The sequence below is a fragment of the Excalfactoria chinensis genome, chromosome 1 (genome assembly GCF_039878825.1).
Source record: "Excalfactoria chinensis isolate bCotChi1 chromosome 1, bCotChi1.hap2, whole genome shotgun sequence".
NCBI classification, from domain to species: Eukaryota; Metazoa; Chordata; class Aves; order Galliformes; family Phasianidae; genus Excalfactoria; species Excalfactoria chinensis.
Genome location: NC_092825.1, coordinates 123,345,947 through 123,634,304, shown reverse-complemented (window position 1 = coordinate 123,634,304; position 288,358 = coordinate 123,345,947). Strand labels below are relative to the sequence as shown.

General features: G+C 38.7%; 3 protein-coding genes across 9 annotated transcripts in view; 1 reads left to right on the top strand and 2 right to left on the bottom strand.

Annotated features, from left to right (window-relative positions):
• Positions 1-105,035, bottom strand: part of OCA2 (OCA2 melanosomal transmembrane protein) — a 149,422-nt gene extending 44,387 nt beyond the window's left edge. Inside the window, exons 1-20 of the mRNA XM_072352357.1 lie at positions 104,770-105,035; positions 83,593-83,691; positions 82,800-82,988; positions 79,280-79,337; positions 78,559-78,631; positions 70,961-71,118; positions 69,168-69,250; positions 68,673-68,826; positions 53,084-53,155; positions 52,319-52,384; positions 51,221-51,277; positions 50,110-50,234; positions 46,121-46,259; positions 38,110-38,242; positions 26,218-26,365; positions 24,707-24,764; positions 23,325-23,433; positions 11,561-11,688; positions 6,774-6,833; positions 6,151-6,255 (exon numbers count right to left, since the gene is read on the bottom strand). Coding sequence (XP_072208458.1) covers positions 6,151-6,255; positions 6,774-6,833; positions 11,561-11,688; positions 23,325-23,433; positions 24,707-24,764; positions 26,218-26,365; positions 38,110-38,242; positions 46,121-46,259; positions 50,110-50,234; positions 51,221-51,277; positions 52,319-52,384; positions 53,084-53,155; positions 68,673-68,826; positions 69,168-69,250; positions 70,961-71,118; positions 78,559-78,631; positions 79,280-79,337; positions 82,800-82,988; positions 83,593-83,691; positions 104,770-105,035 — 2,280 coding nt within the window. The remainder of the gene's footprint in view (positions 1-6,150; positions 6,256-6,773; positions 6,834-11,560; positions 11,689-23,324; positions 23,434-24,706; positions 24,765-26,217; positions 26,366-38,109; positions 38,243-46,120; positions 46,260-50,109; positions 50,235-51,220; positions 51,278-52,318; positions 52,385-53,083; positions 53,156-68,672; positions 68,827-69,167; positions 69,251-70,960; positions 71,119-78,558; positions 78,632-79,279; positions 79,338-82,799; positions 82,989-83,592; positions 83,692-104,769) is intronic.
• A 40,427-nt stretch (positions 105,036-145,462) lies between these two features.
• HERC2 (HECT and RLD domain containing E3 ubiquitin protein ligase 2) lies at positions 145,463-246,812 on the bottom strand. Of its 7 annotated transcripts, none has more exons than XM_072334393.1 (93): positions 246,692-246,812; positions 246,075-246,191; positions 237,825-237,939; positions 232,177-232,314; positions 222,908-223,127; positions 218,930-219,030; positions 217,973-218,129; positions 217,042-217,152; positions 216,566-216,737; positions 215,773-215,946; positions 214,990-215,178; positions 214,242-214,393; positions 212,806-212,963; positions 212,280-212,393; positions 210,717-210,968; positions 209,733-209,926; positions 209,014-209,214; positions 208,086-208,314; positions 207,889-208,013; positions 206,403-206,581; positions 205,613-205,797; positions 205,347-205,502; positions 204,872-205,057; positions 203,819-203,989; positions 203,609-203,712; positions 203,349-203,499; positions 202,524-202,738; positions 201,497-201,629; positions 201,257-201,384; positions 200,934-201,129; positions 200,263-200,399; positions 199,437-199,610; positions 199,223-199,359; positions 198,980-199,131; positions 198,403-198,594; positions 197,811-197,998; positions 197,146-197,338; positions 196,255-196,437; positions 194,966-195,150; positions 194,456-194,603; positions 194,167-194,363; positions 193,702-193,932; positions 192,981-193,116; positions 192,278-192,421; positions 190,311-190,453; positions 189,849-190,116; positions 189,560-189,702; positions 188,503-188,601; positions 188,244-188,412; positions 188,004-188,129; positions 187,164-187,272; positions 186,889-187,028; positions 185,231-185,421; positions 184,300-184,405; positions 184,024-184,115; positions 183,358-183,533; positions 182,758-182,869; positions 181,262-181,343; positions 181,004-181,147; positions 180,383-180,473; positions 179,202-179,379; positions 178,717-178,798; positions 178,463-178,634; positions 177,300-177,444; positions 176,593-176,818; positions 175,397-175,568; positions 174,672-174,858; positions 173,735-173,875; positions 173,178-173,369; positions 171,611-171,764; positions 170,756-170,863; positions 169,461-169,592; positions 168,549-168,707; positions 168,339-168,457; positions 167,831-167,956; positions 166,684-166,839; positions 166,425-166,540; positions 166,109-166,307; positions 165,622-165,836; positions 164,738-164,915; positions 163,464-163,625; positions 162,504-162,595; positions 161,478-161,617; positions 160,316-160,503; positions 159,705-159,902; positions 158,149-158,232; positions 152,310-152,451; positions 151,303-151,497; positions 151,081-151,193; positions 150,067-150,257; positions 148,366-148,471; positions 147,534-147,746; positions 145,463-146,449 (listed from the first exon to the last, which is right to left on the bottom strand). In XM_072334393.1, exons 2-93 carry the CDS (start codon positions 246,144-246,146, stop codon positions 146,177-146,179), a joined length of 14,520 nt encoding a protein of 4,839 aa, XP_072190494.1. In that variant the 5' UTR covers positions 246,147-246,191; positions 246,692-246,812; the 3' UTR covers positions 145,463-146,176. The 7 variants fall into 7 exon arrangements, with proteins under 7 accessions (XP_072190494.1, XP_072190522.1, XP_072190541.1 ...); XM_072334421.1 differs by having other exon boundaries at positions 217,988-218,129; XM_072334440.1 differs by lacking the exon at positions 246,692-246,812 and adding an exon at positions 246,458-246,526 and having other exon boundaries at positions 217,988-218,129.
• Positions 246,813-272,678: 25,866 nt separating this feature from the next.
• Positions 272,679-284,270, top strand: NIPA1 (NIPA magnesium transporter 1). The gene is made up of 5 exons (XM_072361538.1): positions 272,679-272,921; positions 275,839-275,886; positions 279,593-279,683; positions 280,434-280,594; positions 281,590-284,270. Exons 1-5 carry the CDS (start codon positions 272,762-272,764, stop codon positions 282,099-282,101), a joined length of 972 nt encoding a protein of 323 aa, XP_072217639.1. The 5' UTR covers positions 272,679-272,761; the 3' UTR covers positions 282,102-284,270.
• Positions 284,271-288,358: the final 4,088 nt, after the last annotated feature.

Here is a 288,358-nt window from a genome sequence, read left to right as displayed (position 1 = left end):
GCATAATCAGTGCTATAGAAAGAGGGTCATTAGCAAACAGAGAAGTGAGAATATTATTGACCTGTTTTTAAGATGTGCAGAAATCTACTGGACCAAAGGAGAGACTAAGGATAAAGAACAATGAAACAGCAAGAAACCAAGCAGGAAGTCATATATGGAAATAACTGATTTGTCTTAAAATTAATGCTTTCTCTGATCCAGAATTTACACTAGTGGTTACATTCATTACTTTTAATCCTCTAGTTTGTCCTTTGGATACATTATGCAGGTCTGATCTCAGACCTGGAATCCTGAAAAATGTTCTCTGTTTTAATGACTGAATGAAATTCACCTTTTACTGAACGCACATATTCTTTTGGTGTGGAACAATATACAGGTTTTATGAAGAATTGCAAACCCTCCCCTCCCCCTCCCTAATGTCATTGGTGCTAATCATCCCTCAAATCCTTTTATTGGTTAACCTAGAAAAAGTAATTTTTTAACAGTTATTCCTGAATTGTACATTGCCTGAAGATAGGTATTTCTATTTAAGGCCTGAAGAAAAGAGCATGCCAGATATCTTGCCTGTTTGGGCTTGTGTTTTTTTTCCATGATAAAGTCATTAAAGATTTCAAACTTTGTTTCTCTCAAACCACCCCTTCCAGAACACAATATGCAGTTCTGATTGTTGTTGCATTTATTTCAGTATGGTGTTTTGTTTCAACATGAAATGAAATAACTTCAAACAAACACAAATAACAAATCCCAGAATTAAAACATCTAGCTCAATTCAAATACAGCATTTCTTCCTGCAATGCAATTTTGACCCAAGAACCAGAGACAATTATTTACTGCCTTGGAATTATTTGCAAGTATCTCAGTGTAATACAGTTGTGTGACACAATCCTGAACTATTCAGGCTAGAAACTCTTTTTAAATTATGTGACTCTTCCTGTCATGCTCTGCCCCGCAGACATGGAGAAGCCTCCCACCTTGTGGGTAGAAAACATTAAAATGATAATCCTGTTTTCTTGCTTTTGAGTTCAATCCTAAACAACAAAGTATTTTGCCAGCGAGATCTCAAGTGCAGAGCAGTAATGTCATTTTCACACCCCATTGGTGAGATCTGTGTGACGAGCAGAGCCCTACAGTCCTCTGGGGGTCCCTCCCTAATTACAACACTATGAAGAACATGAGAAGAAGCAGTGCAGAGATTCTTGGCAGAGAGTCAATTGGGTGATTCTCTGCTAGGTACTTGCACGAGATATTCACAGTGCTCCCATCAGAAAGTTTGGTTTTCTGTTTACTGAAGAAGCTCAGCTTCATAAGTTCTCATTGACCAATAAACTCCTACTGTCTGAAGACACAGAAATGACGTAGAAGAAAGTCTGTGATCAAAAGTTTTAAACTTTATCATCTTTTAAGCATAAAGATGCAGTGAAACATAACAAGAGAAAGTGCAGCTTTGTAACGCACTTGCTTCTGAACTTAACTTTTAAGCCCAACAAAGTATTTTGCAAATATACACTTGACTTCACTCATTTTATTGTTATCTCCTTGACATAAAATTGCTTCTCTTCCACTTAGGAGTATTGTGCATTATTTTTAAAAGCTTTCATAGTAATTAATCGTGAATGTTAAAATTATCATTACTGATATAATGCTCCTAAGTACATTATTAGACAGTGGGCTAGATCAGCAATCCCAGGTCCCACAAATGTCTGGTTTTGCAGCAAGAAATAAACATAAATTATGCCTTAGCAATATTACATACTCACATAAAGTGAAATTTGGGTGTTTTCCCTATTGAAAGAAGTTAATCTCTACCAAAGAATAACATTTAAGGAAATAGAAGTAACAGCAGTAGTATAGATCTTCACTATGTGCCTTAAGTAAGATTTAGCATGTATGTAACTTTTGTGAAGAGATCTTCTAAAATGTTTCAATTTTGAATTATCAGATGAAAGATGAATGCAAAACCTTTGGTTAAATTTCTAGTGTTTCAGACAGAAATATATAGCTGATCCATAGAACACAACAAACCTTTCACAAACAATATTGAATACTCCATGTTTCAAATATATACCACAAAATTTCAAAAAGTCAATAGCGTCTTATTAAATCTAAAATTAAGTGTAATACCAACATTGTTCTAATTTATGTCCAAAGAATTTTAATGATACAAAATTATAGAATCAAAGAATTACCCAGGTTGGAAAAGACCTTGAAGATCATCAAGTCCAACCGCAGCCTAACCAGTACCCTATCTCTAAAAACCCTCTGCTAAATCATATCCCTGAGTACCACATCCAAACGGCTCTTAAACACATCCAGGGATGGCAATTCAACCACCTCCCTGGGGAGCCTATTCTAGTACCTAATTACCCTTTCTGTAAAGAAGTTCTTCCTAATATCCAACCTGAACTTGCCCTGGTGCAACTTGAGGCCATTATATAAAACTATATTTTCAGTGTATTACTTATTGATTCATTTTAGCTCTTTAGCATCCTTAAAATTAAACCAAGATGAAACAAATGAAAAGAAAGGAAGGTAAATTTTTACTTTAAATTAAGGCTTTGGAAAATATAAAACTGGAAGATTTTAGAGTAGGATTACATATGATGCCAATAACTACTAAACTAAATTTTACAAAACATTGTCAATTTTCTCATAACAGACCTTAGATTTATGTTGTGATATGCATTTGCTTTTTGTTTAAAGAGAATGTTGGGATATATCTCTATTCATTTTTTTTCAGAGGGAGTCTACTCAACTCTTTTCAGTTCCTTCCAGGTCCTTCCAGTCCTGATTGGATGAAAGTGAAATGGAGAGCCCTGAGCATTTTGCTTTAACATTTATTTTGATACTAAACCGCATTTCTCGTAAGCAAAAATGTGATCAAAATGTTAACATTTTCACACCTTACTGCCATAGCCTCTTCTCTTAATTACCAAAGAACAAACTGAATTAAGGGCTTCATCCTATTCAACTGTTTTTTATTGAAGAGCTTGGTCACAAGCATGACATCTCCCAAATCAAGGAGACAGAAAGAAAAAACTCTTTTGAAACTGAGAAGACCCTTCTCTGAAATACAAGCAGAAATGATGGTTTAGCTTAGCTTACTGAACCTCAGATATGAAAGAAGACCAAAGAGGAAAGGCACTGCTACTCTACAAGTGCTCCTCTCCTTCAGGGGGGTCATAAGCTGCTTCTGAGAGGGTTTAATTTCAGCCTTCTCAAATTTAATCTTTGTACAAGTGATCTCAGACTACCATCATGCAAAATGGCAACTTAACCATTCATTCATATTTATGACATATATGTGCAGCACAGTACAAGACAATGTTATATTGCCCATCTTGTCTACTTATGCATCATGATGGTGAAACAGCAATATACATCTTTATTTTAAGGATTCACTGCTGCTCTACAACTTGAAGTTTCACAGCACACATTTTGCTAAGAACTAAATGTGTTAGAGATGACTTCTGTTGAAACTGCAGGGAATGTGCATTAATAGAAAAGAAAAAGCTATTTCTGGTTTCTAAAGTTGGTGATCAGTCTGTCTACAGTCTAATAGCATTCAGTCTTACACATTTATTGAGCACTGAAATGCAGAAAATAAATAGAAATATTCAGCAGTATGGAAGGAAAGAAGATCCAAAAATAAAGGGCACTAAGAATATGAGATAATGATGAAAATTTAAGTAGTGCAAATGAAATGATTCTGATAGTTTTAGAGATAATAAATAGTTGTCCAAAAATTATCTAGTTTCCAATAAAGACCTGTCAGTGACCAAGTCACCTTGCAGTCAGGTGGTTAATTGAAATTGCTCGTTACGCTGTATTGAGGAAATAGTATTTAAGCTCAGCTAAGAGAAGGATTTACTATGGCTATATTTTTAGTTCTGGTAATAAAATAAAAATATAAACAGATGGCTCCAGCATATGCAGCTGATAAAACACGTCAATTAAATTTAAAAGCGTGCTGGTAATAAAATCACATCACCTAACATTCTAAGGGCAGAAATCTGTGGCTATTTAAATGACAATACTAGGAAAATACAGACTTCAAAAATGAATGAATCTTCCCATTACAGAATGTCACAGTGAGTTTAGCCTTTTCCAAATGGAAGAAAAAAATCAGAGGGTTAAGAGAATGACACATAGAGTATCAGTACATGATTCACCATATTTGTTATTCAGACAAGGGATAGACATACAACATGGAAAAAAACCACCGAACTTGCCATTCTAGAATTAAAATGCTGCAGATTTTGCAGCTAAGGTTTTGGTTTATTAATTCTGCATGCACAGAACACGTTGTGGGTTGCTTAATGCAGCTCCCAGATACATTTATATATATTAAATTTGTCATTGCCAACACAGTCCTTTGCATACAGAATTCATACAGTTTCCCACAAGGACTGTGACTAAGTCAGAATTTGCTACAGTAGAATTTATTCATATTAAAAAAAAAAAAAAAAAAAAAAAAGAAGATTGATTTTCCTATAATGTGTGGACAGCTATCACAATTGCTAGGCATGTTTATGCAATTAAGTATAATAAACAGTCATTCAAATATGCTTAATTAGAAAGTTGAACCTCCACTTCCCAGTGCTTAAAAAGAATGTAAAAATCTTGGGATTACAGTACAGCAACTAAATTTCAATCTCTTCATCTTTTTGGAGGGCAATTTGTGACCTTTGCATTCATGATAAATTATGTGAAACAAAGGGTGATATGCTCTGAAAACAGTTTTGTCATGGTGTAGGTTTGATGTTATATTTTAGTTTAATACAAAGTTCTGCCAAGACAGGAACATTGAGAGAAAACAACTTATAACAACCTAATTCACTTCAGCAACTCAGTGCACTGTTTCAAGTAAGCAAGTAACTTTCTAAAGCATTTTCTATAGCTGTTCTGAGATCTTTCCAGAGAATCCAGTTCAACTGCCTCTATACACAAATTCCATACTGTACTGACATTTTTGATAATGATTTTGTGCCATGTTTACTATTGTCTAGAGCAAAGAATAATACACCAATTTTGCACTGTTGCACTGAAAAGGTGAGGTAGGATGTAAAAAGGATAAGATGCCTCAAATAAACTGATCTGGTTTCTACCATTTAGGAATTTTTAGTATACTCATGCTCTCTTTAAAATAAGTTTCCTTTCTTTCCTTTCAAAACACATAGAAGACTTGTTGGTCTACGTGCATGCAGCTGTTTGGTCCTTTTTATTACTCCAAACCAACTTTCACAAATTAGCTGGATATAGGGTAAAACATTTTAAGCCAAGATTTCTGCATTATTGCTTAATCCTAAAGTGTTTACTTGGAAGTGACTCATCCCGAACCAGTGCTCCTCTTCATGCCTATTGTTTGCAGTATGTTGTTTTTAAATCAATATAGTTTAACAGGAAACACCACAGTAATAAAACCAAAATCTCATTGTAGCAAATCATCACAGAGCAGTTGCAAATCTATTCAAACCGTTCTATGCTCTGCATGAAGTGTCTTAAACCTTAACTCAAAGCATGTATATGGACTCACAATGACAGTAGATGAAAACAGGCGCATAATACTTCTAGTTAACTGAGAACATGGTGTACAATTAATAATTCCTATGGCATAATGAAGGAATTACTGGACTTTAAACAGAGATCATGATTGAATAATCACGTCCTAATTTGTTATAATACTGACTTGCTACTTTTCTGATATTAAGACTCAGCTGCTGAAAAACATTTTTTATGTTTAATATGATTTGCTGTTTTATGAACTAATTACATAAGTTAGTAGCAGAAAGTTCAAGTATTAGAAAACAGTGTAACTGCATAGCAGTTAGAGGGAAAACATTGACAGAAGCAGATGGATACTGAAAGTGTCCATCAAAAATACAATTTTACTTTTCAGCTATGCATGTTGACATAGCAGAGTAGGAACGAAAGTGCAGAAATACAACTCAAATAGTGAACCTAGTTCCACAGCCAACTACAACTGCTAGCAGCAGTGGTGAAGAAGATGCCTAAACTGGCATGAATGAGCTTGTAATAATGATGAAATCAAAGAGAATAAAGAAAATTGCAACATAGCACATCATAACCAGCAAACTTAGCTTCCTTCTCAGCACCAGGAGGAGGAAACATCAAACATGCAAAGACTCCTACCATTGTAGCTGTAAATGGGATATTGTCAATCACAGACGAAGCCAAAGCAGATACCCAGAGCACTAAGATGATGGCCACTACCAAGCGCTGGTCCTCAGGAACCACCTGGATTTAAAATAGGTTAATTTACAACTTTGTGAGATCCGTATTGCTACATCTCCCTAATGGCAGGTGTTTACAGTTTTAATTTACCAACAGCTTTTATTCCTTCAGGCTCTGAGATAGGTTAAGTAACACAATTACTAAGCTTTTTCCAAGGAAATTAAGACAAATAGAAATAAAAATGCTGATATTTCTGATACTCATGTTTCAGGCAAGAAACAAAACAAAACAAAACTGCACAACTGTGAATTTTCCCTTTTCACTGTTTATATTAGTTTGCATCTTAGCATGTTTTTTGTTCACTAATCTACAGAAAAGGTTTTTCTTTTTCATTTATAGTGACATTTCTTCTAGCTGTGCGTAGACATGCACGCCCCAAGGTATAGCATGCCTTCTAGATACTGCTGATGCAGGAGTATAATCATTAACACAAAATTCAAAATGAAAGTATTTTTCAGTATTATTCTATTGGAGTAAAGCTATTTTTCTATATTTTACTATTGTAAACATTTTAAACATACCTTTATTAGCAAAGCTGTCTGTTCTCCTATGTAGTCTATTAAATGCAGATGAGCCAAAGCCTAAAAAAAGACAATGATACCAACTGGTGAGGCATCTGATGCAGATACATTTCTCAAATGGACATAAGCAAACACAAGTAATTTTCATCCACAGGATGTTGGTATTCATCTCATGTAGCTTTTACAGCAACTTTGCAGTTTGTGGAAGGGACGCGACAGAAATTGTAGCTCTATATGTAGAAGTGGGTTGCACCAGAAAGAGCAGAGAGATTGCTTAAAGAGCGTGGGGCACAGGCATTAGAGAACAGCTGAAACATGAAGATTACATTCTTCAGTGAACACGTTTTCTGAGGATAACTGATTTTTTATCCAACAGCCCCAAAACCTTGGACATAATTGTAAGCATAATATAGACAGCAGTGTATTGTGTTTAAAAGGTCAGATGGAATCAGGCATCTTGTGTTAAGACTCAGGTGAAAAGAGAAAGCAAAATATATTTTTCCATTAAACAGCTGCATCAGACCAGTAAAAAAACAAAAACAAAAACAAAAACAAAAACAAAAAAACAGTGTTACTCATCTGCTGAAACTGAGCAAGAGACCTTGGATGGATGGAAATTGGCAGAGAGACAGCAGCACTTAGGAGACAGAAAAAAACAGCTCTGTGATAGCACCCAACCTGAGGAGGCTGTCCCTATAAACACTGGAATGTAGGGCAGCCAGGTCCAGCATGGGGAGCAATTCCCATTTACACAGAATATCTGTACAGTATCTCATGCAGCCCTGGTTACTATCATGCATAAAGATACTCCAGTTCAATAGCTATGGCTTTGGTTTCTCATTGGCCAAATAGGAGAATGCAAACTGAGTCCTTACACCCCAGGAGAATCATCTACTCCTTCAAAAAACAAAGTGAAAGGGAAAATTTAACTCATGAGAGAGAGCCCTTAATTCACTTTGGTCATATTTTTCTTACAAGGGTGCAGAGTGAAGCGCAATTTTCAGGTTGAATGGGATACATCTATCTTTTGACTTTTCTGTTTTTCAAGAAAGAAAATCACATTATTTTTTATTCAGACTGGGCCAAGGTGCTTTCCATTTCCCTGCCACGACAGAAAATCAGTTAGCTGAGACATTCTGCTGACTGAGAGCACTGCCACACAGGGCTGCAGAGGTCAGCATTCACATGACATGATGCCACACACAACAGGCAGTCAGGCAGAGCCCTTCGGAAGCATCACTGGGAAAAATGAATAAATAAATAACAACCATTGAACTTGCATGCTGTCAAATCTCATGACAGAGATGGATCAAGGTCCTAACTAATACCGAGTGGTGCAGTGTAAGACACAGTAAAGCCAGAATGACAGCAGAGCTGTCAACCAGACCAGCAATTCCTGTATCTGCATCTCAGCTGGGCAGCAGTGTGCATCTGGGTACCACCAGTAGCACAGGGCACCAGCACCCACCTGCTGCAGGAGCAGTGTGGGCAGGCTGGTAGTTTCCAGCTTGCCAAGAGAGTAGGAGATGTAGAAGTAAAGGCAAGGAAGTTCTGTTGCATACAGTCCTGGACAACTCACTGAGGAGATCCAAGGGAACACTCTCCCACTGAAAAACATAGGCTAGAGTACAGCCAATAATGCTGGCACAGAGACTGCATTAATTTTTAACAATGCACTGCACAGGAAAAGGTATATCTACGTTTAAACATGCAGCATAGAGAAAATAAGTGATAAGACTTTTAATAACATATGCATTCACCTTACATTAAAAATAACGACTTTTTAAATTGCTTTAACTTTTCAGGATAAAATTTTTTAACAAACACTTCGTTATAATTTTAAGTTACTGCATTGATTTGATGCTATTGGGGTTGCTATCTGAGCTCATTAACTCAATGTTTCTCAAAGTCATTTTTAAAACGTATGCAAAAGAAAGAACAAGAATGAGCTGTCAGATTTTTCTGTGAGTGCTTTGTGTTCAGACTTAAACTTCTTAACACATAGTTGTCAGCAAGCGGAGCTCGGAGTTACATCTGGTTAACACTGCTGCCTTATTATTTAACTAACTATCAACACAACATATTTCTTTTCAGTAACACTCAACATTTCTTTTGGAATCCAGACGTGGCATTACAAAAGAGATATTCGGGAAAGATGGAAGCAAGGAAAGGACGTGCACATGCCTCCTGCAAGAGTCCGTATGCAGGTAGCCCATCTCATTAGAGATGTGACAGTACTAATCACACAACCAACTTTAAGATGTCCACAATTTCCAGGCTAATTGCCTGCAAGCACCTAGCTGAAAGGCAGCAATTAGCACCTGCCACCGGATTCCCGAGAATGTAAACTGCACACGGGGTCTCCACGATCTTCCTGTGCACTCTGAGAGGAAGAGATATTACTGCACTAATTGGTGCCTTCCAGCATACGAGTTCCCGAGTGACAGCTCAAAATTAGAGCCTTACTGCAGAAAACATCAGGTAACATTTTAGATCAAAGTTTATACAGAAAAATTTGCATGAATCACTCTTCTGGGGAGGATGTCATGATGACTGATGTAAATAAACTCTGCCTGAAGGGAATGTGACCATTTTTGACTGAACAAAACAATGTACCAACAAAACAATGAGAGGCATGGGAACGTATGTCACAGAAAGAAGCAGAAAGAAGAAGAAAGATGTTACAGTCTGCAACAGACAATTGAGAACAAGTACGAAAAAGACAGTTGTAAAGACAAATTACCTGAGGACACAACTGAAAACAGAAGAGATTCAAAGAATATACATCATTTCATTGCAAAAACATCTACCAGACTGGACTGACAAGCACCCAAAGGCAGAGCCTCCAAGAGCTCCCATGTCTAAGAAACTTAAGTTACATTTTCCAAAGTGTCTTGTAGCCTAGGTCCCACACAGGTTTTAAGTGTACTTTCTAATAGTGAAGGGAACATTTCTAGAAGTAAGAAATAGTTTGAGAGAGGCAACCGTCTGTGGTGAAGGATCACCAGGAATATGAGCTGACAATGGCAGAGAGCCTGATCCACGGAATGATTCCCTATACTTCAGCGCAGATATTTCCTTGGACTTCTTTTCCTGACATTGTCCACCTTAAGAAAAGAAAAATGCCTTGACAAAGAGTGTCAGCTCCTGCTAATCTGAAGCATAAGGGATAATACTTATCCATTTTTCTTATTTTGTCTGAGTATTTTTCTTTTTCATTCATGGGATATAAATGAATATCTCCCACTGTAAGAGTTTCTTTCATGACCTTAAATTGCTGTTACTCTAAAGAGCCAGGAAAAAAAAAAAATCTTTCATTAGCAAACTATTCACTGGTGATCTGAGAAACCATAAAAGTGAAGCTCAGTGAATTATAACAGTCATATCTGAAGCCTAGCAGCAAATGGCAAGTAAGTTCCTGTGTGCTTTACTATGTTATTGTGCAGTCACACAGCGCTCAAAACAAAACTGTTCAATTCAAGCTAAAACAATAAATACATCAGGGAATATAACTAATACACTGTTACAGAAGCAGTAAAACAAAGTAAAAATGGCTTCAAAATGGATCCCCTATGAGAGCCAGAAAACAGAAGGACTTATAGAAGCTGATAACATAAAGAACTGAATTGCCTGTCCTAATGAATGTGTTTTAAATCAACATTTCTTGATGAGTTTTAGACCATCTAGTTCTCAAACGGGCTTCTTAATGGTAATCAGAGTTTCTTTTCATCTTCTCAGAGGTTACCAGATTTTGACTTCCAGTTTGGAATTAATTAAGAGTTAGCTGAATTATTCACTGTTTGTATTTAATTCAAATTTAGTTTATTGCTTTTTTTTTTTCCTCCTGTTTTTATAGATCCCAATTTACAAATTCTTGGGTTCTCTGCAATTACTGAGGAACACAGTGGGGGTGTTGTATGTTATATTCCAGGCTTTCCCCAGACTACTTATACAGACATTTCATTACCTATGGCAGTGCCAGCAGTCAAGGAAGTTTTACCAGCTATCTCTGCAAAACCTGACAACATCACTAAATGACTGACAAATCACTAAATAACTGACAAATCCAAAGCATTCTAGGGAATGCACAGAAACCTTACTGACATGTAAATGTGAGTTTTCATACACAGATTTCTCCAAGTATTTGAAGCAAAAACAAATCCAGTCAAACTTTACAAAAGCATCAAATATTAAACAGGATAAAACGTGCCTGGTAAAGCAGACCGTCAGGAACAGACAGACACAGAGAAACTACGCAGTAGGATATCCGCGCATCTTGAGTACTGAACATCTTCTTAAATTACAATTGCAAACTGAAGTTCAGTGATATTACCCTTTCAAACCATTCTCCTACATCTGACAAGCCCATTGATGGCCTGCATGTAGCAGAAAGTATTAGAAGCAGTTTTCAACAATGGTTTATATTCTTTCATTTTTCCTGTTGCTTGTCTAAATAATTTCAGAGTAAACACATAGATACAAATAAACTGTCTGTACACAGGGACCACAGACACACCAGAAACAAAAAATTCAAGTTATTGGAAATGACTGTATTGAACGGATACAGCAAATGCAGCAGAATGAAAGTGGGAACAGACACACAGTGAAAAATTACTCAGAACCAGCTTCCACCACTCCACCATTTTACTCTATACAACTCTGGCTGCATTCAATCTTCACTGTGCCTACGGGACTGAATCTGCAGGATGCTTATGCCCTGTAGCATATATAACTCATAACTCACATTTTAAGTCAGTTCTCAGGCTTTAGAACTCACAAAATCTTACCTCCATGAGAACAAATAATGCTGCAAAGAAAAGAAGGGTCGCCCATTCCACTCTGCTTAATATCATCTCAAAGTCATGGATGTCTGCTAGCACTAGTAGCCAAATGGCTCCCAAAATGGCAATCCAGCCTGCATTAGCAAAAAGAAAACATCAGGAAAAGAAAGAATAATGCTTCACAATTCATTTTCTATTTACTAGCCATGTAAAAGTTATAGTATTGTGTTTGTCAGTTAAAGGATTTTTGTCTCTAGTTCTGTAACAGGTGAAGTTCAAACATAATCATAGAATCATAGAATTGAGTTTGTAGGGACTATTTAAGGTCACCTGGATCAACTTGCCTACAGTGAACAGGAACACCTACAGCTCAGTCAGGATGCTTAGAGTCCCATCCAGCCTGACCTTGAATGCCTCCAGAAATGTATCCACCAAATACCTGGGCAACCTGTTTCAGTGTTTCACTAATTTTAGTGTAAAAAACTTCTTCCTTAAATGCAAAACAAGTCTCCCCAATTTTATTTTGAAATCATTTCCCTTTGTCTTGTCAAAGCAGACTCTACGAGACAGTCTGTCCCCTCTCTTCTTATAGCTCGCCTTTTCATCCTAACAGTCCTCTCTCAGATCTCTTGGAGCCTTTTCTTCTTCAGGCTGAACAGCCCCAGCTCTCTGAGCCTGCCATCTCAGGAGGGGCATTCCACTCCTCGGACCATTTTTGTGGCCCTCCTCTGGACTTGCTCTATCAGGTCCATGTCTTTCCTGTACTGAGGACTCCACATCTAGATGTGGAGAACTCACTCCAGGTGAGTTCTCATCAGCACAGAGTAGAGGGGCAAGATCACCTCCCTTGACCTGCTGACCACACTTCTTTTGATGCAGCCCAGGATACAGTTGTTAGAAGATAGATGGAAGGGCTCTGCAGCCCCATGAAAAGCTCACTGCAGCACCAGGACATTGAAGAATCAAAGGCTACATGCTGTAGAAGGGAATCTCAGGAAAACAATCTTTGAAGCAGCAGAGAGAGATCAGCTTTAAACAGCACAGGAGACTCTTTCCAGAAAGGATTTCTATATACATCCTCACATGTTAAGACGCATTTTGGTAACAGAGAAAATGCAGAAGAAATGTGCAAGCAGATAAAGAACCTAGTTCGTGAATCTCCTGTCCTAGCAATACTCACTCTCTCTCTGCACAGCTAAAATTCTTTCCAGAGATGTTTGATTTCTCCTGAACATTTATCTTGAACAGTAGAATGAGACTTCAAACAAAAAATAGGTAAGTTCTTCCCTTATTATTTTTTTTTTCTTCCTTGGGATGATGAACTTTTCTTCCACCTTTCTTTTGCTCTTCTTTAACTTAAATAGTAGATTATTTTTTTTCTTTAATGAGTAAAACCAAGATACATAATTTGAGGGTTTTTTTAATAGCATGGAAATAAAGCATCCCACCTCTTCAAGTCATTTCTCTCTTTGTTGTGACTCTTTCAGACACCTGGTGCTATTTCATATAGTCACTGTTGAAAAGTGATGAATTCAAAAAACTGTGGAACATGTAAGAAGGAAAGAATAACAATCTCTGCTGTCAAGAATCTTTAGATCTCAAACTTAAAATCAAATTTCAAGTGTAACTTAGGGAGAATCGATCTCTGCTACATAACACAGATGAATAAAGGTGAGCTGTCTGCAGCTGTCCTCAAGAACAATGGGATTGTTCTTCTTTTAGGTTAAAAAAATAGAGATCCAAAACCATCCAAGAGCTTAAAATCAATATCAAGCTCTCTTCCATTTTAACCTCATGTAAATTTCAAAAGAAATAAATAAACCAAAGTTTCTGCTTGTTCATGATGTTAATTTTAATTTAATTTTATTTTTTTCCCCAGTGCCAAGGGAATAAAGTCTAATCCTGGTGCTTGATTGATCCAAAACCGAAGTCTCATAGCCAGCTTTGCTCACCACCACAGACTGAAACATCACCACACACCAAGCTGAGCAAGTTTGGTCCCTGCTTTCACACAGTGATATAATTAATGCTTGGTCAAAAGTACTTTGTGAATGAACATTACACTGTAAGAGAGGAGGTGAGCTAAAGCCACCACAAAAGAGAGAAAAAGGGTGGGAAAACCCATCTGGTCCCTCTCACAAGTGCCATAAGAAGATGTGAAGTCAACTTGCCCTTCCTTCATTCAAGGCAGGCAGTCTCCAAAACCAAACCTTTGCTCTGTTGGTTATGAAATTTGGCATAGACAGGGTCAGTACACCCTATATTACTTGCAGGTAGAGGGATGTCAAGTAGTAGAAAAGGTCTGGTTCAGCTGTATCAAGGGGAAAGCTGGATGTTTGCACTGTAAAAAGATGTATAGATTTATCTATTTATAGATAAATAGACTTTATTGAGTCTTTCTCTTAACAAAAGCTGGTGAGTTGCATTGTCCTTTTTCTTTTAGGAAATGAGAGGAGAGCTGGGTCATAACTGTCTCAGCCTTCCAAATTTTGCAAGGATCTGGAGCAGTTGCCTGTCTCTATTTAAGGCCATTTTTCTCAGCAGTCATTTGTGCAGATGACTCCCTTTTGTAGCTTCGGGTACCCACAATCTTGCTTTTTTTTTTCCCCTCTGTACTTGTGCTGTGCTCTGTTAAGCAGATGCCAGATATTCCTGTGAAGAATAGGTATTTCTGCCACCCATTGAGAAGAGACTCCAGAGCTGACCTCAGAGTGGCAATACCCTGCACTCCTTGGGTCGAATGCTGGATCATGGCATAAAGTGATAGTGGGTGCAGATTTTTTGTGCACCTGCTCCTGGGTATGCATCTAGCTTGAATGTAGCAAAGGCAAAGCTCATACAGAATTTCTTCCAGGAAGCTTTTAAAAATACTCGATAGTCTCTTTCATATCAAAGGCACTCGCAGACTGCATGAACAGTTACAAATCACATGAACAGGAGTACAATAGACATCTCCATAACAGCAAAAAAGAGGGGAAAACTGTCAATTCATAAATCCACGAAGGCTGGAAAAGACTTCTAAGATCATCTGGTCCAATCATCCACCTACCACCAATCACACCCACTAAACCATGTCCACCTGTGCCACATCTACACAGTTCTTGAACACCTCCAGGAATGGTGATTCCCTGGGAAAAACCACTGGAGACCAGTTGCCAGCTGTATTTAAGTCCATTCACCACCACTCCTTATGCCCAGCCCTCCAGCTAGTTCTTTACCCAGCAAAGAATGTACCTATCTAAGACATGGGCTGCCTGCTTCCTCAGAAGAATACTGTGGGAGGCAGAGTTGAAGGCTTCACTAAAGTCCAGATTGACAAAATCCACAGCCTTTCCCTCATCCATCAAAATTCCTGACATCTCCCACATTTTTTGCAATTATCACTAATATTTTCTACCTCTCCCCTGTCATAGGTTACCATGACACCCCCAAAGTAAAGTGAATCAGTCCATTCAAGTTAATTAGCTATTTTCACTAAACACTAAGAAAGCAGCATGGATGTGCACTGGCTAATTTCAACTCCTAGGTGTTCTCCAAATTCCAGTAGAATACAGTGGGCCCAACTCTTCTTTAAATACAGATGGTGACAATTCCTGTTAGAGGGAAACTACAAGAGAAAGTAGACAGGTCCAGATCAGGAGCTCAGCGGCAGAATTTTACTGCTGTTTTGTACAGATGCAAGTGACAGCATTAGGTAAATGGGTGTGAAGGATTAAAGAACAGGAATTGCTCAGTAGTTCTGGAACAATTGAGATAATTCTAATGAAATACAAATGAAGCTAATGAAATACAAATGAATTGCACTAGAAGTGGATAGAGTTAGCATTTTCTTGCACCATGGGCTTTAGCAGTATGTAGTGATTCCATGCACACAGCTTAGAGAGAGAGAACAGTGGCCTGTTCCTGAGGAATACAGATGGGTAAGGAACGTGTCTTTTCCTGAAGCACTCCTGCAAGCAGAGATCTCTGGAGAATTGAAGATGTCAGCTGCCAGTTTGAGCTGTACACAGCTTATCGCAGTCTACATGCACAGGCTTTTCTGAATTTACTATCTTTGTAGTAACTGCAAAGAGGAGATATATGTAGCCACCTCCCAGAGGATGGGTACAGTACAAAAACAAAAGGAAGAGACACAAAGAAGGAGAGAAAAAAGATGGAGTCTCTCAAGGAGTTTTGGAGGAGTTCCTGTAAGATGTCCATTTATGACATGGTTTGATTTCAGGCATCCTGCACCTGGACAAGAATAACATCTTCCAATACCTGAAGGCCACAGTAGTCAGTGCAGGCTGTAACTACTCAATTGACTGCTCTCCGTCAAACTGTTTGTCAAAGTGAAAAATGGAGTCTGTACAGACATTATGCGGCAACCTGACCTCTTTAAGTGGGCTGGTGTCCAAAGGCTTTTTTAGATAGTGCTCCTTTAAAGTATGTTCAAGATAGTAAATGATATTGTTTCATATATTTGAGTGTGTTTGCATTTGCTTTGGATTCAATTTGAAAGATTCCTCCATTTTCAAAGACCTGAAAATACCAGTATGCATTACAGACTGGCATGACTATTCCTTTATTTTGTAGCTTACTGGGCCACAAGAGACAACCAGAAAGAAGAGAAGGAAATAATTTTTAAAAGAATAACTTCTCATTACTACAATGAAAGCAAAGCCCGTTTATAGTTCCACAAACTACTTCTTTTACTGCCTTTCAGTGCCTCTGTTTCACAACAATTGGTGTTCTGGAAATATAATGCAGAGAGAAACTGAATCTAAATTCCATTCTTGCACTGACGCAGTACCTGTTAAAGACAGTGACAGTTTGTTTATTTTAGGAAAAATAAGATGATATTTTATCATAAAAAGCACCTTGAAAAATTATAATGCATTCTTCATAGAAAAGACTCTTGTGTCTTCTGCCAGAAAGCAGGAAAATGGTACAGCAGAAATAGCTTGAGTGCTTTTCTTTTCTTATTCACTTTACCCAGTAGGGAAAATCACATTCGGAACGGTAAATAACTCATGATGAGCAGAACACAATTGCAATCTTGATAAATAAAAATAAAAATCCTATTTTGAAATAATCAAGCAGAAGAACTAGAAAATATAAAACAATCTAATATCAAATAGAAGTACAGAATATGCGGGAGAAAGCTAGGTGAAAGGGAAATAAAGGAAAGGAAGAAAATACTGTGTAATCTGCAGGTCTTTCAAATGCTCATTAAGAAAAATCTGTATTCCTTAGTAAAAGTAATTCTGTCTGACCTAGTAGCAGCTGAAATGCATAATAAGCTTCCTCTTAACAATATGAACATGTCTTTCGATATGAATACTGAGAATGCATTTAGAATTTACACTTCTGGAAACTCAAATGATGGTTCAGACATTTGCACTGAAAACTAAAGCCAGGATAACACCTCTGTACTGGCCTGGGCAAAAGAAAGTGCTGCTCAGGATAGAAATGTTGGATTCTACATTTAGGCAGGAGTAGTTAAAACTGCACAGCTCCAGGATGTTAAGCACCTGGATACCTAAGAGTCCTGCAGGGAAGACGAATAACACAGAAAGTCACAACTGAGCGTGATGGTCTCCTTAAATACAGAATCAGGTTTGCAAATAGCAAATCCTGTGAAGCAGCCTCTGCGTTCTCCATCCCCAGTAAACCCAGGGAAGTTTACTATGGTGTACTATGCTTAAGCATTAGAAAATCCAGGGATAAGAAATATGATCAGTCTGGAAACTTGTTTTTTGAGAGGAAAATAATAATAATAATTATTATTATTATTAAAGACTCTGGGATATTTAGCTGAAAGACAAGGGTAAATTGCAAGTCTTCAGGTAAGCACCAGCCTGCTACAGGCGGCAGAAAGCAATCACTGCAGTGGCAGTAAAGGATAAAAAGAGTTAGGAAATGTAATAGCAGCTAGGAAGAATCAAGCTACACAGTGTTCAAAATCGCACATAGAACAGGTGAGAAATGAGCAGAGAGATTTAAAAATCAGCTTCTGACAGATCAAAATGTAATACACCTACCTGGAAACAAAATGATGGAAACAGACTTTTTTAGACATTTGTAATTGAGCAAAACAGGATGTCCTTTTTCAGAGACACCCTCATGCCCACAGTATCCACAACAAGCTATATCTTTTGGTGCTAACCTTTGAATTGTGGCTTACATGGCACACTGTTGAATATAAGAGGAATTAAATCCAACACAGTGTCCCAACAACTTAATCAGAAATACAGTTACTCCATAAACCCTCACAAATTAACCTAAGGATACATGTCAGTCCTTCATACACTGAAGTGCAGATGTGATGTTATGTATAAGGACACATTTGATTATACTACTGTGCATAGATACAGAAATATTTGCTTTAAACAACAAAATCAAAGACATATTTCCAGTACTGCTCACTCTACTAATTGAATATCAGTAGTCCTGAATATGAATTAAAATCACAGAATCACAGAATGGTTTGTGTTGGAAAGGAGCTTAAGAATCATCAAGTTCCTACCCACCTGCCACAGGCAGGGTTGCCAACCACTAGATCAAATGCTAGATCAGATTGTCCAGGGCCCCATCCTACATGGCCCTGAACACCTCCAGGGATGGGATATCAATAACCTCTCTGGGCAGCCTTTTTTAAATTTTATCAGGTATCCCCAAAAATGTCAATTCTGAAATCATACGGAGTGCTTATAAACAGTATTTGTTGTCAGCTGTTAAGCACTGTTTGATCTTTAATTTTTTTTTTTATTATTATTATTATTTTTTAACAGAATTACTCTCTGACAAAGCAACTTGCTGATCTTTTGAGCAATATCTTTCTATAAGCTCAGCTTCATATAAATCATTTCTAGTTGTTCTGTGCTATTTGAAGCACCACAGTTTAAGGCTGTTCCTTGGGGATAGAATCATGATAATGACAGTCCAGGACTGCTTGCACTGCATCAGAAAATGCTTGGTAGAATATAAGATTGAAGAATGAGAAAGAAGTTGATGGAAACTATAGCCTTATGCAAGCCAACTAAACAGGAACCTGTACAAATATAAAGAAATTTCAAAGTTAAGAACAAGAGCATAGCATAAAACTGGGAGGCAGAGAAATAGCTGCTCTGTAATCACTGATGAGCCTCTGTGAATTGGGAAGGGATGGAATGGATTTTGTTAATTCTCACGATGAACTGAAGTACAATACCATAAATGAGATAGGATGGCACCCAAGATAGAATCCTGGAAGTAAGAAACCATTACTAGCTTCCTCAGTAGCTACAGCTAGGTGCTACATCAACAGAGATGTGTTGACAGATATAGCTGTGTATATTGCACCCGTCCAAAAGTCTTTAAAAGAATTGCAGTGTTATCCCAGTAAAGGTCATTGAAAACAAATACACTGTATTGCCAGAGCCTCACTGACTCTTAGGAGACAAAAAAAAAGTTATGAATATCAAGATAAAATGAAAGTCGACCTTTCTGGAAGAAAGAAATAAAGCACAAAAAGTGTATTAGCAGATATAACTGTTACTCTTTCCCGGCTTTGGCGGTAGTGGTTTTTTTCCCACACCAGGTGTTCGGACAACCACACAGACTATTTTCCATGGTTAATTACATGTTCATAAAAATGACTCTGCATTTTAAAGAGTGTAATTAAAAAAATAAAAATAAAAATAAAAAAAAAAAACTTCAGGGACTGCAGAAAGATTTCTCCTATTTTCAGAAAGAGAGTGAGAAGGAGTAACAACTCTGATCTGTACCACACTGAGTTATACTCAATGCTGACTGCATCAGTTTAGTTCTACTCCAACATTTTTATTTCTACAAAATAACTGCCTCATTTATTTTTAACTCATGTTCATATGCACTTTACAAGGATTTTCTTTAGCACCACTGTGAATCAAAGATGTGTTAGGTCTTCTATGTGCAATTATGCCTACTCACATTTTAAAACAATATGTATCTTCATGGCCCAACCAAATCTCTGTGCTAAAGATTCAGAGACGAGCAGGTCTCTTGATCTCAATGTTAAAGTACTAGACAACTTAAATCAACACTACGGCATGTCAAAACAGGTAAATAATATAGGAATGAAGCAAGAGCACAGAGAAAAAGAGCACAAAATGAGGTCAAATACACCAGATCCCACTCATGGCTGTAGTTGGTGCCACATCATCAGACAAGATAACAGTTGTTTATAAATACTGAAGGGTTTGAAAGATTTTAGCTTTAGAGAAAGGATGACAGGGAAAATTTAGACCTAGGATGAAAATTTAGACCTAAAATGGCTTAGAAGTGATATAAAGTGATGATTTTTAGAGCTTGACCAAATATCAAGAAAGGTCACATTGATTCTGTTGGTTAGTAAGGGAGGAAAAAAATCACAGTGTTTTTAGAACTTCATATATTTGGGAACTTCCTAGCACTGCTTTGTTTAGTAACAACACAGCTGATTCTAATTGGTACTGAAACACCAAAAATAACGGAAGAACCATGGAAGAATTCATTGAGTCCCTGTACCCTTCCATAAATAAGTAATTCATTATTACTTATAATTACTCTAGATGTTAATTTCAAAAACTCACATAAACAAATTTCTACAGCGAGTATTGGTAACAATGCAGCAACAAATGTACAAATTAGGCAAACATACAGTTATATTTCTCCTGGTATGACTTCCCATTTTCCAGCAATCTGCAGCTGAGTCAGTAACATTATCTCTATTCTGAAACCTTCAATATCTGATTTGTTTGCTATCGAGTTTACACCTTGTTTCTTGAAGAAGAGAGCAAAATCTTCTGTTGCAGCTCTCTAAAAGCAGGAGAGGACTTCTCCCTGACTCAGAAATCACTGACTTGATCCTGAGAGGAGAGGATCCAGAGGCAGAAGGAAGCAAGATTCCTCAGATACTTCATCAGTGCTTTATCAATAAAGTAATATACTATAGTTGCTGATTGAAAGCACTCTAGAAGTCTGAAGTTTGCCATATCTGTTTGTTTAAAGTCTCATTATTAACCTTTCATTAACATAGATATTTCATAGAATTAGCCTACAGATGAACAGGTATGGAAGAACTGAATAGGAAAGTGTTCTGCATTTTAAGACAGTTAAGTATGCAAATTTATTACTTAAATTAAAATGTCAGTTCCCTCAAATTATATCAATGATTCCAAGTTCATAATGGAAAAATTGTATCAAGGCTGGGGACTGATAAAGAATTCTATAATCTTTCTAATTCACTCTACCAAATGCAATTAAAAGTTATTAGATTTCTAACACTTAAGCCTCTGTATAAAACATTATTCTAGTAGGAAATTAAACACTGAATTACAATCTACTTTCAGTTTCATGCAAAAAAAAAAAAGTTACTGAACAAATAAAACCAAACCACCAGAGTACAAGATGTGCTGTATTTTAGGAAATTTATTTCTATCCACTGGAGGACTAAAATCCATAGCAACTCACAGCAGTACGACTTCAGTAACGATAAGTAAGTGACAGCAAGCATCAAGACCATGGAATGCAGGAGTCATCAGTGAGATCTCAGAATAAGTCTGCAGGCTCCATTAAGTGTTAATAGAATTATGTATATGATTTAATAACATTTATTTAGTAATCTGATGGAATTACTATGAATACAGAACAGGGAGAAACTATATAACATGTACAGACCATGTTTACTTTCAAGACTAGAGCAGAAGATTGGCTAGCAAATAAAATAAAATAAAATAAAATAAAATAAAATAAAATAAAATAAAATAAAATAAAATAAAATAAAATAAAATAAAATAAAAAAATCCTGCACTGCCAACCATGCCACTTTCTTTCATTTATTTTACTGACATGAAGTAGGCCAAAAAAACACTCGCTAGCTAATAGATTTCTTCTAGTACTCCATTTACTTTGCAATCTTGAAAGAATATCTTACTAGAAACACATGCAATCAATGCTATGGGCTCTTTAATGACTACATGTGGGTTTTCAGAAACACTTATATTTTGGGTTTATTCACTAAGTCTTCTATGGTTCAGTGCTCACTTATCTGAGGCAGAAAAGAAAGGGTGAAAATTGATTTCTTAAATTGCTGGTAGAAACTCTTCAGTTACACTCTTAGCCACAGTGACTTCCTGGGCTTATACTGCTCCACAGCACCAAGACTTCTGTGGCATGCCAGCATATTCCTGCTGGATGTATCTACACTGTCAGGAAACCTCACAGACCAAATCCACAGCGAGGTCCCAGTGTCCCAGAATGCCCCTTTTCATAAGTATTGCTTCAAACTCAGACCGCTGTCTTGGACTGACCCAGCTTGTTTCATCTCAGACAAAAATAAGTACTTCTGAAGACAATTTGTTTCAGGAATCACACTCAAACAGAAACAAGGGTGAGTCAGGTTTAGGTTCCTGCCCCATGCAGTTACTGCAACATTAACTCAGACAAGTTTATGCACTGAAACCACATAACAAATACAGGGTAGTAAGCAATATGCCCTCAGTATTATGAATTTAGAACAATTTTATTGGGCTACAAAACTGCTCTCAGAGTGAACCGACAACTTAATAATCCCATGCACACAAAACTATTTACAGTGTCACATGGAAGCACAGGGCTAGTTGCTGTGCCATACTGCTCTTCAGAGATGAGGTCCGAGCAGCATGGACACAGCCATCTGCAGCATAGGTCCAAGGGCAGTAGCTCAGTCCTTGGAACAAATGTGTTTAGCAGCATAGTGCTTATTTAAAAACACATTGCTCCAGACATAGTAGCTCACATCCCCCCACTGGTACCACTAACACCAAAACACATCTTTCTAGGTCCAAGCAGATAGAAGAGCCACCTTTGGCTACTGGTAGCTTACTAAGCCAGTTAATATAGCTAAAGTGGTCTTGACTCCATCCTGATCACCACTGTACAGTTAGAACTAGCTCTGTATGGTGAATAACCAAAATGTATAGTATAACTTAGTCAATGACTTATTCCTTATGAGTTATTCATCCTTAAGTCTGTTGTATCTTTTAGTTACTGGACATACACAGTGAAGAGATTCAGATGACAAGAGAAAACATACATTTGAAATTCCATAACTTCCAAACACTCTGTAGCCAAAGATAATATGTATCATTAACTTTTCATAGGCCAATGTACAGGCAGGTTTTACAATTGCCCTTCAGTTAAATGTGAGTTAATTTTGTTCTATTTTGGGGAAATTTCAAGAATGTCCTTATAGGGATATAGACACATAACTGTATAAAAACCTGCACAGATAGGCCTAGGCACAGGATGTAGTTATTTTTATTTCAACCATATGCAGAGTCTTCTTGGTTTTATTTTGGGAAATGATATATTTTGATGGTAATATAATGGTAACTTGAAGTTATATGAAGAGCTATCTGTACTTATAAAATTATGCCAGACTACATAAATGTTCTTACACAGAGTAATTACTTTCTGATCTTCATAATGAAGATCATCTATTCAAGCCTACAGTGAAATCACGGTATGGTCAAATTTGCTCATTCTGTAATATTTATCCACCTTACTAATATTGGGAATTCAAAAAAAAAAAGTGAAGTTAAGAGCTCTACCTGCTATTCCTCCTGGGGTAACTGAGACATGACTGCATTTCAAAAATTTGCTCTGAGAATCTGGTTCTCTGATTAACCTGGTGAAATGGTGAGGCCAGGGACTTACGAAAACATGAGTCTTCTGAATAGACTCAAAAATGTTACAGTTTAGTTAGCTGGGGTTTGTTTGTTAAATAGAATAAAACTGTGAAACTTACCAAGATCTAAGTAGACACCTGGAACAAACGAGTTGAGAAAAAACATGAGAATAACACATCCCAGCACAGTCAGGCATTTGATGAGAAGGATTTTGTCTGTTATTCTGTGCTGCAGAGGAAAATAATTGAGTAACTGTGTTATAGAAGGAGCTATTTATTGTGCACAGAGTTTAAGAAAAAAAAAAAAAAAAAAAAGTGTTAAGTACAAAAAACTGATCCTGTATTGTATCTTCTTCTTCAGCATAAAATACATAAACATTTCAATTTAAATATTTCATGTTTGCCTATAAGAAACATGATCGTGCATTAAGAGAGACCCAATGTGAAGATAGGAGAAAAAACACAGTTGTGCAAGTATAGCTGAAAGGCAATTCCTACTATAGAGGGAACTTCAGGTGTTCTGTGTTTTTACAGACTTGGACAAAATCACCCTTTATTGCAATTATACCCTGAAAACCTATCACCTAACCTACAGGGCAGATTCTTCATACATCATGTACAGTTTTCAAGGACTTTACAGAGCTCCTGTACCACAGATTAGATCCTCATGCTCTCATTCTCATACCTAAATTCTTTCCAATGTGCTGTTGTTTCTCTGCTCTGAAGTTATCTTCACCAACAACCCAGGGAATCCCTCTATCTCAGCCTGAGTACCTCTCTCATTTCCAGTCTCTTCCACACAGTTTAGAGCTCTACTAAAGTATAATCAAATCTCACTTTTTTTAAAAGGTCATCATTTATGCAATGCTTTGGAAAAGGTCGAAAAACAAACAGAAAATCCAGTTGGCTTTGTTCTGTTTTGGTATGACAGCGAGGTCCCAGCCAAGGATTTGAGCTCCCAATTACAGGCCTGTACTCATCAGTGCCAACGATGTGGAAAGGAGATGATGATTAGACAAATGACGATGAAATTAATCCTACTATAGAGTGTATGTCCTATCAGGTTCAGCTTCAGCATAAAGACTTAGGCAGAGTTAATGTGTACACAGCAAAGAAAACAGGATTTATACAAGTGATTTATCCCTACTTAAAAAACATAGCAGATGTGTTAGAGATAGTGTAGTAAATTAGAGTTGGTATTACTCTATCATCATGTATTGTGGTTGTAAACTACCTATTGACACCTTCTGAGATTTTCTGGCCATGAAGGATTAAAATTTTATGAAAACACTGCTGAATCATTTATTGATCCTTTAAACAACTCTTTTCTAAAGAACACATAAAATCTAATTCATACAGTGTAGTTCAGTATACCCATCGTGCCTGCCAGCTTTTCTGCTATCATGAGACTTATTAAATTTTCATTGGATTCAAAGGATTCTCCTCATAAAAAGGCATAGGTCTACTTACACTGGTACTGAGAAGAACTGCCATCTACTTACTTTTTTCTGGAGTTCCTGAATATTTGTTTCCCAGTTTTTATCTTCTTGTGAAATTTGCCTGAAAGAAAATGACACCTGCTTTTTTCCAGAGTGAAATGAGAGCTCTGCCAAGAAGTATTGGAATAAATCCCTCTCATCAAAACTGGATCACTTTTTCCCTTTAAGAAGTAACTTGTATCACAAAGGAACCATGGTTGCCTTATGGTCAGTAGCAAAATTCCCATGACAATTCACTTAAAACCCCACTTTCCTAATACACACCACCAGTACACAGTTTGGTTTATGAAGAGTACCACAGGCTTGGAGTGAGCAAGCATACAGAGTATGAACCTGTGTATAGGAGTTGGCTATATGTTCCATTCATAGATTCAGGAGGTAATGTGTGCCATTCTGTGATAAAGCAAGGGTCATGTGCTAACACCAACAAGTCAGAACACGTGTTACATTTGCATATTGTAATTAAGTTTTAAGATACGAATAACTTACTTCTTTCTGTTATCAGCATAGTCAGCCCTACAGCAAAAGAAGCCTTGGGGTTAGCAGTTCAGGAGCTCTGTTGTTAATGTTAATGAATTTCTACATCCCTGTCAGTGTACTTGTGCTGAATGAATCCTCATTTTCAACACTGAACATACAATTTTTGTATATACTTCAGAATACTTTTCTTTAAAGTGTTGTGAACACTAATAATGTCATAGTCTTTTAAAAAGACCTTTTTGTCACTCCATTTAAAGTGCACAATATCAGGGAAAAAAATATAAGGAAAAATTATCTTATTACCGGAACAGTTTATGCTTGTATTATTTATTAAGATTTTTATTGGTGAAAATAAGACATTAGACTAGACTCAATTCACTGTCAGAGTACTTTTCACTGATATTCTCAGACATTAAACATTAACAGGTTTTGCTGGAACCTAAACAAAATAAAGTTAATATTTTGTTAGTCTTACTTTATAAAAACTTCTTCTTTTCTATACATACCTGGTTAATTATGAATATGCTCACATCACCACTGAAGATTTGATTACTTTAAAAAGTAGTAAATTGCTGTCTTGCAAATTCAATAGTTCACTGAAGAACATTTGAATTTTTCATCAGATAAAAATTTCCAGCATTTTACTACACTGAAGCTACTTCTGCAGGGAAGAGTTTAACTATGTATTTGTGATCTTTTAAAACAAAAGCTATCTGTAATTTCTGGGCCACTAAATTTTCGTTTGTTCACATATATTTTCCAGACCTTACACATTAGTTTTGTCATAAAGTACTTTGTGTTTCACTGAAGCTGAGACTGGCTCTTCATATCTTCCATAACACCCAATCTGATCAAGAAATAGCTGAGAATGTAGGTCTCCTGTCAGCAAAGACAGTAGCAAAACTAGAATATTGTTCCAGCTGTAGACTGGGATGAGCAGGAGCACCATGTCAGTCCAACAAACTGCCTGTGCCTGCAGCTCATCCTGCAAAGTGTGACAGGAAGGGAGGTGGCACACACCAGCACCCACTCACTTGTGGAATGTCCTGAGCTTCTTCCTTAGGAGCATCTCCAGAGTCAGCACCTTCTGCATCAATAGGTATTTCACGGCAGTTTCTTCCCTGCTGGCGGGGTTGATGCGCTGAGCAGTCAACCTCCAAACATAGATCTCGTGTTTCAGCTCTAAAAGGAAGCAAGATAGCTTATCTTATAGCAGGTGTAGTAGGTATGAAACCAGAGACCCACAAAGTATGTGTAATGTGTCCTGGACTGAAAGCTGTCAAAATGATCAGAATGGTCTCCAAAGAGTTTGCCAGCTTCAAAGTTCTTTTTACCACCTATTCTTCAGAGCTGAAGGGAATGGAAAATTAATAGAAACATTTCCAATTTTTAAATAAATTGATCTCAAATTCATTTCCCAGAGAATAAACAGTACTGTCCTCAAATATTTGCTTAAAACCACCACAATCTGTACTGCTAAAATCGTAGCATATTTGCTTTTCATCAGAACATAACCTGCCAACACACATTAATATACTGCTAAAATGCAGACCTGAGTGATATCTGATCCCACGTAAGTTTAAACAGTCTGATTAATACTCCAAATCAGTCTCCAGAGTGTTATAATTTTGAGCATGTTTTGATTTTTTTTTTTTTTTTTTTTTTTTTTTTTTTTTTGAGTAAAATCAAAGTCTTGAAGACTGAATGAAAAGTGCTCACTCCTGTTAACAACAGGCATTAGAATGGTCATGCTAAAAAATATCCTTTGGATTTTACAGGAGATTCCTAAGGATATGAAAGCTGAATATTAATTCAGAAACTGTCTAAATATATACATCCAAACTGACAAATAGGACACTTCCTCAACCTTTTATTTCGTTCCCCTCAAATTTCATGTCATTGAAGAAAAAAAGTCAAGAATTCATGGTTTTATATCTTAAGATCCATATTTAGTGTGCAAATTACACTTATCTCAAGAAATCGATGTGGAAGTATTTGTCCTGCATATACAATCTATAAGCATTATTTATAAAAAATAGAGTAAATAATGAGAAATATTTAAGCACATTTTGATGTAAGCAGTGACAATAATATTTACTACTGCAAATCCCTAGTTGTTCATGGTATTTTGTAACACAATGAGTACTAAATGCATTTAGTATACTCTCTACCTTTGTGACCAAGTATTTATAGTGATAATACAGAGCATATCATGTAATAATTAACCATAAGAGGAAAGCAGACATGACAGAACTCAGACACGTGAAGGGAAAAATGTAAGAATGTTCATTGCCATCATAATCTTCCCGAGCAGCTGATGAACAGCAGTTGACTAAGATTTTGTACAATTCACACCCACAGATGAGCACACAGCTTGCAAGCCAATAAAATGGTATTCTTTGCCTCGGCTGGAAATGTAAACTCATTATGTAAAGCTAAATGACTGTGCCAGGTTATTAAACAACCTGTGCTCATCTAAAGCATTTCTTACAAAAAAAAGGATTTGTACCTGAACCATAGGAATCAGAGATACAAGATCTACCATTTTCCTTTGTAATATATTTGGTGATTCTTTCCAGGAGCGTAATCTGATGCTACTTCACATTAAAACATGGATGGGTTCTGCTTATCCACATGAAATTGTGCAGACACCCGGTCCTGGACATCATTTACTTTTTCAGCAACAGCTTGTGACATCCACAAATAAATCAGCAGTGATTTTCTATTCCCTTCCAGGACATAAGCAAGAAATTGACAGAGCTATAAGCCACAACCTATCTGCTCCAGGAAACAAAGAAAAAATAAATAAATAAATCTTTTTTGAGAATTAAGTTGGATGTGAAATCTGCATAAAAATATTTGAAACATCAGAAATGGTAGAAATTATTCTATAATAAAATGTCAACAGTAAATCAGTAAATTTTAAGTCTCTGAATTTGTAAGCACTCTAAGTAGCAGTTTATGACAGAAGCAAGTGGCAAAATATCAGCCACTCTTTCCTACAGACAGGCAAGTCTAAATGGAGAAATGCTGGAACATGGCTTTCTTGCATAATCTCCTGTGCAACTCCACTAGAAAAAAAAACTTTTTTAACTTGAAAAGAATTCCTGGACAATTCATGGTGAAAGAAATGCTCTACTACCTCACATGCTACCCTGGACTGGATAAGATAGAATCCTCTGTATGTAATTCAGTAGATAAAAGGGGGAAATTACTCTCAACATCTGAATGGTCCTTCTCATTCTGCTCTCATGCACAATTTTCAAGTCAAATGGACTGTGGCTTTGAACCTGTTTCTCATCATCAGTTCATGAGAGTGTGGTTTTATCTTTTTCTCTGGCAAATGTACACAAAAAATTGTTACCCAGTTTGTCATTTTGCAACACCTTTTCTGGTTATGGAGTCACAGTATGGTTTGGGTTGGAAGTGACCTTAAAGACCTTTGAGTTCTGACCCCTTGCCTTCCTGCCCCCTGCCATAGGCGTGGCTGCCCAGGTCCCCATCTAACCTGGCTGCGAGTGGCTCCAGGGATTGGGCACCACAGCTTCTCTGAGCACCTGTGCTATCACCTCACTGCCCTCTGAGTAAAGAATTTCTTCCTAACATCTAACCTAAATCTCCTCTCTCCCAGTTTAAAACCATTATCACTCATCCTAGTACTCTTTTTAAAAGTCTCTCTCTGTTTCTGTTCATGATGACATATGTTCACCCTGCCGTAACATTTCCTTCATCCTTTTCAAGTGAAACACAACCAAGGATTTTGCTAATGGAAGAAAGCTGAAGTTTTCATTCTCTAACCAAGAAGCAGAACCCTACTGGGTATTTTCACGCAGAGAATTTTTATTTTAACTCATTTGAAAAGGGATGCCTAACATCACATGTATCTGTGCCACAAACAAAAACAGCAGAATGCAGCTTTACTGGGGTTTCACACTCCTGCTCCATGTCTGAAGTGTTGTGGGGTTAATCTCCAGTTGCAGCAAGGTCGAGCTAATACTTTGTCATCTGTGTTAAAAAATGTGTGTATTTTCATGTGGCTTTGATCTTGCCTTTATGTGCTGCAAATGCATGCTTGCTTGCTCAGACATTAGTTTTCTAAACATCCCAAGGATGTGAACATCTGACCTACTGTGAAATTTACTTCAGAGCAACATGACCTTCGAAAATCAGAACAGTCAATACATTTTTTCACAGTGCTGACCCTGTAGCAGTAATAATTTCTAAAGAGGTTTTCTAGGTCATCCCACAGAAAGTTTCTCCTATTTCAGTTTCAGGAGCACTTTCATTGTAATAGCCTTCTATGACACTAGGTGATACATATGTGTTAGCAGTAGTTTTTGTTTCAAAGGAAATACAATGTAAAATCCTTGAGGTCACTGAGAGCAATGAACCTTTTCAGAAAAACTTGCGCTTTTATCTAGCCCTCCATCTTGGATTAGGTAGCAACTCGTATAGTTTGGGAGCTTCCGATCTTTTACAACAAATTGTGTTAGACATGATGGACAAAGGTGTAATACAACTGCAGGGTCTTATCAACCACTTTTAAACTATGGCTAAGGCAGTACAAGGGCAGCATTTGGCTGGTACTGAGTGAGAAAGCCTTGCATCTCATTTCCATATCTCTATAAGTCCCATCCCCTCCGTAGATGGGATACAACGGTTATGCTATGCCAGGGCACACTTATTTGGCTCTGTACTGAACTCTTTTACTAAAGGGTAAAGGGTAAAACTCTTCTACTAAAGGGCATTTGGCTCTTTTACTAAAGGGTTATCTTCACTGGCAATCAGTCAACTAACCAACGTATTACTCCATTATAATACCAAAATCTCCATGTGGTACATTCATAAAGCCCGTAAGATGCTATATATTTAGAATCAGTATATTTCACAGACTTGCACTCTTTTCTTTTTCTTTTCTTTTTTTTTTTTTTTTTTTTTTTTTTTTTTTTTTTTTTAGAAAGTACATTTCAAAAAATATATATATATTTTGAGGGATTTTATTCAAAAGGATAAGCAAGATTGCAATCCCTATGCTGCCAATCTATTTTGGTTTTGTCATTTAGCATATTTCACCATGGAAAGCACAGACCTGAACCCCCAGACTGGTTAATTTAATGAAATATCTGCTACAGACCAGAGCTGTGACATTTTAGGTAGTGTTTTCTGCATATTAGAAAACACTGTTTCATCAAAATGCATATTCTTTCTGCACTGCACCGACTAATAGTCAGACTGATTTTCACTTAATCACACATTCCCTCCCACCTGACTGCCAATAACAGAGAAGACATCCTCCAAACTGAGTGTAATTAATTCCCAGTCTCAGAATCTGCAGAGGACAGTGTTATTAATTGAAGATACTCAGAAGAGCATGACCAAACTTGTTGAGGTGATAAGAATTATCATAAAATTGCAATTTTTAACTGGCAAGTGCCCTAAATATATTATCTGTCTTTTTGAAAGCAAGACAAGTTTGGGCTGTGACTAACAAAATGCAAAGCGTGCTCCTCTGAACATGGATTTTTTTTCTCCAGATGCTCTTCTCACTTAACTTTTTTTCAGCAAAGCAATTATTTTTTTTTTAGCTAAATTCTTAGAACAGGAATACATTAATTGAAAAGGAAATTAAGTACCAGGAATTATAGTTTAATCTAGTAATAGTAATATCTATAACTTAAGGTAAAATTTTTAAATCCCTGATTTAGTGTAATTAATCCTTCTAGCAATATTAGAAAGTAAGCAACCATTAATTCCATTTTAAAAGCACAGGAACTAAGTTAGATAGGTGAAGCCTGCATATAAAGAATTTACCTCAAGAGACATTCCAGCTCAACAATTGATTCCTCTTTCCTAGAGGCAGTGTCCTTTTATGGGAGACAAGAACAAGCTCTAATTCTGAAAAATAAGAAGTCCAAACTGTCCTTGTCTTTATTTCTTTGAGTTGGCCAGTTTACTGGTCACGTGGATATAGGTAAGCAGAGCCACAAATGTTGTAGGGTCTTCAAAACTGCAACAAAATACATTTTGTCTGATTCAGCTAAATAATTGCAAAGGAATGCAAGAAATCTGTACAGTGCTGCATAAAGCAATACAGAGCATTTATATCCATCAGCTGTTAGATTGCTGGAGCCCCATTTGCTCACCGAGACACATAGGGCATTTTCAGATGCTCAGCACAGCATCGCAGATGTGGCAAAGGATATACAGACTAAGCCCAGGCAGAAAACTGCAGGGCATCTCAGATAGTACCACACACAGAAGTCACCTCTCAGGGGTTTTTTTCTGGGCAAGCTGGGGCAGACAGAATCAGCCATGGGATTTAGACTGCTTGGAAAGCTGAAAAAACAGGAAGTATCCTTCTCATTAAAAATTTAACCAGAAACTTTTCTCATTGCTCTTTGGGCTGCATCAAAAGAGGGCTGGCCACTGAGGGAAAGGAAGCAACTGCTCCCCTCTGCTCTGCCCTCATGAGGTCCCATCTGCAGTACTGTGTCCAGGCCTGGGACCCCCAGCACAAGGACATGGAGCTGTTGGAGCAGGTCTACAGGAGAGCCACTAAGATGATCAGAGGGCTGGAGCACCTCTCCTATGAAGAAAGGATGAGGGAGTTGGGCATGTTCAGCTTGGAGAAGAGAAAGCTCAGGGAAGACCTCATTGACACCTTCCAGTAGTTCAGGAGAAACAAAAGGGAAATGATTTTTTTACACAGTCTGCTCATGGTAGGATAAGGAGGAATTACTTGAAACTAAAAGAGGGAAGATTTAGATTAGATGTTAGGAAGAAATTATTTGCATTTCCAACCTAATCCATTCTATGGTTCTCTGATTAGGCAGTGTTTTCCGTTAATGTGCACACACAGAAAAAGTCTCTAGTTAACTAACTCCTCTGCTTGGAAGTGGATAGATGCAGATACCCACCAATCACAAAATGTATTGCAGCCAGCTACTGAGATTATTTCAATAGCAGGGGTGGTGAAAAAAAGGTGTAAAAAAGGAAAAAAGGGGGGGGGGGTTGTGAAAAAACAGTTCTACAAGCTCATCTGAAAGATGAGTTTCCCACCATTCTGAAAAGAGAAAGCTTCAAGAGGATACCTCTTAAAACCCAAAAGTTAGAGAAAACAGTGCTCACCTCAAGGCAAAATGAAGCTCACTTCAGGTTTTCCATACCCTTTAGCAACTGGTTGAATGTTTTTTTATGAAAAAATCATGAGTGAAAGCTCTTTGCAGCAAACAGGTATGGAGCATGTGTGAAATTAACTTAAATTGGTCCCTTAATATGTGTGCTCCAGGAAGATCTGAGGATCTAAGTGAAAACTGACATTGCTCCACTAAAGCACTGCTAAAGATTACCCAGGTTTTCCTGACAAGTGTGTACCTCTTCAGTTGTGCCACAGTTACTGTATTAGCACACAAAGACCCAAGGAAAGAAGTGCTACAAAAGAAACTGAAGGTTCCTTAGATTTTACCTCCTTTTATAACTTGACCTTACTGACTCCATCTATGAAGAATGTATGAAATAAAAATGTAAAGTTCTTCTCTATTGTTTTCAAATATCACTGTACTGTACTATACTTTCTTCCTGAATAAGGCAGGTATAGTCATATTACAGCAGCCTTCTTGTGCTGGTGGCATTATCAACGCAATTGGAAAACAATATGTATTTGTCATATTTCCCTTACTCTGCAATGTCAGAATATTTGACTTATCACTTGAAAACAAGAAAAGACAAACCATCATTTTTCTCTTTCCAAGAGGGATAATCCATCAATTCTAAAGCAGCAGAAAGGACACTTATGAAGATTTTAAACACGTTTAAAAAATTGGGATCCATGTAAAGTAAATAACTACAATTATTTTTATTCCTGATTATTAGAAGACGTATTGAAAGTGACAATAATAAAAGACCAAAATTTTTTCAGTTTTTCAGCATTTTCAAACATAAAGACACAACTCTCAAGGATGCAGCTACATGAACAAAAAAGGAACATGCAGGTCCACAAGGAGCATAAGACTATCTATTCCCGTCAAAGCTGAAAGTCCTACTTTAGTTTAAAGTGAAAGTATAAGGAAGTTATGATTTTAGATTCCAAGACGATATCTAAGAAAGCAATATTTTTTACTTATGCCATACACTATTAGCTATTCATTTTTAATATACAAACTGGAATGTGGAGAATAAATTAAAATATATACCCAAAGGTATATATCGATTTGCACACAAACATGCTGATCTCTCTCTTCTGTGATGTGTTGTGGTGTGTTTTTTTTTAAGCAGAAAACTCAATTCTAGGCATGAGAAACATTTCCCAATATGAGTTCAATCATAACTGATTGTAAAAGAAGTCTACAAGAAGTTGTGATGAGTTTAGCATTTTGTGTGAGGACAGCTAATTGCAGTGTGTACTGCTCAACTGCCAACTAGATTTAGCTTGGAGCAAAATGCTTGAAAACATCTTGAAGTGTTCCTTTCATTGGTCATTATTCTCTGCATAATTTGCCTGTTGGATCTGTCACCTGAACCTCCATAACCTGTATTTATTTACTTTTGATTCCAAGTCAGGCAAGCCCACTGCTTTCAATAGCTCTGTTAAACACCAGAAATACTTTACTGGCAGTTAGTAAAACACCTGCATTACACAGGAAAGAGATGTACTGATGTATTTCATCCAGCTATGTACGTGACCTACCTCTCGCTGATTCCAGCATGAAACGGTTCCTACTGTTACCAAATAAATTAGTAACATTATTAACTAAAATAGGACTAAATGCTGAAGCAAATTAGCACACAAAGCTGTACTGATGCTCCATGACACCTTACACCCTGTGTCACTGCTCTACTCTTGCCTTGTCCTTGAGACCCTAGACATAGTATTCTATGCAGGCTTTTTTTTTTTTTTCCAACTGAAAATGTCTGAAATAGTAGTGGATTTGTCCTACAGATTATCATCACAGTAGTTTTCCACCACTGTTAATCCCACAGGTTGAACAGCATGCTGTAGGCCCCAGCATGAACGCATGCAACAGTGCTGGATGATGCACTGCTAGCCAAGGTAGTATTGGAGGGACAATGCATCATTCAGGACTCCAAACCTTTGGTAATTTTCTAACAGTTGTCTTTGGGAGTGGCCCCTCGAGTAAACTAGAGCCTTGTCTGAGAGAGAGTACATACGAACACTCCAAGACCAAGCAAAATACAAAACTTTAACCCACATCAATTTGATGCAATTGATGCAACTAAATAATTTTTAAATTTCTTTTTTTTTTTTTTACAGCACTTTTAGGTGCCCACTGACAAACTATGATTGACAAACTATGCCTCCAACCAGAAATAATCTATGAATCTATTTGAAAGATCATCTCAAAGGTATTCTAGCTTGAGGGTGCTTAGCTGGCCTAGGACCAACCTATATCCAGATTGAAACCCTGGCAAGCCTCATAGCTCAGAGAGGAAGGGAAACTTCTTCCTCCAGCAGCAGGAAAGACAGTTTATGACACAAAAATGTAACAAAGCTTCTAACCTTTAACCCACACCACTTGTCCCACACCACTTGTCCTGGGGTTCATTCCCCAAGGCATCTCAGAACTCCAAAAGGCAGGGGCATTCACATCAGCAGAATAATAATGACAGTTTTATACCTGTTTTTCTTTCCCCCTCTTACTTTCCCCTTTTTTCCCCTTAGAGAAGCAGCTGCAAAGTTCCAAATAGAAAAAGAAACATATTTGCTCACTCACCTAGTTAGCAAATTTCATGTAGAGGATAACAGTATCATTTTTGGTTTTTTCCCCGCATATGAAGTACTTTATACGACAGTGATTAATTAGAAAATTTCTTCTGTTGTAGGCGTTACATACAATCCTACTATCATAACAGTGTTTTCCCAGCTGCTGCAAACAGATGTAGCTGATGCTACATTTGAAGGATAATGTGCTCCCTGCTCTGTCATCGTCCCTCCTGCTTCAACAAGCATGTCTCTCTTTCAGCTAGCAAAATGATCAGGAACATGAGCAAGCAACACAGTAGACTGTGGTGCCAAATCAGTCATTGCACTAAGAGAAAACTTAAATTCTCTGGCAAATATTATTATTATAATACTGTCACCAGATTACATGTCACCCAGTGCTCTGGGGAAAAGAATCTTCCTAGGCACTGTAGTCCACAGCTCCACATCATGATAGCTGAAACAGAACAGTGTATTGTCATGCTTCCAAGGGACTAAGTAGTGCATGGTTAACCTGTAAGGAACGTAATAACTTTGACTAAAAGTAAGAAAATGTTTGGGGGGCCAGAACAGCAACATTACTTCCTCTGTCACTCATATATTTTTATTTTGTCTCACATATTCTACTGGGAAACAGGATACATGCTCCTTTCAAGCCTGAGCTTCCTACCCTAATTCTAGCATCTTCTCCAACTTCATAGAACAAGATGCAGTTCTGTGAACTGAAAGTCACACTCGAAAAAGTCCTCACAATAGCTCAGAATTTGCTTTCATAGCTGAGTTCATGTCTTTCATGGCTGAGTTCCTCAGACCCTTTTTTTCTTTCGCAATATGCTATGCTTCAAGCCACGGCAGGTAAGTGGTACTGCTGGGGAAGGAATGTATCCTTTTTCTTCTGTACAAGTGCTAAAGCTCAGTTCAAAAGCCACTAATTTAAAAATACTGGTAGCCTACAGCATTGAAATCAATATATCACTTCATCATCAGCATAACAGCATTATTTGTTCTTAAAATTAGTGCTTATCTGACCTCAATTGGCTACATAGCCCAAAAATATCAGAAAAAGCATAAGGAACATAGCAGACTGAAACAATCTTGGGACAATAATATGCCAGGTAAGTCTCACATATCTTGCTTAATTGCTAATCAGGGACAGAATGAGGAAAGGCAGATACTTAGCTGATTAGAACAGCTGTTTCAAACAAGCCATTTTGAGTTATCACAGAATCGTTACCATCTGAGATGGAAGAACCCCTTAAAGCACCTTGGAACACATTATGCTCCTTCTGGAAATCCAAATTGCTCCAGCTACCTCCTAATGAAGTCTGGGTTTGTTGCTTTCTCTTTCACATAAAATTTCAACAGAAAGAGTACTGCTTTAGCATTTACTCTAATTGAACAGCTACTGATTAGCTTTGCAGCAAGAACGGAGTTGCTGATTATGAGAAAGGACACATGGTATACCAATTATAAGGCAGCTACATCTGAACGTACTAAGATGCAAGTAACAGTGATTAACAGAAGATTAATTGAGGGAAATATACTAGCCTCTAAAAAGTATGCAATGTTGCTCTGGCAAAAATAAGTCAGTGAAAAAATTGTACAGCCCAAGGTAATCTAACAGTAATTTTGTGTATTTGACTAATAAAATAAAATAAAAAAGGCTTAAAATTTTATAGATTGGATTTTATAGAAAGAAAATATGCATCTATTTTCTAAAATGTATGTCCAGCAAATAATGCTGCTATGCCCAAAGAAAATATAAACTATTTGATAAAATGAATTTTCTGTCTGCATAGAAAATGCTTATTTCAGGACACCTTGCAAGCTCATATGTTTAAAGATAACCTAGATATATAACAACTCCAGTTATTCAAGGAAATGTCCATGAAGCTATCACTTTTATCAGCAAATGAGAAATGAATAAAAGCTCTCTGCTCTTGTGAGATCACACCTGGAGTACTGCATCCAGTTTGGGGGACCCCAACACAAGAAGGACATGGAGTGGTTAGAGCAGACTGTCACTTTTATCTTTTTTTAATAAAATCTTACTCCTAAAGCTAGTTTACTCTGAGATGAAGCAACTCAACTTAAGTGGTACTCATCTTGCCTAAATTAGGTACCTATCATGAAGCTCTATACCACTCAATCACCTTAGACTCCCTTTGTGCTCAAAAGAGAGAAATAAAGTTTCAGGGGATGTAATATATTCATTCTATTTCAGACAGCTACTTTATGCTTTAGAAAGGCTTGTCTTCCTCCATGGGTTACAAATGGAGCCAAGGTATAACTTGGCTTGGTATAACTATACCAATGAAAAACCAACAATCCTGTAAAAGAAGCAGCTATATTCAGCTACCTTTGTACAGACCTACTAAGAAATCATACTTCCTGAGATATCTTTCACCACATAAAGAAACTGAACATTTGGCAATTATTATTGAGTTTCACTTTTCAAACACAAGCCTGAAATTAATGGCAAAAAAAAAAAAAAAAAAAAAAAAAAAAAAAAAAAAATTAAAAATCACCAAATAGAAAAGCATGAAAGCACAGACAAAAGGGGACTGACATACACAACAACTATTGAAAATGTCAGTGAAATCAGCTTTATCAAGACTTCTGGAAACTACTTAAGGGAACAATATACAGAAGAGACACATTTAATTTTTCTATAGAAATGATAGGGCAGATAAAGTTACAGTTGGGAAAAGTTGAAAAATTACCCTACTCTTTAAGAAACAACCTTCACTGACCACAAACCAGGAATAGATTGATGAAAAAATCCATTGGGAGAAAACCAGTAGCGAGGGAATGGCATCAGTGCTCTGTGCCTGTCATTTGGGAAACAGGGCATGTTTCTGAAGTTAAGCTGTTAACTTAGCACCTTAAGCATATGGTACTTGTGATATAGAACACCCCAGTGTTCAAGCTTTTGGTTATAAATGATGAAAGATATTTTGAAAGATATTTAATAAGTTGTATGAACACCTCAAGTTTAGCACATGAAAAAGAAATCAATTTCTAGAAGTCAGAAAATGTCATGATTAAAAAACAAATTACAATTATGACTAAAATTAGATATTGAGAGTCTGAAGGAAAATGGGCACTTCCCTCTGAGGACACCATAGAAAACAGTGTCAAGTTCCTGTTTGAGACATATTCTTATTCAAAGTAATGCTTATAAATGCATTTTAATGCTCACACTTACCAACAATTTCACTTGGCTCCTTATTATACAGTTTTTTGTTCCAGTAAAGAAGTCCAAGAAAAGGAAAGGAGACCAGAACAACAAGGCAGATTCCAACAAACATATGTCCTGTGAAGGCTGCAAAATCCAATCCCTGGAAATAAAATTGAAACCACAAATTAAAAATCAGTTACTTTCCTGTAATGTATACAGGGAAAAGTATTCAACTGTATGCACTTTAGAAATCAATAATAATAGAAAGCAATAAAGTTCCCTAGTACAATACGCGCTGCTTTTCATCTGCTTCAAGGAAACTAGCTACATCACAATTTAATTCAGAGAGCTCAAAAATAACATTACAAGTTATTCTGAAGTATATTTTTGTTTCCTAAAACAGACCAAAAAAAAAAAAAATCATCACTTAAATCATTCTAAATTCATTTTAAATTATATCAAATCATAGAAATAGTTAAATTTTAATGACCAACTTCTTGTCCCAAACAGATAACAATATGGATTTTACAATAATCCTATCAGAAACAAAGTCCCTAATATTTTTCACAGTAAAAATAGTGTATCTCAACAGCATTTCTTCAAGTATAATAAATATATTTATTTAAATTTACCAGAATAAATCCCTTTAATTATGAGTTTCTCAAAAAAAAGTAAACACGTTACATTGAAAAGCTTCAGTTTTAAACTAGAAAAATCAGTATTAACCACTCTCCTTAATATTTTGAAGTTAGCCACACTTTGAGTAGGACACTGGGCTAGATGACTTCCTGGCCCTTTCAACTGAGATATTCCACAGTTTTGCAATACACCCACTGTAGCATAGTACCAAGGTTAGCTTTTGGGATGGAATTTTTTTAGCTAGTCAGGCCTGGCCTCCCAAAAACAAGTTAGTCATGATACTTGAAGAGGGATCACGTCCAAGTACAGATAGCAAGGGACTGTCTTATTTTCACAGAACATTTGTCTGAAATGAAGACCCTGGCAGAGCATTGACACCTGGAAGAAAGCATGACCAAAGCACTGAATAACTCAGATTGTCCAAACTGAATTTTCAGAATGTTCACTGATTTCCTAAGGCCTCTAGAAAGTAATGGGATCTACCTGTGCCATATCCCTATGTTTATACAAGAGTGGCTTGCACTGCACCAAATACTTGTGTACCCCCTAAAGACCCTTCTGTAATGCCAGTACAAAACAAAAACAGCTTCCCATGCAGCACAAGTTGATATTACCTCCTGTGTGTTAAGACAACTAGGGACTAGGGAAATCTGGGTTCTGTATTGCCTCCTAGTAAAATAATGTACGGAAATATTTCCAGTTTAAAAATTGAAAAAGTCATTGTTTCCCCATCCCACCTCAGTGGAGTCATACAGAATTTTCATAGGCAGATAGCAGTTTTTTGTTTAAGAAAAAAAAATAAAATCCTTAGTTTGCAGGCAAGCACAATTAAATAAATTTAATGCGTCAATATGTACACCTGAGCCACATGATTCAAAAAAACCAAAAGTATGAAACTGTTATGTCTAAAGCTGACTGGAAAAAAATATGTTATCTTCTGAATAACAAAATGACCAGGAAATAGCTGGTTGAGGAGCAATACAGTAAGATGAGATGGTCGGAATGTTCCCAACCTACAGTTACCAAAGCCTGGAAAATTACATTTGCGCCTGACCTACTGCCGATAACCAGTCACAAATCTTCCTTAGACTGGCAGCAATGTGTTCATGTTGCAAAAGAGAACATCTATTTCCAGGAAGAGTATTCTCTTCAGAGATACTCAGGCATGAATCTAATTGCTCCTATTGGAAAGAAAGAAAAGAAATAGGAACCTGAAGAATCCTTGGAAAATCTGGAGTTCAAGCTGGTGATATTCCCATGAGATGGTAACGGAATGTAAGTTTCATGTCAGTTCTATTAACACAGTCGCTAAGATTTACACAGTCATTTGCCTGGAAGTTCTGAATATCAAAAAGAAATTTTAACGCAAAATAATTGTACTTTGCTATTAAAGTGCTGCAATGCAGAAGCCTCTCAAACAAAAGATACAGCACAAGAAACGTGCTGCTTAAAACCCACAAAACAAATTTCTCTGTGGAAAGGAGAATCACATCAATCTCAAAAACAGAAACAATGAGGTTAATAAGAATGTTTGACTGATAGTTGAAAGGAATTGAAATGAGATAGAGGTCACAAACTCTTAAAAATTAGAATTAACACAGTTCATGACATAAAAGCTGACACAAATGAGACTTTAAGAGTGATTTGCAGACACCATCACAAAAGAAAAAAAAAAAAAAAAAAAAAAAAGCCTACTTAATTTTTGACATCAAGAGCTTTTATTTTATTTGGGAGCTTCCTCAGACTTAAGCTGCACTGCTTTGACTGCAAAACAGCTTTCCAATTCAGCTGAAACAAATCATTTTGTGACATAGAAAACATTTATTTCAGTAAAGAGTTTACACAGAGATATTGCTCATGATAGCACAAGTTCTTTACTAGGAGAGTGGTGAGGTCCTGGAACAGGCTGCCCAGGGAGGTTGTGGATGCCCCGTCCTTGGAGGTGTTCAAGGCCAGGCTGGATGGGGCCCTGGGAAACCTGATCTAGTAAATGTGAAAGTTTGTTGGCCCTGCCAGGCAGGGGGATTGGAACTTCATGATCCTTGAAGTCCCTTCCAACCCAGGTTATTCTGTGATTCTGTGGACTGGATCCAATTCTCTTCCTGTACCTCATTCTCAGCTTTCCTCCTCGCTTCCTACTTCCAATGATACTGAAGAGTCAGTGTATATAAATGAAACCTGATGGTCACTTGCACCTTGTAAAACTTGTACCCTGTACATGAGAAGGAGTGCCACCAAGTAGAATCCTTTTTGCTCCTCATGTCAAAAGGTCTCATGGTGGAAATCAGTTTTCTGCACATTCTGATACTTGGGGCTGGGTGTTTAGCACAGCTACACAGAATATGTTTCCAGTACACAGAATATGTTTTCATGACCAGTACAGGTAGATTTCACACCAGACATTGCCAGATAATTAGCAGTCAACTGGCAAGTTCTTAGAGAACTTTCAGCTATCTTCTGAAAAGGAAAATAGAAAAGAGGAAAGGGAATGGGAAGAAGAGGAAGGAGAATGTCAAAACCACATTGAGTGGTCCATGGGGGCACATGGGGTGATGCATTGCTGTGTTATTCTGACAGATAAACTATCACAACAGAGATCCCTGGTCTTCCTGCTGCCCTGTAACAAGGGATTTATGTTGTACTACAGATAGAAAGGACATAGAAGAGGATCCCAAGATTGTGGCACACTTAGTCAGTTGCTCTTGTTCCCTTGCCCACTCTCTAGTAAGGGCATGCAACATCTATTCGGAGCAAATATTCATGCTCCATGTGTTTTTTGTACCTCCTGAGTTCTCTGCACTGCTGGGGCCAGGGTTCAGCATTTATAAAAAGCACTTCTAAGTGCTCCACATGTTTGCTGCATACAACAAAATATGATTTTCATAAAGATTTTCTGCACAATAGATAAGAAATACTTTCTTCCAGTGGATTTCAATCCATCAGATAAATACAGTGCACGCTTCAGATGTCCCTTACTTGAGGCTATGCTGATTGTGTTAAATTTCTCCTGTTTCCCGGACAACAATGAAAATCTAAAGATTTCATTTTAGCAAAACAACAGCCTAAAGGTTCTAATGCCTACAGACTCGAAGCTGAAACACTGGGCATCTTTGTATGCTTTATTTTAAATACAAAGTCAAATATTTCAATTCCACTCTAGGAGGAAGCATTATTCTGTTTTCCGTAAACATCGGCTTTCTTTCATCCTGGTCTATTGTGGTTGTTTGTCCGAGGGTGTGTGGGAGGCTGGGGGTTGACTGTTTTTGGACGTGTGAAATCACTTTCTAGTAATTCAGACTCTGCCAGAACAATGCAACCACTTTAGAGCAAAGATAAATATATATATATATATGTAGCTAGGTGCAGTAATTCAGAGGTCAGTAAATGCTGTACTTCTACTCAGAATGCCATTCATTACATTTTTTTAAAGCCAATAACATGAGGAAGAGTGAGAGTAATTTATTATTTCAACACTGGCTTAAGCATTCCTTCCAGTCAAGTGACTGAGATTTATGTTGTCTCAGAAGGACACATTCATGATGTTGCTGAGAAAGAAATCACTGATGGTCTAACACAGTTACATAAAGGTAATGTTTATCTCAGATACAGATGAGCACCCTTTTTTTGTCTTGCACTGTACTCTTTCATAATTACTACATGCAGAGATGAGAAGAAAATCTGAAATCTGCCATAAGGCCACACTTTTTTCTTCATGTACCTTACCTAGGGCTTCATCTTTCTTGAGAAAAGGAATCAATGAAACACTGACAAAAAGAACAGGCAATTTACAAATTGATTAAATGTTTTACCAAGTTTGTATCCAGCAAACTCAACAAGAATAGCCTAATAAGCTATAGGAATCCATTTCACAATCTGCCAGTGCCTGAAATACGTTCACAGATTCATATATAGGACTTTCTCTCTTCTACTGGTCAGAATTATCTACTTCTGTTCATAAATATTTGGCACCACAATTTGTCTTGAAATATAACCAACTAACACTGAAGCATGATAAATTTCATCCCAAAGACTGAAAGTTTCTTTAATGCAGGACAGGAGATCCTGATGGCTGTTCATTTTCTGGGGAATTCATGTCAAATAGTAATAATAACTTTGAGTAGAATTCTGAATGTCCAAAATATTTTTAAAACATCTTATAAAAAGCAGAAGCTTTATCGTGCTTCATACCAACACTATAAATAGCCAGTCCTGTAAGAGAATATAATTCAGTTGCTAGCATAAGCTAAAATAGTCTTTGCTCTTATCATTATCACTTTTAAATATATTAAAGCTCAAAACACTAGTAAACACCATTTTCCTCTGGAAACCTCTTTACTATTCATTTTCTTAAGATTTTGTAATCATATCCTAAGCTTAGAGCCCAAGTAATTTCTGACCTCAAAGGTATGATTGCAGATACTCAGGAAATTCCCAAAGACAGAGGACTTTTCTGAAAGCAATGAATGGTTCGAACCAGTTTTTGCCATGCTGTGTGCTTAAAATAAAGTTCCCAAAGTTTGAAGCATGTATCACTTCAAGATAAAAATACAATTTTGCTAATAATGGCCACTGAATAATATTCTGAAAGGAATAAGCACTTGAAAATTTTTGAATTCACTGAGTTTTCCACTTGCTAGTAATGAAAGCTCTTTATTTTCATAATTTTTCCTTGCCTAATACCACAACATAAATGGTATCCTTAAGACTTCTTCCAATTCCAAAGTAAGAAGAACTTCCTCTCCTATTATGCAAATGCTCCACTGATTCCGGGAATGATGGTAGGGGAAATGCCAGCATTATAAATGAACCACTACTACAAAATAAATAAATAAATGAATAAATATCCTTTAGGCATCTATTTTTGTCTGAAGAAAAATAAGCACACTTATTCTTATATTTTAATGAGTAACTTGTAATACAAATCTTACACAAATAATCTCTCAAAATATTTTTTTGAAATGACATGAACCTAGGGGAAAAAAAAAAAACTCTCTCCAGCACTACAGGAAACAAAGAGCAAAGCATTTCTAACATTAAGACACAGTAATAGGACTCAAAGTAGCAAGACTGTATTTCATTGTGTTTATTTAACAAACAAAGGTTTACTAAGAAAGTAAACTTAAATGATGCCTCACCAGTCTGCTTTTAGATGTCAAGATACAAAAGCAAAACCCACGTCTAGAAAGCCCAAAAGAAAAAAAAAAAAAAAAAAAAAAAAAAAAAAAAAAAAAAAAGGAATTTTCTGAAGGAAACACAGGAATAGACACTTCAAAAAAGTAGTGTTTCCAAATTGTCACTAAAATAAGCAATTGAATTCAAGAATTTTTACCCCTGAAACACTCCAAAAAAAGAAAAGAAAAAAAAAATCGTGAAATTATACTTGATACAACTGTAGCAGGCATTCCATACATTTTAAATCCAGGCTTGGGTTTGATCCTATATCTCATCCCCACAGCACCTGTTACTATAACTAGTTTCCTTAACAAGACAACATCTACATTTCATCTACTGAATAAAAGGATGCTTGCTAATGAGGATGGACAAAATCAGGATCTGAGAAATCAGTCCAATAGCAAAGACTGAAGGAATCCAGATGGTCCTGCCCTGACCTCACTCTTGCTTTAGCACACTCCCAGGCAGATCTCATCTAGACAACCTGAGCTATAAGCAATGGGGACAAAAACAGTGAAGACAGAAGAGATGCCTCCTCAGAGTCAAGGATATGTCTTTGACCTTCTCTCATTTACTTATGGAGATGTAACATGTAAGAACATAGAAAAGAAGGATAAGTCTCATGGTCTTGTCTATTTTCTGATGTGCTTTTTTCTGCAAACTAACACAGATCTAACAATAATCCAGAGATGAAATGTTTGCAAAGTTTTTCTGATTGCTTCAAATACAGACTTTGGAACTCTGCATTTGTCACATTTGCTATAGTATTTAGACATCTGAGTCCTCCTAAAATTATCAGCACCATGTTCAAGTAAAATAACAATTTGTTTCCTTTCAATGTGATGGCTTAATTGCTTCCTGTGCTTATGGCCCCAGCTAAAGTTTCTATGGAAATTATGAGTTCCTGACTATTTTGGAAAATGACCTCTGTGGCAGGTACTAATTACTTTCTTTTAGAAAAGAAAGTTGAAATAATTGGACTGATTTTAAATTTAAAAATGTAAAAATTAGCTATCAGATCTTTAGTGAGGAATATTACAGTCTCCAAAGTCACAGTTCAACAAAGCTAATTGCAGTACCTTTCAAATATTTTGAGAGTAAACAATTAATTCAACACTATCAACTCTCAAAGACATTTTCCAACCTGGATAGTACTTAAATAATTTGAATGTATGCAGTTAATTAGAAAATACATATTTTTTGACACAACAGAAACACAACTGACTCAAAAAAAAAAAAAATATATATATATATATATATAATAGTAAAAATCCCTCATTCCCTCAATCCTCTTGCATGGAAATCTTCATACTAGCCCATATGCTACTATCAAATTCCTTTGAATTTATGTGTGGCATTTATGACAAAGTTATTTGGTGTTTTTGACACCTGTATAAAATAAAAGACACATGCTTGGTGTTCCTACAGGGTGGAGACGGCCATATAGGTGGGAGAAAGTACTGGGATCAGCACATTTCTATTGGCATGTGTCAGGAGTGCTTCTGTCGCACCCAGCACCTGGCACTGTAACCTTTCCTTTGGCATAAGTCACCCAGTATAATGAAGAAACAATTTTATCTACAAACAGAAGAGGCAAGAGAAGTTAGAATCCCCCAGTGTAGCCTGGCGATACCACTGGGTGGAAGAAGGTGGGAAACAGCTGTGCCCATGCTGGATGGCAGAAGCCCCACTCAGCTCTCCATACCCCAAAGGGCCGTAGCTGGAGGATAAAGACACCACATGCAGCTGGGCTGCATGTGATATGCCTACAGGAGTAATGTCACCTATCACGGTGTGAGGGTGGTATGTGTGGATAGTTATGTCTGCTTTTAAAGTCCTAAGAAGGAACTGAGTGATCTCAATATATTTCAATTTGAGAGAAGACTCGTTATGTGCAAAAGGTTTAGATTTTCATCTTCCTTCTCACATCCATTTCTTATTTTTGAAACTTTCTGCATTTGTTTCGGTCACTGACAAGGAAAATCCCCCAAAATAAAGAAAGGAAACCAGTATTCTCAACCCTCATCAAGAAGTCTATTCTTCATCACAGTTTTGCCCCCAGAAGATTGCTCTGCTCTGTCTGATCGTCCTAGTAAGAAAGAAATAGTGTGGCAGAACAAATGATTTGTGTTCTGTTCATATGGCCGTCTGGGGAATAAAAGGTTCATCACAGCATAAATCAGTATCAGAACTTAATTTTAGCAGAAAAGCAGCTTGCAGTACCTACCTGCCTCCTCAGCTCCTGCTTGGAAACAATAATCACATTTGGAGGATCCCCAACAGCTGTGGCAGCCCCCCCAATATTTGTGAAGATTACTTCTGCAATCAGGACGTGCCTCGGATCAAGATTTAGTACTTCACAAAGCCTGCAGTGTAAAGAAAATGAAATAAACATCTTACCCAATGATCAAATTCCCTTAAATCTTAAAACCTATACAATTTACAAAACAAAGTTCTTCCAATGGAAAAATGGGAAGATGTTAAAATTAATATGTGTATGTGTTTATGTGTGTGTGCATGACTGAACTTTTAGTTATATAAGTATTGCAGTAATTATAGAACTATCAATGTAAAATATGCATATATTTTACATTTATAATGCAATAGTCAATGGCAATGAAATTGATGTGCTTTAAAAAGCATTTGATTAGAAGCATTTAATTATTCCAAGAATTGGACTCTACAGAAAGTTGCATTTCAAATTTAAAACAACATCCTCATTATATCCTTCCTAAGCAACGGTGCCCAGGTGACACCAACATACGGGCAACCACAAGCTCTGCGCTCATCCTCAGTTGTTGATTGTCATGTGGGGAGCAGAAGCAGAGGACAGGATAGCTATCAGCCATGATTCATATATCAGAGACCTGTTTTCAGCCTAGGTTTACCTAGTTCATTCTTCTCTCATTTTTCCCCCTTCCCTAAAGACTGAAGTTAAGGTGCAAGGCCAGGGTGATTTGGGAACACATGAACTGAATACCCACTTCTGACCACAGTGCACCAGTTGAAGTAAAACCCTGAAAATAAAAGAGAAAATCCACTCTGTTTTTCAAGGGGCTATGCTTATATTATTGCCCCTTCCAACTTAATATGGGGTATGGAAAAGCCTGGGCAGTGAGCTCTCATCTTCAGAATCTCATTCCTTGCAGCACTGCCAGTCATTTCCCTGAAGGAAGAGTTGAGCTTTATGGCTCTAAGTCTATATTATTAAAACCTATATTTCAAAAAGAAAAGTGTAGCACAAAAGCTTAACTTAACACACTTACTCTGTCACCAGGAGTATCAATTTCAAAACTGGAAAAAGCACTGTCAGCCGATACAAATGTCAGTAGATAAAAAGTCCAGAATGAAATAACTGTATGAAAACATATTTATTTCCCCTAACAGTGTAAAATTATGCAGTTGAAATGTGCTATACAGTAGAGCTAGCCCATTTGTACCAGTTGACACAATACCATGACCATAACTTGTATGCTGAATTTCCTCGCACATTCCAGTGTTTCTAAAGTTAACTTTCTTTTAGTGTTTAGTCTGTGTTTGTTTTTCTGTTGTTAGTGAGGGTTTTCTTTAACAAGCTCAGTGGTAACTTGAAGAACTAATCTCAGACAGACTCTAAGAAAGGCCAGTCCTGAAGTACAGCAGAATCTCAATATGTTAGCTGTACCAGTGGACTGAACTTTCTCAGTAAACTTACCCCAGTTATATAGCTTCACATGTAAATAACTATAGCCTTTCTCAGTTCCCAGCAGCAAAGGATTTTGAAAATAAAAAATAGCTGGTAATGTTAACTATTATTTTTTTGTCAGTTTACTGCAAAATGAAGAGAGAAACTAGTGGCATGTTTTACATCTTATTAATGACAGTCCAAATCCTCATATGCACAGAATGAGTAGCATTTTCTGCAGGCTTTATTTCCATGGCAATGGCAGCACAGCGTGATGGATCAAAGCTTTAGACAATGGCAGTGAGATAAGAACAAAAATAAACGACCCCTATCATGAAGTTTCAGAAATAGGCAATTGTTGGCCTAGAAGAGAGAAAAAATTATTTTTGCTGTGATAATTATTTGCAACCTCTTTGCTGTTGCAAATGCATTTGGCATAAAATAGAATAAACGCTAGAAGTAGCTTTGCATGTGAAAAGTAGCTCATGATGCACTGACATCTGGCTTTCAATTCATTCCCAATTGCATTTAATACAAAAATATCCTGCAACAGAGATAAATAAAACTTAGTGTTTAATATTTTCTCACTGTTAGAGGTGAAATCATTAATTGGAGTAAGGCAAAGTGATTTCTTCAAAATATAACCAGACAGAAAACAAATGGAGCTTCCATTTACCAACTGTTTCCCAATCCAGAATAAATTGTACTTGCAATTTTATGTTGTTGTGTTTTTTATTGGTTGATGGATTTTTTTACTGTTTTATACTACCTCATAACACAGGATGAAACAGGGCTTACAAGATATGAGCCTAGGGGAACAGTGCTTGAGCTTGGGTTGAGGCAGATTACTCGGCTGAAATGCATGTACACCAATGCATGCAGCATGGGCAACAAGCAAGAGGAGCTGGAAGCAACTGTGCATCAGGCAAAATATGATCTAGTTGCTATTACCGAAACATGGTGGAATCGCTCCCATGACTAGAGTGCTGTGATGGATGGTTACAAGCTCTTCAGAAGGGATAGATGAGGAAGAAAGGGTGGTGGTGTAGCCCTTTATATTAAAGACTGTTTTGATGTTGAAGAGCTTGGGGATGGGAATAGTAAAGTTCAGTGTCTGTGGGTAAGGGTCAGGAGGAAGGCCTGCAGGGGTGACATCTTGGGGGGGGGGTCTGTTATAGACTGCCTAATCAGGATGAAGAGATGGATGAGGCATCCCCCTGTACTCAGCACTGGTGAGGCCACATCTCAAGTATTGTGTTCAGTTTTGAGCCCCTCACCACAAGAAAGACATTGAAGCTCTGGAATGTGTCCAGAGGAGGGCAATGAAACTGGTGAGGTGTCTGGAGCACAAGTCTTATGAGGAGCAGTTCAGGGAGCTGGGATTGTTTAGCCTGGAGAAGAGAAGGCTCAGGGGAGACCACATTGCACTCCACAGCTTCCTGAAGGGAGGTTGTGATGAGGAGGGGCTTGGCCTCTTCCAGGCAACAAACAGGGCCCAAGGAAATGGCCACAAGTTGTACCAGAGGTTTTGATTAGACTTAAGAAGGAACTTTTTCTCTCAGAGAGTGGCCAGGCACTGGAATGGCTGCCCAGGGAGGTGGTGGAGTCACTGTCCCTGGCAGTGTTCAAGAGGCATCTGGATGAGGAGCTACAAGATATGGTTTAGTAGCTTGTGGGAGTAATGGTAATGGGAGGACGGTTGGACTGGATGATCTTGTAGGTCCTTCCCAACCTTGTGATTCTGTCATTCTATGATTCTAAAAAATGGGAGCATATCCTAATAGAATTCTGTGTACTTTAATGTGATAATAACTGCAAGTATTACATCACTTGGGATTATCTCAAAAAGACCTAAATCTTTCAGAAACTAAACTGGGTTAACTGGACACAGGTTAAATTCATGTTCAGCAGTGCCTATAATTACACACTCATAAAATGTACTTTCAATTCTTGTGCTACTAATTTACATAATTCTGAAGTAATTAAGTTACTGTTCCAAATATCTAATCTTAAATCATGAAATTGGTCTGCAACTGTACCAATGTCATAATCACCAGTAGGGAGAAAATTCAGCTTCATATTCAGAAGAATATGAAGAAGACTTTTACTTGAAATCTGGAAGTATTTCAACCAGTACTAGAAGGATTAAAGCATCAGTAAAACATAAATTACTAGACAACTGTATATAACCAGTAAAGAACAAGGCAGCTCCAATTAAAAATATTCTCACAAGATAAAAATATATCATCTGCAAGGGAGTAGTAGTACAATATGTTATTGCATTTCAGATACAGAGATAAACCAGTGATTATCTGCCAAGGCATCCACCAACAAAACAGGCTTCAGATATATACTCACCACCAGCACTAAAGGAAAATGGCAGTTCATCACTTTGAAAACATCATCTCTTTACACTACTGAAGTAGGCATATTAGAAGTTCTGATTTCCATTTAAATCACCAAGAAAAGTCCAAACAAGCGTGTCTGCACATACATTTCCTACTGATTGCTGGCTGTAAAACACTATGTCCAAAACCATAACAATAAAGTACCTTATGGTTACTGGAGTAAAGAGCAGCATTGTGGTAACGTTGTCCAAAAATGCAGAAAGAATTGCAGCAATAAGGCACAGAAGTGTAATCATGGCCCACACCTTGCCTCTAGAGAATCGATAAGCCTAATAAAAACGAAGAGCAACATAATTAAAGGACTGGAATGTTCCATCTGACTTCAGAAAAAATGACAAATAAACAACCTCACCAAAGATGAAACAACAGTGAGCTCAGAGAAGTTCATGCACCTCCGGCAGTGACCTCTTCATTATTAATTAATTTAGCAGTAAAACAATTCTTGGAAGTGTGCAAATATGTCCAACATGTGGAGGAATAAACAAATATGAAGAGACCCCATGCTCCACTGCCAGGCACAGAGGGGGTTTGTGGTAGGAGTAAGGCTGAGTTCCCACTTTCTGCCTTTTGGGATGAGGGGATTAGTACAAATCAGCCCTCCCATCATCTCCACACACTGGGAAACCCTACCTGTCCTCAGAGCAGCACTGCCAGGGCTATAAAGCTTGGGCACCTATCTTCCCAAATTCTCTTTAGGTGTTCTTTGCTCAAAGCAGTCTTCTTTATTGCTTTTGTTTTATTTCTTTCCACAGTTCTCAAGAAAATTAAGTTTTGCAGCAGGTGAAGGAGTTCCTCAATATAGGTAATACTTGCTTTACAGCCAATCCATCAGAATTACCCTTTTCATGTAATCTTTGGTTCTACTGCTGTGCAAAGGTCTGTGATCATTTATCATCTGTGATTGTAAAACTAATGATTGTTCCCATATTTCCTCTCTCCTACTGCCAGGGATAAATAAAGATTTCAGCTACAGTCTTGGGGAAGTTAGTGGGATAATTCAGCTCTATATTGTTTACATATCTGTGTACCCTACTGGGGGCCTTTGTCTTTCTCCAGTAAAAACTGATTTGCCTTAAAGGCTTTCTTTCATTCCTGAGTGATTTTTTTAAAATTAGAAGATGAACACTGTCATTTGTAGTGTGATAGATATAAACTGCCCAAAGAAAGTTCCTATTACACCAAACCCTATCACAGAAGATCTTACTAAATAGTAACTTGATTAATCTAATAATTAAGAGTACCAAAACAAACATACCTTTACTGCACAGTAATCAAAGAATCCAGTCTCCGAAAATATGGCCACCAAAACCATCTACCAAAAAAAAAATGAAGAGAAAAAATAATAATAGCTTGCAAATGATTATTACACAAAAACAATGTGATGTACTTTGTGTCCCTAAAAAATGTCTATCGTATTTGACAAAGTTTTGAGAATCTACCCACCATCATATCAGGATATCCAGTACAGCTGTCAGATACCTCAGATGTCATCACACGGTGGAATTTTGTTCACAATATAAAACCTCTCTAAATTTGTCTGGTTTAATTTTATTTGTTATGATTAAATAGGCATCATGCATGAAAGACTCAAAGTATCTCCTCTATGGCATTAACCAAGATAAGCCCATAACTGTGGGTTTTCAGCAGTAATGCACTACAGAATACAGAAGATACTTCTGCACTTTCCCATATTTCTGGGAGTTTGCCAGTCCATCCAACTTTACTCCCAGCAGATTTTATGGGTTTTTTTGGCTTTCTTTTTCTGTGGGCAGGACAGGAGGGTGTGGAGCATTGTCAGTAAATTAAAAAAAGCTCAGATAGTAGCAATTTTGACTGCATACACCGTATATTTCATGTTAGAGTTAAATCACACTTCTGACCATAAATAGCTCTGGACAAAAGTGATTTAAATAATGTATTATTATAATCTGATCAAATATGCATCCTCCATTTCAGGTTTTCTCGTTTTGGTTCCAAACACAGCACTGGAGCATCAAAAGATAAATGATAATATTTGGCACTTATAGAGGTCTTTCCTATTGTAAACCTCAATGATATTTTTATTGTGTTATCATGATTTTACAGATGATTAAAAGAAGAAAAAGAAGAAAAACAGAAAAGAATCAAAATTCTCAAAGATTCTTTCAGAGGTCTGCTCATAATCCTTTTAGTAAACACCTTAAAGGACAAATTTTCATCAGAACATGGCTTAGTAGAAAAAATATTTTAAAAAACAAAAACAAAACAAACAAACAAAAAAGTAACCATCTAGATATTGAATGTGAGAATTTCTACACATTTAGAGCAAGAGCATAATTTTACACATTTAGAGCAAGAGCATAATTTTAATTACCATTCCAAACAGTAGTGCCAGCGTTTCATAGTCAATCCACTCTACCACTTTGACCATACTTGGCCTCTGCAATCAAAAAACATTATTACCAGTGAATACCATGGAGCAGCTAACTTGTGACTAGCTATAAAACATAAACTCTATTTAATTAATGAGTCATTTAAATAAGTCATGAGTGAAATTAACAAGCATTCCTTAAAGACACACCGAAAGACTCTTCTATTATTTTATTACTACTTTTACTTCTACTACTACTAATACATAGTACATCCTAAGTGAGTCATTATCAAAAGTCTACATAAAGCGCATGGTTTATTTATCCATTTGCTCTTTATATACCATTACAGAAATAAATGATAACAGAATTATATGGTATAACCTGTGTTTGTTGTTTTTTTTTTTCCTGAGAGAACAAAAGCATATAGCTTTACATGCAAACAAGTTGGGGGCAGTTTAGGAAAACACAACTTGATTGGTATATTAATACTACTGAAAATAACAGTGCTAAAGTCTGAATTAAACTGAAAATATCTGTACTCAGCTCCCTACAAGTAGGAACAAAATGCATCAACTGAGTTTTTTCTCCTCTCCCTGTCCATACCCTGAGCTCTTCTGTTTCCCCATGATGTTTTCTCAACCTAATATCTTCCCCACCATCTCACTCTCTTTAAAAAGACTACTGTGTCCATTCCCAGCATAACACTGTCTGCAGTTTTTTATATCACAGACAGAAACAACACGAGCACTTACAGTTCAATAACTTACCTCCCCAATAGCTGCTAATGCAGCTAAAGCTGCCAAAGAGCCCAGCATCGCTGCAAGAGTCCTGTGAACAATCTGCAAGAAAGGGTAAGAAGCAATCAGAGAATATTTTTAACATCTCCCTGTTACTGAAAGAATAAAATTTCCTATAGTTGATTCTTTTTATTCTTATTTCTTCCCTCCTTTCTTTTTTCCTTTTGTTTTTGTTTTTGTTTTTCCTTATTTTACCCTACTCCCCCCTCAGAAGAAAAAAAAAAAGAAAAACACCTGAGGAGGGAGTGGCTGATTACTTTCTCACTGTGGCATAAAGAAAAGAGGTTTGAGCATGAGTTTCTTTTATTTTCCATCCAGTCACCTGAGAAGGAAAGGAATTCATCATCCCAGCTTAAGGATAAAAATACCAGGTAACCCAGACTGAGCTAGTCTTCCTGCTTTCCCTTCACAGCCCTTAGCAAGAAGATATGCCCAGGTCCGCTTTGTAATCTGGGGCACAGACATCTTACAAGCTTGTGCACTTGCTTTTTCACTCTTACATGAAGAGTAGCCTTCCTTCATACAGTGGCTTTCTACATCAGCATTTTCTCTACAAAAATCTTTCACTTCAAGAAAGACACTCATACACTTTGTACTTCATACTTATCCCCTTTTAACGCTTCAACAGTTCATAGAAACTTTTGTCCATGGCTATATATTCAATAAATAAATTGCACTTAAAATTTTCAAGGAGAAAGTATGAAAGAAGACATGCCCTGAAAAAAATTGCTTTTTCTCCAAGTGCTCATTTGTAATTATTTAATCCACCATGTCTGGAAGATCACAGATTATGTAAAATCAGTCAATTAAAGTTAGAATGTAATTAATAAAATTTGCACTACAAAAGACCAAATCTAATCAACAGCATTTACTATTAATGTGTTTAAATTTTCAGACATAAGTCAGAATTATATCTGAGACAGAAATAAGACAGTCCAGAAATACTTCTTTGCTGTTAATTTCATGAGAAACATTTTGCTGATAAGAAACAATACAGTGAGGACATCTCAAGGCTCTCCCTCCTACTTGTAAAAAAGGAAAAAGAAGACATTTGGCTTTGATTTTTTTCCTTGAATTTAATTTTTTTACAGTAATGATAAACAACAAAGCAACTTGGCAAACAGCTAGAAAAATAAACAATTTAATTGGTTAATTTTAGGATTCAGTTGAAAAACCTGTCAAATCTTCAAAATGCATGGAAGAAAAATTTGGTCATAGTAGCGAAGAAAGGTTTCTATGTCCTAGTGGTATAAAAGTACATAGCACAGATTATATCTCCAACAAGCTTCCTCAGAAGTGTGTGGTAACTCATGATATCATGATTTCTAGGTTCATAGTCTTGATATGAATGCACTTCTGTGCCCTTTATGAGACTGCAATATTGAGGGACATTCAATACATTCAGTGTTTTATGTGTCTGGCAATGACATATTGCAATTATGTCATACAGTTGTCTCCAACAAAGGATGTGAAATGGAGGTGTTAACCAGGGAAGATCAGCTCCTTACCAGGACAAAGTAAACAGTGAGATATTGGGCAATCCTCTGTATTCCTCAGACTGGAGGCTTTCTCTTCATCTAATCATCACTCACCAATTATCTCTTTTACATTTCTCAGAAAAAGTGTCATGGATCTTCCAAGATTTGATTGGTCTTAGATATTTTATATTGTTACTTTTGATATTTTCACGTAAGATCTTTGTACTCTTAATTGACTATACTGGGTTGACTACATTTTCAGTTTCCACAAGTTTGCTGTCATCTACGTGTAAAATGTGCTTTAATTTCTGTAGAAAAATGAGGGGAAGTGTATAAATGGAGTAATCCATCAGTTCTGTTATCCTAGCAAGTTTTCAAGAGGCCCACACAAAATATATTCTGCAGAATAAATCAAGACTATTCAGATACGGAATTGTACAGCGAAAAAATCTTGTCAAGCATGCAACTCCTCATTTCAGCAAACTATCAAGTGGAAGTTTTGTAGGAATATGGCAATAAAAACTGGAAAGCACCAAGACAGATAATTATTCAAAAAATATTCTTTGGAGGAGGCTTCGGGAAAAGTGGATGACAATTTGATTTTCTTTTCACATAAAGCAAACTGCAAACAAATCATTTATTTTTATGTGCATTTTAAAAGCTTACAAAAGAAGAAAATAAGATATGCCATTTATAAGGTATACTACTCTGAACCACAGTTCCATCTAATACCTATGCTTTGTGTATCTCTGGAAAATCTCACATTCAGAGGGCATCATGTTAGGCAAAAAATCATTATTATTCTTTTGGAAAATAGCATGGACCCAATCCAAACCTTTGGGAAGTCTGAAAAGAAGATAAACATCGTTTCAGACTGAATCTCAGAGGGAATCCATAAGCAAAGGTTCAGGTACAGAATTGAAAGAGCTCAAAAATTAATCGACACAGACAATTAGCCTAAGAAAGCTGAGAGATTCAATAGACATTTGAATGTAAAGAAATTCTGAAAGTTAAAGTGTGAGATCATCCATATCCATTTGATCCTTCTCATCCTTGAGAAAACATAATCTTTACACTATTTCATAAGCAAAGACAATTAAGCTGAAAGAACTGTGATTCATACTGATTTTCAATATTGCCTATAAGGTCACAGATATTGGCTGGCTCAAGCATGATTATTTTGAATCCTAGTTAGTGCCAGTGACACACAGATTCTGGGTAACCAAGAGGCATAGTTTTGGATGGTTAGGCTGTAATACATTTAAGCACAAGATTCTGTTCAATGTATTCTCATCAAATACATTGATATCATCAATAATTCTTATGGATCTTTCTTTGATACCTAAACCTTCCTCTCTATTTCATCTCTCCTTTCCAAAAACCATCTCCTGCACTGATAACTTCTTACCTGGACTACTTGTTCAGTTACACCTCATTCCTTTGACAGAGAGAAACACCACCAAAATTCTTTCCATCCTGCGTACTTCATATCAGTACCTCTTTTTCATTCTCTCTCCAAAGTACCTCTTATCCAAGCATCCTTTTCTGTTTCTCCTCATTCTGTCAAAGCCAAATGCTAAAGGAATACCTTATTTTCATCTCACTCATTTCTTCCAACCTGCAAATGTATCCCTACATTGTGATGATTTTAGGCCACTCTATAAAATGCATTTGCTATAAAAGCTAATTTCCTGAAAAGATTTCTTTAAAAAATCAAGTAACAGCCATTGAGAAGAAAAATCAGAATGGACAAGGAGGATGAAAGTTTTCATGCTAGAGCCCCCCACCTCCCAGCCTGACTACCAGCTTTACAATCTCTTCACAGAAGGGAAATGTTCACTGTCATCCCTGTTTTTGTCTACCCAACAGAACACCTAGCATCCGTCACCTGGTGAAACAGCAAAGGATAGCATTTGTCTTTTACAAAGAGATAATTAACCCAATGCAAGCTGCTGCTGAAAACAAGGCAGCACAGATCTTAATCTTTCCAGTGCAAAATCAGGCCTGGAGCTCACTGATACAGGATATCGTTTGTGTTGAGAGCTGAGAAACAGAATGACAATTTACACAATTGTATATAAGCAATTAAAACACCCAAAGATGCAAAAATGGAGGCTGTTAAAAGTAGTATCAGCAATGTAGGCGTCATGAGAGCAACACTTCGTAGTCATGCGATAATGTGAAATCATAATAAGGAGAGATCAGAGATACTTTAATAAGAATTTTTTTCTTAATTATCTATAGAAAGCTTGTCTCATGATTGCCTGCTGTGTGACAGTGTGCTAAGTGCTGATTTTGTATGATAGTTTCCATACTCTAAATTCAGAATTTAAGTCAAACATAAGAAATCAAAACAATCCAAATCAATTATACAACAAGTATGCTGTGCTTGAAGTTATTTAAAAATATACATTTCCATAGCTTTAATGCAAACCAGACTTACACAATTTAGAGCTTTGTTGTGTTTAAATTTCTTAATCAACTTGAAAGTGCTTTAAAAGATTTGCACAAATTTCATCAGATTTTTCAGCAGACTACAGTAACATCAATATAAAAATGATCCAAAATTCTACCACTTTATCTTGTGAAATGCTGCAGGAGGCAAACAGAAATTATTTAGGAGCCAAGGAAATGGTGACCTGTATGCTATTTCAGAGCATACATTTCCCAGATGAAATCTAGGGATGCATATTTCTCAAATGTGCTGCTGAAGATATTTGATAAATCATACATCACACCAAACATTTTATTTCCACAAGTCTTTCTTTGTAAGTCATAAACGGCAGTTGAAAGATGACTGTCAGTGACTTTAATGTAAAGCCTCAAATGCAGCCTCAGTTCATTTCTTATCCTTCTATTTTTTTCTCCACTGAAGCCTGTTGCATTAAAATACTTTTTTTCCTGGAAAATTCATTTTCTTATGATAGACTGACAGCACTGCTTCATTTCAACAGGAGGTGGTTATTCACAAGCCTTTATTTACATATGAGCTTTATACATTTTCCACCCACCTCCAGAGCAGCTGAGACCTTTGCTATAAAATCCACAGCCAAATCCCTCTGAGACTTCACAAAGTCTATAGTTCAACTGTTTATTCTCAGGGGATAGAGACAAAGAGAAGGGAAATAAAATTTGCTGTAGGAAAGCTTTTTGTCTTACTTAATGTTTTATACCATTTCCTTTTTCTGTTTTAGTAAGGGTTTATTGTGTTAAAAATATTCTCAGCAGAGGAAGGTTTTTTTTCAAAGAGGAAGAGTTTGTTTTCCTACATACAATCAAGACAGTATTTACTAGTAAATAAACCCTTCAGTGGACATCATTTTACCACTTGCTAACATATACTTCATTAATCTTGGTACTCTGCATTACCTTGGACTAATCCAACAGTTTTAGTTAGATACGGACAAAACTTCAGTCTTTCATGTCATGTGGATTTGGTCCCCTTATGATTTGGACAATGAACAAATGCCATCAAAAACTGAAATTCAGACCGACATTTGCAAAAAACAAAAAACAAAACAAAACAAAAAATTTTGCAGACTAACATATTTTTTCCTTACTCTATCATATAACATCACTGAAAATCTGGGCTTATGTTAGAGAAAAAGCAAAGGTCAAAAAAGCTTTATAATACTTTGAACTCTGCCTCGCAGCAGATCCATTTCAAAGCTGTATGGCATCAAATGCTCAGTTCATGGAATGTGCTTCACTTCTGACAAAGTACAGTCTGGGGTGAATATAAGCTGGTAGACTACAAATGCAGGATGGGAGCCAGTCATATTTGATTTCCTTCATGCTCACGTATATTAATGAGTCCATATAACCATATACCAGTGATGAAGGCTCAGCTGGTAATGGAAGCTAATGTTTTACGTCCTTACCCTCACCATACATGAGGTCTGCAGAAGCAGATCTGCTACTCCTTCAGCCACAGAGCATTCCTCCTTGTGCCTGGGAACCCCTTAAAGGGAGCCTGTCTCAAGAGCTAGTGCAAAATGAACAACTACAGAAAATTAACTGCCTTAGAATTACTCAGGTAAGCAGAAGCAAGTAAATTCTGCAGGGATTTAATAAACCAGAAGAGGGTTACTCAACTCAGTTTAGAAAGTATATCTTAGTTTTGATATGAAAGGGATAGTTCTTGGGGCAAGAACATGGGGTACAGATGTTGAAAGACTGTGTACCTCAAAGATTTCAAAGGGACTAAAAGTATTGCAAAAGTCACTGAGAGCAAGGACAGCTATTTACATCTTTGTCTTCAAATCTGGAAATTATCTATACGTAGTACTTCCACATTGCCAAGCAAAATGTAAAACTAGACTTAACACTAGAATTAATTTTTAGGAAATATTAGTACTAGGCTCATTTTTGTAAGTCAAAGATATATCAAAACTACGGCACTGTACCTAGATATGCCTTACTTGGAAAAAGAAAAATGGTTTATTCATTTTTAAAATAATTGAGTGGTGATTCAATAGGATAGTACTACCCTATGCATGAAATGTGGGCTTGGGACCACCACGTACCATCACACCTATTTCTAAAAGATTCATACTTAATTAATTAATTAATTAAACAGGAGTCTGTCATATCTTGTAGTTATTTCATTAGAGTCATTAGTGGGTGTTTTCCAGCCTTTATCTTATGGGATGGCTCTGATATAAGAAAACGATACCCCTTCAGGAAATACTGGATAGGGAAATCCAGTAATATCTGATAGTCTGAGAGTCTCACAGACTCAAATGTTAAAAGTGTGTATTTTTATTTGCTCTGTATTTGGGGATTTCATCTTAATGTAAAAATGGACAGAGATACACAGAATCACAGAATTATATTGTTTGGATGGGACCTCTGGAGATGTGTGAATCAGGTCAGATGAATAAAAAGTAGAATCCTGTGGAGAGAAAGGATGGTGATCATTTTTATATTTCAAAGCATGTTAATCCTGTAATATTTTATCTACAAAAAATGTTTGTTATATAGCCAAAGTAGAGATATCAGGTCCTGGGACAGTAAAGAACGGGATGCTAGAAGATAATAAACTAGACTGCTACTGCAGGAAGACATGACCAAAGCCATTGTATATTGACAGTTTGGCCCAGCAACAAGTTTTCAGTCTTACAAAATCTTTGCTGTTATGAAATGTTTTCTTGAAGCCAAAGAAGACGAAATCATCTGTATTCCCCCAGTTATCACAGCATCCTAGAGTCTAGCTACATTAGAATTTCTAATGTAAAGAAATTAACTTAAAGTCACAGAACTTCAAGTCTGCTGCCTACATTCTCCCATGTTCATTTATTTCTTTCTTTGCTGAAGGACATGATCTGCAATCCCAGAGCAGTCTCATCCAGGATTGTGTGCATTAGAAGCGTATGTGAGTTTTAATACATTGTTAAAATTTTATAACTTCATGGCCCTCTAAAACTCCGATTGCTGTAGGCGGGGTAGAAGCTGTACAGCAACATTCAATTAAGCTAATTTAATGTTCTATTGCCTGTCTCAAACAGAAAACAAAACAAAAAGAAAAAATCAACATATATAGTTAGTGAAGAAAGGCAAGACATTTGTGCTTGATAGTCTTTCAAAAATTGAACACTGACCAATTGAACGTAGTTTTAAAAGGTGATGGGCAATAGAAAATGGACATTTAGAAGTTAGTTTTTATACTTAGCACTGGAAATGAGATTCCTATTATTACAGAAAAGCATAACATTCTGTGGAAAGTGGAACCTGGTGCTAGCAACTTTTAAAGCTAGCAATGCCATCTAGCTCCCAGAATAGCTAGCAGCACCATCCAGTTGTAATTTTTTTATATGAAGTTCTTAATTAAGGTCAATTTACACACTACAAAAGTACTGACTAAGAAGCATCACATCTAACACATTTTTCCTTAAAGTGCACACTTGTATGTACACAATAATAATAATACAAAATTGTTCATAGAGCAAACTGGGATCAAACTGATGATTTTGTGTGCTAATACAGTATTTTTATTTTAATTTAACTTTTCCATCCTTGCCCTAAAGCACTCCATGCTTCCTTTACACATTCTTTTTTGCAGTTCTGACCATTACAGTACTAACTGTAGTTTATCACACTGGCACTAGCTCTATCCTATTGGAGTCTCTTTGTTGGTGGCAGTGTCTCTACTCCACCTAAGTGGTAAAAATCCTGGCACATCAGCAGTACTAATCCATTGCTGCTTGTAAGGAACAACCTGTAATATGCCTGCACAGCTGCTCCGAAGTCATTGGCCTCTCCAAATGGACTTAATGATTCTTGTGGATCCCTTTTAACTTACTTAGGATATTCCATGATTCTGTGATCCTCCTACATCAGAGGAAGGAAAGAAATGACTATAAGGTTTCACAGTCCACTCTCCTTAATTGCTAACTCAGTCACAAGCTTCTGTTTGGGTCTCACCAACACTGAGACAATATCCAGAGTAAAGTCTGTAGAAAAATTCCATCCAGGAAACAGGAGAGATGCATCTGTCCTACATATGGATCTACATGTTCAGCCCAGTCCTCTAGCAACTATCTCAGCAGGCTTTGCCTCCTCCCACAACTGCATAGGTTTCAATGCCATGCCAAGAGCATGCCATCCATTCTATTTCATGAAAGTATTACTTTCTTGAAAAACGGCTGGCAAGACAGACATTGTTATCTTGAAGAAAAGAAAGAAAAAAGAGAAAAAAAAAAAAAAAGAAAAAAAAAAAGCAATAGGAGATATTTGATTAGAAATGTTCTCTATCTACTACTAGGGTCTCCAAATTATCATTATCATGGAATCATAGAACCATAGAATGGCTTGGGTTGGAAGGGCCTCAAAGATCATCAAGATCCAACCCCCATGCCACAGGCAGAGCTGCCAGCCTCCACATTTAATACTAGACCAGGCTGCTCAGAGCCCCATCCAACCTGGCCTTGAACACCTCCATGGACAGGATATCCACAATCCCTCTGGGCAGCCTATTCCAGCTCCTCATCGCTCTTGTTGTAAAGAAGGTAAACCTACAATTACCTGCTGCCCAGGAAAGATGCAGCCAGCATGCTCCAGAGGGATCTAAATCTTTCTTGAAGCTAGATTACTCTACTGGATTTTATATTTTAGGTGTAACCACACTGTATTCAGATTTCATGGAACAAACAGCATTAATGCTCTCTGCCTCCATCTAGCAAGTTTGCTCTCTGGGTCCTAGCTCTTGGCTCCATTTCTATCTCATTGTAAAATGGCACAGATCACCACAATAATCAAGAAATCTTTCCTCTCTGTCATGTTTGAACAGATGGAGGCTGGCTGGCAAACACTAGGACATTGCTTTTTCAACTCTGCCTCCACCTTGTGCTCTTTTTCTTCCTGGCCAGACCCAGTCATAATGGTAGATGAGGACAAATTTTGTCTTGTCCTATGAGGTACAGCTTGGACTCTTCACTAAAAAAATATATATGGTTTCTTCTGATAATCTGTCCTATTTTTCTGCCAACACCTACAGCATTTTAATACTTCACAAATTTTACAAACTAGCATGACTGGAAATAATAGCTGTAGGAATGTATTAAATCACATAAGGGACCAGGAGAGCAGTTGTTCTGATTTTCTTTTTTTACCGTGTCTTTTCCAGTAAAGGCAATGGATTTTCTTCTGTCTCTTTACTAACAATCTTTTGTAGGTTACATGTGGAGGTAGGAAGACTAATCCACACTCTTCTGTCTATATTTAAACACCAATCAATACAAGAATGGATGGGAAGTGAGAAACCATGCTGAGTAAGCTCATCTGGAGTTTCTATGAATCTCCTCATCTGGAAAAAAAAAAATCTCCCTTAAGATTAGCCTTTCACAGTCTCTTCATATTACGTTTCATATGCCAGAGAATATTTCTTCAGTTTTCTTATTCCCTCTCTAAAGTATGATCTCCTATGTCCAAATAGCCACCCTATTGGAAATAAGTATCTATTTATTATTATTGTTATTATTATTATTATTATTATTATTATTATTATTATTATTATTATTTTAAAAGCAAAGGACTCTTTGAGCATGGACAGTAGTATTTAAAAAAACACCCTTATTTCATTTGTAAATGTGATTTTTGACATTGGTTCAGCCAGCCCACCATGCTAGAAAAATGGTTATACTAAACCGCATACTAAATTGTGTAGTAATTTTGATGTCTGAAGCTAATATTTTGGTGGTTAGATGCTATTAAAAATCACTCTATTTTGTACTAAAGTAATTGAGCTTAAGGGATGTTTATTCATAATTTAAATCAGTTAGTAATAGAAAAGTAATATGGAAAGAAACTGATATTCTCCATTTCCATAAATTAATAAAATTATGATTATAAGTCCATGCTTCAAAAAATTAGAAGCTAGACCTTTTACGGCCAGATTTTGCACTTTCACATATTTGCATTTTAAAAGGTAATACAGACCTGTAAACGTTATTCAAGATGTCAGGTCAATAAATGCTGTTGGAAGATCCCAGCAAGATCTTCCTTGGGGTTAGCTATATAAGGGAATATGAATGATAGTTCTTGTGATAAAATAATGTCAGTGGAGGCTCTCACAGAATTTCAAATACCTGAAAGTATCACTTTTATTCCATATACCACGCTAATGGTAATTTTTCATTATTTAAACAATGTCACTAAAATATCTTATTCCTTCACACAATATCTCATTTCCTTCACACTTTCTGGTTTATTTAAGTATCATAAACAGCTAACACTCCATTTTGACTCACAACACGAACTACACTATTAATGGAAAATATTGAACAAGAATACACAATAATTTATTCAAATTAGTGATCTCTATGCTGTAATAATAAATGTATTCCTCCTTACATATTCCTAATTAATGCAGTTCCAACATAACTACAAATATGCAATTACTAATAACAAACAAGTGCTTTATCAGCTCAAAATTTTTTGTCTAAACACTAATATAACTTTCTAACATTAACAAATATTTTAAGATAAGAATAGGCAGATAGATTTCTTTAAAAGGTAACCAGTATATGGACGGTACACTCTGCTGGGTGAAGCACTGGCTGGATGGCCAGGCCCAAAGAGTTGTGGTCAATGGAGTTGAATCCAGTATACAGTTGGCAGCCGGTCACGAGCAGAATCCCCAGGACTCAGTGCTGGGACGGCTTCTGTTTAACAGCTTCATTGATGATCTTGATGAGGGGAATGAGTGCACCCTCAGTAAGTTTGCAGATGACACCAAGTTGGGAGGGAGTGTTGATCTGCCTGAGGGGAGAAGGGCACTACAGAGGGACCTGGATAGACTGGATCCAAGATGGGCCAAGGCTAACGGCATGAGTTTCAACAGGTGGCCAAGAGTCCAGTGTCATCCTGGCTTGTATCAAGAATGGTGTGGTGAGCAGGACTAGGGAAGTCATCCTGCCCCTGGACTCAGCACTGGTGAGGCCTCACCTGGAGTAGGGTGTTCAGTTTTGGGGACCTCAGTGCAAAATGGACATGGAGGTACTGGAGCAGGTCCAGAGAAGGGCAACAAGGATTGTGAAGGGCTTAGAGAATCAACCCTATGAGGAGATGCTGAGGGAGCTGAGGCTGTTGAGTCTGGGGAAAAGGAGGCTGAGGGGAGACCTTATCGCCCTCTTCCAGTACCTGAAAGGTGCTTTCAGCGAGAGCGGGACAGGTTTCTTCTCACTGCTGACAGGACGAGGGGAAATGGCCTCAAGTTGCACCAAGGTAAGTTTAGGTTGGACATTAGGAAACACTTCTTTACAGAAGGGGTAGTTAAGCATTGGAATAGGCTCCCCAGGGAGGTGGTTGAGTCACCATCCCTGGATGTGTTTAAAACTCTTTGGATGTGGTGCTTGGGGACATGATTTAGCAGAGGGTTGTTAGAGTTAGGGTACTATGATTAGGCTGCGGTTGGACTTGATGATCTTTTAGGTCTTTTCCAACCTGAGTAATTCTATGATTCTATGATATTATCCCAATACCTGTACACACTAATACACACAAAAAGGGGGAAGTCAAAGGTATCTCACTATATTGCAGAGGAAAAATTGAGATTTTTAACCATCTCACTTTTCCTTGGTTACGCTGTACCACTACAAAAAAAAAAAAAAAAAAAAAAAAAATTCTACATCACTGCTTATCAAATCTGAGCAAATAGGGTGTAAGAAAAAATTTATACAAGTATAAAAGGGCTGTGGAGGAAAATTAATTTTAATCAAAGAATGCAGTAGAGAACATACGTTTTTCTGCTTCAAACACTTTTTTCAGATAAGAAAGCAAAAAGTAAATTTTCTAAGATTTTTGCTGAGAAATTTTTTTCTGAAAAAATTCTCAGTCAAAGAGAGCTACATGTTTTGAGGAACAAAACCAGGAAGAGTCTTTCTTGAAATACATTGTGAACTAATTTAGTACAGCAACATCAACAAAAAACTCTGGACATCTGCACTTTGTACCAGCTCTCCCCATAGACCTATGTGAAAGCATATGTACAATCCATTTCTTCCTCAGGAACCCTGAAGGATCAGAGCTGAGATCAAAGCAGGTAAACATGAACCACCTTTTTATTTTTGGATTGTTTTGTTTGTTTGTTTGTTTTAATTTAATGTGCCCTTGCTTTAATTTCCTGTGCAGCATAGGCTTCCAAGAGCAAAATGAAATACTGTATTGTTTTCCACAAGTCTATAAAATGGTATGGATTAGATTATTTCAGAAATACCATGATAAATATATATTTTTTTTCTTTCTCTTCTGGGAGAAGGAGAGGGCAATGAAGACTGAAATGCAATGATGTGACTGTTCAGTATTTGAAGAAAAATCAATTTCAAGAGGATGAATGTCCAGTTTCTGAAGTGAAGGATGATTATGTGGAAAATAAAGGAAAAAGAAAGAAAAGAAGGAAACACACATGTCTTACTAAGAAAGTGTAACTAAAAGACATCCAGAGTTAAAGGCAATCTTCCCAAACATCAAAGAGTAGAGCAAGATGGAGTACAAAAAATATCCATATTTCTGGTAAGCGTAGAAAAGAAATCTTACAAAACCAGATTGGAAATTCTAATCTTCATAATCAGAAACGTGTTTCAATTTTTTATGATTAAATAACATGTAAACAGTTTTAAAAGAAGCAATGCTGAAAATAAATGCATGAAAAAAACAGGTTCCACAGCTTAACATGTCTCAGTAGTGAAAGGATGCACTGCTGTTGGAGTGGGTCCACAGGAGGGCCCCACATAATCACAGGCCTGGAGCACCTATGAAGAAAGGTTGAGGGAGCTGGGCATGTTCAGACTGGAGAAGGCTCTGGGGAGACCTCATTGTGGCCGTCCAGTACTTCAAGGAAGCTTACAACAGTAAGAGGACTGACTTTTAACACAGTCTTATTGTGATCGTACAAGGGGGAAATTAATGCCTTTTAACTAAAAGAGAGGAGATCTAGATTAGATATTAGGAAGAAAAATTTCACACAGTGAGGCGCTGGCACAGCTGCCCAGAGAAGCTGTGGTGCCCCATCCCTGGAAGTGCTCAAGGCCAGGTTGGATGGGACCCTGGGCAGCCTGAGCTGGTGGGGGGCAGCCCTGCCCACAGCAGGGGTTGGAACTGGATGGTCTTTAAGATCCCTTCCAACCTAAGCCATTTTATGATTCTATGAGCTGTTCTTCAGAAGACACCGAGAACTCTCTACTTAACAAGGACTGTTACTTGACATATGTAAGGGCTCCTACAGATCTGGTGCCAATAAAGGTGAAAACAACTGCTTCAGAGCAGAATTTTCCTGTGTCTTTGAACTGATGTAAGATTGGAGAAAGCGACAGTTTGCAGTAAATGAAGTTCATCTTTCAATCATAACATGTTCCTTCATCAGAGTTTTTCCCATCATCTGTATGTGTGGGAGGCAAAAGCTCTTGCAGACTGTTCTGCTGTAGATTCCCTGGTGACTAACAGAAAGATGTGGACTGTGGAGTTCAGGAATGTGGAGGCACAAGATGTGATCTGCTGTACTGGGAAAAGCACTGTGCAAGAGAAGCAAGAGGCACACCTTCAGATAACTCTTGTGCGTTGTAACAGATACAGTGCCAACTATTTTGTCACTGATATAAAAGAGCATGTGAAAATATGCTTCTAAAATGCACTTGGGTGTAAGTTGAACTTATGTTGGCAATGATAATGAATAAAACACTGGAAACTGAAATAAAGTCAGATAAAAGAAGGGGAGCAACAACACAGAAAATGAAAATCCATGAGAGATCACTCCTGCAGCAACATTAATTGATTTCTCTAACAGTGATAACAGCTAATGGAATAGAGTGCAATGTGTTGAGAAAGCACAACTTCAAGCACTAAAGTTATAAATAGCGAATATGAGGTAATCCACTGTTATATATACTAAAAATATTAACATCCATCTCTTGGAAGAGATCCATGGGGGAAATGAAAAATAGTCGAGTTCTATTTCTATCTCAGTTATTGCTAGCGTATATATTTATAGCTTGAAATTTACTCTAGTTGTAGTATTTGTCATTTCTACATCTACGCCGGAGAAAGATAAAACCATGATGCAGTAGGTGAATTCCCACAACTTAAGTTGGAAATTTACGGGTAAGGAAAGATCTATTTCTGTCTTTGAATGTGCTGAAATAATATTTCTTGAAACAATGGAAATGTTTCCTTGATCATTTCACAGAAACAATAAACAAATCAGTGGTTTTAGAGCTTTTTCTTATAATCAACAAGAAAATTAATGCTTTCCTTGATTTTGTTCTCCAGTTTCAAACCTTCATTTTCTTGACCTATGAATTGTTCCAAAGTGTTTCTCTAGAATGATAACATATAACCCCAGATACTACATTTATTTAAAAAATAATATTTTGCAATTGTTAAAGGATTACATCGCTGTTTTTTTCAAAAGTAAGAGCTGCATTAAAAAGCATTAAGAATGTTCTGATGTTACATGCTTTCACATACTTATATCACTATCTAGCCCCTCTCCATACTTAATATTAAATCTATTTCTTCATGTATAAAATACATAGAAATTAATTACTATTCCTGAATGACCAAATCTCAGTGTCTAAAGCACCTGTTACATTACATGCACCATTAATATTTGATAAGAAGCTGTCCACCTATCTTACCATTCCAGAGGGAACTGGGATGAAAATTTTAAGGTACAGAAGAGTTATGGTAAGCATGCCAGATATTACTAAATGCCTTATAGATGTGATTCATTTCTCTTTCATACTTTCTGGTGTGATTCAACTTGAGAATTCATGGAGAGTGTCAACACTCACATGAATTAATAAAAGAGCAAAAAAAGAAAAGGAGAAAAAGGGGAAAAAAAAAAAAAAAAAAAAAGGCAAGCTCCTGTATGTGTACTTTATTACAAGATAATCAGAAAGTAGGTGTTTTCAGATTCAAGATATCTGTCAGAGCCTGAGCTATTTCTGACACATTTTTTTATCCTTGGTGCTGATTTAAGGCATTTTTTTTTTGAGTTCGGTTGCTCAAGATTTTGGAATGAAGTTGCAGTAAATGTTTAAAGTTCCTACATCCTTTGACTTCTGCACGTTAATTCAGATTCCAGTTCCTCTTTAAGTGATACAGTAAAAGCATTTCTAAATGCCACTCCTACTAAAAAGTGTGTTCAGCTGAACCTTTTAAAAGCACATCAAATTATAGTTTGAGGTTCTGTAAAAAAAAAAAAGAAATAACCAAAGCTTTTTTCTTTACCTGTTTTTAAGTTAATTGGTTTTTAACCAAGGATTTTCCACACTTTTTACAACCCAGACTCATTTTTATTCTCACAGACGAATTATAATCCTGTAAAAAGTACTAAAACATTAAGAGACACTAACAGAAGAATACACAAGAACCACTGCATTGTTTGAATAACTTGTCAAAATTGGTTATAATTCAGAACAATTTTCTCACACGTTTCATATTTATTTCATTACCAGCAATAAAGATACAGCACGGATTCAGATACAGATTTTAGAAGTATGTCAATTGCCAAGACCAAAACTCTTCCTCATGTTCCATTTGCAGTGTAGGGCAAAAATAAAATTAAAACAGAAAACATGACTTACTTCTAGTATGATCAGCACATAGACGCCTACTAAGATGATGGATGCAATTGTTACTTGTGCCTCTATATTTGCATGCAGGTATTGATGTTTCATGGAGAGAGGAACACTTCCAGGTTCCTGCAGGAAAGCTTGAATGTTTAAGAAAATGGTGCCCCTGGGGAAAAGAAGAGAAGCTTTGTTTTCTTCTTGAGTGAAAATGCACTAGTTTTACAATGTGTATCTATAAATAAATCTATGTATGTGCTGTTTTTTCATTTATTTTTTTACAAATATGAGGGACTTTTCAAATATTTTCACTCCAGCCCTTTAGATATCTTTGTTTGGAAAACAACCCAACTTTGGAAATGCATTTAAAAAGTAAAGGAGGGGTCGCACTTTCCCACCCCTTTGAAACAGAGAGCAATAGATTATTTCTAAAATGCTATCTTATTATTTTACCATCAAGTCTGTGTAAACTACTACTTCAATGGCTCATATCCCAGTCTCTTAGCCAACCTGTTTGGTATCTGAAAGGTTCTAGTTGTGATGATTTGCTGATTTCTTCTTGAACTTAAGGGTAGAGACCAGTTGTATACCACCTGCAAAAGAGTCAGATATGATAATATTATTAATGTCAGTTAAAGTGGTAAGTCTCTATTCTGGGGTTTTATATCTCTTCATTCTACGTACTTTACAGTTTAGAGGACTTATTATGGAGAACACATGCACCAGCCTATATTCATAACACTTCATCAGAGTCACTGGCAGCCCTCAGTTTGGGGCAAACTCATCCTCTCATTCAATTAAGCCTGAGACACTCCAGGAAGTTCTCCAGATATAGAAAGCATCTGGGGCAGCTAAGCTCCTCACCTAATTATCTCAGCTAGAAGACACAACACCTGGCTATGGTGGGTATTTCTACACTGCAAAAGGCATGAATTTCAGGAAACAATCCGAAACCTCCAGAGAGATATGTACAGAGTCTCTGCTGTTTGCATAGCTCTCTGGTCTGTCACACAAACTGCATAGCACTCAGTCTCAGAGTCCTCCAGGTTCTGTGTGGTGTCCCTGTATTGTGCCCAGGTTATTTTTTCTTAAATGCAAATATATTGGGGAACAGGGGAAGGATTTAAAGACTACCACAGTAGTGCTTTTACTGCATGATGTTGTTATGCTCTTTCTTGCCTCGATATGTTTAAGAAAGACCTGCTAAGAGAGCATTACAGTACTACATAAGAGAAAGCAGCCAGAGCTGGTGAATTGTCCAGTGTCCTCCCACAGGCAGCAGTCCCTGGAGTGACCCATCGTCTACACCACAGGGAGTCTGACTCCCAGAGGTGACAATGTGGTTCACTTCCAAAGTCTTCCTGGGAATAAAACTAACAGGCATGAGATACAGGTGATGAGAGGCTCATTAGCATGATCCTTCCCCAAGACATCATGAAGAGCACATGTTCAGCAAACAGAATTCCCCTCTATTTCTGATCCTCTAGGAATAAATAGATAAATAAAATTAAATAATCACTTTTCTGAAACCTTACCCAATCAAATAATTGCCTGATACGTAGCAACTTTACTCAAATATGGTCCTTAAGTGTAGATACATAGATCATCTCATTAAAAAAAAAAAAAAAAAAAAAAAAAAAAAAAAAAAAAAAAAGAAAAAGAAAAAGAAATGTAAAGAAACTTAAGTTCAGTTAATTAAAGCCAAAACTCTGGGTCTGTCCAGACCCTATGTGCTAAAAATTGGAGAGAAAAAAAAAAACAACATAGCCAACTTGGATCATCTGACACAGATAAATGCCTAAGAAGTGTACAAGTAGAGGAGGTTATTCTGATTAGCTTAATCTCATCATGCCAGGACCATCACTGGAGTGCCAGATGGAGGTGGTATTCTGCAGCAATGTGAAGGATCCTTGGGGATCATAGCCAGCAGCATAGGTTAAAGTAGCCTCCACATCACAGGCCTGGGACATTAAAGAGAGTAACGGCCATTATAGTTTTGTACAGCACACTGAAGTAGTGGGTAGTGGGTGATGTAGACTGTGAGATTGGCTATAAGTGGAAATACTGTTGACATTGAAGGCTAAGTTGTCACTGCTAGAGACAGGATATCCACCTCACACAGACTGAGAGGCAGCTGTTTATATACCAGTGCTATTTATTAAATGATGAAGCTGTGCTCCATTGTTCAGTGATAAACAATGACACATCATAAAAGATCCTCCTTCACTGAGTTCTCAAGAAGGGAGCAAGAAGGTGATGAAACACAACTCAGGAAAAGTGAAATCAAATACAAAGACCACCACCTGCTGTTGGCGTCTCCTCCTTGATCCAGTTTCTTCAGTCTGGCTGACTTGTACTAAAATGTATTCTTGTGTTTGCCCATCAGCTACATCTGCTGCAAATGGGCCTCCCATGTCTAACTTCAACAGAGCTGAGTCATGAAAATCTGTCAAATTCATAGCTGTCAATAAACTTGTTAAGGTGTAAAGTTCCAGTAAAAGTGAGTCGAAGATATCCCAATTAAAAATAAAATCAAGCCAAAGATGAATCCATTTATATCAGGAAAAAAAAAAAATAAATAAATAAATAAATAAATAAATAAATAAATAAATAAAGTGGTTCATCTAAAATCCTAAAATACTTAAGGAACTATGAAAGGAAGAAAACAGATGTTTACCTCTTCATCAAGTAGCATAGTTTTAGCCTGGTTTCCTAAGGAAAAAGAACTTAAAGGTATCACAACAAATCCTCTGTCCTTTCCTTGCCAATCTTGAGATCAGAGAGCCTGAGAAGCTCTTTAAGTGCTTGTATAGAAGAAAATCTGCATCATTAACTGGGCCATTTAAACATACATGAAATTGTACTGGGGGAAACACTGTGCAAGCTGTAACCATGTGGAAAATTAAATCAGAATCAATTCCCCATTTGTGATGTAGAATTTGGGTCTCTCGTCAAAATTTAAATCATAAGTTTTCTAACATGAAGAAATACATAATCAAGCTCCTCTGAGAATTCTAATTGTCTCTTTCTCCTTCAGCTCCTTTTTCATCTTTTCTTTTTCTCTTGAGCACCCAGCATGAGATGTGGTCAAACTACTTTCCTAGACTAATATAGCTAGGAAATCAGCCAACCATGAGAGACAAACATATTGGAAGCTTGGCTCAACTAGTCTCAGAACATCAAGGGCTGTTTAAACTCAGTATTGCTAGGAGTCCACTTTTGGCATGGTTGAGAAAGAAGCATCCCTGCGGGCTTGCGGAAAAAGGAAAACTTAGTGAAAGGACAAGGGGGAATGCCTTTAAACTGAAAAGGGGGAGATTTAGATTAGATGTTAGGAGGACATTCTTTACTCAGAGGGCAGTGAGGTGCTGGCATAGCTGCCCAGAGAAGCTGTAGGTGTGCATCCCTGGAGGCACTCAAGGCCAGGTCTGATGGAACCCTGGGCAGCCTGAGCAGGTGGGGGGCAGGCAGCCCTGCCCATGGAAGGGGTTGGGGCTGGGTGGGCTTTAATTTCTGTTCCAAGCCAAACTATTCTCTGATTCTATCATCTAGTGGCAGGTGGAGAGACAGTACTTTGCAAAGTAATATAAATATCTCCCTGTTTATCTTGGCAAGCCATCACCATCATCATTTGCACATTTTTTCATTAAGAATGAACATACACAAACAAACACAAGCATCTATTTGCTTAAAGAAATTTCACAGGAAATCATACAAAAAATTAACTCCAGAAGTAACAAATCAGGAGACCTACTCTAGTTGTGACATGGCATCATAGGTTTTTTTTGTGTCCTAACACATAATATTACTCTCCACTGTAACTATATGCATATCTCTAACTTGAGATATTAATTACACCTTCAATAAGGCCTGCTGACCTAAAGTTTTTAACCCAATGATTTGGGACACTTTTTGACAGTCTGCATTTTATCAGAAATGTAGACAGTAATTTATGTCTCAAAGAGCTTCACGTGAATATATTTATGGAGGCTCCCTTTCAAAAAATGCTTTTAAAATAAATCTTATAACTACTCAGATGTCACATTCAGAAGCTAGCGTAAATGGCATATAAAATTAAATGGGGAAAAAAATGAAACCTTATTTTCAAGAAGAGTGGTTCTTACCTTATTTTTCTCTAAATAGTGGCATACCTAAGAATCTTTTTCCATTCCCATTAGAACATTTATAAAACCACCAGAAAGATTCCTATCATAAAAAGATTCTCCTTTGATTTCAGGTGGAACTGAACATCATTCTCTGGTCTGCTGAAGTTCCAACAGTTCTCCATCTTTCTACAAACTCTATTTAGCAACTGTCGTAATTCCACTGCTAAACAGCTGCAGATAACAGACTTTATGAAAGATCGACTCAGGCTAAATTAGGAGAAAATTTCACCTACACCTAGATTAACTAAAACATGTTTTTCTTACTAGCCTGTTTTCCCAGCCTGCTGCTCAGCATACTTCTGTTCTTTCTTACCTTGGCTTTATATTTCCCTTAAATTACCAGAATGTGGTCTCTTTTTCCATTTTGACCATTCAGGTATCACTTCAACTTTTAGAAACTATCTTTTTATTTCTAATATTCTCTTTAACTCTGCAATTTAGCCATGATACATGTTTTCTTTTTTCCAAACATTTGTGAAACATAGACTTCAGCATGTGCCTTTACAGGAAGAAATCTCCATGACAAGATTTAAAGCTGGAGCTATTATTTTTATTTTACTTTGACTAAGCTGCCTCATTTTTATGTAGTTCCATTCTTGAAGTTATATTACTGTTGTGAATTATCCTGTCAAGGGATTTGGGGTTGCATACACTTTGTGCACCACTACACAGTGGCTCTCTGTAGTTACATCTGGCACCAGACTAGGCCCATCACTCAGCACTAAACCTTGACCTGTATTTTCTGCTCCTAGAAGGTATTTCAGAGGACAAGAGAGTGACCTCATATCATTTTACTTTTTTGTAGCTTACATAAACAGCAAGATGGAATGGGATACAGCGGCTAAACATTTATATTGTTATTCGTCCACCAGCTTCTGTTTCTGTGCCACAAACATCTGTTTCTGAGTTGTTTGCTTTAATTTGTTTTAAATTGATGAAATAGGGGAGATGGAATGCATTGTCTCATTTTACACCATCATTTTAGAAGCACCAACTCTCTATGAACTATATAGAGAGAGACCAGAATGACTAACTCAGGTAGCTGGGATGAGTCACACCCTAAGTACTGCATCTATGCTTCCATGTTCCAGCAGTTTATGCATTGTGTACAGAACCACCTGAAAAACCATGATTGACAGAGACTATTTGTATGCTGACTTTATGCTTTCTTTAACATCTGCCTACTGTAAAATGTACCTTGAGATTATTACATGCAAAGATTTTCTTTCACTGAGCTTCCATTGTGCGTATATACTAATGATCCTGATTTATGACCAGGCTGCTCCTTCTGGTTTCTTAGTTTTTTCTTATTTTTAAAAGACTTCTTTTTTTTCTTCCCCCCTGGGCTTTAGAATCTATTTTTACATGTTGTTCTTAACTTGGGTTAATTATACATCTCTCTTCAATTTTGTCTTTTGATCATCTTTTCAAATTACACAAAGTAGAAATTCATGCTCTTCTATAACTCTTGGTTTCCCCATTTGAAGAATTCACTGTAATTCTTCCTCCCCTTTTCCCTTTTTGGAGAGATTGGCTCCATTTTCCTCTACTTTAGATCCACCCTTTCTCTTCATGCTCCATTAGTTTGAGAAGTTTCAGTAGTTTTCTCAACCACGCCTTGATATTCTGCTTCTTTGTCTACCAATGAACATGGTCTGGTCTTCATCTGTCTTCTTTGAAGATTGAACACTGCCTGCAGACCAAAATGCTTAGTTCATTTCCAGCAACACACAAGTTCTAAGTGTTTTCTTCAAACAAAAAATGGCTGAAGGTTGTCTGACAGTAGAGGGCTCAAGCAACAACAACAGTATAAATTCGAAGAGGAAAAATAACCAAAGTTTATTGGTTGAGAAGTTTGTTTGGTTTTCTTGTTTTTTGTTGGTGGTGGTGTTTTGTTTTGGTTGTGGGGCTTTTTTGTTTGTTTTAGTTTACATTCAATTAGTTATTTTATATTGCCTGAGAGAAGAACCCATTTTTTAAGTTCTCCATGGAAGCTGAAGAGCTTTCAATACCACAAGTGTACTCTTTTCCTAGTAGTATTTCTTTCTACACATACCTCTGTCTCATGGAGCAGAAAAGGTGATTTTCAGTGTCACTAATGGTCACGGTATGATTGCAAGTTTTTCTAGTGACCTCTTCTTGCTCTATGATTAACACATTTGCATCCATCATTCAAACTTATTCTACCTCAGCAAGGAATTTGATAATAAGGTCAGTATATTTTGTCTTCTCTGTCTAATGTCTCTCCTATCATCTTCCATACGTGGTTGTTTTGTTTTTTTCCACTGAATCCAACTAAAACAAAAAATCTAGCCTATTATGTAAATTTCAATATTTTATTACTAGTAAGATAAATTTTCTGCTTTCTGATTCTGATATTTCAAGTTTGGCTAGGGCATGACTAGATCTCTCAGAGCTACCAAGGAGAGAGGTAAGCCAGGGAAAATGACTACTACCTAGTCAATTTGACTCTGGCTTTTTAGGATGACCAAAGACTTGTTCAGTCATGACATTAGATGATGTATTTTCCCTAAGTTCTGTTTTGTGGTGATAGTACTCAGAGAGCAGGTGAGTAAGGAGCTCTACAGCAGGTGCTATACAAATATAAATAACTTGCAAAATGTCGAGCCTCACTCCAAAGAATTAAAATGAGGAGGTATCAAACATATAAAGGAAGCAATCAGATCAGGACTGAGAGGATTTAAAATATATTTATTAAAAAATTGTAGAATTCTTGACCAAACACAGAGAGAAAAAAAAAAAAAAAAAAAAAAAAAAAAAAAAAAAAAAAACACTCCCTATTTATTATTAGGTTTCAGGTCCGCAAGAAGTACATTCTGACAAACAATCTGAAAAACCAAAACAAACTTGCTGCATCTAGGCTGCCCTAACTTTCCATCATGTATGGCACTAACTGGCATAAGTACCAAGGTTCTTGAGAGGGAAGAAAACAAGACTCAGTGAAACACCTGTCAGGGACAGATGATGTGAGAACCATTTACCCAGAACTGCACTAGAAAAAGACTTAGCTTTTCTTTTAAGCCCATATTTCTGCCATTGAAATGTAGAAATAGCAAAAAATGTATGTGGCAGGGAAAGAAAAGAAGGTACTCTACTGGGGAGACAAACACTTCTTTAAATTATAGTGAGTGAATGTACAATTTGCTTATGTAATTCCTCAATAGTGTCCACAAATCCCCATTATTTCTGAATTTCATAAAGCCTTGTTCAATTCTAAAAGTTACTGCACATTTCTGTTCCAGATGTCTGTTCCCTGTAGCTTAAGAAATAATTAAAATTTTGCTTAGGTCAGGGCAGAAATCTCTAGAAATGGAGCAAACAGGATCCATCAAGTATTTCAGAACATTCTTCAAGACTGAAAACTTCTGTGGTTAATGAATAAGTGCAATGAATAATTATTATTCTTTCTGTGATTAACCGGCTAATGGACTGTGGTTACTTGAAAGTTTGAATGGTTAAGGACTTACAGAAAATAAATATGTTCATGTGTTAGAATAGGTACCTGACACAACCTAAGAAATGCTGCACAAATTCTGATTCCATATCTCTTCTATTTTTATAACCCACTTTCCAGAAGCATATCACCCTATTAACTATTGATGCTTCCCATTTAACATAAGGCCTTTCAGTGAAAGGTCTGAAAATGCTACACAAATTTACACTAACAAGGGCACTGAATCTTGCTTCCTACAGAAAATCCTCCTTCAGGTTCACCTTACTATAAACTTATTTCTGTCAGGTACTAAAGAGTTGATTGTTCAAATTTAAAAGCAAATAAATCCTATGTCTTGCCAAAAAGGAACATTACCACTACTTTGAAAAAATCATACTAAATCCACTTAATTTAGGTTGTGTGCCAATAGGGAAATTAGTGTTAAAAAACATCTTACGTTTTTAGAAAGCTTCTACTAATCACAGGAGGAAAGCTTCATTTTTCAGAAACTACAGCCAGCACAGTTCAGTGCTATGTGTCTACCTTGAATCCATGGGGATAGATAAAGCAAAGGGAGATGCACATGAGATACTAGAAAGTACACAGAAGTTAGTGGGGAAAAATCAACTAGAGTAAATTCAAGCAGTAAACAAAGGTATGGAAACATCAAACAGGAGCTAGAGAAAATGGAAAAGTTCTAAAGAGACACAGTATTAGAAGTGGCGGCCAGAGACAGAAAGTCACAGCTCCAAGCAAGTCTGATATCTCATGCGCATAACAGGAAAAAAAAAACAAACATAAATATCCAAGTGACACCAGAATGATGAAGTCCAGTGGGAATGACTCCATCTGGTTTAAAAAATATATTTCCACCTTTGGTTTATTATTTTTCAGATTTTTGTAGTGTATGCAGATATATTCATAAGTGTATATACTCAATACACAATTCAATGTACACAAGCTTTTCTGGAAAAGCACAGAAATGAGATAAATGAAGTATTTTTTAAAAAACATAAATAAAACAAGTCAATGATACTCAGTACCTATTCAACACGTTTCAACTGCTCTTGAGACATGAGCAAGAAGGAAAGAGCATTCATTAGCATAATTTACTATCACATGAGGTAAGACACTTCTTTTCCACCCAAAGCAGTCTAATGCACAACCTCTACAGGCTTGGTGACAAGGACTATCACAACACACCTGTCTGCCTACCATGAAATTCTCATAGACGTTCAGAGTATCTCTTAATGTCCACTGAGAATACTGCCATCTGTCAGCCAGCATAAATCACATCTTCGACATCACTGAGTGGTTAATATTATCCAAGCCAAGTTTTTCACTGTGTAAGGAAGCAACCCAAACATGTGAGCTTATGTCTGCATAAGCAAAGACCAGTAGCAATGGTGAGATGACATTCAGAATTGTTTACACCTTTTCCAAATCTCATTTAGAGACAAATTTCTCTCCTTGACTCTTCTGCCTGAATTATCCTGTCACCCTGAAAATGAAGCAGGACTTTTCTGGATTGCTTACTTTTTATTTATTTTTTCCCAGCTCAGTGATTAGAAAGGCAAGGACAGAACATCTAGCTTTCAACACGCATGACACAAAGAAGCTTCAGCTCCAGGTTTGTCAGACAAAGAAAGAGAATGCTATATTCTGTCTGACAGCTATTTGGCTAAAGCGTCTTGATATTACATGTAAAACATGAAATAAAGAAATACGTGATTATACTCATATCCCAGTCCCAACAGCACTCCTTGAAACAAGAAAAAAAAAGAATAATCAGTTGCAGAATCAATGGTCACAGTGCACTAGCTGTGGTTCCAATGCAAAATCTGTGTAAGGAGATACAGTCCTCAAGTTATGCTATGATAGTTGACTAAAACTCAAAGATTTGATGCCGATACACCCTGATTCAGAAGACTGAGCTGAATTACAGTCTCGGTGCTGTTCTAAACCACACATACATGTAAACTGGGCATTTCAACAACAGCTCCAAAGAGAAAAAAAGTACCAACATGAACAAAATGTTGATGGGAGCTAACTGTTGAGGTTTCATTCATCCTACTCAATGTTTACTTGCTGTCTTCCAAAAAAGCAATCTCTGCTTCTCGCTATAAATTGCCCCCAAGCACTAACCTTTTCTTCCTCATCTACCTACTAATAGCTGTGTGATATTGTGCTATTATTTGCAACAGTGAGAATGCTAACAAATCTGTTTAAAATGGACTCTCCCTACTTAAAGCTTAAGTTTTCTTCAGTGAAGAAAGGATACAGAAGCTTTCCAGGGGCGAGACAGCCAACATCTGCCAGGATGCACGTTGATCTGGATAAATGCCAAACAAAATCTAGGGGAAAAAAAAATCTTAAGCTTATCTCAGAAACTTAAAGACTTTCAAATAATACATTAAATCTTAAGATTGCTTTCAGTATTTTCAGGCAAGTCTCCCCCAGAGCTGAAAAGCAGCCCCGGTACACATGACAAGGACAAGTAATTTTCCTCTCAGTGAACTTACTACCAAAGTCACATTTTCAATATATTTTATCCCAGTGTTTCTTCAGACACTGTGAATGGGTGAATTTAAGAGACAAAAATGATAATGAACTTATATGGTTAGAGAGATATGATGAAGAGCAAGAGCAGCCCTAGTGGGAAGGGCAGAAGGAAAAGTGCACTGTGAAAGACAGGACAGGAAAACAAAAAGCTTGCCTGCAGACTTCAGCAAGAGAAGCCAAGGACAGAATAATTCTCAGAGAAAGACAAAGTCAACAAAGGAAGAAAAAGGATCATAGCATGGTGAAAGAGAATGAAGAATGCAGCATTGTACTGAGCAGCTGTGTGATTAGCTGTGTGACCAGAACAGTATTTCTAGTTTTTACCATCTTGTTCCCACCCATGAAACATTATTTTATCACCTAAAAGCAAATATCATTTTCAAATAATTGTAAGAATTGTAATAGAAGAAGGAGGAAAAGGTAGCAAATTTGATACTTACAGAGCAGACAACTACAAAGATAAAAAGGACTGAAATTTTCAGGAATTTTAGACAGCATCTGAAATGTAAGAAACATGTATTTACTACACAGTCATTTTAAAACAAATCTTTTCTATATTTTTGATAGTTCTGCCACTTCAGATGTTGAGAACTTACGAATGATAACATACCATGTCAGAGCACAGACATCACAATACACCAGGGCATGGGAAGCCTTGGTGATTAGAAGGGTCCTCACTTTGCTGCTGGCCTTCTCTCATTGAATGAAAAGGAGGTTATACCCCTCAGGAAAGTTGAACGAAGACTGCAGAATGAGCTAGTGTTAAAACTTGGAGCCACCTCCCTGCTGGTTACTCCCAACAGACCCTTCCACTCTGACCTCCCCTTGGAATTTAAAGGAGCATAGCCCTTTGTAGGAAGGTAGAGCACAGGAAGATGGTACAGCTGAGTGGAGAGGACAAACTGCAGCATAGGGGGGTACTTTCATGAATGAATTTCTTAGTCAGCATTCTAATAGGCATCCAAAAGTTCATTTTGAAGACAAGAACAATCTTTAAGGATCTCCTGTCCTTGATATATCTTGAATCAAGCACACTTTGTGAGCAACTCTAGATGAATTTTCTAGCAAATCTAGATTCTTTTTCCATAGCACATCTGTGCCAAGAAATGGCCAGTTCTGGAAATAAAATGCCATCAAATATTCCAAAATGTCAGAGATTACTGTTGAGTGGCGTAAGCAAAAACAATTCTAAATTCAAACATTGAAACCTTATGTTTTCAAGTAAGAAATCTTAAGATTAATTATTTTTAATCACTGTATTGGGGTTTGGTTGTTGTTTTTTTTTAATATTACCATAAAAGGCAATTATTTGATTATTTTCTTGTTGCCCACCAAAATGTTGCAAAGATGTCTTCATTTACAGAACTCTTTTTGCTTATATACCTTTATCACACCTATTCACTAATTGAAGACATTGATGTTTTCACCCCATTTTTTTCTAAATGTAAACATTCAAACATTGCTTTTCTGAGAGAATGACAAACGCAAAGTTTGATTTAAGCCTGATGACAAGCAAGAAGAAAAATATTTCATGTTACTGGGATAATTAGTTGAAAGAAAAAAAAAAAAAAAGAAAAAAAAAAAGAAATGCAATAAATAACTCAATTGACAGATGCTTTAGAACAAAATATTAAAGTGAAGTAATCTGAAGACAGTCAGAAATAACTTTTAATCACAGTGGAAGTAAGTCCCTAAATCAAGTTCACTGTCAAAAAACAACATCCCTTCCTCGCTAGACTTCTCCAAAAAAAGGCAGGAAAAAAAAAAATACAGGAGCTGATAAAAATATGATGCCACAGTCAAACTGCTATGAAGGGGCTACAACACTCTAGGAGATGCAAGTGGTAGCAATTATCTGCAAACTTTGCACTGAGTTAAACATCTAGAGAGGGTGGAGGAAGAAAAACAGTCAGTGAGGTAGCTTCCAGAAGCACCAGATATCATTCTTTACTAGAAAACAAGTGGGAGAGAGGATAATAAAGTTTTGAAAAGAGAGGAATGACAACAAAAGCCATTATCAGCAACCCACAGTTGATAACTTCTTTCATTATTGTATGATTTATGGAAAACAGTGTCATCTTAGTCATGCATCATCTATCTTACCTGTCTACTCTCCCAATCTTCACATCACAGTTGTTTCAGTATTTTTGAGAGCTTGTTATGTTATGAATTACTAAAGCCCAGTCCACACTGGTTTAGTTTTAATATGTTTGATATTTCCTGTTTGCAATTCCAAATTATCATTTCAAATAATAATAATTCAAATTACTATTGAAAAAAAAGAAACAGCAATAACTCATTTTTAACACAAAGGAGAAAACAAGAAGCATTAATTAAGACTTTATAAATTCATAACCACTTGTCTGCAAATAACAGAAACTCATCTCAAGGAGTTGACAAGATGTGATAAAAAAAGCTTTTGGAAGTAGTTATTTTATTAAACATAGATTTTAGAAGCCTCTTTTCCTCCCTTCTGTTTGTTTTCATGGCATTTGTATTAAGGAAGCAGCACTTTTAACATCTTACATTTTAGAACTGATGAGTCTTTGACTCGTCTGTGTTTTGCAATCTGTCTTTTTCTGCTGTGCTAATGTGGCACAGTGATGCAAGTACTAACTGTGTGCCAGACTCTCTACTGATATATGCCTCCAGCACAATCCTACTTGACTTCAGTTGAAAATGCATGAAATATAAATCTGTGAAGGATTTCACTCCCTGTTCTAATCCGAATGAATTTTAGTCTGACCTGCATGTCAGGCAGTTTAGCTCCATTTATTATCTCTGTGGAGTTATGCTGATTTACATCATCTAAGGAGCTGGCCCCAGATGTACAACCAGCACTACAGCAATGAAAACATTTCACAGGAAGTTCTGCCAGAGAAATGCACTACCCCCATAAACGTATGCTATACTGAAAACAATTGATTTTACTCTCCTGCTCAATGCTTTTGTTCCATCAAATACCAGGAAAAGCTACAGAGAGCGTGAAGAAAGACATCTGCCAAACTTCTTCACATCTGCTCATATTGCACTAATTGCAGCCATTGAAATTCTCCTGCTCCATTTGTTCAGTAGCGTAAAGGAGCATAGCACTCCACACAATACCATATGCACAATGAAAGAAGGAAAACAATTGTGAAATGATGAGCTAAGACAACATACAGATTGGGAAAAGAGTCATAGATTTCTTGTCAGAAAAGGCTCCATGGATCAACATGTAGATAGAGGTATGAAGTGCTTGGGCTCCGTGCAAACTGCAGAGTTATTAGCAATCCAAACCAGAACAGGAAGAAATGTTAAAAATCTAGAAGTGGCAGAGAGAGTTTGTACCTGAGACTAAAGGCTTTGCTAGCTATAATTCAGGTGAAAATATCCTGAGAACATTTGAATGTAAGCTCTTATTATATTTATATTTTTCAATACATTAAAAGACTTCAACTTCATCCCTGTATAAATGAGGTAAAAGACTACTTGGAGATAAAGAGTGAAATATGCTAACATACTTAAAGACAGAAAAGTTCTTGGTTTTATTTTACATTGCGTATTCATGAAAAGCTACTATGATGACTCCAGAAACACTGTTAGGTAAGTAGAAGACTGTGTATCTATCTATCTATAGAAAGATAAACATTTCAATTAAACATTTCTTCAAAGAAACTGAAAAACAAAACTGTGGAAAAGCCTCTTGGCTTTTAAAATATTGAAAGCAATAGAAATATTATTTAAATTCAGATTTAAAGTACGTGTCTTGATTAATGCTTCTAAGAGCAAAGCGCTATTGATCATTGGGTAGAGACTGTAATCACTTCCATCAAGGTTTATTTATAAGCTATCAATGGTATACCCTAAATATGGAGCATTACATTATTCATTTGTGAAAAGTATATCATTTTTTAGCCATCTATACTTTAAAACTGCTGAAACTTGAAAAAGTAAATAAAATAATGTTTGAATTCAGACCTCATCTTTGATAAATTGAACTTGACGTGAAGGTTGTCCAAGATTTCATATTTCTCAGAAGAAGCAGACCTAGACAAACTGGTCATTTCACTTCCCAGATGAAATCTCTGTTCAAATTCTGCAGAGCTGTTGTCCCATGAATCATCATCTGTGGTAAAATCTGGATTATGAAGAGCCATGCATGGCAACCTGTCACATATTTTCAGTAAAGAGAAAACAAAACATGAGTTTATTTCAACAGATATGAGATGCAACTGACCTTACATATGCTTAGCTTCTCTGTAATAGATTGTAATGGAAAAAAACATACAAATATAAACATATAAATTCATATAACATATAAATTCAGTACAGACTGATCTCCCCTTGATGACACAGCTGGGTAGAAAGAGAAGCGAAAGTCTTGTGACATTTCTCCTGGAAAAACAGCATTTCAAAGCACCAGACATGCCTCTGAATTTGATGTGTAATCCACAAGAATCCCTGTTATAGAAATACTGTGTCTTGCAGAGCACCTAATGCAACACAATATGAAGAAAATGAGAGCAACCTGCAGTTGCTTATCCCAAGGTCTCTCTAATCAACCTGACCTGCGACCTTACATCATTCCCCAACTCATTTATAGCCCCTGCTTTCCTCTCAAACTACTTCAGAGTAATTCTCTGCTCACAACTGCTGACATCCACTTTATTTCCCATTAGGTCTGGTGTCAGGATGTAAGAAAGAACCATGTACAATTAAATAGAAGAGAGCTTAGGAAAAAAGTATTTTGAGTAAAATGAAAGTAACTCACCCATTTTCTTCAGAGGAAACCTTCAGCAGTGGTGTCTTCTCTGTAAAGCAAGTGGTTCTTGACCTTGAGCTGAATAATTTGGAAAAATTGAAGTGGTATCTTTGGAGAGAAGAAAAAAAGAAATGTAAGTCTGTAATACAATGATTCGCTATGGTTCTATAGAATAATTTCCTACAAACACATCTAGCAAGTTAAATGTTATTTAGGAATGGTGCTCTCTTAGCTTGAGGTTTTCACAAAGTTTGAACTAGTCGTGGTAGTTACTCCCTTGTTTGACTGCATGAGTGAAATGTACCTCATTCGAAAAGTGATGTCAAAAATAGTCATTAAAGTTCTCTCCAAATACCAGATGAACAATAGACAAATAATTCACATTTAGATATGCACATTTTCCAAACCTAACTTCACAGTGGAACATTAAAATTAAAATATATTCCAATCCAAACTATGATTCTGTATAACTTTGTGTATACATACTACATAAAAACGTAAAATAAATGTTAATTTCTGCCATTTGGAACATGGACCAGAGAAACATACAATTTCTCCATCAACCATGTCACACCCTGCACTAGGGAAGAAGGCTTTATCTGTCAAGTCTTTGTCTCAGGCCCTCACCAGCAGAAAGTCCCAAAGAAATTTTCTAGACATACAGTGAATATACAGATCTCATTACTCCTAGAGAGGCCTAGATGCAATGGTCACAAGAGCTGCAAGGAAACATAAAATGTGTTTTGCTATTGCTGGACTGTGACCAGTCCAGAATAGGGCTACAGAAATTATCAGGGGACTGAAGCATCTCTCCTATGACAGAAGGCTAAGAGAGCTGGGACTGTTTAGCCTGGAGGAGAGGAAGCTCAGCAAAGATCTCATCAGTGTCTATAAATACATGACAGGAAGGTGCAAAGGGGATGGAGCCAAGCACTTCTATGTGGTGACCAGAGACAGGACAAGAGGCACTGGGCATGTACTGGGACACAGGAGGATCCCTCTGAACACCAGAATAACTTCTGTGCAGTGCAAGTGGCGGAGCAGCAGCACAGGCTGCCCGGAGGCTGTGGGGTCTCCTCCTCAGGGATCTCCAGCAGCTGCCTGGATGTGGCTCTGGGCACCCTACTCTGGGTGGCCCTGCTGGAGCAGAGGCTGGGCAAAACAGACGCAGAGGGCCCTGCCGGGCTCAGCCATTCTGTGATCCCATTAATAAAGCAGTTTGCTTGTTTTAACTGTGTTACCAGTTCAGAAGTCATGCTAGGTGTGGAGAAGATCACTGTGGTTATTTTAGCCAGCAGTGGCCACAGCCCTCATTCAAACTCCTCTTTAGGTACTATATTTGCGGTCTCAATGAAAGAGAACAGAGTGTTAGAGAGAGTGAATTATCCAGTACTTCAGGTGAAATGCAAAACAGATTAGAATTCAGGTGCTACATTGCACTGACACTTCATCTGTGAAGAGATGATTACATATGCCGAAGTTGTTGAAGTGCTTCCTTTTTTAAGTAGGAGAGCATCATTCACACAAAACATCTAAGTGGACAAACTCTGATATTTTAAAGCAAGTGCTATTCTAGTCTTATCATAGCCTTAGATGTGAAAGATTACCTAGAGCTTTCACAGAATAAAGTCCATAAAGATAGTAAAAACACTATCAGGACTTCAAGCATGTGTTCACTGAGTATTGCCTAAATGTTTCTGGCTCATCCTGGCAATCCGCTTCATTTGAAATCTGCATCCAAAGGTGGTACATTTAATAAAAATTCTGATGATGGGCCTTGAACTTGCACATTCAGAAATTTAACTGATGCAAAGACTGATTAACTGATTCTGCTGCTAACACCCACACAAAATAATAATAATAATAATAATGGTTCCTAAAAGTATAAATTATATACTGTTCTGATCTATCCTTGCATTATTCATATCAATAAACATTCCAAGCTTATTTTAATTCCTTTCCTCCTAGAATCTGTGCAAAATCTAGGAGCTGTAACCTGAAAACTTTCCATAAGCGTTTCTATCACCTGCTTCATTGTTGGAGGGTGATACCAACACCACCTTGTGTTATCTGTGTATATGTGTATAAACATACACATTTGCGTACATAAGACAGTACTTATCCTCAAGAAACAGTAAGGGCCAAGGACGGTGTTCTACCACTACAAACCCACTGTATCCACTGCAGTGTTGAGGTATGTTAGGGGTGCAAGGCAGAGACTTCTCACACACAGATTCCCACATAGGTGAAAAGGAAAGCAGAAGGTAAAAGAGCAGATTGTGCTGTCCGTTTGTACACAGTTGCTCGGTAGTCACATATGAGTTTGGAAAAAATAGTTCTGAAACTGCTTTTAACCCAGTAGATTCCCACTGCTGGGACGAAGTGCTGATAGCAGAATGACTGGAGTTACACTGAGACTGGCAATTTCAGAATTGGCAGGTTGTTTAGACAAACTTGAGTGAACATACTTTCAGTTTCAAAAGAGACATGAGAGCTGATATATTCTGCTCCTTACCTGAGAGTGCATGGAAAGTATTCATTGCTACCATGAATGAGCAACCACCGGGCAAACAGTGCTGAAGGGCAAAACAATTACAACAGTGGCAACCAGGAGACAACCAAGATGGAAGATAGTTTAAACAATCTGAAGTGAATCTTAGAATTGGAAAAGACCTCCAAGATCACCTAGTCCAACTGTCCACCCACCATCAATATTGCCCACTAAACCATATCCTTAAGTACTACATCTACCCTTTCCTTAAGCACCTCCAGGGTCAGTGATGCTAGCTACCTGGACAGCTTGTTCCCTCATTGCTCTTTCTGAGAATAGATTCTTCCTAATACACAATCTGAAGAATTCATAAATCTAACATCTGTTTTTCCCACTGACTAGTGTATCCCTTGCAATTAATTCTCAAATGGGACTATAGATCTTCACAGGCTGACAAGAACGGCCAGAACAGTAAAACTTGGACAGGACAACATCAATTTGCAGAAAGTAAAAATGCATGGACAAGAACAAGCAGCAGGAAACAGCCAGGCTTGACAAAACAAAAATAATTAGAGGGAAAGGAGGAGAGCTTCAAGACCTCCATGATTTGATCACTCTAATTACAGTATGAAAGTAATATAAACAATAAAGGTAATTAGTTATAAAAGTTGAAAAAAACATCAGGAAAGAGTAGTACAGAGTACAACAGAGAGAGTCATCCCCGAGTGGAAAGCCTAATTTGAGCCCCCCTGTGTATCTCCCACACTTCCATGAAGACAGTGGGGCAAGATTTGGTCATCAGCTTCAGATCTTTTTGCAAACAAAACCTGGGAATTCCCAAAGACCCTTTACTATTACAGAAACAAGTCTGCAGAGCATAAAAAACCATCAGCATCATTCTCAGGGCTTCTCAGTCCTGCAAGCAGCTTTCAATAATGACTTCTGAATTTATAATACATGCAAGTGAGGAGATGGTAAGCAGGATACTAATTTTTATTTCATGATTCAGGGTCAGCAGTCATTAGTATTTTAAACATTGCATGAAAAGGCATGAAATAATTGAATTTTTCATGTGTTTTTTATATGCACATACAGATAGACCTTCACAGAAAAAATAAACATTTACACCTCTATTTCCTTCCAATGGGACGGGAGAAAACTGAAAAAAAAAAATAATTCTACAGAAACACTTTCATTCTTCCAAGTCACCATTCCATAAAATTGGAAAGCATTCAACCAACCAAAGTCTTGGAAAATTTATTTGATAAGGATTCTTTCAAGACTCATAAAGCACCACTCATACAGAAAGATACAGGTATAACTGATAGAAAAACAAGTCCTGTTCCCTCCCCCCAATCCCCAGTCACAGGTGTGGTCACATTCCTTCTCACATTTTTTCAGCTTGGCTTTCTTTTTTTTAATTAAATGGTTTTTCTTTTTTTAATTAAATCTTTCAAACAGAATTGTGTTCTTAACCACTTAGGTACTGCTGTATACAGATTTTGGCTCTATACACAGGAGCACGGGTTTGTTCTGCATTTTCTGAACTCGTTACTTGCAGTGAAAGTCATACCACTGCTAATCTTTCAAGCAATTACATTTTTTTCTGTCTCCATAGTAACCCAGAAGAGAAATTAGCATCACAGGAGGGCTGTCCATAATACAGAAGATAGAGCAGGTTCCACCAAGTCATGAAAATGTCTGCAGATGAAGCTACAGCTGTCAGACAGCAGCTGAAAAAGGATCCCATTTACACATTACAAAACATATGGGTCTAAATACAAACCAAGTGCATTGCAGAAGCCCCCACAAACTGAGGATATGCCACTGCTCCCAGGAGTGAGCAAAGCTCACAGTTTTTGGTGGTAATTTGTACTTCATTACAGTTTTTCACCAGAAATGTGACCAATCTCCTACACTCATTTGGGAAGTTTAAGTTGAAGCAGGTTCCCCCAACCTCCTGGGCATGCAGAAAGACACAAGGGGAGCAGAAGAGGAAAGGAAGGGAAGTGGGAGTCTTCAGCTGTTCCTACTGATGGGATGACAACTCTTCAGACATTATTCACAATCAGCAGCATATAAGTGCTACAAGCTCCACCAGCAACCCACTACCATGTTTCATTAACTGCAGATTATTGCTTCCGGTGTCTGCAGTGGACTTTGGATGAAGTCCACACAGAGAATTCCATTCCTACCCTTGAGCACCAAACCTGATCCTTGACTGTATGGACACCAACTTTTCAGTTTTTTGCTAACGTGATTATGCATGCCATTCTGAATGAAAGAAAAGGGAAGTTTGTATTAGGAACTATTGTTTAGCAATAAGCAACCTTTTATTCCCAAGTACACCACAAAAAGCAAGCATCCTACAGGAGTCTTAGGAAGAAAAAGATCACATTCATCCTGGTTAGCTAGAAAAGACTTAAGATAATCACTAGGCTTTGCTGGAGCCTATTATTTAGCCTCATATTGAAAAGAATAATCATGCCAACACAATGCATTAAGTTTTCACACTCTATAATAAAAAGCATACTTTTTAAACACGGGAAAATATGATGCCTCATCTGCCATATGTTAAGTTGTGCGTGCAAGAGTCTGTAAAGGAGTTATTTCTGTGACAACAGAAAGCAAAAATTCTCACTTAATAATTCTGCAGAAAGGATTGGGTCAGAACTGAAGAAGTGCGTATGGAAGCCTAAGTATTATCCAAGGACGTTAAGAGTTTGGAATGTAAGTTATTGAAATATTAACTATATAAAACATTAAAGAAGATCTACATCAGGAAAAAAAGAAGTGTTAGCATACTTCCCTGAGTTAGCAGTCACTAAAAGCTTTATAGGTGTGAAATTCCCTGTTAGACAAAAGTTCAGGAGTACTATAAAGCCAAGGATTATTACAAAGTTAAGCCAAGTTTCCTACAGCAGGAGGCCTGAATAAGAATATGAGAGACAATTAATCATGTAGGAGGCTGGTAGCAACTGCAAGGCATTAATTTATCATTTCTGCATTGTTATAGGCTAAAGACTAATTTGAGAAGCACTGTCTTCTCTGATTAGAGAACATTTATCCTCACACCAAGTCATATGTACTGAACTAATTACTTTTATTATAACTGTAAACAAGCACATCCTAGAAATAAATAGATTTTTTTTATTAATGAAAAACAAAACAACACGAAAGAAAGAAAGAAAGAAAGAAAGAAAGAAAGAAAGAAAGAAGAAGGAAGGAAGGAAGGAAGGAAGGAAGGAAGGAAGGAAGGAAGGAAGGAAGGAAGGAAGGAAGGAAGGAAGGAAGGAAGGAAGGAAGGAAGGAAGGAAGGAAGGAAGGAAGGAAGGAAGGAAGGAAGGAAGGAAGGAAGGAAGGAAGGAAGGAAGGAAGGAAGGAAGGAAGGAAGGAAGGAAGGAAGGAAGGAAGGAAGGAAGGAAGGAAGGAAGGAAGGAAGGAAGGAAGGAAGGAAGGAAGGAAGGAAGGAAGGAAGGAAGGAAGGAAGGAAGGAAGGAAGGAAGGAAGAAGGAAGGAAGAAGAAGGAAGGAAGGAAGGAAGGAAGGAAGAGAAGAAAGAAAGAAAGAAAGAAAGAAAGAAAGAAAGAAAGAAAGAAAGAAAGAAAGAAAGAAAGAAAGAAAGAAAGAAAGAAAGAGAGAAAGAAAGAAAGAGAGAAAGAGAGAAAGAGAGAAAGAGAGAAAGAGAAGAAAGAAAGAAAGAGAGAAGAGAAAGAAAGAAAGAAAGAGAAAGAAAGAAAGAAAAAGAAAGAAAGAAAGAAAGAAAGAAAGAAAGAAAGAAAGAAAGAAAGAAAGAAAGAAAGAAAGAAAGAAAGAAAGAAAGAAAGAAAGAAAGAAAGAAAGATACACAAAAGCAACCTCATACCAGCATTTGACCACATTTGAAACACATTCTGCTGAAAGATTTGGTAGTTGTTAATACCAAATGAAATCCACTTTTAGACAGTATTTATGTGGTACAAACTGTGCTGACCAAACCCATAGCAGTCAGCATCTGAACACTGACTGTAAACTAAACAGCTGTACACAAACATCCATCAACATCATTAGATACATATATATGTATATCTGCACATGGATGCAGCCCTCCATTGTGATTTGTCCTCAGTGGCAGTACATCATGGGAGAACTGAGTACCCATCACAAATGAGCTATGGTCAACTGAGACTCTAATTGTCAAGGGAAGGATCAAAGACTCCACAGCTCGCTTCTCTAAACAGGCTCCAGACATCTTCTGATGACTGTTTTATGTAGCTTCAACTAAATCAACAAATAACCTCTCAACCCCTTAAAAGCATGCACCATTAAGATGTCATAGAAATTTAGCAGTGAAAGCATTACTTAATGCAGACTCGTTTTCTCTTTGAATTTCCTAAATTTCTATAAAACAGGACTGTACAGGTTTCCCCAGGAGACTGTGGCAGTGGCATTACCTGACAGAACATCAGTGCAAGGGGCACAGCCAGCGGACAGGTTGCACACTGAGAAGACACTGCTGTGCCAAGTCCCCAGGCATATAAACAACACGCTTACGAAACGTGGTGAAATGTATGCTGAGCTAGACCCAGATAAGTGGTTCCCCTGTAGAGGACACAAGCAATGCACTGACTTCATACCCTTCTGCTGGATCTTGGGAGATGGACATGTCCCACAAGAGGATGTGACTGAGATTTCTTCTCCTCTATTTGTTCAATATTTAGCTATTAGAAGAATTAAGTCTATTTTAGTTCAGAAATAGCTTGGAAAACAGAATGTTTTAAATCAAATCAGGCCTTTTAGGGTGATTGTACTTCCCTGTAAAATGAAATTTTCAGATACCTCTAGGACATGATAATACCTTTTCCTCAAGAATCTTTGCTGCCTCTGCAAAGGGAAATCTCCTTCAAGACTTCAGGATAGACTGACCAAGACCCCATTGCACTGAATAAAACTGAAAGAAAACACTTAATCCTTAAGCAGCTCTGAAGCTCCTTTGACTCTACCTAAGAATAGGACTAAGTTCTTACATTTTTTGCTCCAGTGTCATGATGCCACAATGACTGCCTTACCAGAGGGTAGCGGTGGAGCCAGCAAGGCTGTGAGCTCCCTAACCAAGTCCCATCCCACAGCAACAGGTCAGGGAGCAGGAGTGAATCTGGGACAGTGAGCAGGGCCTGCCCAGAGCTTCATGACCACCCAGCAGGGACACGGTGATGGGACGGATTCAAAAAGGCCACCCTGTAAAGGACTGAGGGGGTGTACTTCTCTACATTCTGCTTCAGCAAAGAAAAATGGAAAGAGGCAGCATGCAAAAACTGTGGATAGTCTGAAGAAAATACATTGCAGGAGCAGGTGCTGCCAAAATAGTTTAACTGTTAGCAACTGCCAGCAAGCTGCAAATTTGAAACAGGCAGCAGTAGCCAGGATTGGTAATGGTCCAAATTCCAAAAACCCAGTTCCTTTGCAGATTAAACAGATAACCTGTTAAGGGGTATTATTCTCAAGTATTGTGGGACATGCTGAAAAATGAATCCATTACAAGGTGGCAATTTATCAGCATCTCTTTAAGCATGGCTGCGCTTGTAATACTTCAGCATATTCTTTAAGACTGGCTTTTAAATGCCAGCTTTTCTCTTTGGCAGTCACCACAGGATTTTAGCTTCACCAACCCTGATGTTAACAGAATTTATGGCAAATAAAGCACGGGGGTGGAAGGGCATTGTTTTTCATAGTCCATGAGGCAATTCCAAGACTCTAGCAAGTTAAGGAACTGGTCCTAACTTTATGTTTTAACTTTCTATCTGACCAGAGACTCTTAAAGATGCCAATCTGGGGAAGTGGGATGACAGAAACCTGAGCAGAAAGATGGACTAGAGAAGAACCTGGATGATGTGATCACCTCTAAAGAAGGTTATTCTTTAAGCACAGCAACAATATGATGTTGTACACTCAGAGGTCTAGAGAAAAGTATATTCAAGAATGAAGATTCTCTGCAAGATTGGATTAATTTAAGGACGATACAAGAAAAGGATATGAGAGGAAGACCACTGAGTACTCAAATTGAGGGACCACTTTCCTACAGAATGATGAAACAAAATTATTTCAATATAGTTTTAATTAATCCAAGCAATACATTGACAAACTGTCACATGTAATTATAATTTTATCTTGCATACTTTAAATTTTGATTAATAAGTTTTTCACCCCAGATTTGGAGGCTGAAAAAATTAATTACTAAGTTATATTTAAAGATGAAATAAAAAAGAGGCTATTGTTCTTCCTTTATAAAACTTTTCTTTACAAATTACTGCTCCACATGTTTTATTTCAGGAATTTGGAGTAACATTATTCATACCTGCAACCTTTAAAGAAAAAAAAAAAGTAATTTGTCATGAAAAACAAAGTACTTTCATTGTTTAGAGTGGAGAAGAAAAAAAAAAAAAAAAAAGCAAAGAAAAAAAGGAAAATAAATTACAGATGTAGGAAAAAAAAACCTCATTAACAACATGAAAGAAAGTGTGTTTCGCTTCTTTTCCTGGAGAGTGCTAGAGAGAGGAAGCAAATGCAAGCAGCACAACACCCTATAACTTGAAAAAATTCAAGCTCTCCTCAAATTATGCTTTGTTTTTCATGCTGGATCTCAGCTATTGTAAGCTTGCTGGGGACTTTATTTTGTCCTTTGGCAAATATACAAGGGCAGCTATGAAAGTAACACCTCTGGGTTTTATGATGTTGGCCCACAACATCAGAGGTGGATGTAGGTGGTCTGGGAGTAGAGGTTGAACCTTCCCACCAATATTCCATTTGTTGTCATGCGACAGATGGCAGAAGAAGGGCAGTCTGTTGCAATGGCATCTGATAAGAAAGAAAGGTGTGTCTCTGTATTTCTTCATGATGAAAAAAATGGCACCTGTTGACATCTGTTGATGCTTGCTGAAAATTAATGGAGACCAAACAGTGGATATGAGCACGGTGAGACGGAAGGTGGTGAAACTCTAAAACAGTGGGTCACCCCCACTTGTGCAGATTTTTTTACAAGCATGGCATGCAGGCTCTTGTTCATTAATGGCAAAAATGAGTAGCTATCAGTGTTATTGCGCTCTTTGTATCTATTGCAGTTTTCATGGAAATCAATAGGATATGCTACTAACAGAGAGACATACATAAAATGAAACAAAGCAATTGCAAGAGCTTAGCTTCACATCTGGTAAATAATCATGTTCTCATAATGCCTTCCACCATAACTAGGACACTAGTTTGGACTTTACCTAGATTCTGATCTCTGATTCTGGATCCACAAAAAAATGCTGACATTCTCTCCACAGCAAGGACATGAGAGACAATATTCAGAGAAGGCAGAGAAAAAAAAACAGCAGGAAAATTTGAAGATTAAAAACTAATTTGTAGGAGTGATATAATTATTATCTATCAAAAAAACACTATTGAGATGATTAGATAACATGATTATTTTTTTTCAGTGTAATTTAAGTCCTTCAATTATATTTCATTTTTTTATTATTTTGGTTACAGTGAAATTATTAAAATTCCCTTTTTAGACTGTGGCTAAGTGTAGAACAGCGAAGGTATTCACATAACTTTTGCCATCTAAAAGTCTTCTCTACAACAGCTACAGTCACTGTCAGGAGATAGATCTCTTCAAACCATTTTCCTCTCATCTCTCATGTTGTTTACACAAAGAACCTGTAGAAGTAACACTGAGTCTACTTACCAAACAGTGCATAAGCCTCACACAAACAACAGATATATGATAGTGTCCTGATTTTCATGCTTCTTTTTAATGTACTTTTAATTTGCTCTCAGATTACAACTCTTTTTGGTACTTAAGATTTTTCACCAGAAAAGTTACTCTGTATTTATTAGGAACTTAAAGACCTATGAACAAGTCCTACCAAACATGATTTCCTCCTTCCTAACAAGTAATTTCTAAACAAGAGTAAATCAATATCACTAGTCATTGTATTCATCTTCAAGTTGTAGCAGAGATGAATTTTATTTAGGAACTGGAAATCCTCAAGGAATAAATTAAAGAAGCCAGGCAGAAGAAAAAGGCTGCTGACAACAATATATCATTTGCTGGAGAATATTTTTTATTTTTATTCTTATATCCAGTTTTTTCACAAAGACGATGCTTTTCCCTGTAAGAGTCCTTCGCTAAAAGCACCGTGACATGTTAACACACATGGTTTCCACGCTTCATGAAGTTTATTCTGCAGTGCTGTGCCCTGTTTTGCCACCATCCTTCTTTCTTCTGCCTTTAAAGGCTTAGTAGGAAACTTGGCCTCCAGTGTCATAAAGGAGCTATCTGACTGATGTGAACAAGGAACTTTAAAACATGGATTTTTGATCTAGTACCAATGGAAGACAACTTTGATACACAAGATTCAACAGACACATTCAACCAGTTTGAATTATAAATGATGAATTCTAAAGAAATTCTGAGAATGTCCTTGTCTCACCTAAATTCCTTGAATTCCTTGAATCACCTGATTCATCGTTCTCCACATAAGAACATACTACTGTGCAATGAAAAAGTCAACAACTACAAAAAAAGTAGCCTTTCAGAGTTCAGAAGGAAGATCATTTTCTCCTTGTCAGACATGTTTGTTCCAGCAACATGGTTTAACTGTATATCACATTTATAGACAGAAATGTGGTTCTTACCATCACATAAATGCCAGATTTGCTCCTCTCAGATGCTTCATTCCTTTTGGACCTATATATAGAGACACTTCCCTTACTTTGTAATTTCACAGAGGCAATTTCTTTCCATCTTCCTCCTGACCTTACATATTCTTACATAACATTTCCTATGCATATTTGAGAAATCTTCATCCTCTCAAAGGTCAGTAAGACCTGAACATGAGCCACCGTAAAAAAAGACAGAATTCTATTCTGTAGACAGACTTTGCATCCACAGGGAAATTTTTGGATATCCAGGAATGAGGTTGTATAAATAAAACCTCATTCTGTGCTCTCAAAGAAGAATAAAGAGAGAGCAAGTCCATTTGGCTGGATCCAGAAATATAATTCTCCAGGAAGATAGAATCTGCAGAAAATGGGAAACCACATGCTGACACAGCTGCCCGTTGCTATCAGCTTCTTTCTATCCTTTCCCTCTCATTAAGGTAGAAGGCTCCAAGCTGCTACACAGAGAGGTGAAAAAACAGCAGATAGTTACAAACGAATTGCGCTAAAGAAGAAAGACCACTGTGACCAAGAGCAGAATAACTGACACAAAGAATGTCTGTAACTGGTCCCATCCTCATAGAGATGTCATGGAACACAGCAAATTTAAACTGTTAAAGATAGAACAAAGATTATTGCGTTTCGTTTCTTCAAGAATGTATTCTGCCTGAATAATTTTCGATCAAAAATGCCTCTTAGCACTTGGAAAATCACATAAATGACAGGCTTTTCAACAGGAAAAAAGCAAAGCCTGTCCTTTGCTATGTGTTGGACCAGTTACACAGCAGTTCGATTGTAAGTATTAAAAAGGGTTAGTGCTGCTAAAGTAAAGACATCTCCAAATAATAGAAGACTGAAACATACATCACATGAATGAAAGCTGGACATAGTGTTAACAAAACACTGCTTCTCACATATATTTACTTAATAAAACAGCAACGGACTGTTGCTAAGATAAACAGCCACTGAACTAACAAAAATCTCTTTAATAAGGTCCGCACAAGTAGTTTGCTGAAAGAAATTATCATTACAGTATGACATAGCAGGAAAGGTCAAGGGTACTTCAATAATATGAAAACACAAAGAAAAAGAAGGGTAAGTATGTGCTCTAGGCAGAGGAATAATGAAGTGTTGTGTTTGTTGTTTTGTTGGTACTTTTGAATAGAGAGAGAGAACAGGAAAGGCACAATAAAATGATCAGCAACAGTCATTCTTTAAAGTTATAACATGTAGTGGTAGCACTTCTGCACCTCAAGAACCAACATGGAATGATGCTTGTTTCTCTACACAAATAACAACCTTAAAGCCCAAATAATGGCATTACATTACTCATGGCACTTAAACATGGTTACAAATGGTAAAAAGTTTTGGTTTTTTTTGAAGTCTATGAGAAGTAATAGTATATTTTATGTTAAGGTCATGCAATGTGAAAGTTAATCAGAACTAAAGCTACAGGAATTAACTCATCTAGAAGCTTTATTTAGAAGTATAAGCTGGAGAAGGAAAATATTGTGATGCATGATGGAGGTAAAAGACCAACCTGAACTTAAGACAAAAATGTATAGACTTTTTTTCTGTTTTTAAAGGCTACTGATTTAAAAAGGAAGGATAGACACCATCAACATTTCTTCTTCATTGCAACAGATGTGGTCAGACTCTCAGCCCTGTGGTGTTATTGCAATTTATATATTAATTTAACTTTGGTCAATAACCAAACACTGTAACCTCAACAGGGCAAGATAAGTTAAGTTACAAAGAGCATCCTTCTTGTTAACGAAGAACAAATGTGATGTAGGCAATGACACCAAGACCTAGTTCCCAAATAAATATGCAGTCTGAGTAGACACATGGTGCCTGATTCTATATACAAGTGAACGGATACTGTTAAATATAAGGAACCTGGTGTTAATACTTTCTGATATCAAGGCATTTGTATGACCTAAATCTCCCTAGATTCATACAGTTCTTGACAAGTATGAAGAGCCAAAATTGACTTTTTCTATCCTACCTAAAACATTTGTTGGATTGACACAAGAAAAATTAAATGATCAGTCCTCCTCTAAATTGTACATATATTAGTACATTCGTTAATTGCCTGTGATGTGGAGCTCTTGTGCGTTCTGCCTCAAAAATTTCACACTTCCAGCAGAAGATGACAGGTTCAGAGACATTAATGGAGTTCTTTCAACTTCAGTTATCACAGCAATAGGTTCAAAATTGTGAGTGGCATCCTACCCATACACACAAATATTTCTGACAACCTATCATTCTTTTCTGCTAAGGATAGTCTGTCTTCTGGAAAAAAAAAAATAGTCTAGTTGGAATATTTCTAGCCCTATAATCCTCTTCAATACTGTTATACAACTATGAACAGATTTGTAATGAGTGTATGTTGTTGTTTAATTTGTGGTTAGAATCAATAGTTTTCCACAAGCTGATGATCAAAATTTTTACTCTCTATTCTTTACAGTTTCTGGCTTAGCTCATTTTGGGGGACAATTCATTGCACCACTTCTGCACTGAGAATTTGGTTGTATTGACCTGGTCTAAAAAGCAGTGGGAGCCACCCCATAGAGTACACAGAGCAACGTGTCAAAGAAGCCACATGCTGCTAGATGTTACAAATTGCTTATTTAATTAATACTATGGCATAGCCCTGCTGTTTAGATTACAGAATTAAAGACACATCAGACAAAACAGAACTGGGTTCTTTGTTACACTCCTTTCTGGGTTTACCATTCCTTTTATCAGACAGATCCACTAAATTCAGGTTCTTGCTTTTCACTCTAAGAGGGTTACATGATGTACCAGCTGTCAATAAACTCCTAAAGAGGATTGCAGCTCACATGTCATTGACATGGCTGAGGAGGCAGAGTTGCTTCTATCACTCCTGGAATGATTAGAGACAAAAGAATATTTCAATCCGCTTTTACTTCTTTATTTTATAAGCAGAAGAAAAAATTAATTGCATAAGCCCACAGTAATGGTTAGAAAAGTCACTAAAAATATTTACCTACTCCACTCAAAATTCTGTATTTTTTAAAGATTAGACCTCTTACAATAAGTTCATCAATAACTTGGCACTTCCTTCTCAAAGAGCAAAGGCAGTTTCCTGCCACACACAGCAGTTCAATGTGACTGTCAGCATGGCTGCCTGAGTCAAAAGCTTTTGTATTCTGTCATTGCCAAAGCTTCACTTCAGGCAAAAGAGCTCTTACAAAAACCCTCCTGGATCACTGGCAGATGGACTGTGTTTACTGTCCCAACTGACTCGCATAGAAAAGAGAACAGTTCAGAAGGTGTGAGCAAAACCTACAGCCTTTCACAGCTGCTTCTGAATGATGCTAAATCACAGGCTGTACTGAGTCAGAATCCTCTGCTGCTGCATTTCTGAAAACTGTGAGTTTCTCTAACTGCCGATCTGTTTTCTAGTTCACCCTGGATGAAAAAAATCATAAAATTTGCAGAGCAATAAATAAATAAATAAATAATAAAAAAACAAGTGCATTACTTCTTTTTGATAGGACCTGGCTCCAGCTCAGTGTGCTGTCCTTGACTTAGCTCTGACCTGCTGTGGACAGAGCTCTGTGTGGTCTGACTTCTGCTGGTCCATTAGCACAATTATTCTAGTTTGCCCCTGAAGTCCCATTAGTACTTATCAAGCAGAGAATTGCTTGCTTGGTCACTGTCAGTAAGCATTTTGGTGACTCATATATCAGCTTTTGCTGTATTTCAGAGAGTAAATCACTTGAGCTCCTTATGAATAGCAGTTTTTGAAAAAAACATTTGATTTGCCAGTCTACAGATTGTGACCCTATTTTTTTCTTAAACTCACTGGCTAATTTTTTCCATTTACACTTATCTATTTTGCCATCAGCTACATTCAATTTAGCATGAACTTGAGTTTTTAAATGTATGACCACTGCTACCCTGGAAATTTTTGCTGTGGCTGAGGAATGACTTCCAGTGCTTCTAATGAAAGAGGACAAACCACTCTGATGCTAATTAATTCTAGCAGGAGAGACTTTTAAAGTGTTGGGCGTATAGAAGCACATCTCTATTAACAAGCAGAACTGTGAACTAAAACAGTAAGATAGGAAAGGGAAGGGAAGGGAAGGGAAGGGAAGGGAAGGGAAGGGAAGGGAAGGGAAGGGAAGGGAAGGGAAGGGAAGGGAAGGGAAGGGAAGGGAAGGGAAGGGAAGGGAAGGGAAGGGAAGGGAAGGGAAGGGAAGGGAAGGGAAGGGAAGGGAAGGGAAGGGAAACTGTCTGAGACCAAACTGCCCCAATCCTGGGTTCTTCCCTCTTCTTATCCTCTTCTAAGCTTTTGGGTTCTGCCTACCTCAGACTAACTGATGTTCAAGATCTGCAAGGAGTCTTAGAGCAAGCAGTCCCAAATTACTGCTTAGCATCAGTCTTCATGACATCCTTTCATAACTATTTTGTTTTCACTCTCAGCTTTTTCTAGCTCAGTTTTCCTACTACAGTGTTTGGGCCAATGGAAAAGTTGCCATGTTTTCATGCATACCATTTACTGAGCAACAGCAGCAACACAGCCTCTACCTACTCACATGTCCACACAATGCAGCCACACAGGTGCTGGCTGTAGATTTAAAGTGTTTAGTTTTCCTTTCCCCCTCACTACTGAAAGATGCTCATCAGTAAATTTTTTTGCTCCTCCACATGGCAGAAAATTGAGGACAAAACTGAATTCTTAGTAATTAATATCATTTGACCACCTGCTATTGCAAAGTACTCTTTTCCTCAAATTGCTTAGCATGTTAGAGCTACCCCTCTCACACAAGAACACTGGCCAGGAACAAAGCATACAGAAGAGTTTTTCAAAGAAAGGCTCAAGTGAATGAGTTATTTGTTTCATCTTACATTGACAGCTCCTCACATTGCCTTTTTAAGCCCTATGCATGCCCTCCTGCTCAGCTGTGATTGCCTCTGTGCAACACATTTCTTTTCAAAGTCTGGCTCTCCAGTTGGCTTCATACTTGAACAGGGGGGAAAAAAAAATAATCATTGCTGACAAAACCTTCCACCATTTAAAAAGAGCTTTACATGAGGAATCAATCAAGCCCTAAAGAGGACTGAGGCTTGTAGGCTACTGGCATTTTCCCCCAACTGGCATAAGAGAAAGGTCTAACTAAGAAGAACCCAAAACAACCATGTTATAAACTATTAGAAAGAGAGCAGATGCTTGCAAAATTCAATAGTGTTTTTTGTTTGTTTGTCTTGTTTGTTTTTTACAGTGTCACAGGAATTCAAATGTAATATTTGTGTATTGATACACTGCAAATTTTTCACTTAGTGCTGAGTTTAGTTTTCCGCTTGATAGTGGAAATAGTCAGTTAGTGTGCCCTAATTCTTTCAACTGAGCACTTCAAAACAAAAATTGATCTTGGTGTAGTTTTGTTTAAGAAAGCATCCTGTCAGAATCAAAAAACAACTGAGCAGCTGGGGTTCTAGTCTGCTAATGATAGAACAGAAATGGTAATATATTATCAATTTGAGACACTGTAACTCATAACAATAACTAAGCACTGAGATGTTCAACAGTACATGGCAATAGAAAAGTTAAATAACTTGGAACACATGTATTTATCACGAGTGAGGTCTCAGTATGTTTCATTAGTAGAGAAAACTAAATGAAAACCTTCCTCAACCAGTCATCCTTTGATGAAGTGAAGCCCAATAGCTCTCTTATGCTATACAACCACATTTCTCCTTTCCTTCCACTATCACTCAAGGAGCAGACACACTGTTCTTCTCACTGCTAACCAGTCAGTCATCTCCCTACTGATCCTGTGGACACAGATCTGGGGTAAAGGAAGAATTTGATTTGGTTGATTGTTTTTACTTTTTTCCCACAGAAGTGAGCACTATGTAAATGAAACTGAGAGACAGGAGAAATGCTGAAATAAATGGGTTTACCTGATAAAACACAAATTCAAGCAGATTTTATAAAAAGAGGGGGGAGGGTGGGAGCTATTTTTTGTTTCCCTAGAGATTAATCTTTTTAATGAGACATAAAAGTTAAAGAAAAAAAACTTCCAAGGACTATAACATTAAATGAACAACAAATTCCAGCACCAAATTCATCTAAACATAACCTCAGAGGAGTAATTCTGTGCCTTGGTTTCATCACTTTTTTTTTTCCCCCACTGTTTAATTTCTCATTAAAAGTTCACAACAAAATCAATGAAGAACTGCCAAGTTTTCTGTTTTGGCTTGATTTTTTACTCCCTACTTTTAAGGTAGTGTTATTACCTGACTACCTAAAAGAGCTACAGCCAGAAATTACATCAAAGAGAGAAAGGAACCAGAAGGGCAACGTGAAATGAATGCCACAGGGTATAGTTACTCAATTATCCACTCCTCCATCACTTTTATATTCCAAAGAATGCCTTTCATTTCTCATTAATATAGTTTTAAATAGCAACATAAAGTAACTGGCTACATGGGATTACTATACATCTTATCTCTTTAGAAATATATTTTTCTATAGTGGCCTTTGAGGCTCACTAACTCGTAAGTTGAAAGCAGCTGATATCACTCCTTTACTGTGGATCATAAAGAAGAATTTCAGATTTGGTTGACACAAAGCCATGTCATTTGGTTTCTCCCATGGAATCAGCACTAATGATGATAAGATCAAGGTGACCAAGGAACCTTCCTTTGTGGCCACAACTTGAACATGCAGAGACAAGATGGAAGGAAGTAAGCCATGCATTTGAATATGTCTGGGCTGACATAAAAAAAACATTGTCCATGCTGTCACAGAGCAATGTGAAATCTTCCTGCAGGGAAAGGGACTTAAGAAGGTCCTGGATCAATGTCTATAGACTGCAAAAGCAACTTTCCTTAATAAGATGTTAAAAATAGCCAGATTGATACGTTTCATAAAGGCTAAGGAGAATGAACAAAGTTCAAAATCAAAAATAAGTCTGCACTGGTGTTTTGTACTACGTTTAAGCCTGCATTTCCAGTAGAGCACACTATGGCACATAGTTCACCATAAACATACACCTCAGCCAGCTGCATTCCCACTGGGATGGAATGCATTTGAATTCCAGTTCAGAAGAAAATGCCTGTGTTTCCTACAGTAAGCAGTACTGGAAGAAGTATGTTCTTAACAAGAAGGCTGGCTTCTTTCAGCTTGAAGGATACTCCAGGACCAAAATGGATGGTCTAAACTTTTTCGCACAGGGCCTGGGGAGCCTAACACAATGCAGTGAAACCTGAAGGGAACCGTTCTTCAATACATGATGGAAATGAGAAGGCATTTTGATAGTCAGGCAGCTCATGACCATATGCAAACTAACGACAAAATACCTACAAGATTATGCTGCAGACAAATGGAAATGTTCAGACCAGAACAGAGTGGCAATCTACCTACTCAGAAAGAAGAAGGACCCCAAATAACTCAAGAACATTTTCTTAAAGGTAATATTAGTGACTGAGATAAATCCTGTGTTTTCTGAGATAGATTTTGCAGACAGTCTTGTCTCAGCGTACATTTGAACAATTTAGAGAGCCTGGCAATCTTATCCTTGAAAGATAATTCAGCAATTTAAGTGAAGTAGATGCGTTAAAACAAACCATAGAGGCATGCCAATTTAGTCAACCCTTTTAAAGAAAAAAGGATTTGCTCTTCTCTTTTTTTTAATAATAGTATTCCAAGTCTAAGAACAATTTACATTAAAAGATAATTATTATTCTGCTGAATTATTAATTATTATTCTGCTGAAACTAATCAAACAACTTGGGAACGTGCAAAGGTTTATCCATGTTTTTATCTGAATTCTGTTGAGTAGTCCCAATGATTTAAGGGTAATTACTCATATTAGAGGAGTCATAGAGATCACATTGGTATTTTAATTGCACCTAGCATACATTTGCTAAAATACACACTAAAAGACAGAAAAGATTCATCTCTACATATTAAAAGAAAAAAAAAATCAATTATGTTGCAGAAGCAAGAGAGGTAAAAATCGAACAAGACGAAACTTTAGGAGATCCTTTCCCAGACCCTAATTTATTACTATAAGAATAGAGATACGTATTTGCTCATAAGACAGCATGGAAAAGGCTCTTTAATTTTGTATCTATCCCTAAATCACACAATGACTACATTTTACTCAATATTTACTATTTACTCAATGTTATTAAAAGACCGGGAGCTACTGCCTGCCCTTGCAAGAAGAAGGGCTCTCCCATGGTTCAGAAAGCATTTTTCATCTCTAGCACCTGTGATCATGATTTCCAAACATGGTTCATAGTAAGTTTCATGCAGCCAGTACAAAAATTTCTGTTACCCACAGATAAACAACAGGAAGAAATACAGCCAGCAGGCTGACAGCTAGTCTGGAAGAATATGACAGTATTTACAACTCCTGTATCAGGATAGTTAACAGGACAATACACAGAACTTGTAAACACATCAATAATTAGACATATACGAGAATCCACAAATGAAAATCCTTGTCTCCAGATGCATTTTTCCTGCCTTCCTCCAGACACTGCATACAGCTTGTACTTACTATACTCTTTTAAAACTAGATGACATTAGCTCAAAGCTACCACATGACAAAGGAACTAAGGAACTTTTACAAGATTTTATTTTGTCCATAAAATTCTTGTTCAGCACAACAAATCCTCAAATACCTCAAAAATCATTTCCAAAGGATTTATAGGGCTTTTGTGGTCAAGCTGTCTATTTGATTATTTTTTAATATTTCAAAAGCACAGCCATAACGATTTCCAATTCTCATTCTGAAGTAAATACCTTCACATGCTCATAAAACCTTGACTTTGTTTGATGTAGATTTACAGAGTACATGTATACTTTAGGTAAGCAATGTGAGCAGCAAAGATCATCTAGCTAACCTGATTCTGCTTTGTCCAAATCAAAGAACTTACTAAATGCCCCAAACCTCCAGTTCTCCCAGTACAAGTAGATTTCCTCCTAAATTACATGTAGTGGTACAGGACGCACCTTGTCCTTTTCCAGCAGTGCAAGGATGTGACCAGCATGCCCTGAATGTGAAAAGCCCCTGAAACTGCAACTCCTGACCAACACAAAAGCAGCAGAGAACCATGCAAAAAGGAATGAAATGCTACATTTTGGTTGAAAAGCCTATTTAACTAACAATGAAACTTCACCAGGATTCTGGTTACTCTCCTGCTCTGCAATATGTTTCAGTATATTTAATTTTACTTAATTGATTTTTTTTAAATCTTATTTGAACATTAGCCTCCTTTGAAATCTACTGTTTTTTCCTGACCTATGACAGGAGTCTCCAGCATCAGGATCTGGAAATTGTGCTGATATTCCACTTAACCACTGCAGTTTAAGCCATCTTGCTCAAAATGTAAGCCCCAGGCAGCCTGTATTCTCCAGGAGCTCAGATAGATACAACATCTGCCTCACTTTATATATTATATTTCTGAATACCTATAAGTAGAACTGTTAATCTTTTTCACCAGGAAAGACTGGACAACCACTCCCTATGCCTACACTCTTTCTGATTCATGAAAGGAAACACAAGGAGTGTATTCCTTGCACACTCAATATGTGATGTGGCAACATCACGTCTATTATTAGTTATCAGTGCCATTTTTACATTTTCAGCCTTAGCCATAGTGATTCAGTTTATGGTCTTAAGATGCAGTTTGGAAGTTTACATGCAGCTTCCCTAAAGATACAGGGGCTGGGGCCTGAAAACTTCCTTAATTCTGTGTAGTTTGTGACACCAATTAGAGAAGAAAAGGGATCTTGAAAAAACAAAATTGGCCCATGGCTGCTATTAAAACTGAGATTAGTTTGGAAATCCAGTGATCTACCACTGTCCTTAGGCAATTAAAATTGCTTTGATGTCCCCATTAAGCTTCCTGTTCTCTTTAGGGGAGAAACAACAATTGCTTATTGAAAATACATATCTTCTCCACAAGAAAGTAAAAATAAATCCAAACAGGGAGAAAAACTGTGTTTGTCCTTATTCTTACCTTCCCTGCATGGGGACGTGAGTGAAATCTTTCCCCAGAGCAATGCAGCCATCCTCTTCTATTGCTGCTTTTTCACAGGGGGTATGTGGCTCCCCAAGACTCGTTACCATGCCATGATACTCTTTTAAGAGCCACAGCTCACTGCAACTTCTGTTCCCCGGTTTGGCTGCCACTGCTGCAGATAAACTGGTTTGATGTGAAGGGGTCTGATTCAGCTCCATTTCTTGTCTAGAAACCATACTGACATCCTTGTCATCCAAGTACATCTGTTCCTGGGGGCAGTTCTCCTAAAGAAAGCAAAAACAAATATATTAGGAATAAATTGAATTGACTTAATATTTACTCCAATATAAGCATGTTAAAAATGCCAAGCAGTAGATTTTTTATTTTTATTTTTTAATTATTTTTTTTCACCTTTGGCCATTTCCCTTGTAGATTTATTTCAATCAGTAATATTTCCAGAGTTTTGAACCTCTTTGCAACTTCAAAGTTATCCATTATAAAGAGCATAGAAATATGTAAAGAGATCTTTTCCATATCTGCCATAATTTTCTCCCACAAATTCAGCCAGAACTTGCACTCTCCTGTCCCACACAATGAACCATAATCACCTCTGGATCAATGAAGACAGGCACTGAGTCTATACTTAACAAGAAACAAACAGCCATAGCACTATCAGTGAGCTTTGTACGTATGAAGTAAAAACAAAAAACACCAATCCTTTTACATCTGTGTAAATGGAAATCCAGCTAGTGCCAGGAAGAATTAACTCTGATTTACAGAGCACTTGGAAAGTGGGGCTGGGAACCAAATTTTGGCCAATTTGAAGAGATGTATGTGCTGATAACATCAGATGTGAAGATGAGAAGACCCAAGCTCCTGCTGGATGCAACCGAGTTACTTGCCTGCTGTCTGCCACCTGGCACCCAGAAGCAGGCCTGGGACCAACAGAAACCTATTCAGAGGCCCCAGGCTCAGAAAATCTCCTATTGCGTAACAGATTCTGGGGTTTTCACAACAGCATTTCACCCATTCACCCAGCTCCTCCCCTGCCCACAGCAATGATCCTGCACTGTCTTCCCAGCCCACAGAAAGCCACTGCTGCTCTGAAGTGGTATCACAGCCAGCAGCCCCTTGTTAAGCAGATGGGAAACTTGAGGTTTATGGAGACAGCGTTCCATTTTACCAGCTGCCAATGGCACTTATAAAATGTGAATACAACCTTGATGAAAATTAGGTTCTATTATATGATTATTAACAATGATTATAATAAAACTTTGTGCATAACAGTCGAAAAGCTTTTATTCTCTAATCATTACAATTCAGTGTGAAAAGTTACAAAAAAAGCACTTCAGAATATCACAAAGTGCCCAAATCAGACACAGAGACTGCATGAGAGAGCAGCCCTTCTTGAATGCACACTGAGGGATGTAATTATGGGCCTGTTTGACTGTGAAGAGACAAATCCACCACTGAGGACAGCAACAGCCTGGGACACAGGTCTGTCAGTTTCATGCATCCCCGCAGCAAGGGAGGACAGCCATTTTGGAGCATGTCCCTGCTTGGAGGCTTGGAGAACTGTACTTTTTTGCATTGGACCTTGAGACCAATAGCTGGCAGTGTCAGGAGAGCCAACTCACAGCTTGTAGAAGCCAACACCAGCCCCCAACACCCTCATGCCACCTCTAGTAGCCTGCTGCCCTACCAGTTGCAGCCCATGCTAAAATCTCAACCTGCCTTTCACTATAACAGATAACTTTTAGGTGACTTTGGAATGCAAGTACTTCCAACTGCGAATGGAAAAAACTACTTCTCATCTTCAGTCTCACTTAATGGATTTGCATACTGGTTTTATCAAGACATTCCATAAGTTGAAACTAAGATATCTGCCCACTCATTACATTTTTTCACAACATTTGGTTTGTCTGAACACCTGCTGTGGAAGTACACAGGATTTAAAGTGATGTCAGGCTGTGGAAACATGAGCTCCACCTGTAGTAGCATTTTTGAGATGAGAAAATTAACGCAAGCTCTAAAATTGATCCTGTCTCACCCTAAAAGTGTGAGATAGATATATCCTGAGATGAGTAAGGGCTAAATTAGTTAGGCTCTTATAAATACAGAGCCTTAGCATGAAAGACATTTATTTTAAGAATTAACATCAGTGAAAAATAAAACAGTGCCAAGGACGATGGCTCCCATGACTGGGAGGAGTAGTCCTTGAGAGCAGCTTGGCAGAGAAGGACCTGGGGGTCCTGATGGATGAGAAACTTAACATGAGCCAGCAGTGCAGTGCGCTCTTGCAGCTCGGAAAGCAAATGGGATCCTGGGCTCCATCAGGAATGGGGTGGCCAGCAGGGATAGGGAGGTGATTGTCCCTTTCTGCTCTGCTCTTGTGAGGCGCCATCTGGAGTACTGTGTCCAGGTACGGAGCCCTCAGTACAAGAAAGACATGGAGCTGTTGGAGAAGATCCAGAGGGGGGCCATGAAGATGATCAAGGGCTGGAGCACATCTCCTATGAAGACAGGTTGAGGGAGCCAGGCTTGTTCAGCCTGGAGAAAAGAAGGCTGCGGGGTGACTTCTTTGCAGTACCTGAAGGGAACCTATAACCAGGAGGGGAGTAAACTCTTTGAAAGGGCCAATAATACCAGGACATGGGGAAATGGTTTTAAGTTGAAAGAGGGAAGATTTAGGTTGGATGTTAGGGGGAAGTTCTTTACTAGCAGAGAGGTGAGGTCCTGGAACAGGCTGCCCAGGGACGTTGTGGATGCGCCGTTCTTAGAGGTGTTCGAGGTCAGGTTGGATGGGGCCCTGGGCAACCTGATCTAGTAAACATAGAAGTTTGGTGGCCCTGCCAGGCAGGGGGGCTGGAGCTTCATGATCCTTGAAGTCCCTTCCAACCCAGGTCATTCTGTGATTCTGTGATGTGTGACAAGAAGCTTGAAAGAAAATCTGATGCCTGAATACAAAATCATAAACCACATCACTGCATATTCAAAAAAGGATTGAAAAAAAAAAAATAGTAATAATACAGCATCATTTTGCCACTAGAGACAGGTTTGATTGTGATTACCTACGTAGCTAAAATATTGCTAAGGCAACTATCACCATGGTATCTAAGCTTCTGAGACTTCAGTGCATTTACCATTCAAGAAATTCTCAAATGACTGCATTTCTCTGTAGTTACAGAACTTTTCTTCACTTTTACTTTTTCCTCAGTTTTCTTATCGCTGTTGACACCATCAGCAAGGAGACGTAGGTGAGGTGTTACCATGAGAAGGTGAGGAGATATTTTGACCAAGGAAAGTTCATTTAATGCTCATCTGTCTGGAACCATGCATTACCAAAGGTTTTATAGACACAGCTAGAAATTGATTCAGCAACCATCCAGCTGGAGTTTGACTGTGAAAGAACTAGTACAATATTTAAGCGATATTCGTTATCCCTTTTCATCCCTTTCATCCCAACCCAAGCAGTTGAAAACCCGTTTTTAGAATACTTGCAAATAATTTGTTTTTTCTTTAAGTTTTCAGTTGCTAATAAGATGAACAGGTTATCTAAAATGTTTTATAGAGGAGATTTTGCATAACCTGTTTTTAGTTGCAAAACAAAATGCTAGTGGCAAATGATCTAGCTAGTAATATATCATCATTTAAACCATTATATTCCCGAGAATCAATAATCACAACATAGCATCTCTGAAAACAAAAATGAGGTAGAGTTTAATCTTACAGCCTATGAGGCTACAAAATATGACATCTTGAGATAATATCCATAAGCAGTATGTTTTCTGTCTTGCATATTTCACAATGCATCAAGGCCTTTCTCCCACCAAGACGTTAAAAAATATTACTTATACACTTAGTCACCTCTGCATTACCAGGCAAAAACCCAACCGTAAAAAACATAACTACTGTGAGAACTGTGTGATGCTGCTAACTTGGCATACCGCTATACCTCCCTTGCTTTTATTTTTTCAACAGCATTCACATTTATCCCCCACTGTTCATGTCTGCAGGGAAGCATCTCACCCAAGGCTAATTAAAGCCAAATCTTGTCCACCTGAGGAAGGGCTTCTGGGTCATCTCAGCCTAAATAAACTTCTATCCCACTGACTCCTCTTTCAGCCTGCCCCTGTACAAGGAGCACTACGGAGGTACTGCTGGGAGGAAGCTCATGCAGTGCTCACACTGAGAGTACACAAAGGCAGATGAACCACCAAGGCACACTTCTGTATACACATCTCCCTCCAGGTATACATCTCATGACAGCTTCCCCATGAGTGAGACAGGTGATACTGTATTGGCTGCCTGTGGTAAACACACCTTGTCTCAGCAGCAGAGAGGAGAGGAGCAGCTCCTAGCTGGTGGCCCACACAAGAAAACAGAACAGAGCTTCAGCACTAAACCTCAGAAATCCTCCCATAGGAGACTGATCCCTGCAGAGCTATTGCCATGCATACCCCTGGCCAAGAACTGGGGAAAACACATCCCTAGAGCTGCAGCCTATAAAACAGACACCACACACGCATGCACTCCCACATAATGACTGCCAAAACATGTTTATTTATATTTATTTAAATTGAGGAAAGGTGTCTAACACTGTGATTTGCAAGCAAGAATTCTCAGTGTTTCTTAACTGGGAGGTTTTCTCTTATAAATAGAAAGTACTTCTGACTGTAGAAAGCACACAAGACTGGTTTGGGCATACAGGGTGTTATGGCTTACTTTGACATCCATTATTTGACAATAGATTCCAGTGATGCTTTCTCTAAATACCCCACCTCTCCTACATATAGGATCCCTGTTATCCCATAAAACGGTGTTAGGGGCGGCACAGAATAATACAGCATGGAGCAGCCCTCATTTGCATGACCAAGTGGGAAGACTTCAGGGCAGGCCACAACAGATTATGGTTTCTTTACCTTCCATGTTTTCGAGCTCTTCTTTTCTTTCTGCCCATCAGTAACATGAGGGGAAATATGTGGTTAAACTATTATCAGCATGACCTCTTAGCACCAGCATTACACCCCAGCTGCAAAAACAAGACTGCCTGAGAGTCACATATAAGGCAAATAAACTTCACTACTTGCATTCACCATGAATTTTAGCCCAAGGTATTGATTTGGGCTATTTTGGCAAGTGGAAGTGGGATGATGTGCTATAAGAAGCTCTCTCTCCAATAGGGCCTGCCCAAGAAGAAATTGCTTCAAATTATTTTCAGGTGAGCTCTTCCAGGTGGTTGCTCCCAGGCAGGACAAATCACAACAGCCCAGCTACCTTATACTCTCTCCCATCAGCTTGTGAAATGTTTAAAATATCACTGTCACAAACTAGCAGAACTTCACAGCTTACAGTAAGTTGCTGCATTATCCTTAGTCAGGAGGAGCGTGTCTGCCTGAGAGTGATGTGCTTTCCTGACCCAAGCACTGAACAAACAAATCTGCTGGAGCTGAGGCAGCACAGAGCCATTTGCTGTGGCCTTGCATTTTATGTTGCCAATCAGGAATGGACACACAGGTTTCCAAGAAGGGAGGAAGGGCTCCAGCCACAGTACCTCACAGGGATTCATCAGAAACCCTTCCAATTTCACTGCTGCAATACAGAGGGGCTGCTACAAGATGGTGACTGCCCCCCTGGTGGCTTCCTGCTGGTGGGAAGCAGCCCTTGGTAGATTATAGCTCTTAGTGAATTCCCAGCTCAGCAAGAGCTCTGTGAACTTGCTACTCATACCTCACACAATGAGGGGAGCAGTGAAGGAAGCTATGCGGGGTCTGGGCATGACTGCTGACAGAGTTTGATGCTGACCACAGCTGGTCATGATGATGGTCATGGTGAGGAGGGCTGGCCACTGGGAAAGCTTACTGTACAGGCCCGATTCAAGTAGTTCAATGGGAAGCCACCTGCAAGCAGCAAGACAAAAACTGCAGAGAAACCACTTGCAGGCTACCGGGCAAAAGGAAAAAAGAGATTTGTTGTAGTCTCCTTTTTAAAGTAAGTCCCACAGGCAGTGCAACTCCGGGCAGCAAAAGCAAGCAGCCCAGGTGGGAGCAACTTTGAGGAAGGTAAATGTCTAATTGCATCTCGAGAAAGCACAGAACTGACCGGCTGGCGAAGAAAAAGAGCTGAGAAGCGGAGAGGAAAAGCAGGGCACGTACACGGGCAGAGGCTGACCCCTGCTGGCAGCCTCGCTGCCTGCCAGAAGTGGGATTTCCTCTGAAAGAAAAAAGAGCAGACGTTTGAAAATCCCTAACCACGCGAGGGTAGTTCTTGCTGTAGGATTCATCTGGATGAAAAACGTCTATAAATAGCTAGGAGGCAGAGTTTCTGCATAGGCAGGAATGGATGGTCTCACGGGGCTTCTGTGCACAGATGGGGAAGGAAATGCTTTGTATCTATCTTTTGTATCAACAGCAGTGGGCAGTTGGATTTTAAGAATTGGGGAGCGGGGGGGAGGAAGGAGGGAATACACAGTTTATGGCTTCTCATTCCATCACTCTGATGAAGCAGCTGGCACAGAGATTCCCATCACAGCCCAGACAGCAACTGAGCACCATGTTTGGGAGTTTCAGTTCCCTGTGCATGTACTGCTCTATGAAAAAAGATTCCACCACCTCCCTGGGCAGCCTGTGCCACTACCTCATTGCTCCTTCTGAGAAGAGCTGAAGAGAACCAGGATACAGTACTCTGTAAGGTTAAGTCCCCTGTTTATGCCCTAGATCCTCACACAGCCCATGGTGTGAGAGAGGAACAAACCACTGGCTCACTTGAGATTGAGCACTTGAGGCAGGGTAAGTAAGTGCATTGTGCTGGAGAAATGTCTGCACCTCCTGCTGACTGCCAAGGGATGTGGGAGTAAAGGAGTTGTGTACTAGATCGATGTCTCAGTTTAAATGAGATGATTCTCATCAAGTATCATAAGATTTGCATCGTGGAGTGGAGTCACTGGAAACAAGAAGCCACGAAGTAACGTTATACAGTAACTGGGACCAATATGGAGTCTCAGCCATTTGAAGATATAACGCTGTCACATCTCTGAAACAGCACAGTTATTAAAGCAGATTTCTTGATGTTTAACTGAGCAAGGAAAAGGAAAAGAAAAATGAATGTTAATATTAATACAAGCCACTGGACAACTTGATCAGGCTTGTTCAAGAACAGTGGTTGTGTTGTCAGTACATAGGGCCTGTAGAGCCAAAATGACAGCCATATTTGAGAGGAATGGGAGAGAGAAGCAACATCCCTGCCATGTAAGCTTATGTGTCTGAAAATTCAAAGTACTGTGTTAAAAGGAGGCTGTATCAGAAGGAAAATTATATAATATTCAGATTCTTTTTTTTATTTAGGGCTTCATCTTCTGGGGAGGAGAAGAGATTCTAGAAGAGTCTTGCAAAATGTAATTGAAAATCATTCAGCATATGCTTTGATTAAGAGATGCTGAGAAACCAAGCAGGTTTGAAAGGAAAAGCAGGATCTTTTCTATCATGATCCAAATGCAAACCCAGAGAGGGTTTTCTTCCCTCCTTGAGCTCTGCAGGATTTTTTTATGCCATCAAGGTAGTGTTTCTGTGTTCTCTTAAAAATGACATCAGTAGCAAATACTGTGTCTCAAGAAAGCTAAATAACCTGCTGGGATGCCGAAGGCCTTTCATGGCATCTCTGTGTAAGAAGATGAAATGATTGACACTGATGAGGAAAACTCCAGCACTATAGCCTTGCTAGAGAGTTTTTGAGAGTGCAGTACTTCTCTTTGGCACTTTCATAACTGATTGTTATATGTTCATGGGAAAGCAATGGAGTCTCATGTTCTCAGATCACCCTGAAGAGCAGCTGTGGACAACTACTGAGGTTGAGGCTAATAACATCTGGCTCCACAGCCCTGCCAGGGTTTGGGCCTCCCCAGCTGCTGGAAGGAAAAGCAGCACAGGGAGATGACAGGAGAGGCAGAAAGGCAGCTGGAGAACAGTATTCTGAAATCTGAAATTACTTTTAACTGGTCTTTATGAAAGATTGCTGGATCTGCTATTTTTACTTCAGGTTTCTAACCCAAAGACGCGTCTTCAGACATGTCAAACTAAGCATATAGCAGTGTTCTGTTCTCCTATTGTGTATCAAGGTCTTTAAATCCTTATTAATGACTTGTACACCTTTCTTAGTAGCAAGCAATCAGTAGGAAGAGGTTGATTATTTGACACTGTATTTTGAACACATTCAAACAAGCCTGATTTATTAGTTTCACGCCCATATTCTGCTAATAAATGTTAGAAGTTCTTAACAAATGATTTTCAAGCTGAAGACCAGGCTCCCTAAAATGAAGTGCAGAAAAATGCGTTACTGCACCCAGAATGACATGTCTAGATGATTGTTATTCCCACAGTGTCAATCTTTCTTGTGTCTTAACTTGATAAACTGCAAGTGCTTGGAATTGCTGCAGCAGTCAGAATACTGATAGGAAATAAGCGTTCATGTCACATTTCTCATGTCCGCTGTTAGCCTAAATTTACTTCATAGAAAAGATGATGATAAGGAGTCCCTTTGAACAAAGGAATTAGAGCATCCATACGCCTTGGCAGCTGTGCCATGGAAAAAGATAATACCAACAGGTGCAGAAGAGCAGAGTTCATGGTACTGGTGGTTTCTATTTTATTCCGAATATGCAGCAAAGCTGAATAAAATACAACTTTCTCCTACAGAACTGAAGTTTAAATGGAGGTATCAGTAACAAAGACACAGCTCTAACTTCTCTTTTCATCCTAGCATCTATCAGTGTGGAGTTTGTTTGTTTATGCAGTGTTCTTTAGCACAGCAACTATTTCAACTACCAACAAAGCAGCATGCTGGGTATGATTATATTTTTCAAAATGAATGTAAATATTTATACACAGTTAATTTTTACTTCTCTGCAGGTGAAAATAACCAACCCATCATTTGTTGACACTGGCCGTAATAAATCCGAGATAATTAAACCAAGAGGGGACATCAAGGGAGCTTGTTAAGTGTTTTGTGTGTATTCATTTCCATGTTCATTGGTCAAAAATTGGAGGTTTTGTTGATTTTGTACACAGAATGTGCTGGGAGAGGGGTATTTAAGTATTTTTCCTTCATGTGCTAACTGGCTTCATGGCTCTATTCAGAACAATCACAGCGCCTCACTCTGAAACAGGCACAGCGAACAGCAGTGCATTCTAGGAGCCAGACTGACTGTTGTAAATGGGCATAGACGTTCTGATTTCATCACCATTAAGTATCATTAGTACTTATTTTTCTTTCCAGGTAGCCAAAGGGATTTGATTCAGTTTTTCTTTGATTTCAGCAGAGTAGGGCCAGACTTGACTCCATAAGTAGCCTACTGCCATACACTTCTTTTTAATTGCCTTGTGTTGCAAATGAGCCTGCTTTTATATACATTTCTGCTTCTTAGATTCAAAGGGAGTATGACATCATCAATGAAAACTAGTGTGTCCGTGCTGTTGATGGCACTGGTTCATGTTACAGCCCAGACAAATTCATTAACTTCTCTCTGAGCTTAAAACGCTCTTACAAAACCAAGAGGCTGAAAGCACACACAGTGAGAGGTAGATTTGTGAAGCTGGCAGCTTTCTAGAGTGCAAAAGCTTATGAAAATCCAAATCCAAGCTAAAATGTATGGAATGTGAGCCTCGGGACTTTAACGAAAACACATGGAGGCTAGTGAGAGTCCTTCCACTGTCTTCACTTGACTTCACATCGAGCCCTTCTAAGATGTAAGACAGGCTGAAAATGCTGAGCTTGCAAGATATAATTGGTTACAGATAGAAGGCGTCTGGCTCCATGACTCTGAAAGACTGCACAGTGCACCCCAGGGCCACAAGATTAAAATCACACAGAGAAACTGCACGTATCATGCTGGTAAGATGTTCACAGAGGCACATGGAGGGGAAATGCAGGAAGGGAGGGATGGCAGATCAGCCCCTCAGGCCCACAGCACAAGGGAAGGCCTAGCAACAGGAATGCTGTTTCATTTCTGTTCTCTGGAACTGCTCTACAGACAGCACAGTGCTTAATCCTCCTTCACCCATGGCAGACACTCTTTTCATGTTGGTGGAAATTTCATTTATGTATCCCTAGGAAGAAGATAATTTGAATACAGCACAGAAACAGAGCTTTCCTACCACATTAAAAAGAAAAAGCAAGAGAATCTCCAAAGTAATAAAGCAACTTCACTGTTCCAGCAAATAAGGATCACTTTAAGCATTTGGGAGTGAAGCCAAAGCCTGGGAGTGAAGCCAAAGCCTAAGAGCCACCACCAAAGTGGAGATGAGAATCAAGATTATTGTTCCCCGCTTCACTTTCTGTTTGTCTCATGGCAAAGGTGGGCCCTGCCTTCTAAATAACACTTATCGAGTAGCGTTCCCTCAGCAAAGCTCCAAATTATTTTGAGATTCTGAGGCAGACAGCACTGGAAAATGCATTACAGTAGCAGTACTTACTGCATTTTCTCAGCAAAATATTTGCACTGTACATGAGAGTACACCAAGCTATGTTTTACCAAAACAGGCATTGAAAGTGGGCTCTGCATGCTGATTATATTAACCAAACCTCCTCTGATGAGTGCTTATGTTCCTAGGCATTCACATAAGACTGTTATGTTTCTCTGCAGAAAGCTCGTTGCACCAAAGATTCATTAGCGAGTCATTCTGTGAATCCCAATAAACACTGTGCCCTCCCAGTCTCCAGAAGGTCTGAAGCAAGCATGCATTTCTGAAACAGCTGCTTAAAGATCTGAGGGAAACTTGGCTGGAGGAATAGCCACATGATCCTCCAGCTCCTTTAGAATTTTTGGCTTTCAAACACTAAGTCCAATGTGACTTGACAGCCTTATACAATTGAAAACTCAAAATTGACCAAGCAGGCAATGCAACACTGGGAAGATTAAGCATAAGAGAGAGGCAGATGTGTATCTACCTTTTGCATTCTTTCTTTCTCACAATTCCTTTCGCCTTCTTTCTTTCTCTACTTCTTTCTTTCTTTCTCTCTCTCCTTTGTTCTTTCTTTCCTACTCCTCATTAGAGGTTTTCAGGCTCTACCTACTGAAACTGAAGTGAAACTTCCCCTGCGGAATCTGGCTGTTGTGCATTGCAGTAAGGTGGCTGGGGACAAGCAGGCTCCCTTTTCTGATTATGGGCAACACGGGGCTTGTGGTAGCACAGCACTGACATGTATCAAGGCAGATCCTACAGAGCTCTAAGCTTTTGAGTTCAGATGAGCAGGTGTACTTTGAGTCCCAGAAGGAGGAGATCGGGAATCTAGAAGCACAGCCATTAGTGCTTTGTTTTTTCTCTTGCCCTTCATCATGATACTTTCCCTTCAAGCATCCATACTGAAAACTAACTCTTGGAAAATATCATTTGCTATTCATAGAGAAAAAACAGGGAGTTAATAACTTGTAGCATGGCAACTGTGCACTTAGTCCCTGACCTTATATTCAGAAGGGGATGACTTATTCCTACTGTGGGGCACTGGTATAAATACAAAAGGCAAAAGAGAAATAACCACTAGGTCTGACATTCAAACTAATTACTCTTCTCCCTACCATAAAAGCAGTGCAAGATGTGTTTGTACCTACTCCAGATCCTCTTTTCACAGTCAAAGCAGTGTAAATGAATGCTTGGGTTGCTGGAAATAAAGACTGTTATCTTCAAAGATATTATTTGACCTACATAAACTCTGCAGCAATTCCAATGTAATATAGGGTGTGTTTTTTACCCTAAAACAACGTTGAAATCTCACCCTAGCAGTAAGAAGAAAGACAATGGTTAGAGAAATTGGCGCATCCCAAAGTCTTTAATAACATCATGGATCTCATTTTGGGAAGCATATTATTTGAAGATGTGTATGAATTTCATATCAGACTGGAGACGTACATTTCTTCATGCAAGATAACAATCATGGATAATTGTTAGATTAAATCTTCTTTTGATAAGCAGAGTTCACAAAAGTTATCTCATAGCAGAAACTGTTCTGAGTTAACACAGTCATCAACAATTCTAAATTACTAACTCCCTCTGACATCCACATAGTTTGTATTTTAAAGCTAAATATCAGTTATTTGAAAGTATATCAAGTGTCTCTGGTTTGTTTGGATTGATAGCTAACTTATTCCTTAGTAAAATCAAAGATAGCTGTGCTTACTACATTCAACTTTTTTGAAAGTGTTCCAGAAGTGTTGGATTCAATATGTGAAGCATTTTTTTTCTGATTTCTGAGGCTTTATAGCAGTGAGTGAGTAGATGCAGAACAATCTTTTTGCCAAAAGGAGTGGTTTCTCCTGTGGCATTAAAGCCGGAAACCTCAAGGCTGATTCCAAGGTTGAGCAGAGAGCGAGGTAGTAAAGAAAACCAATTCATATGAAGTGGGGGAAAGCTGTCCATAGTCTAGGAATGAGTGATAAACATATTTAAAGCATTTTAAAAGGAATGCAGAAGTTTGTTCCTGACAGAATGTAAGGAGAAACAGTAACCTCTGTTTAACTGAATGTATTGCATTAGCCACAACAGTGGTGAGAGTTTTCCCTTTGAAAATAGAGGTACATTTAAATTAAGATTACATGCCACAGAATTAATGAGTCGCACTTTGGATAGCGTTGCCATTTGATTTTTTTATGATTAGAAACTGTTTTAACAGAGCTGTCTAAACCTGGTCAGACCAAGAATCTGTGAATACAGAGCTACACAAATAACAGGACAAGGGACAAAGACTGCAGACTGCATACAGATGGTGAAGCAGTACATTGAGGAGCAGTGGCCCTGCAAGGTGCTCCAGCAATTAAGGAAGAACTCAGCCTGTATTCTCCTGCACCGTGGAGCAAGAATGACAAATGTAGTCCCCAAAGGTGGAAGGACAAATAGTGCACAGATACTGAGTTTGCTGTTTTTTTTCTCCATTAGAATTTTTTTTTCCCACAAAGCGCTGTGTACAGTGCTAGATCCCCCTTAGGGAAAGGAATTTGAGAGAAGGGAAATAGGGCAGAAAATGTACAATGCAAATAATCTGAGGACCTTACTGTGAGAAAGACCAAAGGCTTTTGAGCTGTCCCATTTTTCAAAAATAGATGGACTCACTTACTAGGCCACCTCCACAGAGAGGAAATCTCTGGTATTAAAACACCCTCTAATTTAATGAAAAAGGCAAGACGAGAACTGAATTTATTTGGCTTCGGCTTCCAGCCATCAGACAGGAAACATGGCACATATTTCACGACTTATTTTTAGCAGTCACATTGATTAACTGCTGAAACAAACTACCGAGGATGGCTGCCTGGCAGTGCCTTCCCTACTAGAGTTATCACTGCGGCTTCTGCTTAGCCAAAACACGCTGCTCTGTCCAACATTTGGGAAAGCTGGCTGACATGTGGGAATGTGTAATGCATGTGTAATACAAGTGTACAAGTCAGAGTCAGCAGTTCCCTTTAGCTCCAAATTCTGCGCAAATACAGCTGTACAATTCTCCCCTCAGTCTGTGGTCTCAAAATCACTTGTGGTTAATTTGTCCGGCTCAGAAAATAAATCAGCATAAATGTCAACTGAAATTCAGTTTTCAGATCTTGGCTTTGCAGGTCTTTGGTTTATAAATAAGAAATAAACAAAAGGTGATGGGGGGGGGGGGAGGGGGAATATTAATGGTTATCACAGTAGAAAAGGGGGGGGGGGAGGGGGAATATTAATGGTTATCACAGTAGAAAAGTTGTCTAACAAATCCTTACAGTAACCTGTTCCTTTTGGATCTAAAAATGTTAGGTTTAAAAAATAAATAAATCTTCTTGGGATTTTATATATATATACACATATATATATATATACACATACACATATACATATACATACACATATATATACATACGCATATATATACATATATATATATATACACACACACATATATATACACATTTCCATGCTTAATAAGCAATTCTTCTGCTGGCAATTTTTGTTGAACGCTGTTATTATTAGAGCCACTTACTTCAGCAATGAAGTAGGAAGCTGTAATCTCACTCTGCGTGCTTTGGCAGCCCTTGGCATGGGCAGGATGTCTGAGAGGTACTGTATTCAGACTCTTCCTTTCTTAATAATAATGACAAGGATAATAAAAATCTGTCTTCAGAGCTTCTGTATAAAAGGGGAGAACTCATTAAATTAGATGCGCACAAAATGCAAAGAGCTCATTATGCTTTTGGGATGAAGATAGCAAGTTCGACCAGACATTGTATTTTAATTGGATTCCCCAGCAACAAGAGCAAAAGACTCAAATTGAACCCTCCAAGGAAGGAGAAGAATTGACTCTGCTCTCTCCCTGTGAGCCCCTGCACCAACGGTGACACTAGCAGATCTTTCTTTCTTCCTCATGACTGCACCCACTCTGCAGAGGAAGAAGCTGCATTGATGAGTGCTGGCAAATGCAACTTCCCTTCCCTGTCCTGAGGCACTGAACCTGCATAAAATGCCTTGCAACACACCTTGAAGGGGCTTGGTTACGTGTTTCTCACATCAACCCAACCCTTGTGCCAGACCTGAAATTTCATGACCCTGCTTCTCCTTGGGAAGCTGATAATATGGACCTTTGTGGCCAAGGGGACCCCATGGGCTTACAGGTAATTTGTGCTTAGGCAGCTATACTGGCAGGAAGGCAGAACTGCTTGCCCAGGCACTCACTACAGCATAGGCAAAGCCCTACAGTGAATGTCACTGAGTCACTGACTCATACTGTGGTTTTAATACACTGCATGGCAAAATAGGGGATTCTTGCTCAGTTTTAATAGGTAGAAAGCCCAGAGCAGGGCTGCTTTCACACATAAACACCACAGAATAATTCAGATTGAAAGTTAGCCTGAAAAAGGCAGGGCTAATACCAAACTGACAGCAGATCGCCAAGGGTTTTGTCCAGCTAATTTTTGAATACTACTCAGTATGGATATCCCTCAGCCTCTCTCTGCCTGTTCTGTACTTCAGCATACAAATTCCTTACATTCAAGCAGAGTTTTTCAGTACTGCAACTTGTGCCTTCTGCCTCTCACTTTTCACTGTGCACATCTGAGAGGAGTCTGCTTCCCTCTCTTCTACAAGCCCATTTGATTGCTAAAGGCAGCGATGCAATCCTCTCAAAGCCCTCTCTTTTTCAGGCTCTCTCTGAAGATAGACCACAAACTCAAAAGCCTGCATGCCACATATTTCATATCCCTGATACTGATGAGAGAAGTGAGTCTACTGGTACATGCAGCCTGAAGGAAGCGAGGGCAGGAGGTCAAAATGATGCCTTACCAGCCAAAATTGTGAGCTCTGGTAGCTCCAAGAAAACCTTTTAAAACCTTTGTCTCAGGTGTCCTATGACTGATGAACATTATATCAGTAAACTTTATCTAATCATACATTTGAAATCTGTAAAGATTTGATATTAAAATGGCCTTAAACTGCAGCGCTATTATAAATCCATCAGCAGCCACATTGTCAGCAGTTAGCCAGACAAGGAATAAAACATGCTGTTCTGAATCAAGAATGCCTCCCAAATACGCTGTCTAATATTTGCACCAAGCATTTAAGGCTGCGTGTTAAACAATAGCCCGGTTCATGCCTCTTGGTTTGCAGGTTCTGTAGGATTCAGATGTACCTTTGTAGAAACCTCCAGGAAAAAGGTTTTCTGATGGCAATAAGAGACTCCATGTGTTGTTTTCTATGAGAAACGAAGCATCTCCAGAAATTTTTGCATAAGGCAAGAATTTTGCACAAAAACCACAGCTGTCACAACAACTACTAGTTAAGGTCTGCCTCCTGACCTGCTGGTGCCTGGAGCTAGCAAAGGAGAATTTGCAAGGTGTGTGTCAATGATCCTTGGATGTGAAAACTCAAGCAAGTTGTCTCTGCAAACCTGGGATCAAGGTCAGGGTGTGCAGGCGCTCTCCTCAGAGCCTTCCTTCTGACCAAGGCCTCCTTGCCAGTCCTGGAGATGAACATCCACAGTCGCCATCCACAAAACACCAGATATGTTCAGTGTCACACATCAGTGCTTCCTCTGATAACTCTTAGGGTATTCATATCCTAAAGCTGCTTTAGAAAAATGCTTTGATCAAAAGCTCAGTGCTGAAATGATAAGAAATTAATTCTTATTGAAGCCAATGGCAAATACTTCCTCCTTTGCACATCTGGCAAAAAAGAAACATAGGCACACTTGAAATCAAAATGAAGCTCATAGATTTAGCAAAGCTGGAGTGACTTTACTCCTCTGCTGTTCTTATGTGTACACAAATGAACACATGTACTACTATTTAATTTAGCGCAGCTGAGATACTAAAGCTGAAGCGTGTATGTTGTGACAGTTTAGAGACCATTTAAGCCCACTGCCGAAACTTGACAGAGCCATTCCATAAGCAATCATCTAAGAAAGATGCAAAAAATGGTATCAGGAACAATAAGAGGAAAGGTACAAAACAGTCACCGACGACATTCTCAGTCTACATCTAGAATTCATGCTGAGAGCTGGAGTTTCATCAGGCTGTGGGACGTGTAATCTAGGATCATTCTCTTACAGAGATGTGCTCAAAAGTACAGCATCATAGTATTCAAACAGCCTATATGTCCTTTTAATGAAAATCCGATGCAGATTGCGGCATTGTAGCAGAATGTGGCATTCCTGAGAAACTGTGACTGTGCAGCCTTTTTAAAGATCAGAGAATCATAGAATCATTATGGTTAGATAGGATCACTAAAATCATCTAGCCCAACTCCAATTCACCCCCACCATGCCCATTGACCACATCCCTCAGTGCCACATCCACACGGTTCTTGAACACCTCCAGGGATGGTGACTGCACCACCTCTCTGGGCAGCCTGTGCCACTGCAGCACCGCTCTTTTGGAGAAGTTACTCCTAACATCCAACCTGAACCTCCCATGGTACAGCTTGAGGCCATTCCCTCTCATCCTATCACTGTTACCTGGGAGAAGAGGCCAACTCCCCACCTCACTACAACCTCCTTTCAAGTTATTGTAGAGAGTGATGAGGTCTCCCGTGAGCCTCCTCTTCTCCAGACTGAACAATCCCAGTTCCCTCAGCTGCTCTCCTTAAGACTTGTGCTCCAGACCCTTCACCAGCTTTGTTGTCCTTCTCTGGACACACTGCAGGGTCTCCATGACTTTCTTACAGTGAGGAGCCCAAACATATCAAAGTTTTCCCTTGCTGCCCAAAGACAAGTGATCGTGTATCACACTGCATAAATTAGTTCATACCTTCTGAGAAAGAAATTCCCTGGAAAAAGAAGCATATAAAAGTCTCTTCTCATGCACCAGGTCCCTGCTCAACCCCACACCAAGTTAGGTGAGATTTTAGGAGAAGTTCCTCTAGATTTGTTACGGCCAGTTAGTATTATGTCATTGAGAAAGAGATTTCCTGGGCTCAAGCTAAAGTATTCAATGCTGCTGCAAAGCAGTTTGCCTAGCAAGGAGGTTCAGAGGCTTTTTACTTTCCTATTAGAAGTTGCATCAACTGCACTTGAGTATATCACATACAACCAGCCTAAAAGGAAAGCAAAAAGGAGCTCTCAACATGGCTGAGAGGTACTGAAAGAACTGACCTAATAAGGAGAGAAGCATGTTGTCAAGAAAAATTTCAGATACAGCTCTGTGAATTTGTTTGTATACATCTCAGGGCAGCTCAGAACTGCCCTCCCTCATCCCAAATCCCATGTCCTGCCTTCAAGTCCAATTCCCAGGACTTTTCAGCTCCAGAAATGCTAAGGTAGCTTTGTTCTTCATGGCACTTGTCGGACTTCTGCAGCATGAATTTCCTCAGCCGCCTACTGAACCCAGGAAAAGATCAAATATTCACAATTTACTGTTGCAAAATGCCCTTGGAAGAAAAAAGTTCATTGAAAATGATACTTTAAAGGTCTTTGCTGGACAACTGCAGACATTCTGGTTACAAGCAGGCTTGAAAGATAGACTTTAAAGCATCAAAAGTCCAGAGGCTCATAGGAAATACAACAGAGCTCTCTGTTCAGTCTAAAGCTAAATTGTTATCTGAATGTTCATCCACCCCATCGTGTGATCTGACTTTGTGAATTCAGCTGCTGGTATCTACCAGTACAAGCTGTTGGAACTGTACCAGTTTCTGCAGACAGATTGACCCGATCTCTTGTTGCATACCCCTTGGGTCAGCACAAAGAAGATTGGCAGCTGGTTGTCGAAGCATTCATTTCCTGTGTGGAAGATACAGCTTGGGATTTCTTACTCTTCTGAAAGGCTTATAGTCCACACAGAATTAAAACAGTTCCAGCTGGGAGGGATCTCTGGAACTCACACAATGCAACCCTTGCTCAAAGGAGTTCTGGCTTTAAAACTAGGCATGGCAGATAATAGACAATTCATGAAGGATCAGATGGGTTACTCAAAGCAGCTCAGCTTTTGTCCAGGAACCCCCTGAGTTTGTAAAACCGGTGTAAGAAAGGTGTGGTGGGCGATAGAGATATGAGTACATAGTTTGTACCTCCCACAACAAGCCCATCAACTCAACCACCAGGCTGCCCCTATTACCAAATTATCTATTTATTTTTCTCAAAACCAGTGGGTTACAGTATTACAGTGTCTGAGGACCAGAAGCCTAATTCCAATAGCGGAAGGGATCATGCAGAGATGTGTATCTCCCTAATCATAGAACCGTTTGAGTTGGAAGAGACCTTTAAAGGTCATCTGGTTCAACTCGTCTACAACAAACAGGGACATTAATCAGCTCATGAGATCGGTTTTCAAAACCAACATAAGTCCTTGTTTTATCAAGGCACTTCTGAAAAGTTTATCCTCCACCTCATCTCTACGAGGCACCACCAGGAATTAAACCACACACCAGGCCCCAGGAACCCAGGCAGGACATTTGCTGAAGCCAAGATCATGATTTTTACAGCAAAGCATACCAGGCTAGAGCCAGGCCCTGGCACACATGACAGCAGCGAGTGCACTTGGCTGACACTCATTCCTCAGCTGACTGTCCTGATCATTATGTAAAATTCCTCGGCTGGCAGAGCAATGCTTCTGGTGAGACTCAGCCAGCCGGAGGAGCAGCCGGATACAAATTCACAGCAAGAGGAGGCCGCATTCCCAGCACACTGACAGCAGGCCCTCAGTTCCTGCTCTTCCAGGGGCCTGGGCTGTCACACAGACAGCAGCAGCTCAGGTGATGGATAATTGTCCACTACTGGATACAGAAAAGCATTTTTTTTCTCCTGGGTTTCTTAGTAAAACATGCCAGGAAAAATGATTTCAGCACGAAATTGTATCTGCAGGGTGAAGTATCAGCTTATAAATTAAAGTAGCCCCATCCAGTGCACTATGCAATTTTAAAGTAAATCAAGCAAGCGCGTGCAAGAACAAGACTGTGGGTTTGGGAGGGAAAAAAGTAATATACATTCAAATATGAAACACTAGCACAAAAATTAAGGGAGTCTTGCTTTCACTGGATTATTACAGGTCGATTATCGCTGGAAAGATCAGGTCCTTGACTGAATTGTGATACATATTTGGGGGTATTTAAGGGTCTTCCAATAAGTTTTCTTGTGCCTACTAAGCGTGTTCTGCTGCCTTCTATGCAGAAGTGCTGCCAAAGTGTCTCTTCCTCTCTCCCCTAAACCAATATCCAGGAACTTTATCTCTGAGGTGCAAAGATATCCCCATATACAACCCCCAGTCTTCCTTTGTGTTGGGTTGGGTTTTCATTCTTCATCTTCTGGCAATATTTTTAATCAAGGCTCTGTAGTTTGCCCACCATCCTTCACTACAGCCAGGTGAAAATTTACCTGCTGTTGATGAGAGAGGGCAAAAAAAAAAGCTAATTACCTAATCAGGAAATGAGGAAATTATTAAGAGTGGTTTATGAAGGTGTATTTTGTCTACAAAAGATAAATAAAGAAATAAAATTGTTGCCAGAGCTACAAAACAGGTAGAAACTTTATTAAACACAGTCCTTTACAACAGAAATGTTGCTGCATATGTTTCTAAATAGAAATGGCAGGTATTCAAAAGTGCTGTGTGATAGGAATGGTACTGATGATAAATATATACCACTTTGGCAAATATTTCTGCCTACACTATTCTAGTTATGTTGATCAATACAAATCTCTAAAGTAGCCACTGTGTTATGACTTAAGTGTAGGGTCAGAGAATCATTCTCAACAATTAAGCTGTTTTGCTCAGATCCTCCATAACACTCTTTGAGTGCGTTCAGAGACTGATGCTAAATGTCACACATGAATTTCTGCTTTGCTTTCCAATCCCCTTCCAATTAGCTTCTCAGCATTGCTACTGCCTTGCTGTGTTCACCTCACTGCTCCTGACAAAGCACACAGCACAGCAAAGGTGTGCAGCTGTCTTGAGGGATGGTCACTTCACTGTGCCATGTTTAGTGGATCCACACTAATCTATCAGAATGAATCCAAAACAAATCATGTAACTGCACTGGCTTTCTGACTGGGAGGAAAATGTATGCTCTGAGCCCTCCTGGTCTGATGACAGAAGAAAATGAGATTTTAACAAATCAGCCCATGAATAATGGAAAAGAAAATACCACACACGCCAATAAAATGTTGTATTTGATTTAACATGCCTCAGGGTGACAATGTTTCAGCCAATGAAAAGGGCCTTCTATAATGAAGTGTCAGCTTCAGTGGACAAAGGAAGGGCAACTGATGTCACCTATCCAGAATTCTGCAAGACCTTCGATATGGTCCCACTCCACATTCTTATCTGTAAATTAGAAAAATACAAATTCTAAGGATAGACTATTCGGTAGATAGGAAATAGACTGTGTGGTTGCAGTCAGAAGGTCGTCAATGGCTCTGTGTCCAAGTGGAGGCCAGCAATGAGTGGCATCCCCCAGGGTTCTGTCTTGGCCCCAGTGCTCTTTAACATCTTTATCAATAACACAGACAGGTACTGAGTCAGCAAGTTTGCTGATGACATCAAGCTGAGTGCTACAGTTAGAACCATGGAGTCGCTAAGGTTGGAAATGACCTCTAAGATCACCTAGTCCAACTATTGACCTATCACCATCATGCCCACTAACCATGTCCCCAGGTGCCACGCTTACCCTTCTCTCAAAACCCCCATGGATGGTGACTCTACCACCTTCCTGATCTACCTGTTCCAACATCTGAGTACTCTTTCTGAGAAGAACTTTTCTTAATATCCAACCTAAACCTCCTCTGACTCAACCTGAGTCTATTAGCTCTCATCCTATCGCTAGTTACATGGGAGAAGAGACCAGTAACCCCTCACTACAACAGTACAGTCAGGTTCCTCTTTATTACTTCATAATAATATAAAAGCAGCTATACTGTAATATGAAAGTTTCACATGCAAACCCTCTCTCCTGCCTTACATTTAGCAGCAAGAACTTAGAAGGCAAAGAGAGTCTCAGTACTTTCTCCCACATCTGGGAGAACTAAGCATCAGGCAACCTGGGGGCAAAGGTGTCACTAGGTCATGGTAATTTCTCGTACCTGTAGTCTGCCCCAACCTGAAGTTACATACGGATCCAGAACATAAAAGCAAATGTGAGAACAAAATGGGATTCCAGTAAGGACTTGGAATTCCACATCTCCTGCAAGGACAGAACTGCCAAACCTGATAACTTTCAATATCCAAGCCTGTCAGCATTTCCTCATATATATAAACTGTGCACAGATCACTTGTTAAGTATTACTTAACGTATCTTGTGTATTAACAGAAGGCTGGGCCTGAGCAGAATTCAACAGCTGAGAACTAGTGCAAAAAACAACTACTACAACAGCAACAAGGAAACTGCTGTTTCTTTGTGTGAGACAATAGAGATTGCAGCCCTGTCAACCAAAAAGAAATAATCAAAGCTGTTGTCAATTTTGAAATCACTAGATTATAAGGCTTATCATGCCAAGAATCTTTATTTGATTAAAATAGTAATGTAGCAGCTGGGCTTGCTGTGTTAAATTAAACTAGTAGCTGTAAGGATATGTGGAAAAGGAGGTGAAGTTCTCTGCTAGCAACAGATTGCATCAGTGAAGGGAAATGATCACAAGAGACCTCAAATGCAGCACCCATAGGGTGTGCTGGTTTTCTCGTAGATCAAGCAAACACAACAGTAATTAGCCCTCCCAAGAGATCATGTGTTTATTCAAGCTAATAAAAGGAACTAAGCATCAAATGTCTATTGTGTTGAGCCAGGCAACACTGAAAACCTTTGACTTGTGACATATGACCATGGAAGATAGGGGGAATTGCTATTAATGGGAAAGGAGGTTGGAAATGCAGAGTAAAAAATCTGCACATGACAGATGCTTCCATTCCATGACACAGTCACATGCCACGTAGCTAAAGAGTGTTTTATGACATTTCAGTAGTCCCTGGACCAGGTACTTCTTGCTCCATTTTAAAAGACAGCTTCTCTGAGAGATACATTCAGGGCTCCAATACTCAAAGAATCGTTAAGGTTGGAAAATGCCATCTTGTCCAACCAACTCACCCCCATACCTACTAAACATGTCCCTCCAAACCACATCCACATGCTTCTTAGAAACCTCCAGGGACGATGACTCCACTGTCTCCCTGGGCAGCCTATGCCAGTGCCTCACCGCTTTTTCTGAGAAGCCAGTTCTTTACCCAAGACAAAGTGTACCTGTCCAAGCCATGGGCTGCAAGCTTCCCAAGGAGAATTTTCCTGCTGTGCCCAGTGCTGTCTACTATCTCTTGGCAGTACCTTTTCTATTCTTTCTCATAGGTTCCTGAAATATCAAAGATATGGGACCGAACCCATCAAAAACTGCAGGATTTCTGCTGGCATAGGTGTTTTCTCAATAGGTGCCAGGAAGATGGTTTCCAAAGGTAATGCAGGCCAAAAATTCATTAAACAAGACAATGCTGCATCCTGCGTAGAAGCAGGTTCATTCATTTGTTTATTTAATTATTACTTCTTATTATATTATTCATTTGCTTCATTTATTTAATTCTAGGCTATCAGTTTTTCCTCTAAGAAGACATCCCTTTTTCTGCCTTTTTTTGATAAGAACATGCTGGGTGCAGTTATATTCCTGCAGAGATCAAGAATTTCAATGTTTTCAATGAGATCACAGATCTGAAGCGTGGAAATGAGAGGAACATGAAAGCCCAAATGTTGATTTATGAGTGAATAAGTTTATGTTCCACACATCTTTGAGAAAATGAATGGTCTTGGCAGCACTGTACAGCTCTTCTGGTGTACACAGAATGTTTTCTTTCTTCTCCCAGGCAAATTAAAATATCAGTGGGTTCATTTCTCTTTCTCGTTTGATCCGTGCCTAGATGGACAGAGAGATTTTAAAGCGTGTGATGGTCCTGCAGTGACCACATTAAAAATGCAAACATCTGCCAACCGTTACCACAGAGTGGTTTCTGAAATAATGCTCCATTTGTCCCCACTCAGAGTAGAGACACACACAGTGTGCGATCCTTAACCATAACAGCTGGTGCCTGTCAGAAAACAGTAGGGTTTTTGCAGTGTTTTACCCTGTTTGCCCCAAAATCATAGCAAAGGTCATCCGACCTTTGGCACGCAGACTTCAGTAGTTTGGTAAGTATGGCAGGCTGATGTGGTTTTGTAAAGCTCTTGAAAAAGAACCTGAGTCATCACTGTTTCAATAAGCAAACTTCATGGCACTATTAAAGATATTCTGCAAATGTAATTTGCCAAAGTCCCAGCAGCTTAATCTACTCTGTGAGAGAAACAATGGCCAAGTCTCAACAGTGAGAACCTAAAGGCTTTCTGCTGTAACAGGATTTAGCAATAACTTTTAATTGGCAGTTCAAAGTTAATCCTCAGGGGAAAATGTGGTCTGGCGAATGCACCCAGTCACAAAGAAAAGGAAAAATCATTAAACTGCGGAGTCTTTTCTCAGTATTTCTTCAGCTATTGTCATTGGGAAAATTTATAGGTATAATTGTTGCATTGTCTGAGACTAACAAGGCTCTTCTTAGCTAATACATTTTATCCCTTCTGTATTATATTTCTCTAGCAATGAAAAAGACGGCAGTAAGTTCAAATGTTTTAGTGCTGCTAGTAGGATTTAGCCTTGTTTAATGCACTTTCTGAAGGGAAAATCAAAGGCAAATCCCCTCAAGTAATGCTCTGTTCTTTCTTTTTTGTCCCCCTGCATCAGTTTTAGATGTCCACACTCTCATATTTTCCTTCCATCTCCACTCAAATAGCATCCTCAAAGGCTTGCAGTGAGGAACCATTGCTTCTCCTAGATTAAGTTGAAGGAAAAGCCCATCACCCAGGCAAAACATATTAACTCACTGGGATCTGTTCGACTCTAAACTTCAGCAGCTCTGTCATCCACGATTTCCCTTCTTTGTTCCAGCAGTATTTAAGATTAACTTATTGTGAGTTGCTTAACTCAGAATAAAGCACACGGATGCCTCAACAGAGAACTGATGAGGTCCAAATCAGCCTCCTACCAGCAGATCAAAGCCTGCAGGGAAAGCTGAGTTGTCGATAAAAGCTCTGGAGCTGCCCTCAAAAAAACACCAGAAACTCTGATGACAGGATATGCTTTGGCAGGAGCTCAGGTTGCAGATGGGTGTGTTTTCCATGAGTGTTACTGAGAAATATGAAGAAATTCCAACACATCAGCTGATCCACCCCTCTTGAAAGGTGCAGCTCTTCAGTGCCTGTTTTACACGAGTACTAGATTTTATTCTCGCAAAAATACATTACACAAATATTTGCCGTAACAGTTGTGTAGCCAATTTTAAGTGACTGATCCCCTGACCTCTTGCCTTAACCTTCATTGAAACCCAAATGCTCACATCTAGTTCATAAAATCTCAGACCCTGAGGAAGGCAGGCAGATTTACCCTCATCCTCCCTCACCAAATGCCACACTGAACAGAACAGAACAGCCCATTGTTGGCCATACAGACTGCTCTTTCCGGCAGACTGCTCAAGCAAGACGATGAGAAAATCACAACAGCTTGTTAGAAGTACAGCCAACATGAGTAAAATCCATGAAAACAAATGCTTTGGAGAAGTAATGGGAGTACGTACATACTTTGTTCATTTCTTATTAAATCTTTTCATGTAAGAGACGCGTTCAGTCTACAACATCTATGCGTTGACTAACTATGTAGAACTAAGCACATTTTTTAAGCATAAGTATTCGTATCTTATAGCATTCCCAGCCCAAACTGTAAGCTCAAAGTAATTCTTTTATGTATACATGGAATAGGAAGGGCACAATGCATACATCAAAAAAACACAAGTCTGATCCTCCAAAGAATCTACAAGTAAGTTAGAAAAGGCTGATGTTTGAGACAACACAAAGCTAAAATAAAACGTAAATGAAAATAAGAATAATAATACGAACTTTATAATATATACTTGATGTGTCTCACTAGTGTTTGAAAATGCTGCATGCTCAGGTACAAACATTAACCAGAGACACTGTGCTATTTGCAAAGTTCAAGTAACTTTTAACATGTATTATTTGAATGCCCGGATCAAAACAACAGAACTAAACCATTCTAGAAACAAAGGTATTAAAGAAAGATCGCATTTTACCTGCTTTTTAGGAGAATTCTTGAAGCTTGAAAATTCTTTTACTTGAAAATGGAAATTCCAAGATGGAAAGAAAAAAGAAAAAGAAAAAAGAAAAAGAAAAAAGAAAAAAAAGAAAAATAGAAAAAGTGTGCAGGTGCTAAAAATAAAAGATCTGCTGAGGGTGTTGCAAGATGCCTGTTGTTTGCTGACTATAACATTTATTTGGGTGGATGGCTTTGTTGATGTGGAATCCAGCTCAGCTGTTTGTAGTAAGCATCTGTGGATAAGGAGAGAGTGACATTACGTCCTGTGCACTCTCATAAATGAAGCAGGAATTCCCAGATTTGCTGTCACGTGCTTTCAGTGAAGAACTAGCACTCGGTTTACTCCCAGCCCCATTACTCCCTGCCCAAACAGCACTCGTCTGAAGCCTGAGATAACTGGAACAAGTGGCAAAGACTGAAAGGAACAACAGATTGGCGTGAGCTTCAGTGCGTGAGCACTTATCATAGTGCCCTGAATTCAGGCAAGAAGAAGGAATAAGTGTTCTGGGGAGAACAGAGCAGACATAACCTTTTTAAACTGCCACAGGAGTTATAAAGGAGCAGATTTAACAGTGCTCACTAAGAAAAAATCAAAGGGAAAAAAAAAAAATCAAATTCTGTTTTTCCGCCATAAGAAAGTACTAAAGAGATTATCTTGACAAATACTTGTTCTCATTCTTTATACTGGAATTTCAAAGATTCCACACAAGAACTCAGTGCAAGGTTAGTTAAGCACCATACCAGCCAAGCTCTTTTTGCCCTGTCAGAAATAAACTGGTTTTCTACAGACCCTACAAAGTATATGCCAACTGAAAGAATGGATGCTGCGCTAATGATTGCGATGAGCAGAACAGAGAAAAGGACGATAACATAAAATCCATTCTTCACAAAGAGAATGACACTATTGACATCTTGCCATACAGAATTGCACATTATTAAGTATTAACGATGATTTCTGTTGGCTGAGCCTTCTGAAAGAAGCAATTGTTCTCCAAAGATGAGCAACAATTTTTGACCTTCCGTGACTCAAATCAGAGATGAACACTTCCAACTCCACTCATGATTATCCATAAGGTCATCGATAGTTACATTCAACGTACTCTTTTGATGTAAATCCAAAGCCTATTCCTTCTCTCTTGTTGCTGTGGAGGTGCTTCTTACATGAGTCTAGTGAGGAAATGCGGTAAGGTGGAGCATCGCACAATTTCTGTTACACTGTTCCATTTGTGCTGTTGTTGGAGCTCCTTATTCAAAAGTACACTTTTTAGTGATTAGGTTTTTTTGGTTGGTTGGTTGGTTGGTTGGTTGGTTGGGCATTCTAGGTTGTAGAGCACATGTAGCAGCTGCTCTTTTAGGTTCCAGTTAAAAGCAACAACATGACAGTTATTCACAGCTCTAGAAAGTTACTGACAGCTCCTTAACTCAAGTGTCCAATCATGTTTTGTGAATATAAATCTAGTTAAATCTTTTATGTAAAGGCATTTTGCATAAATGTCAACATCAAAGCCATGAAAATAGCCATTTGTAGATATCTCATAAGCACAGGTGATATTCCATCCAGTTTCAAGGAGAAGAGTTATACTGGCTCGGAGTAGGGACAATATTTTTTTGTAGTAGTTTGTATGGTGCTGTTTGAGATTTGCGACAAAACAGTGTTGACAATGTGCTGATGTTTTCACTGCTGTTGAAAGCAGCCTCAAGATTTTCTTCATTTTTCACACCAGCAAAGAGACTTGGAATGCACAAGAAACTGGGAGGGGGCCCAGCCAGGACCACTGACACCACCTGACAAAACAGATATCCCATACCATAGCACATCAAACTGAACAGTAACACTAGTGAGAAGGAAGAGGAAGGGAAATCCAGTTCAGAGATGCACTGTTTGGCTTCAGTTACATATGCTGGAGCCCTGCTGTCCTGGAAATGGCCTGCTGACAGGAAGAAGTGAATAAATTCTTTATTTTTCTTTGCTTGTGCAGGCTTTTTTGGCTTTATTCATTACACAATTTCTCAATCCATGAGTTTTCTCACTTTTGCCCTTCTGATTCTCTTCCCAATTCTGCTGGGGGGGGTTAAGTGAGAGGCTGTCTGGATGGAGCTCAGCTGTCTACCAGAGCTAAATCATGTGGGAAACCAGTACTCCTTTTGAAGATGAATCTTATACCAAGAAAAAAAAGGATCCCTTTATTAAGATAAATGGTTCACTTCCATCAATGTCATCATTTATCTGTGTTTCCATCGCTTAGATGCTCCAGTTGTGGCTAAGGACCCCAAAGCAGGAGATGCTGTGCAAGTATAGAAAAGGATTAAATTTCCATCTCTGTAGATGATGTACAAGACAGAAATCAGCAAACATGGTCAGAAGTGGCAAAGACATCACCAATCAGCAGAGCAACATGATATCAGGATGGCAGACATCTAAGGGGTGAAGACTACCCTATTTACTGTAAGAGTTCCCCAAATGCCCATCACTTCATTCAACCTACACTATCATTACACTTTGTACTTGAAAATTGCTACATCAATACGATAACCCAGGGCAGAGGAGCTGATGGAGGCCTAATGGCGGCTGCAGCTCCTCACAGGGAGCGGAGGGGCAGCGCTGAGCTCTGCTCTGTGTGACAGCGACAGGACCCGAGGGAACGGCATGGAGCTGTCAGGGGAGGGGCAGCTGGGGGGCAGGGAAAGGGGCTGCACTACAGGGCGGTGGGCGTGGAACGGGATGCACAGGGCTGTGGGCACGGCCCCCAGTGCTGGAGTTCAGGGAGCGTTTTGGGGTGGAGCTGTGTGGAGTCAGAGGTGGTTCCCTTCCACCTCAGGATGTTCCGTGATTGTATGTTGAACAGTGGATGGTCAAGTAGTTTATACCTTTGTGGTGGTTTGATCTTTTCTGGTTGCCATACACTTAGGCAGACACTCTCTGTCAGAGCAGAACAGGAGGAGAAAACGAGATGAAAAAGCTCATAAGTCAAGACTATGGCAGGGCCACCACTTCACCAATGATTGTGATGGGTAAAGCAGACTTGACCTGGGGGAAAACAATTTAATTCACTGCCAGTTAGTAACAGAGCAGTGAGAAAAGCAGACAAACACAACTTTGCTCCCGCCTCTTCTTCTCAGCTTCAAATTCACTCCTTCATTTCTGATTCTTCTCCAACCTAGTTCTCTTGTTAAGTTTAAGGAAAAGAAAAGACGGAAGGAAGGAAGGAAGGAAGGAAGGAAGGAAGGAAGGAAGGAAGGAAGGAAGGAAGGAAGGAAGGAAGGAAGGAAGGAAGGAAGGAAGGAAGGAAGGAAGGAAGGAAGGAAGGAAGGAAGGAAGGAAGGAAGGAAGGAAGGAAGGAAGGAAGGAAGGAAGGAAGGAAGGAAGGAAGGAAGGAAGGAAGGAAGGAAGGGAGGGAGGGAGGGAGGGAGGGAGGGAGGGAGGGAGGGAGGGAGGGAGGGAGGGAGGGAGGGAGGGAGGGAGGGAGGGAGGGAGGGAGGGAGGGAGGGAGGGAGGGAGGGAGGGAGGGAGGGAGGGAGGGAGGGAGGGAGGGAGGGAGGGAGGGAGGGAGGGAGGGAGGGAGGGAGGGAGGGAGGGAGGGAGGGAGGGAGGGAGGGAGGGAGGGAGGGAGGAAGGAAGGAAGGAAGGAAGGAAGGAAGGAAGGAAGGAAGGAAGGAAGGAAGGAAGGAAGGAAGGAAGGAAGGAAGGAAGGAAGGAAGGAAGGAAGGAAGGAAGGAAGGAAGGAAGGAAGGAAGGAAGGAAGGAAGGAAGGAAGGAAGGAAGGAAGGAAGGAAGGAAGGAAGGAAGGAAGGAAGGAAGGAAGGAAGGAAGGAAGGAAGGAAGGAAGGAAGGAAGGAAGGAAGGAAAACAGCATAGTATTATCGTACAATTGCACCAGAGAAAGCGATACTTTCATGTCTCAGGCATCTAATAATACTTCATTCAGCACGTTGCTGAGGTCCTACAAGGAACATCACACACTGGGAACAAAATATAAACAAAAATACTGGTAAATTATCTACAAAAGATTTCAAAGAGGAAACTGTGATGCTGCTCAGTTTGATTTAGGATTTCATGCCCATAAGGCTGAACAGTGAAACAGAAGCTAATTGAGGTTTGGACTCAAAATGATTTTTCTAATACTGAGCTTTGACAGCGCTGTGTTTCCATGGATTGGAACTGAACACAGCTGGGAAGCAAACCAGGCTTGATTTTTGCTTCATGCTCTGCCTTCAGAGCAAAAACAGGGCTTTCAACACTTTCCATAAACACACTTATGGGGAACACTACCGTGTAGTTCTGGTATTTTTTGTTAAGACACACAAATAAATAAGGTCAGCGGTCTCAGCAAGTCCCACCTGTAGCCCTGGAGCAAACAATGCACGGAGATGATACTGCTTGTGGTTTTGATCAGCACAGGCCCATGTTCAAGAAAGCGCTTGAAGCCACATCTTCCATTAAATCTGTTTAAAAGCTAACCGTTGAATCTAATCAGTCTCCTACACTTAATGCAGATGCAGACGACTAATGGACAAACTGTTCCATCATAAAGAAGGAAGAGATTCCTGCTGGCAAATTTTAGAAGTCAATGTGAAATCTGAAGGTCTCAAGTCCCACTTGTGGTCCCTGGTGGTGCAGATTTAATGCAATCCGTGGAAAAGACACCGCAACCACAGCCGTGTATCTACCTCAGAGTTAGATTAAAAACTCTCAAGACTGTATTGACTGTATCGATTAAGCCTCTGCTTCCCAAAATGGGGAGAATAGATACGGAGTTCAAATGTGGACACTTTCACCATAGACACTTTCATTTACAAGAGATGAGGCCTTAGGTGGTTTGGTCCAGCAGTCCTCTGGAGAGGAAAGCCTACATCTCCTGCTGTTTGAACAGGAAGAGAGACGTGCCTTTGCAGGGATTCTTTCTAACTGGGAGAGCTTTGCACCGCTGAAGGCTGATGTCCTGCAGCAACACTCCAGTTTGTCCATGTTTCCTGGAGCTATGTTGAGCAAACACAGAGTAAAGGCTCAGGCAGGCACAAGACCATCTCTGTCTGGGTTTTTAACTCTCCTCAGCCTCTTTTCATCTTTTCTCCTCAACATAGTTTTTTTTCTACTTATGTGTTTCTCCAGTTTCCTGGCAGGCAACCCTGTGATCCTTTTCTTTTAGTGTGAGGCTATCAATACTGGCTGTCCTGCTGTTCAGCCTGCACTGATATTAGACAAACCTACCCCAGATGGCTACTGGTGGAGGTCTCCAGGGCTTCATACCAAGCTTTCCATCATACCAGTCAGCCTAGCACTGTGTGCCTTGCTAGCAGTGGGAGGAAGAGCAGAGCACTCGTGAGCATTCCATCCTCGCTCACAGCACATTGCTGTCAAGGAGATGGGCACACATCCCAGCTTTCTCATCTCCGCCTGCATGCACTGTGAGAGGCTCCGTGCACCAGGTCATAAGATGCAGTTGAGAAAGACACAGATCACAATGGCTGCCTTTCAGCTCTGGACCCTGAAAGGTGGCATTGACAGCCTGCCCAGCACTGATTGGCTCCATCACAGCCCCAAGCCACCACAGCCATCCTGCACACCAAGCACTGCCTGTCCTTGCAGGCCAGGAAGGTTGCTGGACAGCCACAGTTTGCTTCAGGGCCACAAGGGGAGGAGAGCAGCATCCAGAAGATAGAGAAAGGGCTGTTTGGATCATTCAGTGGTTTTCTATATAAGATGTAATTACAAGAGCATACACCCCTTTATGCATGAGCACATACGTCAAAACAAGCATGAGACAGTAGTCCTTGCATAAGAGGAGCTTCATTTTCAAAAGTCATCTCACGTCCTCGGGGTTAATCATAATTCAGCTGAGGAAATTACAAAGATAAACCCTCATTTAGGTTGATGTCCCATTTCCACAGAGAAACAATCACTGAGTAGCTCCAGTGCCCCATCTCTCAGCGCCTGTCTCCACATCTGTTCCACAACAATGGCATGTGCCCCTCTTCCATTCCCCATCCAGCAATGATCTGCAGTGGAGCAAGAGGAATAATTACCCCAAAAGATTAATTTAACCTCAGTGTTAAACTGGGTTATGCTGCCATTATTTCTGTGTGCCGGGCAGAGCAGATGTTATGTCTCCAGTAGATCTGAAACCAGTTTGTTTCAACTGGGAAGTTTTCTCACATTTTGTAGAAGAAGTTTAAGAGTAGTTCACAAGACTTCTTTATTCACATCAAAGTTACTTATTCTTCTCCCTTTTATTTCTCTCAATAAATATATATGATTTATACATACATACTTTATATACAATTCTGCTAGGAAATATAGAATCATAGAACCATTAAAGTTGGAAAAGATCTCTAACATCATCTAGCCCAACCCCAATACACCCCCACTGTGCCCACTGACCACGTTCTTCAGTGCCACGTTCACATGGTTCTTGAACACCTCCAGGGACGGTGACTGCACCACCTCCCTGGGCAGCCTGTGCCACTGCAGCACTGTGCTTTCCGAGAAGGAATGGCTCCTAATATCCAACCTGAGAGTTGTAATGTTATTGCACATAACAACATATCCCAGCTCCATTTTCCAGAATGGTTGAGCAGAAAATTCTCTGGGTTCTGCAGGGTCTAACTCAATATTTGACAAAGCTGATGAAATGAATTTTCCCTCCAGTAACCTTAATATATATAATATATTAATATAATAACATAGCCAGCTCCCATAAGCTACCCTACATGAACCATAAACCCTTACCTACACATCTACTTGAACAGAGGTATATTTGACAAGTCACTGTTTCAACTCACTTCACAGTTTTTGTTTCTGACTTCTTACTCTACTAGAAAGAGGAGCATTCTTATCTTTGGGAATGACAGTACTGTGTCCAGTTTTGGGCCCCTCACTGCAAGAAAGACATCGAGGCCCTGGAACGTGTTCAAAGGAGGGCAACAAAGCTGGTGAGGGGTCTGGAGCACAGGCCATATGAGGAGAGGCTGAAGGAGCTGGGAATGTTCAGCCTGGAGAAGAGGAGGTTCAGGGGAGACCTTATTGCTCTCTATAACTTCCTGAAGGGAGGTTGTAGTGAGCTGGGGGTCGGCCTCTTCTTTTGTGTCATTAGTGATAGGACTAGAGGGAATGGTTTCAAGTTGCAGCAGGGGAGATTCAGGCTGGATGTTAGGAAGTATTACTTCTCAGAAAGGGTGGTCAGGCACTGGAATGCACTGCCCAGGGAGGTGGTGGAGTCACCGACCCTGGGGGTGTTCAAGGAACGACTGGATGTTGTGTTGAGGGACATGGTTTAGTGGGAGCTATTGGTAATAGGTGAACGGTTGGACTGGATGATCTTTTAGGTCCTTTCCAACCTTGGTGATTCTATGACTCTATGACAGAGAGATTTCACATTAACACCAACAGGACTGCTCAAAGCTCCGGACTCAGAAGCACCCACTGGCTTTTTTGGGCTTCTGCTTTTCTATCTGCCATATTGCTTGGTTTTGTGTGTGTGTGTGCCAGTCACAAACTGCAAGGTCTCTTCAACAGCTAACTCATCGTAGTTAACATGGGTTAACACTTCTTCAAGGGTCCAGTATCCCGTTGCAGAAAAATCCAGAGTTATAATGAATGTTTAACAGTTTAGTAAAAACTCTACAGTCAGTGCAAACCCACCAGATCAAAAGCATCATCACAAGGTGCATTCTTTAGGGACCACAGCCAACCTCATCTTTCATGGGAACGCTCATCTCTGATGAATGGATTTCCTCATGCATGGTGCAAGGGGGCTGGACTCAATGATCTCCAGAGGTCCCTTCCAACCCCTACTATCCTGTGATCCTATGACTGGCAACCCAACGTACATCTCAGTGGTAGGAAAGCATCAATTCACTTTGTGATAAATCATATCAAATGGAAGTCCTCTGTCATGCAGAAATCCCAGATGCCCTTGGCAGCTCGTCTTCTACACTGCCTGAATAAGAAAATCACAGGATCGCTGAAAGTAGGGAAAGAAGGTAGGGAGGGATGTCTAGAGGTCACCTAGTCAATCCCCACTCAAGCAGGACCACCTAGAACAGGTTGCCTAGCACCAGTTAGCACTGACAGTGGCACAGTGAACTTAGAAGGCAAGGATTCCTTAAGATTTTTCCAAGATTAAGGGGATATACTTTCCATCTATTCCTACTGCCCTTTCTGACACAGTCCTGCAAAATATGACACTAAAAGGCATGAACAGTCCATATGTACATTATCACATTCACTGCTCAAGTCCACAAGTCTGCAACTTGTGGCAGGATCTTCATGGAGAACCCCAGTGAGCTCAATGTTATGCCTTGCTCTAAACTAAACAAGAAGACTTAGATGACGTTCTCTAGCATGCTAAAAGGCATCTCAAATTCTTCTTTCAGTCCTGCATCATCTTTCTTGCCCAGTTTTCTTCTCTGTCCTCAGAAGTATTTATCTCATTCTTCAACCCCCACACAGTTACAGCCCCTTATCAGAGCAGTCAGTCATCCCCAGGCTGGCATCTCAGGTGAGATGACGTTTAACCCAGGAGCAGATACATTGCAGCCCCCCCCAGCAGAGTATTAGTATAATTACTATGATCATTAGTGGAATCTACCATCTTCTTCATGCAAGACAAGTTACTGGAATCTCAGCAAAATGACCCCAAGACCAGCCAAATTCGTAAGCAAGTAAGTGCTCATTATTTGCAGCACGCCTTTTTTCTTAAGGGCAGGTGGGAAGCTCTGAAGTGTAGAGAGGGCACTGACTGCTGCTGCAGACATCACTGTCTCGGAGCAGCTCTGAGATCACAAAGTAACCTGAATGTCCCAGAGGTGCCACAAAGCAGTTGTTTTACCATCTCCAGTAAGGGCTTGACAGCGATTGTCACTGTTGTGTAAGAGATAAGAAGATGATAATACAGTCTGTACCGCTCCCAGATGGAAAGAAACTGCTTGTACAGCTATCTTTCAAATTAAACATCCTGTAAGTAAGTTCTAGCTAGGGACTTTGTCCTCCCCTCTTCTGTCTTCAAAGCCTGGCATATAGCATATCTCAAAGCACACTCAAAGTGTGAACCATTGCTGTAACCAGCAACATTTGCTCAAACTGTTCTCTATTAGTCATCCTCCAGTTCCTAGATCTTCAGGAAACAATACCCAGCTTAACATTAATTTCTTTAGAAACATACAAGGGCAGTGCCATTTGCAGTTCTTGCTTATGAGGATGCTGGCTGCATCCTTCCCAACTCTTGTGACACAATGTGACCAAAATCGCTGCCGCCACCACTGCACTTCTCCCACTCGGCGCTCACCACTCAGCTGTTCCAGACCCTATAATGTGTATTTTACTGGACTGGTGAGCTATTCGTCCTTGCTTCCTGTTCCAAATGGCAGCCTTCTGTGGGTGGGAAGAGCCAGATCTCTGCAGCGAGCTGGTTGGTAGGCATGACCCATCAACCCCATCAAAGAAATGCATGTAGCGCTCGTATGAGATTGCTTTTATCAATGCAGCCTATGTGTTGAAATGACTTTTCTGTACAATGCAGGAACTTTGATCTCCTGATTCCCAGTCCTGTGCCTTAACCACAAAGGAAGTTTGAAAAGCTCCCACAGACTTCTCCTCTTCTGGTCATGCCCATGCACGGGTTTCTTAACACCACTGCAAACTGTCTGGGCTTAAGTAAGGCCATCTTGAACTTGGATCTGTGCACAGCACACTAGAAGGATAAGTTACCTGGCCACAGGATGGTATCCTCCCACTGATGTAGCCAGGGCCCACACTACATAATTCACAGCAGCTTCCTACAGGTTTCAGGGCACCTGGTATCTAACCTCACAAAGGGTTTAATCGTATCCATATGTAATTATTTGATCAAGCTTGCACTGGTAAAATGTATTCACACAACATTAGGTTATTCATGCCACATTAATTATGGCATTTTGCTGTGTCAGCAGCAGCCTTGAGGACTCCCCAGTCCTCTGCCCCAACCACACAAGGTTATCCCTGAGATGGAGCCTGGAGGAGAGCAGGTATTTTGCAAGATGTTCACAGTCTCAGGGGGATGTTAATGAAGAATCACAGGAAGGAGTCAAGGGCAGGGACACGGTAGAGATGCTTGCTCTCCTGTTCCTGTTTTTCCCATCTCCATCTTACTGGGCCAGTGCAGTTGGTAGCTGGGCCACATTATGCACCAGAAGGAGGAAGTGATTTCATTGAAAAACAACCAAGAGAAGCCTTGGGGCAGAGGATTTCAATGCAGAAGTGATTCTTCAATTGAAGATACATATATGTGTGTGTGTGTAATGGCTTAACCCATCAACTTCTTCCAGAGCTGCTTGGAGGACTGCCATGCGCTGCTTCATTGCTCCACCATTAATTTTCTACCCCAAGGCTGACAGATGTATCCAAACTGCTGTCTGAAATAGAGCTGGCAGCAGAGGGTCATAACAGCTAATTTATATGTGAGCAGCTACATTGTGAGACCATAAAACACAAGCGCGGATGCAAGAAGGGCACAGGAAGACTCCTGAAGCACTGAACTGCAGCACATCTGTATCTTCTACTGCAGGATAAATCAGCAAGCCCAGATCATAGAAGCATAGAATGCAGACAGAGAGAGCTGTATGGGAAGAGAAGATAGCACCTGGTTGAGGACAACGTTAAGAAAGAACAGAAGATCTGTCCAGCCAGTGCAGGTCTGCTCCAGTGTTGGGGTACTAAGCTGTCTTTGTAAGGATTTATGAGTGCATACAGTAGTTCTGAGTAGATGGAGTGTTCTAGAATAGCTGAGTTAGGCCTGTAGGTTAAGAGCTAGTGAGTGGGGGGTTTAGGTAGGTGTGTGTACAGGTTCTCTTAAGTGCATCGGGTTTTGCATAGCGGGTGTACGCGTCTGCACGGGATTTAGGATGGTATATAAGGAATGTGAAGCAGCAATAAATTGAGAGAAGACATCATGGCATCCATGTTTGTGTCTCGCCCCCGGACAGTCGAGGTCCCGGGATAAGTTGGGTTAATTGGCGGATACGTCACTCCAGAATAAAGCTTCAGTTTCTTCACTTAAGAGTATCTGATGGAGATTTCAAGGTTATTGTCCACAGTACTTTTGGATGTCTCAAGGCACTTCGGTTAGAATAGAGTACCATTACTATGTCTGTCCTACTCACCAGAAAAGTATCTTAAAGAATAAGGCACTGCAGGAATAATAAGCTGTAAGGACTCAAAAAATCAGTTTGGGCCTTACTGGGGGTAGATCAAGTATTGCTAGATCATCACCAAGAGATGCCTAACAAGACTGGGTGTTTGGGTGGAAAACTCTCTTATGGTTAGAAGTGGTGATAATGAGTTGCCTGGTGTTTCTACTGTAAGACCTGCTATGGATAACGATGAAGAATGGTTGTTTCCTTTTTTATCCCAAGGTTTTGCACACTGAAAGGTTCATCGTGGTGCTTTTATCCAGCATTTCGGCATCAGAGATTCCCACTCTTCAACCTCTCCTTCGTGTTTTCCAGCGCCGCCAGAGGTTTGCTTTCCTTTGTGCTTACCCCAGGGATGTTGTTGGTGTCTTAGGAATACTGAAGAGTATTCCAGCCAAAGCTTTTTTATCTATCAGTTTAAAATAGACTTTATGACTCTAATTAGCAACTGAAGCCCTTGGAAGGATACTTGTTCTTTTTTAACTGCTTCTCACTGCTGAGTTATTCGGTCTGAGGTCCTCAAATCCTCAAATCCCTTAAACCCTTTTCACTGCTAGTATTGCCTAAGCAAGAAACTCATCCAAAGTATGGCTCTAAACTGCAGATAAAGGATTACTCATAATCAGGACATCTTTGAGAAGCTGCAGGCCACATCTTCATTTACAGACATCAGGAATCCAGAGAAGCCAGTGTTCCATAGATCACCTCTGTGCCACAGAGGCCAAACATATCAGAACACACTTGAAATTATGGAAAGAACTGACTCAAACAGATCAGCTTCTGGAGCTAAAGAGCATAGTGGTGAAATGCTTTACAAGGAGAAATCAATTCCAATGTGCGCTTTCTAGGTAGACAAATCACAGCTTTGTCTACTTAGTTATTCTTTTATTTCTCCCTTTTCGGATCGTCAGATCACCAAATCCTGGTTTTGGAGGAAAAAAAGCAAAGCTTATCACCAGTGTTGAATATCTAACATCAACCTGGTTACAGAACAGAGCCTTGGATCCCACTGGTGGATTTCCTGTTATATCATACGCACCACTCCACACCCTCCAGATGAAATGGTGAAAATGCTGCTGCTGAAACCTTTCTCAGGGCGTGATGTGAGCACACAGCACCCCAACTCATTAGAGAGAGCTGGTCGTGAATTACCACAGCCAGAAAACAACGGAGACAGTGATGCTCCGTGTTCTTGGGAACTCCTTTGCCGCAGTATGGCTCTCTGGGCATCAGATGACTAAACGCAGAACTGACGAGCTTGCAGGTATACCATCAGTAGTGGGACAAACAGGTAAATCAGCAGACTCTTCCACAAGCTTATAATCAGTCTGTGTGTCATTATTCAGCTGCTGTTTTTATCATCTAGGATGTTTTCAGGGGAGGTGGGTGTCTATATATTCTGGCCTGAACATTTCTTTGACTAACATAATGGTTAGGAACAAATACCACATGTAAAAGCAGCAAAATTATGCTCCCTACCGCTCTGTGAGGGGGCTCGGTGATGTCCTGTCTATACCCACAGGCCGTTCAGCAGCCATGAAGTGGTTTTAGGAGAATCAAGAATTCACACAGGAAGCAAAGTAAATTAGAATATGAGAAGGGATTTATCTTTTAGTCTCCCGCAGTTTCCTGATGGTACGGCTTTATAATAAATCCGACTGCCTTCCGGCTCTTTGGTTTTATAGGGAAACAACACACAAAGGAAGGGAAAAGAAGACTTCACACTCCAATCGCCTGTTGCAAAGCTGTTTCTTTTCCCTCTCAGGCATCTACATCTAAAAACTGAGTAAGAGCAACTCCCTTGTTTTGACTACTTGAAATAACAACTTTCAAGAGGAAAAACTGGCTGCTTAGAAATGCTTCAAGTTGGGCCATAGGTGACAAGCACTGTGAGAGAACTTCTGGGACTCTTTGATTAGGATGGGAAAGCAAAGAAGGAAGCTTAAAAATCTTCCTTTATTCCTCCACAAATTACCAGTGTGAGCTTCCATCTTACAAAAAAGTATTTACTTTTTTTTTTCCTTTTTTTGGGGTGGGGGAAGAAAAACTCTGACATTTGTGGTGTGGGTTTTTTGGTTCCTTTTTCTCCCCCTATACGTTACAAAACTTCAGTGTTTTAAAGTACCTCATACGCTTCTGAAATGAGTCTTGAATTCAAGAACAGCAGTTGAATGCAGCCTCAGTCCTTGGCCCTGTGGCATTTAGACACCCATCACTATCTCCTGAAAGGAGGGATACAGTATCTCTTTGATCAAGCTGGACGCCTGAAGGGCTCCTGAGTTTCCAAGGCAAAGGACATCAGACAACCACATGAGCACTGCTGTACCAGATTCTCTCACCACTCTACCTCAGGAGATTCAGGAGAAATTCAATTCAGCAGCAAAGGTAACAGAAGCTGCTTAATGTTTTGAGAACTCACATGTTTTTTAAGGCTCAGAAAAGGCTTTTTCAATCAGCAAAGAAAACGTGGAGAAGAGCGCACAGGCCTGGGTTCTGGAATCACCACCAAGACAGGGGATCAGGACAGGAGCAGCCACCACAAGATTACTTCAGCACTAAATAGAGTTCTTCAAAGCTGACAGATTTCAAAACTCGGTGCATTTTAACAACAAACTGTTTCACCTCTTTTTTGAAACATCAAGTACGGCTCAGGAAAAGTGATTTCATGATCACCGTTCATATTTAAATTTACACAAGTTGGAATAGGAGCCGTATAGAGGCACTAAAGAATCAAGACTTGGTTGTAGGCAGTTAAATATTTCACAGAAGCACAGAATGACCTGGGTCACCTCAAGGATCATGAAGTTCCATCCCCCCTGCCTGGCAGGGCCACCAAACTTCCACAAGTATTCTTCCACACATAACTTCCACATATTTGCATGTAGCTATCCTAATAATTAGTAAAGGTTACCATTACCTTCTACTAGCTTTGAAGGTAAAATCCCAGCAATATGGCACACCTAACTCTTTATTTTCCTACTCTGAAAATCTAGTGCACTCACACCATACTGCCTGAATGCCTCTTGACTTCAACGAGTTATTCTAAGTATTCCAACTCTGGACTCAGATTTCAAGGTTAAGCCTTGTGAAATACTCTGAATTTCTCAGGGACAATGCTATATAGACATTGTCATACTCTTCTACTTGAAGGTACTTGAAGAAATCCATCTCCTGCACTTCTTGAAAAGCAATTTTTTTCCAGGTGTACAAGAACAAATTTCCCATTGCAGACAACAGCAGCATTAGAATCATAGAATTGCTCATAGAATTGGAAAAGACCTTCAAGATCATAAGAGTCCAACCATGACCTAGCCATGCTACTCTAACAGCCCTCCACTAAATCATGTCCCTGAGCACCACATCGAAATGTTTTTCAAACACATCCAGGGATGGTGACTCAACCACCTCTCCCTGGGGAGCCTATTCCAGTGCTTAACAACCCTTTCTGTAAAGAAGTTTTTCCTGGTATCCAACCTAAACTTACCCTGGCACAACTTGAGGCCATCTCCCCTTGTCCTGTCACCTGTCGCAAGTGAGAAGAGACCAGCCCCACTCTCACTGTAAGCACCTTTCAGGTACTGGAAGAGAGCGGTAAGGTCTCCCCTCAGCCTCCTTTTCCTCAGACTCAACAACCCCAGTTCCCTCAGTATCTCCTCATAGGACATATTCTCCAAGCCCTTCACAAGCCTCGTTGCTTAGGAAATGCAAAAGCAAAGTGTCCATAATCACTGCCGCTAACATGTTGTACAGACTTACTCTGAGTTTACTCTATTTCCCTACTACTATTGGCATATATTGGTTGTACAGCAGCATATGACCAACAAACGTAAACAGCAGGAACATTTCTTGGTTGAGCTGAAGTAATGCTCGTTCCACTGAACAGCTGGATGACCACGAAAAACACATACTAGTTTTTTCTTTTCCTGTGGCAGAGTTTTTATTTGGAGGGAAATTATAACTTTTGCATTTACATGGCACAAATTATATACAGTACACTTTCCATGATAAGAATTATGATGCTTCACAGAAAGGTATCAAATTTGAGATAAATAATGCGTAAGCTAAAATATACAAACCAGGGGTGGAGGTGAAACTATTGGCCATTTTTATTATCTATAGAAGAATTTCAAGGAATAACGTTAATTCAAGGTTCAAAAAATTTTAACAAACTTCTAGTAAAGTTAATTGAAATATTTATAATTCCATTCAGTTGTTGCACAGTATTTCCAATATACAATCAAGAAGATGCACAGAACACAACACAATATGAAAAAACCTACTGCACCCACAAATTAAAGGTTTCACTGCCTTTTGGATGCTGCACTACCTTATTTATATAAACATTTACAACACTTCAGTAAACACAAAGGTTCTAAATGTAGTGCAGCATTATGGGGGGCCGCTTTCAGCTCTTGAAATAAATGTTAAATGCCCATATACTGTGCCATTTATTCTAAGCTGATGGTTTAAGCCGTCACCCTTAATTCCTACCATGTGTAGCAAACGCTCTTTCCCAGATTACCATTCTTCTGACTACACACTCTATACTCTGAGCCTTACCCCATCCTTGGCTTCATTGTCATTTTGGCATTTTGCCTCAGTGCTTGTAACAGCTATCCCTTACGTCATTTCTGCTTTAATGCCCTGTTAAGTAGTCCTGTGTAGAATCTGAAGCAAAAGAATCTGCATCTTCATTATCAGAATCATCACTACTGTCATCAGCAGCTGGCTCCCCTGTCAGCGCTATCCGGGCATAATCATCAGTGTCTATAGACTTGCAGAAATGAATGGCGTATTTCAGTTTTTCCTCTAGCACTTGCTTACAAGAATACCTGGGTAGCTTCAGGAGAAAAAAGCAAGTGTATGACTCAGGAAGGAAATGGTCCGGAGGATTGTATTTATCCAATACCTGTCAAAAACAAAGAACACAATATTTTCTTATCTGCTGTCCAAACCACAAATAAATACTGACGTGATACTGGTGAATTTTTCTTAAAAGAAACAGTGAAAGCACCAAATTCATCTTCCCTCCACTAAGCACATAACAACATACGCAGAAACCTTCTTGATGATAAACATGTGATTGGAAACAATCTAAGATAGATTCTGTAGTTCTGAAAATACCAAAACATGAATCGAACACAGTGGGTTTTGAATTTAGCTGAAACGGGTGCTGAGCTGAATGAAGTACTGAACAAAAGCAGAAAAAACCACCTGATGACAGGTAGTGGAAAATAATTAACATCTAAAGAAGGAAACAGCTGGGAATCAAAAAGAGTAGCCAGTTGCCCAAATTAAAACAAGAAAATAAATAGAAAGAAACATGAATGTTTTACATCTTCATTGATCTGTCGAATCTACAATAAAGTTTCACATCAGTAATAAAATCGGCCTGTTCTCCTGCTCTATCACCGCTCTGGTTTTGGCTGGTACAGAGTTAATTTTCTTCACAGTGACCAGCACAGTGCTGTGTTCCGGATTCACGATGCAAACAGTGTTGGTAATACACCGATGTTTTAGTTCTTGCTGAGCAGTGCTTACATGGAGTCAAAGTCTTTTTCTACTTCTCCTGCTGCCCTGCCAGCACAGAGGCTGTGGGTGCACAAGGCGGGAGGGAGCACAAGCAGGACAGCTGATCTCAAATTGACCAAAGGAATATTCCAGACAACAGGACATTATGGTCAGCAAAAAAAGCTCAGGGGTAAAGTTTGCTGGGGCTGCCATTGCTTAGGGGCTGGCTGGGTATCGGTCAGATGGTGGTGAGAAGTTCTACTTTTCTTCAGTTTCCTCCCTTCCTCACCTTCATCACCCAGCAATTTATTAAACAGGAGCTGTCAAAATTTGTTTGCCGCTCTGATTCTCTCCCCACCACTCCACCAGCAGGGCTGGAGCAAGCAAATGGCTGCGTGGTGCTCAGCTGCCTACCAGGGTTAGATCACATCAATCATCCTATTTCTCTCCCACAGCTAGCTATACAAAATAAAATCCCTTACCTGAATAACAAAGTCCCTCCCTCTAAAATCTGCAATAGTCCTGGGCAGCCTTGTTCTGCCCCATACAAAACGTAGAAAGAGAGAGCGCTCTGTATTGGAGAATGACTCCATCACTTCCCAGAACCACTGTATCAATGAAGCGGTTGGTTCGATGCCTTTATAAGTTGCTACAGACTTCAGAAGATGAAGCGGTATATCTGGGCTTCCACATACCTGCAAAATAAAATACAGTGAGAAGCTGCAAAAGTCTGACCAAATCATTTGCAGGTGATTTGTTTCCCTCCCATTCTCTTGAAATTTAATCAGCTTTTACACTGACAAAACACACATTCAGATATTTCAAGTGCTGCGCAGAGACTGCTATTACAGTGATACTAAACAGACATCTGCCCCTTAGGGGACAATAATGAAGCTTCTTTCATCTTCCTGAATCACACAAAGCATTAAACAATTGACCTGGGAGGAATATAGGTCTTGTTATCTTTCACCAAATTGCACTAAGAACTCGGTAGGCTCTAGGGTTGAATTTTCTTGGTTGGCTGATGAGTATTTTTTGGGGGGAAGATGGGGTACTTCTGGGGTAGATGTCATTTTTCTTTTTATCTCCACAAGTCATTCATCACATCACTGTTCAGCTATATAGAAAATAACCTGAACACTAAGAGAACAATTAAACTTTTTCTAGTATTTCCTTGAGCAAAGTATTTGCAATTACAAGTGAGCGTTGTAAACAGCATTGCATGTGGGGTTTGTTATTCAAATTGGGATTAATAAGACATAAGTGAAGAACACAACTCAGTTTTGACAGAGGTAGCAAAACAGAAATTGATACCATAGTTTCCAGTTCATATCCTGTAAAGAGTGAAAGCAGAGGAACCGGAACAACACGGGCCATCCCCTCACGAACTGCTGCCACTTGTTCATCAAATTCATGAAGTCTGCAGAGACATATATCCAGAATTTATGTGAATGCCATTTCTAGTAATTATTTGAGCTAATAACTATTGTAATATTTAGGAACCGTTAGGCTTTCTCCTTAAGTCTCCAGCTATGTTCCAAGGAACACTTATCACACAAGATGCCTGACCTGTACCAGTTTATCAAATAATCCATACTGCACAGCACATATCCCACCGTATATATCTCACTTTATGGCACTTTATTGCCAGTATTATTTATGTACTGTGCCTGGCAAGAATAGACCAATACTCCATATTGAAACATCATGCTCTTGGGAAAAGATCTGTGCCCTCAAACAATCCTAATACTAGACAGGCATTATGGTAAAAGAAAAATGGGTCTCACGCAAAACATGATGTCTGAGGAATGGATATGCCATCTTTTCAGACAGTGATAGATGTTGCCACACAAGATTTGTATTTTACCTTTTTTTTTTTCCCCTGTCAAGTTAATTTTTAAGACACTGAGCTCTGCAAAGCAGAGTTTCACATCACTGCCACGTCCAGCCTTCAAGGCTTGTCATCACCAAAATAAACAAAGATCTCAAGACATTTTTTTTACTCGCACATTCACATTTTCACATGGATTCTGTTCAGATGCCAGATTTACTCTCAAGAGATTCACATAATTAAAAACTTTGGTATTTACATGTTTTTTCCCCAAAGATTTCTAACTGCTGGCATCCTCTGAGAATAGACGGAATTTTGAATAGAACAGAAGCATTTCTTCAGGATCCATTTGATATTTTATATAGACCTATAACTTATCCATCACAAATGATCCTCATGCCTACTGTCAAAAACAGCTTTAGGTATTGGCTCATAACCACTTATATATTATAGCAAAAATGAATAAATAAAACAGGAAAGCAAGGACTATAATTCACAGAGTCGCTGGCAGATACTGCACTGCGAATTAAGAAGCACATGGTGATGAAACAGTCTTGCACAAGTGTCCTCTAAAACAGATGACTGTGGTGAAGAGAATAAAACAACTATGAATCAGGTTTTTTTGCCAAAATTATCTTATCTTCATAGTTTAATAGGCACGATAGCTACTAGGCTCACTGTTTCCCATAACAAGATGCCTAAAGTTCAATGTACTGGTCTAGATAGATATTTGGGTATCTGAGTAACCAAAGGCCCATTTTCACAAACACCGAATAACTACTTCTCACAGAGTTTAGTGCAAAGATCAGTTTTTGGTGTCTATGGATAAATTTAGTTGTCTGCATATCCACGTCAGGCTTACCCGGGCATCCAGGGTATAAACGTTTTGTTTTGCATATTGCACCTTACATAAGAACAGGAAAAACATTCAGCTGGGACCACTCTTGGCTAGATTATCTTAGTGGTCTTTTCAAACTTTAATGATTCAATGACTCAATTGATGGTATTTTAAAAAAGAAAGACAAAAAAGCCCCTGTGAGAGCAGTAGTACTCAAAGTGCTGTTCACAAAGAGCTAAAGGATCAAAATACAAAAGAGAATGCACGCAAGGTAATGCTTCAAGCCTACTACTTTTAAATGAAAATGCTTTTTCATTTAACAATTTGAATGACTTATTAAACAAACCTGTAGTTTATTGCCAGCCTCACATATTCAGCTCTGTTATCCAGTGTAATATGAGTGTACTTGGAACTCAGCTGAATATCTTGACCGCTTGCATTAGGCACAGTGAATGGAAGGCTCATAGCTTCGAACTCTTCTGATGTAGCTTCATTGTCTCGAATGTACATAAGCCCAGGAATAAAATCTTTATCAACCTTTTGAAAAAATATGCCTGAGTTAAAGTCAGCTTATTAGCACCTTACAACATTGCATCCCTCCTACAAAAAGTGTGACATTGTGCACCAGCCAACAAAAGCACTGTGACAAATGTCTGACCGTAACTCATTTAAGTGAATTCTGAAAGCAAAATGGCTCGGTATATTACATGAAATTTCATTATGCTGAAATGTTGAAAGATGCACGTGTTATGGATTTCAAACCATTCAGGAAAGATTTGCCAAAAAACTGTACTATATAAGAAAATGGATTTAAAGCTTAAAAACGCGATCAACTCTGCAAAATCCAATGGTTGTTTTGGTACAAAAGAAATCTCCTTACTGACATGAAAAGACCCAGTACTTTCACAGTAAGCACATTTCCAGATGACAGTAGCTGAAAATGAACTCACCTTTGTAACAAAGATCTAACTCTTCAGTAAGCAGAAAGTTTGTGATTTCTCAGTACGTTGACTCCAACTATTTTCTGCAGTAGTTTGAACTCATTTTCAGACACTAACAGCTATGGAAACATTTACTGGCAAGAAAGAGTTTGACTACAAACATTTATCTAGTCAAACCTACAAGTGGATCCAAGAATGCTCTCAAATTCAAAGAGGTTATTTAACTACTTCTGAAAGACTTAAGTTTACAGCTTTAACAGAGAGTACAAGTGATCCTTACATATTGGCTCAGAAATGTGAAAGGTCAGGCAAAACACTACAAATATGCACAGCAGGGAAGCCAATCACTAGAGAACTGTTTATGTTAGAGTCTGTGTGTCTTCTGCAAGTTTTAGCCTATGAAGAAACAGCACACTTACCTCACTGAGATCAGCAATTGTTAGGTTCATTCCTGCAAGCTGTTTCCACACCGGTTCAGCGAGGTTGAGGCTCAGAGGGCTGCCAGTCCGGATAGCAATACCCAGAAGTACACCTGTAAGTTTAAATAAGGGTGGGGAAGTTTGTATTTGTTTGTTTTTTTAATAGATTCCTAATATTCTAAACACGTAATGCAAGTAGAATGTCACAGTGTTGCTAATTACCCAAGAAACGGAACATGTTCATATGCAAGAGAGACTTGGCAGCAGGATTTAATAGGAAACAATCTCTGTTTGCTCCAGATTCATCTCTTCCATTCGGTGTCACGATTAACAGAGGGGTCAGCCCATTCTGAAGCTCCTCGCACATTTCTGCTATTGATTCACTGTAACCTCCACCGCAATCATCCACAGATTCACCTTGGAGAAGAAAAGAGGCTCAAAATTATATATTCTTTCAAAAATATGTTTACAAACGAAGTCTTGAAATGAACTGGATTTCCTTCCACGTGGATAACTGTGTAATCAAAAGTTTACTAAAAGCTACATCTGTTCTTCTGAAAACACCTGAAGTTTTCCTTTGTATTTGGACTTCTACAGTTCCTTGGAAACATTATTATTTCAGAAGATTATCAACAACATACCAGAGTTTCAAGAATATTCTTTTGATAGAGCTTAATGACCACTTTCGTTTTAAACACTTGTCACAATAAAACAAAAGAGATGACAAAGAGAGTCAAACCAATGTGACTCCTGTGTGTCGTTTTAAAGTAGATGTATTCTATGTATTTTACATACAGTAGATACAGTGCGGCCTCAATTTACATTGTATTTCATCAAAAAATTCAAAGAGACGAGCAAATTGTGAAAAGAATGATGGAAGTAGGAACAGCCAGTCTGAATTATTTTTGGATTCTGACAACTGGAAAATAGGTTTCAGTTTTGGAAATACCCTCCATAAGTAAAAGAGTTGCCTTCGGAATTTGAGGACAAATACAACCCCTTTTCCACTTATCTTAACGGTTGTTGGAAAAATTTTTGTTGTTTTTGTTGATTTTTAGATTATTTTAAAAGGCTTTATTATTGCTAACATTTTAAGCATATTCCTCTGCCTACGTGCTGTTTTACTGTATCCCTTCCTTTCCTCAGATCCTACAAAAATAAAGAGAAGTAGCCAGAAAAGATAGGTACAAAATCGATGAGGCAAAGATGGTATGAAACAATTCTCTTACCAACAAACTTGACTTTCCAAACACGATGAGGAAGCAGAAGGCTATCAGGGCTGAAAGAGCTCATTTTAGCACACATCTGTCCAAAAACTGACTTTGTACCATCCGGCCCAGCCAGTCCACCTTTACTCCTTGAACGTTTTACCTGTCAATTAAACGCGTGATAATAGTCACAACAAGAACGCATATCAGCCAACATCCCTGTCCAGATCAGAGATGAGATTAATATTTATAACATTAATGTGTTTAGTGAAACATTTGTAAAGGTCTACCCTGTATTTTGTGTACACGTATATTACAAAGTAAGAACCAAGCTTCAAATTACAGCAATGCAGTATTTTTCATTACTATTTCATATCTAATCAACCCTGGATATAGATGTTGCAGATTCTTATTACTACCTTCACCCTTTAAAAGAAGGCAAAAGAAGTTAATATTTGTAGCTATTAGGAGGCCAGAACTATTAAAGAATGGCTGAGGCTAGAAGGGACATCTGGAGGCCACCTGCCCCAGCCCCTGCTCCACCAGAGCCACCCAGACCAGTGTCCAGTGCCATGGCCAGGCAGCTCTTGGAGATTTTCAAGGAGGAAACCCAACAGCCTCTGGGCAGCTTGTGCCACTGCTTCATCACCTGCACTGTGCGGAGTGCTTGTGGTCTTCAGAGGAAACCTCCTGTGCTCCAGTCTGCGCCTATCACCTCCTGTCCTGGGCACTAAGAGCTTACTTAGCTCCACACTCTTTCCAGCCTCCATTCATGTGTATTATACTCATTGATAAGATATTTTGAGCCTTTTTTTTTTCCAGATCTCAGTCCTTTCATCTAAGAGAGATTGTCCAGTCCCTTCATCATCTTTCTGGCCTCCCTGTTGGGCTCTCTCCAGCACATCTTGTACTGGGGAACCCAGAACTGGACACAGTGTTGCAAGAGTGGTCTCACCAATGCTGAGTGGAAGTATCATCTTCCTCAACCTGGTGGCAATGACTTGCCTAACAGAACCAAGTTTACCCTTAGTCTGCCTTGCAGCAAGGTCACGCTGCTGGCTGACATCCAGCTTGATGTTCATTAAGACCCCCAAAGTCCTTCCCACCAAGCAGCTTCCAGGTTGGGCAGCCTCTAGCCTAGGTCTGTCTGTGGGCCTTGTCCCTCCTCATGTTCAGGACTTCACACTTCTCTTAGTTGAACCTCATGAGAATCCTATCAGCCCACTTCCCCAGTGCACTGAGGTCCCTAGGACCTCTCTGGTGTATCAGTCACTCCTTCCATAACTATCCTTAGCAAGTTTTGTTGCTGACATACACTCCAGATTATAATGAATATGTCAGAAAGGGATTGGACCCAGTACTGATCCCCATGATATTCCTCTACATACTTGCCTCCAACTGGACACTGTGCCACTAACACCTGACCCTCTTAGCCTGACAGTTCAGTCAACTCAATCAGGTTGTTCCCAACAGGTAAAAATAGAGTATACCTAAACATCAATCAGAAAAAGATACTGATTCCAGGGAAAGCTGTGCGCCAACTTCCACTGGGTCTTATTTCTGTGACATAGCTGTTTAATGCTGATCACTACAGTTATCACTCTTAACAGAAGAAACTGGCACAAACATGAAAAGCACAGTATCTGGTTACCTAGGTGTCCCCATACCACATCCTGCATTGACTGAATGACTGTTCATTCATTCATTAAGAGGTTGATTAGATCTTAGTAATTTTACGCTTAGAGCTGAAAACATGTGAAACAACAAGGGCATGTTCATTGTAGCTAGACAGAATGATTCTTAGCAGCTCTACTCATAACTCTGTGGGCTTTCTTCCCTAGATAAGGAATCCTATGTTCCCCTCAACCACCGGTACCTTATTCATTTTTAATTTCAAATGGCTCATTGTTCATCTGTCTCCACTCAGCATTTTATCTGTTCATCTTGGAAGCAAATGGAAAGGCAGAGGGACGCCAGTAACGAAGTTTGTTAGGAAAAAGAGTTGTCTTCCTTTATTGTTGAAGAAAGAAATAACGATTTGGTAAATTGATATTTTTTGTTGGACTTTTCATTTGTTTGGTTTTTGTTTTTCTGGATTGTGATATTCTTCTCTGAATGAACTTGTTTTAATTTAGTGGATCTCTAAGGAATTTGAATGCCTAAGAAATGTGACGTTGAGAAGCTGAGAGCCTTCTCTTGAAAAGATTAGGTATGAGTAGGTGGCCTGTGAATGCAGTAGTTGATTCACTGTTATTTCAAATCTCAAACTGAAAATACAACTCAAGCAAGAATAAAATGGCAAACAATCATATTTGCTATTCCTATTGTACATTTTACTTAGCACTTGTTCGCTAGCAACACAGGGTTTGCATTTAAATCTGATCACGTAGATGTTGGAATAGTTACGACTTGACTTTAACAATATAGCGTAAGAATGTCACAAGGGATTATTGACACTTCTGCTAGCATTGTGATATTTTGCTGTGCCAACAAAGACAGATAACCTCATAAATTTTAATATGGACATTAGCAAAGAGCAGAACTCGTCACTAAAAAATGGCAAAATTCAAACAGATTTGTTCAGGCCACATTTCACCACTGGTGCTTTATCTTTTCATTGTAGGGGTCTAGAATATGAAGCTTGCCTCCCGTTTCCAAATTATATCCTTTAGAGATGTAGTAAGCAAACTGTGGAATCCATTTTACCAAATAGGATAAACAGTTTCAGATATAATCCTTACTTAGTATGTCTCACTAAACACAGATTATGCAACACAAAAAAAATTCAAACAGCAGTTCTAGCATTCTTGCTGTTGAGGTAACTTTTTAGCACAAAACGCATTGACTAGAGCCCCAAAAGAACTTCCATAAAGCAGTCTGCCATCAGAAAATGCTAGCCTGTAGAAACCCCCCTTTTCCTGGATCACAGAGAAAATGCAGTAGCTCATTAGCAGCATACAGCCATGCGCAGAGGAATCGAGTTCAAAAATGTACCTCAGTAAATAATCAGTTATTGTGAGTACAATCACTGCAACAAGGAGGAAGAAGCACCCAAATACATCTGTTATCTGGCTACTGCATTTTGAAATAATGAAGATCGAACTTTAAGTTCTTTCTCCAGATCTGACCTTCTATTTGGCCTAAACATCCTCAGAGAACCTAGAGAAATACTGGCCATCCTGAGGGACCATCTCCAGGTTCAGCTTGGGTAAGACGTATTATGTCAAGCCACACACTTATGGAATTATAAAACGTTTATGAAAAGATGACAGTTTGTTAGTTGGAATCAGCTAAGAAAGAGAATAAGTTTCTGTTAACATAGAAGACATCTATGTAGAAAAGAAACGCAGTTCATGGATATGTCACAAAATCAATTTCCAAAGGCAAAAAAGAAGTATCAGCATGATAATTCCGAGAGTACAGACATCATCTGTACCTTGAGGTTTCAGTTAATTTTGCTCAAACTGAAACGGCACCGAAAAAATAACACTATCAAAAGATTAAGAGCACTGAAAGACCACTCCACAAAAACAGACACACAAAAAGCTTAGCTTGTTCAATGCAGGAAAAAGGTTGACGTGTTCTTTAAAAGCACATTTGGAACATGGAGGTGTAGTGTAACACTTGCAAAAGAACAAAACATTTGTTCATTCATATCTTGTATAATTTAACATATCCAGAAGTGCAATATACCTCCCAGCAGAAGACACTGAACCAGGAGATCTTTTGCTGTGCTAAGAGTACTCATTCTCCTTAATAACTACAATATTTGCCTTTTTAAAGGAGGAAAGCTCACAAAATACAAGGCATGCTCCAAGAGTAGTGCATTCTATTACGCTAGCCCATGGATAAGGCAGATGTTGGTGGCATTGCAGTGGAGATTGAACCTTCTCACCAATATTCTGTTACATTTTGCTGCCGTGCAACACATGGCAGCAAAGGAGCATGTGATGTTCCAAAAGAAGTCTGACACAAAAATGTATATGAAGCAAAGGTGTGTTACTGAACTCCTCCACGTGTCATAAATGGCACTCACTGACATTCACTGATGCTTGCTGAACATTTATGGAGATCAGACAGTGGATGTGAGCATAGTGAGGCAATGGGTGCTGCATTTCAGCAGTAGCATGAGAGATGAGAAAGATAAGTCATGTCCCAGAAGGCCACGCACAACTGTCACCTCCACTGGTGCAGATTTTTACAAGTGCAGCATGCAGGCTCTTGTCCATCACTGACAATAATGCATAGATAGCTTATGGTGGTGACTGCTGAAAACCATGTTTTGTGCTGAGAATTTTCTCTATCAAACAGTGTTATTGTGCTTTTTGTAGCTGTTGCAGTTTCCACAGAAATAAGCAGGCACTGCTTTTGGAGCAACCTATCTATTTTAAAGAACAAGTCAGTATCTGCACAACAACTTTAAATTAAAATCTCATTCGCTTATTTTACACAAAGGAAGAAGAAGTAGAGAACTGACAGCACCACATAATTTACAAACTGTAAGAAGTGTCTTTTGACAGCAAAGGAATTTTCAAGTCTATCTGCAGTTGAACCCCCAACTACAATTGAGATGAAAACTCTGTAGCTGTTTGAGACTCCATTAAAGCAGCTTTGAATCATTAAACGATCAAATACTTTCATTCAAATAGATCCTTCATTCAATAGTTTCATTCTCTGCAAAAGCTAACTCAAGAGATTATAACCCACATTTTGTACTGTATAAGCAGGGCAGATTATGAGCATGGTCTTTTTTAGTCTTGGCTAAATCTTGGAAAGACTTGTGTTACAGAAATATCTCCTTTCTTACAGAAGCTATGAAAATTGAAGTCTCGATGCTCCCAGTTTTTTTTCTAAATTTAAAGACAGACTGAATTAATGGAACAGAAATGGAACAGAAGCCCATTCTTAATTATTAACACAACAGTAGAAGGACACTAGGACACAAGCCCAAAACCCGATCACTAGTTTTCAGGTTAAGCCTAAACATTTGCACTGCTTATTTTGCATTCCATCCCCCAAGAAAAAAATAATAAAAAGACAAATAGTGAGAAGATTATTGGCATTGCCTCTAGCTTCCCAAATTATGTATTAAAGCAACGCATTTTAATCACATAATGTTAGCAGAAGTTTTAAGAGCCTGTGGAAAATGGCAAATGAGCAGAAAGTATCATCCAGCCAAAAAAGAAGGTACTTCAGCTCACTTAGAAACAACTCAATATTCAAAGTTTTTGCATCTTCTCTATTCTAACAAACGTTTTAGTATTCTACATTACAGAAATATCTATGGACAAAAAAAACAACAACAAAAAGCCCTATCTGGCCTGAGGCACAACATCACATTTTCTAATGTCAATGACAAGAAAAAAAAGCCCTTTGTATCAAACAGTTCTGCAATCGATATGATCACATGCACTGACGAGGACAAGAGTTTATCAGCCTGATTCTTAATCATACTGAAGCGCTTTCTTCCTGCTCCCCCCATAAACCTTCATGTCCTCTGTTCTGAAAGCAACAGTGGAATAATTCATGTGACCGTCTTAGAAGGTAAGAAAGGCATCAGAATTGCTGCTCTCTTAAATCATCCAGTGAATTTTGAAAAAGCAATTCTTTGTCAAGCAGGACATTCTTTGCTCATTATAGCCCAAATCATACACTTATTATTTCAAGTGTTCTCCCATACATCTACAGTCTGGATGAAAACGTACTGAGAAGAAAATAAGCTACACTGTTTGATCCTCCAACAATAACCCAACTGCTCGGTACTCAGACACCAAACAGCTGAAACATGAAGGTACCTTACAAACAATAAGCACTGGTGGCTAAATGTAAGTACTAAAATCAAATCTTCGACTTACGATACCTGTATTCTATTGAGTTCAACAACTGGCCCATGCTGACGATCTCTCACCATAGTTGCTTGCACGACCTTTCGGAAAGCTGCCTCCTAATAAAAGAAAATAGAAAAAAAATTAAGTGGTAAGACTGCAATCAAACAAGAACACTGCATATACTTGACAGATAAATATATTCTTAGTTCAATTAAGGAAAAAACAAAAAAAGATTCTGCAACAGAACAGAGTAACTGATGTTGCAGTACCGTTCTTAAGCAGTTTTCTTCCAAATACATCACAGAACACTGGAAAAGGCATAAAGCCTTTGGGTCTTTATTTAGAAGATATGGAAACAAGCATCAAACACTCCTGAAATGCTCAAAAATAAACAAGAGCAACATAATAAAAAATTGGGAGATGTTACTTAAGGAGCGTGCTGTTTGAGCTACTACAGTTCACACCTGAAACACCTGGAATACTAAAAACTAAATAAGAAAATCTGTCCTGGATCACACAAAATAGTGGCCTGAAAAGTTTTATTGTATCCAGATACAGTTTTTACTCAGTTATAACTCGGCAACCAATATGCTACTGAGTGTAAATTAACTGATGCTGCACTAATATGAATGTAATTAAAAGCTGGAAAGAACAATCAAAAAGTCAAAGGGGAAGCCAGCCTGCCAAGGAAGGACAGAAATAAACAACAAAAACTCACAACTTTTGGTGCAAATTTAATTATCTGTGTTTCTCTAAACACAAAATATTTGAGTCCAATTTTACATTATCAGTTTCAAGAAAGCTGAAAGCTTTAAAAACATTTAAAGTTTGTTTGGTTTTTGTTTTTTAATATCCCCCATCAAAATGAGGTCAAGATGCCTCTCATAGCTGAAGCAAGGAGGCCTCATCCACAGGCTTCCTCCAGTTAGGTAGCCTGTGGCAGATCCCAACCACTAGATGTCCTTTATTGGTCCAGACAGTGATTTTAACCCACAAGCTCTCAAACTGGCCACAGCTGTTTCTCAGAGGCTCAGAGCTCCTCAGAACCAGTCTGCTTATTAACATGGAGGTCAATTCACCTCTGCTCTTGCCCTACCTATCTATCCCATCTACAAAGCCTGTAGCACTTAGTTGCAGTGTTCTAGTTGTGCTGTATATCCTACCATGTTTCTACGACAGCAAATACAACATCTACAATTTCTGGTGTCCCTGATGATTGCTTTTGACATAAAATATGCCTGATATCACATTTTATCTTATATCTGAAATCTTTCTACAACTGTTCTGCACACTGTAAAATAATGACATTGAATATTCCTCCTACACACAAAATCCTTAAAATTACCTAAAGACTCCCATTAATAGCATACAGTAGAACCACAGAAAAAAAGAAGAAGCAGAGAAAACCTAATAAACAGAACACATTCACAAAGAAACATATGAGCATAACCAGAATGCATACATTTTGACATACAACCTGCAACACAAATTAGGATAAAAGTTCAGTTTTCTTTAGAAACCGTTTAAGCAGAACATTCAGACAGGGTAGTTACAAATGACTCCTTTAAAGATCTATTCAGATAAATACCTTTCCCTGCGATATCAGTATTCCCCGTAGTGTATCAAACCCAACTGATGGTCCTTGGCCAGTTTCATCAAGTCTTCCATCAAGATCAAACATTGGAATACAAGGACAAAAGAGTTCTGAAATGTGATGCAGCAGTAGAAGCCTGTTCCTTAATGAAATGATGGGTATTTCCTGTAGATGATTGTACTCCATGGGAACCTATAATAAGGTAATTATATCCAAAAATTTAGGATTATTCTATTCTTTATTTTATTTAACAGTATTCTTGTCATTCTGAATTTTAGTATTCTCTTTATCCATAAATAGCCACATTCTACATCCTGCCATCGCTCCACATAGGCATTATGAACCATTACTGCAGCTGAAAAATTGAATGTTCAAAGAACATTCTCAATGCAAAGCAAGTAATGATGAATTCAAGTGGAAGAGGTGGAATATAGAATTAAAAATCCTTCCAGTTTACTTTTCAGTATTGGAATAACACTGGCTCAAAGTCAAATCAAAGCACACTAAACTGATGCAGAGATTTAGAAAGGAAATATATCTCCTGAAAGATCAGCAGCAAACATTAATACATTCAAAAACTGAATGCAGTAAGCCAAAAATATTACCTGTGTAGGAAGCTTGCCAGCATTAGCAGGTTTACTCGTTGACCAAGCTAAAGTATGTGCTGAGCCACAGGCAACTCTGTTGATCTTTTTACCCTGGAGTGCTGCAACCAAACGTGGTCTTTGGATGGCATTAGTAGTTCCATCTCCAAGCTGTCCTTCATCATTATCTCCCCAGGTGTACACCTCCCCTGAACCAAGAAAAAAATAAAAATTACCTCTGAAGATAGAAATTGGTTTGTTTTTAAGAAGCATTTAGAAATAATTTAACCAATTGAGACCACGGATTGTAATTAAGATTTCTCAAACTGACAGCTGTCCTGAAATCCAGTATCTGCTGCAGGTAATAGTAAGTGATACATTTACGTATGTACAGCAGCTAGTATTAAATGCATCAATTTCCTCACAGTTTATATAATGAAGTTCTATCGCAAAACAGTAGGAAATGGTGCAGAAGAATAACAACAGATACATCAGAAACAGTCTGTACTTCAGTTTCATAGCAAAATAAATAAATAAATTAATTAAAAGCTGATGCTAAAAAAAAGAATTAGACTTTGCATAGGAGAAGAGAGTCTGTAGTAGCTTATGTTATGGACATTAAAATGCGTGCTTAGTGCTGTCAGTTTGGAAAATACTTTTTAAGAAAGAGACTTTGATTCAGGAGCATTCATTTTGTGCAGCTATATCCTATTTCACTAGCATCTGCAAAACACTCAGTTATTCTGCAGACCTGTTATTTAAATTTGGAAATATTCAGTATCTTAGTCTACTTCATTAGAAGCAAATGCTTCATTTAATAAGTTAAATCACCACAGGCAGTTCAGATGACCCTGTAAGAAAAGCTAAATCAATTCAATCTACTCCTTCATCAGCTTGTAAATACTTTTTGAGCTCCATTTTTTCCTTCGACCATCAGCATTTATGAAACTTAACTCTTAATTTTTATTAATTCAGAACCTTCAGTTGTTTATAAGTGATCACTGTAAACCACTGACATACCTTGCGCTCAAGAAATATGCAACTTCTACAAACACAAAATACGTAGATGCACATAAAGTATCAGCATTTTTAGTAAGGACAGCCTACCAATATGCAACTTAAAGTTTCCTTTTTCTATTCCCTCTCCAAATTCAGTACTAAGTAATGTATTTGATTTTTATACCATCTTCAGTGCAGCAAACACAGTGTAGAGACCCAGTAGCAATTGCAATGACTTTCTTTCCTTGCAGTCCCTGCACTTGTCGTGGTCTTCTAACATGGTCATCAGATCCATGGCCCAGGCGATGATAATCTCCTTTACCCCTAAACAGAGAAGACAGAACATCTCAAAACCGAGTTTTAATATTAGAAAGAATGGAAACATGGAATGTGTCATGTATTTGGCCTGTAGAAATATTTATAAATAGTCCAGTAAAAATATTTGATATTTAGCAGAACCAATACAGCCCTGACACCAAATTCAAAATGAATAATCCCTAGCTCATATACATTGATATGATTCTGCTGTTAGAATAAAAATACTTCACACATGGTTCCAGCTTGCTTTTCATAGGTCCTTTCACCATATTTACATGTGTTGGGGTTTTTCGTTTGTTTGTTTCTCTTAAAGGATAAGACTCAAGGATTAGGCTTCTATCAGTTGCAAAAGCAGTACCAAACCTCAGAGACTGTAACTTCGTATGGTTTGAGGATATCACACGGAGGTAGTGTTTGGAAGGTATTTTGTTTTGCCTTTCTAAACACTTCAATCTCGTAGTTGCTTAAACTACACAATTTGGAATTGCACAAGAAGATTAAAACAATGAACTAGCTATACAAATTTTTAAATAAGAAAGATTTTGCTGGTATATGAAAATGTTATTTATGCTGTCATCTTCCAGACTGCCTGACACTTTGAGATTACATTTTTAGCGACCTCCTTTGAACTTCTGCATTTGGCAGTGGTCGATGTCTTGAACAACAAGTCTGTATTTACATCTCCACGACAAAACACTTTAGATCTTCACGCAAATAGCACTATAGTAAGCTCCTCAAACTGCTTGATTTTATTACTAATCAAAACAGAGAAAGTCAAAAGAGTTTACCATATGGGAGAAAAATCAAAGCAGTGAAGGTAGGATAACAGTAATACTTGTAGCAAAGAAGGTTGCATCTAATGCTGTCCAAATAGCTAATATAAAATACTTACCAGGTATATACTGCTCCAGATTTGGTAAGAGCCACAGAAAATTGTGACCCACATTCTACTTTAACCACTCCAAGGCCTGTGAGAGAATCAATCTAGGAAAAAAATAGCAAATAAAATAAGAATCAATTATGGAGACTATAGTTTAATCAACCATCCGGTGCTTAGGCATATCTTAAGTACAATAAATTGTCTAAGTGTTCCAGTACCTATACACAAGCTTATGAATTAAAATGTAGATCATTTGATAGAATTCCACTCCTTCCATCTTCCTGCTATTTACTACTTAAATGCTAAAAAGAAGCTCAGATTTGGAAAACCATTGAAGATCTTAACTAATATTTTGCCTGTAGCAATATCTCCTTAGTAGAAATAGTAAGGCTCTGTCTCCAGTTACTACCCTTCTATCATCAATCCTATGGATTGATTATCAACACACTATATCAAACTGTGTTACATCATGCAATAAGAAAAAAAATACCCCTACTTGGAACAAGCCAGCAGACTCTGACCTTTAAGAAAGGGAATGGGGCAACTCTGGATTAAATATATAAAATCCATGGTATACACAATGACACTCACGTAGTTACATGTTATTCTCAAATACAAACGGTGCTCATCTCTATAACAACTCCTGTTATCCAAATTAGTTGGCTGCATGGATTTTGTTTGAAATATGGAGATTCCTTGGAAGATACTTAACCTTTCCAAAGGAAATCAAATTAAAGTAACAAGTACTTCTGGAACTGGAAATGCTCTCCAAAAAACAAAATCGTAAGACCAACTTTTATTCAGCACAAAGATTGAAGACCAGTCACTGTATCCTACAAAGTTCACTATTAACATCAAAAGGATCCTGATGTCCCAAGGTGGGGTGGAAGTTTGCACATATTAGTGTATGTCTTCAGTAATTCCTATTAACCTTATGGTTTAAAAAGCAATCAATAACATGTATTCAAATACCTTCATTGGCACTTTACAGCCATCACTGCCTCCTCTCCCTAGTTTTCCATAATCTCCATCGCCCCAGGACCAGACTGTATCATCATCCGTCAGGCACAATGTCTGCGCATCTCCACTGCCACAGGCTATGTCAATCACACGATAGCCCTGGAGAGCTTCCACCTGTAAAGCAATCACCAGTTTTTGTTTACAATAACGACTCAGTCACTCAGTTTCATAAAAGAAGTCAAACCCAACTTGAAAAGAAGCATCACTGGAACTAAAAGTTCCACAACAGGATCTTGCAAATGAATTCAAGTCAAAAGGCTTTGCTCTTTTCAAGCCAATAAAATAGCTACATATTTCACATACTGGATTGTTCTTTTTACTTGGTGAACAATTTTTTTTAATTATTTTTTAAATCTAAAAAAGCCAGGGAAAATGACTCACACAAAACATGTAGGGTTACTAAGGGCTATGTTCTGTTTACGTGTTCAGGTTCTTTGGTTCACTCTTACGTACAGTAAGCACCGAATGCACTGCTTACTTTCAAATAGCCTCTTACTATTTTACAATTCCACTGTTTTTTGAAATAAATCAACATCTTGACTTTTGAAATGCTGCCATCTAGTGATGATATATGGAATTGAGATTCACAAAGCAAAAGAATTCTGACACACACAAACCGTACCCTCTTAATCCGCATCCTTCTTCACATAAGGGATTTGAGGTAGCCCAATCCACCATCCAAACCAGCGTGGAATTTCACACACTTCAAACTAATCTACGGATTTGTTATTTTCATTCTAATCAAGAAAATGGCCTGTTGTTGTACAACAAAGTCAGGTAGACCTTGCTTTTGGGGGAAGGGGAATGCAAACATCTGATTATCTTCAGTGCAAAGCACTTCTGTGAAGGGGTGCAGGAAAGTTAATTCCTCTTCAAGATACCTTCCACCCCTTACCTAAACAGGAAGCGACAATAGCGTGTAATCCATTTACAACTGGTACAGGCCATGTCCTTTACATTCAGGGTGTTGTTGTTTGGGTTTTAGAGGTGTTGTTTTGTTTGGCAAGGAGGGTTAAGTCCTTACTTATATTCCTTATAAGCTGCTTAGTGATCTCTAGCAAAGTTCTGCAGCTCAACTTTTACTTCATTCTTAAAAACGCTTCTGTTCTATAAAGGAATGGTTCGTTTCCTCCTTTAATTTTTCACAGTGCAGAAATACTAAAAGTCACAGACCAGAAATGAAGAACTGGAATAAAAGACCACACAGAATTCCAGAAGTTTCTTACCAATTTAGGCTTCAGCTGGTCTTCGCTATCTCCATGCCCAAGGCGCCCGTACCTTCCCTTCCCCCACGTAAAAAGATCTCCTGCGGCTGTAATACATGCGCTGTGTGCTCCACCAGCAGCAATGTCAACCACTTCTATACCTCTCAGAGATTCAATTACACGAGGACGATCGCAAGGGCTAAAATGAAAATACTTTTTGACACACCTTTTGGAACAGACCACGCACATAAACCAGCGTATGAAGAGCAGTATAAAATGAGTACAAGGACATCTACGTCACTATGTACTTCTGTTCCAGATTAACATCCTCGAGATTTTCATTTAATTATTCATTCAGAAAAAGGTCTATAGAAGCTGAAAGTATTTTACTACTTGTTCTACTGAAGTATAACAGGTTATATGAATCTACAGAAACATTTCCATTAAAACTTAGTCAGAGTTAAACATTTACCCTGGCAATCAGTCCAATTTAATATACATGATCAAAATTTCTAGCATAACATGTACTGATTTCTTCCATGGACTTTAGCATTCCTTTTTCTTTTTGTATCTGAATATCGTTGTCTATAACTACAAAACTTCTTTAACAAAGGTAACTGCAAGCGAACATCAGAAGCAGAATAGCAGTTTTGCTTCCTCCCTGAAGTGTCACATACACACAGTATAGATTCCAAAGGAAATCCACTTGACTTCAGCATCCACAGACAAGCTAGAAATAATATCTAGTTACAGAAATCCAAGTAATTTTATCTGACAACCATGTTGTGGTTCTGCAATTTAAAGCCATACATTTCCACATCACTACTTAACACTGATTTCTACATATAGACTGTATTCACTTAACATTAATCCATTAATAGTTTTAAAAAATAACAAAGCATTACCTTCGGTTTCCATGGCCAAGTTTACCATCTTCTGCTTCACCCCAAGAATAAACTTCTCCCTCAGAAGACAATGCCAAACAGTGCTTCCCTCCTGAGTTCACTGCGACTTTCTTTATAAACACATGCTGAATGGATTCCAGTAAAGTCGGAGTAGAAACTGACTCTGTTCCTCCAATTCCAAGCCTACCACCTGCTCCATATCCAGTGGCATACAGCTTTAGAATAAAAAATAAACTTTAATTTTGTTTATGTCTTGAAGAGCATTCACAATGGCTCTAGAGAAGAGTTCTTAATGAATGTATACTAGAACAGAATTAACACAAAGGCCACCAGAAAAGTTTCAAGTATTTAATGCTGCAGTTCACTGAAGTCCTCTGTTGTGATGGCAGAGTTGGTACAGTTAATTTCTTTATAATATATACACGTAAATGGTGAAAAACACGCAACAGGATGAAAGTTTTACAAGGACATTTTGTTGTATGCGTACCTTTCCATCAGCAGTGACTGCAAACAGTGTCTGTTCACCACCGATTAATTGCACTGGTCTAAGAGTAGCAAGAGCTTCACATGGAGTTGGGACTTTGACTTTTGCCCCTTCGATTCCACCAAGTTGTCCTCTGTGATTATGACCCCAACCATAAATGGTTCCACTGCCTCCAGCTGAAAGCGTCCAATCATCAGGTCGTCTGTGTACAATTCAAAATAAAGGAATCATAAATTAGCTTAAATAAAGTTACAAAATGTTCACTTGTACAATGTCAAAGCATCACAAGACAAAACAAATGACAGTTGAAAGAAGTAACCTATTCATCCACTGGACAAGCTGCTCATCCTGTTCTCTCTTAAAGACATCATGGCATTCATGAAGAACATCCATACTTTCATTATCTGCCATTAATTCTCGAATTTTCTTTGCCACCTGTAAAATATTTTGCATTAAACAATGTTATTCCAACTATACCACATTCTGATCACAGTTGGCAGAAAATACTTTAAATCGTAGCTTTTTAAACGCAACACTTTTGTACTTTCCAAGAACTATTTGAAGTATTCTAGCAATACCTCATCAAGGAAAAGGCGAGGTAATGGTGTCCTTTTATCAAGAGCCACAGCAACCCTGGATGCCATACAGTATCTTCTGAACCAGGCCCATTTGTGTGTCTCGGCACAGCAAGGGAGAGTGTCCAGCTCCAGATCACAAGCAAGAGCCACAAGAACCTGCAGACAAAACAGATTTCAGAGCTGCAACGAAAGTGTGTAATAAAAAGTAGCATGCATCTGATCTAGTAGAACAGCTCATAGACCAGTAGGGCATCAAGAATCTCAGATAATGTAAAGTTTGGGTTAAGAGCTATCCACCTTCATTACCCTCACTGATGGGACAGCATCAAGTGTATGCAAGCTGATCGCACACAGCTAATACTCTATATTGGAATATAGATTAATAATAATAATAGTGGAATTTTCACAGTTCACCTGTGACAAACGCTCCTAGATTAATTGCATTTTCTGTATCAAAAACACCATGCTTAACATTTCACCTTCTATTTCTAAACTTAGTATCCTTCTCCTAATTAAAATCATTTAATTCAGTGTGTTATTGGCAAAGACAGTATACAGTGTATTATTTCTGCCCTGAAAAACCTTTTACATATTTTAAGAACTTCTTTAAGACAGATAAATCCTTTTACATGTACTACAGAGGAAGCTTTTTAAGCCTTTTTATTTTTGTTGCTCTTCTCTAGGCTTGCTAAGTATATTTCTCTGTACTTTGAAGTACATGGCCCAAAATAGAAGAGCTTTCTTTTTTTCTTTCTTGCTACTGAAGGTAAGTAGTACCTTCAGGATATTTTAAAGGACAAAAATATATAAATATTCCTGTTAGCTCAATTCAGATATCAATTGTCAAAAATATAACTCAATCTGTAGTGTACTACACTTGCAAGATATTGTTCTGAACTACCTACCTCTGCCTAGCTAGGTATTCCTAATTCTGTATTTGCATATTTGATTCATTTTAGAATTAGTATTCTGATTTTATCATTACTCAAATTAATCCTAGTGACTTCAGACTAATTCTTCAAAATACATTAAAAGCAGCCTTTAAATGGAGTTTTCGTATCAGGATGAGGTGAGCTAGTGACACACACACAAAAAAACATCATAAAGAATCTTCCTAATGAATTCTTTACTGATTGCATCCCATTACCTTAAAGAAAGGGCTGTGGAGTAGTTGTTTGCCACCTCTCACAATAGGGTCTTCATAGTCAAACTGTCGCTGCAATGCTTCTGGAAGACCTTTAACCAAAGCAGCTAAAGCACTCCCTGTAAAACTCTAGAGAAAGCAGAGAAGTTGAAAATTACACTGTGTGCTCTAGGAAGTTATTTAGATGGCCATGACAAAACATTAATAACTTCCCAAACCACAGTTCGTCATGTGAAGCATCAGTTCCATCTATTTCCTAATACAAAAGCATTTCCATCAATTTAGACAATTCCAAAATTAGATGGCTACAAAAACTGGAATTAGGTTTGATTTTTTTCTAAAACCAAGCCTCTTTACAGATACAGACATGTTCAAGCAGCCTATTCATCTGGCACATTTCCTACTTTGTTGTTAACAATAAAAACACTGTAAATAAAAGCCAACATTTTTCGTGCTTCACAAACATAATAATGAGAAAAATGTTAGAGAAGAGGTTCTGTGCCCCTCTTACCAAAGTTCGTGCTTCTCCATCATTGTCCCCAAGAATCCGGTTGATGTTAATAGACTGGCCAAATTCTGTTGTGAGCAGTTTCCTTAGTCTCTGCAAAGCCCACATTCTATGGCCGGCAGCTAAAGAAACAAAGCACACAATACCCAGAATTACCTCAAACAGTAACTTTAACCCCAAAAAAGTAGATTTAAATTTAGGACTTACACCTACCTAAGGCACTCAGTTGAGCACAAGCTGCAAGAGAAGCTGCCAAGCGAGGAACTATACTCCTGTTGGAAGCAAAATTTAAGCGAAAATCCAACAAACACGTAACCAAATCCATTGAGGGACACGAAAGAATGCAACGATCCGAGAGTAGATCTTTGGGGCCTGCAAGAAATTAAAAGAAAAGGTAAAGAAGATTTGAAGATTTGCCCTTTTACTGAAATTAGAACAGAATTAAGAGCAGGATCTGCTGAACAAACATAGCAGTCTACAGTGCCAGTCTATATCTGAGTTGGTCCATTTCACCTCCCTTTGAAGGGACTGGAAGAAAGAGGCTTTTCATGACATACAATATCTTGGGTTATAATGGATCCACAAGGATCACTGAAAACAACTCCTGATTCCACACAGGGCACCTTAAGAGTTAAACAATCCATCAAAGAGTATTATCCAAACACCTTTTTGAACACCAAAACATTTAGGGTCATGACTACCTACCTGAGAAGCTGGTTTCAGTGCTAAACCACTCTCCTCTCAGTGAAGAACTGTTCCTTAATACCCAATCTGAACTATCTCTGACTCTTGCTTTAAGCCATACCCTTGAGTCATACCAGCCACCATATAATTCACCTAATTTCATGGATTCATTACGGAAAATACAGATATATGTATCACATGAATTGTTTCCCAGAAGTAACCTCCCTTCACAGAGACAAACTAGAGCAACTACAAAACATTTTTTCTCTCCCTTATGTAGAGGTGCACTTCTCAGGACTTTGTTGAAAATGTTTGCTATTTATGAAAGAAAACATTTCCTTATAATGAACACAAATGAACAATTAACCTTTGGCATGTAAATATTTAAATTACATTGGTAAATATACTCTCACCCTTCCATAAATGAGATATACGCTTTACCTGCAGCTGGCATGATAGGATAAACAGTGAATCGCCATCCCCATCCATTTACAGAGCCATCACTGATGAACTTCCACTTCAGCTCATCCCCTGGAATTCGTAACTCACTAGACCAATCTGACCACTCACGACCTGTTACAGTAAGTAATATGAACATGTTCATGTATGTTGACCAAACAGATGCAATCTACTCAGCAATAACAACTTCTCTCTAGGGTTATTTCAATATTACAAACATCACATAAATATAGTCCAAAAGAAAAGTGTATGTGAAACATGCACATACCTATAATGATGTTATATAACCAAAACACAAGTCTTAAACAGTTCAATTACCACTTCTACTGTACATCTTCAGTGCTCTTAATTCCACTTTGCAAAGTCAATTATGAGCTCTTACTACAACCCCACTTCCCTGTTTTCAAATGATCTTTTCATATTAGAAAAATATATTAAAACATTAAGCTTTAGGTCTTTTTCCAATCAAAAACAACTCAATAGTAGAACACATAAAGATGAGCACCTGAAATAGGTTGGGGAAAAAGTTGTTCACAGTAAAAGCTCACATTAGAAGTGCTGAAAAACGTTAAGTATAGCTAGTACTACTTAGATTCTTGCACATGAGTTCACACATGGAAAGGGTTAATGTAAGATTTGATGAGATTTAAAATATTCTTCTATCACCTACTGAAAGGCAACAGCGCTTAAAAATGAAATCATAGCGGGATAAAAGATGTGGACATTTTATGTAGAGTCAGGTACACAGACCAGAGAAGACAACAGAAAGACAGAGCCTAGATTCTATTTGGGACATTCAACAGAAGAAGAGCATTTGTCTTGACTGTAAAAAAAAAAAAAAAAAAAAAGAAAGCTCAAATTTCTGCAACTATTGCTTGAAAAACTCAAAGGGTAGCAAAAATAAACCTTCCTCTTCCAAAAGAAAAGCATCCTCTTCCAATTGCTTTTCAATTTGTTCAAATATACTTTGATTATGCAGAAAATCATACATGGGCTGTGAGTGCTAGAAACTGGGTTTTTGGTTTTTTTACATTCCAACTGCTCTTAGGAAAAATATTACAACACATATGTCCGAGAGTCTATATATTCAAAGATTCAAGTTCACTCTTGTATGTCCATATACAGATTATCCTTCTTTTTTGATATAAAATGGAATATTAGTTTATACGTTTTCTTCCTTTTTAATGGCACATCACTCACAAGCACTATGTCACAGATAGTGATACATTTCATTCAATGTTTAACAGTAAATCACACAAGACACTTTGGAAAAGCACCTGATCGGACGGAAACAATTCTGTTGACACCATCCATGATGGTGAGTGGATCATGACGCCGCTCTGTAGAACACTGGCGATCAAATTCTACTCTCAGTCCCTCAGCACCTAAACAGCAACAAAGAATTTACACACTTCTACAGAGCAATCAATCCCAAAAGCAAATGCAGTATTTTAGAAATCCACATGAAATCAAATGCGATTGTTTGGAAGCCATAGTGCTCATTAATAAAAACAGAAATGTGAACTTGCTTTGGTTTAATGACACTGTTTCTAACTTCTCTTTGAAATACCTAAATTACAGGCAGCTCATGTGAATCGAGCTCATGTGAATCGGGGCCAGCATACAGAAGACTATGTTCAGAACATTCCTAACTGAAGTTGCCATAGCAAAAAATGTCTATTTACAGTTAAGACAAATATCAAAAGATAAAGGCAACAGAGAGTTTAAGAATCAGTACTGGAGGAAGCACCAGATGAAAATACAGCACAGAAGGAAAAAAGTATTTCCTAATGATCAAGGCTACATGACGAATGTTCAGTTACTGACCCTGAAAATGACTGCAGTCATTCTCAGCTTTGTAAGTGAACAGAAAACAGCAGTAACACATAGCTGCAGAGAAGCAGTGTACAGAATTCAGTCACAGGACCCAAACTTGGGTAAATGTGTATTTCACATGACTGAGATGTTCATGCAGTATACAAGAGTTTTAAGAAACAATTTATTATAGCAATAGAACATGTATTATGACCTTAGAAGTTCAATACACATTTTTGTAAGCTGAGAAAAACATTCTACATATGCAGGCTTGCAAGAACCTGAGTTTTAGCAACATAACTCTAGGAATCCTATACCTGGTATTTTAACTGTGCCACTAGATGATGTGTCATCAGTATATGGATGGCTGCTTTCTACCACAACTGGCTGTGAAGAGAGGCGGCCACTCTGTGAGTCAGTTGCCACATCTTCTAACTCAGTAACACACAGCTCCAGCAACATATCAGCTACCTAATTCAAGAAAAATAGACACAACACCTAAGAATCAAGCTTATGAAAACAGTGTATGGTTAGTCCGAGAACTTCTATCATAGCCAACTATCATTCCTGTTCACTTAAAAGAAAAAAAAAAAAAAACAAAACAAAAAAAACAACCATGTATTCTGATTCATAAACTATCACATTCATTTAGAATATGTAAAAAAAAAAACATTAAAAAAAGTGAATGCCAAAACAACTAATGTTTTCCATTGCAAAAAAACTAAATTATAAAGCAAAAACCAATAGATTAGTGAAAGGTGTAAATACGTAACAAATATGCAGCATTAAAATGTACTGTTTAGAGAAAAAAACTCAATTATACTCATTTCTGAAGAGCAGTTTCATACAAAAAACTCTGACTGAGCAGGGATAAAAAGTTTTAAATGTACCCGTTAATGCTTGAACAATTAAAAAATATTGATATGTAAATGCATGTATTTAATTGGAGTAGGAGGGGTACGACTACATGTCAAATCCGAAACAGAATATCACTGATATATATGATCATTGCAAGGAATTAAAGGATTTGCAAAAATGAAAAAGTTTAATAGTTTCTGACATCCCAGTTCGTTACTCTTATAGCATCTGTCAGAGTGGTCTCGCACAATCCTGGCTTAATAGAACAGATACACCTTAAGATTTCATTTTTTTAAGTACAGCTGTCTTGTCATTTATATCATTAATTAAAAAGAAACCCTCAGAATTATTAGCAAAGTCATTATTCATCTTTTTGATTAGTGAAAAAAGAAATTCAAACTCAAACAAGAACTTTGCATAATCACTTCCAATGCTCCAAAGCAGACTGTAAGCAGCTCAGAGCCATAAGTGAAATATGTCACATGAGCATCTCAAAGCAAATGCATCATTACTCATTAGAAAGATATTAAAGAAACATTAAACAACATTCAGTTCATCCTCAAAAGAAGATAATATATGCAACAGTTATGACTTTCATATTCTTTTGTATAGCTTTTGGTAGCCAGTATTACAACATTCATCCACAGTTAGTTGTCCAAGGAAAACTCACACCCATTTACATTCTGCAAACATTTTTTCAGCTTCTTGGTTAATTCAGCTTCATGCTTTGCCAGAATGATAAACCATGTATATGATTTATATATCAAATTATATATGCATATTATGGTATAAATATCAGACATGTTTACATTTATTTCAAATGAATATATTCATATAGCATTTCCATTACAGTCATTAAGGTTCAGATACATTAAGTTCAGCTCTAATTTTCATGCTTACTAAGAATGCTCTAATTTTCATGCTTACTTCCCAGAATATCAAACTATACCTCAAATAGAAGAAAATATTCCAGTAAGCTAAAAATATCAAGGACATAGTTAAAAATGCAAGATAACAAAATCTGACCTGAGGGTAAGCTGTGCCCATACCAGACAGAACAGCTGAAAGAACATCTCTTCCCTTTTCACCTGCTCGGTTGGAGACAGCGAGCTTTAGCAGGTCAACCATGACTCGCGTGTCATCTGGGACTAATAGACTAGTAAACTCATCCAAGTACTGAGGTTCTGGGCCAGACACTTTACTTTGGCTTTCTACATCCTACAAAACAAATTGCAGAAAGATTTAGACAGGGAAGATGAAAGAGGAATCTCACTGAATACAAACATATTAACTTGTCTGAAGAAGTTTGAAAGTAGTTTAAGACACAATTTGCAAATCTGGGACTATACAGCCTCAGAATTTACCTACTGTTTAACCAGTTTCTCAAGTGAAAAAGCGTTCTTAAACTGAATTGCTTCAGCTTCAGAAAAAAGAAGAAAAAGTAACAGCAATCACCCAGTTTTTGAATATACTTTAAAAATATAGTAATTTACAGAGTAACTTTAAATGACCTAAAACAGTAGAACTGTTCAGTAAAAGCACTGTAAGGACTTAAGTTTTAAGGAAGGCATTGACATCATTACTTCTTTGGTTTTTGTCATGGTTTCTGCAATGATGCTGGCAGCTCCAGGATCATCTGTGACTGGAATGAAAGGACGGGAAGAGGCAGCAGCAGCTGAGGGAGTTACAGCAGATGGCGTCACAGCATCTTCTGAAGAAACAACCTAACCAAAAGGAACAAACATAACAAAGGCTGCAATGAGAGACTACAAATCCTTTAGGAGTCTAATTATTTTTCAGTAGGGTTTGTGTTCAAAGATAGCAGCAATTCAAAAACAGTCATAAGTTTAAACACGACAGATTCATTCCCTGTTTTTCTAGCTCCTATTTTATGTTCCTAACATAAGCCAGCAACAACACCCACATACTACAAAACATACACAATAAAACATCAGTGTCTGCAGTGAAGTCTGCAATGCGGAAGACAACCCCAAATAACACATGTCAAATTAGTAGCCTGTGAAAGAAAAGATCTTCAGCAGCAAGTCTTTCTTCTTTATGGCTCTACTAGCAGTTCAAAATCAAGCAAGTGGCCATTTAGGCACTTCCGTCTACATTAGTTAATGTAAGTTTACAATGATATCCCATTAAATAATTGTTGAATAGTCTCTTAACCCAGATTTTTTTAAATCATCCTTGTATAATTACTTTCATATCTGATCAAATAATAAACATTTTAAAACCAACTTTAAAATGCTAATGCCAATTGCATTTTAATGACATACTGCATGCTGAAAGTTCAGAGTTGATTTCACCAGAAGTTTGATTTTCCAGATCTGACATACATAAAGCACCCATTCCATAAATTAGAGCATGAAAACTGCTACTTTACTACCAAACAAAATACTATACACATAGATATGCATATATATGTATATCTGCATGTAAAATACTGTACATATATACTATATATAACAGCTTTACTGTTAAACAATGTTGGAAAAATTCTTTTGACACTACCTCTCCTCTCCTGTCCTGCCATGGGTTTGGGCTCAGCCTCTCTTCTATATCTCCTACAAGCATGCATTCATCTCCACTTGCAGGGCTTCCTGTAGAAGTAGCATCTGATGGGGGGGCTGGTGATGAAGAGGGACATTCTACCGGTGCAATCATACTTGCAGGCATCAGTGCTCCAACAACTGCATCCCTGAAATCATTTAGGACAGATTCATATAAGCCTAATTGTACTCCTTTGTTGAACAAGAAAAAAAAAAAGTTATCATATTGGCTTAGTAAAATAAATAAAGGTTTCCACAGACAGTGTTTAGCTCCATTCTTAAAGTGATACGCTTGAATGTCTTAAGGTCATACTATTTTACATGAGTTCTCCTCTTGATAAATTTTAACAGCAATACTCTGTTCTCTACCAACAAGGAATGGTAAAGTTTTATTATTCTTTCAACCCTGTTCCCTACTGCTTCTTGCACTACACCTATCGTGACATATTTATACCCTATTACACAGCTTCTTTGAGCATTCCTGAATAAATGTTTTTCCCCAGATACAGAAAGCTTCTCATTCTAAAGAAATCTATATGAACTTCAAAAGAAAATTTAAATGAAGCTTAGCCCTATCCTGAGAAGTCCAAAGTCATAAAACGATTTACAGCTGACTCAAGAGACAGTGAAAGATGGTACACTACGACATATATTGCTCTTTAAAAAAAGGAATACTTGCATACCCACCTGGCATACATGATCTGTAATGCCATCAGAATATGGGATAATGCCTGCTGTTTGGCAACATTCCCATCAAGCGACAGGAGAATCTTAGCAAGGGAAGGGCGATTCGGCTTCGAACTATTTGCACCACTGATCTTGTTACTGGCAGCAGAAGAATCTGCATCTGAAGGGACACCTGAAATAAGTGGGGGGGGAAAAGTGAAGGCAGTTGTTTCTGTTTTACTAAAAGCATACTACATATTCAGAACTTAATGACCTAATTTCTGGAAAGGTTATTATAGATCATAGCATCATAAGGTAGTTGACACTGGAAAGCATCTCTGGGTCCATCTGCTTCAAGCCCTGCTTCATCCAGCAAGGCTTCCCAGAACAGGGCACCCAGGCCTACATCCAGGCAGCTTTCAGAGGTGCCTGTCTGGGAATGCTGTGCCAGTGCTCTGTCATAAACACAGTAAAGTGGCTGTAAATCTAAGTCTAAAGGACATTTTTAAACTGCAGTTCCTAGAGATACAATACTGGAATCAATACTGAAGCTTTTCAGCAAATGCCTTCATAAAATAGTGTTCCACCTTTTCACTTATTCATGAAGAATGGGATAACAGATATAAATATTTTAGTGATCAGCATATAAAACAAGTTTTACTTAAGCAGAAATTTTTCAAACAACATTAATAATAATTAGGTACCTGAAAAATACTAAATAAATATTCTATATGTATAGTTCTTACTCTCTTTAAAATACACAGTTTTCAAAGAAAGTTTAATGTAAAACTTTCCTGTCTTTTCTCAGTAATTCTTAGTCACTTACTTCAGAAACAAAAGACAGCAGTAGCATAAAAACTATAGCATGAGATAACATGTAACAAGGCCAGTATTATAGTAGCATCCATCTACCACATCCACAAAGTTCTACTCTATATTAAAAGACAAAGACTTTTTAGTGCTCGATAAATTATTCTGCACTTTACTTTGAACAAGCCCTTTGTAATCTCCCATTTTCAGAAAGAGGTTTTGTTGTGCTCAATCTGGATGGGGGTGTTTCCTCATATTGGATGTTTTTTGATCTTTGTGTTTTCGCTTGTTTGCTGGCTTGTAGATTTCTTTAGACAGTGTTCTTTTCGCACTCTCCTATCAACTATCAAACCACACACACACCTAACTACCCTGGCATAAAAAACCATAAGACAACATCTACCAACCAAGATAAGAAGCACCTAAAGGGTCCCTCGCTGTCTGGAAAAGTACTGGTTCATGAACAGACGGTGTAGCTACATCCACTGTTGTCCATGCTACACTGTGGGAAGATCCACAAGCAACTCGAGTGATTTTCTGGCCTTCCAAGCCCTGTACAAGAGTGGGCTTTCTATTGACTGTAGTAGTTCCATTCCCTTGTTGCCCATGGTCATTGTCACCCCAAGCGTAAACCTGCCAGAAGACATTTCAGTTCATTAATTCACCTCAATGGTTGCCTCACTTCTTTTCCTTACAAATGCTACAGCAAAATCTTAGCAATCAGCTGATCAATTATACAATGTTCACAGTGAACAACTAAATTGAAAGAATCAATTTCATAGTAATTACACCAGATGTCTGAATCAACACCACAATAATTACAATGCTGGTTAACAGCAGAAGCAGCTATAAAACATTATGACTATTACTGTGTTTTAGGAGTGATAAGCAGAAAAAAGATCATGTAGATAATCCACAAAGTAGGAAAATCTTACAAAAGCTACTAAGGTGACAATTAAAGTCCAATTGTAATATAAGTTCTAATATATTTTAATAATAGCAAAAATGTATGTATATATTCCATTTAATCACCACTGATGCTATTACAGTCTTCTTCAACAGTTTGTTTCATGGATGGAGGAAAAAGGGAATAGAAGGGTGATAAGTAACATACCTGTCCAGTGTCAGTAACTGCTAGACAGTGGAGGGCACCTACTGCCACATGCACGATCTTTTTGCCCCTCAGACCCTCCACTACTTGAGGCTTTCGTACATGTACATCAGTGCCATGGCCAAGCCTGAAGTAATCTCCCTTACCCCTAAAGGAGACACAAAAATAAAAGCAAAATTCAGGACAATGGTAGTGCTCACACATTCCTTTGTCAATTTTCACTGGGATTAAAATAGCAAACTCTTCAAAACTCCATAAACAAAGGATAACTGCAATTCTATGACCCTTGTACATTTCACCTCAGTCTAGAACAGGCTTCACCAAAAGAACTTAATAGAGGGGAAAATGAGAGTTTCTAAGGGCCAACGACAAATGAGAACTCTACTAAAGGCTTTTCTCCCTTTTAATAAGAGAAGTAACTTAAAAATAGTTTTGTGGATTTCTCTACTATTCAACAATTGCTCGCAAATAATATAACAACAACAACAACAATTTTACATCATCCTAGGTTTTATCTATGTCAAACAGATCAATTTATGCCCAAAGATGGGGTAGAACCTAGAGCTGTAGAGATCTGAAATTGATCTGTATTACAGAAATTGACTAATTCTACACAAAGATTTATAAACGTAAAAAGTGAGGCTTGTGCTCAAAACAAAAGCAGAAACAAAGAGAAGAAAAATAAAAAGGGTCACTATTGACAACCCAGTGGCTTTCCCAGCAGCAATGAACTCTGCAGTGTTCTATGTGTTTTTGAGGTAGTCTTTTCTATCCACTCCGCACTTGCTTACTCTTGTGACTCTTCATTCTTGCTATTTCCTGACTCTATCAATCTGTTTTAACTGCAGGCTATGATTCTCACATTCTCTTTTTTCCCCACTCTGCTCCAAAGTCTTAATTTAATATTCCTTGGCACACTTCATTGCTTCCAAGAAAGAAAATGGTCAGTGAGACTCAGGCATTCTCATGGAATAGAACGCATAACTCAGCATGCTACAAGACAGAGTGAGCAATTGAACAGATCACAGCTTTTCTCTACAAGCTTCCTATTTAAAAGACAAAGTCAGCACACAGATGAAGTACAGATGGGGTTAAAGCAATCAAATAGCAGTGAACACAACATATAGTAATTGCTTTATTAATATTTCCTGGCAAATTTCACATACCATGTCCATACCACTCCTGACTTGGTCAATGCCAATGAGAACTGTGCACCACACTCAATCTGACATACGCCTTGGCCGTTTAGTCTTTCAATGTTCTGAGGAATGTTGCATCCTTCGCTTCCACCTCGGCCCAGTTTTCCAAAATCACCATCACCCCAAGAAAACACCAAACCTAACAAACAACAAACTGTAGGTCAAACAATGATCACAGTATTCCCACGTGCCAGAAAGATCCTGGAACAAGATATTCCTACCTTCATCTGTCAAAGCAAGAGTCTGAGCATCTCTGCTTCCACAAGCAACCTGAATTACTCTGTGGCCAAGGAGCACTTTAACCTGCAAAAGAGAGAAAGAGATGTTTCAAACACATTAATTATGTTTTTAAAACTTAACAAACATTTTCAAGCTATTACATTTGATGTCCAGGTTTGTCAAGTCCTGCTTACTCAAGATCCAACACTGCTCTGTGACAGTTGTGTCAAAACAGATGCATGACATGTATGTTCAAAACAGCACTAGCTGCTCTGAACCATATTCCAAGAAAAAGCAAGAGAGGCTGCAACTTTTAGGCCCTCCTGAAACAGCACATCAGAGGTAGGTGTACCAAAGCCTGATCAGATCACTGCAAAACAATATCTTCATTCTGCACTCATGGTTTTGGATTTGCTTTACCCTTATTTCACTATTTACTAAATAAGCACAATCACATTTCTTCAGAGATGAGAAACATGTATTTTACCATCTTCGGCTTCAGCTGTGTAGTATTATCTCCATGTCCTAACCTTCCATATTCTCCAAGACCCCATGTATACAGCTCACCACTAGAAGTAATGGCAGCACTGTGGGAGCTGCCACAAGCAATATCACGGATACGTTTGGTTTTCAGTGCTTCTATCAATCTGGGTTTATCACAGTTCCTAAAGAAAGTAAATAAACAACCTATTATTTTTTGAAGAGTTGCACAGTACATTAAGTTCTACAATTCAAAAATTTTTGTACAGAAACTTTGACAGTAACATAAAGACAAAAAAGATGCAAGTTGTGATTCCAATATTAATACCTTATTACCACCATGAGTTTTAAATTTATACCATTTAAACATATCTTAATGAATTTCAATGTACTTTTTCTAATACTGATGTATGAGATTGTACAAGTCACTACTCATATTTTATAAACATATATACGGCTTCTGTGAAACACTGAAATTCTCCCATAAAATGCCCATAGCAAGAATTCCAAGTCTCTCTTTTAATATGTTACAAAAAATGCAAGACATCTGAACAATAAAATATTAACACGGCTGTAAACTGGACTTTCCTTTTCATAGTTTTGACAACAACACAACACAGAATATTTATTTGTTGTCACGTCCACAAACACCTGAGTTGGGCACTATAATTTTCAATATATTCTAAGCAGCTTTTTGGAATATACCCGAGTGATAAGCAAAGATTTTCTCCCCTGTGGGCTATGTCTTTCTTTTTTGTCCCAAAGCTTTGTTCTATGCCACATACAAAGAAAAATGCTGACAAATTTAATTTTTCTGGTCAAAAAATAGGCATACAAAAAAACTTGCAGAGTTGCAGTAGGAGGTGTTAGTGCTCAGGAATGTAAAATCAATTGTGCATGTCAAGGTAACTCAGTAAGCCTCATAACAGCAACAGAAAACTCAGACACTGGAAGTATATTATTTTATCAGTAACATTCAAAGAAACTAATAAAGACATCTACTGAAACTGCTACCAATGCTGCACTACTGACGTACATTGATGAAAAAAAATATTTTCAGAACACAGATGTTTTATTTCTGTTAAGTTAAAAATTCTGCTATTGTCAGCAGTGGTATTGCATGTCATCATAACGCAGCTATAAACAAATCTTCTCTTACTACAAGCTAGATAAAACTGGTATCCTTACATTCGACTGAAGTGACCAAGTTTACCATCATCTCCTTCACCCCATGAAAATATCTTTCCATCTACGGTTAACGCCATAGCATGCCGGCCACCTGAAAATGTAAATGCAAATTTAAGTGTTCGAGCAGACAGAGAAGGTCAAGGCAAACATTTCAGAGACTCGACACTGCTCTGTATTTATGATGTAGCTGCATGAGTCTTTCTACCCACAGTTAGTTATGTTCTTAGAAGCTTCAATGTGCTTTAATTTAAAACACAACATTTGTGACTGCAGGCTTCCTGGAACATTAAAAATAGAAATAACAACTTAATTTGCTATTTTCAATGCTGCAAGGAAATTAGCAAACAAAAAATCAAGCCCAATATTTAACAATATGTAAGAATGACATTACTTCCTTTGGATCAATCTACTATAAGTTTTCCAGCACATAAGAAACTAGGTATGGTCTAGATTCACAGAATTTATCATCTTACACAGAATTTAATAACTTCTACTTACTAAAATAGTAATTTAATATAGATATATATTCTGGTGCAGCAAGCATTAAAGGAACTACAAAACAATTTCTATTTTTAGGCTTAATGTTCCAGTTATATATGTGAGAATAACAACAGACAGTACCTGAGTGGACAGCCACCTTCTTTACAACATAGTTACTGAGAGCTGTTATCTGGCGGGGAATAGGCACAGTTCCACTGGATATTCCTAAACCCAGCCTTCCATTTGTGGCTTCTCCACAAGCGTACACCTTACCCTCTACAGTCACTAAAAGCGTGGGAAAAAAAAAGAACAAAAATAGTTTGTAATGCCATCAATGTTTCACAAATGGAAATTTATTTCTGCCCTTGCATAATGATACATACTTTAAGCTTGTATTACCTGCAAAAAGGCTTTTGGAACCTCCAGCTACTTGTACAACATTCAAGGCAGATAGGGTTTCAGAAAATGAAGGAACCTTTATCTAGAGTAGACAGGAAACAGAAATCATTCCAACATATTTTGCAGTTGTATACATTATAGAAAAGAGCTATTCTGAAGTGATAAAACTCTTAATCTGACAGTTATCTCTTTTATTATATATGAAAACTCTTCATATTATTTGAACACTTTGCAAATACCCATTAACACAAATCACACAAAAGACAGGAACCAAGAAAAGGCACATAATACAGAAACCAGGATAACTATAAACCCCGAGAGAAAATGAAATGGGATAAAAACAATCTTTTTCTTTTTAGTATAGTTATTTTCTTGAGAAAAAACTTAGTTCTGAACAAAAGCATAACAGCAAAATGAACCTGACTGGAAGTGTTAACCAACACACTTTAAATCAGCATACAGAAACAAAAGTACGTTTTTCAGTAGCAAAATGCTTTAGCAATCAGGATTCAATCCAAGAAGAGGAAGAAAAAACCCACATGCAACCTATTCTCCTCATTACTACAAAATAGTTTTTAATCAAGCTGATTTTATATATATATATATATATATATATATACTTATATATATAAAGTGTTTTAAATCGACACACATTAAAACCTGGCTTATTCTCTTTTATAAGAGAGGCAAGTATTCAGTTATTTTTAAGCAGCTGAAACATTTACAACAGATTATTTCACTGCAGTGTATGAGTAAAAAAGTCTGTTGGACATTTGTAAACTAGCATTCAAAATTACGATCCTAATTAATCATCAACTTGTGTAAATTTTAATACTAATACTGCTAAGACCTCAAAGATAAATTGTTTAAGTTCATATTAGCATGATTTTTCCACCTAAAGAAGCTTAATTTTCAGAGATTTAGTTCATATTTATACATGTATTTTATTTTTTTCTTCCCTCACATCTTCAATTTAACTGTCTTATAGTTCTCCCCTTTCCTACAGTGAGACAAACACTTCAGTCAAAGAAAGTCAAACTCTGCCTTCAGTATGACTAGAGCACTTCAGAACTTAAGCCCTCACATTACGGATCAATAGAAGATAAAGAATGCAGTAGCTTTACCTTTTTCCTCTTAACAACCACTCCAACAGACAACAATCTACATTATTTACAGCATAAATTAACACTTTTAGCATCCCTCCCACCTTGCGCAATACCAGAAATTATGCATAAGTAGTTGCATACTGGCCTGAAACTTCTCTCAAATTGCAGTGAAGTGTAATGAGAATGAGAAGACATTAATTTAAATTCTTTTTTTTTTTTTATTACTGAACTAGCTCCATTTACAGGTAATATAAAAGTTCACTGTTACCTACATGTTACACATTCAGAAAAACTCTGTAATTTCAATTAAATTTGAGTTGTGTGAGGCTTGTACATTTTATTTTTAGCTGCCTATGTTTTATACACAAAGTATTTATACCACAAACATACCTTGGAACCTTTTAGTCCTCCCAACTGATCTTTGTCATTCAGTCCCCAGACAAAAACTTTGGTTCTTATGGTAGCTGCTGATTCCAGCCCAGCTGCCTTCTTTCTAACAAGACTAAGTATATTTGGGGGAAAAAAGTCAGTTTAGCAACCTATATACCGTAGCACAACCATATTTTTAATTCATCTACTTATTTTACATTTCTGAATGGCTTCCGTATCCAAACGAAATCATCACAATTGAGTGGTATCAATGAAAAATACAAAATGTAAAACTAAACAAAATTAAAAATAGAATCTCTATTCTCCTGTGCAGTGGTAAACATATACATATGTATTCACTACATTTCAAGTATGAACATATCAAATTTTCAGCTAGGTTTTCAGTTTTGGGATTCAAAAAGAACTGTACAAAATGCTACTAACTTACCAGTGTGATAATTTTCAAGAATTTATCAAAAATGACCTACCTACAGTTCTGACAAATATACTTCTCTTTTCATGCAATCTAATTAAGTTGCACTCCTCACGATTCATCTTCTGAAAGGAATATATAGAAACTAAGTCTCTTTGCCAACTTTTTTCCACCTGCAGTTACCTTACCTCCCAGTGTTAGCTTTGTCATCATCCTCTTCCTCGTTATCAGAAGCAAGGAAGGGGACAGCTGCCAAATCCTCGTCCTCTGCACGTATACGTCCCAGTATGCTGAGGCCGTGTATTTTGCAGTCAATTCCAGAGCTTCTGCACTGCTTGATTGCAATCTCAATATACCTGTGATACTAAGAAGAAAGAACTAGATCACCATCTTTTGGTTTCTCTGCATGTTCACAGTAGACAGGAAAGATCTTGAAATTTTGCTCGACTTCATCACCATAACAAAATTAATCTGCAAATTCAAATATTTTGCTTTTCAGAGCTGTATACTCTAAGATAAACATTTGGCCTCATAAGTTTAAGAATTATTTCACTTTAAATCTCCTGAATATTCAGTACACATTCCTTCTTGCTCTTACTGAAAACATTCAGAACTACTATCTGAAATAAGCCTTACCAACCACTAAAACAAACTCCAGATTTAAGCTTGCTGGAACACCACCTTGGCTCCAAGGTATCGTGAATTACACTAGAAACAAAAACTAAAATATACTGACTGCTAAAGCTATTATATAGCTGCATGATATCACAGTAGTGCTTTTTATCCATCTCTTGCAACAAAATAATTTTGACTCTACATACAAGAGTAATTCTCCTTACACAAACTTCACTTACTTCTGTACAATCACTGAGAAGAGGCACTGTGGTGTCTGTAGGATTTATGTTGATTGTCTTTAGCTCTATAAGGTTATTTAAGGAACTGCCTCCTAGAAAATAAAGCATTGAAAGAAAGACACAGTAAAACACAGAGTTTGTGCCATGAACAGATGTTACACATATTGAATAGATTAACAGATATTAAAATGAAACTAGATAAATAGAAACTGCTGGACATTAAAAAAATAATAATAATAAAGTATTTTCCAAGCTTCTCAGAGAACATTCTCATACCTGAAACTACAACTAAAGAGGGCATGTAGCTGCTGTCTGCAGGATCCACTACCATCTTTAGTCTGTGAACAAGAACATCTGGAAAAATCTCCAAGCGAATCCAGTGCTAGTGAAAGAAATAATTTCATTTTCAGACAGTGTTCTTAGGACCATTTATGATTAATAAGAGTACACATACTGTTTTTCAAAACAGAACAAAAAGCATTCTTGAGTAGTATAAAAAACATCTACAAGGGTAGAATCCGGCCAGTCTAACTCTCAGTACAAAAAAAAACATTAGCAGCAAGTAATTGATTACATTTAAGAGCAACGGTACTGAGAAAGCACACTTCCCTTGGTGGTCAAAAAAGAAGGAACACAGTGTAAAATCTCTGACTGGTTAGTGAGCACCCACAACCTGAAGGAAGGATACTTGGGGATATTTTCAGCACATCCACTAAGAGAGCACCAAAGCACACTGGAGAGAAGTCTAGCTACAAATCCCAGCGCCTACACTGGCCACCAAGCAGTGTTGTGGGCCAATAACAACAGAATAATAAAAGAGGGCAAGAGAGAAGTAGTTCAGAAACAGTTCTACTTAATACGAACAACAAACTCACTTGAGCAAAACATAATCAATGATTGCTAAGAATTGTCGTCAATTACGACATTGAAAAGGCTGTTGTAATTACCTATGGCCAACCACAGAATAAAATAATTACCCCGTGTTCAAAAAAAAAATCATAAATGTTCCCTAAAATTTCCAAGAAATAATGATGCACAGATTAAAAAACAGACACATTTATTATGAAGAAACACAGTGTTGCACTTCAGATGTCTGTTTTTACTACTTTCTTTCTTGAAGTAACAAACACATTAGCAATGTGAGGTAAGTAGTTATACCCATGAAAAGAAAGTATGCCAAAATAAACCTGTTACAACTTCAGGTTACCTTTCCTTGTGAGCCAGAAGACTGCCAGCACTGCTCACTGCCATCAATAAGACGTGAAGCCTGATTCACAGAAGAAGAGACGTTCAGATTCTTCACTATTCTTGACCAATCATCTAGTAACATTCCCCTCTGGCTACTATGCCGTCTCTTCAGCTGTTTTCCAGAACGCCCACAGAACACTGGAGACTGACCTGCATTGTTAAATGAAACAAAATTGGTTTTATTAAACCCGTAAGCAATGTAAAAGGAAACAGAAGAAATCAAAGACTCCAGACACATAGTCTCAAGGTAGAAAATGTAAGAATGCCAGCGGAACTTGAAATTGATTCCTTTTTAAAACGAGTTGCAAGTACTTCATCTGAATACACATTTTCATGCCTGTCATCTGTGGTGTCACATTTTTTGTTCTTATGACTGAATGGTAAACCAAGCATGATTCAGTAAATAAATAAGTATTGCAAAATTACAGAAAATACGTATTTTTAGGAACTGCCAAGAGCAATTACTAAAATCATAAAGAATAATTCCTAAACTATTCCTTCATTTTGAAATGTAAATCAAAATTTATGGCCATGCATACATGCAGTTCAAAAAACAGCCCCACAATGTATGAATCCTGTACAGTAGCAGAGAATGCAAAAACTATAAAGCCAACTCTCAACAGAAATCCCTTATAGGAGAACATGACATAGCTACCTTTAATCACTCAAAAAATTCTGAAGCTTCTTAAGGAATGAGGAAGGTTAGTGAGCATTATTTTTCTTCCCTGCAAAAAATTTATGTCTATGTCCCTTCACTGATGTTTATAGCTTCTAGTAAGTCTGACAAAAATAACAGTGCAACTTCTCCACCCTTTACACAGTGCAATGAATAGGAAAACAAATACACAGTACAATATCTGCACAATCATATTAACTCATTTCTTAATAGGATGGTCTTTCTTGACCTCTAAACAAACCATCACACAAATGCAATGCATGCTCAAGATTTCTAGTAGGGTGCCAGTTTCATTCCTTTTCCAAACTAAGCTGAATGGTGAGCATAACCTTGCAAGTGCTAGGTATTACACTGAATTATAGATAGGTGGAAAGAAAAGAAACAAAGTCTTGTTTCAGGTATTGATAACAATGGAAAACCCAAAGATTCGGGAGTTAGAATGGCTGAACTGTTCTTGTCTTGTAAAGAAAAGATTCTGACAAATCTCTCAAAAGGTTTCCCTTTATGTCATACCACTCTGGAGTTTCCACACCATGGAGGAACTAAGGCAACAACCACCACATGCTAAGCAAAACTGTTACAGAGTCTAAGAATGAATCTTAGGCATTTCAGGGTTGTACCGGTTGTCCTGAGGATTTATTCACCTGTGTTTAAACTGAAAAGGCTGATTGTACTATTTTTCTCTTCAATTCTGACAGAAATATTGCCATGTAGCCATATTTTTTTTTTAAACTTATGTAACACTACAAAGAACACTTAAGGGTTGACATTTTGGTACACATGCAATTGTAACACCACTATGACGTCTTACAAACATTCTGTTGTCTAAAGGATCTGAACATTTTCATTATGATAAGAAGCTGTAATTCAAAACTGCCATTTTAAAACATATTCCTTGTATTTTGAATGTATCTATGAAACACTTGGATTCTGAAACTTACCCGGTTCATTTATTCTGCCAAAAGTATGTCGGGTGTTATGTTTCCTGGTTTTAAAACAGGTTTCACAGAAGTCAAAATCATCACAGTTTCTGCATTTGAATCTAGGCCCATTGATAGGAAACATTTGACAGCCATCACACCTGAATTCACAAAAGAACAAAAAGTATGTATACTTTGAGCAGTTCTCATTGTACAAGTTAATTGTATCAGTCAAGATAATGAGTTCAAGACATTAAGGCCAAAGGATAACCTATACAGAGTAATTCATCACTCACGTGACTCCAGGATGAATGCTGGGCACCAGTTCCATTTCTGACAGTAAGCCAGTCCAGTGAGATTGCTGAGGAAAGTCTACAATGACATCTTTTCCATTGGCACTAAAAGCTGTTGCAAAAACATACAGAAAATACTATGTGTTACAAATTACTGTGAAATGAAACAGGAAGCATCCAGCACCATAGTCAATAGATTAACAAAAAAGTTACTTTCATAAGGAATCTTTTATTTTAATGGAGCTATATATTGACTTAATCAGACACCCTGAGTAAAGTCACCGAGAAAGAAAAGAGACAAGAAAAATCTTTTTATATATCATACATATTTATATACAAAAATTAAAGTCTTTAGTTATATATTGTTACTTAATATACATAATATATACAGTATATTCAAACAGAATACAGAAAAATGTATTTAAATTTCTTAACTGATTTCCAAGGGAAAGCACAAATAGAATGACCAAAATCTCTTACAAAATTACTGAGGCCCCATGGATACTTGCTGTCTCATTTACAGGCTGCCATTAGCGTACTGCACTTTCATATGAAGCCTTCAAGTCACATATACTTTTTAGATAGTAATTACATTTGTGGCTTATCCAGACAAAATATAAATGAGAATCTGGAACGTGCAGATCCTTAAAGAGCTCAAAAAGGGGCATTCACAGAGTATGCATCTCTGAATTTATCACAGACATCAAATATATTCTATTCTCTCACCAACAAGCGACATTCCACACAATAGTGCACGTCTAAAAAATTCACTCCTTAAACACTGCAGAAAGACTCTGTGGTTTCCAATTTTATTACCTATGACCCATTTTGCACATACATTACCTTTAACAACGCCCACACTTCGGTGAGTAACTGATCCCCATTTGTACTTGGGTGTAGTAACAGAGGTTTTCACTCGCACTTTATCACCTATCTTGATATGAGAGGCAGAACTCTGTGGTGGGAAACCTAGCAGTTGCAAGAATAAATACATGATAAGTGTTCTTTCCGCCCTCCAAAACTAATCTCCCTTTGTATACCATGCCAGTTTTTTGATAAAAAGAAGTTAACTTTGAAACTTACCTAAAAGCTCGACATGGATATATCTGACCCAGTAAGTACCACCTTTTTGCTGCCAATCACACTGCACATTGAGGTCATGCAATCCATCTCGATCCAGTTTAATAACTTTGCCTACATCTCCTTCACAAACTTCCTCGTAGGTTCTGCAGCACCTAACCATCATCCCCACCTACAGAAAAAAACAAAATGCCATAGCTCTGCAGTGATGTTTGCAAAAGAAGGAATGAGTTTTCCCTACAGCTTTTATCTCCATGCTTACCTGAATATTCTCTCTCACATACACAGCATAATCATCATTACTCAGGAAATCAGCTCGTTTCTTGTATGTCTGGCTCTCTGTTACAACAGCACCACTTGACTGAAAAAAGAATCCAACACAAACATGTATCAGTCACAAAATCTGTTTGCTTTCAATTCAAATATATAGCAGAAAATGAAGAAAATCCAACAAATATATATATATATATATATATATATATATATATATATGTATGTATGTATAAAATAACAAAGTGACATGCCAGATCAGGAAAAATCTTCCAAGTCAATCCTCTACAGGGCTAGCATTTGTGCTCTACTTTAAAGCTTAGTTTCCAGAACAACTTGCCAAAGAATATAGCTGCAGATTTTCAGAATGTGTGAAACAATCTATACATTGCTTGTGTGAGAACTGTCTAATAAAACTAGTGCAAAGAGAATTCGTGAGTAATCTACTTAGCCTCGTATACATACACTCATATTCCATTCCTTAGGCTGTTTGTTTGCACGGGAAAAAAGAGAGCAGTGGGTGAAAAGACATCTGCATCTTTCCATCATGAAAGCTATTTAATTACCAATATCTGAAAAATGATCTCATGAAGAAAAAGTACATTGTTTTACTGATATCTTTTTGCCTTTCATTCATTAATTCTTTAGTCACGCATTGGAACCAACAAGTTTCACTTTTTATTTTTCAGTCAAAGCCAATTGAAAAAAAATAAACAAAAGGAGTCCCCGACAAATATTGCTCCATAGCATTTACCAGTTTACATAAAACTGAGAACTATCAGAGATACATATACTACAGAGCTACTATACAGCTACTCATAGTGAAAGAAACATCTGCATTCCACTCCCCACTTCTGTGCTTCTCTTAAATAAATATTTACAGATTATTCCTGAACTAATTTACACTATTCCCCTAGAAACATATGGCCAACATGGTCTTGAAAGCCTGGAGAAGCACGTTTCTGAGCTCTGACCAAGTACAGAGAGAAACATATTACAAAATTTACAGTCAGTTAGCATGACTTAGCTTTTATGAAAATGATACTTACCACAGGACAAGCAGCCTCAGCCTCTTCTACCTCCTCTGTTATTTCTTCATCTGAATATTCATCAGAGACAGTGTCAGCATCAGAGAGATCAGTAATCTGAACATCAGGGTGATCTAACAGCCAGCCAACGAGAGCTTCCACTCCTAACACACAAAACAAGCACATTCTCACTGAGGGATTCTCTGGTATTCTTAGAATAGCACCCAAGTAGCTAACAGCTGCTCCATTTTACACAGCATTTTAATCTGCAAAATTTAATTCTCTCTATAATGTCACCTAAACAAAATACCTGGTAACCCAGAAGCACTTCCGGAGGTTCCAGACAGAGACTTTAGTGCAAATTCAATGTTCTTCCTAGGAAATCCCATTTCCATAAGTTGTACTACAATGGGGAGAGGTGGAATTGGAGACTGTTTGCGTTTTTTCACTTTTGTGGGCCGGATATGCTGTACAGTGATGGGTGTTGTAGCCTCACTAGAGCTACAGTCTTCAAACACCGGAGTTGAAGGATGAGTAGACTCTACTGCCAGATACTGGCATACTGCCAAAGCAGCAGCCTAGATGAGAACAAATAAATCAGTCCATAAAACAAGCATATTCGGTACGTGACTGAAATTAACAGTTATTTAACAAAAGGGACTGTTGTCACTTTTTCTTTTTTAAAACCCATAGCTTAACAAGTTTTAAATGGAATGCGAATTAGAAAGGGTTATTTACTATATCATTTATTAGCAGAAAACAAAGACTCTACCTCAAGCTCTTGTTTGTCAAATATTGCTTTCACAGGTGATGGTTGCGTAGCAGCTGTCAAAAGTTGTTGTAAAAGAATCATGGGAGGCTGAGGTCCTTCAGGAGACATATCTCCTATGTCAGGAGAGGCAACTGCTCCATCCTCTTGAAACAAAAATAATATTTTAACCAATAAGCATGAAGTACAAGACAACAAGGGGACTCATTTGGGGGCCTATCAATAGATGAAACATACTGTTACTTCTCCCACATAGAAAAGATGCATTTAAGATTAAATGTGTACCACATCTTCCCTACAAAAAGCAAATGAGACATCTGTAGATGCCAAACACTAAGTTTACAAAAAATTCACTAGGTCACGCCTAGCAGAAACTGCTCATAAGATGGAGAAAGTGCACAAGTCATTTAAGAGCTGACCTTTTTACAATAACTTTAATATGCAGAAGTACACGATGAACTACTTTGTAAAGGTCTATCTCCTTCTCAAACTGTTTCGATAACCATGGTATCTACTTTCTGGACTGAGTAATTTCCCTCTGTACTACACCTAGTGTGAAACAATACCAATCAGTATCTACTGTTCCTTCAAAAGAATATACCTTTTTTGAATCAACTGGCTTGCAATTCTACAATTCTCCAAATTCTATATTTGATATTATTATCCTCTTACCACAAACATTCATGTTTCCTAAATCTTTGCTGTCAATATCACAGATAAGTATTCTCATTTAATTCTAACAAAAGGATGATATAATATTTGGAACAATAACAGTTATAGTTTCGTGTACTTAATATGGTTGCAGGTTTTTTCTCCTCCCTACAAAATGATACTAGAATATTCCATCTCCGGGGGAGGGGGGGGGAGGGGGGGGAGGGAAAAAAAAGGCTATTCTTGCTGATTAAAAACATGATGGTCGAAAATAAAATCAGAAATCTACAACTAAACTCAACATATGTTCACTAGAGATACTATATGTTTATCATTATTATATGCTCAAAAAATTAATATAAGGTAGAAGGACATCAACATCAATACTGACAGCTGGTAGAACCAACTTTACTTTCAAATGTAGAATAAATGTACTTAGAGAATGCATATAAATTAATTAAAACTACAGTTCCTTAAAGTCCTCCTGAGGTTCTGCTGAACATATTATACCTTGGTACTTGCTGAAATGGAAACCACAAAACATCTGAATTCCAAGGAATAGCGATATGAGAACTCATACTTTAAGCTTTGTAATCATAGAAGAGCTACAAATTCTGCTAACTCAAATGTTTCAGTTCCAAAAACTCAACCCCTTAATTCTTCAAAGTTAAGCTGAAAATTTAAAGTGCTTTTGTGACAGACATGCTCAATTCCTGTACTAGACTGAAGTCTTACGCAGGCTTATGAATACAGCAGGTCAGGATGTGATCTCTCCCTACACTGGACAGCTCATTAATAACAGAACATCAGATGGGTGCTCATAGTCATGATCATGATCCAAGAGTACAGTCCAATATCAGACAAAGCTTACTTTGAGCTGTCCTTGATGAAGCAGAAGGCTGCACAACAATGATCTCCCTGTGGGCAGGAATGCCTCTGAACATTACTTCTCAAGACCAAGATAATCTTTCCAACTGTGTTTGTTTGTGAGTAAAACTTCGATTTATATTAGGATTTAGCAACTTAAGTAAATGGCAGACAAATCACTGTGACTCTTATAAACATAATGGATTAATGGTATAAATCCATTTACAATAACAAATCAAATAGCTATCATATCTCTAGAACCATGCAAGTGTTGAATATCTTCTGCAGCAGCTCTTAATAAACAAAGTTAAAGCACTTCTGGACTTTAACCTTTAATTTTTGATCTTTAGAGGGCAAACCTAACTTCTAGGCTCTAACTGCAATTAGCCAGGGTTATAGTAATACATTCTAACTCCTAAACAGTGATATGCTCAGGTTGCATTTCAGAATACCTGCAGGATTTAATGCACTCTCCTGAACAGCTGGCTGAGATAAGATCTGCCTTAATGTATCCTGGTGAGAGAGCAGAGCTCGGCCTGCTTTCAGTATGTACAGCTTTAATTGCTGGCATCTCAGTAGATCCAAATCCACTTGACCTATGATAAACATTAAGCAGTCATTAGCACTATAAATATTACATATTACAGAAGTAAGGTGATATTCATACAACCTCAACGCAAAAAAAAATCAGTTCACATCTTAATTCTTTGTGAAAGCTTATGAAATGCTATCAAATATATGTTAGTTTGAACTGCACCTAAATAAGAAGTTTGTACATATTCTATGACTTGTGATAAAAATACTACTCTCCTGTTTTTCACACCTTAGAAAACCATGCAGCTCATATATGGCTGAGTAACAGTAGTTAAGATGTCATATATATACAGTACTTATAACAGTTCAACAGAACAAGCCCAGCCCTAAACAACATCTACATTTTCTCAAGTAAAAACAGTATTCCACTCATCATGAAAGACAACTCTTTTCTAGCTAAATTTGTCTCCTAAGTACAGTAGGAGAATGAATATTATTCAACGTTGACTAGGAAACAAGGTAAAATTCCAGAAAATCCTTTTTGTTACATACGCTCGCTGCTACCAGTACTTTCCACAGGGAATATCTAGCCCTTTAAAACAACATCAAAAATAACTGTACCTGAAAGACCTTGACTGGGAGACTTCATTCTGTGTTTTTCTATTTTACTTCCAGCCAGATTTACTAGTTGAGCCCAGATGGATAACATGGGTTCAGTAAAGGGCAAGTTGTTTACGTTAAAAGCCACAACTGGAAGCTGGGCAGCAAGGAAAAAATCAGACAAAAACAAAAAGTGGATAAGTATTTTACAAAATCATTCTCAAGTTCAAATTTTTATTAACTAAGAAAAAGGAAGAATCAACATCTGTCTTATTGTTCTTCCCCAGAAAGAACTGGAAAGACTTATATTCCCTACCAAACTCCTAAGCATGTACTGGAAACACAGCTAGAGCAAGGAGGAACTTCAGTCTCTGAAGTTGACTATACACGTTGGTTGTGCATTCACTAAATCCATACTTACCAACTTGAGATTAAGGTTCAAGTGAAAACACCTAAGAGTTTCTACACTAGTTAGCAAATAAGGACAAATAAATGAGCTTTTCTCAGACAAGATCTATGTCAGGACTTGATATTTTAGTTCAAGTCAAGCACTCCACTTTAAATCCGTTTTCCTCAGCTCCCCAACAAATGATCCTAGGTTAGCATTCAGAGCACTGCAGATCTTGAATGTCAAAGTATTTACTCAACAAAGAATTAATATTTTCTTTGCATCATAACAGTGCCTTTAATTTCACAAAAACACACCCTTCCCTGTACTGAAGTCCCAATAAAACAAACTTACTGGTTTTAGTTGATTCAGAGGGCACACTCTACATGTTCGCATCTCATAGAACTGCACAGTGATTTTCCCTTTCGGAGTGATGCGCGTCACTGTGCCTTCTCCAAATTCATCATGAACCACCTGACCACCCAGTCTCAAGCGACTGTCTATGCCACCAATCACAGCTAGCACTGCCATTAGGCCTCCCACCTCTGGATTCTCAGTGTCAGGAAAGTAGTCATCCAAAACAGCCTAGCAAAGAACAATAAAATTAACTGTAGGGAGAAAACATATACTTCGATCTGCTTTAAAATAAAAAAGTTAATTATACACACTTCAATTTAAAAATTACAACACAAACACATACATTTATAAATATTAAAAAATGGTTTCAAAATTAAGCTTAATATTGTTTACATTTAATATTTATCATTTCAAAATAAACATTGCTATAAAAATGAGCTTATTTTAAAACGTGGAAACTACCCCTTCTGACTGTTTTCCTGCAAAGATGTGGGTGATGGAGGTTAGCTGAGAGTTGATGTACTTGTTTATGAGTCCATTCCACTGGCTCAGCGAATGGAGTGTCCTCAGCAGTGCCACTATCTCTTCTGCTAAAGTACTACTGTGAGTTGCAGTTAGAGATGCTTGGGGTCTGGCCTTTCTCCTTCTCAGAGTGGATTCTGAAAAGAAAAAGCAGTCAGACAACAGTTATCAGTTTAAAGCACACATTTTCCATACATAAAAATAAACCATTGGAGAAAAACTCCTCTACCTCTGAGTAGTGGGATATCTGAAGAACAAGTACTAAGCAGGCTGCCTAAAAAACCAAACAGTTTTTCCACCAGAAATTTCATATCTCTTGACCTTTCGTTTTTATCCCAGGATGGAAGTACTGCTTTCAATAAATGCACAGCAAGAATCTAAAAAGAGAACAAAATTAGCGTCACTCCAGTCAGTTACCAAATTCTTAAACATTAAGTATAGAAGAAGTATATTTAACAAGTTGACCTTCCTCTGTAGTATTCTCTATCACAGTGACTTCTTTCTGGCTACAGTAGCTCTGTGATTTCTGTTTGGTTTGCTAAGGAATATGTTAAAATATGCTTTATTGTCACATTTTAAGTGAATCCAACCCCTCTGCAATATTTAGTGTAGAAAACACAGAGTGGGAGAAACATAAGTGACATAAGACTAAAACACATAAGGACGTTTCCCACCTTGTTGTCTTTCTTTTCATTATCTTTTCATTTTTTAAAGATAATTTTTGAAATGCACATGTTACCTGTCTTTGTAGTGAAGCAGCAGTGAAGGATTCATGCCCCTCAACAATTTTCATTAGCAAAGTTATCCACTGAGATGTACTTAGAGTGCTGCACATCTGAGGCATGAGTGCTATACTCCGAATGAAACCCAATGTGCACCAGCTCCTGTGCTGTTCTTTATAAACCAGTTTATTTGGCAAGGAAGCTAAAAATAGAAAGATACATCTGTAACAGTTAACATTTCCACCGACTATGTAATTCCATATATATTAAAGGCTGGAGTTTGGCTTTGGTTTTTCATGTTTTTTTTTTGACAAATTATAACACAGAATATATAAAACTGTTCTTATAACTATTAACTTAAATTTCAGAGCCTGTAACTAGCATCCTTAATCAAGGAATCACAGAATTTCTCAGGTTGGAAAAGACCTTAAAGATCATAAAGTCCAACCACAACCTAACCATCCTACCCTAACTAACAACCCTCCGCTAAATCATGTCCCTGGGCAACACATCCAAACAGTTTTTAAGCATCCAGAGATGATGCCTCAACCATCTCCCTGGGGAGCCTATTCCAGTGTTTAACTACCCTTTCTGTAAAGAAGCTGTTCCTGATATCCAACCTAAATTTACCCTGGTGCAACTTGAGGCCATTTCCCTTCGTCCTGTCACTTGTCACCAGAGAGAAGAGACCAACCCCACTCTCACTATAAGCACCTTTCAGGTACTGGAAAAGAGCAATAAGGTCTCCCCTCAGCCTCCTTTTCTCCAGGCTAAACAGCCCCAGTTCCTTCAGTCTCTCCTCATAGGGCATATTCTCCAAGCCCTTCACAAGCCTTGCTGCCCTTCTTTGGACCTGCTCCAGCACCTCAATGTCCTTTCTGTACTGAGGTTCCCAAAACAGAACACAGTACTCAGTGTGAGGTGAATATGCCTTCAGAAACAGTTAACACCCCTTTAAATATTCCTTTAAAACAGTTCTCACCATTAATTACTCAAAAAGTTGAAACAACAAAACAGTACTATTCTTGAAATTACAGAACTAGGAAACATGTACAATTTATCCAGTAACAATGTTCTCACAAAAAGAGAGACTGCTAGGAAATTCATTGTCTCAGCATCTCATACATTTCCCCTGCTAGTCCTGCTTATGTCCTAAGAAAACTTATTTGTCATGTCTGCTAACAACTGAATGTCCAAAACCACACTTTTTAGCCTTAAAAAATTATAAGCTAGCACCAGAAGTAGTTCATTAGGCAATAAAACAAAACAGAGACATGCTGAATCAGACTCTGTCTATATAATATACCTGATTTATCTATTGTACCACTTTCCACAAGCATACGTAGTAGACCACACAAAGTCCTAGTAGCATCACTCTGCATGACTTCAGCATGGACACCAGCAGAGAGACACAATGTCTGCAAGAGGTTCACAGTACTTGTCAACATCATGGACGTAGGGTGAAGATTCCTTTCAACTTGTTCTCCTTCTGAAGGAAGAAACAAAAGGCGAAAATATACAGTAGTATCAAGTTATTGTATTTCCCAAATATATACAAAAGTTCAAATGTTCTGAAACAAATAAGATATGAGAAACTCAGACAGAACATCCTTTTCTTAACATGAAGAGCCCTTATTTCCAATTACAAGGGCAAATTATAAACCAGATAATTTGTGCAAATAATTCGAACATTTGCTCCAGCAGCAAACTGCTTTGAAGAAATTCAGAATGTGACGGGAAGAGCAGACAAGAACTCTGAATAGACTATACAGTTAGGCCATGTAAAAACCACAATTCAGAATGGCATAAACAAACGTTCCAACGTATACCTCCTAATATCGGTAACCAACTATTTTTCAACTGCATAATCATGTTTTCTTCAGCCCCACAAATATGCAACAAACACAACACTAACCTTTTCCATCCTCTTTTCTCATGCTAAATATATTTTATGAAAGATTCTAGTCAGAAATCTACACCTATTAAATTATTCTTGTTAGATGCAACATTTTCTCCTGTAAGCGAAGCTTTTTTCATATTACAAAATGTCAATTTTGGAATTCAACTGAAACTGTGCCTCCAGTTTTATTTAAAAAGAAGAAAAACAAAAAACAAAACCAAACACCATCTCAGTCTGGTTGTTTTTCAGTGGCTTTTGGGTAGCTGTTTTTTTTTTGGTTTGTTTGTTTTTCCTTACCAGAATCATCCTCAGTGTCTGAATCCTCAGTTGTGGGCTGAGCTGCTGGTGGTGGCTCTGCTAGTTTGAGATCGTATTTTCCCTCCTTCCCCATTCTGTAGGAATTTGTACTTCCAGTGTCCCACTGCACTCTAATCCAGCCATCTTCACCCAATTCTCCAATTACACGACCCAAACCTGGAGGAGGCCCATCCTGACAGAAAAGAACACTTCAGGTTATAAATTAACAATATTATTTCATAATCAAAGTTCTACTGCACGTTTTTGCTGCTAACCTAAAGATTAGGTAGTAAACGTTCAGGAAAATTTCAAAATTTGGTGTACAATAAGAAAACATTTCAGAGTCCTTTACAGAAATTGTCCAGTGAACTGCAGAAATATTCATGATTTAATCTACTTTACATTGTACAACGTAAGTTCCACACACTTAGTTCAAATTGGATATTATGTAGTAAGCATGGGGTCCTATTTCATTTCAAACCATGACTCAGAACTTTCTCACAACAACAACAAAAAAATTCATCTTCTAAAATGAAATTAAACAAATAATCTATTTCGTTTTAAGCCTCCAGAACTTTAAAATGTAAAAACATTTGGACACAAAATTTTAAAACATATGAACTTTATATTTTAACACACCCAAATCTGTATGAAAGAGGTTGTACCTGATCACCCCATTTCCAGTCTACCCCTCTCACCACTCTGGTACCAATTTTCATCATGGCTGCCAGCTCTGGTCCAGAAACAGGGAGCTGAACTGGTGTAGTTTCCTTTCTTGATTCTTCTAGGACTGTGGCAGAAGCTCCATGAGAAGATGCAATCATATCTTCTTCAATATTGTCAGAACTCGGTCCTTAAAAAAAAAAAAGGAGAAAAAAAATTCCAAATTTTTACAATGACACTTGTCATTGAGAAATAAAGGGATATAATGATTTTGAATGCAAGGGGCTCTAAATACTTAATTCTGATGAACAGGTAACATTATTCATCAGTAGGCAAGTAGTTTGCGTAACATAAACTTTTTGGAAAGAACTTCATATGAAAAATCCAGTTAAGTACAGAAACAACTATTTCCTACTGTCCAAGAAAAGCAGCTAAAGCTCCTGTGTGAATTCTAGTTAATTCACAAGTACTTATGTGCTTTTTTGCAGCAGGAATAGGGGTGAATAGCTTGAAGTACTATCTTTAAGTAGTTTGGGTAGACAAACACGCAAACATGATTACTTCCAAACACCAAGAAACCAGAATTTCTCATACCTATCAGCCGCAGAGTCGTTTGTGTCAGTGCTAGCATACCAGAGTTAAGAAGAAGACTCAAGGTATTAGCTCCATGCTGCAGTGTCAACATGTTGAGCATGACCAGCAGGAAACGTGCTTGTGGAATAGTTCCAAGACTTGGTCCTGCTGGATTCTCATTGGTAATTGTTTGCAGAGGAACAGGCTGCACACCTAACACACAAATAAGAAAGCCAGTTGACATTTGGAAGATACAGATAAAATTTGTTTGATTGGTGGCTTCAAGTATGTCTTGATTCCACACTTGGCTTTAAGAACTTACAAGCTCAACTTCCACGAAACTTTTTGCAACAATTTAGATTTTAATGGTAAAATACCACTAATGAGTAATGTTGCCAGAAAACAAGCAACACTGCCATAAATTTAGAAAAGCAAGTTGGGGTTTGGTGGAGGACAGACAGGAAGTCACAATATTTCTCATCAGAAAGCAAGGGAGTTAATTTTAGAGTTCTAATTACTGGGAATTTAAAAAATAAATGCAATTGTGTTAGCTTAAAACAGTTTTATCCCCAGCCAACAACAACAACAAGAGATTCACCTAGCTCTTTAAATTTTGCAGTGGCATCCAGCAAGATGTTCCGGACATTCTGAACAGCCCACGCATACAGTTTTCCAAAAGTTACCTCTAGGAGCATTCTGTTAAAAGGTGGTATCAGATCAACATCCTTCAAGCAGTCCGTAAGAGGTTCCCTTCACGTAAGAAAAACAACAAAAGAAGTATTTCTTTCTCCTCTCTGAATTGTGAAAGCAAAATTAAGCAAAACAAAACAAAAAGTTTTACCCTATATTGGCTCCTTCTGGAATAAGCCTCTGCCATCCACAGAACATTGCATATTGTACAGATGGAAGCAAAAAATTTTTTGCTGCCAATTTGAGAATAGTGTCTATTCCCTCCAGACGAACTTCTGCTCTTTCCAGCTGCAAAAGGGAAAAAGAAAAAATACTGTACATCTGTAGATCGCTGATACAGTAATGCCCATTTTCATCCACTTTACCTGTTTTAATAAACATTTTCTCATTTTTTCTACATCTACTGGCTCTTCTTTAAGTGCAAACTCAACAATTGTGTTAAGGAGTGCAGACTGTGGATACAAGCCTTGGACGTTTTGTTTCAGCCACTTGTACTTGTGGACACCTGTAACTGTACTCAAAAGCGGCTGCCACTTATCCTGTAAAATATGAAGGTAAGACATTTAATAATTTTTAAATTACTGAACACAAGTTATTTCACATAAAATCATGTCCAAACTTAAAATACTAGGAGGAGAAATAGAAATTATTCAAGGCCAGTAAAAAAAAAAAAAAAACATGAAAATATTTCTAAATCATTATCTACCTTTTTAAAAATGCTACATAACATTTCAAATTCATTACTCTTCAGAAAATAGAAAGCAACTCATCACTGCTTTTATCACTATATGACCAAGGTTGGAAAACACCTCTAAGATCATCTAGTCCAACCGTTCACCTACCACCAATATCACCCACTAAGCCATGTCCCTAAGTAGTACCTCTACCCTGTTCTAAAACACCTCCAGGGACGATGACTCCACCAGGTCCCTGGGCAACAATGACACAAAGCTTTATTTGAACACTTCTGAACATATTCAATTTACATATTCTAAATATCTGTTCAGTACCCAAGCTTATTGTTAAGAATTATTCCAAGTTTTACTGAAACAATGCACCATATTTAGTTATATATCCCAAACATCATTATCAAAATATTAAATGTCAATTTATGGCAGTCACAACTTCAGCTAAATTTTTTCCATCTTGTTATTCTCATTTATAGCATTGATCTAAAATCTGATATCCTACCTTGGGTGATTTGATTGGCATGGGCCTTTTATCTATAGGTACAGGACTGTGAGGAACAACACAGGATTCTTCTAAGTCACTCTCTTCATTTCCAATTTTGGATTCTTCCACGTCAGCAGATTCAGATTTTTTTGGTACTAACAATAAAAAAATTACTCCTTTTTACAATCTCACGGTATTTGCAGTATCACATTTTCAAGTTTACACAATCAACTGACAATACAGAATGTGTAAGATCTGCCTGTGATAAACTGAAAGGGCACTCTAGGTGAATCCTCAATCTAACTATTATAAAATTAGATCTGGAAATAACTGCAGTAAGCTTATATCTAGAAAGACCAATCTGAAAGCACTTGAGTGTTTTTTCTTCACATTAATTGACTTACAGCTGAACAGTTCTCTGACTACACTGCTTTAATACAACATGATTTTTAAATAAGTTTCTAGTTGAACTGTACTAAAACCAATTCAGAAGAACTGATAGTGAATGATCACTTTTAACACTTAAATTTCTCTCCCCTGCCTGATTTTCCTCTAAAAACTGACATGTAACCATTGATTTTGACAGCACGAAAATGCAGCAGAAAGCAAGTCTCAAAAAGTACAGACAACTTTGAAATGAGCTTAATTTTTACTGTATCAAAGAAAATACAGTATTAACATTGCATTACCTCTTTTTTTTCTCTTTTCTCTAATTATTTTTTGAACTACTCTCCGCCATCTGGGCAAAGAACTCAGAAGTTTAAACTTAGACATTATGGAGAGATCATTGCACACTGCAGGACGTAACTCATTGAATAAGAATCTTAAACGTTCAATGACAGGAGCACAAACTTCTTTGTAAGAACGTCCTTGTTCTTGATGGGTCTGTAAAAAAAAATCATTGAAAGATTCAATTACTTTTTAATATGCAATTTTAAAATAGGGTAAGTAACTGCTTAAATAAAACCACTTAATGAAAAATAACCTAAAATTCAATAGGTGAATGGCTTACCTTAATCAGTGAACATTTTGCTTGGTAGACAACACGACACACATCCACTACAGATTTTGGTAAGGTTTTGTGTTTCACTTGGTCAACTCCAAGGGTACCAGGATGAACAAGGGACAATGCCACATGACCTTAATGGGGAAAGACAATTTCTGAATGTACATTTCCAAAATTATTTATAATATAATTCAAACTGCTCTGAACTGTAGTCGGTTTTGACAGCTTTGACACAAGTCTACCTACCCAAGTCTTCATGTTTCAAAAGGCAACACAATAACAAACGTCCTACTTCTTCCACAGGATGCTCAGGAGGGAAAGTGATTGGTGTCGTTAAGTGACACTGTTTACAGTATCTCTCTATTTGACACAAGAAATCCTACAAAGACACAGAAAAGCCACTTTTTAACTTTGGTTTTAAGCATAACGAAAGGATCCAAAATATACCATCCAGCATTAAAATAATTTTCACAGCCTGAACTAACATGTGAAAGTCAGAGATACCACACAATTTGCACTATTTAATAAACAGCAACCCAATACTACAAAGAACACCCAGTATCTTTCTTTTTGTATGAATACCACAACATGTCTACAGTAACATCGGTATACCTTTGATTTTACCTCTCCCTGAGATAGCCAGGACACTCAACACAATTTTTAATAGCCTTTTCCTGACTCACTGTTATTACTATCCCATCCTCCCCGAAGACTTTGTGTTGTGTTTTGGCTCTTTTTTTTTCTTTTGGTAAAGAAGCTGAAATCAAAAAGTTAGAAATTCTGAAGGTGTTACAAAAGACAGTAATTATTAAAAATCTTAAAGTCCTAATATCTATGATTCCTCCTGAGGAGGACCTGAGCCCACAAGTGCAGAGGGATTTTAAACTAAGGTATACATACACTTACCATCCAAAACGCATGCACACTTTGACTAAGAGAAACACACCTTAGTTCAAAAGGAGGTCAGCATTATCTGTCGATAATACTAAAGTCTGAGATCACAAGTAATGTTTTTTTTAACCCATAAGAATACACTTATGATTTTAGTTCTTCCACTCAAAAAATCAGAAGAAAAAAATGGTACTGCTAGAAAATTAAGTGGACTAAAGCAAATTTTACTCATTGCTTGTACTTGCTCATTCCTTTCACAGAAGAGTAATTCTGAAGTAACAACTTGTATTGTCTGCTATAACTTTCAGAGAATTTTCATCAACGAGAATACTTCATGACACTGCTGTCAGCCTTCAGCACCACTTTATTACCAAGGGCTTACCTTCACTGTGTGATCCTGAATATTATTATCTGCAATAGCTTGGAGAAAGGGTTGCGAATGGTCACTCAGAGTTAATCGATGTGAATATAGTTTTGATTTGTTTGGGGTTGTGTTCCCAGGTGAACTGCAGTGGTCTTCATCCTTTTCCTCATTGTAACTATAATGAATCTGACTAGTTTGCAAGCCTCCAGAAAATATAGATGACTTCAACCATTCTAAAAATTAAAAAAAAAAAAAAGCAAATATAAATTCTGATGAAAGCTTAACTGCCAAGACTGAGCAAATCCTGGAAATGAAAGCACATACAGCTCAGTACAGAAGGTTTAGCACCTCTTCTATTTGCTGAACCTTTTTCAGACTAAAATAGGATTCTATAACTAAGAAACAGTCAAGTAGCAAAGCTGCCATCGCATCACATGTTTAGAGATAATATGTATGGCCTTAACTATTTTTCTGTGGTTAATATAGAAGTATACGTTCTAGTCACTAAAATTAAGGTATTCAACATGATATAATCCAACACCAGATGCTTCAGGCATTCTACAGTGAGTGAGCTTGACTACACAGATAGCAGTTACGCAGCTTTCTCTTTCAACATTCTCTGCCTTTTGCATATTACTAAATACTTGATGCTTAATTGTTCAAAATTATCACGTAATTCTTATCTATATCTTGCTAAATGCTTGGACCTTGATGAGCGCACTGGTAACTAATGCTAAGAATAAAGAGCTCTAATTTTGCTATTCTCTGAAGAACTCAATACAATATGTTAATTTGGCTTTACTTTTTTGCATGCTTTGACAATCAAAATAATGTTTTGCTTACTTGCGCATTCAACTTCCAGAGGAGAAAGTGGTGTACTCATTGCTAGGTAAGACGCATGTAATCCAAGGAGAAGACCCAAATTTCTTTCTGTGTCTATTAAAGGTGATGATAAAGTACTGAGATCTGGTGTTGAAATCACTTCCTGGTCAGGCTGGTCAAAAGAAAGATGAGTTGAAATCTAGTACACAGTTCCAACAAGAATACTGAAAGCAAAGTAATACTTTACTTCAGGAACTGTACATCTACTATAACATTTTTACCTCCATATACTGGCCAACACAGAAGGCATGCATTGACTCTCGTGTGTCCTCAAACTGCAAAGCAGCTTCCAAAGCAACAACCGGGTCCTCACCTGCAAACTGAGCTAATGAGAGAATGAAGCAGTGAGTACAGTATCTAAAAGTCTGCTTATGCCATCTAGTTTTGAAGCAGAAGTTACTTGTGCCTTGAATTCAGATGCTGATTCTCACCAAGTATACTATTGCCAGTTAAAGACTGGGTTTGAAAGTCCTTTATATCATACACTTTCCCATCAATCACTGTCCAAAATCCTCCATCTTTGTTGTGGTTCTCTAGATCAGCCTTACGTATAAGTGTTACCTCCTCATTATTTCTGCAGCTCTGGCCAGTAAAAAATGAACCTATGGGTACAAAACAGAACAGAGAATTTATCAACAGAAACACAGAAAAGCTTTTCTGGACATCTTTTTAATAGTCATTTAATCCCAAACTCTTTACTTCTACTCAAAGGTTGCCTGTCTTTTGACATGATCAAAAGTCAAAATAACTATTAACATATTCCTGTATGTATAGTATGTGATTAAACTGTGTCTATGCCCTGTTTTATGCAGTAATGATCAATGTCACACTGATCAGGCATTGCACAGCTACACAGCTGTTTCTGTTTGGAGGCAGAACAGTAAAACCACTGTTCTGGCATACCACTGCTCTATTTAATTTTTCTGAGAATTACTTCAGTTTAGTACATGCTTTCCTGCAAGATGTTTCATACGCATTTAGTTTCAGTTTAAATCCATAATTTTTAAATAAAAAGGCAAAGTTACGTATACATGTTAGAAGTCTTTCAATCTATTTATGAGTAAACTCTATTTCAAGCTACAGGTAATTTCAACCAGACAAGAAATGTCACAAGTGAAGAGCTCAGTAAGAGATGCGTATTTTCACAGTCTACATCACAAAGCAGAGATAGGATTAATAACAAAAAGCATGAAAGTACTACTTGTGTTCGAATTTTAATGCTCAAAATGCCAAAATGAAATGGGATCTTGTAAATTACACAAAATGCTAAATACTGTGATCTACTTTTCTGAAAAGCTGCATTTAACCTGCCTTAAACATATATTAATAGTTTACTGGCAGAAAGACCGCCAAATGAATTGGTTAATAGAACTTTATACTGTAAGCAGAACTCCCCTCCCAAGAGTTGTTTGTGAACAGTCACCAATTCACATAGCTACTTAAAGAAAACAGAAATAAATAGTCCAGATAGTATTTGTACATACCCATTATTCCAGGCCACGCTAAATCCTCATTGTCATCTCTTTCCTTCCCAGGGGCTAAATGGTTAAATCTGTCTAGATGTTCAAGCAAACCAGCCAACAGAGGGATAGCACCAGCTTCCTGCATTAATCCAGCATTTTTACTGAGGAGTAGCACTATAGATACTACCAATTCAGGAAGAAGGATGCCTAAAGCATGGAAAACACAGCCAGTATTCAGATTTATTTAAAGACTTGGATTTGTAGCATCATGCAAGTAAATCACCAGGCAACACGTTCTACTTTCTATTACTACTTTAGTACAATGATCTTTTCTCTCCCCCATTAAATTTGCTCTCCTTCTCTCTTATCAATTTAAATATTAATTAGACTCCTTTTTCTAATTTTATTTATTTTTAACACTTTTAACACTTTCAAGAACATTAACATCATGTTATTATCTTATCAGAGGGAAGGGGATCAGCTAATAACAACTCACCTGTTAAATCGCCATCTACAACATAAGATACTTCTGCAAAATGCCTATGACTAGTAGAAGCAATGCTGATTGCCACAGGAAGTATATCACTGATGTGTGTGCACAAAAGAGCAGTGTATTTCTTCAGTAAAGAGCCAACGCCTAATTGGTCAGGACCTGTATAAAAAGCAGGAAAAGCACAGAAAACAACCAGAGTCATGTTTAAGAAAGACTTCAAATACTATCACACTCTTCTAAAATGCAATCCCTCTTTGAAGGTAACTTACTGTATGTATTAGGGACCTGCCCAACACAATCTCCTGGATAAAGTTTACTAACAAGTAGACGCTGAAAACGGAGCAGCAGGTCCAGAGAAGCAGATCTCTCTTTGCTAAAATGTTCATGGTCCATGCAGGAAGAAATGTGACGAGCAACATCTTTCAGTTTGGCTATCGTCTGTGATGCGATGTTCCTAATTGGTACACAAGTTTTGTAAAGTACTTAAGAGTTAATAGGAATGACAGGCCATAGAAAACCAGCTTAAGCTTTTGCTGGAATTTCTCACCAACATACAAGAAACATAATTTTTTTTTGTAGGATGGTGTCCCTTTGTTTGCACTATAGTACCCAAAAACTCAAGGTTTTTTTGTGAATGTATTTAAAATACATCAATCTTTGTCATTAGGCACTATAAAAACTTGTCTGCACTGACACAATTGAGTTCAGAAGAGTCTCAGTACTGGTTAATTACATGGCTACCATCACAATTAGTGAAGAAGTACTCTACTATACGTTAAATACTCAGAATCCTAAAGGTCACATATTCAACAATTCTTTCTCACTGTCAAGAACTTAGAACTCTGATTTCTGCCTCATCTAAAGCCCCAGCTGGATTCCTTGATGCAAACATTCGTTTCTGAATACATCCACGCAGATCTTTCTATTCTTAAGAGTGACAGTAGTCACTAAAATTCTAGCAGAAGACTGCTCACTAGTTGTCCTTAAGTTGACTAGCTTATAAAATGTCTCTCAAAACAGATCTCCTGTACAAAAAGAAAATAAATTTGAAGAAATTACCTAAGTAACTGCTGAATTAACTGAACTAATGGTAAACTTTGCTTTCCTGCAGATTCATAGATTCCAGTATTAATAAGGTCTTTGTCCAATGGAGTTCTACTCCTATGAAGCGTAGATGCATTTGCTTCTTGTTCATCAATTTCTTTTTCCTTTTGTGCCTCTTTTTTTGCTTCTATATCCTAAAAATGTGAAACAAGTAGAAGAAAATGCAAAAAAATGCAATTATGATTATGAAACATTTTACTAAAGTAAAGTAAGTATTCACGAAAATAAGATAAAATTACTTCTACCTATGCCAGAAATGAAACAATTCTCACACGACAAATATGTACATTGTTTTCCATACAGATTATACAGGATGGGATTTTTTGTTTGTTTTTTTAAATGATCATAACATAAAAAGAATAAGCAAGGGGGAAACAAGGTTAGGCAAAGTCAGAATTCTGCTTACACCAAACCAAGTTAACAATTTATTTCTATTCTGTGAATGTTCTGACGTGACAGCACCTGTAGTGCAGTTTAAAAATGAAGGCGTGTTCACTCTCTATTTATAAACGTAACAAATCCAGTCCACTGCAGAACCTGGGTTAGATCTGTTACTGAAATATAGACATGCAGAACTCTGTGGAGACTAATTTACCCAAGTTTCAATGAATCAAAATCAGCCTGCGCAGTGCTGTATGCTACCATCTTAGATCACTTTCAGCTTATATTTATAGCTAGCTCAGGCATCTCTGATCTACACCATCACGTACACATGTCCTAGTAGACATGGCTAAGAATTAAAAGGCTTTGCATGTCTTTAAATGTTAAAAAAAAAAAATACTAATGCTAGTACTAATTGCTAATACAAATGCATAAAGCAAAACTTAATGCACATATTTCCTCTGTATTAAAACCCTCCTCATTTACCAACAGTGGAGAGAAAACAAAAAGGAAATACATTAGGACATATTAACACGCTTTCACAGGTACACATAAACACAGCAAACTAAAGCAGTCTGTAAATAGGATGTCCCACCTCTAAGAGCATACTGGAGAAGGCAATATATGCAAAATATTTCTTTTATCTACTGTATAACTAGTCACAGCGTGTTGAACACTTGAACCAGTTAACTGAGCCTATAGAAATATGCAATATTGCAAATAATTCATCTTGAATTCTTAAGTAACAGTGATGATGTTTCCTGCTGGAAAAGTATAGTTGGAATCAAGAAAGCAAAGAACTCAAGAAATCCACAGGAAGTTCTAAAGCACCTAGAGAAATTATGCCTCTCCCGCAAAGCTTTATGAAAATATTTCTTACAGTTGCTAAACTCATCACTCTAGGCAACAATAAGAAACACTCTTCTAAAAAGGAGAACATGATTCATATCTTCAAACAAACACTGGCTCACATTTCAAGTTTCAGGTCAAGAGAGGATAATTCCACTTGAAATATCTTCTTACTCTATTTATACATAACTGTCAAGCTGCTGAAGCATACCTGTATTTCTGCAGTAATGGCAGCATTTAGTGCAGACTCTAAGCCTCCATCAGCCATCAAGCTGCCCACCAAGAGGTCGATCATAAATCTACGGCCTGGACTTACATTCATTTCATTCCCTGAAACTAAGAACAGAAAAAAAACTATTAATCACCTAGAAAGGTGAGCACCAAAGAGGTTTTCATCTTAAGACCAACCTGCACTGGGTAGGAGCGCTGAGAGAGCCCGAGCTCGCTCTTCTGCTGTTGGCAGTAACACGGACCATCCACTCTGCAGCACTGCTTGAGCGGCGGATTGCACAGTGTTAAGAACACCGGCGTTGCTTGCTAGTGTTACCACTGTCTGTTTAAGGCTATTGAGCAATATACCGCCCAAACCTAAGCCAAGACATTCTGGATCCACCTGGTGACTAATGGCAGCATGAAGCTGAAAAAAGGGAAAAAAGAAAAAGAAGGGTAAATTTTAACAAGGAAGAGACACGGAACTGAAAAAACAAGTCAGCCCTAGAGCCAGTGAGTAAGCTCACTGACCTAGATATAATACATTTCATCTGCAAATCTGTAAAATTTCATGGGGAAATGCTGGCTTGCATAAACTTGTACTAAATTTGAATGAATAACCAGAGACTATGAATTACACCCCTAAAATTCTGAACCTCAGTAACCTAAAGAGTAATGTAAGTATTTTCTCCATTGCTAAATTACACCAGAAAATGTAACTCATCTTCAGCAAGTGTAGGTGTCTTCTAAAGAGGACAAACTCTTTTGGAAATGCTATTTAAAACTATTAGAAACGCTCAAAGTCCCAAAGTGCATACAAAACCTAAGCTATTTACATTTTATTTTTTATAGTTCATATTTAATAAGATCAAAACACTGTGAAGTGAAGGAAAGCTTTCCAAGGAAAAGGAGGTGACAAGAGATATTTTTGATCTGTAAACTAAGGAAAGTCACAGTTAAAAGAACCATTAGCTGCAAAATTTCAGGGAGTAGAAAGTGATATTGTATTTATTTCATTTTCTTAATCAATAAAAACATTTTAAAGCACATTAAATCTGCTATCTCCATTAAATTTACTGTAATATTTATTTCACTGAATGCTCAGTGTGTAAGAAGCTGAAGGTACCTGAAGCCTTAGAAGGTTTAATGTCGCCACAGCCATACACTCCTTTTCCTGAGGCGGAGGCCAGTCAGAAGAGCCATCCATTCCCTCTGTCACTTGCCTCAGTAAAAGATCTAACTGCTCAAATGTCATGGGGCAAACATCCACCACAAAAGGAACCCGCAAGCCTATTGACCATTCTGAACACGATGACCAAGCAAAACTCTACAAGTTGAAAAGAAATGCAAAATTCAACTGCTATTTCCTCAGAAATAATAAAACTGATTAAAGATAGATAATAGTTTCATACTACTGCTTTTGGATGGTAACAGAAGATGATGAAATTACATAAGCATGTCTGCTTGCATTTCTATATGTAAACACAAAACCTTACTAATGCCATTATTATCACATTTTCCAAAGTGCTGTTATGGCAATCCAAATATCTCACTATCTTTGCTCTAGTAAATGTTCAGCTACATAGGTTTTCAACTGCTGTATTGGGATGGAGTTGATAAATACCACTATTTCTCAGAACATCCATAGGGAAAACTAGTCATCTCTTTTTGGTGAAGCAATTGCACATGATCTGTTTTTTACCAAGCTTTCATCTATTCAAAATAAAAAATAAGAATAAGAGAAGTCATGCAAGCACTGAAAGAGAAACTGTGATTAGCATACAAAACTAGCCCTAGAGAAAGACAAAGACAAATCACTATTAACAACTCAAAAATAAAACTTACCTGAGCAGGTCCACAAGCGATTCCAACAATATGCTTTGTGTCTAATCCTGGGAGAGCTGCAGGCTCTGGTTTAGTGATCCGTAAAGTGTCAAAGTGTTGACACTGATCATTGCTCCCCCAACTATGCACTTCACTATCTTCAGTCAGTGCTAAACAATGAGTAGATCCAGCTGCCACATCTATCACTTTTTTTCCTGAAAAGTCAGTCAAGTATTGATAACATAACTTAGATTACAATCACTAATAGAAGAGTATTGGAGGTAACGAGAATTGTGTTAATTACAGCTATACTTCAATGTCAGCATGTTATGGATGCCAATAGTAGTGTATTGGAAAAGCACAGCAAAAGCAAAATCAAGGAGATACTTCAAGTTTCTTAAGAAACAACTGAAATTTGGAAGTGCACGAGTTCAAAACAAACTCCTTCTATGTTGTACCCCTTTTACTAGGAAACTTATTCAGGAAACATTTATTAGAAGAACTCCCCATCTATACACCAAGACTGCAAAGTTTTATCATACTCGTTAGTTTCAATTAGACCACACGCTGCATATGAACAACAGTTTTAGGAAAGTTAGTGAAACTAAAGAGGTTTCTTTCACATCCTCTCCTACAGGTTTCTATCAAATTCAAGAACTAACTCCCCCTGTTACAAACCAGAGAAAAATACTTGTGTAATGATACAAAAAATACACATCTTATACAAGAATTCTTCTGTGAATCTAACTAAAGAAAAACATTAAGTAAGTACAACATAAAGACAAACAGCATTTAAAGTAACATAGTGGCTCTGAGCCTGCTGAAATTAAAGGCATAAAAGGCAGAAAAGATGGGAAATACGCATTATTACCTTTTTCAGAGCCACTAGCCCAGCATAAAGTATGACAGTAGAATATATGGTACTGTCACTCTTATTGTTTAGGTCATCAGTGTCCAGTTAAAGGTTCCATCAACAACTAAACACGTTCCACCTCTGATAATTACCTTTCAAGCTCTCCAGTAGTTTGGGATATCGAACATGTTCTTCTGTTCCATGCCCAAGCCTCTGATTGTCACCTTTACCCCAGGTGTAAACCTGGCCATCTTTGGTTAAAGCAATAGAAAACTGACTTCCACAGCGTACTTTCACAATGTCCAGGTCTTGGAGCTTTTCTATCAACTTGGGAGTCTTACAGCCATCACTGCCTCCTCTTCCTAGTTTTCCATAATCGCCATCACCCCAAGACCACACCTGGCCTTTAAAACAAGAGAAAGAAAATCAGAAATATTGCACAGCTTTTTCTTTTTAAAGAATTATCTGCTCTGATAAGCAAGTTCTGAGATTCTATAATTAGCACAATTTTCAAATTATACTTCAGGAGTATCGGTTATGAATTCATGTCTAATAGTTCATGAAAATAAGAAGAATGAGAAAGATCTGAACAGCAATTCTTGATCTAAAGTTCTCATGTTGACAAAACTACACGTAAAAACATAACTCACTTCAAGTTCACCAGTATGCAAAAAGTCCTTCTGAAAAGCATATGCAGGAGAGAAATTGTTGTGAATCAAGTGGCTACAGTTAATAAGAACACGCAAAATGTTCTTGCGCCACAGTGAATAGTCAAATTGTCTATGAAAGCTGATTTCTTCACTTTCGGTTCTTGTCATTCAACCATTTCACAAAATGAAATGAAAAGTGCCATTGTCTGTTATCACCATCTTTTGAAACACACTACTGAATCCAGGCCTTAAGTAGGAAATTTAGAAATCGTTAAGTCATTCTGCAATTGCATAAATCACATTTCAAGACCAGTAAACCTATGCATGTCTGAAAAGAAAGCTTTGTTTTACACTCTAGAGTGTTTACCTTTCTTCCTTGTATAAGTTAGTCTGTAAAGTAATCTAGTAAGCAATGAAAGCATGCAAGAAGGGAATCAATTAAAAAAAATATTCAAATTTAGGTTTTCACCTTCTGGAAGAGCAAATCTCAGCTTTTAAATTGTGCATATCACCACAACCAGTTATATTTTAATAGAACAACTACCTTCCTAGACTTATTTCCTTTCTAAAGAATGACTTGGGTCATTCACATTCTGAATCTGTTTCAAACCAGGCATATAGTTCTGGGATGCTGGGAATTCCACTTCCAATAGAACCTCCCTTTGGCACTTCCCATGGGTTAATGCAGAGAATCTTGCTGTTGTGACAACATGAGTTATTTAATTGGACAATGCATAAAATGTAGATGTATATACACTAAATATTTTGTTTATCTATTATATATTTACATAGCTATCTAAAATGTATGTAAAACAAATTTAAATATAAATTTGCGTATTCTAAATGAATATATTGAATACATACATGTCTATATAAATTTGTACAGATTATATGTAAAACAGATAAATGCACATTGATGTGTCTCCCCAAAAAGAATTTCAGCTTAAAATTTTCAAAGAATTTAAGCCACTATAAACAAGCACACACACTATCTACTTAGAATGAAATAAAGCATATTTAGAATGAAAGAAAAAATAAGCTTAAGTGTTTTATTTTGCTACTAACCATTTTCAGTAACTGCAAGAGTCTGAGCATCTCCACTTCCACATGATACATCAATAACTTTGAGACCTTTCAGCCCCGTGACCAGCATTGGGATGGTCTGGTCTTCACTGGAACCTTCAAAACAAAATAGTTCTCTGATTAGTAAAACCAAGAATGCTTGGTGGGTTCTTCTGTTTGCTTTTGGTTGGTTGGTTTTGAATGCTTTCTTATTTGAGGGGATGAGGAGTTGGGGGTGAGTTATTTGTTTTCAGATTTGAGTATCATGACTGAGCTCCCATATGATTTCTTAGATATTCAATACAGATTTAACCTACGAGATAGTTTTTGCTTCCCAAGGAAGGGAATGGACAACAATGCGGACTTTTCTTCCCCATCCAGAATTCAGAGATTTAGCAGTTTTGACACAATCCTTCTCACAATGTAAGAAACCATGCAGGCTTCTCAAATCAATCATAGGTAGGTTGGATAAAAGATTGTTTGAGAGAAGCACTAACAATTATTTGACAAACAACTGATTTTAACATACCATGACCAAGCCTTCCATAGTTTCCTCGTCCCCATGTATACAGCTCTCCTTCAGCAGTAATGGCTGCACTGTAAGTGCTTCCACAGGCGATATGAACAACATGTTTCCCAGCTTGCTTTCCAGATAAAGCAGATATCAATTTTGGTTCCTCCAGAGGGCTATTGAAAGAGAAAGTCATCTGATGAGTGGATGATGGTGGGACAAATTTGGTAGAAAATAACTCATGTAGTCCTACCTACAAATCTTATCAGCAGTCTAAGGAACCAAAATAGAGTTATAAGCCAAAAATAAAGTTCAGATTGTTCAACAGCATAAAAACCACTGAAGGGAATGTCTGAAAACTACTATATTAATTTCCAATTACACTAAGGAAGTGTTTTTCAAAAATAATTTAGCCTACTATAAAATTATTACCTTTATATGCTATTTCTAAGCAAATAATTTTATGACAGTTCTAATCTTAGTGTAGTAATTCAATGCTTTACAGGGCATTCAACACTGGGGGAAAATATAACCACTAAAATATACTGACGTGCACTCTTACGGAATACTCCTTTTCATGACAGCTCCTACACAAGAGGAGAACAGTAGTGTCACTGTTCAATGTGGGGGACACAAGAGAAATGATGTATGTAACACTACTGCATTTGTAAAGACAATCAAACTCTGACATCTGAATCAATGTTCCTAGAGAAAAATGCATTGTGGATTCAAAAAACCATGAATAAGAGGCCTGATAATAGTATATTCACTACTACTTCCTCTATCTGTAAGTACTTCAGAAGGTAGCACAAACACAGAACTAAGAACATTAGAAGAAAATATGCAGAAAAAATTCACTTAATACCACATCTGTGAGTGAATTGCTTAACATAAATATAAAATACCTAGTAAATTATCAAACCAAATTATACAAACAAATTGGACTAACAGTTATATTTTATCTTGTTTTGTATAGTAACAAAGTCTTCGAGGCTATGAATCTCAATCTGCTTATCTAATGGGACTCTCTGAAGTACATACTTAAGGTGCTACATGTTTTGTCATTATGGCAAGCAATTCTTGACACACAAATTGCCATAATGACAAAACACATAACACCTTATGTACATAGGAATGGTCAGTTACTACACCAAAACTAACAGCTAATTTGCTTGCTGAAATGGTCACAACTATACAAGTGGAAGAGCATCTGAAACATGGTTATTAACAATGTCTATTACTTGCCTGATTTGTCAGATAATGATTAAAAGGGTACATCCATCCTTTAATAAATTATGATCAGAGAGCATTTCACCTTTCACTCATGGACTCATTGTAGAGTGCTATATTTCAGTAATACTTCTTATGTGCACTTTTCTATTCACAACCAGATAGTTTATACTGTGAATTCAGACCACTGACAAAAAAAAACTGATGGTTTATTTATTACATACACTGTATCACCATGGCCTAGTCTTCCACCGTCTCCACAACCCCAAGAGAAAACTTCACCATTTGCTGACAAAGCAAGATAGTGATGCCCATCAGAGTGTGCTGCAATCTTCACAATATTTCTGGAAGCTAGACTCTGCACCAGCTGTGGTCCCTGTGAGCCAAACAAAAGTAATTAACTTATAACAACGTCTCATGTATTTCAGGGAACATTTTTCCCAAGGCTTTATCAAACCTGTCAAATCTAACAAATCAATGTAAGCTTAAGGGAAAAAAAGGGTCAAATTACTACTTAAATCTGATAAAGACTATGCTCTGAAGTTATTTTGTTCCTATACTTACAAAGTCCTAACTATATTTATGAAATTCTGTTTATCTTAGAGGCAATCTTAGTGACAAATATTTTTGTTTAAGATACTGCAGTTTGAGAATAGTGTTACGCTACTGAACTGTAATACATTTAATATCTGCCAATTTCTAGAGCTGTTTCCAAGGCCAGCATATCAGTGAAAGCAATTATCACTGTACTCTAATCCTCTAGCTTGACAGAAACTATGGAAATTAGATACACTTAATCGAACCAATGGAAGAGATCAAAGCCTCTACTTCTGAAAATTCAAAAACAGCAACAGAAGCACAGAAAAATCAGCATGCCTTCATCTACTCTTCCAAGATGTTTTAACAGCAGACCTATGGTATGTGATAATGCCTTAGAGAACACATATTTGAAAACAGACAGATAAAACTCACCAGTGTATCGCTGTTGTATGCTTGAGTATAAACTCGCCCATTCCTAGATAATATCAGAAAACGTTTCTCTGCACAGGCAATCTGCACAACGCCAAGATTGGCAAGTCCTTCACACTGAATTGGACCACTCACATTAGCATAGTACTTCCAACCTATTAAACCCCAAGCAATGACCTCCTGTAAAGAACCCTAGAAAGTAAAAAATCCTGTAAGCATTCATTTTGAAACATGTAACTTAATTAAGAAGCGTGTAGAAGATTATTATTATTTTTGTTTACTGTCAGTAGTCAATGAAGCTTAGCTATTAACAGGGTATCAGAAATAAAGACTTGCATGCATCTTAATCAGTTTAACCTGTAACAGAATACGCTGTAAATATCCAAATCAAGTGTACAGAAATTTTCAACACAGGAAACTTAACATTATCTGGGGTTTGAGGTAGCTGAATTTGTTGGTTATTTCTATTGTTTTTGTCAAGCACCCAACATATACTAAGTCTGGTCTTGAGAATTTTCTCTGGTAAACAATGGGAACAGCTGAAAACACAGCTGAATTAGCCCTGATGTTGTGATAAGACAGAATGGTTCCCAAGCCACACAATTACATTCTTAGGCTGATTCAAAGAGTTCCATATGCCATTAAAGATCTCAAAACAAATTTAGGCAACTCAAAGTTAGCTTGTGAAAATTAAAAAGGAAAACTGGACAACCTTTAGGGTTACTAACTTTGAAACTGAAAACTAGTTACCGTCTTAGGAAATACATTAAATTTGATGCTGCAAACCTTATGAGACGTAGGAGAGCTACACTGTGGAGGCATACATGGAGTGGCAAGACGATCCAAGTGGGCCATGATCACAACAGCCGTTTGTCTCAGATCAATTGCTAGTTCATTGTCCTGTGGTAAAGTCAGATACCTAAGAAAACTTTCATTTGGGCTCAGAGGATAGGTCAGCAGCTAAAAAAGAAAAGAAAGCAGTCAGAAGAAAATTTGAGTATTTCCATGCTGCTAAACATACAGATACAGAAAATACTGGAGTATTTGCACAAGATAAACTGATTCAACGCTGCATATACTCTTTCCTGAAGGGAAATCTCAAACGCACGTGTTAAGAAAATATAGTGATAACTGTAGTAATAACTGAATAAAACACAAAGTTGATAAAATGCAGTAAATAGTTCTATTACATTCACATTCTCAATAATATCTGCTGAAAGTTATAATTCAATTAGCTTCAAACAAAGCTAAAAACAATCCAAATATGCAGAAAAGATAACAGGCTATGTCTGTAATTACATATTACAAAAGCATGAGCTCTAGAACACAATGTTTACCAATAACTGTACTACGTAGCTCCTCCACCTAACTCAAGAAATGCAGAAGTACAAAGAAAGCCAAACATTAGTAAATGGTATACACATATGTATGTATGCACACATATTCACACACACACACACACGTCATCTGGAAAATGCTACTGCTAAAGTAAATCCGAACTTTGTTTGGATAGTTTTTGTTTTAGTTAATTTAGTCAGCCAATAAAATTTGTCCTTACAGATAAACCAAGGGTAAGTACCTGAATCTCTTCCTCAGAGTTGGGCATGTCTTTATTACACACTATACTCTGAAATCTTTGTAACAAAGGTAGAAGGGGTGCACTTGTTCCCTGTGCAGATCGCTCATTATCAGTCTCCCTTGTTCCATTATCCCAAAGCTGAAGCAACAACATAACTGCAGACAACATTTGGCTGAAAGAAAAATTAAGTTTACATCTTTCATTAGTAAACATTTCTCAGGAAACCATTCTAGGTTAACAAGTTACTTTTTACATTTTTAGTTCAGTAATAGCAGAAATCACATCTTTCCATTTGAAAGAGAGATTACAATATCAGAAATGGATTTTGCAATCTAGCTAACTTAGCTACATTACAGAAAATGTTCATGTGCTTTGAGTCACAATTACATAAAACCAAAGAAAACTGAAGACAGGCGCTGCTCAAGGCATTCCATTAACAATGATGGCTAAAAAACCAGAGTGCTCACACTACCCACCTTAGCGTGCCCCTCTGCACTGCCAGTTCTAGCAATATAGCAAGCGCCAAGTGCTGGTCTTGCAACGGAATGTTTCCCGGTCCTTTGGTACTGGGAGCTCCATGCACATCTCTGTTTAAAAATCAAACAATATAAATTAGCTAACAAGGAACTAGAAACAATAGATATTTCTTAATCAAAAGCATCTCACGCACACCAAAAACCACTAAGCATACAGAATAATTTAAAATTGTTAATGAAAATATATGTGGAAAGTGTTAGATTTTCTTCTTAAGAAAGTTAGCTTTTCTGCTCTTTTTGGAGTGACACTAGAATTTAAACTGCCCCAGGCTTCACCATCTATTCTTCAGCTCTCTTAAATATACTAAGAACAAGAAAAACACATTTTTCCACAGGTAAAACACAAACATTCCTAATGATACTTACTGTAAAGAAATAGCTGCAGTATTCAAAAGAAATTTTTTTAGAACAATTGTAAAAGAGTACACTTAAGAGTCATCTTATAATAGGTAAAAGTAGGGGAATGCTCCAAGTCTAAAGGGATTATCTTTATTTCCCTCCCTACGCATACAAGTCTGCATTATATCACTATACAGGAAAGGCACAATTAAGTGTACACAAGCACTGTATTACCAAAAGCTTTCTTTTCATGGATCCAGCTTAAATTAATGATATAATATTTTTAGGGTGGGTGTATACAGAGTGATTCAGAATACTCAAGTTTAGATTTTTCTTAAAAATTTATAAGAATTAAATCACGTTTAAAGAGCATCATTTCAACAATTTATGTACAATTTACATGCTCGGTATAAAACCAGAAAACTTATCGTTTTATTTTTCCATAAAATATTCTGCTTACACCATCATTTAGTAAGAGATGCAAGTTTTCCATTAAACAGATACCTCAGCAATACTCAAAAAATAAACTTACCCAGTCACAACAGACCTTAGGAATTTAGTAGCTCTTTCCACCACTTCCAACCATACAGAAGATACCGTCCCTTCATCAAAAAGGGATGCCTCTGGAAGAGCTCGTAGTGCATCAAGTGATTCCTGTAACAGTTCACTGCACAGGTCTGCATCTTCACCTAAGGATCACAGGAATACTAGCTACAACTTCACAGAAGGTATAGAAATTTTTAATACAGAATTTTGTGGGGGGATTTTCTTGGTCTCAAGTAAGAAGTTACGTAATAATATGTATATACCAGCTCTCAATTTTCACACAAACATTTTGACTGCAAGACTTCTGAGAAACCACCTGCTTCACAAAAAATGCATTCAGAAAGGTGACAGGTCTTAACAGCCTGTCCCACTGCGCATCTGCTGAGGGATTCAGAAAAAGAACTAGCCTGGACAAAGATCCAAACTGCTGCAATCTGAACAAACAGCACAGACTGAGACAAATAGGTAAGTCAATGTGACAGTTCTCATGCATCAAACTTAAGAGTGCCAGCCTTTGAAATACGACAAAAGTTGACAAGTACGCAAACTAAATACAGTGTTCACACTACTGCTTCAAAATTCTTTACTAAACTACTACTGTCCTGCAGTTATATTGCGATCTATCTTGTCTGAAGAATAAATATAAACGTTCTGAAACCTGGCATTAATAACACATTGTTTTCATGTAAACCAAATCTGTATTGCTAAGTCTAAAAGTAACCCAGCACAATACAGCAGCCATATTGGCTCGGATGGCAATTCACTCAAGGCGTCTCTGACCAACAGTACTGCTGGTTTCATAATACCTTACAAACATAAAATACAATTATGGAAGTCTTAGAGACGTGTTTGTACAGAGCTATACCCTTAATACGGACACGATTCAATGCATCATCTGTCTTCTAATCAAAAACACATACGATGTGCTACAGGGTAGACCTACCTGATCTCCACGCTCTACGGAGGAATGCAAATGCAAATGAAAGTGCTGCTCGAGATCCAACTCGTGCAAGTCCTTCAACACCTTTGCCTACAGGTCGTGGGCTAAGGGAAAAATAAGTACATATGCATTCTGTCTGTACAGATCATTTAACAACTACATGTATTAGTAATAATTAAACAACGTATACACTTGACAATTTTGTAATTTATCTGTATACACACATATATGATTATACAATTTTCATAAAGAACTGTAATTGCCTCTTGAGAATTAAGATCATCAACATCAAGAATGTCAGCAACCAAAATCTAACCACATCTGTTCCTAAACTCACCTAATTCAATCCCAGACGACAAAAAGCTTCATACAGAATAAACAAACCAGACTGACATCATTGCCATAAGAGAAGTTTCGGAATGTACTCAGAGTGAACTTAACAATGGCTTACTAAAAATACACAGGTACAAGATACTTCACACATTTATTGCTTATCCAGGCTGTATATACCACTGGTGTATTTGATCTGTATAAACTAGATTCACAGACTTCTTTATGTGACCCTTCAATTACAGATAACTTCATCAATTTTGTCACTGTCTTTCCACTCAAGTGACCTATGTCCCACTTACCTCACATACCTCACTTTGTATCCTCTGTACTGGTTTGTGTACAGAAGAGAGATAGCTTGAATTTGTATTAACACCCAAGAAACTTAAAAACATTTCTACCAACTTTACTTTTCAATCAAATCATCACATTAATCAAGTAAACTTTTAATTCTCTACTGTTTTCTCCTAGGAAGACAATCCTTTTATTTTTATTTCACAAGACAATGAAAGTGAACTTCTCAGAACTTCTTCCAAGAGAGAGAAATTTTAAACTGGCATTTTTAGCAGTCTGGTAATTTAAATACACCAGAACTGTAATAAATTCTTCAGAGAACGGACTATTCAGTGAAAGGCATCACTGTCAGAACAGTCCCATAATAAGTAGTCTACAATCCTACTTACTGTCTCCTTCAATTTTTGAAGCTACAGATAAGCTAACAAAAATGTCTTTTCTTGAATTGATTGCTCAGTCAGACAGCAGTCTAATTCAACAATTGACAAGCTTCTTTAATGCCTCACTTGACAGAATTTTTTCTATTTTTAGGTCAAAAATCTATCTAGACATCAAAGGCAACCAGACAATTTATTATTCAGCTGGTTCTCTGGAAACATTTTCATTTAAGTGTCTGACTAAAACATTTCTTCTTCAAGTTAGGGAAAACTATGTTCAATTTTAATGTATTTGCATTTTTAAATTTGTTAAATTGTTATGCACATAATTGAACAAAAATTAATAAAAAATAAATAATACAATTGGAGCTACGTAATGTCCACCAGCATCATTCATGGAATCATAGAATTACCCAGGTTGGAAAAGACCTTGAATATCATCAAGTCCAACCGCAGCCTAACTAGTACCCTAACTCTAAAAACCCTCTGCTAAATCATATCCCTGAGCACCACATCCAAACGGCAATTAAACACATCCAGGGATGATGATTCAACCACCTCCCTGGGGAGCCTATTCCAGTACCTAACTACCCTTTCTGTAAAGAAGTGCTTCCTAATATCCAGCCTAAACTTGCCCTGGCGCAACTTGAGGCCATTTCTCCTCATCCTGTCATTTGTCACTAGTGAGAATAGACCTGCCCCACTCTCACTGTAAGAACCTTTCAGGTACTGGAAAGACGGCAATAAGGTCTCGCCTCAGCCTCCTTTTCCCCAGACTAAACAGCCCCAGCTTCCTTAGCCTCTCCTCATAGGGCTGATTCTCCAAGCCCTTCACGAGCCTCAATGCCCTTCTCTGGACCTGCTCCAGTACCTCCATGTCTTTCCTGTGCTGAGGTGCCCAAAACTGAACACCCTACTCCAGGTGAGGCCTCACCAGTGCCGAGTACAGGGGCAGGATTACCTCCCTAGTCCTGCTCACCACACCATTCCTGATACAAGCTGGGATGCCATTGGCTTTCTTGGCCACCTGGGCACACTGCTGGCTCATATTCAGCCAACTGTCCATCAGCACAACAAGGTCCCTTTCCATCAGGCAGCTTTCCAGCCACACCTCCCTGAGCCTGTAGGATTGCCTGGGATTGTTGTGACCAAAATGCAGGACCCAACACTTGGCCCTATTGAAACTCACGCCGTTAACCTTGGCCCATCAATCAAGTCTATCCAGATCCCTCTGTAGTGCCCTTCTCCCCTCAGGCAGATCAACACTCCCTCCCAACTTGGTGTCGTCTGCGAACTTACTGAGGGTGCACTCAATCCCCTCATCCAGATCATCAATGAAGATGTTAAACAGAAGCAGCCCAAGCGCCAAGCCCTGGGGGACGCCGCTCGTGACCGGCCACCAACTGGATTCCACTCCATTGACGACAACTCTCTGGGCCCAGCCAACCAGCTCTTCACCCAGCGGAGCGTGTGCCCATCCAAATCACGGGCAGCCAGCTTCTCTACCAGAATGTTACGGGGGACAGTGTCAAAGGCCTTACTGAAGCCCAGGTAGACCACATCGACAGCCTTACCTTCATCTACCAAGCGGGTCACCTTGTCATAGAATGAAATCAGGTTAGTCAGGCAGGATCTACCGCTCATAAACCCATGCTGTACCCACTGATGATGAACCCATGAACCCATTCATGACATGGCCTCTCCACACATTCTAGCTGAGTAGAACAAAAGGAATATATCAGTGGAAGTATGATTATAGCTCAAAGAGTAACAGCTACAGTATGAACTGACACTGCACTTCACAACATACTGGTAACCGAATGGTAGAAAAATAGATTAAATAGATGGACCACTCACTGAATAAGGAATTGGCTGGATGGTAGCACTCAGAGAGTTGTAGTCAATGGCTCAGTGTCCAAGTGGAAACCAGTAATGATCAGTGCTGGGACTGGTGTTATTTAACACCTTTGTAGGTGACAAGGACAGTGGGTCTGAGCGCACCCTCAGCAAGTTTACAGACAAGCTGAGGAGTGCAGCTGACATGCTAGAGAGAAGGGATGCTATCCAGAGGGACCTGGACAGGCTTGAGGGGCGGGCCCATAAAATAAATACAACAAGACCAAGTACAAAGTCCCACACCTTGGATGGGCAGGGAATGGCTTGAGAGCAGCCCTCAGAAGAAGGATTTGGGGGTGCCAGCTACGGAAAGCCTCAACATGAGCCAGCAGTGCATGCCTGCAGCCCAGAAGTCCAACAGTATCCTGACCTAAATCAAGAGAAGCATGGCCAGCAGGTCAACAGAGGTGATTCTGTCCCTCTCTGCTCTTGTGAGACCCCACCTGGAGTACTGTGTCCAGTTCTGGGGTCCATTAACACAAGAAGGACATCACACTGTTGGAGTGGGTACAAAGGAGGGCCACAGAGATGATCAGAGGGCTGGAGCACCTCCCTAAGAGGACAGGCTGAGACAGTTGGGGGCCCTTCAGTCTGGAGGCTGAAGGCTCCAAGGGAAACTTATAGTGACTTTCCAGTACCTAAAGGTGGCCTCCAGGAAAACTGAGGAGGACTTTCTTTTTATAAAAGCATATAGTCACAGGATGTGGGGAAATGGTTTTAAACAGTAAGAGGGTAGACTTAGACTAAATATTAGGAAGAAATTCTTTACTGTGAGGGTGGTGAAACACTGGAACAGGTAAGAGAGGCTGTGGATGCCCCCTCCCTGGAAGCATTCAAGGCCAGGCGGGATGGGGCTTTCAGTAGCCTGGTCTGGTGAAAATTGTCCCTGCCTATAGCAGGGGAGTTGGAACTAGATGATCTTAAAGGTGCCTTCCAATCCAAACCGCTCTATGATTCTATGAATTACAATAAAAACCCATCAACATCATAAGTAAACATCTGCCAAGGAGGAAAACTATATGGTAGATAGTACCAGTTATCTTAAGAAATATAAACTTGTCCATGTCTGAGAACAACTTGTTACCTTTTCTTGTCCACAGTAGGCAGGGGGACACTATTGCTTTTCCACTTCACTTTGACGTTCTCCTGAAGAACTGTTCTATTCAATGCAATAAAATATCGTTCCAGGATAACAAGTCTCTGCTTTAGCCGCATAGCTGAAAGAGCTGTTGTGGCAGTTTGTGTAGCCAGGGTTTGTTGTTCCTTCACTAGTACATGTAGGCATTCTTTCAATTCATTCACATCTAGAAATCAGAGAAAGATAAGCATTCATCTTTGTTACATACATTGCCAACAAACATAAAGACAAATAAAAAAACATTAGTTGACCAGAAGTTTGAATTGCAAAACCCAGTGAAATTCACTGCTTCTATATTTAATGTGCAAATGCTAATTAACAGTATGTATTACTTCATTACAAGGCGTATTTAACAGGTGTTTAGACAAAGACAAAGGTTATCATCAAAACTGGTATTGTGTGAATACATCTGAACCTTTGTATTTCATGCCTGAAATTAAAACAACACAGAAAATGTTTATGCAAGTGCTCCAAATAAACAAGCTACACGGCAAACTCTTATCAGCAGCAGGCCTCAGAGCTAGACTTCTAAGTGCAAGCAACAACACGGCAAATACATAGGAGGGCCTACTTTCATTTTCCAATGATATACATTATCTTAAGTTTCTCAGAAGTCATAGAACAACTCTCAGAAGCAATAGGGTCACTGCCAAGAAGTGGTTAGAGTCTGAAACAAATTATGTGAGAAATTTAAAAGACACAAGTACCATCAGCAAATTGAAGATGTGGCCTAACAGCAGATAACTAATTCTTTGCTAACCAGAAAACCATTCAACAGCGTACAATCCTAATGACATAAAACAATGACAGCCCCAAAACACTGGAAAATCAGGATTAGGAAACAGTGTTTTGTTGTTGTTGTTTGGCTGACTTGTTTAGTTTTGTTTGGGTTGGGTTTTTTTGGTTGGTTGGTTTCTTTTCCATTCTCTGTAGATTTATTTCCTAGGATAAGGATCTTTCCTTCTCAAGAGAGGTTTTTCCTTCCCCCTCTATTTGTCTGATCACCAATCAAGGAAACCCAAAAAAAAAAAGGAAAACCAACAAACAAAAAAAACCCCACATCTTTTGGAACAGCAATCTCCAAGCTATGGAAATTCACTAGTAGTAGTCATTGGAGTTCAAAACTGTATCTAACAAGGCATGAGGCTTTTTTTCCACATGTAACTCTAGAATCATAGAATCATAGAATCATAGAATCACTCAGGTTGGAAAAGACCTTGAAGATCATCAAGTCCAACCGCAGCCTAACCAGTAGCCTATCTCTTAAAAAACAACCACAAAACAATACCACAACAACAAACCTCTGCTAAATCATATCCCTGAGTACCACATCCAAGCGGCTCTTAAACACATCCAGGGATGGCGAAAATACATCAAAATTTTGTCCCACTCTGCAATGCGTCTCCGTATACCCAGGAGAGAATTCAAGTGGCCTTCTTTACCACTGTATCACATTGCACAGTTGCATACAGCTTGTTGTCAGCCACCAGCCCAGCCTGCTTTCAACACTGCTACTCACATTTCAGTATTTCATGTGTTAGATTCCTTCCCCTGAGGCAATCTGCATTTTTCCATCTATGAGGAACAACTTTCTTTTTTCAGTAAGAACAGATGAAAAAGCGTTTCTTGTGATCTAGATTTTAAAAACTAAACAATAGCAGCTATCATACACATTCATACTTTGATTCACTGAAGAATGTGACAAAAAAAGCCAAACTGCCCTTAAAATTTATCCTATTAAATTTCCTGAAGAAGTCGACGGTACGGCTGACAGTCAAGAGACTGCACACAACTACTTCAGATCTCTGTGCAAAGTAAGACAAAGCAAATGGCTGCTTAAAGCACATTTGGTTTGCTTGGCTTGGCTTTTGCAAGTCTTTTTAGCATTACAACCAAATAGAAGCTATTGGCAACCTTTAATGGATTAACATGTTAGTTTGCAGCCTGAAGCTCCAGCATACTTTGAGGTCAATAACCACAATTTTGAAGGAAAAGTCTCAGTTGTGAATTATTAGCACTACTCAGAAGCAATATAAAAATTGCTACATGTTCTGAGGCTAATGCTGTTACCTAAAGTGTGCTTTAGCATTTACTTGTAACAGAACACGGTCAGTATCGTGATCTCTCTACATAAGCCAGCAGAAAAGACAAACACTGTTTTCCTTCCCTTCGTAAATACAACCCAGCAATCTCTTAATACCACTGGGACACAACAGTGAAATAGGAAACAACCAATGCTTTGTTTAACAGATCAACTTTTATTTTTTAAATATTATTCCTTTTGGCAACCTATTTCATTCTGCAGGTTCATTGCCCAGATTGCATTCTCAAATATCCACAGGAATATTAAAGAAAGTCAATGAAAAAAATAACACTTCCATTACTGCTTATGTCTGGGGAAGACAAAGCCTACACTTAGTGCTATAGAAATCAAGTAGATCCCTGATTCAGTAGTCTATAAACAGAGCTATAGTATTTGTAAACCCCCCCAGCAGAAAAGTTATCTGAAGGTGAACAGTCCCTAAAATTGTTCCCAAGAGTTAAGAATGATATGCTCTCCTGTGACAAAGCCCTTCATTTCTAAATAACAGGCTTATTAAACATACGTCATGGGGATAGCTGGAAAGAAACAGAACACGCAGAGACTACATATATTCTGATCACAGTTCCTTACAAGGAAGTTTCCCTGAAATACTACAACTTCTCAATTCTAGAATTGGCTCCAATGATCCACATTACTTCTGTTCCCAAGATCCCAGCTACTCTGTTGCAACTGGTGATACAAACTACAATACAAACTCTGAATGCATAGAAAACAGAAACCTACAAAAGTACACAACATACATGCAAGTCAAGCAGCACAAGATTTCAAACTAACTGTTGCATAGTTCTATGTCTGTACATATAAATATATACCCATACACACGGCCTCCAGTATGGTCTCATGTCAAGTTCTTATCTCTAAATTGTTCAAATATGGGTTTGAAGGGTAGATTATTCAGTGAATAAGTAAATGCTTGGATGATCACAGCAAGAGGATTGCAGTGAACAGATCTATGTCCATGTGAAGGATGGTGTCAAGTGGTGTCCTCCAGGGGTTTATATTGGGTCCAGCACTCTTCAATAACATATATGGTGTATATGGTGTGATTGAGTGTACTCTGGGCAAATTCACTGACAATACTGAGCTGTGTGGTGAAGTTGACACAACAGAAGGAACAAATGCCATCCAAAGGGACCTGGATAAGCTTGAAAAGTGGGCCCACATGAATCTCATGAGATTTAACAAGGCAGTCCAAGTATAAGCTGTCGCACTTGAGTCAGAACAATCCCAGATATGCATACAGACTGCGAGAAGAACACACTGAGAGCAGCCCTGCAGAGAAGGACTTGGGGGTGCTGGTGGATGGAAAGCTGGACAAGAGCTAGCAGTGTATGCTTGCAACCCAGGAGGCCAAGTGTATCCAACATGGCATCAACAGAGAGCAGGCCAGCAGGAAGAGGGAGGGGATTGCCCCTCTAAATCTACCCTAATGAATCTCCATCTGGAGTACTGTGTCCAGGCCTGGGATCCCCAGCACAAGAAGGACATGGAGCTCCAGAGGACCTCCAGAGGAGGTCCATAAAGATTATCAGAGGGCTGAAACTCCTCTTCTATGAAGAAAGACTGAGGGAGTTGAGCATATTTTACATGGTCTGATAGTGAAAGGACAAGGAGGAATGTCTCTAAACTAAAAACAGGGGCGATGTAGGTTAGATGTTAGAAATACAACTCTTTACTGAGAGGGCAGTGAGTCCCTGGCACAGCTGCCCAGAGAGGTTACAGATGGCCCATCCCTGGAGACATTTAAGGTCAGGCTGGATGAGGTCCTGGGCAGCCTCAGCTAGTAGGTGGAAGCCCTGCCCACAGCAGGGAGTTGGAACTGGATGAGCTTTCAGGTCCCTTCCAATCTAAGCCATTCTGTGATTCTATGATATTCATAGTAGCACTCAGAAAATTCATTCCCAGCAGTTCAGCAATGCTTACTGGTGATAACCTGTAACATACTCAGCATCACATTCAGCAATCTGACAACTGATTTATTTGAGGAAAAAATGAACACTGCTGTAACTTTTTTAATACCTCAAAGGTTCAATTCTGTTTTAATACAGAAGATCAACATAATACTTCAAGATAACTGGAACTAAGATAGTCTACAAAAGTTTCAAAAGCAAGATTTCACAATGCTATCATTTCAGAAGCAAGTTATTTTGTTTTCCTGTCAACGAGTAAAGTCAAGTTAAGACAATATGAGAGTGCATAAAAGGAACCAATCACAATTATTTCATCACTTATTATGTGCAAAAATCTAATTTTCAAGCATTCAAACCTTCCAAGCATTCATTACAACACACTATCTTCAAATACTTCAAGACTACATGCAAAAATAATTTATTCATACGGAAAATTCGACTAAGCCTCATCAACACTCAAACCATTAATAAACTGAGTGATCAACTTCACTGACTTCAGCTGCAAAATTCTTCTCCTTTACTCTTCTCACTTGAACCCCTAAAAGTGTAGCCATTTCAGACTGTGAAGCGTAGGTAAAGTCTGGAACAGCTATTTCAGACATAATGTTAACTATAGCAATCCTACATCACAGTTATCTCAAAGCTGGGCTGTCTAACTTTATTAGAAGTAAGCTTTAAGGGAAGTCCTTCAGTTTTGTTTTAAGTGAGCTGTATCTACACACTTCCTATCTTCTCTTATTACACAAGCAAAATGATATTTTTTAAATAACTTCCTTTTCAGGAAGATTTAAATACATCAAGGAATTGACCAAGTGAAGTTGGCCAAATTTGAACAACATATATTACTAAGGAACTCAACAGACTAATGAGATAATAGCCTGTTAATAGTAATGATTCAAATTTCACACAAGAAGGTTACAGGGAACCCTTTAACCAAGTCCTTGATGCTAAACGTCCCTTACCACGCTCTGCTTTGTCAGTTATTTTATGAAGGATGGAGACGCATTATTTACCTAATCCATATGTACAATGTAAAAGCTGAAGTCATAACACGCAAGTTTAAATTCTATAGTTAACATTAGCAAAATACTTGTTAAGTGACAACTATAATCAGATACGTATCCGGCTGCCACAGAGAGATGTAAGGATTTTACCATCTTCTGTTAAAATTCATCGCACTCCTCCATTCCCACAGCAGCTAACATAACTACATGTCATCACTTCTTCATTCATCCTGCCAGAAATTCCCTGCATTAGAAGGAAAAATACCAGCAGTGTTTAACCTAGATCATTTGACAGAATAGGGTTAAGGAGTGATGCACTATTTGGTTATGTCAGCAAACTTAAGGGGGCAAAGCAGGCAGCTAAAGACTAACTTCTTAAATCATCTCAGCCACAGACAGAACACTAACCTGACATGAGTCTAAGACAGGTTGCCTATAAAGGCACGTCTGCTCCCTTGAATCCCTTTTTAAGATTTTAATAGGAATTACTATACTAAATGGCTTCTTAGCATTTATGACAGTAGCTCTTGCAGAAAACGCTGCAGGCTTCTAAGAGGTAAAGTGATGATCAGCAAAAACGCCCATATCAAACTGAAAGGTTTCAAGGACTTCCACTGGGCCACAAGTCTTAGTAAAGACAAATACAGATGATAGGACAGAGCAGTGGCACAGGCTGCCCAGAGGCTGTCAGGTGTCCTCTTTGGGGATCACCAGCAGCCCCCTGGATGTGGCCCTGGGCACCCCTGCTGATAAAGGGCCTGGAGCAGGTGGGCCCAGAACACAGTTTCTAATGGGTGGTTAGCCTTTAGCATCCTTCTTTCTGCACCCCTAAGCAAAAGATGCCCTTATTCCTATTCAGCAAAGACAGCAGTGAATATTTGCAAGCACAATCATAATGCTTCTCATTATGTGGTTGAATGCCTGATTTTCAGAATTTTATTGTGAGTAGAACTTTGAGTTGATGCACAAATATGCATATAACAGAAAGGCAAGAAGCAAGTCTTGTTTATGCCTTCACACATATGTTTTATGTTCCTCAGGGGGGTGTTTCCAGGGACATCCTCTAAAAAGCATAAACAGCAAGCAAGAGGATGCTTGTAGACAGTAACTTTCAAGTTAGACGTAGGGGGGACTGAAAATCTGTTTGAAGTGGCAACAAAAAGAAAAATGAAATGAAAAACAGAAATACACAACACATGAACTAGGCCCTGGTTCCTTCCACTAGTAAAAAGACTTGCTCTAGAATTAATTAAAAAACAGAAATTTCAATGCTATGAATTCTTCTAATTACGTCTGAACACAGTATAAACTTAGATTTATTTACCTAGCTAGTGTCCCTTATAGGATGAAAATTCAGCATGTTTTCCCCTTTCTTCCATAAGAAAGGCAGAGAGATTCCATTGCTGTTGCTAGTGACTTGTTTCTCAACAACAGCTCACTGAAATCACACAATTAATTTTTACCTCCATCTCCCTTAGGTAATGCCTCTTTAGCATTTCTCAGTGCAATTTGCTATGCTAGTACTACCAACAAAACAAGCCATGGTATTATCTATAAACAAGCTCTCACACAGGGAGACCTCCTGGATTTCTGTGTCATGATAGCGATTTACTGGCAAAACCGAGGGAGGGAGGGAGGGAGGGAGGGAGGTGATAGTAGTAAAACAAGACTTTTAAGAAGAATCAGAAGTACTTGGGTAACAACGAACACATAGCCTTGAGGAAACAGGACAAAGCGAAGTTGTTTTAAAGGAGCACTCATGTCAAAATGAGGACTGAACAGTTCAGTGCTGACATCAAGAGCTGAATATGAAATGGATGAACAATAAGAATCTAGAGAAGAAAAAAACAAAGTCAAACAATGACTTACTCACAATTTTATTACTATCTAATGCATCTGAACAGAATTTAACTCTGAGGAGGTGGGGTGATAGAAAGAAAAAAACAACTGCGACATCTTTGCCCTGGTTCTGGCAGTACAGTCATCTCAGCATAAATTACAACTGGGGATAATATTTTCCTTCTCTGAACTCATGCCAGGAGCACAAAACATGGAAAAGAAGACAAAAAGAATTGCTTCTCAAAGTGTTTTTTCAGCAGCTTTTTTTGTGCTTTCTCAAAATCCCTCAGCCCTAATGGAGGAAGGATGTCACAAGAGCTTGTGACTTGGATCAGCCCACTCAAGTTCAACAGCACGATCCTCCACACTTTATTGGCAAAGTAAGACTGTACTCACCACTTCCAAAACATGGATATACACAGTACATTATGAAAGCCAGAACCAGACAATACAAGACTGTAAATCATTAAACTCAACAGGTATAGCTCGGAGTGCTAATCTGAAACACAGACTTTATATGCCTCTTCAATTCTTTTTCTAAAAGATTTCCAAGCTCAAATCTCTAAATTATACTTTACTTGTCAAGGAATATTATATATATATAAGTAAAAACCCACAGTAAATCTTTCATTCCAACTTGATCAATAGGAATACATGTAAGAAATAATTCTTCTGAAAAAGCTCCTTCCCTCTTTTGACAAATATTCAAGGGTTCATTTTAATTTTTCAGAAAGGTGACAGAAGAGAAGCTGAAAAGAGTTTTATAAAAGCACCCAAGATTGAAACAATTCTCTGAATTTTCTTTTCCAAAAATGAATTACCAAGCCTCAGAAACTCGGATGATGCAAAAGGGAATTGACAGCTCTCTTTCTGACAAATGCAAAACTAAAAGTGTTACCTACCATCAGGAGCAAAAGCCGCATCACAATGCTCTATTAATAAAACACAATTGGGTTTACAGTATCTTTAAGGATCTGCCTGTCACAGACATTAACTCAGATCAAAGTGATGCAAACTTGAAGCACAAAAGGTAACAGATACCAAGGAATACAAATTCAGTATATGAAGCTAATGAATTATTACTATAAGCTCCATACATACATATATCCATTTTTATTTATTTATTTATTAATATTTTGTAAGAAATAATCAGAGGGTGAGCTTAAAGGACCGTCTCAATCAACTTGGTCAGTTGGGAGAAATTCAGTAAGACACACGGTATTTAGATTACCAGTTTTTACAATAGTTTTATTTTATCAACAAATACTAAACACAAATGCAATACAAAAATGATGTGATCTTTAGCTTACATCTCTTCAACACATTCCCCCTTCTTCAATACTCTCTCCTGCTCTCACTGTAATTGCAATTCTTCTCATTCCTCCTGCACTGCAAAATTCTGTCTGACTTCTAGAGTGACAGCAAGTCCTTCTGCCTCTCTGTCCTTAAGAAAAGGGACAAACTGGCTGGCACAGAGCACAGGACAACAGGCTGACAGCTGACCTGTGGCTCAACAGAAACAAGTGAAATAGCTTCCCCAGAAAACAACACTATGCAGATCTGGATTCTGGCACTAAAGAGACAGCCCTCTCACCAGGGACCCTCAAGTGCTTCTCAGTGAGGGGAAAGGAATAGGAGCATAACAGGTGTCTCCAAAGTTTGTACATGGCACCAGAACTATAAAACCAAAGTGAAGCTTCTGTACTGTTGTTTTCAAGCTTAGACCATTTCAAACAGCGGGTTTGCTGTACAGTAATAAGAAGCTATGAACTTCAACTGGCTTCAATATAAAAATCAGTACTGTACAGAGCATCAGAAGATGTGAACACACAGACCATTTCTCCTCTGCAATCACAGGTCAGATTACTGTTAGCAAAGGTCGGGACAGACAGTTAAATTAACAGACCTTTCCAACATTCCTCCCATGATTCGCTCAAGCTCCTCTACCAGACCATGAAATCAAAAAGAAAAATCACCTATTAAATCATTACTGCCTGCAGAAAATTCGGGCTTGAGAATCTAAGTAATTTCTTTTTAGCATCTGTAACTAGAAAGAAATATTCTAAAGACATCTTAACATTTATCTGAATAACTGCATTTGTTCCAAGTCAGTTTATCACTCCTTCAAGTAGCATGAGAGGTGTAAACTGACTCTCTTAAGTCATGACTCTAATTAAATCTGAAAGCAATTACAGTAAACATTTAACAGTTAAGCACTTATCAAACTTCTTCCACTAGCCTAACAGATGTATCTGTCAGCGAGTACATTTGATCCAATTACTCTGCAGCACTACAAAAGTAGTGATCAACCCAGAACATGTATTGCTTCAGCGAGAATCACCAAAATAACTGTAGTACCTGGTTGTTTGCCCCATACCCAGCTCTCAACAATCGATCTGGCCCTGTAAGTGGGTGGCGGAGCCTCTTCTTCATCTTTCTTTTCTTTGTCATTTTGCTCTTCTTTCTTTGATGCAGTTTGGCATTCAGTGCTATCATCTAAAGAAGGAAAAAAATAAAAGACCAGTTAAGCTCCTTCTCCTTTAAGCCAGTTCTAGATTAGAATGGTAAAAGGTGAAACCTGGAGCCAATTTTTACAGCCCAATTGTCTGCCATTAAGAGCAAAAAGGGGGGGATGTGGTATTCTATGTACCATGTTAACTGCCACAGGTGGTAAGTCTTATGTTACATTTCATAAGACTGTGACCTTAAAATCCAGAAACCACTGTTGTAACCTCCCAGGGAACTTTATTTAAATCCACAGCAACACACAAGGTCAGTACTGCAAAGACTGCACTTTAAATCAGAATTGGCTCCCAATCACCTGCACTTGTGCTGCATTTACTTTCATATTTCAGCACAGAAAATACAACAAATTGTCTTAATTTCAAAGTCAAAGAGATCTATATATTAGCACACTAATTTCATGCAACAATATTTCAACATCTCCAGTGTATCTATCATCTTAGTAATCATCAGCAATGAAAATAATACCACCGCTTTCTCCCTAAGCAATAGAAAAGCATTTGCAATCCTTTTTAAGAATTACTTTCACGAGGACAGAAAACAGACATTAGTCACTTATCTCAGTAATCAAAGACTGCATGAAAGCCCCACTTAGCTAAATACAGTCAATGTAGACAGCTGAAAGTCTCTCCTCATTCAAAGCAGGGATATGGATCCCCATACCTTCACCTTCAGTCGGTTCAATGTGATTGCTTTGCAATTCAGGGCTTTATAAGCAATCACATATGACTATGACCCTCACTTCTAAAAATAAACCACAAAGTTTCTCAAGACCAGCATTTAGAAGCAAGCCTTGAAGAGATTAGTCCCAGTCATTTTTTATCAGGCTCTTAAAAGCCACTGGTCCTCCACTCCTACCTGCCAGCCTGGACTACACAGACTCCTTCCCAGTCAGCGGAGCCACAACAATCCAAACAATCCCAACACCCACCCAAAAGCAGAAGTACGTTTCAGACAAGAAGAAAGAACCTTAAAGCTGCAGCCAGACACAGCACATCTATTGCACCTGCCCCACGCTCTCCTTGTATCCCACTTGGATAACAAAAGCTCTCAGAGCATACAAACACAACACAACCCAATTTCCAAAACATTCAGCTATTCTTTCCATCTGGCCTGGAAGAAAGGGGAAAAAAAACAAACAAAGAATTCTCATTTGATTGTAACCAGATCTGTGACTGCCTGTTTGTTAAAAATTTCTTTGGCTGGAGACAATAGCAACACCCACAATAAATGTTTCAAAGCTGTCTTATTTATTCAAGTTTAAACGTAAAGTCCGTGGTTCATAACCTGTAACACACAGTAGTACTCAAGGAGGTGGCACACAAAGACAAGGCAAACAGGAAAAAAGATTTAAAAACAAGAGACAACAGCACAATGAATGCTGAGGTTGAGCTTGTGAGATAAGGAAGGGATAGCAGAGGTCACCTGAGTGCAGGAAAACATCTGCATATTCCACTTTCAAGTAGAAACTATACTGAATATGACCCCTTCTCTCAAATAGCAATGAGCAGCCAACAGTCCAGCAATCATTAGCATGATAAAACACGTCCAAAACACAACTGAATAGAGCTGGTTTTATTCCAAAGCGCAAACAACATCAAAAGGCACAAATTCCACTATGCGGTTAAAACAAGCAACCTGTTGAGCCCCAGTAGTTTAAAATATTCCCACAGCACCACCATAATCTCAGTGTTTCTCCACTCACCCACACATCTACAGACACACTGCACAGCAGCTGGGATCTCAGTTAGTGGGAAGAAGGGTGTTGTGCCAAGACACTGTGTTTTGCAAAGAGCTCTAAGAGAACTTGTTATGCTTTATAGCAGATCCTTGGCAAACGCTGACAGCAAAGGGCTACGAACTTAGCTCCTCACTGCAAACAGAAGAGGTTCTAATCCAGGCTGGAACTTCATCTTTGTATTGTATAAAAATAACCACGACTTTAAACACAAGCAAATCCACAAGGAAGAGTTTCTTTAGTTTTCTGTGTGAGCAGAATAGGAAGGGGGAAGAGGGAAATGGGGAAGGAGCTGAGCTAAAAATCGCATTCAAAGCCCATGACAAATTGTTCCACACAGTCTTGTCACTATTCCTGCACAGTACCACTTTCTCTGTAGGGACAAAGCTGGTGTCAGTCTAAATTGAAAGGAATAGCACAGACCTCACAGTGATGGAAGCTCACTTACATGAAAGAAAAAGATTTTTTTAAAAGGAGCTCTCGTATTAAAAGGAACTTTTTACAAAAGGGAGAGTGGGGCAGGAAGGAGAAAATTTTGGGTAAAGACAGCATAGACCCAAATGACAAATAATGAGGCTGTCCGCAGAACAATGTATGCCAAAACAGGCAGAAGCTGACAGCCCATTTTAATTTAAAATTAACAGGTTGCCCAAGGAGGTTGTGGATGCCCCATCCCTGGAAGCATTCAAGGCCAGGCTGGATGTGGCTCTGGGCAGCCTGGTGTGGTGGTTGGCAACCCTGCACATAGCAGGGGAGGTTGAAACTACTTGATCATTGTGGTCCTTTTCAACTCAGGCCATTCTGTGGTTCTATGAAATTCATTATTCTCAGAATGAAATGTAAATATTGTAGGGGGGCAAAAGCAACTGTGTCACAGTTCTGGAATAACTTCCTCTTAACTATATTTTGGGTTATAATCTTAAACCTCCAAGTTCAAGTACGCATGCTCCAACTGAGCAACTAAAAAGCTATCCTCCCTCAGTTAAGTCAGCTCCCAAAGTAAAGCACAAGATGTCACCACGTGGGGTTATTATTATAGCCTAACCCCTCATATGAGCAGGTAACAAAATGGAAGCAACTAAAGGTGGAATTTACACTTCATATTCAGTGAAGAAAATAACTGACACTTCCTAATGGCCTCAGGTACCTATTAGAGAAAGATCTTGTGCTGCTCCTGAAATCCAGCAAACCCATCCAGTCAGGAATCCTGAGCAGAAGTAAAAACCCTGCAACTGTTTCCCAGCAGACAGCTCTATGAATAGCTTCACATGGATTGTGAGGCAATAGTTACACAGTATGCTTTAAGCAAGGGCTGCATTTAACAACTACTCTGAAATAGTGTTTGGTAATCCAAGATCCAGGAAATATATCAATTCCAATACAAAAAATAAAAATAAAAATAAAAATAAAAATAAAAATAAAAATAAAAATAAAAATAAAAATAAAAATAAAAATAAAAATAAAAATAAAAATAAAAATAAATAAAAATAAAAATAAAAATAAAAATAACCGCTTTTCTCTCTACTAACGCTGAAGCATAATAGCATTAGCATGAAGGCACCTCTTACATCCCCTTTTCCCTTAACCCAGAACCTCAGAGGACCAGCAATTTAACCAGTATGAAGCTGACAAAGGTTCAACTCTCAGTTAGGAGAGGAACAGAGGAGGAACCCCAATAACAGGACAGAGGTGTGAAGCTGATTCTATACTTCCGTATTAGAATTTAAAATGGTTAATTGAAGCAGGAATTCCATCTATGCAGAAGTTTGTGGAAACAACAACAAAAAAATTAGACTTGTGTGGTTAATTGACACCTTCAAAATGTCTAGTAATGACTTCCTAACTTATTTAATACTTTTCACTCTTTTCAGTACACAGTTTCCAGTACAAGGTATTCAACTGATTCCAATTTCCTGATGGCAGCGGTCTTTTAAGTACAAGTCATGCTACAAATGCACCTGTATTTGGGCATCACTGCTGTCACAGCTGTGCCCTCAGATGTCACTGGATGCATTCAAATACATTTTGCTGAACACATTAATCACACATACCTTTCTGAAAGTGCCATGAAGAAAAAACATGACTATACCTAACCAAATGTTTCCACTAATAGGAAAACATGTATACATGTTTGCACTTTTTTCCTAGAGTGAAAACGCATGCTTCACTACCAATAGCATATCCTTCCAGTCTACTCCTGCTGATTACCCACTGCAAGAATCAAGTGCCTCTTCGGAGCAACCCAGCCTGCAATAACAGAGCTGTAGCTCTAGTGAAGAGAAAGGAATTGCAACACATGAGTATAAATCAAACCTTCTTAAACAAGACCCAACAAAATGGTCTACTTACAGTACCATCTCTTATCACCAAATTAGTAAATGTAGCAGCAGCATATGAATAATGACATTAAAATACACTGCTTTTAATATAAAAATGATGGCATTTACGTTGGTCTGCCTTGTACCTTTCTCTTTCCACTTGATTTACATTTGTACATCATTTCTGCAAAAAACTACCTACCAACTAAACAGACTGAAATACTCCAGATTTAACCTTAATGAAGATGCAAATTCAGAGGTGCCAGCTGACCGCAATTTCTTCTTGTTTCGTGACTCACTACTGCCTAATGGAATCAAACACACAATCTGACCAACACTTTCCAAAACGAGCCATGATTAACAACCGTGAAGTTTAAGTCTAGTAAACGAGATGGTTATAGTTCACAAATCTTACAGTCCCAGCACAATGGCATTTAAGCAGGTTACCTTCACTGGGAGAGAATTTACACACTAATTATAAGAGCCAAGAGCCTGAGAAGGCTATACTCAAATACTGTAGCTTCACTTCACCCCTTCAAAGAGACAAAAAGGCAGACTAGTTATGCTATTTAAATCTAGCTAAAGATTCAAAGATGTCTCAGAAAATCAGCCTACCTAGAGCCAGTGCTATGTTTAAGAATAAAAAAATACAAAATCAGAGATACATGGGATTCTGGGTCATCCTGTGCATCATCTTTTCACAACTTCAGCTCAGGCCAAACAATGGCAGAGAATCACTTTCAGATGGATGAATATGTTCTGTGCATCAAGTTTCCTGAAGGAACACTTCAGTTAGCAATATTTTCTGCAAGCTACACTACTGATAAAGGCAAAACTAAAGGGTGTGCCAAACCAAGATATCTGAGAAAGCTTAAAACCATGAGATATCCAACACTTACTAATAAAACTATTCCTTCTATAAAATCTTGAGCTCATAAATCTCTCATAAGAGAATGTGATTGTTCATCCAAATAGAAGACAAAAAGAGAAAGCACCCCATGCTCAGTCAGACTGTGGGCATTTTCCATGAAGTGACTAAAAGGTCAGCCGAAGACCGTAAACAAAATTAGAAATAGCACTATTGCCTTCACCCCTTCCTCAGCCCAATTCCTTTATAGCATGGCCTCAGCTGTAAACACACTGAGCAAAGTAAGCAAGAGGACACTGCCAAGCCCTGCTCATCATAACACATCCGGTTATGATGTTCAGTTTCTGAAAACTAAAAAAAGATTTAAGCCTTCATTTTACCTTCCTACAGACTTTCAAGAAACCACTTTCAAGTTTATTTCATTCAAAATACAAAACACTGGCAAATTTCATTAGCAGTTGAAAAGAAACCAAAGTTCTGCTATAGAATTCTGAATTCCATCTTCATCGTCACAGGAGAAGAAAAAAAAAAAGAAGCAAATACTTAAGAAAAGTCATACCTTTTCTTGGAGGTAGTTCACCATTCTGTGTAAATTCTGTGCCAGGATACACAATCTCCCCATCTTTTACCATTTCATTCCACAAACCACAGAGTCCGTCTCGCGTAAAAGCCAGCTGTTAAAAATAAATTATAGATAGTTACATGCGATTGTATTTTTCCTAGAATCAACCCAGATGAAATAAAGAAAAAATAAAATAAAAAACCACCATGTATCATCTCACTAGTAAATTCTTTGAGTGTGTCTGATAGAGACTTGCATCATCTGATTCTCCAGCAATGCTGTTTTCAGATTAAAAACTCAAAGCAGTCATTGTAAAGTAGACTCAAAAACAGCAAGATGGTTTCTTTTTTGTTGAATAATTCTCCTCAAAAGCATGTTCTGATCACTTCAAAACTACATGAGTATTCAAAACGGCATCATGCAGTAATTTGGGTAATTATGTGAGGGAAATCCCTTTCTCCCCTCAGGAAAAGCCATGCTACATGAAGTCAAAAAAATGGGGAAGCGTGAAAGAAGTCAGCACAGCCTCCTTTCCAGTAACTAAGGAGCAGAGCAGTCAAGCAGAACACACGACAACCAGACCATGCATTCGTAGCCACACTCAGTCAGTTCAAACCACCCTGCTGTGCAGAACCCTGGTCACAACCCTCCTTCTTCCTTCCAGCTGCTACAATGCTTCCTCTCACGTGCAGACTAATGCGTTTGTGTGAGCATCTGCTGAACCACATTATGGGACTGATGAAGACTAAAGCAAGCTGTGCTCAGGGGAAGAAGAGCCAGGGGCTGGCTAAGCTTCAGCACAGGTCAGTTCCCAGTAAACCAAGTGTGTAATGAGACAAATACAGTGGATCAAATGGCAGAATCCTGCTAGCATGAAATTCTCACAAAACTATAAGACTGGCCTCCCAAGGATTTACCAATTTGCACCTCCCTTGAAGAACCCCACTGACCAAGATAACCTCATATTCTCCTTCTGATGCTCTCTGCTTTTCGGGACACTGTAAAACAGATGCCTACATCAAGTGAACTCCTTAATAAACTGGCTACTATTTGCAAACATATAGCCTAAGGGAGAAAGGGAGTAAGTGAAACTAGATAACAGAACGCCTTCAGTATTCCAGAGCAGTGTAGTGGAGGCATATAAGAAAAATCCTGAAAGCTTACTTAGAAGCATCTTTGTAACATAACTGTAACTAACATTCAAAAACCAAAATGTTTTAACTGAGGAATAATACAAATAACCTATACAACTGTTGCAAATATTTGCCACTATACATACAAGTCCACTTAACACTTTATCAGTTTCCTAAAGATGTTTTAGGAAAGGTTACAGTTAGATGGAGAAGGGAGACAAGTTTGAAAGTAAAGAAACATTGGACTTTTTTTTTTTGTAGCAAATAATAATTATCTTTTAGCCAGAAAAAAAGCACTTAAGGAACAATACTTACAACTTATCCACGTGTCATAGCTGAAGGCAACTCAACTCCAACTGTAACAAGTTCACCATTAATAAGTTCAGTGTCCAGTAGACACAATAAAAAGTAAACTGCCGCTACAGTAGCCAACAGTTGAAGTTGGGGTTTTCAAGGAATGATGGGGCACGCAGCTGGGAAGCAGCTTTGCAGAACAGATCCCAGGTGCCTGGTGGACACCAAGCTAAACATGAGCCAACAACATGCTGAAAGTTATGGAGCAAATCATCTTGGGTGAGATCACACAGCATGTGCGTGGTGTCCAGGGGATCAGGCCCAGCCAGCACGGGTTCATGAAGGGCAGGTGGTGCTTAACAAACCTCATCTCTTTCTATGAGCGAGTGACCAGACTGGTAGATGAGAGAAAGGCTGTTGATGTAGTCTACCTAGACTACAGCAAAGCCTTTGACACGATCTCCCACAGTAGTCTCCTGGGGAAACTTTCACAGATATTCTCCAGGAGTGCATCATACTTTACTGCCCTTCATCACTTCTGACGTACTGAGGTTGTAAGTACAGGAGTACAAGCCTAACACTGTCCCACTAGACACTTGACTTACGTAAACATCTTTCCCTCTAATAATTCAGTAACTACATCTGTGATGTTTAAAGAGCTTTATTTGACAAACTCAGTAAGTTCTCTCTGAATGTTTGCAACTAGCAACACCTCCAGAAACGTAACCCCTGTAAATTTACCACAAGAACCCCAAGTCTGTTTGCCCTACCATCCATACACTTTCTTCCCAAGCCTGAGACAACAGCAAAGCTTTACTCCACCCCACTAAACAGCACCCTTCAGCCTCAGAATACATTCTTAATTCTCTTACTCCTTCCACCACATTAAAGGCCATTCCCCATGCTCAAAATCTGTCATCTTTCCCATGGCACCTCTTGACTTTCTTTCAGGTAAGACAGCAATCTCATCTTCTACACACCTCATAATCACAAACCCCTGCCCACTTCCATCATTTATCACACATACTCATATCCAGACCATGTCTTCTTATCTTTGCACTCCTGAAGTACAGATTGCTCCAAATTCATACCTCCCTCAGAGATCAGGACCTCAGCCCTATCCACTTCTCCCAAGTCAAAAAAGGGCCTGAAGAGACTTGAAAGTGAACTACACTGTAAACTACGCAGCTCTTTCCCTAATCTTTAGCTAATCTTATTGCTACAGTTAAACTGTAATTTATTCTGTCTGGTACAAGATTTAATTAAAGTCAAAAGTGTATCTAGTTTGCTGATGTATGCTGTTGCTATCATCCAAGGAGACTAGCAGTGAAATTCTGCCCCCTCATATCCCTTTCCCCCTACCAGCTCTACAGAACAAGGCACTGGTGTTAGTGTTTCTTTAAATTTTAAGAACACAAAGTATTGCAAATGCAACTGGATAAGCTTCTGAGAATTCTCAAAGCAAGATTTGCTTTCAGTAGGTTATTTAAAAATTAAATAAATAAATAAAAATCAGAAGCTGTGACTTGGATCTAAAGTCAACCACTTTAAATCAGACAAAGCTTATTCCATGTGGTCCACAGATCATGTCCTTGATGTGGTTTCATGAACTTCCCTGCAACAAGCATAGGAGCCTCTACAAAACTTAACTCGAGCTCAAGAAAAATCATGCAAGAAAAGAAGAAAAAAAACATCAAGAGGACTTATCCAGGTAGGACTGCTGTTTATGTAACTGCATTGGAAACAGAAGATAGTCATAAACGTCATTATGGATTTAAAATATAAGCTACTTAATAATCTTCACCTCAGAATTGTCAGCATTTGAGGGGGTGGGGGTGGAGAGAAATCTGTTCCTCTACTCAGCTACTTCTGCATTAGCCAGTTATTAAACATTAATTAAAACAAGGTTTTTCTTTAGAAACAGATGAAAAATATTTTCAATGCAGAAACAGTTTAGAAAATCACAAGAGAAACAGTAAATCCTTTCCCAAATCCCTCCGCTGTTTTTGCTCTTTTGATTCTTTATGTTTGCTTCCTTCTTCTGTTGTCTTTCTTTTCAGTGTTCCATCTAGCTTCCTTCCTTTCCTGACAAAGTATGCCTTGAGACCCCAGCTGCTAGAAAAAGTACAGTGAACATCATTAGGTTTAACACGTTGCTTTAAAACTCAGATAACAAAGACAGTTCAGCAGTAGTCTAGTTGTTTCTATAAATCTGGGTTTAAACTAGAAGTGTCCCCTTGTTGACAGACTACCAGGCTGCCATTTGTAGAAGTTTATTAACAGTTGACAGTCACATGTCAAGAAAAAAAAATCAAATCTTACCCTTAGATTTGGCAGAGAAATTCTCTAACTTCCTCCATTTGCAGAGCAGTAGCTCTGACTAAGCCCAAACACTTGCACACTGAATTTAATTTCATAGTATCATAGTATCGTGCGTGTTGGAAGGGACCTTAGAGATCATCGAGTCCAACTCCCGGGATTCGAGCCCTCTGTGTAGCAGAGCAGCACTTCTGCCACTTGCGCTACAGGGGGATTCGAACCCCGGGCCTCTGGTGTTGCAAGCGGCAATTTCTCCAGCCTTTCACTTCATACTCAGCATATTCCTTACTTTCCCCATGGAAATCACTTGTTTTGAAGGGACAGCATTACTTCAATTTTAAAATAACTAAGAATTCTGTACTGCAAACTTTGTTAACCTTAAGAAATGTAGTAGTTTTGATTTGCAGTTTACCCTTCTTTTTTATCAGAATGCTGAATCTAAGGAGAAAATGAACAGGAAATCCACAAAACAGAAAAAGCAATTTACACTAAGCTTCTTGCTTGAAACAGTCAAGATATCATTTATTTACATCACCTTACAAGCAGGAATACCAATCTAGATGCTAGAACAGTTAATCTTTCATAAAAATCAGAACGCCAAATTACACTTTAGAGAGAAGCTGAAAAGGTTTGGGACAAATGCAACTCTTACAGGTGGCTGATTCATCTTAACAGCTCTCTCAGATCTGGGCAAAAACAAAATGACAAATACCCTGCTAACCATGAACTGAATGAAATGAAAATGCATCCTATTCTTACCGTAGATAGTATCTGTACCTTCACTACTGCTTAAAGTATTTCTCCCTTCTACAGGAAAATGAAAGCCTTTCTCCCCTGTCCCTAGCTATTAAGCACTATAGTCCTCCCCCAGGATACAGAATAAGCAGACCAATAAACATCAAATGCACACAAGCATCCCATTAGATGACTGATTCTACTTCTTCATTATTCAACCATCACTAATTAAAGTTCTCTGCATAAGGTTCCAGAAGGGTAGCACAGTACGTTCACTTAATTGGAACTATTTTAAGCACAATTTGACTTGGCAAAGTGGATATCTAGGTTTAAGTAAACTATTTTAATCTTGCCTTCCTCTTTTTTTCTTTAAACGTTTCTCTTTCCAAAATGGATGTCTTTATTACAGCAGCCATTAAAACACAATCTCCCTTTGCATATAGATTTTGTTCCCACCCATAAAAGATAAAACATAGGTAGGTGTTTTAAAATGCATTAATTCAAACCTAAAAAATGACTGGGAATGTAACAGGTGACTTTCCAACGGTAGTAGCAAAGTCCTGTTTTATTATTTACTAAGATAACTTCACTGTTAGATCATACAGAACACTACTAACATTTGCATTTAAGAAAATGTTACATATTGTATTACCGATGTAATCTGAGATAAATCATTTGAATTTTTCAGCTACTATAGCAGGTCGTGTTCTTTCAGACAACGCAGAGCCTAACTTTGCTCCAAGAGGAATTAGTAATTTAGTAAGAACAGATAAAAATGATAACATTTGGAAAACAAAGCTCACAAAATGAATGTGTCTAGACATTGGTCTAGATATAAATTACGCTAGCAGCCATAAAACACGATACCAGGTCAATTCCTTACAAAAATCACTAAAAAGATCTGAAACAGATATGGGCGACACACAGGTTCTTTGTAGAGCATTTTAGATTCCTGTAATAGTATTGATCAAATTAGTTTCAGATAATTTAGTATCAGCAAAACTAACATTTCATACCGCTTCAGTTACTGCTGCAGGATAAAGGCTCACTTCTGCTACAAAAGGACATTTGTCTTTAGTATTCTCTTAACAACAGTAATAATATGCTACAGTACAGCACACTGCCTTTGTGTATTAACACAAACATCCTAAAACTGAATAAGGACATTTAAATTTGGCCTGGATACAAGCTAGAACAGTAACACTAAAAGGTGATTAGACACAATCCATATCCAGGTATCATTCCTTTCTTATTACATTAATACCACCATATTACATACTATTACTAATGCACATAATGTTATAGTATCATTTATTACATTATTAATGCAACATTGTCTTGAACTAAAGAAGAATCGAATGATCATCTGAGAGAATTCAGTGCCTTTAAGCTTTTAACAATAGCTGCCATAGACATCAGTCTGGTAGCAGCAGCAAAAAAATGGAGGAGTCAGACTTTGGAGACCGCTAACTAACCTAAAGAAATATTATCCTTCAGTTCTAATTATATTCCTCATGTTAAGCAACAACAAGGAACTTAAATAGCAAAAAAAAAAGCTAATTTTAAAGATCGAGTGATCTCTGTGTGTCTTCTAAGTATAAGGATTCCCCAGTATAACCTTCTCCAAAGAATTCCACCAACACACTCCTCGACTGTTGCATAGCAAAAAGATATATAAAGCTGGCTGCCAAGTAGAGTGCCAGCGTCAAATCCTAAGAAATAATTTATAGTCATTTTGATTCATTCACTTAAATCGGCGTGTCTTTCTTCAAATCTCTCCTGTATTACAGTCTCCAGTATTACAATCATAATTTCAATTTCTGTTGATGGTCCTTTGAAAACTGACGAGGCCTTTCTGCGGTCAGCAGGTAAAAATATATGCCGCAGGAAATCTGCATGTTCGGAACACAGAGTGATATAGGATTTACACCTATAAAGAGACTTCACAAGTAGCCAGGTCATGCTAGTCGATCAGTAACTAAAATAGTCAATCATGCAATAGAGAAATTCCCCAGGGCCTAAAACCCCTTTACTTGACAGAAGACAGCTGCCACTTAATACACCAAAAGGAGCGATACAAGATCCATATATACTAATCCCTTTTTTTTGTTGTTGTTGTTGTTGGACTTGTGTAATAGACTTTGATTTGCTAACCTCATAAGAAAAATCACATCGTACCTTGGTGGCCTCTTCACGTTCCAGAGAAGGGATGTTTGTATCCAGGAGATCACAAACGATTACTGTTCTTTTAGCTCATTAATCTCATTATTTCGGCTGGAGTATGATTGGAAGAAAGCAAAGGGAATACCCTTGCAATTATAAGGCAAGTAAATACCAAGTCTAACTTGTTATTACTTGCAAGGAAGTTTTGTGGAGAAACTCGTTCATAGAAATTTGTTATAAATTAAGATTTCTTATTGTTTAATGCAATTGTTACAACCCATTGACTGCATGAACATCCCACAGAGGACTTTGTAACTGGAAGGAAAAAATATCAGCTACAATTTTCTTCTATTCTGCAATAGCCAAAGCAATGCTACAACTCAGCATTCAGTGTCCAGAATAGTACTGTTATATTTCTTAACACATTCATCTTCAAATTGTTTTGTACTATGTTTATTTACCTCCTATGCCAAAATAACTTTGAACAGAAACTTCTAGGTCTAGAAAGAATAACAGAGGAAAGACAGAATCACCTCGTCAAATCAAGACCAACTCCTGTCATTTTATAGCATTTACATACAAAACTTGTTGTAAAATGTATCCTTCAAGGCTCTGTTATTCCAGAATCTGATTTAGCTTCTCAGATGTAAAATACTGCAGGGAGGCTGCTTCTGGATCACAACTACCCAGTAACAGACACTTGTCTAAATGCAACAGCTGAACTACCCAGACCATCCAGGATGCAATTTTGGGTAAAGTCACACGGGATCGATTTATTTCTTAAAATTCTTTATCTGTATCAAAACGTTAACATCAGCTTGCCTATCCCAATGAGAACTTCAGCCATTTGAGCAGGAAGCTGGAGGTTTATTCAAAGTAAGGCATCTACATGTAACATGTGGAGGAAGGAAAAAGGCATACAACACAAGGACTCACCCATTTCATCCAAAACTGACCTATACCATTCTAACTACTCAATATCTTCCTCATAGCTTCCACATTTGTATTGGGAAAACAGGATATGCTCGTTCTTGCATCACACAATCTAAATAAATAAACAGACCATCTTCTACAGCAAAACTTCCACCAAATACCAGCACATCTCAACAAAGACCAGTTCCACTTTGACCACATTTCTTTGACAGACTCAATACAAAAATCAACTCTCTTGGAATAAGAGAGCACTTAAACCTACACTTCTTACCCAAAAAAATGACAGCAAAAGCATATCTGAACCCTCTCAAATATAAATTATACTCCCATTATCTTTCACAGCAGTTCTCTCATGCATTAGAACTGCTAGCTTCCAAACAGACAAGAAGTTCAGCAACAGCCTAAATGGAGAACCTCTGAATTCAAGCAGATGTGTGCTTTGGCTCTCTACAGAAATAACACACGTAGCCCAGCTTGCTTTTCTGCAGAGAGACTGGAGCCACAACACAGATCTATGTGCAGCTCAAGACGAGTTTGTGCTCCTTCAAGCTCAGACTGATTTATATGCATCTGGCTCAAGAGTACTGCTGCAGGCGTCTGTCAGTGGTTTGGAAGACAAGCAACCCCAGTCCACATCCAAAAGGTGCGACACAGCAGTCTGACACCTTACCTGTAGGTCTGTCTTCAGCCATTTGGAGTCAAACCTGGCCTGAGCAGCCAGACAGAAAGATTCTGAGGACATCTTCCCTTCTCCAGCCTCCTCTCCAGGCTGGCCGAGCAGCCCCACCTGCCACACAACGACAGAGACAGCCATCCAGCACGTGAGATAAGCTACACAAGGTTATTTTTGTCCAAGCCACGATGGCCTCCGCTTCATCTTTAAATATTACCTGTGCTCGAGGCCTTCCCCCCCCCCGAGCTCAGACCCCTCAACGCCGGACAGGGCAACGCGCTCCGAGCAGAGCCGAGCACCGGACCACCGCCCCTCACAGCCCCGCTCCCTTCCCCTTGACTCCCCGCGGGCAGCCCCCGCGGCCTAGCGCCGCCCCTCACCCACGGCACAGCGGATCGATGGCGGATTACGCAAGCCACCGGCCAGCGGCCAGCGGGGCCGCCCCCCGTCGCTCCCTCCCCGGGGCTCAGCCCCTCCCCCGCACGGCCGCCCCACCCCCACATTGCGGCCATACGCACGGGGCCGAGCCAGGCGATTGGGGGGGGGGCTTCTTCAGTAGTTCACCCCCACCTCGCGGCAGCGGACCGAGACGTCAGGATACGAGCAGCACTCACCGAGCGCCCGCGATGGTGGTGGTTGTAGTGGCGGCTCGCCGGCCCGCTCTGTCACCGCCTGCTCTGCCCCGGATTATCCTCGCCCCTCCTTCCCGCTCCCGCCCGTCCCCCCACCCCCCCCTCCGCCGACAGCGGCGGTGAATCCTCCCTCCCTGGACGCTGGAAAGTGGGGAAGCACAGCCCCCAACGCGTCAGCGGGGCTATCGGCGAATCACGAAAGGAGAGAGGCGGGACATCCGCTCCGAACCATAGAGAGAAGCGGCGCAATGGAGATAGATTGGTCACCCGGAGAGGGAGGGGAGACCCTCGAACCTCCTAGTGATGGCTCTTCCCTAGGTGTGCTTCCAGCAGTCAACCATAGAATCACCAAGGCTGGAAAAGACCTCCGAGATCATCCAGCCCACACGTCCACCTACCACCATTATTTCCCCACTAAGCCACGCCCCTCAGTACAACACATAAACATTTGCTGAACGTCCATTTCTTCTACAGTCTTTCAGCCAAGCCTGTAGCACTGCCTGGGGTTGCTGTGGCCAAAGTGTAAGACCCAGCACTTGATGCGACTGAACTCCATCCCATCCCTTGGTTGTCATCAGCAACAACCAAGACATTGATGTGCTATTAATGCTGTTTGCGCTGAGACCAAGGTTATTCCCCATTCCTGGAGGTGTTCAAGACAGATTGCATGGGGCCTTGTGCGGTCTAGTCTAGTGAGTAGCAACCTGCCCACATCCATGGGATTGGAACTAGATGAGCTTTAAGGTCCTCTCCAACCTAAGCCATTCTGTGATTTTAAGAAGCACTGTAATAATCATTAGTAGTAAAGCATAGTGAATTTGACTATCTGGTGTTCATTTTCAAGATAATAGAGAAGATGCTGCTATGACCTAGTTGTTCAGCTGTCAATCACCATGGACCTCCCTGAAGTCAAGACCTGGTCACCTTAAGTGAAATGCTGTCCAACATTTCTGAACTGCCTGAAATCTTATGTAAAATATAGCAAGTTCTAATTTCACATTACTCTCTGAAACTTAAAGTATGAACCTTTAAAGCAAAAGTAGTTTCCCTTGAAAAATCTGCCCAAATGTGAGCACGTCAAAAGCTTTATGTTAGATATGAGGGAACTGAAAGTTCTGTGTTTCATGTCATGTCTACTCTGGCTGGTCCATAGCCATGGACTAGCACGCCAGGACGGGAAGTGTTTTAGTCTCCTCTATCCTATTAGACTGGAAATATAAGAAAAAAAGTTATATTTTCATGTTAAAATAAGTTTAAAAAACACTTTGTGATGCGTAAAGGCCAAACTAAAAGGAATTAGTACAACTTGGTTGTAAAAACACTCCCTACTGATTATGCCTACTGCTTGTTTAAATCATTTGCAAGTCAGATCTCTCTGAGGTACTGTGCATGAGTTACTTTCTCTGTCATTTATTTGTTTGGCTCTCCAAGAAAGTGATTTGCATGTATTTCAGAGATATTTATTAATTTTATTAAATAGCAAGCAGCAATAATCTTCTAGTGCTCCTGATGAAAACAATTTGAAGAGTACCTAGCTAGCTAACTTGTTAGACTTGAATCTCTAGCCAATCAGTGGGTAGTCGCTGGGTTCAACAAATAACAGAACATATTTGGGTGCAGTAACTATGGAAAGTCAACAGATGGAAATACTTTTGAAGAATTTGTGGATCATTTTGTATTTCCAGATTTAGAATTCACTTTTGATGAGTAATTTTAATTTGCATTTGAAATGTGCCGTAATAGCATGGTACAATCCCAAACAGCGCTCTTATTTACAGAAATGCTACGTACCCATCAAATTTTCCACAGAGAAAAGTATGTTCAGTAAAACAGCTTCAATAATTACTTTGACGACATTAATAAAAATAACTTTATTTTAACAAATAATCAGAAAATGCAAAGGCTCTGATGCCTGCAATTTGTCCCTTTTCACAGTATTTTATTAATAATTCTACCACTAAGTTATTGTGAAGTTGTTTAAATAAAAATGCTTTGTTGTTTCTCAGCTGAATGACCAAGGCAGTGAAAGTTGTAATACAGGTGTATGACAGACTTCTGAAGGCAAGCAGCTGAAGTGCTGTTGGCTGTTGGCCACTCCACAGCCAAGCACTCCACTCTTATCTTGCATATTTCCATCTTAAAACAGGATTCTATAGTCTTTTAAATCAGTTCTCCAGGCATCATTCTCTGTGTTCCAGCTTGCTAAAGTAACCTACATTAAACCCAAGAAGATGATTAAGTAGATTTGATGCCCCTGTCTTAGAGACACCATCATCCTCAGGAGCTGCAGGGCAGGCAGCTAGCAATGATGGAAGAAGGCTCTCAGCTTCCACTGCAAGTCTGCCAAAACCTTCACAGTATTTTCTTGTTTACTCCAGAGGACAAATGTGGAAAAAATCTAATTTCCATGGACAGATACAGTCAATCGTTCACATGTGTCTGCTTCTAGGCACACTGTCAAATCACTATTAATACAGATTAAAGTAAGAAGTAAATGCATCAGAATGCTTTCTAAGAGGATCTCTTTCTCCGCTGCACTTCTTAGAGCACTTGCAAACAATACAGTGTGCTCTAAATAGGCTTGGCCTTGTGCAAGGGACCTCTCTTTTACTGTGAATGTGGTGGAGGGGACACAGTAGCTTCTTCAAAAGAAGAACCATTGAGCAAATGACAAGAATGATATTTTTTTAATCATCAAGGACTGTGAAACATCAAAGTATATGTTTATATAAAACCAGTATCCAAACCTACCTGCAGAATCTGAAGTATAACTGTTAAATTTTCACTAATAAATATTTAAAATGTGTGAGCTCTGAGGAATCCTTTTGTTATAACAGGAGCGAAATATGGGGCATTCCTTTTTTTTTTTCTCATTTGATCTCAGTAATTGTTATGCACAGGAAAGAGACAGAAAAACCATCTCTGCAAGAGCAGCGCCCAACTGTTCACTGCAAGACAATGCTTTTTTTGTTTGTAATTTTTTTCAAGAGCTATTTGTGTTGAGCTCTCCCACTGAGCTTGGCAGTCCTTGCGTGTTATTATCTGCAAAACTACAAAATCCAGCCCATTCTGAGCTTAAAACAGGTCACAAAGGATTTCCTGGCTTATTCTCAGTGATGAAGACTTTCCCAAAAGAAAGTAAGAAACTTCTACAATTAGCCTTTATTATTTCAAGCCTTTGAACTGAACGGTGGGCCAAAATTTCAGTTTTACACAATTAAAAACTCATGATGAGGACCGTTGCTTCTTCATTTTATTATTTGGAAAGAATGCTGTCAGTTCAAATCGGTCACTACGCATTATTCCACACCGGTGCTTCCTACTGAGGGAAAATAGAGCGGAGAAAGATTGTAAAAGGATTCTCCTCCTTCCCCCACACGCCAGTATTTCCATATAGTCATCATGACAGTTACTCTTAGCCATTTTTATTACTGAAAAAAATCTGATTTACATAAGCAGAACAACCGAGCAAAGAAAGCAGCTTCCGTGTTCAAAAACCAAAGCCCTTCACAATCAGTACCCCCATCCTCTTTCCTTATGCATCCTCCGGACAACAACAGAACATGTGATTTTCTGCTCCTGCAGTCATCACAATGCTGCTACCTCTCACCTGTTTTCTGTTCTAACCCAAAGGCTTCTACCCCATAGGCTTCACATTCATCTACACATCCAAGATGATCTCACTCCACCTTTATTGGACAGCGACACATGCCCATTAGAGTTTGTACAATGCGCCGCTCCACTGTAACATAGAATTAGGTTAAATCTGCCCCTCCTTTTTGCTTTGCCTTGATCTTAATGACAAATATTGCTTACACACAGAACTTCAGCACGCTTTTCTCTTGTAACATTTTGTTTTGCGAAGTATTCTACCTAAAAATCACAGAGCAGTGTACAGTTGATACTGCTCAATTGCAAAGGTGGTGTTGGGAAAGCAATTGGTGGTGTTAAAAAGAAATGAAGGATAGAGCAATTAAAAACCATCACAATAAAGCCACAGTTTCCAAAGGTAGCTAATTACACTCCATTGTTAATTACATTTTGAATAGTTAATTATTTTTAAAACGGAGATGAATCCTGTCCTCATTAAAACAAGCGGCAAAGTTTTTATTCTCTTAGCTCAAAATTCAGCCTCACCTACCTTACTTTGCTTGTCCAGTACCAAATACACTTGTTGTTGTTCTTCCGGGAGAATACTACTATCCCAACAGTTAATTCTTCAGGTGACATCCCCCATTACAGAGAAGAAAGGTTGTTTTGCCTCCCCCAGGCCAGCCCCATTTCTGTCCAGAACTGTTCTTGCATTACAGCCCAAACCAGTCTGATCTGATTTGCATCTCTGAAGACAAGAATAAGGAATTAATTCTCTGTTTCTGTGTCTGTTCAGTTCAAAATATTCATTTCATAAAGTATTTGAGATGGATGTTGCTCTCTGACTCATGTACTAGCTTTGGAAATGCCAGCTTGAGTGTGCTCATTAGGCAGAACTTTGGGAGACTTTGGAATTAAATGCTGCATACACATTCAGATATCCAGTACAGACCTATGGAAATGAGAATTTGTTATCCAGGAAAGATTATAGAAGAATTTCATATAGTTGTTCATCAACAAACATTAGATTTCCAAAATCATCAAGATAACATTTTAAAATCCATCTGTGCCTCAAGGTAATGGTACTATTAGTAAAAATACACTTTGTTTTGCATCAGAAATTGAAATACATTTTACTATTATTCTGGTCTATATAGCGAGGACAAAATGAGTCTGTATTATCATAATATTGTGCAAATAGATGATCAGTATGTGAATGCGTTCTGACTGACAGCAGGCTAGTTGCCTGGTTAATGTTTAGTAGGTAACCCATCACAGGCACTGCAACATGCTTCACAATCAGTATCCATTTAGGGCAGCAAGAATATTTTGGCCTTTGAGTTTAAGCAGATAAACAAAAATGTTTATTTCCCCCTAAATTAGAATGCGATGAGTAGTTCATTGCAGAAGAGTTAGGAACAAAATTGAAATGGTTTGGCAAAATGAGAAAAGCATTAGATCACTCAAAGATCTAGACTTCGAGTCTATGCACTTTCAATAGTGGAGGTGGATGCAGGAGGATGAAATTTTGCTAGACAGAGATAAGAGCAATAATATATTGGCTAAAAAGCCAATAATCAAAGCACGAGAAAAATCTCCAACAATATAAGAGGGTAATTTTAATTCTTTCCATTTAGAAGCTACCAAGTATTGAGTTTTTTTCTAATGCTTGGAAGATGGCCAAAAACATTTTAGCTTTTATACGGGGAAACACTTTACGAACACTGATGGGAATCTACTCATTTTAATAGGAAAGGAAGCAGTGTTCCTATAAAGAGTTTGTTAACCTACAGCCATATGGTGTCCTTCCAGACAAAAGTGCTTCATAAGGAGAAAAAAAAAAACGTAAAATAACCCGTTTGAATATGTTGGACTTATGCCACGTTTTGTCCTTGCAGCCTGGTGCTAGGAGAGGTATTAGCAGCCAAATAGAAAGGTCAAGGACAGGTTGGTGAACGCATACGCCTGGGGATATACATGGGTAGACAGGAGGAAAGGGAATTGAGATAATTTGTTGGATCTATCCCTAATGTGTACAACAAATACCAGCTCAAAACAGCCTCAATCTGCTTGGCTTTTGAATCAGGAAACTGAACACAGCTCCCCTTCCTCAGATGTGTAAGAAAAGTTGCAGACAATCTCTGTTATGTTTTTCCAATGTGATAATTTACAAAGGGAGATTTTTTACTCCTTCTTTGTTTTGCCAACTCTCACCCCATTTATTACAATTGCCGCAAGTATTTTATTCTCAAGGGTGAATCACACAGTATTTCAGCCATCTTGATGTGTTTTGTACCCCAAAAATGGAGAGAGGGGGTGCCAACAGTATGGCTGATCTAAAATGATGTAACTTATTCGAATAGGAAGGTAAGCAGCCCACCCACTGTGTGATTCATCTTGTTCCTGTGCTGGTCTCTTGTTGGTTTTGTGGAATGTTCTGAGAAAGCAAAATCAAGTATTTCAAATAAGAGCATTCACACTTGATTTTCTGCTTCAGGACATGAGCACTAAATTATAGCTAGTGCTTGTACCTACCTCCCAATGCTTTCTTCAGTGCGGTAATTTTGTGTCACTAGATCACAAACAGATCACAGACTGGTCTCCTTGTCTCGCTATTTCAGCAACTAAATGATCAGTATTTTTGAAAACACTTCTGAAAATACATTGAAAGTTTTTTTTCTTCTTATCTTGTATCATGTCATATCATCAATGTTTTATAAAGCCTTTCCCATACCAGCCCTCCTCAATAAGTGATGCCACGTTCATTTCACTTCTCCTAGATCTGTTTTTCTCTTCAATATTGTTATTTATTCACACAGCCTGAAGAGGGCCACAGAAAATTTGAGCTGGCTTTGAAGCTTATATACTACATTTAAATCATATCCAAGAGGTAAAACTAGTTTATGGTCTGGCACATTTACAGCTAACTAGTTCTCAGGCTGGCATTAATGGAGTCATCTATTAATATGCTATTAATAAATAACTTTTTGTAGGTGAAAAGCTCCTTTAACTTTTATGAATTATTAAGTCATGTAGGCTTCTTTATTGTTTTAAGGATAGGCAGCTGAATTTTCATGTTAAATCTGGGGTTGTATTTACTTCTCCTTGGATAATACAACTGAAGAAACAAAGTCAGCTACTGATTAAATCAGATACAAATGATTTACAGTGGTATATACTACACTTAATTGGAGAGGAGTCAGCAGGATTACACAGCTAAAATAATATAACTATAATCTTCATAGTTTTATCAGGAACTCCAGAACAAACTTTTTTTTATTACAACCAATGATCCTCAGTTCTCAACTCAAGCTTCGTAAAATACAGGGAGGATTCATTTTGGCTAAAACCACCCATTCTCTACTAGTACTTTGGACTGTCTTGGTTCTCTCAATGATCTTCAAGAAAAAGAAGAAGAAAAGTCATGGCACTCCAGCCTCGTTTCTATAACTAATTCTGATAATGAATTAATTCTACTCACTCCAGCTATGTTATGTTGTGTTCAACCTGGCCCTCTGGAAATTACAAACTAGTTGTAGTTTACATTTTGTGTGTTTTTTGACTGTAGAATTATCTGGTCAGAAAATGGTAATTCAGAATGGCCACTAAAAATTCCCTGAAGTAACAGAATAGTTTTCCACCCAAGTTTAAACAAATTTTATTAACCTTAGCCACTACAGCAAAAATATAGACACAAATGCATTGCTTCATCTCATAGTAACTTTTCTTTTCTTAATATCAAAATAACAAGCTAGCATTAATAGTTTCAAGTGCCCCTAAAATGTAAGTTAAGGAAAAGATAACTCCAAAATACAAGATGACGGCATCAATAGCAAATGGGTTGCTCCATCTGGGAGCCTGCAGATACAGCAGTTCAGCTTCTTCCCTGCAGTCTTCCTACTTCTTCACTTCCTTCCGTCTTTGGATACAAAAAGGAGACTGAAAAGAATCTATTGCCCATTTGTGCAATTCATTAGCTGCTAAATTAATAGTCATTTCCTTCTATCTTTCCTTCTGGGTACCAGATGCAGGAATTGCTCAGACCACAGTCCAAGAAGATAGCATACCCCTGGGACAAGTGGTCCCAAGGGGCATTCTTTTGACATGTGGCATGGTAAAGTCACTAGCAGAAGAGAAGTCACAGTGCAGAGAAGGCAAAACAAAGCTCATCTATGGCAGCGCAAAGGCAAATGGACTGAATGCAAGCAAAAGGCAAGAGCTAAAAAGGCCAACGCACACACATGTTGCTGCACATCAACCAACTCTTTCCCTAATTTTTCAGCTTTTACAGATTGTCAGAGTGTTGGAGATCATGTTGAGGTAGTACCCTCACCACTGTGTCAATCCCCTTCTTATCCTAAATACTGTAAAGCAGAAAATGCTACAAGTGTTCCACATACTGAGAAATAAATGTGTGTTTTTATTCTCAGCAACATTTTGAATCAGATGGTATTTTACGGAAGATTTTAGCATACTTTGCTATTCTGTGAAAGGGTTACACGCTTTCTTATCTGCAAGTTGGCTAACCAATGGAGCCAACAGCAGCTAGCAGCTCTTAAGCCCCGTGACCTTCAACTGACTAACGTAAGTGGCATAAGTAGCCTCACAGATACTTCTAGTGGTCAAAAGTACATAAGGGCAGAAGTTTTGCAGACTTGCATTTACACCACCAACTACCATTCCAGCAGCTAATACATCAGCAGTGCCTCTGCATGTAGAAATGATTTGTTTCCCTTACTTCACTGACAAATAGCTCCAGATATTAAACCTAAATGACAGTCTTGTTAGATTAGTTTATCTAGAAAGGGTTGCTGCTTGGCCGAATTAAGTCAGACTTAGCCCTTTAAGCATTAAATGTCCATCCTATAACTGCAATAAAGACTAGACTTCACTAGATGGAATATGTCTGAAATACTACACCAGCAAAATAAAGAATAATAACAATGGAAAGAGTACAAAGCAAATAGCTCTGCTAATTAAAATCATTTTGCACATATTAATTCAGCTCTGCTGCATAGGCTTTCTAAGTCTTCTTTCATAACTCTTCCAGTGACACAGGATAAATATGATTTTGCACTGTAAGACATTTTTGCCTATGTTATGCAAATATTATGTTCAGAGTAAGCTCCCATGTATTTCCTTGACATACCTACCTCATACATGAGAACAAATGACAAACAATCTACAGTTAGTCTGTAGACTATCAAGTCAGCCAGTAAATAAAGCAGCAAATGGCCCATTTTTTTTGATCAATCAGAACCGTTTATCATGAAAGTACCTTATATGGCCATCTTAAGTGTGTAACAGAATTCCCCTATAAGTTAAAGGTCACAGCTCTTGAGAAGTCCTGATCTTCTGTTCTTCATCTGTCTTTTAGAATGCCATGTTGACTACACAAGCTTCGCTGTTGTCATTTCTACAATGTATAGCACTTGCTGTGTACTTCAGTAATAATCTGTCAGTTGATTTCTGCATGTTTGCTTGGTTTTTAATTTGATGCAGTTCAGAAGCAAACATGACTTCCCCTATCTTTAATTATGAGCATTAATGTAAGCATTTTTCTGATATATATTCAGAAGCCAATGTATTACTAGAGAGCACCAAGAAGGTTAAGAAAAACACAGAATTTCCAGTGCAATGAGCACCAGAGTGAATGAGCATCAAACTGAAAGCTGTAACTAAACAGAACAGCCCGAACTTCTGAAGAATGGTAGCCATCTGTCTGCCCACTGCCCACTTGGAGGAGATGCTTATAGACCTCATCTGCACAAATCACATCTTCCGTTTTCCATCCTATAGGTACTGCTGTGTCATGGCTAAGTCCAGAACAATTTTACCACTGCATTTTTCTGAACAGAAATTCTCATCAATTACTTATATTCCTAAAAATATTCGCTAGCATTTACAGTATACTCCGTAAGCAGATGAACAACCTCCAGAGCACTTTGAGGAGAATCAATTAAAGATTTCTGAGCTGCAGCAGCCAGATGGCCGAGTCTGAGACCACATCTGGACTGCCAGAAATGTTAAGCAAACCACGTTATCTCAGTCTGCAAAAATATCACAAGAAAAATCCCAGATGATCCAATAAACTCGAAAAAAAATCCTCTCCAGTTCTAAAATGGGCTCGTCGGTGTAAAGGGATCGATGCCTGGGAGAGGCGCCAGAGATTTATGCAATCGCTGCATTATTTGAAACTGATCAACAGTGAGGGTTAGCAGCTTTGAGCATTTTAGAGCTCGCATACTTCTCTCAACCAAGAGATCAAAGGCAGGAGATTATGATCAGCCCAACCACAACCGGACAGAAGAAAGATTTTAGGAACCGCAGCAGTGGCTGGATGCCTTACAGGTAATTAAATTCATATTTCCTGTACTTTACCTGCATATTTAGAGGTGGAATTACACTGCAGCAGTTAAAAATAAATGAATACTTTAGATAAATATAAATTGCAAAATATCTGTTGCTTTCTAGGACACTGGGAAGCTTCCCATGGTGATGAAAGTAGGATATTTCCACCATAGTCACAAAAGCCTTCCTTAAATTCAACATGTAAGAATTCCGGTGACAGGGACCTATTTCAGTGGCCAATTCAGTGCACAATACCTTTTGTATTATTAGTAGGAAGGACCATGGCCATAAGCTTTGTGATTCAAATATGGCCACTTTTGCCTCTTTGTCCATGGTCCGTTTATGTAATTTAAAGGATGCTGAATGAACTCAAGCCCCTGGCTCAGAGACCATGTTGCATGGTGCAGCTGAGCCTGCCTAAAGCAAGGCCCTCCAGCCTGCAGCAGGACCAGAAGGCAGAACAAACACTGCACCAGGTTCTGAGCACCCATTCACATGGCGGGAAAGGTCCCTGGACTTGTCCAGTGGTCTGGGCTACTGGATGAATCTGTTGGTGCTCACCCCGACAGGACCTCAGCTCTTATCAGTGAAGCAACCTCTCCTGCCCTGCTGTCACACCCTGCTCCCCTCTCTTTATGGCTCCCAGACCAGTTCTTCCATTATTTCACTTGGGAGCTTGCTTCAAATGTTCATCACTGTTGTTAAGGAAAATTGAGGATATAGTTCCCCTTTCTCTTTTTACCCAGGTTCCGTTCCCATTCTACAAGTGGTAGTTCTCCATACTTGCTCTTTGGCTGAATTTCACAAAACCCAAATTAGCTGACAGTGCATGTTTCTCTGAATGATGAGAGCAGGGTATTCTTCCTTCTCCAAGTTCCATTATCTGCACTGTGGGAATAGTGCAGAACCTCACCAACAACGTGTCTATACTCCACAGGGACATCTGAATTAGTGCGTGTTAGTGACCTTTGTTATTTCATCTGGTATACACTTATCTAATGCTGTTCAAAAGTATCCTCTGGTCAAAACACAGCCAAACATCCTCACAAAGCTAAGTTTATTAAATATACAGAATTACTTCTAGCAAATTTGCCAACTCAGCAAAGACAAAGATCTGTTTTGCTTAACAAGGATGCTTTCAAAACCTGCTAACATTGATCCCTTCCCTTTTAACACTTCTGTAATGTAATGCTTCAGCAGTTTTTCCCCCTGTTATTTTTCCCACAATCAATGTCAATCCAACAAATCTAATTACCACCCAATAAAGGACAGTGAAGTGTCCTACAGCTGGACAAACATCAGCACCCCAACTTTCTTTAATTAATATATTAGCATAAGCAATGCAATCTCAAATATCTGCATAGCATGTCATTTAGAGTGGCTGATTCCAAAGCAGCCACAGAAAGATGATGGTGAAGGTCTAATCCCACATCATTTGGCTCCTTACAGAGGAGAACAGAGATTTTAATGATGCCATGATGCCAAAGGAGTACCGGAGAGGGCTGACAACATAGTGGTGCTGCCTAGAGCTGCTAGAGATTGAGCTGTCAGTCTCACAGTGCTGGACAAGGGAAGCCTACTGTAAGGCAGTGAGTCCAGACAGTCCCTAAGCACCTCAACTACACCACTGATGGGCTCATAACACATGGCCTGAGCAGCCGCCAGCAGCTTTACATGGGAGTCTCCAAAAAATCCCCTCTTTCTTGCATATGTTATGAACTTATTTCTTACACAAGGATCAACAGCTTATAATAGCGTGGTGAAGAGATTTGTACTCTTAATCACAGATGATGAAGAATAGGTTTGATTTTTCCTTTGTCGTGTCAAAAGCTCAGCCTAATTCCCCCATCCATCATCCTTACAGAACCCTTTATACTTTCTCAAGGTACCAATCCATTTATACTTCAGTCTGTTTTATTTCTTAATATTTTCTTTCCACCTCTTTTAAAAACGTTTCTGGACCAATGCAGTATTAGCTGTCTCTCCAAGGAAGTACACTTAAGTCATATTCCATCTTGTCCTCCTGCTTCTTTTGTTCTCTTAGCTGCAGCTATTTTGCAGGAATACTTTGCAACCTTCTTTTTTTTCCTAGCAGGAAAAGGTGCCTCGTCCTCTTTTTAGAAAGGGCACAGCAGAGGGCAGCACGTGGCTTTTGTTCCCCTGTCTGTTCCCAGGTGCCTCCATGCACCGTCCTTTACAGCTGCTGCTTTAATGCATCACATTTTCAGCAGCATCAGATATTCCTACTTCATCACACCAGAGATCAAGCCAAGAATTACAATTATTGATTTATACATGGGAGACAACACTTTGAGCAGGAAAACAAATGTTACGGCGCCTCTATCAGAATGCGTTACTAAAACTGTGGGATGTATTCATTTTTACCTCTGTGCCATCAGACTTTATCAGCTCCAGTGCATAAAAGAAGGAACTTATTCTAGCAAAGAGTATTCCACTTCTGTTTGCAGTAGGAAGTTGAAGGGGGAAAAGAAATAGTTGTACAAGCATTTCTCCCTTTTTACTTCTTGCTCCAGGGTTTCATTTCCAAGACCTCTACTCACATAATAATTCCACAGCAACTTCATTTTGGGGGCAAAAGACTACATGGGAGAGAAAGGACTCTCAGCCATGCTAGCAGAGATCGTTCTCGAGCTTTATTTTTCCCAGGGATGCTGAGGAAGCTAGGGCAGTTAGGGATCTGTGCTTTCTGATTGCTCCCTCCCTGTAGCAGAAGGGAGGGCCAGAGCTGGCTTACCCTCCTGATGCATTGCGGTCTGGGAGTCACCTACTGCCATTGGTTTTAGCTCCTGCTATAGATAGACATAGCCACCCAAAAGCACATCCAGTTTCTTCAGCCACATCCACTGGCTTACTAAAATCAAGTCTGCAAATCTTCCTCCTCAACAACCAAATGCTCCAGACAATAATTCAGCTCATACAATTAGTGGCAGCAAAGAATCCTTGAGCAGCAGAAGCATGATTAATTACCATCTAATAACATCTGCCTGCCTTTAGCCTGCAATCTCCTTCCTGCTGCTGATCCTGTAGGCTCCAGGGAAGGATTTGCAGGGAGCCTGGAGCAATGGGAATTCTAATCTGAAGTTTCGTTTCCTAAATGCTTTCTATCAGGCTTAAGGAATAGCAGGCAATACATGTATTTGCAAACAGGGTCATGCCATAAGGAATCAAACATCTTTTCTTCTGTCTTAGTGTCTGATGCATTAATATGTTGAAACTTAACTCTGTAACACCATAGGTCTTCTGTTAAGTTTTCTCAAAGGCAGCACTAGCTTCACAATAATACTGTATATGATTAAATTCTCAGTACCAGGGATCTGTTTCCATAAATAGTCCCCCCTAACTTTAACTAAGTCTCCATCGAATTGAGACCAGAAAGGAAAATCTGGAGGCAAACTGTATAATTCCAAACTTACTGAATGTGTGAAGTATTTACCTAGCGTAAATCTCAGCAATTTTGTGGAAGATTCTATAGTCCATTTGTTTTCAGCACAGACTACACCAGGAGCACCTTGCACAGTCCATTCAGAGGCTGCATCTTTCTGAATGGCTCAGGGGACCATGAGTCAGTCAACAGCAGCACCAGATTTCCCTCTTTCCTCCCTTTCTCCCAAAGTAAACATGCCAAAGGGCTTCCTTATGAACTTTGTATGTTGTAAATGTTCTGTAAGTGATGAAGCCTCGGGGCTGCTAGCAGAGCCATTCTGAATAACTTTGAACATTCAAGAAAGGCAAGGAAGTTCTAGAGAGAGTCTAGAAGAGGGCCACAAAGATGATTAGGGACCTGGAGCATCTTCCTCCTGAGGAAAAGCTGAGACACCTGGAAATGTTCATCCTGGAGAAAACTGAGAGGGGATCTTATAAACACTTTATATATATTTAAATGGCAGGTGTCAAGTGGCTTGGGCTGCTCCTTCCGTGGGAGCTGTGGTATCTCTCCTCCCATCACCAAAGATCAGCAGCTGGGGAGGAGGCCAAGATGCAGCCCTTCTCCCTGCTGCCCACCAACATGATTTTTTAATAGGTATAAAACATGCAATATTCCCTCATTTAAGCTTAGGCAAGTTAAAAATAATTCTGTCATGAGGATATTACTTCATACCCATACTACTGTTCTCGACATTTGTAGCCACACAGAAGAGGACGAAAATACATCAAGACCTGTAAGGCAGCCAAAATCTTTCAAATATGTTTCCTCACTACAATACACAGAGGCCCTGGAGTGTGCCCAAAGAAGTGCGAAGAAACTGTAAATGATCTAGATCACAAGTTTTTGAGGAGCATCTGAGGAAACAGGGATTATTCAGTCTGGAGAAGGCTCTGGGGAGACTTTATTGCTCTCAACAGTGACCTGAAAGGAGGCTGTGGTGAGGTGAGGGTTTGGCTTCTTCTCCCAGGCAATTGTGACAGGACAAGAGGGAATGGGCTTATGTTGTGCCAAGGGAAGTTCAGGTTGGACATTAGGAAACTTCTTTTCCAAAAGAGTGGTTCTGCAGTGGCACAGGCTGTCCAGGAACGTGGTGAAGTCACTGTCCGGGGAGGTGTTCAAGAATTGTGTAGACGTGGCACTGAGGTACATGGTTTAGTGGGCGTGGTGGGGGCGGGCTGATGGTTGCACTAGATGATCTGAGAGGTCTTTTCCAAACTTTATGATTCTATGATTCTATGAGCCATAATTCATAAAAACCTTACTTGATATTTTGCAGGAAGGAAAGGAGACCACAGGGACAAAGGACTGCAAATGATTTTACTGCTTATCTTTACCAGCTGTTTACCTTGGGCTAAGGCAAACCGTATGAGTTTCAATAGGGCCAAGTGTTGGGTCCTGCATTTTGATCACTACAGTCCCAGGCAACCCTACAGGCTCAGGGAGGTGTGGCTGGAAAGCTGCCTGATGGAAAGGGACCTTGGTGTACTGACGGACAGTTGGCTGAATATGAGCCAGCAGTGTGCCCAGGTGGCCAAGAAAGCCAATGGCATCCCGGCTTGTATCAAGAATGGTGTGGTGAGCAGGAGTAGGGAGGTAATCCTGCCCCTGTACTCAGCATTGGTGAGGCCTCACCTGGAGTTGGGTGTTCAGTTTGGGGCACCTCAGTACAGAAAGAACATGGAGGTACTGGAGCAGGTCCAAAGAAGGGCAATGAGGCTTGTGAAGGGCTTGGAGAATATGTGCTATGAGGAGAGACTGAAGGAACTGGGGCTGTTTAGTCTGGGAAGGAATGGAGGCTGAGGGGAGACCTTATTGCTCCCTTCCAATACCTGAAAGGTGCTTGCAGCAAGAGCAAGATTGGTCTCTTCTCACTGGCGACAAGTGACAGGATGAGGAGAAATGGCCTCAAGTTGCACCAGGGTATGTTTAGGTTGGATACCAGGAAAAACTGCTTTACAGAAAGGGTAGTTAAACACTGGAATAGGCTCCCCAGGGAGGTAGTTGAGTCACCATCCCTGGATGTGTTTGAAAAACATTTCAATGTGGTGCTCAGGGACATGATTTAGCAGAGGGTTGTTAGTTAGGGTAGGATGGTTAGGTTCTGGTTGGACTTGATGATCTTTAAAGTCTTTTCCAACCTGAGCAATTCTATGATTCTGTGAAATAACTTAAAGCTGTACGTAGTCACCCAGTGACTTGCAGCTGATTGCTTACCTTAAACAGCAGATTTCCTGAAAATCATTTAAAGCATTAGAAAAAGGCATTAAATTTAGCACTGGTGTTCTCTGATTTATTAACCATCCTCCCTTTCAAACTGACCGCCTGTTGCCTAAGAGTTTAGCACAGTGCTGCTCTCCAATGCTAGTTTCGGATTTGGTAGTATGTCCTTCCATTTCACTGGTGAGAGAGCTCCACATTGTGGGAGGAACATGCACCACGAGCAACAAGACAAAGGTTGCCGAAAAGAGAAGTTATTGCATCCAGTTTACTCTTGTTATTTCACTATCCATTTTTCAGTGGTGTCTGACAAAACTCCAACCTCTCTCTTTCAAAGGCGATGGACTTACAACAAATGCATCGCTTTGCTCTTGCCAGTATGTAGGGAAAGATGCTGCACAGAAATGAGGGGAGAATGATTCAGAGATCTCACCTCAGCCAAACATTTAAGTATATACCTAGCATAAGCTGGTGGTAAAGTTAGACCTTTTGAATGATAGGTAAGGTCAGCATCAAAAACAATCTGAAGCTAGGGAACATTTTTGTCTCACTGAAGTGATGTTTTATTTAGAAAGTGCTGGCACCAGAATTTTCTATGCCATCATTTTCATATGTTTAGTTCCTCTATCCATTTTAGACATCAAGATCTTAACTGGCATATTCTAAGGGGCATGCTTACCAGTGGTATATTTAAGAAAAGGTAATAAACAGGACACTCTCTATTAGGTAGCTGAAATGCAGCTTATGAGAATCTGGGTGCCATCATCCTTAAAAATGAAGTTGCTTAGTATCATGACATTTGCTTGCGTTCAGTGATTGGGTGGCATTCTATTGCACTGATTTTGTATCTGACAAAAACAAAAAATTGAAATTAAAAACGAATAAAGAACCAAAAAAACATCTAATTGCTTCCACCCTGTTAGTGGTCATCTTTATTCCCTGTGACACCTTTTCTCTCGAGGACAAATTCTGCAAGGTACAGGTGGCACATACTGTTTGGTCTCAGAACCATCCCTTCTCATCACCTTGTGCTGACCTATATATTTTCTCTTGGGTTCTGAGCTTCACTTCTTTGCAGTTGCCCATTTAGTGACCTCTTACTTACTCACAATCCCTTCATTTTCTTAAAGCTGACAGGCCAGCCGTCATTTTTTCACTGCACTTTAACCTTTCATGCTTGTTCCCTATCGAATCTTAGTGAAAAATAAGCCTCTGCCTCCTTCCCACTCTGGCACTGCGGTTTGGATCCATCTCATTGTTTCTGGGAATGAGAAGTGGAATAGGCTTTTGCAGAGGGTTATGCACAGATATCATAGGAGTGGTTATAGTCAGCAACATACACTTGTACCACAGGAATCAGATGTTTTATCTTCCAGTAGCCCCATGTCCAGCATCATGACACTGGTGAAAGGCCTGCACTCACAGCGGGCCTTATGGGATGTGGAGCTGCTGGCAGTCGTCTTGTTCTCATAGGTTGGGGCAGGTTGGGCCAGCATGATGCTGTACCAAGAATGGTTATTGGAAGTGGCTGGACAAACTTCTGCAGTGAGTTCATAATTGGCTTGAGAATGAGGTGCTGAGGGAAAGGGTACAGGGGAGCTTGCACAAGGGATACATCCAAATTTGAATTGTCCTTCCATGGTAAGACATCTGCATTACAATTCCATTTTTTTCAGGCACATAATGAGGGGAAGGGGCTACTCTTCTGGGGGAGAATAGCCCTTATGACTTTTGCCTCCATAGTTAAATTCTGTATGGAGTTTGAGTAGACTAGGGTAGGAGCTACACTGACTGCTAATATCAGCTCCTGATAAACTGCCTGTGCTTTGGGCATCTGTGGAAAGTGAGACCTCCTCTGAGTGAGAACAATTATGGGAGCCGTAGTCCAGGAAAAGCTTTTCATGAACCATCAATGATGTTTGCAAGTACTGAAAGACATTCCACCCCACCATCACAATGATTTCAGTCTCCCTTGGAGTCCCTACAAAAGCTGCAGGTGCTTGCCAGAAACTGCAGGACCTTCACTCCATGTGAAGATTTATCTCTTGAATTTAGCATAGCTGTTGTTGCTGCTAGTGGTCAAATAGCTCCCAGGAATGGTCTGTACCTACCTTGAAAGGTGGAGTATATAAAAACGAAGTCTATGTATTCTACAACACAGTTATCAAATAATTCAAGATGTCTTTTACAGAATGCTGGAAGGTGGTTGGAGCATTATAGAGATCAAATGGCAACACAAAATGCTTTCAGTGGCTGTATGTGGTGCATACTTGTTCCCCTGCCAGATTTGGAGCAAATGATATGCCTCTCTCAGCTCCAGCTTTGTGAACCATCAAGTCTCTTACTTTCACACTGCTCCAGGATGAGAAGCAGAGGGTACTTGTTCTGCACAGTGATGTTGGGAAAGGAAGCAGAGGTCTGTGAGTATTGCAAGCCACAAGGCCAAACCAATGCCCCTCAGCAGGGACACCAGAACCTGAGATAACAGAAGATGACGACTTTTTTCCAACAGTTCTCAAAATCCACAGACAGACTGCTTCAGAGAGACATAGAATGCCCTGAGTTGGAAGGGACGCACAAGGATCACTGAGTCCAACTCTTGGCTCTGGACCCAAAATTAAAACCAGGAAGCCTCAGCCCACTGTGGCCTCAGCCACACTTCTGGTGTTGTGTCTTCCCATCCAGAAGGACCCATACAAGCATGTCTTCCTCTCCTGGCTCCATTCCCAGGCCATTTTCTTCCATCTGTCCCTCCTCCCTCTCCTACTTATCTCTTAGCAGCTCCCGGGGACAAGCCACCTCCCTGGAGACAAGCCACCTCCCCGCACCAGCAGATGCAGTCCCCAGGTCCCTAATGCAGCAACCACTGTCAGTCAGAGGATAGCTGTACTAAAATGCCACGTCCTCTCCAAAGGTCACGAACTATATCCTAAAGCACAGGGTCCAGTTAATTAATTAAGATATGTGACATTATTGAAGAAAATTGTTTTTTGAGCAGTGTGAGAGCTAGATAAGATTAAAAAAAAATAATAATAATAAAAAAAAGAAGGTGTATACATGCAGGCATAAGCAAAAAAAGAAAAGTGAAATTGTTGACTCATGCTAGTTATTAACTCAAGGCCCCGAGGGAAAAGCACTAATGTGAAAGTTATAGAGCTGAAAAATTAGTTTTAACAAACAGAAGGCAGTTAGAAGACAGTAGCTGAGCGAGGCGGAGGCAGAAGGTTAGCCTTGTCCCAGGAGCAACAAGGGCTGCTGGCTTTGCACGTGACCGACAGCTGCATGACAAATGAGAACATGTCCTGCACCCCAATAATAGTGAGCCAGTGGGAAAGGACTGCAGCCTGGAAGCTCAAGGCACATCTAGGCATTTCGCTTCCTGATTAGTAGATCCACCTGCCCAGCCGCAAAGATTGAGATAAGCATCAATACATGCATCTCGCAGTTTGGATGAGCAAGAGTTTGCATGTATTTAAGAACTAATGCAAAATAGTAAGCTGTTTTCTTTCTTGTCAGAAGAAAAAGAATTTCCATCCATTTTGTCTCAGAATCACAGCATGGCAGCCATTTTCTCACTCTATTGCGCAGCTGCGTCCTGCCTTCTAGCAGCAAGGCAAGCCATGGCTTTGATTCTGCTACCCATTATTAGATCATTTGATACGTTTGTGTTTGTACAACACAGATGCCCAGGCTCTGCAGAGAAGAGCACTTTTACATCCCACTACACTGTCAGCAACCACTCAGTCACACTCTCATTGCAAAGGCAGAAGGAAAAATGGGATAATGCCTGGTCCCCCCGCCATCAGTTGTGCAGGGTATGTATACACAGCACTCCTCAGCTATTCCTTCTGTAGGAGGAATTGGCATGAGTTTAGGAACCTACAGAAAGAACAACCAGACTGGCATGGCCTCTACCCTCCCCTTCAGACCTGTGCTCCAGAACCTTGACAGCCTCTTCGCCATTTTCTGAACACACTGCAGGACCTCCATGACTTTCTTACAGTGAGGGGCAAAAAACTGAACTCAGTACTCAAGGTGTGGCCTCACCAGCCCTGAGTGTAGAGGGACGATTTTTTCCTTCTCCGTACACAGATGAACAACGTCCATCTCAAATTCAGTTGGCTTTTCAGTTGGGATTCCCGATGACTTTTTGCACTTGGGGATAAAGGACCTCAGATCACAGTGGTTTAAAGCCTTTCCTGCACTAACCCTGGCAAGTATCAGACAGCTGTCATTGTCACTGAGTGAAGCAGAAGTTGTTAAAAGGAAACAAGTAGATAAAAGAATGATTTATTTAACCAACAAAGGAGGGAAGTCTCCCAAATATTAATTTTGGGGGTTGGCAATCCTGAAGTCAGCCAAACAGAGTCCAAAAGAAACATTAAGGAAGAAGATTATTCTGTTTCAGCTACTTGCTAAATCAAAGAGAGGAAGAGACTTCAGACATTCTTGCTGTTCTATTGCTAGACATGCTGAAGTAGCAATTATCCTATCTACCTTGCACAGTGCTATTATGCAGTCAGTTTCATTTGAAGGAAAGATGTCCTGAGACAAAAGATTTAAGAATACTCTCCTATTCACAGGATCCTTTTTAAAAGTGTTGTTTCATTCTGTTTGTTTTTTAAAGTCACATTTATTTGACAAAGGAACCTCATCGTTTCATTGAGTTTGAGATTAGATCATTAAACCAGCGGTGCTATTATTTATTACAGTCATCCATGACTGAGCCACACAGTATCATTTCAGCAGTGGCTATCACTACATTCATAATGGAAATGAATTTTATCATTCAAACTAGAGATGGCATGATGATAGAGATACCAAAGACAGCTGTGTATAGTCTACAGTCCATACACAGGAAAGCTTGTCTTGGAGGTTGACATTACCTACACCACGTTACTGGGTATCCCATATAGTCAGAAAGTATTTTTAGATACTTGCAAGTTAGTGACAGCCAAACACATGTATTCCCATTTTCAGTCCTCATTCTGACAGTTTAGCAACAACAGGAGCTTCTGTGTGCAGATTAGTTGCTGTTGTAGCTCTTCGTATACCCAGTATAAACATCACACTGCCAACAACAACCAGCCAATCTGTGAACTGTAAAAAGGACTCAACCCTTCGGAGTAAGTATTTGAGGAGCAAACAGTACCAAAGATATGCGGCATGTGAAATGCATAAGTGGAATAGCTGAAATAAAGAAGAAGAAATTCATTGAGCGACTCTAATAATTGGGCTGTATCCCTGGTGCCTCATCTGCTAACAACACGAAACAAGACTTCCAATTTAACCTAAGTTAGCAAGCACTCCTGTCTGCTGCTTTGTGTGATCTCAGATTTAACCCAAGCATTTTAGTCATTACTAAAACTCACTTTATGTTAAAAATCATGGCATACCAGAGTGCATTTATAGTGATTTCTTGTATAATAGACACCTTGACTACTAAGAAAACCAACTTTTCAGTGTAGACATTGCCAGGACTTGAATGAATTTCCTTAGAAAGTAACAATGACTTACTTTCTGTCATTGCCTAAGTTCTTAAAGCTGTGCTTTGCACAAACATAGCCTCATCTTATTAAAAGGTGTAAATCCACAGGTGTGATAATTTCATGGTAATGCTGAACAGCTCATGAACACATTAAGACTAACTGCGTGCCAACTGGTTTCCTTCCAGCTTAGATAAATAACTACCACAGCCAGCTTCCATTACAGCTCTCAAACCAGCTCTGTTACATTAAACTCAGTGATAAATATGAGACTAGTTAGCTCTGTAGCTACTCTTATTTAGAGCAGGGGAACTTCATGGAACGCCTTCTAGCACCATGCACTTTTTGGTAGATTCTCTATAGAAAGAAATCCTGTTAGCCCTTGACCTTTCCTCATGATACGATCTTACTTAAGCCTGACTGCTGGGCTTGAAGCTTCTCAGTATGTTTCTCCCTGTAAAGACAGGCTACTTCACTGTGCCCTGGGAAGTGTGCAGGACTCACCCTGGAGGCAACAGTGAGTGAAGCTGGAGATGTAGCTTTCCTGCTGAGAAGACAGGTATTTAGTAGGTAAAACGTACTACTAGAAAGGTGGCATATTGCAACCACTGAGAACTGAATATAAGATAGGTACTGCAAGCTCAGTGGTTTACAGTTTGCAAAGGCATGGTTGGTTCAAAGTGAGGCTTCAAGGGGAAAGTAACTTAGGATAATAAGCCGTTCTCTTCTTGAAAATGGTATCCCATTGTCTAGTTGGATGACAGTTCAGATACATGGCAATGAGTATGCAATATTGCAACAATACTGCCTTGAAACTCCATTCAAAAATGCCTATATAAAAATAAACATTACAGTGAAGTTCAGGTTTGGAGTGCAGTGTTATAACAAAGGATGCACTCTACCTTATGAAAATTGATCTTTGAGCAGGCAGCTGACTGCTATATTCCCTGAGGTGTCTGCTAGAAAAGATGATTTCCTGAGCAGCAACGTAATAGAAAATCCACGTACATATTGTTGGAACTACTCAGCAAATCTCATGACAGAGTTTACTTGATGAGTGAGAGGAGTGCCTCTGAGTTCTTCACTTGGGAGAATCTGAGTTGCCCAAGTCTCCAAGGTATACCCTAAAACATACTCAATTCAGCATCTGACCGATTTAAAAGGCAAAGATCAGCCCGAAGAGGATTCAGTCACTATGACATGGTAGTTTGGTATGCATCTGTCTACCAAAGCAGTTCTATAAATCACCACGTCAAAGCTAACAATGACATCTCTAAGTCTGAAACATGGTCCAGAACTCCCTTATACTCAAGCATAAGATCATTGTGGATACTTAACAACAAAGACATGGGAAAGGCAGGCAAAATCTTTGCACTCAGGGTTGTAATAGCTTTTTAAAATTGCCATAATTATCATGCCTTCATTGGAAGACTTGTTCTAAAGGTTCATGCTAAAATACTAGTGCATATTAGGCTTTCATCAGCTTTCCAAAATACGAAGACAAAGCTCTGGGCGTACAGGTATGGTATGTATTACATTACTTTGCAGATAATGTGGGTGGACTATACCATCTGCTGCAAAATTATTGGGAAAACTGGTGATTTTTCCCATTTTCCCTAGTTATTGGGGATCTAGAAGTGATTTCTGCTCAGCATGTGTGAGTAGGCATGGTATTAATTAAACTGGGTTCTCTGCAGCACGTTAATGGACATACATCAGAATTAGCTGCCTAGTTGTTGCCTGTTGCACAATGGACAGGTTCCTTCCAAGGACCTGAAAGAGACTGAAGTTGCCCTATCTACCTGCAGTGCAGCCTGTGCCAATAACCCAGCATCAGTCTCGCTCTGTCTCTCTGAGAAGGAAGCTGAAGTTCTCCAGCATTATAAGCGACCGCTATAATTTAGCTAAGCTCTGTTCTTCATTTACTCCAGTCTAAGAACTGCATACTTAAAGCAGCTCTGCTGCACAAAGAGTGGCAAAACAGCAAAGGAAAAACCTTCCCTGTCCTCACTTCTCCACTCAGTTTCAGACTACATTGGGTTGTGCTGATTTGCAGAATGCTGTTGTGCCCTGGAAGACAGCTGGTATGCCTGAGGGCTGCCTTTCTAGTGGTCACCCATGAGAAGAAGAGTCCACAGAAGCTTATGCAACCTCCCATTCCGCAGATAAGATGCAAGGCAGCATATTGTTGCAGATTCATATGTTCAATTTTAGGCATCAAGACTGAGCCTCATTTTCTTAAGTGCCAGGTTCATAGGATGTTTCAGAAGTCCTGTTGCCACCGTCTACAATGCAGTAGAGCTCAGTGCTATGGTTTCATTTGACAAAGGCCATTACAGATTTAAAAGCTCAAACCTGGGCCCAAAGACTGTACACTGTATTCTCTGGTTCTTATTCATGCAGAAGGGAGGAGAGTCAAACAGCCATCAGGATCCATGATGCAGCACTACATATTTCAGGATACCAAGGCTTCCTTTCATTCTCCCATCTGCTGGTATGAATGCCAACAGTAAACCAAGACTCACATCACTTCCTTTCCTAAGTAGGACCAACTCATATCAGTGATGGCCCACTTGTACCAAATCTACTTCCATACTCCAGGCAATTCCTCCACAGTCCTTAGGAAGGATTTTAACATAATCTTCAGGCCAAGTTTCAGTAGGCCAATACACAACTATTTTCACATCAGTGTACTTACTGTGGGCTTTGGCTCTCAAAGGCCAGAAAACAGAGAAAGAATTTCCACTGTTCTACTCTTTTCTCTACAGTCTTGGTTCTTACTGCTTCACTTTCTGGCAAAGCTGATCTCTTTAGTGCTTCTGCCAAGCAGAATTACTGCTCTTGCCTCAAGGTCTGATACAGCTGTTGGTTGGCTTCCACCCTGATCTCCCAGCTACTTTATCAGGAGTTTCAGATCACCTTCTGGGCACAGCCACTACGTTCTCAGCCTGTGCCAGATACAGAATGATCTGATTTTCCTCTATCATAGAAAAAAAAAACCCACTACAACAGCTGCTTTCACTTACTTTTTAAATCATTTTTATTTCATGTACATAAAATAATCACAATAGAGGAACCAAAGCCATGACAGAGGAAGCAATACATTCCTTTAGATCAGGTGGATCTAAAGTATTTTTCTTTTCCCTGCAGATCAGGAAAAAACCCATCCTGACCTCCTTAAGAAGAGGATCCCAAGATAAGTCTGTTAAATACAGCTTATACCTCTTGACTGATCCCAAATACCTGCATTGTAATTGAGTTTCGGAGTTGAGTTTGCTACCTCTACAAAGCAGCCTGTACACCTTTTACACCAGTCCTCACATGTTGCTTGAATTATGCAGAAAGCAGCTACCAAGTGGAACCAGGTACTATGAGCGCTTAAAATGGAGCTGGATGAAAGCAATGGAGAGGAACAGTTTGTCAGAGGAAATGCTACATACATCCTGGTGTTCCTACTGTGTACTTTGTGTGCTTGTGAGACTTTTGTGATGGCGTATTCAGCTTGGAGAAGGCTCCAGGGATATCTCGTTGTGGCTTTTCAGTACTTGAAGGGAGCTTATAAACAGGAGGGAAACAGGCGCAGGCTGCCCAGAGAAGCTGTAGGTGCCCCATTCTTGGAGGTGCACAAGGTCAGGTTGGATGGGGCCCTGGGCAGCCTGAGCTGGTAGGTGGAACTAGGCGAACTTTAAGGTCCCTTCCAACCTAAGCCATTCTGTGAATGCTGTTATTTCTGAGGTAGGCTTATGCCTTGGTTCAAGTGGTTTGTAAAACAGACAATGCAGATGTTTTGAACGAAATGACCTGGTAAGACATCTGTGACAAGTGCTGGGGAACTTTTACGTGGCAAGAGTAATAATAACCAGCTGAATGAGGCAGCAAGTGTATGCGGAATTTCCTATCCAAACATGTACTTCAGAAAGACATAACATAGAGAGAAGGGAACTTTTTCTTACGATGCCTGTTTCTCTGATGCCTGTTGTTTTTTTGGGGTGGTATGTCAGGTTTTTTTTTTACTCTTGGTTTGACCACACCACAGAGATTTTTAACTACAGTATGTGTTTTTAACTATATATAGCTTCTGTTTGAGCTTTGTTCAGAAACTTGCCTGCTAATTGTGAAAGCTGTTAAACATATTACATCCTTCCACTGGGCAAAGCATGAGTTTTTTCCTGTAATAAACTTGACTGTATGTGTTGGCAGGCTGTATACAGATTAGAAGCTGGTATTTATAATGGCCCTGGGTTGTGCCTTCACCTCTGTTCTTGTTTGGTGCTTTGCAAAATCCAAAGGGTTGCTATGGATAACTGTTCTTCCACCTGATGCGTTATTCTGCAGATCTTGTGAGCCTCGCAAGGACAAACCCTCTCCCCCCATAGAATTAAATATTTATACAGTAACCTACTGCAGGGAACCCGCTTTAGCAGGAAGGTTGGACTCCAGAGGCCCGTCGCAACCCCTACGGTTCTGTGTGGTTCCGTGCGATGTGTGCCACACGGTAGCTTTGTGGAGCAGGAAAGCTGCTCTCAGCTCAGCTCTGCCGGGGTTTGTGCTACGTCCACACTGCCTTTAAACGTGTCACGACCAAGAGTTACACTGCCTCAGAGGGCGGCGATGCCCCCTGTGCTGCCCGAAGAACACCAAAGCGGCAGCGGTGAGACCCGAGGGCAGGGCTGGGGGCTGCCTCACGGGAGCATCAAGCCGGGACCCCCCTCAGTCCCTCCCGCTGCCGGCACGGAGTCCGCGCTTCACACAGCGCTGTGCCGTGCCGTCAGAGAACGTGTGTTTGTATGGGGGGGAACGCCATGGCATGACGTCACCCTGCTGCCGTCCCCGCGGCGGGCCCAGCACGGAGCCGCCCCCGGCGGGCGGGGCGCGCAGCGCGGGGCGGTCCCGGCGCAGAACCGCTGCCGGCAACGCTGGGCCCGGGCAGCTGCCGCGAGTGAAGCTGTCGGCGGGGCGATGCGGATGGCGGTCGGTGCGGCAGCGGGGGACGGGGCGGCGCAGAGCCCCGGCCCCGCCGCCGTGTCGCTGGGCTTGAGCGTGGCCGTGGTGTCCAGCCTGGTGAACGGCTCCACCTTCGTCCTGCAGAAGAAAGGGATCGTGCGGGCCCGCGGGCGAGGTAGGGGCTCTGCCGCCCCGGGAGCTGCAGTGCGGGGGGGGGGAGCGCCGCGGCGGGATCCCGGCCCCCTGCGGCACGGGCGGCATCGAGCCGAGCCCCGCCTGCCGCGGGCACGCCGGGTTGCCCCGGGCGCGGCCAGGGGAGCCCGGCGGTGGGCGGGGCGGGCCGGGGGCACCTTGCGGGCGGCTGCGGGCTGCGGTGCGGGGAAGAAGCGCGGTGAGCTCGTTGTCTCCTGTGAGGGACGGAGGGCGCGTTCAGCGCAGTCATCGGCACCGCTCCACAGCCCGCGTGTCTGCTGTCCCGCTGCCGCGCAGCGCTGGGAACCGCGCCTCTGCCGGCGCGCGTTGTTCTTTGACTGCCGTGCGGCACCGCCGTGCTGTGCAGCTGGATCGGACCGTTCTGGTTCGTTCTTCGGTGGGGCCCTTCCGAGCTGCAGCGGCCGTGTGGTGCTTTCCTTCGGTGGAGGAAAGAGCGCCCACAGCGTGAAGTCACCGCTCCTCGTGTTGAAAATCCCATCCCTCCTTATTGTTTTCTGATGTAAAGCTGCTCTCTGAGCAGCCTGGCCGGAACGCAGATGCGAGTTCACGAGGTGTGGAGGTATTCTGTGTTTTATGCTGCTCCTCAAAGCACGCAGCCTGCAAACAGCAGTTTGCTGCTTGCTGCTTGGAGTGTAGGGAGACTGCAGTGTGTGTGTGTGGATGCAATGGAGCAGAACAAACTTCCAGCTCTGCTGGCACCAGCTGACAGCCTGATCTGACAAGTTGTTAGGCTTCCTACAGTGGCTTCACATTACGGGTCTCGGGTAAACCACTGCATGCTCTCCAAGATGGCTGTAATCTACTTTAATTGTCTGTACAGAGAAATTACACTGCATCATAACTACAGATCTTTTTGTAAGGGAACCAGAAGAGAAAGGGAAGACTTTCCAGCCCTGCTACAGGAACTTTCCATCTTGTGGTACAGTTGGGCCTCGTTGCCTCAGTAGTGTCCTCAGTTAGGTGGCTGATGGGTGTGCATTTGCATGGGTGCTGTGTCACAGCTGCGAAACATCTGCTTTGGAGATATGACTGAGTTTTACTTGCGCGTCTTTCCAAGTGTTTCCTGTCTCTGTGTATTGGAGGATGGGCTAGGTGACCTTTAAAGCTTCCTTCCAACTCAAATGATACAATGAGACATCCAGCCCAATACCCTCAGTTTCACTCTATGTAACGTTGTGAAGCGGTGTGGTTCTTCCTTGAACCTAGCAGTCAGAATGAAGAGCCCAAGATGTTCGGTGTCAGATGATGACTTTTTTTTCCACTGGCTTCAATAGGTGCTGTATAATTAACAAGGAGGCACTGCAAGGCTTTTCTGTGATCTCTCCTGAGTCAATAATATCGTGTCATTGCAATTAGTAATCCTCAGAAACAGCAGCGGGTGGCAAATATTTTGCAAAGTTATCTTACTTGAGTCAATATTTTCTGTAATTTGTGCCCCCAAGTGTTTTAATTTTATATGCAATAACAAAAGTCTAAAAAATGATTACTCCCACTCTAAAGCTGGCCATTTTCATTAGTCATTTTCCATCTCGCTTCAATTATGTAGTGTGATTTCCAAGCGCTTAATATTTCATAAGTTTCCAGAGTTGCAGATTATTATATCTTTCTTTCACTTGGGATTTCAGGATGCACGCTGTAGAACGGCTTAGCTTGGATGGACCTTAAAGATTGTGCAGTTCCAACCCCCTGCCATGGGCAGGGCTGTACCCCACCAGCTCAGGCTGCCCAGGGCGCCATCCAACCTGGCCTTGAGCACCTCCGGGCACCACAGCTTCTCTGGGTGCTCACTGCCCTCTGAGTGAAGAATTTTCTCTTCATATTTAATCTAAATCTCCTTTCTTTTAGTTTAAAGCCGTTCCCCCTTATCCTGTCACTGTTAGACTATAAAGTTTGGTCTTCCTCCCACATAATAAACTCCCCTCAGGTACTGGAAGACCACAGTGAGGTCTCCCCAGAGCCTTCTCCAGACTAGACAAGCCCAACGCCCTCAAACTTTCTTCATAGGAAAGTGTTCACTGCAATACTGCCTATTGGTCCAGCAGGTCTTGAAGGGGGAGTGTTTCCCCAAGCAAAGGCAGGGCGGGGTTGCTGGAAAAGCTGGCATCGTGTTATTCTTATATTGTGCTCAAGTCATGTTTGGTGGGGGCTAGCATTTGGTTTAGTAAGTAATGATTAGCGTCGATGCTCTACAAAAACAGAGCTGATAAAGTGTGGTAGACAGGTTCCTTGTTGCGCTCCAGGTTCAACTTCAACCATCTAAGCATGAAAATAGTCATCCTTGAGCTAGGAAGGCCCAGGAAGACTATCCTGAGTTTTTATGCCTCTTGGAGGTGTGCTGGTATGTCAGTAATTCAGAGGTTTCAATCACAGCGTTTTCCAGATATTCAAATGCAGGAGGATCTGTCCACACTAACATACTTCCAAATCTGCTTGCAAGATAGATTCTTGATGCAGCTTCATTGGAGCTATGTTAACAAACTAATTTATCCAATTCTTTGTTTCCATATGTTTCCCATTCTCCTAGTAGCAGCTCAAGTGTACATGTTAAACTTCCTTCAGAGTGGCATTTGCTGGCATTTTAGATGCTTTTCATACTCATATAGCAGTAGTGGTGCATAGGTGTTCCAGTCTAGAGATCAGAGCCTCTGGCTGTTACGTTCCCTTGAGAAACTCTGACTTGGGCAGTTTCATTTGCACTGCAGGCCAAGTCTGGGCATCTTCCGTCTTCTCTCTTATTTTCCTCCCACTCAGCTGCCTTGAGGAAAAAGGTTAAGATAAATGTCCTTGATAGCTGAGAGTATTGAAATTGTCCTATTTTGTTGTTCTGATAATGCAGTTTCATGTTTTTCTAATACATCTTCCTATACTTCCTCTCCCAGGTACTTCGTACTTGACAGATATAGTATGGTGGTCTGGCACTATTGCAAGTAAGTATCTTAAAATGGTTTGATTGTTTTTAATTGTTATCTATTTATTTTGGAAGGGGGAAGTTGTGGTTAGGTGGCGAAATGAGACATCAGAAAATCTGCTTTCTAATCTTGGATCTGGCACTCACTTGTAGTAAAGTTGCTTTCCCTCGGAAATATCCTACTTATACTAAACTGCCTCTCTGGCTGTTCCATCCGATGGTGTTAGAAAAGGCAAAGAGCTGGGATGAACACAGCTCAGATGGTTTTTTTTCCTGGATTTCCTGAACCATCTGATACTTGCAACTCTTGGCACCCACACGCTGCTCTGACTGGATTCCTGCATGTTTTCTGTCTCTGGATTGCACTGGTACACCCGGTTTTTAATAAAAGTCAAAGCTGAATAAGAAATTGTAGCTCTGCACAAAGGGGCTCATTGAGCACATGTTATGTTTTAGATCAGAAAACACTTAGCCTCAATTTAAAAAAACAGTATCTTTTTTGATTTCTTGTTTGATAGCTCCGCTTTCAGTGTAGCTCTTAATTTGCAGGATTAATATGAAGCCTTATGTGGTGCTGATTGTGAGATCTGTGCAATTCTAGTTTTACTGTCTTTGTAAGTTATCTTCACGTTAAGTTCACTCTCCGGTTTCAATCCATGCAGAGTAACTAGCTTTCTCCTTCTGTAGTTCAGTCCTAGACTTACCCTCAGGAGTTTAAAGGCAAATCTGGTTTATAGACACTAGTCCAGCCTCCTGTGGATTATTTGGAGATGTTTTGATGCTGTTTCTGAGAAGCGTATGAGTCCAGTTATGTCCCTTGCTTTGATGCCACAAAGTACTTTGTTGTCCTCAAGCTGTACAAGAGGAATGGAAACTGATTAGATCCCTCAAAGGATGAGATTCACAGCAAGCATAGGAGCCAACAGAGCTTCTAAAGCAAGTCTTCAGCTTATTAAGGCTGAGTTTAATTAGCGCTTTGTGGGCTTCTGACTCCAGGATCATTGTAGCCTAAGAAGCAGTAAATCTTTGCTTTGGTCACTGTTGTTTGTTCTCTGTGAGGCTTCTGTATTGAAGCTCAGAACAGACAGTTTACATAGGAGAGTTTTTGGTACAGGGATCAGAGGAAAAGACTTCATTCTCAAAAAAGCTTCCTGAATTGGCTGAAGGTGCAACAGCTGAAGGGACTGGTTTAAATTGGCTTTTGTCTATCAGCGAGGTGCAGGTATTTCAAAACACAGCCTCAATTATTTTACAAAGAATCCAATTAAGGACTTTATAGGTTCGTTATTGCAACACCGTTACAAACTGCAATAGCAAGGGCTGGGCAGGCAGGCAGCTGTGACATCTAGAGAAAGGTAATACTTTGGGAATTAGTTGGGTGAAATTACATTATTATTATTTTTTTCAGGTAAGGAATTTGGAGTTAGGACGACTAACAAAGCCTGCATCAACTCTATCAACTTGTTTTTCCAGTGTTTGTTCAGACACTGCACAAACATTTCTGTGTTGGCAGGCTAACTCAGAATAACACTGCCTGGCTATTTTGTGGCCCTGGGATCCACTGTAAGACTTCAAAGGAAGGCTTAACACTAGTCAAGAGAGTGATTGCAGATACCTCAGTTGGCTTTACGTTCAGTAGCTAATTGATCAGTTTCAGTGCAAGCTGAACTTTTTTTATGATAAAACGAAGCTGGTAGATGTACACTAGGAACATTCCTAGTGTGTATCAGCTGTGAATAGATTCAGTCTGTGGGAAGAGGGTAAAGTTTGTTTGCAATAAAGCAAAGTGAAGTGCATGGAGCAGACAGCTTTCACTGTTCAGATCTGCTTTGACCAGTCTCCTCGCAGCTGTAGACATGTCAGTGTGCATCAGGCTTTGTGTTGCAATAATTTGTGGGATGGATATCAGTGCTTCTTTTGCAAGCTGGAAGTCTGATGTGCCTTCAGGAGCTGAAGTAGTGACTTGATTTACAGCACTGATGTGTGTGGAGATGAATTTCTAAGCACTGAGGACTGCATAGGTTGACAGCAAAGGTCTTCAATAACCGACAGATGGTAACAATTACTGAGATTTATTTTTGTTTTAATTGGTCTTATTTAATCCTAGTCTGTAGTTCACAGTGGTTACTGTTCTACGGCAAGGCTGAAAAGTTCATTTGGCTTATTATACGTGCAGTGTGACTAAAGCTACAGAGACCTAATCTGTGTGTCTTGAGTTGGTACATTAGTGTTGTGTAGTCAGAAAGATGAGTCACCTGACCTATACAAAAACAAAAAGCTCAGCCTTTTGTAGGAATGACTGGGAAATGTGTGAAATCTGCAGATTCACAGCATGCCAGGTGGGTCCTGCCTTCCATACAAGGTGTCCCTCAGACCCATTGGATGCCTTGAGGATAGTGACACAGCTGCCCAATGTGCCTACCAAAATGCAGACGTGGGGCTGGTAGCTGAGTTACTCTGACCTTAGGGGCTGAAAGCCTTCAAAAGACCAGTGCTGACCAAGGGACCGGCTTGTGCTCTAGCAGTGCTGCTCATTAGCTTCTCTGGCTTGCTCTTGCATACAGAGCAAGCTTCAGTGACTTCAATTAGTATAATCTTGCCATACTTGCAGTTTTCTGAGTTTGTGCATCTCCTTTGTGCTTCCCGTAGGTCACACGGGTCTTCATCTTTACTGGTAATGTGAGCTAATTTAGTAAATTAATTGATGTTTGCACTGTGCTTTGCATGTGTGAGGAGCGGTTTGATGATAAGGACGTTTGATAGTTGAGGGCAGTGCCAGCCTGAGCAGGAAGACAGTGTGGATTCTTGAAAAGTTTTCATATCTTTACAATAGCTTTTGAAATCAACTTGAAATTTGAGCTGTGTGTAATTTGTGTTCAGTCTCAGGGCTTTTGCCAGTTACCAAATTGTAACTGTGTAAGCATCATGTTGGCCTATTATAAGCATACTATAAACTTGTATGCTAACACTTGTAAAACCATCCAGCCTTTTTCTTTCTTTATTTTTTAACTGAAAATTTGAACACGTTAAGTGTTTATTGCAGCTGTGGTGTGCAATAGTGTGCTAAATGTTAGGACTGGTTTTTATGGGGCAGAGAGGTGCAAATAAGATCGTGAGGTTGTAAATGTGACTCGGTATGGATATGTTTGGTTTTGATGGTTGTTTTTTTTTTTTACAATGATCAGAAATCTGATGTTGTATAATGCTGTGAGGAGCTGATGCATTCTATTCTATATTGAAGAGCTTTTATGTATGTAGTTGATATTTCATTACTAGATTTTTTTGCTGCATATTGTCCTTATTTTTCCTCCTGAAGGTAACACTGCTGTTAGAAACTGCAAGCCAGTGTGTTTGTGTTATATGAATGCACATTCTGAATCTGAAAGTATAGATTTGATGTACTTGCAGCGTTCTCTACATAAAGATATTTGAGTGTAATTAATGAATCTTTCTAATTGATGATCTTACTTATAGTTCACCAAGAGAAGTTGCAAATAAAATTATTTCCTCCTAGATCTTCTTTTATGGCAAATACAAATCCTGTATTGATGTGTAACAATTCCAGCCATTTGAGTTAAGTGCAAAATGAACAAAGCTCAGCAGACCCGTAACATCTGTTTTCCAATTAAATCAATCTTTCTCAAACGATATTGGGTAACTTTTCATTCCTTTTTATTTATTTTAAACAAAGAAGCTTAAAGACTTATTTCTGGTTCTCTTGACAGTGGCTCTTGGTCAAATAGGAAATTTCTTGGCCTACACTGCAGTCCCAACTGTGTTGGTGACTCCTTTGGGAGCTCTTGGCGTTCCATTTGGGTAAGAGTTTACTTGTCTTGTTTTTATTTGAGTGTTGTTACTCCTTAGTGTTAAATAGGCTGTGTGATCACTGGATGTCTGCTAAGGAGATGTCAGGTTCATGAACATAATGATGAGCTGTAACTTTACCTGTTCTGCTTTGCCCAGTGAAGCGTGTGTATAGACTGGTGGTAGTGGGAGTGTGGGGAAGGAAGGGTTCCTGAATGTCTTCTTTTATTGTTTTTTTTAACTGTTCCAGACTGTAGGGATCATTAAACAACTGTTTTTTCCCCTTCATTTTGATTATTCTGGACTCTTCTGCTCATTCTCTTACTCACAGTTCCCTTACTATGTAGATCATTCTCTTTGTTTCACATTTGTTCTCTGCCCTGCTGTCCACAATCCATGCATGTTTATTGATGCTGATTTTAATTCAATTGGATTTGGCCCAGTTTCCTGAAGTAAGAGACTCCCCTGCGTATAGATGCTCACAGCATCTTCAGTGTTATATTCACGTAAGGGAAAGGGCATAAAAAATAAGGCAGTGATCCTGAATGGAGTTTAATATACAGCTTTACACAAGGATTGAGTAAAGCTGAGACTGGATGAATCTTCCTTTTGATAAGTAAGAAGTGTGGTTGAGGGCTATTTGAAGATTCATTAATGTTTGGTAATATTTCTTTAAAAAGGAAATTCATATGGCACGTAACTGTGACTGCATTATTAAAAGGATGTTTTCAGACTTAATTTTCTTCTTTTTCTTTGTGAAAGGTCCATTTTAGCTTCTTATCTGCTGAAAGAAAAATTGAACATTCTTGGCAAGCTGGGATGTTTGCTGAGCTGCGCTGGGTCTGTTGTTCTCATCATTCATTCCCCAAAGTCTGAGAGTGTAACGACTCAGGCTGAGCTTGAAGAGAAACTTACAAATCCAGGTACACTTTGTTCCCTTTACAACTCGGAATGATTTTGTGAGGCTGACTGAGGGAACACGTGAGGAGGAAGCCAGCCACTTATATGGCACAGGAGAACTGACTTCTGAAGAAAACATGACATGACAGAGGCAAACTGGTGCAGCTTTTGTGTAGGAAAACTGTGACTTGATGTGCATAGGATGCCTCAGATTTATGGTTACGTCTATGCATAAAGGAAAAAAGAGATGCTTTTGAAAAAGTTCTCCTTCCCAGGAAGCTTAGAACAGTGGCCATTGGAGCTTGTAATGTTCTAGAATTTTGGAAGAGTGTATCACTTTCTTAGTGATGGAAGCTATAATTCTAGGATCTTGATTTACGTTGTTTTATGCAGAACAAAGAAAACTCATTGTCTTTTCTTCTCCAAAAAAGTTGCAACCAAGACATATGCTCTGGTCTAAATTTAGTTTACCTGAACGAAATGAATTGGAAATATCTGACTTTAGAGTTTTAAAGCATGCAGTATTTGTCACTAGTCCAATTGGTATACTAACGCTACAACGTAAACGATAAGGCCTCCCAGTTCTTCTATCTGTACCCTCTCATCTCAGTCAGTTATTGGAGTCTATGCTTATGCTTTTTGCTGGATCCACATGCTGTGCTTTAGTGAATGAGCGATGAATGAGGTATCATCACTGCTTCTGTCATAAGGGGCTTAATGCCTGATGGAAGAGAGTTTTTAAAATAAAAAACAAAAAGAAAAGCATCTGAAATTCTCTTCAAATGTGCAACTGTCCCTTTTAATGCTTGATGATTTGCTTTACACAAAGAACATGAGGGCATTGTTAGTTTCAGGTGCCCAGAACATCACTGAAAGCACAGCGTTTTGGCTCTGTATTCAACAGCAAATCATAGCTGTGATGTATGCTTCAGGTGCATTGACAGGACATGATTTGCCTGTTAAAATCTTCAGAATGCCAAGAGTTCTTACCTTGCTATTATCTTGTTTTGTTTTCCAGTTTTCGTGGGTTACCTCTGCGTAGTACTGCTAATGCTTCTCCTGCTAATCTTCTGGATAGCTCCAGCTCACGGACCTACTAATATCATGGTTTACATCAGTATTTGTTCTCTCTTGGGCAGTTTCACTGTTCCCAGTACAAAAGGCATTGGGCTGGCTGCTCAAGATATCTTTCACAATAATCCGTCAAGTCAAAGGGCTTTGTACCTCTGTCTGGTACTTCTGGCAGTATTAGGATGTAGCATTATCATTCAGTTCAGGTATATCAATAAGGCACTAGAATGTTTTGACTCCTCTGTGTTTGGAGCCATCTACTATGTTGTGTTTACGACTCTAGTCCTGCTGGCTTCAGCCATCCTTTTCAGGGAATGGAGTAACGTAGGAGTGGTCGATTTCTTGGGAATGGCATGTGGATTCACTACGGTATCTATTGGAATTGTTCTTATACAGGTCTTCAAGGAGTTCAACTTCAATATTGGAGATTTAAATAAACCTAACATGAAGACAGATTAATTTATTTATTTTTTCTTTTGAGGGGAAACTGGGTGGCTCAGGGAAAGATAAAGAGCCTTTCATTTCTAGGTCACTGATTCAAATATGGTTCAGGTTGGTAGTCAGCCTCTGATGATTCGGTGGCCTACATGAAATGAATTGGAGGCCTCCATCCAGTTTCAAAGGAACAGTTATCCATTGTACCCCAGTCGATACAATAAATTACCTTAATTGGAACCGTGGATTGAGTTAGCATAGAGACTGATGCATTTCCTTACTTTAAAGGATAATCTATCAGAAGAGATGTGAGGATATTCTGACAGACTTGAGTGAATCCTTGTATTATGGCTGAGGTGTTGTTTTTGTGGGTAGAAAACATCAGTTTCTAATGCACTCAACCCAACTCCTTTCCATGAGTGATGCATACCTTAAAAATAAAGAGGGGAAAAAATGCGAGTTGAACAATTTGTTAATACTGCAATGTGTTCACCGTCAAGGCTGTGAATTCTGGGACTAATGTTGGTTGAATTATAGACTGCAGATTTGTCCTTTTTAGTGACTGTCTTGGCAATTTGGTCTGTCATGCAGTGAAGACACTGGGGAGTTTAAAATTAATTAATTAAATTATTTACACAGAGCAGTGAACCTTTAAAATCCCTCACTATTTACTTATCAGCTGATGGTAGTGTTCAGGGTTTGAATTTTCCTTTGTAACACGTGCATTAAGACATACTGCATTCACCTGGGAGCTTTTAATTGGGAGCAGACAAAGACTGTAAAAGATATGGAAATGATGCACAGACTCATTGCCTATATGGTGGCTTATTTGTAAGCAGCTCAGAACTATTTCAGTGCCTTTGTAATCCAAAAATACTGCATAAATGTGAATGTATTTGTTTCAGATGGCCTATATTGGTTTAATAATTCAGTCTCACTGTCAATAATACTGGACTGTATTCAAATTCCGAACATGTAAAGCATCCAAGAGACACATATTTTGGAAGAATATACTAGCCTGAACTGAAACTCGTAGATACTTCAACAGCTTTGGCATAGTTGTAATGGGAAGAGGTAACCTATGAGAGGATTGTTCAAAACCAGCCAACATACCTTGGTTCTAACTGACTAAACACAAGAAGCTGCGTTGCGAAGTAGTTAATAAGTGGCAAAAACAAAATAGACATTGAAAAGACAGAAGAGCATAAGATTTCTCATTGCCCAGGAAAAGGAAAAATGGCCTTGGCCTCTTGTAACATGGGAAAAGGAGATTGAAGCCTTACAAAGCATAGGCATTCAGAGAGCTGAGTTTCAGGAAACCAACTGGAACATACATTCAGATCCACTAACTTACAGACCTTTATGAATAGTTCAGCAATAATATTTTGACAGGTAGTACTCAATAGCTTAAGCTGTGAGTGGAATGATTCTGAACTGATTAGGTTAAACCTTATAGAGATCATTTGTACGTCAAAAAGAGTTAATTTTCACATGCGTATATTTCCTAGTTAAAAAACCACAAGTCAAAAACTTGTGAGGAAAGCTTGAGAAATCATCAATGTTTGTTTCCATTTGAGTACAGAAACAGAAATCGTACAGTGGGACTCAATAGCTCTGGGTCAGGATGTTTCTTGAACAAAATATGGTCACGAAACAGCATTTGAAAAAGTTCATGATGTTTTTTGAGGAATTCATGAATCTTTGTGACTGGCTGAGGGTAATGCAAGTGTTGGTTAATGGAAGTAATAGCATCCACTCTGAAGTGGGTTTGTTTTGGTGTTTTTGTTTTTTTTTCTTTGGTGTGAATTAATGCTATCTTAAAACTCACCTATTGTTTTGGATGCCAGTTTGACAACTCTGAACTCCGGACTCATGGTCTGAACTGGCAGAAATGTGCACCATTATAGACTGGCACAGAAACTGGGTGTCTCGGCTTAATAGAATAGCACTAGCAGAAAAGGGGCCACCTTGGATCTGCAGATACTTCATATGATTCCTAGAAAGTTTCAGAATTGTAGATGGGGCAAATTGGATCACGAAAGATAGTTATTCAACTCTGTGGGTATTGATTTGAGATGGTATATCGCTTATCAGCAGACATTTGTTTTATCACACTAGTTCCCTATTTTTACTGAAACCTGAACTGTACGTAAGTTATGAGGCCTGTAGTGACCTACTTCTTAAAACAACGTTAATTGTCAGTCGAACTGTCTTTTCAAAATCCACCTTCACAAGTTGCGTGTTGGTTTTGTACTAGCCTTTAATCTCCAATTGCTTCCACAAAGAACTTTCTTTAGGTTAAAGTGAAAAAGTTTGTGTGGTCTTATCTCAGACCTCCTTTGGCCATATTTGTGTGTTTTGTTTTAAAACGTTCCTATTTATTTAGAAAGTGCCTATCCTAATACGTTAGGTGCATATGCAAATTATTAGTTAATATTGCATCCACGATAACTTGACTGCCCTTGCCATTTTCCGCAACACACAAACAAGTTTACCTGATGAGCACTCTCTACGCAGAGTAAGAATTAAGTAGCAACCATGTTCTATGGTCCTTTGGCCATCCTTACAGCTGATAAATGTTTGGATGTCTTCTCTCCCCGGCTGCTCCTCATCCATGATGAGCTTTCTAGAAATGTCTGATTAACCTCGTTGTTTAAAACAGATGTCAAAAGCCAGCACATAAGATGAAAGAAATTCTCGTGGCCTTGCACATCATTTATATCTGCAGCCTTTTACATAGTGAATGCTAAATAATGGAAGCCTTTATTTTTGCTACTTTGTTCAGTATGTCACGATGTTCTTTTGAGTACTGCTGTACCTGGATCTGGTTCAATTCTAACTTTAGAAGTGTATTAGCATTTTGTTGTCACTGTTGGTATCATTCTTCTTCCCTCCATCCCGTGGCCTCCCTTTTTTAGTCTTTGTCAGTTGCTTTTCTGATTGAAAAGGAGGCACTGTTGAAGTTGAATTTTAGCTATTCCCTCTTTTTTTTTTTTCCCCACCTCTGTCAAGTAAGCACTTGAAAAAGACATCTGAATTCCATCATCTCAGGGAGCAAATGTGCATAGCTGTTTCCTGAGCTTTCCCTCATGGAAGTGATGGAGCCTACACGTGTAAAATGGACTGATTACAGTGGTGGGATGCATTTGAGTTAAATTCAAACCCATGCAAAAGGTGTTTCACTCTGTATGTCTGACTTCTGTTGTACTTATCAAACATACTTGTTACTCACTTGACAATAGCGCTTTGATGATTATCCCTTCAGTGTATGGAGGATTTACATGTGTCACTCCCGATCTTTATTAGGTGTCAAACACAAAGATCCCTCAAATGTTCAGTAGGAAAATAGATGCATTTTTGATACAACAACCAAAAAAAAAGAGATTTGTTACCTTAAGTACTTATGTAAAAATGAAATATACCTAAGGTTATCTGCTGTACTGACTTTCCAAGACGTTATATGTGTAAATAGAGCCTATTTATTAGTGAGCTGAAACTAACATTAACGAGAACCTGTCATATCACAGTTTGACAAGTGAGGCTTCCTATTAATCATCTTGGTTTGTATCGAACATATGTATTTTTCTGAAGTAACTAGCACTGAAAAATGAAAACACTGGATTTTGTTTGTTAAAAAACTAGAATCTGTGAGGTTTAGCTTTGCTTTTTATTTGAAACAGAGGGTTTGTACTTGAAGAAAGATCTGGGGTTAATAAGTATGAAGCACTTAAAACTGGACTTGGCACGTTTTACCCTTCTTTCTTCATAAATATAAAGCATTCTACAGATGTTCCTCAGTTGTCTGGCTGAAGCTTCACTGTTAAATCAACTATTAACAAACGTTTATCAATTACCTGATATCTTTTCTTTGCGGAGGCCAATCTTTGAAGTAATTTTTCGATGCTACTGAATACAGGCTGAAGTGATGCAGAATGTTAGTGGACCACGTGAGGCACCAGTGATGTGGAAAGTTCTTACTATTAGTGCCCAAGTGTTTCAGACAACAATGTTGAAATGATTACAAAGTTAGAGATTTTGAAATCTTTCTTAAAGGCTGAAAATAAGCATTTTTGGTGGGTTTTCTTGTGCTTGGTTGGGTTTTGTTTCCATTTTTTTTCTCTAAGCAGCTACTCTGGAGGATAGAAAATGTTCCACAAATGGGGTATTTTTAACTTAATTCTTCTTTTTTTTCAACTGTGGAACTTTTTTTTTCCTAACTTTTGTTTTCCTGGAATGTTAAAAACAAACAAACAAAGAAAAACAAAACCAGTTCTGATGAGATGTGGGGGAAAAGTGGACGGCAACAAATACACAATGTCAGGTTGCTTCAATGCTATTGCAATATAATCACTATGGATTACATTAAAATGGTTTATTTTAGTAGCTTTCAAATAATGTGTGTATATATATATATACATATATGTACATATATATGTGTATATGTATATATATATATATATACAGATATATTTGTTAATGGCCTACCAGTCAAGCTTACTGTTTGCTTTTTAAATAATAGTTATAGGCATGTTGTATTTGCCTTGTGTAAATTACAAGAGGCTATTTATTAAGTTTTCTGATAACTAATCTATTTATTAATCTGTAATGTTTTAAAATAAATGATTTTATTTCTAGCTCAATGCTTGTTTTGTGACTCCTCCTCTTTATCACACAGGGTAACAAGAAAAATAAGTATTTTCCCACCCATCTAATTGCCGTGCAGTCTTATCCCAGTTCATGGGCCCAAACTATTTGCCTTACTTTTGTAGCCTTGCTTTTACTGGTGATAGGCGATCCTTTCATGTGTATGAATCGATTACTGCATGAAGGGCTTAGTCATCATGTGGTGGCATCTACCAAGAACCGTAGCCTTGATGTTTTAATTGCACTTGAAGTATGCTTGTGTGTAAAGTAAACACTCCTGACAGAAGTGTTTGGTGGAGCTTGAGTCAGTTCAAACTGACTTAAAGGTTCCCATGCTCTCTTGTACATAGGCTAAGGAAGCCTGTGTGACCAGTCTGATTTCTTGTCACAAGAGCTTTCCACAGAAGGAATCATTTCAGAAGATGATGGTGTCTGACCAGCTAATCCTTCGTCTGAAGTTTGTAACTACTTGTATTAGATACCGGCACTTAAGTATGACTTTCAGACATACAGTTTTTCAAATGATGGGATTTTGATGAGGAACTGTTTCAGTCTTTAGGCCTGTGTCGTAGGGAACAGGCTGGTATTACTGCTGGTGAAAGTTAAAAGTTATTTTAAATTAAGCAAAGTGTCTCGAGTATAAAATTTGCACGCGTTGGAAGAGATTGGCATGGATTCTTCGCAAGGTATGTGGTTGAAATCTTATTTTTGAAGGTGTTGCTGATATTAATGCAATGTACCAGGATAGGAAGACCAGGAAACTGGTTTCCATCTGTATGCAGCATCTCTCATTTTCCTTCTTTTTAAATTTCCTTTTATTTTTAAAGTAAGTGAGCGTACCACTGTGACATAACCAGTCACAAGTGTATGTATCTCATCCCCACATTTCACATGAGGAGGGTGTTAAAAAGACCAAAATCTGATAGTGCCATTTTCTCTTTATTTACCAAGAGGTGGTGAAGGGAAGGAGGGGGGAGGTGTTCTTGATTTTTCTGACGTGTTGGTTTTTTTTATTGTTTTGTTCTTATTTTTGAGATCTTAAGCAGAGCTTATTACGTTGCATCTGGGAGTGCAACCCTGGTAAGAACAGACTTGCAGACACGGATCCTTTGTTCTGCTCAGCTGTCTCGATTAAATGCAGCAGGGACATGGCCACCAAAGGCCGTTACAGCTGCCTGATTTCCTCATCAGTTTTCTGCCATCTACAGACAGCGCTGAATTTAGCAGCCTGGTGGGATGCTTTAATACTCTGCCAGCTGGTGATGTTCTGCCAATGGATAGCAGACAGCGGCTCTGGGTAGATGCTTTTTGTCGCAACCCTTTCACTGTATGGAGTTGGAAATGGCACAAGAGTCAGCTAGCTCATATGCAGCACAAACCTGCTAACCTGTTAATGTTTCCCAGGGTTGTGTGGGTGGCAGCCTTGCTCTTTGTCCTTAAACCTTGAGGGATGTTTATATACACGATCGATACCGAGCCCTGAAAGGTTCTGCTGGTAGCTTTGCAGAATAGTTTATACTAGCAGACTTTTGCAGTGAAATTTATTGAGGACCAAGAACTGGAGGGCCTGCTGAGCTTAACGCTTGTCACTTGGCATGGCTGTGTGTATATATAAGGGGGAATGTAGATGTTTGGAA

Excerpts from the sequence above, each read along its gene's own strand:
- HERC2 (XM_072334393.1), bottom strand. The coding sequence starts at position 246,146 with ATGTCCTCAGAATCTTTCTGTCTGGCTGCTCAGGCCAGGTTTGACTCC. Across the intron at positions 192,422-192,980 it reads TCCCAGTCAAGGTCTTTCAG|GTCAAGTGGATTTGGATCTA; the intron begins GTACAGTTATTT and ends TGTTTATCATAG. Across the intron at positions 173,876-174,671 it reads GGCAGGACAGGAGAGGAGAG|GTTGTTTCTTCAGAAGATGC; the intron begins GTAGTGTCAAAA and ends CCTTTTGGTTAG.
- NIPA1 (XM_072361538.1), top strand. The coding sequence starts at position 272,762 with ATGCGGATGGCGGTCGGTGCGGCAGCGGGGGACGGGGCGGCGCAGAGC. Across the intron at positions 279,684-280,433 it reads GCTCTTGGCGTTCCATTTGG|GTCCATTTTAGCTTCTTATC; the intron begins GTAAGAGTTTAC and ends TCTTTGTGAAAG. Across the intron at positions 280,595-281,589 it reads AGAGAAACTTACAAATCCAG|TTTTCGTGGGTTACCTCTGC; the intron begins GTACACTTTGTT and ends TTTGTTTTCCAG.